This window comes from Schistocerca cancellata, chromosome 10, assembly GCF_023864275.1.
Source record: "Schistocerca cancellata isolate TAMUIC-IGC-003103 chromosome 10, iqSchCanc2.1, whole genome shotgun sequence".
NCBI classification, from domain to species: domain Eukaryota; kingdom Metazoa; phylum Arthropoda; class Insecta; order Orthoptera; family Acrididae; genus Schistocerca; species Schistocerca cancellata.
Genome location: NC_064635.1, coordinates 53,478,083 through 53,766,440, shown reverse-complemented (window position 1 = coordinate 53,766,440; position 288,358 = coordinate 53,478,083). Strand labels below are relative to the sequence as shown.

Here is a 288,358-nt window from a genome sequence, read left to right as displayed (position 1 = left end):
TAATGTTATGTGAGCCTCACTGTCCCCTTTTTTTAAAACTAATTCGTCCCTAATTTTATTCTGACAAGCTCAGTAATGTGTGTAAATACCGGAAATGTAAATTTGATTCAAAAAGTACTTGAAGTGAAGTGTAGCTGGACAGCAACAAACTCTTTAGCGCGCAATCCCCGCAACGATAGTAGTTGTGAATCTTTGCGTATGGACTCTAAAAAAAAGACAATTGATTCATTAAAAAAAGAGAACTGTTATCTGTTATCCTGTGGAAAGAGGACGTATGGCTTGGCAGTCTCTCAGAACGATTTGTTACATTTAAAGAAAATTGAGATTTTAGTGATAAAACCGAGTAAAGTATGCGTAAGAGTTGCCAAACATTTTTGTATACAAATTTTATGGAAGTGAAGAATAGCAATATCTTGTTTTTGGAAAAGGAAATGAACTTCATTGTCGTTGCCGTCTATCAATCGACATAATTAGAAGTGCACAAAGTTCACTAAAATACAGGTAAAGAAATGCATTCTCTATAGTTTTCATTCAATAAGTAACAACCTTTCATAATTTCTTAATTACAGTAACTGGATTATGTTCTTGTACAATACTATGGTGCTGAACTCCACTGACCAATTTTGATGTAGCAGGACGTGTTGTTTGAAGGAAGTTCGTGTGCCAAGCAATCTCCTTTTCTTACGAAAAGCAGATTGCTTTTTGATCTAACTTACAACAGTGGTCCCTTAGGTATGAAAAGCTACGAAAACTTGGGCTCAAAGCTATCCGCAATACGGCCGAGTAACTAACAGAGTTTAAACCTTAAAGAACAATAACTTCCTCCAAATTGCAATACGTCAACAACTGGCGCAGAAGCTGATCATTCAAGGAACGACTTAAAGAAAAATATCTCTCTCTCTCTCTCTCTCTCTCTCTCTCTCTCTCTCTCTCTCCAAACACATACATAAATATTCATATTATTAAGAAAGTCATTTTTATACGCTGCCATAGGTCAAACGGATATCAACTGCGTCTGTTTTAGATAGGAACCCCCATTTTTTATTACATATTCGTGTAGTACGTAAAGAAATATGAATGTTTTAGTTGGACCACTTCTTTCGCTTTATGATAGATGGCGCTGTAATAGTCACAAACATATGAATCACAATTTTAGACTAACAGTTCGTAACAGGTAGGTTTTTTATATTAAAATACAGAACGTAGGTACGTTTGAACATTTTATTTCGATTGTTCCAATGTGATACATGTACCTTTGTGAACTTATCATTTCTGAGAACGCATGCTGTTACAGCGTGATTACCTGTAAATACCACATTAATGCAATGAATGCTCAAAATGATGTCCGTCAACCTCAACGCATTTGGCAGTACGTGTAACGACATTCCTCTCAACAGCGAGTAGTTCGCCTTCCGTAATGTTCGCACATGCATTCACAATGCGCTGACGCATGTTGTCAGGCATTGTCGATGGATCACGATAGTAAATATCCTTCAACTTTCCACACAGAAAGAAATCCGGGGACGTCAGATCCGGTGAACACGCGGGCCATGGTGTGGTGCTTCGAAGACCAATCCACCTGTCGTGAAATATGCTATCCAATACCGCTTCAACCGCACGCGAGCTATGTGCCGGACATCCATCATGTTGGAAGTACATCGCCGATCTGTCATGCAGTGAAACATCTTTTTGTAACTTCGGTAGAACATTACGTAGGAAAACAGCATACAGTGCACCATTTAGATTGCCATCGATAAAATGGGGGCCAATTATCTTTCCTCCCATAATGCCGCGCTATACATTAACCCGCCAAGGTCGCTGATGTTCCACTTGTCGCAGCCATCGTGCATTTTCCGTTGCCCAATAGTGCATATTATGCCGGTTTACGTTACCGCTGTTGGTGAATGACGCTTCGTCGCTAAGCAGAGCGCGAGCAAAAAATCTGTCATCGTCCCGTAATTTCTCTTCTGCCCAGTGGCAGAACTGTACACGACGTTCAAAATTGTCGCCATGCAATTCCTGGTGCATAGAAATGTGGTACGGGAGTAATCGATGTTGATGTAGCATTCTCAACACCGACGTTTTTGAGATTCCCGATTCTCGCGCAGTTTGTCAGCTACTGATGTGCGGATTAGCCGCGACAGCAGCTAAAACACGCACTTGGGCATCATCATTTGTCGCAGGTCGTGGTTGACGTTTCACATGTGGCTGAACACTTCCTGTTTCCTTAAATAACGTAACTATCCGGCGAACGGTCTGGAAACTTGGATGATGTCGTCCAGGATACCGAGGAGCATACATAGCACACGCCCGTTGGGCATTTTGATCACAATAACCATACATCAACACGATATCGACCTCTTCCGCAATTGGTAAACGGTCCATTTTAACACAGGTAATGTATCACGAAGCAAATACTGTCCGTACTGGCGGAATGTTACGTGATACCACGTACTTACACGTTTGTGACTAATACAGCGTCATCCATCACAAAGTGAAAAAAGTGGTCCAACTAAAACATTCATATTCCTTTACGTACTACACGAATATGTAATAAAAAATGGGGGTTCGTATTTAAAAAAAACGCAGTTGATATCCGTTTGACCTGTGGCAGCGCCATCTAGCAGACCAACCATAGCGCCATCTGGTTTCCCCCTTCAAGCTAGATACCACGTACTTACACGTTTGTGACTAATACAGCGCCATCCATCACAAAGTGAAAAAAGTGGTCCAACTAAAACATTCATATTTCTTTACGTACTACACGAATATGTAATAAAAAATGGGGGTTCGTATTTAAAAAAACGCAGTTGATACCCGTTTGACCTGTGGCAGCGCCATCTAGCAGACCAACCATAGCGCCATCTGGTTTCCCCCTTCAAGCTAGACGAGTTTCGTTCTTTGTAGTTTTTTCGTTTTATGCTTATTTCGTGAGATATTTGGCCCGGTCACTATCAATGGACCATCCTGTAAAGTTTCTTTCACAACGCGACTAATAAAATAAGGCGTTTGTATGTACTGGTGGAAACTGTTATAAAGGCACTCGTTGTCCTGTTGTATTATTGCGCTGTTAGTGAATTGTCCAACCTCCGTCCTTCCTAATTACCTCAAGAATTCTCTCTGGCGTTGCTTTATCAGGGTTTGTGGTTTTTGGCGTGAAACTGTCAGTCCTGTCGTATTGCTCTTTTCAGCTCACATAAGGCCTCAAACTGCCTTCCGTGGCGATGAATACGCTTTTCAAGTATTTCCCATAAGTTTTCCTCGGTTTTCAAATCTGGGCTATATATAGGCCTGGTCAAGACATCGATACATTTGTCGTTGTTGCGGAAACTGCATATATACATTATCATGTTGAAGCATTAGACTTTCGTCACTTAGATCCTCATGCATTCTAAATCAGTTCTGTCTCTAGCACCTCAGTGTATATGTTAGACTTTATTCTGGTGTTCATCCAAGCAATGCATGATTTACCTTTAATATGTTTGCTTATTCTTACCTGCTGATCTCTTCTTAGATCATACCAACAATATTTGTTCAAATGGTTCAAATGGCTCTGAGCACTATGGGACTTAACATCTGTGGTCATCAGTCCCCTAGAACTTAGAACTACTTAAATCTAACTAACCTAAGGACATCACCCACATCCATGCCCGAGGCAGGATTCGAACCTGCGACCGTAGCAGTCGTGCGGTTCCGGACTGAGCGCGTAGAACCGCTAGACCACCGCGGCCGGCCCAACAATATTTAAATCCATCCAATCCACCTAAGTTAAACTTCTCTTCATCACTGAATACAGCTTTATCTCACTCTGACATCCGTGACGTATGTATTTAGGCAAATTGCAGTCTAGAATATTTTATGTCTGGGTGTTGCTGCAGGTTTCTGCAATGGCTTCTTGAATGCAAGATTTTTTTAATGTGACAGAATTTGTCGAATACGTCTGGCAGTTACTGGCAAATGTAAATCACCAACAAGTTAAGAAGAATAATGATTTGTGGAGCTTGCTTTGCGCAAAAGTAACCGTTCCCATGCCCATAGTTTCCGTTCTGTCCATGACGTGTACCAAATCTAACCAAATTATCAATCACTGTATCTGAACGGTTCAACTTCTTGTCGATTTGACGACTAGAGAGTCCCATTTCATTGCTCGATCAATGTTTGCTTTTTCATAACTGTATTCCACGTGGCATTGTCACAGTCGTGGTTTATGTACACAACAGGCGCTGTTGCTCATGGTGTCTGTGTGCTACCTGCGGCGGCCGTTGTGGCCGAGCGGTTCTAGGAGCTTCAGTCCGGAACCGCGCTGCTGCTACGGTCGCAGGTTCGAATCCTGCCTCGGGCATGGGGGTGTGTGATGTCCTTAGGTTAGTAAGGTTTAAGTAGTTCTAAGTCTAGGGAACTGATGACCTGAGATGTTAAGTCCCATAGTGCTCAGAGCCATTTGAACCATTTCTTTCTGCTACCTGCAGTAAAGGCATGTACGCACAGAATAAAACGGCACAGAGCCGCCTGGCTTTATACCGAGTTCACCCTCTACCACCAGAATGGTTGGTTTCTTGTTATATACCGTATTATTGACGTAAAGTGATACATTACACCGAAGCGCCAAAGACACTGGTTCAAATGGTTCAAATGGCTCTGGGCACTATGGGACTCAACAGCTATGGTCCTCAGTCCCCTAGAACTTAGAACTACTTAAATCTAACTAACCTAAGGACATCACACACATCCATGCCCGAGGGAGGATTCGAACCTGCGACCGCAGCAGTCGCGCGGTTCCGGACTGAGCGCCTAGAACCGCTAGACCACCGCGGCCGGCGACACTGGTATAGGCGTGCATATTGAAATACAGAGATACGTATACAGGCAGAATACGGCGCTATGGTTGGCAACGCAAATATAAGACAAGTGTCTGGTGCAGTTGTTAGATCAGTTACTGCGGCTACAATGGCAGGTTACCAAGATTTAAGTGAGTTTGTACGTGGTGTTACAGTCAGCACACGTGCGATGCGACACAGCATCTCCGAGGTAGCAATGAAGGGGGGATTTTCCAGTACGACCAAGTCACGAGTATACTGTGAATATCAGGAATCCGGTAAAACATCAAATCTCCGACATCGCTGCGGCCGGATAAAGATCCTGTAAGAACGGGACCAATGACGACTGAAGAGAATCGTTCAATGTGATGATGATGATGGTTGGTTTGTGGGGCGCTCAACTGCGTGGTTATCAGCGCCCATACAATTATCCAATCTTTGCTCAGTCCAATTTCACCACTTTCCTGGATGATGATGAAATGATGAGGACAACACAAACACCCAGTCATCTCGAGGCAGGTGAAAATCCCTGACCCCGCCGGGAATCGAACCCGGGACCCCGTGCTCGGGAAGCGAGAACGCTACCGCGAGACCACGAGCGGCGGACAGAGAATCGTTCAACGTGACAGAAGTGCAACCCTTCGGCAAGTTGCAGCATGTTTCAATGCCGATCCGTCAACAAGTGTCAGCGGGAGAACCACTCATCGAAATGGGCTTTGGGAGCCGAAAGCCCACTTGTGTACCATTAATGACTGCACGACACAAGGCTTTACGCCTCGCTTCGGCCCGTCGACGCCGACAATGGACTGTTGATGACTGGAAACGTGTTGTATTGTCGGATGAGTCTCGTTTCAAATGGTGTCGAGTACGTAGACAACCTCATGAATCCGTGGACCCTACATATCAGCAGGGGACTGTGCAAGATGGCGGAGGCTCTGTAATGGTGTGGGGCATGTGCAGCTGGAGTGGTGTGGGACCCCTGATATGTCTAGATACGACTCTGACAGGTGACACGCGCGTAAGCATCCTGTCTGATGGTTCAAAAAATGGTTCAAATGGCTCTGAGCACTATGGGACTTAACATCTATGGTCATCAGTCCCCTAGAACTTAGAACTACTTAAACCTAACTAACCTAAGGACAGCACACAACACCCGGCCATCACGAGGCAGAGAAAATCCCTGACCCCGCCGGGAATCGAACCCGGGAACCCGGGCGTGGGAAGCGAGAACGCTACCGCACGACCACGAGATGCGGACATCATCCTGTCTGATCACATGCATCCATTCATGTCCGTTGTACATTACGGCGGCAATTCCAGTGGGAGAATGCGACGCCCCACACATCCAGAATTGCTACAGAGTAGCTTCAGGAACACTCTTCTGAGTTTAAACACTTCCGCTGGCCACAAAACTTCTCAGACATGAACAGTATTGAGCATATCTGGGATGCCTTGCAACGTGCTACGTGCTGTTCCGAAGGGATCTCCACCCCCTCGTACACTTCGGATTTATGGACAGACCTGCAGGATTCGTGGTGTCAGTTCCCTCCAGCACTGCTTCAGACATTAGTCGAGTCCGTGCGACGTCGTTTTGCGTCACTTCCGCGTGCTCGCGGGGGCCCTACACAATACTAGGCTATTCAGTGTTTTACTCCATTTGTCGGTGTATTGGATTTCATGCTATTGCATATACACTCCTGGAAATGGAAAAAAGAACACATTGACACCGGTGTGTCAGACCCACCATACTTGCTCCGGACACTGCGAGAGGGCTGTACAAGCAATGATCACACGCACGGCACGGCGGACACACCAGGAACCGCGGTGTTGGCCGTCGAATGGCGCTAGCTGCGCAGCATTTGTGCACCGCCGCCGTCAGTGTCAGCCAGTTTGCCGTGGCATACGGAGCTCCATCGCAGTCTTTAACACTGGTAGCATGCCGCGACAGCGTGGACGTGAACCGTATGTGCAGTTGACGGACTTTGAGCGAGGGCGTATAGTGGGCATCCGGGAGGCCGGGTGGACGTACCGCCGAATTGCTCAACACGTGGGGCGTGAGGTCTCCACAGTACATCGATGTTGTCGCCAGTGGTCGGCGGAAGGTGCACGTGCCCGTCGACCTGGGACCGGACCGCAGCGACGCACGGATGCACGCCAAGACCGTAGGATCCTACGCAGTGCCGTAGGGGACCGCACCGCCACTTCCCAGCAAATTAGGGACACTGTTGCTTCTGGGGTATCGGCGAGGACCATTCGCAACCGTCTGCATGAAGCTGGGCTACGGTCCCGCACACCGTTAGGCCGTCTTCCGCTCACGCCCCAACATCGTGTAGCCCGCCTCCAGTGGTGTCGCGACAGGCGTGAATGGAGGGACGAATGGAGACGTGTCGTCTTCAGCGATGAGAGTCGCTTCTGCCTTGGTGCCAATGATGGTCGTATGCGTGTTTGGCGCCGTGCAGGTGAGCGCCACAATCAGGACTGCATACGACCGAGGCACACAGGGCCAACACCCGGCATCATGGTGTGGGGAGCGATCTCCTACACTGGCCGTACACCACTGGTGATCGTCGAGGGGACACTGAATAGTGCACGGTACATTCAAACCGTCATCGAACCCATCGTTCTACCATTCCTAGACCGGCAAGGGAACTTGCTGTTCCAACAGGACAATGCACGTCCGCATGTATCCCGTGCCACCCAACGTGCTCTAGAAGGTGTAAGTCAACTACCCTGGCCAGCAAGATCTCCGGATCTGTCCCCCATTGAGCATGTTTGGGACTGGATGAAGCGTCGTCTCACGCGGTCTGCACGTCCAGCACGAACGCTGGTCCAACTGAGGCGCCAGGTGGAAATGGCATGGCAAGCCGTTCCACAGGACTACATCGAGCATCTCTACGATCGTCTCCATGGGAGAATAGCAGCCTGCATTGCTGCGAAAGGTGGATATACACTGTACTAGTGCCGACATTGTGCATGCTCTGTTGCCTGTGTCTATGTGCCTGTGGTTCTGTCAGTGTGATCATGTGATGTATCTGACCCCAGGAATGTGTCAATAAAGTTCCCCCTTCCTGGGACAATGAATTCACGGTGTTCTTATTTCAATTTCCAGGAGTGTACATTGTGAGCAACGGTTCCAACGGGCAATATTAATTTTCCTACAAATACCCATGCCTTCATATTGATTTCCACTACTGTAGAATCCAGCATCTTGTCCTCGACGGCGAGTGTTCATCAGAGACAGCAGTATTGCCAGGAGTGCCCAACGGAAGCGTGATAGGACTGTTGCTGTTCTGCCGGCCGGTGTGGCCGAGCGGTTCTAGGCGCTTCAGTGTGGAACCGTAGGTTGGAATGCTGCCTCGGGCATCGATGTGTGTGATGTCCTTAGGTTAGTTAGGTTTAAGTAGTTCTAACAAGGGAACCTCCCCATCGCACCCACCTCAGATTTAGATATAAGTTGGCACAGTGGATAGGCCTTGAAAAACTAAACACATATCAATCAAGAAAACGGGAAGAAGTTGTGTGGAACTATGAAAAAAATAAGCAAAATATACAAACTGAGTAGTCTATGCGCAAGATAGGCAACATCAAGGATAGTGCGAGCTCAAGAGCGCCTTGGTCCCGTGGTTAGCCTGAGCAGCTGCGGAACGAGAGGTCCTTGGTTTAAGTCTTCCCTCGAGTGAAAAGTTTCTTTATTTTCGCAAAGTTATGATCTGTCCGTTCGTTCATTGACGTCTCTGTTCACTGTAATAAGTTTAGTGACTGTGTTTTGCGACCGCACCGCAAAACCGTGCGATTAGTAGATGAAAGGACGTGCCTCTCCAATGGGAACCGAAAACATTTGATCGGAAGGTGATAGGTCAACCGATTCCACAGAAAAACACGTCTGATATATTCTATACGTTCTATCTCTTAAGTAACTTTCCGATTCCTTACAGTTCGGAAAATATTCATTGACCTTGTTATTGAAGTCGCGAGCTATATTTGCTGGATTCATATTGCCCACGGAATACATCTCACGTATTTAATGCACTCTCGTCCAAAGTAGCGAACAGTCAACTGCCAGCCAGGGAGCCTCGTTAGCAGGAATACTCTCTGTTTCGTGCGCTGTAGTCGACTGATGTCGTGTGTTTCGATGTTTGTTTAGGTAGCGTCCCCATACTACAGCGTAGTTACCTCTCATCGGACGGACAGATAATAATTGTATGAAAATAAAGAAAGTAAACTTTTCACACGAGGGAAGACTTGAACCAAGGACCTCTCGTTCCGCAGCTGCTCACGCTAACCACGGGACCGCGGCGCTCCTGAGCTCACCTCTCCTTGATGTTGCCTATCTTGCACATGAACTTCTCAGTTTGTATATTTTGCTTCTTTTTTTCATCCACACAACTTCTTCCTGTTTTCTCGATTGATCTGTGTTCAGTTTTTCAAGGCCTATTCACTGTGCCAACTTATAACTAAATCTCGGGAGCAGGGGGGTAGTGCGATGGGGAGGTTCCCTTGTAAGTTCTAGGGGACTGATCACCTCAGATGTTGAATCCCATAGTGCTCAGAGCCATTTTCCTTGTTGCTGTTCTCTACTTACATAAATGATCTGTGACACTTAGCTGATGATGCTGTGATGTATGGAAAGGTGTAGTCGTTGAGCCACTGCAGGAGGACACAAGATGACTGCGACAGATTTTCTAGTTGGTGAGATGAATGGCAGCTCTTAATGTTCAAAAATATTGGTTAATGCGGATGAACGGGGAAAAAAATCCTGTAAAGTTGTGATGCGGCACTAGCGGTGAGCTTCCTGATAGTCACGTCGATTAAGTATACAGGCCTAACGTTGCAAAGCGATGTGGGATATGGAATTCATTGAAGGAAGACAGCATAGCAATTCAGTTGCGTGCTGCTACATGTGTTACCCGTAGATTCTGTCAGTACGCGTGTGTTACGGAAATGCCTCATGGACTCAAATGGAAAATATTCAAGCGAAGACGTCTGTCTGCAAAACATTGTTCAGAAAGTTTTGTGACGTTACGTCACATAAATATTGACATTTTTATCGGTTGTAAACCATAGTTAACGTTTTTTATGAATATAACTAGTATAAAAGATATAGTTAATGTTCTTGAAACAACTGATATGCAGTGATAATTTAATAGTAACATCTTTTTTTAATGTGTATGAAAATAAAAAAGGATCGTAAAGAGACGCGATTGTACGGCCGAGGAGGAAGGACGTACTTTATGGTACACACACTGTTTTGTTTCGCGATACGGAAGGCAGCCATTGAGCGGCTACATATATTTTATGTAAGTTATTCAGTATTCTGCTAAAATAAACTAATTATTGCTATCACAAAATGAATTTCCTTGTAACAGTTGTCACCTCAAATGCTCGCAGTGGCTAATTATTTTTAATAAGTATTTTTTCAGTAATTTGCGCTGCGGGAAGCTCATCTTCTGATGCAGCCTCTGGTCGGCCATTACGCGCCGAAGTATTAATTTATTTTTTTAAAGTGTTAACAGTAACTATAAATGCGAGAGATTTCGTTGTGAAAAACTTTCTAAATTGCAACAGATAATTAATTTACGCTAAAGTTCATTTTTTTAAATTATACAGATTCCATGAGTTCAGTAAGTTTTATCTTGGCCGCTCCATGGCAACAATCGAAATTCTCTCGAGCCTTGCTTTGCAGTCAATAAATAGAAATTAACAAAATTACATTCAATTCAGTTAATGGCAACTATATTTTAGTCATCACGTTCAAAATAATCTAAAGTTGGTACATGAATAACAGCGGCCCTTCAAGAACCCGTCTCATATTTACGTATGTATGTTCGTAAGTATAATTGATAAGAAAAGATAATATCCCTGAGAGAAAGAATCATGCTCCAACAAGAGAAAAATTCATGCTGATATATATATATATATATATATATATATATATATATATATATATATATATATATATATATATATATATATATCACGCGACTGCAGAGCGATTCTGCTGCTGTCCTGTCAGCGAACATCTCGCCTAAGGACAACAAAGGCAAGATGAGAGAAATCGTGGCTGGAAATGTAGTATACAGACAGTCATTTTCCCTTCATCCATTTGCGACTGGAACAGGAAAAGATAGGACTAGCAGTGATAAATGGTACCCTTCGCCATGCACCGTACGGTGGCTTGTGGGGTATGTATCGAAATGTATGTTGGTGTTAGATATAGAAATGCCTATTTCTGTCACGAATGACCCACGGGAAGAACGGAGTCTCTAATTACTTCAGCGTGGATGACTCGTGTTGTGCAACCGTTCTCTGTACATTCGTTCGTCTGTATCGGGTCTGCATGTTACAACATCCTACATTAAATGAATATCTGAAAGTTCGTGTTGCGAGTAATTCTCTAGCTTTGACAGCCAAGTCTTGAATTGTAAAACTGTGTTAAACTCCACAATCGACACATCGTGGATGGTTATACAGGGTGTTACAAAAAGGTACGGCCAAACTTTCAGGAAACATTCCTCACACACAAATAAAGAAAAGATGTTATGTGGACATGTGTCCGGAAACGCTTAATTTCCATGTTAGAGCTCATTTCGTTTCGTTCTTCCACCTACGCTCAATGGAGCACGTTATCATGATTTCATACAGGATACTCTACCTGTGCTGCTAGAACATGTGCCTTTACAAGTACGACACAACATGTGGTTCATGCACGATGGAGATCCTGCACATTTCAGTCGAAGTGTTCGTACGCTTCTCAACAACAGATTCGGTGACCGCAACCCTCTTGACTTTCATCTATGGGGGCATTTGAATGCTCTTGTCTACGCAACCCCAGTACCAAATGTAGAGACTCTTTGTGCTCGTATTGTGGACGGCTGTGATACAATACTCCATTGTCCAGAGCTGCTCCCGCGTCCGGCCATCCTGATTTAGGTTTTCCGTGATTTCCCTAAGTCGCTCCAAGCAAATGCCGGGATGGTTCCTGTGAAAGGGCACGGCCGACTTCCTACCCCGTCCTTCCTTAATCCTATGAGACCGATGACCTCGCTGTCTGGTGTCATTCCCCAAACAACCAACCAACCAATCCAGAGCTGCGTCAGCGCATCAGGGATTCCATGCGACGGAGGGTGGATGCATGCATCCTCGCAAACGGAGGACATTTTGAACATTTCCTGTAACAAAGTGTTTGAAGTCACGCTGGTACGTTCTGTTGCTGTATGTTTCCATTCCATGATTAATGTGATTTGAAGAGAAGTAATAAAATGAGCTCTAACATGGAAAGTAAGCATTTCCGGACACATGTCCACATAACATATTTTCTTTCTTTGTGTGTGAGGAATGTTTCCTGAAAGTTTGGCCGTACCGTTTTGTAACACCCTGTATATTCTTATACATCCATACATATCATAAAAATCAATTTATGTATGTAGGACCTTTGTATGTAGGTTGCACATGTCCTTCTAAACCACTGGAGCAATTTCAACCAAACTTGGTACACATATCACTTACTCCCTGGAAAGAAGAGCTGTGAGGGTAAGAACCACCTATCTAACAAAGGGCTGGGGGTGATAAAGCGGTTGCTACGGTCGCAGGTTCGAATCCTGCCTCCGGCAAGGTTGTGTGTGATGTCCTTAGGTTAGTTACGTTTAAGTGTTTCTAAGTCTAGGGGCCTGATGACCTCAGATGTTAAGTCCCGTAGTGTTTAGAGCCATTTGAAGTCTACGACACACTAATACCCATACTTACGTCATCAAGTATTTGAGAACAAGAGCATTAAGTGACTTGCAAAAAAATTTACACATAATATCAAACCTTTATGAAACTTTTCCTCGCTGGCAGCCCCCGCACAATTATGAAAGGAAGAAAGTCGCTCGCTTATTTCATTTTCGCTGTTCATGCAGAAATTCTGTAGCATCAGACATGACGTTTTAGTTTATTACTTCTTCACCACTAACTCTATTCGCTACACATTTCGTAACAGCATTCACATATAGCAATAAATGTACCAGCAAAATTATATCAATGCATGACTCATAATTCGGGAGATATAAACATCCAATTGCCTGAAAAATTGCCGCATCATGCATAACGTTTGACTTTATTACGTCCTTTTATTCTATTCGCAATACATTTCACATACAGAATCCACATATACCGCTGAATGTACGTACAGAATTATGTCATTGGAGAACACATAGTTCAGGAAATATGAAATCGAGTACTGAGATGAAAAACTGCTGCATCACGCATGATGTTTTAGTTTATTACTTCTTCACTACTAACTCTATTCCCTACACATTTTGCAGACAGTATCCAAATATACCACTGGACATACCTGCAAAATTATATAATTGTGCGACACATACACTACTGTCCATTAAAATTGCTACATCAAGAAGAAATGCAGATGATGAACCGGTATACATTGGACAAATGTATTATACTAGAACTGACATGTGATTACATTTTCACGCAATTTGGGTGCATAGATCCTGAGAAATCAGTACCCAGAACAACCACCTATGGCCGTAATAACGGCCTTGATACGCCTGTGCATTGAGTCAAACAGAGCTTGGATGGCGTGTACAGGTACAGCTGCCCATGCAGCTTCAACACGATACCACAGTTGATCAAGAGTAGTGACTGGCGTATTGTGACGAGCCAGTTGCTCGTCCACCATTGACCAGACGTTTTCAATTGGTGAGAGATCTGGAGAATGTGCTGGCCAGGACAGCAGTCGAACATTTTCTGTATCCAGAAAGGCCCGTACAGGACCTGCAACCTGCGGTCGTGAATTATCCTGCTGAAATGTAGGGTTTCGCAGCGATCGAATGAAGGGTAGAGCCACGGGTCGTAACACATCTGAAATGCAACGTCCACTGTTCAATGTGCCGTCAGTGCGAACAAGAGGTGACCGAGGCGTGTAACCAATGACACCCCATACCATCAAGCCGGGTGATACGCCACTATTTCGATGACGAATAGATGCTTCCAATGTGCGTTCACCGCGAAGTCGCCAAACACGGATGCGACCATCATGATGCTGTAAACAGAACCTGGATTTATCCGAAAAAATGACGTTTTGCCATTCGTGCACCCAGGCACACCATGGCAGGCGCTCCTGTCTGTGATACAGCGTCAAGGTTAACCGCAGCCATGGTCTCCGAGCTGATAGTCCATGCTGCTGCAAACGTCGTCGAACTGTTCGTGCAGATGGTTGTTGTCTTGCAAACGTCCCCATCTGTTGACTCAGGGATCGAGAGGTGGCTGTACGATCCGTTACAGCCATGAGGATAAGATGCCTGTCATCTCGACTACTAGTGATACGAGGCCGTTGGGATCCAGCACGGCGTTCCGTATTGCCCTCCTGAAACCACCGATTCCATATTCTGCTAACAGTCATTGGATCTCGACCAACGCGAGCAGCAATGTCGCGATACGCTAAACCGCAATCGCGATAGGCTACAATCCGACCTTTACCAAAGTTGGAAACGTGATGGTACGCATTTCTCCTCCTTACACGATGCATCACGACGACGTTTCACCAGGCAACGCCGGTCAACTGCTGTTTGTGTATGAGAAATCTTTTGGAATCTTTCCTCATGTCAGCACGTTGTATGTGAATGCTCTGAAAATCTAATCATTTGCATATCGCAGCATTTTCTTCCTGTCGGTTAAATTTTGCGTCTGTTGCACGTCATCTTCGTGGTATAGCAATTTTAATGGCCAGTAGTGTATGTTCAGGAGATATGGCACCAGAAACGTTGGCCTGTATGAAAATGAAATTGCAGGGTGAGTTTAGATACAGATACAGGTGAAAGATGTTGTAATGGTACTTTGACTTCCGCGCCTCCGCCAATACAAAGATATAATTTACGATCGCGCACGCAGAAGAGCGCTGCGCCAGCGACCGATTTTTATAAATAATTTTGTTCGTCTTTTTACTTTTGCGTAGGTTTTTTGTTTTGAACAACTAATTGATGTGACTCTCTCGCTTGTCTTCATACGAAAGACGTGTATTTTCGGCGATGTGTTGAATGTGCTTTTGGGTGGAAATTAAAATTACATTACAAAGCGAGGTTGTTTCAATAGTGATTCGAAGTGGTTATCATCAAATTTGTAAATTGATCATGACAGTGACAACTTGAAGAAGTTTTCAACAGACGGAGAAAAGTGAAAGACGGGTCGTCCTACAAGAGAAATTAGGAAGACAGCCATGAAGACTATATTGTAATTAGTACTGCGTATTTAACAAGTTTATAAGGTAAATTTCAATTAGTTTCTGATGCTATTTCCGTACAGTCGCTTTTTGTAGTGTTGCCGACCCGGTCTGCCGTGCACGGTCAAATTACAGCACGATCTCAATCAATAATACGAAGTCCGCCTTATCCGTAACTGAAACCACCAAAATTCCAAACCCAATCAGATTTTCTATTTTATATTTTTCACGGCAGAGCCCCGAGGAGAAGGGAACACTACAATGTGTACAAGCACGTGTGAAATACATTAAATATACACTATGTGATCAAAAGTATCCGGACACCTGGCTGAAAATGACTTACAAGTTCGTGGCGCCCTCCATCGGTGATGGTGGAATTCAGTATGGCGCTGGCCCACCCTTCGGCTTGATGGCAGCTTCCACCCTCGCACGCATACGTTCAATCAGGTGCTGGAAGGTTTCTTGGGAAATGGCAGCCCATTCTTCACTAAGTGCTGTACTGAGGAGAGGTAGCGATATCGTTTGGTTCAAGAATCGGCGCGCAGGACGACAGAAATGTTCCGTCGCCGCGTATCGCTGGAACCACATGCGCTGAGTCACGTCATCCGGCGAGGAAATTGAAATGGTGCCTGTCATTTATTGTCCTAGGTGGGAGATATGGTCCAATCAGACAGACACCAACAACATCTGCCGACACATTCACGCAGAACCGCAACTCTTGGGTGCGAATAAATGTGCCATGTGGGTTAACCTCACTCAAAACATGCGAATTGTGGATGTTGAAGACTCCATCACGCACGAACGTTGATTCATCTGCAAACAGCTCAGAAGACGGAAGTGTAGCAAGCATTTGACACTGTTCCAGATACCCCTGCGAAAAGAATATTCTCCTATAGATTATCATCTTGTTCCAGGTTGTGCACACGCTTTATGTGAAGTGGATTAACAATTGATCATGAACGACGTTTCTTACATCCGTCTGATTCGTCCCCATATCATGCGCAATTGCACGATTGCTGACAGCGATTATGCCCTTTACGAGATTAAAAAATGCTCATAGATAATTATGATGACAGAGAACTTTTTTTACCGTCAAGTGCAACCTCCCAGAGTTTTTCGGTTTAAGTATTTTCATCCTCTATATGCAGAGAAGTCTTCCTACACTCGAATTTACAATAGATGTTAAGACATTTTGTTGTTATTTTCCGTAGGATCAAATTGAGGAGCTAATCTCCAAAGTCATTGATCGTATCAGTTCATGAGATTACCACATAAAAGTAATAACGGATAAAATGTTTATGAACCCAAAAAAGACAAGCCACAAGTTTATATAAACGCAATCAACAATATAACACAAAAATCAGCTTAATTTTTCAAGGAACTCATCGACAGAATAGAAGTAGTTACCCTTGAGGAAACTATTCAGCTTCGATTTCAAAGCGCGTGGATTGCTGCTAAGATTTTTAAATTCTTGAGGTAGCTTATTGAAAATGGATGCAGCAGTAAACTGTACGCCTTTCTGCACAAGAGTCAAGGAAGTGCGATCCAAATGCAGATTGGATTTCTGCCTAGTATTAACTAATTTTAAGCTGCTAAAATTCTTGAGAATGAGGGAGGAGTTCCGCAAAATACACTCCTGGAAATTGAAATAAGAACACCGTGAATTCATTGTCCCAGGAAGGGGAAACTTTATTGACACATTCCTGGGGTCAGATACATCACATGATCACACTGACAGAACCACAGGCACATAGACACAAGCAACAGAGCATGCACAATGTCGGCACTAGTACAGTGTATATCCACCTTTCGCAGCAATGCAGGCTGCTATTCTCCCATGGAGACGATCGTAGATATGCTGGATGTAGTCCTGTGGAACGGCTTGCCATGCCATTTCCACCTGGAGCCTCAGTTGGACCAGCGTTCGTGCTGGACGTGCAGACCGCGTGAGACGACGCTTCATCCAGTCCCAAATATGCTCAATGGGGGACAGATCCGGAGATCTTGCTGGCTAGGGTAGTTGACTTACACCTTGTAGAGCACGTTGGGTGGCACGGGATACATGCGGACGTGCATTGTCCTGTTGGAACAGCAAGTTCCCTTGCCGGTCTAGGAATGGTAGAACGATGGGTTCGATGACGGTTTGGATGTACCGTGCACTATTCAGTGTCCCCTCGACGATCACCAGTGGTGTACGGCCAGTGTAGGAGATGGCTCCCCAAACCATGATGCCGGGTGTTGGCCCTGTGTGCCTCGGTCGTATGCAGTCCTGATTGTGGCGCTCACCTGCACGGCGCCAAACACGCATACGACCATCATTGGCACCAAGGCAGAAGCGACTCTCATCGCTGAAGACGACACGTCTCCATTCGTCCCTCCATTCATTCCTGTCGCGACACCACTGGAGGCGGGCTGCACGATGTTGGGGCGTGAGCGGAAGACGGCCTAACGGTGTGCGGGACCGTAGCCCAGCTTCATGGAGACGGTTGCGAATGGTCCTCGCCGATACCCCAGGAGCAACAGTGTCCCTAATTTGCTGGGAAGTGGCGGTGCGGTCCCCTACGGCACTGCGTAGGATCCTACGGTCTTGGCGTGCATCTGTGCGTCGCTGCGGTCCGGTCCCAGGTCGACGGGCACGTGCACCTTCCGCCGACCACTGGCGACAACATCGATGTACTGTGGAGACCTCACGCCCCACGTGTTGAGCAATTCGGCGGTACGTCCACCCGGCCTCCCGCATGCCCACTATACGCCCTCGCTCAAAGTCCGTCAACTGCACATACGGTTCACGTCCACGCTGTCGCGGCATGCTACCAGTGTTAAAGACTGCGATGGAGCTCCGTATGCCACGGCAAACTGGCTGACACTGACGGCGGCGGTGCACAAATGCTGCGCAGCTGGCGCCATTCGACGGCCAACACCGCGGTTCCTGGTGTGTCCGCTGTGCCGTGCGTGTGATCATTGCTTGTACAGCCCTCTCGCAGTGTCCGGAGCAAGTATGGTGGGTCTGACACACCGGTGTCAATGTGTTCTTTTTTCCATTTCCAGGAGTGTATAATACCATGCGCCATTAGCGAATGGAAATAAGCAAAGTAGACTAATTTTATTCACGAACTATCACTTACTTCAGATATCCTTCGAATTGTAAAAATTGTAGCACTAAGTCTTTGAACAAGGTCCTGAACGTGGCCTTTTCACGACAGTTTACTATCTGAACACCAAGAAAATTGAACTGTTCAGTTTCACTAATCACATGCCCGTTCTGTTAAACTAAAACGTCGGGTATTGTTGAATTGTGTGTTAGAAAATGATCCTTACTGTGATTTTTGCGTTCATGTATTTTCTACAAGCCATGAACTTACGTCACTATTTGAGACAGTTCCAATGTTACACACAACATCCTTTACTACCAAGCTAGTGTCGTCAGCAAACAGAAATATTTTAGAATCAACTGTAATACTAGAAGGCACATCATTTATATAAATACACTCCTGGAAATTGAAATAAGAACACCGTGAATTCATTGTCCCAGGAAGGGGAAACTTTATTGACACATTCCTGGGGTCAGATACATCACATGATCACACTGACAGAACCACAGGCACATAGACACAGGCAACAGAGCATGCACAATGTCGCCACTAGTACAGTGTATATCCAACTTTTGCAGCAATGCAGGCTGCTATTCTCCCATGGAGACGATCGTAGAGATGCTCGATGTAGTCCTGTGGAACGGCTTGCCATGCCATTTCCACCTGGCGCCTCAGTTGGACCAGCGTTCGTGCTGGACGTGCAGACCGCGTGAAACGACACTTCATCCAGTCCCAAACATGCTCAATGGGGGACAGATCCGGAGATCTTGCTGGCCAGGGTAGTTGACGTACACCTTCTAGAGCACGTTGGGTGGCACGGGATACATGCGGACGTGCATTGTCCTGTTGGAACAGCAAGTTCCCTTGCCGGTCTAGGAATGGTAGAACGATGGGTTCGATGACGGTTTGGATGTACCGTGCTCTATTCAGTGTCCCCTCGACGATCACCAGTGGTGTACGGCCAGTGTAGGAGATCGCTCCCCACACCATGATGCCGGGTGTTGGCCCTGTGTGCCTCGGTCGTATGCAGTCCTGATTGTGGCGCTCACCTGCACGGCGCCAAACACGCATACGACCATCATTGGCACCAAGGCAGAAGCGACTCTCATCGCTGAAGACGACACGTCTCCATTCGTCCCTCCATTCACGCCTGTCGCGACACCACTGGAGGCGGGCTGCACGATGTTGGGGCGTGAGCGGAAGACGGCCTAACGGTGTGCGGGACCGTAGCCCAGCTTCATGGAGACGGTTGCGAATGGTCCTCGCCGATACCCCAGGAGCAACAGTGTCCCTAATTTGCTGGGAAGTGGCGGTGCGGTCCCCTACGGCACTGCGTAGGATCCTACGGTCTTGGCGTGCATCCGTGCGTCGCTGCGGTCCGGTCCCAGGTCGACGGGCACGTGCACCTTCCGCCGACCACTGGCGACAACATCGATGTACTGTGGAGACCTCACGCCCCACGTGTTGAGCAATTCGGCGGTACGTCCACCCGGCCTCCCGCATGCCCACTATACGCGCTCGCTCAAAGTCCGTCAACTGGAAATACGGTTCACGTCCACGCTGTCGCGGCATGCTACCAGTGTTAAAGACTGCGATGGAGCTCCGTATGCCATGGCAAACTGGCTGACACTGACGGCGGCGGTGCACAAATGCTGCGCAGCTAGCGCCATTCGACGGCCAACACCGCGGTTCCTGGTGTGTCCGCTGTGCCGTGCGTGTGATCATTGCTTGTACAGCCCTCTCGCAGTGTCCGGAGCAAGTATGGTGGGTCTGACACACTGGTGTCAATGTGTTCTTTTTTCCATTTCCAGGAGTGTATATATATATATAGGCTGAAAGCCTCAAGGCAAGGGATAGACAAACATAAACAAGACGCAATACAAATCGTTGAAGACCCACAATAAAATTTTCAAGATTTTAAAATAAATTACCATAACCTTTCAAGTGCACACGGCCGCAATGTTTAAGCTTGAAAGGTAATTTTAAGAGTAAGGTTCCAAGGCTGAAGGTCCACAATTAATTTTCCAAAACTTTAAAAAAAATGTAGCCATAAACCTTAAGTTTATAGTAGATAAACCAGACTAAAAGAAAAGACAACTCAACGGCAGTAACTTTTCAGCAAATATGCACTTGCCGGAATTCAAACTTACTTACATAAAACACAGTAAAACCAAGAATTTTTCTTTTATTATTGGTTCTGACAGATTATAAACAGACAATTAAACACCGGTGACAAAGACAGTAGAGAGAACAGCACTCAGAAGCCTTCAGAGGGTCGGTCTGCCCTCGTTCACTTAGGTGAGACAGGTGGTGAGCCCAGCTACACTTGAGCCGTTGGAACCCAACCGAGGGACAGCCACGGACCGACCGAAAAACGACTTGCTTGCCACAAATCGGTACATGAGAGTTCAAACCCAAAATGTTAAGGGCGTGATTATCCACAATCAAATATGTATATGTATTAAGCTATCAAAATTACACACCGTGTTGGACAGCGACAACAGGTGAGGAAAGGACACTGCCTGAAATTACGTTAGTGGCCAGTGCACGTAGCCGGAACACTAACGTCCACAAGGCAGAAAATTCCTCTGGTGCACTTGAATTGTAGTCAGTCAATACTGTTAGTTCCAGCGCATGGCGGCTAAATTTCAGCAATACAAACATTCAAGTGTTGCTCACAGGAAAACCTCCCCAACAGCGAATCACCAAAACGAACCACACAACGTGAATGGACGTGGCGTGGGTACTTGACACCACTACTCAACTTTGACGTGCTGGGTCAGTGAGCCACGAAGCTCGTAGCGATCGGACAGCTCCACACACGCTCCGACACTGCGCAGGGACCGCCAGCGGACCCAGCCGACTGCACCGCGCGGAGATACAGGATGTTTCAAAAATGACCGCTATATTTGAAACGGCAATAAAAACTAAACGAGCAGCGATAGAAATACACCGTTTGTTTGCAATATGCTTGGGACAACAGTACATTTTCAGGCAGACAAACTTTCGAAATTACAGTAGTTACAATTTTCAACAACAGATGGCGCTGCGGTCTGGGAAACTCTATAGTACGATATTTTCCACATATCCACCATGCGTAGCAATAATATGGCGTAGTCCTTGAATGAAATTACCCGAAACCTTTGACAACGTGTCTGGCGGAATGGCTTCACATGCAGATGAGATGTACTGCTTCAGCTGTTCAATTGTTTCTGGATTCTGGCGGTACACCTGGTCTTTCAAGTGTCCCCACAGAAAGAAGTCACAGGGGTTCATGTCTGGCGAATAGGGAGGCCAATCCACGCCGCCTCCTGTATGTTTCGGATAGCCCAAAGCAATCACACGATCATCGAAATATTCATTCGGGAAATTAAAGACGTCGGCCGTGCGATGTGGCCGGGCACCATCTTGCATAAACCACGAGGTGTTCGCAGTGTCGTCTAAGGCAGTTTGTACCGCCACAAATTCACGAAGAATGTCCAGATAGCGTGATGCAGTAATCGTTTCGGATCTGAAAAATGGGCCAATGATTCCTTTGGAAGAAATGGCGGCCCAGACCAGTACTTTTTGAGGATGCAGGGACGATGGGACTGCAACCTGGGGCTTTTCGGTTCCCCATATGCGCCAGTTCTGTTTATTGACGAAGCCGTCCAGGTAAAAATAAGCTTCGTCAGTAAACCAAATGCTGCCCACATGCATATTGCCGTCATCAATCCTGTGCACTATATCGTTAGCGAATGTCTCTCGTGCAGCAATGGTAGTGGCGCTGAGGGGTTGCCGCGTTTGAATTTTGTATGGATAGAGGTGTAAACTCTGGCGCGTGAGACGATACGTGGACGTTGGCGTCATTTGGACCGCAGCTGCAACACGGCGAACGGAAACCCGAGGCCGCTGTCGGATCACTGCTGCACTAGCTGCGCGTTGCCCTCTGTGGTTGCCGTACGCGGTCGCCCTACCTTTCCAGCACGTTCATCCGTCACTTTCCCAGTCCGTTGAAATTTTTCAAACAGATCCTTTATTGTATCGCTTTTCGGTCCTTTGGTTACATTAAACCTCTGTTGAAAACTTCGTCTTGTTGCAACAACACTGTGTTCTAGGCGGTGGAATTCCAACACCAGAAAAATCCTCTGTTCTAAGGAATAAACCATGTTGTCCACAGCACACTTGCACGTTGTGAAAAGCACACGCTTACAGCAGAAAGACGACGTACAGAATGGCGCACCCACAGACTGCGTTGTCTTCTATATCTTTCACATCACTTGCAGCGCCATCTGTTGTTGAAAATTGTAACTACTGTAATTTCGAAAGTTTGTCCGCCTGAAAATGTACTGTTGTCCCAAGCATATTGCAACAAACGGTGTATTTCTATCGCTGCTCGTTTAGTTTTTATCGCCGTTTCAAACATACCGGTCATTTTTGAAACACCCTGTAACTTCCCTGGTCCGCAGCAACCGACCGACTGAGTGCCAGTACACCGTCAACATTTAAAACAAGTTGTCAGTGGAAGTGACACCAACTACACACACAGTTTGACAAACACTTGCACGAAGACTAGAACGGCACCAAGCAGTAGCTGTGCAATCACGACGACAAATCGGGAGTCGATTCACACACACAGCCAACCCATAAGCGATCGGCGAGCCAATTCACGTCGTCCGGTAGGTGGACGGACAGACGATCCACGATGACCGTCCCCGGCTCAAGGGATGTGTGGCAGCAATGGTCGGGCGAGCCATGTCGACGCAGAGCTTACTGCCCCAACCCGACTAACTAGTGCTGCGTTCCAACTCCCCAACTGGCAGTTCCGAACTGCACTCCAGGCACGTTCCAACTGGCTGCAGACCCAAACTCGCGACCCGAACTCCTTTACGACAGACAACTACCGGGAAGTAATAGCAGTCGAGCAAAGATACTACGAGAGAGGATATATCTATACGCGCTGCTAACGCCGCTCACGGTCAGGCAAAGGAGCAACTCAGTGACAGTAGTAATTCCATGAATTACAACGACACAAAAATTTTGGCCCATACATCAAACTTTTGGAGCTCGATTATCAATGATTCTGTGGAAATAAGATTGTCTGACAACGAGACTCTCATCAATCGAGATAGCGGTTATCAGCTGAACTCTGCTTGGAATCCTGTTATAGAGAAACTTCGTAGTCGACGTAGTTATCTGCATAAAGATGGAAATCGACCTGACACCGATACGCCAGGCTTTCGCAGTGGAGTGCGCGAGGCGCAGCGCACGGAGCCGTTATGAACGCGCACGCTGAGCAGCGCATGCGCAATGTCACCTCAGAAGGCTTTAAATAGCGGAGCTCAGCGCGTACTCGCCAGTACTACTACAGTGGCATTCACCTGAAGATGGCCAGAAGACTCTGCGCCGAAATATCGTGGCAGGAAGTTACTGATATCCGGCAGTTCTCCCGTGTTTTTATGGAACAAGTAGTAATTTAAATTAACCTATCGAGGTGGAAGTACGTGAAAAACAAGGTGTAAGATACATGATGGCGGGAACACTAGCTACGCTTATAGAGTTCGAAACCTTTTGGTTAATACATCCAGTACCTCACAGAGAAAAGAGAATATAGGATTTCCAGTTGTTAAACCACTTCCAAAAACGAACTGTACATTTGATAAAAAAAAATTATGTGAAATAAAATGATCAATTATATTTCCTTTCTTTTTTTTAAAAAAATAACAGTTTTCTCGTTACTGCTGGACTGAATTGTATCTGGTCTATTTCGTCTACATTCACTTATTCTGTAGCAAAACTCATCTACTACTTTTACTGCCTCGTTCCCTCATCTGATTTTTTCCCCATTTTTCTGTTGGATTCATCGCAACCAGTGCTAACAGTTGATGTGTCTTCTGAATCGAAAGCTATCTCACGTTGAGGGTTTCGTAGTAGCCTGTCGTTAGGGAATCTGCTTGTCTAGATCTACATCTACATGACTGTTCTGCAACTCACACTTGAATGCCTGGCAGAGGGATCATCAAACCACTTTTGGACTATTTGTCTATTGCTCCTCCCTCTAATAGCGCTTGGCAAATATGAACACGTAAGTCTTCCTGTGTGAATACTGCTGTCTCTTGCTTTATTTTGATGATCATTTCTCCCTATCTAAGCTGGCGTCAATAAAATATTCTCGCATTGAGAGGAGAAATTGGTGATTGAAACTTGGTGAGAAGATTTCGCCGAAACGAGAAATGTCTTTGTTTTAATGATGGTCACCCGAACTCGCGTATCATATCCATGGCACTCTCTCCCATGTTTCATTGAATACAAAACTAGCCGTCCTTCTTTCTACTTTTTCGATGTCGTCTGTCGTTCCTGTCTGTTGGGGATTCCATACCACACAGCAATACTCTCGCACTGGACGGAGAAGCGTAGAGTAGGCAGTCTAACGTGTGTGTGTGAAGTCTTATGGGACTTAACTGCTAAGGTCATCAGTCCCTAAGCTTACACACTACTTAACCTAAATTATCCTAAAGACAAACACACACACCTCCGCCGGGACCAGCCGCACAGTCCATGACTGCAGCGCCTGAGACCGCTTGGCTAATCCCGAACCGCACGCAGTCCAACGGATTTGCCGCATCTGCTGCATGTTCTGCCAATAAAACGTAGTATTTGGTTCGCCTTCCCCACAACATTATCTGTACAATTGTTCCATTTAATTGAACTGACAGCCTTAAGAGTTGTGAGATTTATCGTGTAACCAGAATTTAAAGGATTCGTTTTGGTACTCATGTGAGTGACCTCACTCTTTTCAGTATTTAGGGCCACGAGTCCCATTTTTCGTACTGTACAGATATTTTCTTTAGATTATTCTGCAGCTGATCTTCTGATAAGATTACTAGACGGTAAATGATGGTTTCATTTACAGTCTAACAGGACTGCCCAGATTGTCATCTGAATCGTTTACATACTTAGAAACAGCAGAAGGCCTATACACTTCCTTGGGGAACGCCAAGAACGACAGGTAATTTACTGCCGGCCGGAGTCGCCGTGCGGTTCTAGGCGCTACAGTCTGGAGCCGAGCGACCGCTACGGTCGCAGGTTCGAATCCTGCCTCGGGCATGGATCTGTGTGATGTCCTTAGGTTACTTAGGTTTAGTTAGTTCTAAGTTCTAAGGCACTGATGACCTCAGAAGTTAAGTCGCATAGTGCTCAGAGCCATTTGAACCATTTTGTAATTTACTCGATGAATTTCCGTCCACTACTCCGAATTGTGATCTTTATGACAGGAAATCACGAATCCAGTCGCACGACACGAAACGCAATTTGATTAGAAACCTCCCGTGAGGAACGGTATCGAAAGCCTTCTGGAAATCTAGAAATGCGAGGTCTTGCTTAAAAGTGATTCCTCCGAATTTTTATATCAAATTCTTAAAGGTTTTTAAATAAAACAAACCTTATAAATATTCTATAGCTTTATCGTTTTAGTCTACTTGTCTTGCAGCAGTCTGCCGTTAGAAGGCTCCGAATTGTAGAGTGTGACATGACGATGCGAAACGTAACTACACTCCTGGAAATGGAAAAAAGAACACATTGACAACGGTGTGTCAGACCCACCATACTTGCTCCGGACACTGCGAGAGGGCTGTACAAGCAATGATCACACGCACGGCACAGCAGACACACCAGGAACCGCGGTGTTGGCCGTCGAATGGCGCCAGCTGCGCAGCATTTGTGCACCGCCGCCGTCAGTGTCAGCCAGTTTGCCGTGGCATACGGAGCTCCATCGCAGTCTTTAACACTGGTAGCATGCCGCGACAGCGTGGACGTGAACCGTATGTGCAGTTGACGGACTTTGAGCGAGGGCGTATAGTGGGCATGCGGGAGGCCGGGTGGACGTACCGCCGAATTGCTCAACACGTGGGGCGTGAGGTCTCCACAGTACATCGATGTTGTCGCCAGTGGTCGGCGGAAGGTGCACGTGCCCGTCGACCTGGGACCGGACCGCAGCGACGCACGGATGCACGCCAAGACCGTAGGATCCTACGCAGTGCCGTAGGGGACCGCACCGCCACTTCCCAGCAAATTAGGGACACTGTTGCTCCTGGGGTATCGGCGAGGACCATTCGCAACCGTCTCCATGAAGCTGGGCTACGGTCCCGCACACCGTTAGGCCGTCTTCCGCTCACGCCCCAACATCGTGCAGCCCACCTCCAGTGGTGTCGCGACAGGCGTGAATGGAGGGACGAATGGAGACGTGTCGTCTTCAGCGATGAGAGTCGATTCTGCCTCGGTGCCAATGATGGTCGTATGCGTGTTTGGCGCCGTGCAGGTGAGCGCCACAATCAGGACTGCATACGACCGAGGCACACAGGGCCAACACCCGGCATCATGGTGTGGGGAGCGATCTCCTACACTGGCCGTACACCAATGGTGATCGTCGAGGGGACACTGAATAGTGCACGGTACATCCAAACCGTCATCGAACCCATCGTTCTACCATTCCTAGACCGGCAAGGGAACTTGCTGTTCCAACAGGACAATGCACGTCCGCATGTATCCCGTGCCACCCAACGTGCTCTAGAAGGTGTAAGTCAACTACCCTGGCCAGCAAGATCTCCGGATCTGTCCCCCATTGAGCATGTTTGGGACTGGACGAAGCGTCGTCTCACGCGGTCTGCACGTCCAGCACGAACGCTGGTCCAACTGAGGCGCCAGGTGGAAATGGCATGGCAAGCCGTTCCACAGGACTACATCCACCATCTCTACGATCGTCTCCATGGGAGAATAGCAGCCTGCATTGCTGCGAAAGGTGGATATACTCTGTACTAGTGCCGACATTGTGCATGGTCTGTTGCCTGTGTCTATGTGCCTGTGGTTCTGTCAGTGTGATCATGTGATGTATCTGACCCCAGGAATGTGTCAATAAAGTTTCCCCTTCCTGGGACAATGAATTCACGGTGTTCTTATTTCAATTTCCAGGAGTGTATGTCGGTGTATTAGAAACAGAGCGCTGCACTCGAGTTTTGAATTCGAAGAGTTCGCCCTCACTCTCTTTGAGCATGACAATATCAGACTACACACGAACGCTGACACATCTGCAATAGTCACACGCCTTGGGTTGACTGCCATTCACCATCCTCCACACAGCCCCGACTTGGATCTATCCGATTTTCATCTGATTCCGAAACTTCAAGGACACCTTCGAGGACTTCGCTTTGGTAGTGATGAAGCAGTGCAAGCAGAGGTGAGTTTTTGGCTCGGTCAGCAAAGTCAAACATTGTGCAATGACGGTATCAGCTAACTGGTATCTCGTTGGGAGAAATGTGTTAATCGCCAGGATGACCACGTCGAGGAACAAGTACTTAGGCATGAAGAATAAAGATGTACGAGCGGCTTTCAAAAAGTGATGCAATACATTTTTTTCTCGACCGATTTCGGTTGGAAATGTGCAGAACTTTTTGGGGGACATCGTAGGAAATTCCGGCTTCAGACCCTATAGTTTCGCATTCGACAGGACGACCGTTCAAACCCACGTCCAGCCATCCTGATATATGTTTCCCGTGATTTCCCTAAATCGCTTCAGGCAAATGCCTGGATGGTATCTTTGAAAGGACACGGCCGACTTCCTTCTCCATCTTTCCCCAATCCGATGGGACCGATGACCTCGCTGTTTGGTTCCCTCCCACCAACCAACCATCTATCCATCCAACCAACCAACCATGTAGTTTCATGAAGTTCCGATACGTGGCGCAATACGTAGCCTTGAACGGAATTTCGTTCCAAGTAGAGAGCTGTCATGATATCAGTCTGCAGGCTTTCGTGGCCGTTCCACTAAAGTTAAAATCTTGTGGCTTGTAGCTGAAAAATCCTGAAGAATATCCCAGCAGAGGGGTGGGAACGTCGATTATTTTAGAGGAAATATGACGCGGCCTAACAACCAAGAAGATTTTAACTTAGGTGTTACTGAGTTTCTTTTGACGGAAACCAGAGGATCGCAGATATTCGTAGACACTTCCAGGATGTCTACGGAAACCTGGCAGTGAACAAAAGCACGGCGAGTCGTTGGGCGAGGTGTCTGTCATCACCGCAGCAAGGTCGCTCAAACCTGTCCGATCTCCCGCGCCCCGCCGGCCGCACTCAGGACTCCTGCAGTGTTGGAACGTGCAGACACTCTCATTCGAGGTGATTGAGCGATCACAATCGGACACCTCGCTGATGAACTGGACATCTCTGTTGGTGGCGCTGACACACTCGTCCACAAGTTGGGGTACTATGTATGTTGTATGCTAACCGGGGACCTAGAAACGACGGAGAGGCTCCGACCCCGCCATAGCTGCAGTGGTCCACAACCCCACGACGACTACCGCAGCCCACTTCACCCCTCCGCCTCCCCCCACCGAACCCAGGGTAATTGTGCGGTTCGGCCCCCTGTGGACACGCCCCGACCCTCCCCAGGGAACGACTCACACCAGACGAGTGTAACTCCTATGCTTGCGTGGTAGAGTAATTGTGGTGTACGCATGCAGAATTTGTTTGTGCAGCAGTCGCCGACATAGTGTAGCTGAAGCGGAATAAGGGGAACCAGCCAGCATTCGCCGAGGCAGATGGAAAACCGCCTAAGCACCGTCCACAGACTGGCCGGCTCACCTGACCTCGACACAGGTCCGCCGGGCGGATTCGTGCCGGGGACCAGGCGCTCCTTCCCGCTCTGGAAAGCCGTGCGTTAGACCGATCGACTAACCGGGCGGGCACAAGCTGGGGTACGAAAGTGTGTCTGCCCGCCGGGTACTCGCGCAGTACGCGGCTAATCGTGACAATTTTTTGTCGCACGTCATCACAGGCGATGAAGCACGGCTTCATCACGTCGATCCTGACAAAAAAGAAGAAAACAGTCCATGGAGTTGTGCCAAGCCACTTTTCCTGCGAACAAATAGTTAAAAGCCGCGCGCTGAGCCAGTAAAGCCATGGCGAGTGTAGTCTGGAATTCTGAAGAGGTTAACTCAGTTTGATGTGCTCCCTTATGGTGCAACGATGAACTTTCAAGCGTATAATGCTACCCTCAGGAAATTGAGGAGACGACATCGGCGGGGTCGTCGCCACTAAAATGCAAAGGAACTTCTCCAAGTCAGTGCAACAGCGCACGCAACTCTGCACACCAGCAAGGAGCTCACAAAATCTCATTGGACTCTTCTTCCTCGTCCAGCCTACAACCCGTATCTCGCACCTTGCGGCTTCCATCTGTGTGACCCTATGAACGGCGCACTCCGAGGGAAGCAGTACGTAGGTGACCGTGAGGTTGTTGACGCTTAAGGGAGGACGTTGATGAAAAACACACACTATTTCAAAAATGCACCAAATCCACAGTTTTGGAGATATGGCAATGAAATTTTGTACCACGCTTTATATGAAAATAACACATTTACATATAAAATCCTTTGATTATATATATTAAAGTATTTTTAAAATTAAGTTGACGCTTCTTTTTGTTGTGCGTCTATAGACCTTTCCACACTGTAATTTTTCCTCCTATCTACGTAATTCTGTAGCTCTCAATTCGTTCGAGCAATCAATCATTCATCATAGGAAACACAGTCATAGCTCAGTCACTCAAAATGATTCTGAAATTTTGCTTGTTAGAATGAAATCAGGCGATGATTCTTCTTCTCTGCAGGCTCGTGCTTTGCGGCAGTCTGCTAATCTGTACAAATAAAATGCCTCGTAATTTTGGGAGCGTTGTATAATCAGTCGGGAAACCTCAGATCAAGCGGATATTTGGCTTTGATGAAGTTTAACCTTCCGAAGAAGTAATGGAGCTCTTGGATTATTAAATGCAGGTTCGTATCCAGTCTTTCGGAAGTCCCTTCTGATTAACAACTACGCAATATATCGATAAATATCATTAATTCTCAAATTTCAAATACACACCTTTTATTTGAAGGAGCCATCTATATATATTTCCTTTTAATCGTACAGTTCGTATTAGTTATCTTCTGTGATAAATCTCAATAATCAGATTACAGTTCTTCCAAACCAAGCTCATGCTAATCGGCACGAAGACAATCTCGGAAGCCCCCTTTCTTTTTTTTCTAACAACCACCAGAGAGAGTAATACAAAGTATAATTATGTGCTCATGGCACAGCTATTGTATGAAACTACTTTGCGCATGGATTCTGCGAGTACGAAGATAGAAAATTAGTAAACGTCATTCAAGGGTACAATTGTATCAGAATAATTAATCGAATATAAAGAGAATTACAGTCTGAAGACAGTTTCCACATCGTACTTGCTTAAAATTTTTCCAATGCAGTCAGTGACCTTACTGATGAATGGTAAGAACACTGTCCCCTTGGGTTGATGTCGATCCTCATCCTTCCTGGTTGTCAGTCTAGGGTGTAGTGCACGATCTATCTCTCTGTTGGATTACCCATTCTTCTTGAAGGTCGCTCTAGTGTGTTCAATCTCATCATCTAAGTGAGCTGGTTCACATATTTTGTGCGCCCTGCCTATTAATGTTTTAATCACATCTTGATGGAACTTGCCAGGTTTGCAGAGGGGTCCAAATAATAAAAAATCATATATTTTCGATTTTTTCCCAGTTTTCCTTTTAAGAGGTAATTTGGCGTTTTACACTGTCCATTCACAATAATGTGACCACCTGTCGAAATACGGAGTAACCTCCTATGGCAGCGCGGACGTGCATGAAGCCCAGCGAGGTTCTGGAAGCCATTGACAGGTGTGTGGAGCCACGATAATGCCGACTGCGGTGCCACTGCCAGCTGCGCTGGGTTCATCAGCTGAGGGTCCTCGGCGCGAACAGCCCGATCGAGGTGGTCCCACAGATTCTCGATCGGCTGTAAATGTGTGGGGTTTCTTGGGCACTGGAGTGCAATAAACGTATCCTGGTGCTCTTCGAATTACCTCGTACATGGCGAGCTATATGACATGTTGCATTGTCATGCTGGTAGATGCCATCATGCTGAGGAAAAAGAAACTGCATGTAGGGATGGACATTCTCCCCAAGGTGTTGATCCATTATGCCTTCCACAATGACAAGATCACCCGGGGAATTCCACGAAACATTCCCCAGACCATAACGCTCCCTCCTCCGGCCTGGACACTTCAGAATGTGATTCGTCTGAAGATGACACCTTTCGCCACTTCCAAGTTCCAGTTGCGGTACCGGCGTGTAAGCTGCAGATTTCCTCGCTGATTAATGCCTGTCAGTTTGAGAGCAGGCGCCTGCCTGCTGCAGAGATCTATACGCCGCAATGCTAGCTGAACCGTCGTTGAGGAGACACTGTTGGTAGCTCCTTGGTTCATCTGGGCGGTCAGCTGCTCAACAAAATTACACGTCTATTCGCCCGTACACTTGTCAGCAACCGTCATTCATCCCTCTAACATATGACCCTTGGTGCACCACACTCCCTAGTTCATCTGGGCGGTCAGCTGCTCAACAACGTTACACGTCTATTCGCCCGTACACTTCTCAGCAACCATCATTCACCCCTGTAATATATGACCCTTGGTGCACCACACTCCCTGGTTCATCTGGACGGTCAGCTGCTCAACAAAGTTACACGTCTATTCGCCCGTACACTTGTCAGCAACCGTCATTCATCCCTGTAATATATGACCCTTGGTGCACCACACTCCCTGGTTCATCTGGTCGGTCAGATGCTCAACAAAGTTACACGTCTATTCGCCCACACACTTGTCAGCAACCGTCATTCATCCCTGTAATATATGACCCTTGGTGCACCACACTCCCTAGTTCATCTGGGTGGTCAGCTGCTCAACAAAGTTACACGTCTATTCACCCATACACTTGTTAGCAACTGTCATTCACCCCTGCAATATATGACCCCTGGTGCACCAAAGTTATCTCGCCGCCAGTTTTAGATAGCACCATTTTGCCATGCACGATATTTTGACACAGTAGTCAATGATCTTCCCTGTAATATATGACCCTTGGTGCACATCACTCCCTAGCGCAGCTGCTCAACAAAGTTACACGTCTATTCGCCCGTACACTTCTCAGCAACCATCATTCACCCCTGTAATATATGACTCTTGGTGCACCACACTCCCTGGTTCATCTGGGCGGTCAGCTGCTCAACAAAGTTACATGTCTATTTGCCCGTACACTAGTCAGCAACTGTCATTCATCCCTGTAATATATGACTCTTGGTGCACCACACTCCCTGGTTCATCTGGGCGGTCAGCTGCTCAACAAAGTTACATGTCTATTTGCCCGTACACTAGTCAGCAACTGTCATTCATCCCTGTAATATATGACCCTTGGTGCACCACACTCCCTGGTTCATCTGGACGGTCAGCTGCTCAACAAAGTTACACGTCTATTCGCCCGTACACTAGTCAGCAACCGTCATTCATCCCTGTAATATATGACTCTTGGTGCACCACACTCCCTGGTTCATCTGGACGGTCAGCTGCTCAACAAAGTTACACGTCTATTCGCCCGTACACTAGTCAGAAACCGTCATTCATCCCTGTAATATATGACTCTTGGTGCACCACACTCCCTGGTTCATCTGGACGGTCAGCTGCTCAACAAAGTTACACGTCTATTCGCCCGTACACTAGTCAGCAACCGTCATTCATCCCTGTAATATATGACCCTTGGTGCACATCACTCCCTAGTTCAGCTGCTCAAGAAAGTTACACGTCTATTCGCCCGTACACTTCTCAGCAACCTTCATTCACCCCTGTATTATATGACCCCTGGTGCACCAAAGTATCTCGCCGCCAGTTTTAGATAGCACCATTTTGCCATGTGCGATATTTTGACCCAGTAGTCAATGATCTTCCCTTTTGGACGTCAGTTAAATCGCTCCATCCCCTCCCCCTCCCCTCCGACACGTTGACATCGATGGTGGACGTTGGTCACATGAATGTGAATGGACCATGTAGCTTTAGAAGAGATATCTTTGGAACCTTGATACATCTTGATACATATAAAAGTGTATCATATAAAAGTTGAAATGTAATTAACGTTTTTCAAAGTTATGTAACAACTTTTGTAAAAGCTTGAAATTTTACGAAATAACCCACACCTTTAGTTAATTCTGAGAAATGAAAACTTTGCATAAAGCATAGATTAAAGATCTTTTCGTGCCACATCAACCCATGTGTAATAAAGTTGCTTCCTGGGATACCACTTTTGGAAAATAAGCTGTACACAATTCCTTGGAATGTTTTGAATATACGTAATTAATATAGCTAAACGTTAATTATTATGCTAATTATTTGGTTTTCTTATTTATTTTATGTTTTGAATTGTTGTTTTACGTTTTACATTTGAGTTTTGTTGTTTGTTTTTCTGTTTACCGTTTCACATATGTCTCTTTGGTTAATCGAAAATAGTAACTTATTATTGTGTTACAAAATGATTACAAGAATGACAATCTATAAAAATGTGCTTAAAACATGACGTATTTCTACACCATACACATAAACTGAGCGAAATTTGTTCACACAACGATGGAAGATACAGTATGTAATAAAATTCAGAAGGATATGCGATTTGTGATGGGTGGTCCCCTAAACATCCTGATTCGTATCAGACATATTTCAGTACATTGATAAGCCATGACAAAGAGAACTGATTATGCGTTAGTGACTCCAGCTTGACTATATTGTTTCTCAACCTTAAATTGAGATCATAATCATTCAGCAGAACTAGATCTGCAAACCTACTCACAAAGTTCTTGCAACATCAAAAGCCGTATACCTGCCCTGTCGTTCTTTTTGGCATCACCAGCTGAACAAGCTCCTTGTCGTCAGATACGACGCTCAAAATGTTTTTTTTTCACGCTGACTACCCCCATTTCCATGGTTTTAAGAGAAACTAAAGGAGAGTTTGGGCCGAGAATTGGAGAATCTCTTTTTGAATTCCCAGAAGTTCTTGAGACGGCATCGAAATTTGGTTGGTTGCTTGATTTGGCGGAGGGACCAAACAGCAAGGTCATCGGTCCCATCGGATTAGGGAAGAATGGGGAAGGAAGTCGGCCACGTCCTTTCAAAGGGACCATCCCAGCATTTGCCTTAACCGATGCAGGGGAATCTCGGAAAACCTACATCAGCATGGCCGGACTTGGGTTTGAACCGTCGGCCTCCCGAAAGCGAGTCCAGTGCTTTAAGAACTCCGCCACCTTGCTCTGTTCCGAACTCTGGTAAAGTAACGTTTTACCACGTGAAAAAGAAATTTCAAATAAATTCTCATTCCCAGTGCGGGCGTTAAATCTGTTTGGTAGATTCTTCAGATGGTCAGTGTAAAATAACCGCTTTGAGCGTCCTACTTGAAGACATGGAACATGATCAGCTGATTCCAAAAGGCACAACGGGGCAGGTACAGCCGTTGCACGTATGTGACTTTCGATGTTGGAAGAACATTGTGAGAAGATTTTCGGATCTAGTTTTATTGAATGATTACGATGTCAATCTCCTCCTGAGAAACAATATAATCAAGCTGCAGTCAATAGTACGTACATAATCACTCCTCTTCGCCAATCCTTCCCAGTCTACTGAAATATACCTGGTACAAATCAGAATATTTAGAGGACCACCCGAGACAATTTGCGATTCCTGCCGAATTTTGTAATCTATTGTGTTGTCCAGCGTGTGTATTATATGAAGAAATTTTGTTCATTTTATGTGGATGTTGCAAAAATAAATTATGTTGTAAGCGTTTCTTTACAGATAATCGTTATTGTAATGATTTTGTATCTAATAATGAGTTACTAATTATTTTCAGTTAACAAACAAGTATACTATGCACAGGTGTTTGTTATGGTTAATTCACACTTTTAGCCACACCGTCTAATTGGTCGCCTGTCTTTACCATCAAGTAATGCAATCTTTACATTTTTACTTCCATGTTCTTATGTATGCTTCACATTTCTTCCTGCTGTTGCAAAAGGGTATATATATATATATATATATATATATATATATATATATATATATATAGGGTGTTACAAAAAGGTACGGCCAAACTTTCTGGAAACATTCCTCACACACAAAGAAAGAAAATATTTTATGTGGACATGCGTCCGGCAACGCTTACTTTCCATGTTAGAGCTCATTTTATTACTTCTTTTCAAATCACATTAATCATGGAATGGAAACACACAGCAACAGAACGTACCAGCGTGACTTCAAACACTTTGTTACAGGTAATGTTTAAAACGTCCTCCGTTAGCGAGGATACATGCATCCACCCTCCGTCGCATGGAATCCCTGATGCGCTAATGCAGCCCTGGAGAATGCCGTATTGTATCACAGCCGTCCACAATACGAGCACGAAGAGTCTCTACATTTGGTACCAGGGTTGCGTAGACAAGAGCTTTCCAATGCCCCCATTAATGAAAGTCAAGAGGGTTGAGGTCAGGAGAGCGTGGAGGCCATGGAATTGGTCCGCCTCTACCAATCCATCGGTCACCGAATCTGTTGTTGAGAAGCGTACGAACACTTCGACTGAAATGTGCAGGAGCTCCATCGTGCATGAACCACATGTTGCGTCGTACCTGTAAAGGCACATGTTCTAGCAGCAGAGGTAGAGTATCCCGTATGAAATCATGGTGGTGAATCGGGGTAGTACAGTACATACTGACGAAACTAAAATGAGCTCTGACATGGAAAATAAGCGTTTCCGGACACATGTCCACATAACATCTTTTCTTTATTTGTGTGTGAGGAATGTTTCCTGAAAGTTTGGTCGTACCTTTTTGTAACACCCTGTATATATATATATATATATATATATATATATATATATATATATATATATATATATATGTGTGTGTGTGTGTGTGTGTGTGTGTGTGTGTGGATACCGGGCTACCGGGCTACCGGGCACCATGCTGATGCCAGAAACTTCAAGAGTGGAAGCTTCTAGAACACAAAACTTCACAGGACAATAACAACTTGTGACATCTACACAAATCTAGGTAGCAGCTGTTATATGGACTACACAATGTATGCGTGAGACCGTCCCTACTACAAGCGCCAGTGTGCTTGATTGTGGTATAATTAGCTCTGATACGTTGGTTCGTTCTTATTCAGAAACAAATTTTATGTGAGGCCTGAGTTTGTCCTGGAGTATACAGTGTTCAGATAACTTACGGGAATGCAGCCGGGTGATATCGTCTACAACCGCCGATATTTCGACAGGAGCTCATCCTGCCATTTTCAAGGAAAACCGGCAGAAAGTAAGCTGTTATCTGAGTAACCGACACATGGTGCAACCACAGATATTTCGACTGGAGCAGATTCCGCCATTTCCAAAGCACAACTGCAGCAAGTAAGCGCTTTGCGAGGAAATTTAAAACCTCGTTTTGCAGAGAAACGCTGAAAGATAATACACGCACACACACACACACACACACACACACACACACACACTGTAAACACTAGCGCCATCACAAACCAAAGATGACCGACGCCAGAAATTATCGGTGGTCAGTGAAATTAATAATTAACGTTTGAGGTAGCATAAACTCTGCCCCTCTGTTTTTTTGAGAAGGGAGAGAGCAGGATTCCATGAGAGAGAGGAACGTGAGTTTTACAAATGTTGACCCAAGTATTATCCGAATGTGAGGAAAAAATTAATATTTGGGTCAACATTTGTAAAACTCTAATTACTTTCTCTCTCACAAACCCCACCCTATGGGGAAAGAGGGGGAGTTCTAGTTTTAGAGAATCAAAATTTACGAAGTAAATAAGTATTTTTTATTCATCCGTAACCATTTTCCACCCAGAAATGAGAACATGGATTTCCTTGAATTACAGCGCGAACTACCAAGAATCAAAACAAATGTTTAAGACAAAATGTATGTACTTTTTTTTAATCTAAAATCTGATTCTGCAATAAAAAACGGGGGTTCCCATTTGAAATTTCAAAGTTGCCTCCCGTCCCACCCCCAGGGGGCTGGGGTGGCGGGCTAATTTTAGCACCAGCAGATGTCCCCCTCGAAAATAATCAACTTTCGATTCTACACACTTTTTCGTGTGAAGCTTATTTTTCCAGTTATTCTGGTTTGTCAACTTAAAATTTACACGCTGTGTATTTCGCGGCTTACTCCCTGGTTAATATTACTCTGTCACGACCAATTTTCCTTGTACTACATAAGGACTGTGAAACATCGTTTGCCTGAACGGGATGTAACACTTCACTGTCCACCTCCATCATCTTTATCTGAACTTTGCTCTGTTTTGCAGGAAGACCGGTACGAGACGCCATTGAAAACCAGTACCAGGAGCAGTATTTATCTATCGCAAGACGACCGGAATCCGTTCTGAATGGCAAAGGTCTTCCCACATTGTATTAGGCACGGTGACTTGTTCTGTTCTTCGGTATTTCTATACCTTTGCCCACCCGCTGTAGGTAGAACGTAGCGACTGGCTGGACGGCTGGAGGTTTGCCTGGCTGCCAGGACTGACCTGCGCCACTCCAGCCGCTCCAGCCATTCCAGCAGCGTTGCGACAGACGGCCAGAGCGGCAGTGGCGTGAGTAGCGTGGGCCACATTTAGCAGCTGAGCTCAGGGAACTGGTTCACCGCTGCGCTGCGGGCCGGCGAAACACTTGTCACATCTCGAGCTGCCGGCAGTTAATCCGCTCACAGCCACAGAAACGTGCCGAGTCCAACTGGTTCTGACAAGGGAGCCTCCCCATCGCACCCCCCTCAGATTTAGTTATAAGTTGGCACAGTGGATAGGCCTTGAAAAACTGAACACAGATCAATCGAGAAAACAGGAAGAAGTTGTGTGGAACTGTGAAAAAAATATGCAAAATAGACAAACTGAGGTGTCCATGCGCAAGATAGGCAACATCAAGGAGAGTGCGAGCTCCGGAGCGCCGTGGTCCCGTGGTTAGCGTGAGCAGCTGCGGAACGAGAGGTCCTTGGTTCAAAAATGTTCAAATGGCTCTGAGTACTATGGGACTTAACATCTATGGTCATCAGTCCCCTAGAACTTAGAACTACTTAAACCTAACTAACCTAAGGACAGCACACAACACCCAGCCATCACGAGACAGAGAAAATCCCTGACCCCGCCGGGAATCGAACCCGGGAACCCGGGCGTGGGAAGCGAGAACGCTACCGCACAACCACGAGATGCGGGCGGTCCTTGGTTCAAGTCTTCTCTCGACTGAAAAGTTTAATTTTCGAAAAAGTTATGATCTGTCCGTTCATTGACATTTCTGTTCACTGTAATAAGTTTAGTGTCTGTGTTTTGCGACCACACCGCAAAACCGTGCGATTAATAGACGAAAGGACGTGCCTCTCCAATGGGAACCGAAAACATTTGATAGCAAGGTCATAGGTCAACGGATTTCTCCACAGGTAAACACGTCTGATATATTCTACAGGGTGTTACAAAAAGGTACGACCAAATTTTCAGGAAACATTCCTCACACACAAAGAAGAAAATATGTTACGTGGACATGTGTCCGGAAACGCTTACTTTCCATGTTAGAGCTCATTTTATTACTTCTCTTCAAATCACATTAATCATGGAATGGAAACACACAGCAACAGAACGTACCAGCGTGACTTCAAACACTTTGTTACAGGAAATGTTCAAAATGTCCTTCGTTAGCGAGGATACATGCATCGACCCTCCGTCGCATGGAATCCCTGATGCGCTAATGCAGCCCTGGAGAATGCCGTATTGTATCACAGCCGTCCACAATACGAGCACGAAGAGTCTCTACATTTGGTACCCAGGTTGCGTAGACAAGAGCTTTCAAATGCCCCCATAAATGAAAGTCAAGAGGGTTATAGGTCAGGAGAGCGTGGAGGCCATGGAATTGGTCTGCCTCTCCCAATCCATCGGTCACCGAATCTGTTGTTGAGAAGCGTACGAACACTTCGACTGAAATGTGCAGGAGCTCCATCGTGCATGAACCACATGTGTCGTACTTGTAAAGGCACATGTTCTAGCAGCAGAAGTAGAGTATCCCGTATGAAATCATGATAACGTGCTCCATTGAGCGTAGGTGGAAGAACGAAACTAAATGAGCTCTAACATGGAAAGTAAGCGTTTCCGGACACATGTCCACATAACATCTTTTCTTTATTTGTGTGTGAGGAATGTTTTGTAACACCCTGTGTACGATACTGGTGACGGCATGTGCGTCACATGACAGGAATATGTTGTCGACCCACCTAACTTGTACACTTGGCGAATGGGTAAAAAGATTCTTCTACCTTGCCCGATTTAGGTTTTCTTGTGGATGTGATAATCACTCCCAAAAAAGTGATGAAAACATAAAAGTTTGTCTCGTAAACTGCAACAAATGAATGCAACAGTTTCACAGTTGCACAGTTTTCCCTGTGCTCTGACAAACATATGTTTTTAACGTTTTCAAATTTTTCCGTCAAATCCTGCACATGTCCAAGCAAATCTGAACATGTCCTGGAATTTTGGAGAGCGAAGTTGATTAAGTGTGAGGGCCTGAACTTTGATAATTGTCTGAAAATAAAAAATTAAACTTTTCACTCGAGGGAAGACTTGAACCAAGGACCTCTCCTTCGGCAGGGGCTCACGCTAACCACGGGACCACGGCGCTCCTGAGCCCACACTCTCCTTGATGTTGCCTGTCTTGCCCATGGACTACTCAGTTTGTATATTTTGCTCTTGTTTCGTAGTTCCACACAATTTCTTCCTATTTTCTCGATTGATCTGCGTTCAGTTTTTCAAGGCCTATCCACTGTGCCAACTTATAACTAAATCTGAGGGGGGTGCGATGGGGGGTTCCCTTGTGAGCACTCGGTATCCACTGCACGTCTGGCGATGAACACATCTCGTGCGAGGGCATACTGAAAAGTTATACCACCGAATTTTTATGCAAAAACTCTGAAAGCTTTTAAAATAAAACAACATTCTACAAGAACCGTTCAATAAGTAAAGCAACACATTTCGTTTCTCATATCGGGTAGGTTCTATTCAAGATTCCAATAAACCATATTATGCCTCACTCTTTTTGCTATAAAACCCTGTTTTTCAACGCAATGTCCGTTCAGTGAGATGACCTTACGCCACCTTCCTGAGAAGGCCTGTATGCCCGCATGGTACCACTAACTAACTGACGCCAGAGCCAATATTTTACGGGAGGACGTTGACGAAATTGACCAAAAATGCCAATTTTCGATTTATTTTTTATTTGTTATTACAACTCATGGGCAATAAGTTCCCAAAGTTTCAATGTTGAAATCGCATCCGACGTGCCAGAAACTTAATTAAAAGTGCGACGCGGCCTCCCTGCCACGCCCACGTTTTGAAGCAGCACTTCAACACCAGCTCAGTCAACAACGATTCTGTGTACTATTTTCAACCAAACGTGTGCGGGATACATCTAGGAGGTCCTGATACATACTCCTTGGTTTTACAGATCATCTTTGGCCGATCCTGCACTTCTCAAAAAGTGTGTTCATGGCAAAACCCAAAATCCAAATGAGTCTCTAAATTCAGTCAGATGGAAACGATACCCTTAAAACACATTTGCATCTGCTACAGTTGTCAGAATTGCAACTTGTGATGCAGTTATTGTATTTAATGATGGGAACACCGGGAGGATGAAGGTATTAGAAAGAATTGGGTTCAAGATAGGAAATTTTACTCCCGACATCCTGAGAAAAATGGATTTACAGCGCGTCTTTGCAGCTGAAAAGTCAGTTGAAGACCTGGTAAAGGAAAGAAGGAAGACAACAAGAAACCACAAGAGAAGCCTTGAAGGGAAAGGCGACCCAGAGTACAAATGTGGTGAGTTCTGAAGAAGTGACACAAGGAAAAAGGTTAGGTTGAACATTAAATTGAGTTTCCTGAAAAGTTTGTTTTTAAAGTTTATGTACATTTTCCTCAGATTCTATGAATGCCAGAATTACGAAATTTTGTACACATATTTCTGTAAACCTAATAAACGCTGTCTCAAGAGTAAATTTTGAAATTCTGCTTGCAAGCTGAGATATGGGGCAAAGTGCTTGGAATTTCGCATGAATTTAAAATTGTACTTATGTAACTACACTCCTGGAAATTGAAATAAGAACACCGTGAATTCATTGTCCCAGGAAGGGGAAACTTTATTGACACATTCCTGGGGTCAGATACATCACATGATCACACTGACAGAACCACAGGCACATAGACACAGGCAACAGAGCATGCACAATGTCGGCACTAGTATAGTGTATATCCACCTTTCGCAGCAATGCAGGCTGCTATTCTCCCATGGAGACGATCGTAGAGATGCTGGATGTAGTCCTGTGGAACGGCTTGCCATGCCATTTCCACCTGGCGCCTCATTTGGACCAGCAAACGTGCTGGACGTGCAGACCGCGTGAGACGACGCTTCATCCAGTCCCAAACATGCTCAATGGGGGACAGATCCGGAGATCTTGCTGGCCAGGTTAGTTGACTTACACCTTCTAGAGCACGTTGCGTGGCACGGGATACATGCGGACGTGCATTGTCCTGTTGGAACAGCAAGTTCCCTTGCCGGTCTAGGAATGGTAGAACGATGGGTTCGATGACGGTTTGGATGTACCGTGCACTATTCAGTGTCCCCTCGACGATCACCATTGGTGTACGGCCAGTGTAGGAGATCGCTCCCCACACCATGATGCCGGGTGTTGGCCCTGTGTGCCTCGGTCGTATGCAGTCCTGATTGTGGCGCTCACCTGCACGGCGCCAAACACGCATACGACCATCATTGGCACCAAGGCAGAAGCGACTCTCATCGCTGAAGACGACACGTCTCCATTCGTCCCTCCATTCACGCCTGTCGCGACACCACTGGAGGCGGGCTGCACGATGTTGGGGCGTGAGCGGAAGACGGCCTAACGGTGTGCGGGACCGTAGCCCAGCTTCATGGAGACGGTTGCGAATGGTCCTCGCCGATACCCCAGGAGCAACAGTGTCCCTAATTTGCTGGGAAGTGGCGGTGCGGTCCCCTACGGCACTGCGTAGGATCCTACGGTCTTGGCGTGCATCCGTGCGTCGCTGCGGTCCGGTCCCAGGTCGACGGGCACGTGCACCTTCCGCCGACCACTGGCGACAACATCGACGTACTGTGGAGACCTCACGCCCCACGTGTTGAGCAATTCGGCGGTACGTCCACCCGGCCTCCCGCATGCCCACTATACGCCCTCGCTCAAAGTCCGTCAACTGCATATACGGTTCACGTCCACGCTGTCGCGGCATGCTACCAGTGTTAAAGACTGCGATGGAGCTCCGTATGCCACGGCAAACTGGCTGACACTGACGGCGGCGGTGCACAAATGCTGCGCAGCTAGCACCATTCGACGGCCAACACCGCGGTTCCTGGTGTGTCCGCTGTGCCGTGCGTGTGATCATTGCTTGTACAGCCCTCTCGCAGTGTCCGGAGCAGGTATGGTGGGTCTGACACACCGGTGTCAATGTGTTCTTTTTTCCATTTCCAGGAGTGTACAATTAAAAAATTATGAAAATTCTCCTATTTGGCCTATTCCAAAAACATCTTGGGAGAATCTTACAGCATATAAAGAGATGAAACACAATTTTTTGTAGAAATCTCTTGAATACTTTCTGAGAAAAAGGAAGACACATTACAAAAAGAAGCGTCAACAGCTGTCTGGGTGAACATAAAAGGAACTGCCGCCTCGGACATATTGATAAATCGGCTGTAGCGGAACGTGTGTTCCAGGAAGGTGATCATGAAATAAAATTTAGTGAGACGACCGTCATAGCAAAGACGTCGCATTATTATGCGCGAATGTACAGAGAGGCCATTGAGATTGCCAAACACTGCAATAATTTTAATAAAAAGATGAAGGCATTAAGCTGGATAAAACAACAGCGTGACAATCGATTAATTTCAATTGAGAAAGTTGCCATATCAGAGATCATAACACAGCCGACGTCACTTGATTGACAGCGGCGCCCTCTGGATGGCTTATATATACGGCGCTCACTCACGCTCTCGTTTGACCTCAACATCCATAGTCGTTCCGCCTCCCAGTTACGGCGGTGGCATCGTTTCCTCTCCTCCCTTCAAGGCGACCTTATCCCCATCCCCCAGCACACCTGTCCCGAATCCAACTCCACTCCTGATGTTATCCTCTCCTCCCCCAACCTCCTTGGCCGCATAACGGTGGATGTCCTGGAGCCTATTGGTAGCGACCATCTCCCTGTCCTCCTCACCATTTCAGACGGTCGTCGCCCCCGCCCCGACCCTCGTAATGACCCTCCCCCTAAGTACATCCATGACTATTCCCGTGCCGACTGGAATGCCTACCGGAATACCCTTTCCACCCAGGTCGATAACCACCCCTTCACCTACCACCACCCTGACGATGTCACCCATGCCGCCTCCTTTCTCCAGCAGACCTTGTCTGAGGCCGTGGAGGCCCACGTCCCTACTGTCGTCATCCACCCCCACCGTCCTACCTTACCCCCACAGGCCGTCCTCCTCCTCCATGAATCCCGTCGTCTCTACCGTGCCTTCCTCCGCACGCGTGACCCGGACACCCTACGACGCCACCGGCAACTCCAGCGACACGTTCGTAATTTGCTCGCGGCTAAGAAACGCCGGGACTGGCGATAGACATGCGCCCGTTTAAATGCTACCCTACCGGTCAACTCGTCCAAGTTCTGGTCGGCCTTCCGTCGCCTTACCGGAACTAAACCCTCCCCCTATTATCCTCTTCTCCATGATGATCACCCTTTCCCTGACACCCTTAGTAAGGCCAATCACTTTGCCTCCTACCTCTCCGATGTATTTTCCATCCTCGATGATCCCCAGTTCGATTACTCCCTCTTCCCGGATATCCGTGATCGAACTGACACCTCTGTCCCTCCCCTCGCTCCTGGTTTCCAGTACTTGGACAACATTGCACACACGGGACTCAATGCCCCTATCACTTCACGGGATCTCCTTGCTACACTTCGCACAAAACGCAACACCGCTCCTGGTCACGATCGTGTCACCTACCGTCACCTTCGTGAAGCTCCTGTCTCTTTCCTCTCCACCCTCGCCAGGCTCTACAATGTAGTCCTGTCCACCGGTTACTGCCCCGACCTGTGGAAAACCTCCCGTATCCTCATGTTCCTTAAACCTGGCAAACCGCCGTCCGCCGTCTCCTCCTACCGTCCCATCAGCCTTACCTTGGTCTTCAGCAAGGTCCTGGAATCTATCCTCACCCGACGCATCCACCAGCATCTCCGCCGGCACCGCCTCCTTCCCGTTACCCAGTGTGGCTTTCGGCCGTCCTTCTCTTCCGACGATCTTCTCCTTCACCTCACTCATCTCCTTTCCGACCAGCTAAATTCCCGTCGCTCCGCAATCTTCCTCTCCCTTGACCTCGAACGCGCTTATGACCATGTCTGGCATTCCGGTCTCCTCTTCAAGCTCCAAACCTTCGCCCTTCCCATTAACTACGTCCGTCTGATCGATTCCTTTCTCTCCCGCCGTCCTTCCTATGTCACCATCCATAACACAGATTCCTACACCTTTTTCCCCTCCGCTGGTGTGCCCCAAGGCTCCGTCCTCTCCCCCCTTCTGTACCTTTTGCACACGGCGGACATGCCGCCGCCGTCACCCCCCGTCCACCTTCTCCAGTTTGCCGAGGACACCGCCTTCCTTGCCCTTGCCCCCACCCTGCAACGCTCCCAACACCTTCTCCAATCCCATCTTGACCGGTTCACTGCTTGGTGCAACCAGTGGTTGCTAAAGGTCAACCCCTCCAAAACCCAGGCGATCATTGTAGGCAAAACCACCCCTTCCTTCCGCCTCCTCGATTTCTATCTCACCGTCTATGGCCGTCCTATCGCCCTCACTCCCACCATAAGTACCTTGGCGTCACCCTCGACCGTCGCCTCTCCTGGACTCCCCATCTCCGGACAATACAAGCCAAGGCACGTTCCCGCCTCCGTCTCCTCAAGCTCCTTTCCGGCCGTACATGGGGTCTGGACCCCTCCACAATTCTCCACACCTATAAATCCCTCATCCGCCCTATCCTTTGTTACGCCCATCCAGCCTGGATCTCCGCCCCCCTACCTTTTATAAATCCCTCCAAATCCTTGAACGCCATGCTCTCCGCCTTGCCTATCGCATCCGTCTCCCCTCCCCCACACGAATCCTGTATGATCTCATCCCATTCCCCCACCTCCTCCTTTTCCTTGAAAGGATACAGATCCTGTACACCTCCCGTAAACTTGATCCTCCTCACCCGCTCGTCTCCCCGATCCTCTCCCACCTCCGGCCGCTGCCGCGCCTGTATTTCCACATCCCACCCGGTCTCCATCTCTCCACCCTCCTTACCCTCTCCCAAGGTGGCTTCCGCCAGCTCCCCCTCCCTGATGATGTCCTCCTCCCATCCATCTACCCCTCCTATCAACTTTGACCCTCCCCCCCACTTCCTGTGTCCTTTCCTTTAGGCACCCTCCCTCCCTCCCTTCTCTTTCCTCTCCCCCCTTCCTCCTCCCCTCTTCCCCCGGGCTTCCCCTCCCCCTTCCTCCCTCCCCCTCTCTCCTCTGCCCATGGCATCTCTTCTCTCTTATCTCGCCTCTCCCTTTCCCTTCCTCCTCCTCCTCCTCCTCCTCCTCCACTCTTGGCAGGTCCCCGGACTCGTACACGCTCAGTGGACTTTCGCGCGCCGGAGATCAGATCATCGCCAAATTTGTTGTGTGTGTGCCTCGATTTGTGTTTAGTGTTCTGTCACCGTCACGCCTCAACTGTTCACGTGTGCCGTCGCCGTCATCCGTGTTCTGTGCGCCGTGTCCCCAAGTGTTACCGTTTTTTCGCGTCCAGCGTGAACGGCTTCTTGTTTATTGTTTTTTGTATCTCCTTTTTTTGCCCGCCGTTTTTACTGTATAGTCTGTATCACCTATGTGTCATGTTATTGTTCCACTTAAGGCTGAAGAGCGGCGTAATATGCTGCTGCCAGCCCGCCTGTATCAGGTGCTTAAAATTACAATAAAGGAAAAAAAAGAAAACGCTCTCGTTGCAGTTCGCCGATTGTCCTCGGAGGATGCCTTCCGCAGTCGAAGGCGAAACGTCAGGGAACAGTTCCATGTATGGACCACGGCATCTCAGCCCGGAAGTGTTAAGTGAGGATTCCTCAAGATAGTTTCATTACACCTGGCTAGCGCTTGTATGCTATTTCAGCGTCATAACGCCACAGCTGTCTCTGTGCTCCTTGATGGTGAGCACTGCCAGACGACAGAAAGTGGCCGGCCGGGTTGGCCGAGCGGTTCTAGGCGCTACAGTCTGGAACCGCGCGACCGCTACGCTCGCAGGTTCGAATCCTGCCTCGGGCATGGATGTGTGTGACGTCCTTAGGTTAGTTAGGTTTACGTAGTTCTAAGTTCTAGGGGACCGATGACCACAGATGTTAAGTTCCATAGTGCTCAGAGCCATTTGAACCATTTGACAGAAAGTGGAGACGAAAAGGAGGTACTCTCTCGTCGACAGCCGGTCCACCTGATCTGACCACAACTGATTACTTCTCGAGATACATGTCGAGATTGACCTGAAAAGAATTCTCGCTGACTGTCTGTGATAGTATCCCAACAACACCGCGATAGTTAGAATGGGTACGAAGCATCTTTGTTCAATGATATCACGTCCACACACAAGCTTTGGAACGTCAATTAGAGAAACTGTTTTATTCTATGCACTTGTGTAAGTTGTGGCGATAATTTTTTTTTTTACAAAACGTAATTGCTGGACGACGAACAGAAAGCAATACCGCCATCTCATAGCAGTTTCTACATCTACATCTACATCTACATCTACACCTACATCTACATATACAAGACTACCGTGCAATTCGCAGTTAAGCCCCTCGCAGAGGAACCACCTTCAAACTATTCCTCTAACGCTCAAGTCTAGAGCAGGGCGCGGAAAAAACAAACACTTAAATCTTTCGCTGCGAGCTCTGATTTACCTTACTTTATTATGGGGTTGTAGAAAAATATCCGCTACCAGTCACAATAAAAGGTTGTTCATTTGTCACACGACCGGTTTCGGGCTTGCGCCCATCTTCAGGTGTTTATACATTCACGTACATGTTTGTACTGTTGGAGATCTCTGTATAAAGACAAGAAAAATTATTTGCTGGTGACTACACAGATACAAGTGGGACAACTGTAAGTGGTAAGGCAACATTTGACGAAAATATGTCTGTACTTACAAAAGATGAAGCACCATTATTACAGTTATGATGGGGTGATAGTTTTGCCACTTAGTTACACACTTTTGGCCATTTTCAAGTCCATCTATCAGTTTTACCAAGTATGCTTCATATTACACTATTATGATGTGCACTCGTGAAATACGCTATGTTTACATACAAACATGTAGGCTCTGGTCAAAGAACTTAGATGTAGCAGATGTAAAGATGTTGCTCACACAGAAACTTGTAGGTTCTGGTCAAAGAACTTAGCCACAGGAAGTGCAAAGGCGCTGCATATATAGAAATTTAAAAAGCTGTTATAGACTGATTTTCACGCCCTAAGGAGAAAGCTGGTGATTGAAATGTCACGAGAAGATCCTGCTGCAGCGAGAAACGCCTTTGTTTTAATGTTTTCCACCGCAACCTGTTTAGCGTATCCCTGATACCCTCTTTCCTATTTCGCGACAATTACTAAACTAGCGATTCGCTGATGCTTCGTATGCCTCAGGAGGCACTGTGTCAGCCGAACCCTTCTTTTAGTCCAGTTGTGCCATCATCCCCCCTACCTCTGTCTACCACACAAAACATGGACTGACTTGAACAGAATCAGAACGGGCCATGGCCAACGCAGAGGTGCTCTCCACGAGTGGGAAAAGCTTCCTAATCCAGAATGGGACTGCGAAGCTCCACTCCCGGTTGTTCATCACGTTCTCAGAGGCCGCAAGATGCGAGACTATCACGGTCATGAAGAGGACTTCCTGCTGGCAACTCCAGATGCTGTGCGCTGGATTGAAGGAATGGATATGCAGTTGTGAAGCACAAACAACAAATATTAATATATAAATTCAAGTTTCAGCTAACCAAACAAAACACTCGTTGGGCAACACTGTCCCTGGCAGGTCGCTTGAATGTGAGCGGGCGACTCCCCCCCCCCCCCCCCCCCGATTGGTTATTCTCAGTGCTAAATAACTCGCAAACAACTCATTTACATCTCAGTACAACCTACCCTTCAGTATCACTACAAGCGTTTCAGACATTTTCTACCTACCCTGTATGTATATACAGTTTTCAACATGGCTGTTCCTCAGCAACGGTATATAAGTTTCAGTATAGGAATCATACAGCCAGCGGGTTGCAAACAACTTTTTGGTACATTGACCCAAGTTTCAACACCTCTAAGGACGTCCGAAAGCAAAGGAAGTAGGTTACGCTACACTTTTGTTCGCCCTCTGCTTGAATACTTCTCAGCGGTGTGGGGTTCGTAGCAGATAGGGTTGATAGAAGAGATAGAGAAGATCAACGGAGAGCAGCGCGCTTCGTTACAGGATCATTTAGTAATCACGAAAGCGTTACAGAGATGACAGATAGACTCCAGTGGAAGACTCTGCAAGAGAGACGCTCAGTAGCTCGTTACGGGCTTTTGTTGAAGTTTCGAGAACATAGCTTCACCGAGGAGTCAAGCAGTGTATTGCTCCCTCCAATGCATATCTCGCGAAGAGACCATGAGGATAAAATCAGCGAGATTAGAGCCCACACAGAGGCATACCGACAATATTTCTTTCCACGAACAATGTGAGACTGGAATAGTAGTCCAGTGAAACTGTCAGAAAAAAAGTCTGTACTTTGCAAAAGGTGGAGTAGAAGATTTTATTTTTTTAACTCGTTCATATTGTTGTAAAGGTTAGAAAACAGAGTTTTTCCAACAAAATTTCTCTTGCAGTCAAAAAACTTCGAAAATTTCGGACTTTCTTCAGTTTTTTCAAACTATCTCAGTTTCATTTGCTCCTATCGCTTTGACGTCTATTTTCTTTTTTAAAGAGCACAAAATTCTCTACAAATTTGATTCTTACCATTTTTTTCTACACCCATTATCTCAGGCGCTACAGCGCGTCAAAAAATACAAATTTTTCAAATTTCGAGCAAAGAATTGTTGGTGACAATTTCCACGATGTAAAGTCCCGTAGAAAAGATAAAGTTGTGACTCTCCGTTCTGCGTTCAATTCTGTAAAAGCTGGGAGCACTAAAATTACTCCTGTTGATCCTTTAACTCTTTTCCAAAGGATTTGTTTAATGAAACAAAGTGAAGAAGAGTTAAAAGCCTTCCTGAAATATGAACTTGCTCCTTACCCAATGTCCCTATTCTCAGAAAAAAGCATGCGAAAAGGAACAAAGTCTTCATTCTACAATGCCTTCGTTCCAGTGGAAGATGTGAAGTCAGGTGGACCGAGTAAATTTTTTGTCATTGATGGAGGGTACCTTATCCACAAAGTGACTTGCACTCGAAATGTTTGCTTCTAGTCAATAGCCCAAAGCTATGTTTCTTACCTGCAACGTCATTTTGGATCTCAATTTGCTATTGTATTTGATGGGTATCCATGTGAGGGAGACAAATGTAGCACAAAGAGTGCTGAGAGGATTCGTAGGTCCAAACAACATTCTTCGGTTGACGTTGTGGTTGAATCAGAGATGGTGAGCCAAGTCCCTCAGGACAAGTTCTTGTACGACGAACGAAATAAGATGCGTTTGATCACACTTCTTAAAATGGAATTTCTGGAGTGTAGCATTGAAGTACACCAGGCACAAGAATATGCTGACGTTATAATTGTAACATCTACCATTTCAAGAACCAAAGATTTTGGAAGTGTTGTCATTGTAGGAGAAGATGTTGACCTACTTGTGCTCATGACCGGTTTGGGGCAAGGCATTGAAAACTTATTTTTCTTAAAGCCAGGAAGAGGAAATGCAGAAGACAAGTGGTTTTCCACTGCATCTTACAAGTTTGACAGTGAATATATTCTGTTCACTCACGCCTTTAGCGGATGTGATACAACATCTGCCTTTTTTGGTCAAGGAAAAATTAAGTGCTGCAATATTGTTGCGAAAAATGAACACCTAACCTCAGCGCTTTGCACGTTCAATAAACCACATTCTACCCGTGAAGAAATAATAACTGCAGGAGAACAGGTTACTATCGCATTGTATAGTGGAGGTGTCAGCAGTTCCCACACACTAGACCATTTGCGGTACCAGCTATTCGCCAAGTCTGCCACAAAAAGCAAACTGAATCTTGCACGGTTGCCACCTACACAAGATGCTGCACAACATCATTCGTTGCGGACTTACCAACAAGTCCGAAGTTGGATGGGAAACTGGAAACCTCCTGAGAAATGGGGCTGGAATCACAGTTACCACGGTCCAATATTCGTTATAATGAGCCAAGATCCAGCACCTGAAGCACTTATTCACATTGTTTCATGCTCATTCAAGCTGAACTGTGACGGAGCGTGCTCCTGCAGAAAAGCGGGTTTGAAATGTTCTTCAATTTACAAGAAATGTATTGGGGTCAACAGTGAAAACGTGCCAAAATTTTTTATATGAAGACAGTGAAGAAGATGTTATGGAGGATGTTGAGGAAACCGCTGACGAAACCAACGAACCTGCTGAGGCTGACTCGCTGTTTAAAGAAGAGGTCAATCTGGGATCAACTCTAGGTACAGACCCTGAATCCGTAACTCAAGGTATTTCTGGTGACACTGAGGAACCTGGCCCATCAAACGTTGGAAGTGATGCTCATATCTGTCTCAAGTGCGCTAATGTGCGATATTACAAGTATTACACACCTAGAACTGTCAACATTTTTTAGTAACTGACAACGCATTTTAATTGTAATAAAGCTACTTATTTTTAATGTCAACTGTGTGGCTTTTATACACAAGAATAATTACCTACCTAACTAGGTTGCCTATTGCAGCTAATAATAGTTCAGTTTCCTGAGACAATTTATTTTGTGTGTGTGTGTATGTGTGTGTGTGTGTGTGTGTGTGTGTGTGTGTGTGTGTGTGTCTCCATGTCTCTTAATGATGTATTTTTATATTTATAGTTTTACAAATACCAGGGCTGAGGTGGCCCATAGTGAACTGCAGGTAGTGATGTAAGGATCACAATAGTTGGGTGCCCAGCAATCCTCATGTTGTACACAGAGAAATTGAATACCTGTAAGTGAGGTGGTAAATTCCAACTTATAACAAGATGTATAATGTATTTATACTACACAAACAGAAACTGAAAAAAATAGTGTTCAAAAATAAGGTATCTTGCCACTATGCTCAAAATTTGAAAAAATGGTATTTTTTGAGCCGCTGTAGCGCCTTAGACATTGGGAGTAGAAAAAAATGGCAACAATCAAATTTGTAGAGAATTTTGTGCTCTTTAAAAAAGAAAATAGACGTTAAACCGATAGGAGCAAATGAAACTGAGATATTTTGAAAAAACTGAAAAAAGTCCGAAATGTTCGAAGTTTTTTGACTGCAGAAAGTTTTCCCAAGCGAAATTTTGTTGGCAAAACTCGGTTTTCTAATCTTTCCAACCATATGAACGAGTTGAAAAAATAAACTCTTCTACCCCACCTTTTGCAAGGTATATCTACAATTTGACTGGACTATAGTAGGAAGAACCGATAGAGGTACTCAAGATACCATCCGCCACACTTGCGGAGTATGGATGTAGATGTAGGTGTCTTCATCAGAATGGAATTTTGAGAAGTCGTAAAATTACATTTCAAGAAGGCAATGGCCAAAGTTTAGAGCAGATATGCTCAATAATTTTTTCATAATGCGGGGCTACGGTCATAATATATTTCTTTAAAGTCAGTACCGCCATTAGACTGTTGTTTATTTACAGTGTTACATTTACACTTACACAATCATCATTTCGGCTTCAAAGTGTCATTATCAAGTGTTTTAAGTGTTATAAATTGCCCAAGATGGCATAGTGTCGTATTAAAATACGCTATGCCATCTTAGGCAATTTATAACACTTACAACACTTGAAAATGGCACTTTGAAGCCGAAATCATGATTGTGTAAGTGTAAATGTAACACTGTAAATAAACAACTGTCTAATGGCGGTACTGACTTTAAAGAGATATGCTCAAGTCAAAAAATAAAATAAAACACGTTCCAACCTTTGCCCATATGCCTAGCTAGGCATACACTGTTCTGTTTACAATATGTTCTTACGATTCGATAGATAGGCAAACATTATTCCACAAAGTGGCACAAGTTGACCACTTCAAATATCTGGGAGAGATAATCCAATCATCAGGACTGAACTCAACAGCCAATAAAGATAGAATCTCTAGATTACAAAAAGCATATAAGCTCACTTGGAATCACTGTAGTAAGAAATCTACTTCTGTCAGTGCGAAACTAAAGCATTACAACACAGTAGTCCCACCAGAAGCACTTCATGCTGCAGAAACTACAGTGATTCATGGTCATACGAAGATCAGAGAGATTGAAAAGCAGGAAAGAAAAATTCTGAGGAAAATATGTGGACCAGTGTTTCGGGAAGGAATTTCGATGGAGAACCCAACTAGAGAGATTTAAAAAGACATAGAAACCATAACAGACACCATTAGAAAGAGAAGGATGAAATTATATGGACATATCAGGAGGATGAATAACAGCAGGCTTACAAGATAAATGGTTCAAATGGCTCTGAGCACTATGCGACTTAACTTCTGAGGTCATCAGTCGCCTCACGAGACAAATCTTTGAAATAGTAAACAAGAGCAAAAACAAGACAAAGATCTCTGAAGCAGTAGAAGACACTAAAGAATTTGGGATTACACAAGACAACATAAACAACAGAGAACAGTTTAGAAACATCATAAAAAACACACACACTTAAACAAGAACATACGGAGAACAGAACGGGAAAAAGATGGTCGGAAGAACGCAAGAGAGAATACAGTGAACGTAAGAAGAGAATTTAGGGAGAAAGAAGAAAAATTCATTACTCAAGTTCAATCGCTCTCTTAAAAGGGAATAAAGGAAAATAATAATATACAGGGTGGTCCATTACTCGTGACCGGGCCAAATATCTCACGAAATAAGCGTCAAACGAAAAAACTACAAAGAACGAAACTTGTCTAGCTTGAAGGGGGAAACCAGGTGGCGCTATGGTTGGCTCGCTAGATGGCGCTGTCATAGGTCAAACGGATATCAACTGTTTTTAAAAAAAATAGGAATCCCCATTTTTTATTACATATTCGTGTAGTACGTAAAGAAATACAAATGTTTTATTTGGACCACTTTTTTCGCTTTGTGATAGATGGCGCTGTAATAATCACAAACATATGGCTCACAATTTTAGACGAACAGTTGGTAACAGGTTGGTTTTTTAAATTCAAATACAGAACGTAGGTACGTTTGAACATTTTATTTCGGTTGTTCCAATGTGATACATATACCTTTGTGAACTTACCATTTCTGAGAACGCATGCTGTTACAGTGTGATTACCTGTAAATACCACATCAATGCAATAAATGCTCAAAATGATGTCCGTCAATCTCAATCCATTTGGCAATACGTGTAACGACATTCCTCTCAACAGTGAGTAGTTCGCCTTCCGTAATGTTCGCAAATGCATTGACAATGTGCTGACGCATGTTGTCAGGCGTTGTCGGTGTTTCACGATAGCAAATATCCTTCAACTTTCCCCACAGAAAGAAATCCGGGTGAATGTGCGGGCCACAGTATGGAGCTTCGACGACCAATACACCTGTCATAAAATATGCTATTCAATACCGCTTCAACCGCACGCGAGCTATGTGCTGGACATCCATCATGTTGGAAGTACATCGCCATTCTGTCATGCAGTGAAACATCTTGTAGTAACATCGGTAGAACATTACGTAGAAAACCAGCATACATTGCATACATGCATCCTTCCTCCGATAATGCCGCACCATACATTAACCCGCCATGGTCGCTGATGTTCCACTTGTCGCAGCCATCGTGCATTTTCCGTTGCCCAATAGTGCATATTATGCCGATTTACGTTACCGCTGTTGGTGAATGACGCTTCGTCGCTAAATAGAACCGGTGCAAAAAATCTGTCATCGTCCCGTAATTTCTCTTGTGCCCAGTGGCAGAACTGTACACGATCTTCAATGTCATCGCCATGCAATTCCTGGTGCATAGAAATATGGTACGGGTGCAATCGATGTTGATGTAGCATTCTCAACACCGACGTTTTTGAGATTCCCGATTCTCGCGCAGTTTGTCTGCTACTGATGTGCGGATTAGCCGCGACAGCAGCTAAAACACGCACTTGGGCATCATCATTTGTTGCAGGTCGTGGTTGACGTTTCACATGTGACTGAACACTTCCTGTTTCCTTAAATAACGTAACTATCCGGCGAACGGTCCGGACACTTGGATGATGTCGTCCAGGATACCGAGCAGCATACATAGCACACGCCCGTTGGGCATTTTGATCACAATAACCATGCATCAACACGATATCGACCTTTTCCACAATTGGTAAACGGTCCATTTTAACACGAGTAATGTATCACGAAGCAAATGCCGTCCGCACTGGCGGAATGTTACGTGATACCACGTACTTATACGTTTGTGACTATTACAGCGCCATCTATCACAAAGCGAAAAAAGTGGTCCAACTAAAACATTCATGTTTCTTTACGTACTGCACGAATATGTAATGTAAAATGGGGGTTCCTATTTAAGAAAACGCAGTTGATATCCGTTTGACCTATGGCAGTGCCATCTAGCAGGCCAACCATAGCGCCATCTTGTTTCCCCCTTCAAGCTAGACGAATTTCGTTCTTTGTAGTTTTTTCGTTTGATGCTTATTTCGTGAGATATTTGACTCGGTCACGATCAATGGACCATCCTGTATAAGTTTCAATATAGGAATCAGACAGCCAGCGGCTTGCAAATAACGTTTTGGTACACTGACCTAAGTTTCGATACCCCCAAGGAAGTCTTCATCATAGTGGAATTTTGAGAAAACGTAAAATTACATTTAGAGAAGGCAATGGTCAGAGTTTAGAGCAGATATGCTCAATAATTTTTTCAGAATGCGGGGCCACAGTCATAACATATTCCTTTAAAGTCAGTACCGCCATTAGACTGTTGTTTATTACAGTGTATTTCAATACGACAGTATGCCATCTTAAGCAATTTATAACACTTAAAACACTTGGTAATGGCACTTTGAAGCCGAAGCCATGATTGTGTAATTGTAAATGTAGCACTGTAAATAAACAACAGTCTGATGGTCGTACTGACTTTAAAGAGAGATCCTCAAGTCAAAAAATAAAATAAAACACGTTCCAACCTTTGCCCATATGCCTAGCGAGGCATACACTGTTCCGTTTATAATATGTGCTTACGATTCAATAGGTAGACAAACATTATTCCACAAAGTGGCGCAAGTTGACCACTTCAGATATCTGGGAGAGATAATACAATCATAAGGACGAACTCAGTAGCCAATAAAGATAGAATCTCTAGTTTACAAAAAGCATATAAGCTCACTTGGAATCACTATGATAAGAAATCTATTTCTGTCAACGCGAAACTAAGGCAATACAACACAGTAGTGCTACCACTTTATGCTGCAGAAACTACAGTGATCATGGTCATACGAAGGTCAGAGAGATTGAAAAGCAGGAAAGAAAAATTCCGAGGAAAATATATGTACCAGTGTTTCGGAAAGGAATTTGGATGGAGAGGGTACTACAGAGATTTGCAAAGACATAGAAACAATAACAGACAATCTTGTTTTTGCTCTTGTTTTCTATCTCAAATATTTGTCTTCTGAACCTGCTTTTATTGATCCTGCTGATATGTCCATAAAATTTCATCCTAAGTGGATCACTAAAGCAGAAGAAGACATTAAAGAACTGCGGATCACACAAGACAATATAAACAATAGAGAACAATTTAGAAACATCATAAAGAAGCACATGCTTAAACAAGAACATACGGAGAACAGAATGGGAAAAAGATGGTGGGAAGAACGCAAGAGAGAACACAGTGAACGTATGGAGAGAATTTGGGAAGAAAGAAAAAAGAAGAAGAAATCATGACTACTCTAGTTGAATCGCTCTCTTAAAAGGAAATAATGGAAAATAATAATATATATGAGGGAGAGAGAGGGAGAGGGAGGGAGGGAGAGAGAGAGAGAGAGAGAGAGAGAGAGACAGACTTACTTTTAATTTATGATCTGCATCTTTCGTGATCTTTTGTTCGCAGTTGATGCTTACTTTTGAGATACAGCAGACGTCATTTTTCAGTCAGTAGTACGTATCGTAGCTTGCAACGGCCAGGTGTGTTCTCCAGTGACGTCACAGTTCATCGAGCGCGCATTATCGCAGCAGCCTCAGGGCTGTAGCGCAGGTCGCGTGCAGTGAGGGAGGGGCGTTGCCCTTGCGTCGACCTGCCATTCCAGTTCTGAGTCTGTTGTCCGATCGCGGCGTGGCGAGAAGGCGGCGAGCTGTGTCCCGCACGGTTCAGTGCTCGGACAGCTGCTACCGATCTTCCGCGTTTTTCGGCCAAAGTCAACATCTCTTACCCTGAAAGTACCTAATACAGACACCACTTCCGGGCTGGGTAGAAGCTAAAATAGTGTGGATGTTTTTTCTCGGTGCAGCGTCATTACAGGACGAAGAAAGCCACGCAGGTGTGGGCGGAGAATGGGGTTAATGCTGAGCGCGGGTGTCTTAGCGCTGATGGATACGGCCGGTTTGCTTCAGAGAGAGAGAGAGAGAGAGAGAGAGAGAGGGAGGTGATCTGCAATCGCAGTGCTTTGTGCACGGAGGTACCGCTTTAAATGAGAGTGGGACAGCCTAGCGAAAGGGGCCACTTAACAGTGCAGTGTACACAGGTCTACAGATTAATCTTTCGGGGCGAAATGTCCCCGTTTCGAAAGACGGGGATACGAACCAAAACTGCAGCGTAACGTGGATGACGACATTGTGGGGACCGCGCGTGCGAAGGTGACTGATCACACAGGGCAAAGAAAAATAACTTGTAATTACTTTTTGCTGGGTAACAGCTTAATCTCTTGATTTTTTTCAGCACTGACCTCATTTTTAGGGTTCGCTTTTTTCTCCGTCTGTCTACCCTTTTTCTGAAGAACGCGCGAACGGCTAGACGTATCCAGTTGAAATTTATGCCACTTGATAAGGACTGCAGTCACTAGGCAGTGTAAAAATGGAAGCTTCTAAGTCAATGCAATCGAAAGATACTGCTCTTTATGCCATATATTTTGATACTCAAATGTTTTTTTATTCCAGTCTTTGATCACAATATGAGTTCTTTAGACGATGACCGGTTTCAGTCCGTAATGACGATCCTCAGATCTACACTCCTGGAAATTGAAATAAGAACACCGTGAATTCATTGTCCCAGGAAGGGGAAACTTTATTGACACATTCCTGGGGTCAGATACATCACATGATCACACTGACAGAACCACAGGCACATAGACACAGGCAACAGAGCATGCACAATGTCGGCACTAGTACAGTGTATATCCACCTTTCGCAGCAATGCAGGCTGCTATTCTCCCATGGAGACGATCGTAGAGATGCTGGATGTAGTCCTGTGGAACGGCTTGCCATGCCATTTCCACTTGGCGCCTCAGTTGGACCAGCGTTCGTGCTGGACGTGCAGACCGCGTGAGACGACGCTTCATCCAGTCCCAAACATGCTCAATGGGGGACAGATCCGGAGATCTTGCTGGCCAGGGTAGTTGACTTACACCTTCTAGAGCACGTTGGGTGGCACGGGATACATGCGGACGTGCATTGTCCTGTTGGAACAGCAAGTTCCCTTGCCGGTCTAGGAATGGTAGAACGATGGGTTCGATGACAGTTTGGATGTACCGTGCACTATTCAGTGTCCCCTCGACGATCACCAGTGGTGTACGGCCAGTGTAGGAGATCGCTCCCCACACCATGATGCCGGGTGTTGGCCCTGTGTGCCTCGGTCGTATGCAGTCCTGATTGTGGCGCTCACCTGCACGGCGCCAAACACGCATACGACCATCATTGGCACCAAGGCAGAAGCGACTCTCATCGCTGAAGACGACACGTCTCCACTCGTCCCTCCATTCACGCCTGTCGCGACACCAGTGGAGGCGGGCTGCACGATGTTGGGGCGTGAGCGGAAGACGGCCTAACGGTGTGCGGGACCGTAGCTCAGCTTCATGGAGACGGTTGCGAATGGTCCTCGCCGATACCCCAGGAGCAACAGTGTCCCTAATTTGCTGGGAAGTGGCGGTGCGGTCCCCTACGGCACTGCGTAGGATCCTACGGTCTTGGCGTGCATCCGTGCGTCGCTGCGGTCCGGTCCCAGGTCGACGGGCACGTGCACCTTCCGCCGACCACTGGCGACAACATCGATGTACTGTGGAGACCTCACGCCCCACGTGTTGAGCAATTCGGCGGTACGTCCACCCGGCCTCCCGCATGCCCACTATACGCCCTCGCCCAAAGTCCGTCAACTGCACATACGGTTCACGTCCACGCTGTCGCGGCATGCTACCAGTGTTAAAGACTGCGATGGAGCTCCGTATGCCACGGCAAACTGGCTGACACTGACGGCGGCGGCGCACAAATGCTGCGCAGCTAGCGCCATTCGACGGCCAACACCGCGGTTCCTGGTGTGTCCGCTGTGCCGTGCGTGTGATCATTGCTTGTACAGCCCTCTCGCAGTGTCCGGAGCAAGTATGGTGGGTCTGACACACCGGTGTCAATGTGTTCTTTTTTCCATTTCCAGGAGTGTATAATATACAAATGTATACACCTAGTGAGCAGTGTGTCTTTCAACATAATACACCAACAAGTATCACAATATACTATCATACAACCAGGGAGATGTACAGAAAATGCGGTAAAACGTATCTTTTTTACGCCATGTCCTAATTTGATAAGGTCATAATGGCATCGTCAAAACATATAAATATAATCAGCATAGCATCGTCATATAGATCTAAAATAAGGTGTAGAATAGGCCGCATCGTCCACTCTGTCATTATTGCAACTGGCTACTGAAGTACAGTAGCTACCAGAAATCTGTTTGCCTACATCATCCTTAGACGTCGCTACTGTCGGCTTAGATGTAGTCATGAATTACGCAAAAAACGTGATCTGATAAAAACAAATTATGTAAAATACGTGTAGCAAACTTTTAAAATTAATAAGTATCATAGAAACTACATTAAAAGACGAATACAGTTACCCATATAAAATTATTAAAAGGAAATATATGAATAGAATAGGACCGATCCTTTTTATTGCGAATTTACCGTCAACAATTAATATACGTATTACATTGCTTGTAGCAACCTATAAATTGAAACTTCCAGGCAGATTAAAATCGTGTGCCGTACCGGGACTCGAACACGGGACCTTTGCCTTTCGCGGGCAAATGCTCTACCAACTGAGCTACCCAAGCACGACTCACGCCCAATCCTCACAGCTTTAATTCCGCCAGTACCTCTTCTCCTACCTTTCAAACTTCATAGAAGCTCTCCTATAAATTGCCTATGAAAGATAAAATGTCTGTATGACAGCTGAAAAAAGGACAGATCAATCATCAGCGTCCTGTGTTGGGTTGGCCGCCAGGATGTTATTTAGGCGTGCACCGGTCTTAAGAACTTAACCACTAGAGGGCTTTACGTACAACGTACGCAAACTCACTCATCAAAACCTTTAGGGTACTTTCCGTTGACCTAGAACCATGAAATTTGGCAAGAAGGAAGATATTACAATACCACTAAAGAAAAAATCCGAAAATTGTCAGATTTTAATTATATCGCATAAGAAAAATCTGTTTGCCATTAGAACTTACATTGCATTCGCCATCTGTCAAAAGCATACTAACAAATATTACTGAATGCAAATTCAGGGTGTTCCGAAGTTCCCGTTACAAACTTCTAGAACTTGTAGAGGGGAGTGAGTACGTAACACTTTGATTAGGAACCCATGTCCGGAAACGTACCGTTTCCGTGCTACAGCCGTTTGTAAACATGTTTTGCTGGGTAGGTATGTGGTGTCACCGCCAGACACCACACTTGCTAGGTGGTAGCTTTAAATCGGCCGCGGTCCATTAGTACATGTCGGACCAGCGTGTCGCCACTGTCAGTACTTGCAGACCTAGCGCCACCACATGGCAGGTCTAGAGAGGCGGACTGGCACTCGCCCCAGTTGTACGACGACTTTGCTAGCGACTACACTGACGAAGCCTTTCTCTCATTTGCCGAGAGACAGTTAGAATAGCCTTCAGCTAAGTCCATGACTACGACCTAGCAAGGCGCCATTTGCCTTACAGTGATTGTAATTAACCGTATCTGGAGATAGTCTCACTTGTATCGTCAATAGCGATGCACCACAATGATGGAATAAAGTTAAGTATCCGAGGAGCTGCATACTTTTCTTTAGTGTATTCATAACTTATTCCTGTTCCAGACTTCACGCCAGTCGGCGTGTGTGTACGCGTGCCTTTCGGCTACTTTCCGAGTGGCGTGGCTGTCTTGCTACGCCACAACAAGGTATGCATCAGGGTAGTCATAGTGGGGGGTGGTTACGTCGGATCGGCTGATGTCATTTGGTGTCTATCCTACCTCTCTGACCTGGCCCGAGCGTCATTCACGTTTCTGTGAGTGTTACAACAGCATGGTTGAGCACACGTTTGCGGCGAGCTGGCGCCAGTGTTATTTTGTTCATGTATCGTTGAGATCGAGTGTGGTTGAGCTAAGCTATCTTCGCTTTTCGCGTGTCTTATCTTCCGGGTTGGCGGGCTAAGGGATTGGGTTGTTAGTCCTCGAAATCTCGTGACATTCGCTGGGAGACGAGTGGAAACGGCTGCCGAACGACCGTGATGACCGTTATACGCTGTGGTGTGAAATTGGTGGGGTGTTGTGGCAACATGGGCAGCTTGCAGATACAAGTGACTTCGCTGGTGTGGTGGTGGTGGTCGTGTGTTGGGGCTTATGGGCGCTCAACATCGAGGTCATCAGCGCCCTGACACACATTAAAAGGAACGAATGTGGACAGACCTAAGAAAACTAAAGCACACACTCAAAGAAAGCAGGAAAAGAAGGAAAATGCTACACAAGAAAGTAAAACCTAAGGAAAGGGGAAACATAGCAACTAAAATGTCACAGGAAATTGTTATTGCCTGGCCACTTACATAAAATATGGGCGAGCTTGTCACACAGTGAACAAATTAAAATCCTCTCCCTAAAATCTTTGTAAAAACATTTGACAGGGCACAGAACTTTAAAACTTTAACCACATTCGTCCGAGTGTTGCCTAAAAGAGATGGCAGGTCCGCTGGCAAGTCAGCCGCGACCCGCTGGTCAGAAAATAAAACGCAGTCCAATAAAACGTGGCGCACAGTGACCTGGACGCCACAAGCACCACACATTGGAGGGTCCTCTCGCCGGAGAAGGAAGCCGTGCGTCATAGGGCTGTGGCCTATTCGAAGCCGAGTGAGGAGAACTTCGTCCCGTCGATGGGGCTGAAAGGAAGTATACCACACACGCGTTGTGGGCTTGACTATACGGAGCTTATTGTCAGTCACTTCCAGTCACTCATCCTCCCACCGACGCATGACCCGTGAGCTCAACAGCGAGGTGAGTGCGTGCAAGGGGATAGCACACTGAGATACTTGTGGATCGAGACACGCCTCCTTGGCTGCGAGATCTGCCCTTTCATTCCCAGCAATGCCGACATGCCCCGGAACCCAGCAAAAAGCTACAACCTTCCCCAGTCGCTGTAGTCGGAGGAGGGCATCCTGGATGGTCTGGACAATTTTGTCTGCCGGATACAAACGTTGCAATGAGTGAAGGGCACTGAGTGAATCGGAACATACAAGAAATTTAGGAGGGGAAGAATGTCTCATGTGCTCCAGTGCCCGCAAGATCGCAGACAATTCTGCATCAAAGACAGTAAAAGTCTGAGGCAGTCAGACATTGAGGACACAATATGGGAAAACAACTGAGCAACCAACAGAATCCCCTTGTTTCGACCCATCCGTAAAAACAGTTACATAGTCGTGGTGCTCAGATAAAATGGCAGAAAATGCTGCATTAAAAACGGTGTCAGGAGTGCAATCTCTCTTGTACTGCAATAAATCTAAAATCACTCTGGGCCTCTTCAGTAACCAGGGTGGCAGGCGGTTAAAACCTTGGATTTGGGGTTGTACAGACTCCACACCGAGGGACTCTAGTACACGTTGCACACGGATCCCAAACGGCAACGTAGCCCGGGAACGGCGGGAAAAAAGGCGGTCCAGAGGTCGATGGGCAACAAGACGGTGAGCAGGCGAGCTGGGAGCTGCAAGAAACTTACAAGCCTGGCGCACCAGCAGGAGCTGCCGCCGGATGGTAAGTGGCGGTTCGCCAGACTCAGCACAGAGGCTGGGTACGGGACTGGTCCGATAATAACAAAATCTGAAGTCAAGCGGTGAAGCTGTGGAACCCGCTCCGTCGTATTGTGTACGTGATACGAAGTAAGTGGTCGTAATTGTGTTTTGTTGACCGACGCACTCAGAGACATTTAAACTTTATTATTGTGGTGAGACTTTCATAGTCAAACTTTAAGATGTTGTGGAAGAGTCCACTTGGCTTACTTAAATGGTGGCCGTTATTTGAAAGTTGTCTCAGAAGTTTTACTAGTGCTCTGTGTTTCTCGTAATCAAATGATTTTATGTTGGCGTTTTCAAAGCCTGTACTCTATTAATACAGTTGTCCATGTGCAAAATGCTTAAGGTCAAAGTTGCGGATTTGTCAGTAGTGTAACGTGTTTCTTTACACGCTTACCCATACATCGAGTCAAAGGTTCTGCTGAGTGTTTCTGTGTTCCAGAGTTATTGGAATGTCTTTGTGGTTCGCGCAAAAACCTTTGGTTGTGCCAGCGCCTTGGCGGGGAGTGAAATGTTATCCGAGGTCTAGGGTTTGGCAGTGCTTCAGAACCTGGCCACTACCGGGAGTTGTTCACGTACCGCCTTCCAAAGTTTACTATTTATCTTCCTTCAACCAAGGCGGGTTAAGCTGGTAGATATCTAAATATACAGGGTGATTCAAAAAGAATACCACAACTTTAAAAATGTGTTTTTAATGAAAGAAACATAATATAACCTTCTGTTATACATCATTACAAAGAGTATTTAAAAAGGTTTTTTTTTCACTCAAAAACAAGTTCAGAGATGTTCAATATGGCCCCCTCCAGACACTCGAGCAATATCAACCCAATACTCCAACTCGTTCCACACTCTCTGTAGCATATCAGACGTAACAGTTTGGATAGCTGCTGTTATTTCCCGTTTAAAATCATCAATGGTGGCTGGGAGAGGTGGCCGAAACACCATATCCTTAACATACCCCCATAAGAAAAAATCGCAGGGGGTAAGATCAGGGCTTCTTGGAGGCCAGTGATGAAGTGCTCTGTCACGGGCTGCCTGGCGGCCGATCCATCGCCTCGGGTAGTTGACGTTCAGGTAGTTACGGACAGATAAGTGCCAATGTGGTGGCGCTCCATCCTGCTGAAATATGAATTGTTCTGCTTCTTGTTCGAGCTGAGGGAACAGCCAATTCTCTAACATCTCCAAATACTGTAGTCCAGTTACAGTAGCACCTTCGAAGAAAAAGGCACCAAAAACTTTATTGGCTGAAATGGCACAGAAAACGTTCACCTTAAGCGAGTCACGTTCATACTGAGTTGTTTCCCGCGGATTTTCAGTGCCCCATATACAGACATTGTGACGGTTGACTTTCCCGTTAGTGTGGAAAGTTGCTTCATCACTAAACACAATCTTTGAAACGAAAGATTCATCTGTTTCCATTTGAGCAAGGATAAAATCACAGAAATCGATTCTTTTAATCTTATCAGCTGCAAACAGTGCTTGAACCAATTTCAGACGATAAGGTTTCATAACTAACCTTTTTCGTAGGACTCTCCATACAGTTGATTGTGGAATTTGCAGCTCTCTGCTAGCTCTGCGAGTCGATTTTCCTGGGCTGCGAACAAATGCTTGCTGGATGCGTGCTACATTTTCAATCACTCGTTCTCGGCCGTCCCTTTGCACAAACACCCATTCTCTGTAAACTGTTTATACCAACGTTTAATACACCACCTATCAGGAGGTTTAACACCATACTTTGTTCGAAATGCACGCTGAACAACTGTCGTCGATTCACTTCTGCCGTACTCAATAACACAAAAAGGTTTCTGTTGAGCGGTCGCCATCTTAGCATCAACTGACGCTGACGCCTAGTCAACAGCGCCTCAAGCGAACAAATGTACAACTAAATGAAACTTTATAGCTCCCTTAATTCGCCGACAGATAGTGCTTAGCTCTGCCTTTTGTCGTTGCAGAGTTTTAAATTCCTAAAGTTGTGGTATTCTTTTTGAATCACCCTGTATACTGTATGTAACCTGTTCTTATACGAACCTGTTTCCTTAAATATTAGTGACTGGCAACTGGCTAAACTTTAAATTGCATAGCATCTGCTGAGTTCCTTGCGCAGCTCACTCTAGTAGTCTTTTATTAACACGTGAACATTCATTTTTAAAGATCAGTGTTTCTGCTGTAGTTTTTTTTATGTAAGTGGTTCTATCAAGTTAGGTAATTGGATCTTTGCTTGGCACTAGTGTTGAAGTGTCATTAAGTCACCCTTTATTGGTAACTGTTTTCATTATATGCATTTTAAGGGAAATCCTATATGGGGGTTTGAATTTCCGAAGTTTGTCAGTAATTCTGTTTTATTAGTAAGGGAAAATAAGGCGAGGGGTATTAGTTGGGTTGGGTTGTTTGGGGGAGGAGACCAGACAGCAAGGTCATCGGTCTCATCGGATTAGGGAAGGACGGGGAAGGAAGTCGGCCGTGCCCTTTCAAAGGAACCACCCCGGCTTTTGCCTGGAGCGATTTAGGGAAATCACGGAAAACCTAAATCAGAATGGCCGGACGCGGGATTGAACCGTCATCCTCCCGAGAGGGGTATTAGTGCCCGGCGACGTTAAGTTTGTAATTGACCTTTTAACAAGTGCTTCTTTAACGGATTGAAACAGTAAGTTTGTAAGGGCATTTTAGTGAAGAATGTTAAGTGTGGCAATCTTAATGTAATAACTGGCTTTAAGGAGTTTGAGGAAGTGGCAATGTGAAGTAACTGATAATTGCTATGCTTAAGGTTTCTATAAATGCCTGGCACATTAAGCTTTTTATAACCTTCCCTTAAGGGACTGTTTATTTGAGTACTGAATACGTTGGGTTACTAACTGTATTTGCAAAGATTTATCTAGTGGCTCGTCCAGAAATAGTGATTTGTCAAATTTCTTAAAAGGCGTAATGTCAATAAACTGTCTTAATTACAAATTGTGACTACCAACCACAATTCCATCGCGCTTCCTCTTTTATGGTATCTAAGATATGGTGGGTAAGTGTGGTACGAAAAGGGAACCATGTACCACACCGACAAGATCCTTCCGAATGGAGAAGGTCACGATAATGGAAGAGCTCCTTATCAAGATCTTTCTCCACAACGCCCGACTCGATCGTATACCCTCCTCGCCACAATTACGCAATGGCTTCGAGAAAGCGTACCTTCGCTGTCAGCAGGCGTGACTGCGGTGCTCGAAAAACACGCCGCACACACGAATTGGAAGAGCCGTACTGCATCTCGTTGAAGAAAACCCGTCAACGAGCATATACAGTATTTCGGTATTAATGATTGGGACTGTGAAACAAGTGATTTACTGAGTCACGCCTAATCAGCTACTTGTAAAAGTAGTCGCGTTACAAATGGTTGTAGCTGTGAAAACATAAATCTGGATGACCGGACGCGGGTTTCAACGGTCGTCCTCCAGAGTGCGAGTCCAGTGTGGTAGTTCATTGTGTCGAACGAGAGCTCACTGGAGGCCAAAGTGGAGGTCTGTTGTATTTTCTGATGAATAAATAATAAAAAAGGAAGCTGTGGCACACGAAATAAATAAAAAACGTAATAATTCATGGTTTATAACAAAAAAAGAATTAGATGATCTGCTGTCTGTGCCTGCAAAATTCTCCATTATCTGTCAGCGGTCCTTAGAAACAACCAACTTAACGCGAAAGAAAGTTGGTTGGTTGGTTTGGGGAAGGAGACCAGACAGCATGGTCATCGGTCTCATCGGATTAGGGAAGGAAGTCGGCCGTGCCCTTTCAGAGGAACCATCCCGGCATTTGCCTGGAGCGATTTAGGGAAATCATGGAAAACCTAAATCAGGATGGCCGGGCGTGGGATTGAACCGTCGTCCTCGCGAATGCGAGTCCAGTGTCTAACCACTGCGCCACCCCGCTCGGTCGAAAGAAAGTCTCCAACCTTAGTTTACACCCTTTAGCACTGTGTGTTCGTAATATCTATATGGTAGTATGAGCCACCATGACAACGTTATTTTTTTAACAGAAATTATAAAAATAATAGAATCTGTAGGAGAGTAGCGGTGAATTTTTTCTAGTACTGAAATTCTCGTTACTATTCGAGAAAGCATCGAACTTTGGATGGAAATTCTTTTATGTATCTATTTTATTTGATATTTTGATTCTACACCACGAAGATGACGTGCTACAGACGCGAGTTTTAACCGACAGGAAGAAAATGCTGTGATATGCAAATGATTAGCTATTCAGAGCATTCACACAACGTCGGCGCCTGTGGCGACACCTACAACGTGCTGACAAGAGGAAAGTTAGCAGAATATGGAATCGGTGGGTTCAGGAGTGTAATACGGAACGCCGTGCTGGATCCCAACGGCCTCGTATCTCTAGCAGTCGAGATGACAGGCATCTTATCCGCATGGCTGCAACGGATCGTGCAGCCACAAGACAACTATCTGCACGAACAGTTCGACGACGTTTGCAGCAGGACGTACTATCAGCTCGGGGACCGTGGCTGCGGTTACCCTTGACGCTGCATCACAGACAGGAGCGCCTGCGATGGCATACTCAACGACGAACCTGGGTGCACGAATGGCAAGACGTCATTTTTTCGGATGAATCCAGGTTCCGCTTATACCACCATGATGGTCGCATCCGTGTTTGGCGACATCGCGGTGGACGCACACTGGAAGCGTGTATTCGTCATCGCCATACTGGAGTATCACCCGGCGTGATAGTATGGTGTGCCATTGGTTACACGTCTCGGTCACCGGTTGTTCGCATTGACGGCACTTTGAACAGTAGCACTTACATTTCAGATGTGTTACGACCTGTGGCTCTACCCTTCATTCGATCCCTGCGAAACCCTACATTTCAGCAGGATAATGCACGACCGCATGTTGCAGGTCCTGTACGGGCCTTTCTGGACACAGAAAATGTTCGACTGCTGCCCTTGCCAGCACATTCTCCAGATCTCTCACCAACTGAAAACGTCTGGTCAATGGTGGCCGAGCAAGTGACTCGTCACAAAAAAATGGTTCAAATGGCTCTGAGCACTATGAGACTTGATATCTGAGGTCATCAGTCCCCGAGAACTTAGAACTACTTAAACTTAACTAACCTAAGGAGATCACACACATCCGTGCCCGTAGCAGGATTCGAACCTGCGACCGTAGCGGTCGCACAGTTCCAGACTGTAGCGCCTATAACCGCTCCATTCGTGAGAATACGCCAGTCACTACTCTTGATGCACTGTGGTATCGTGTTGAAGCTGCACGGGCAGCTGTATCTGTACACGCCATCAAAGCTCTGTTTGACTCAATGCCCAGGCGTATGAAGGCCGTTGTTACGGCCAGAGGTGGTTGTTCTGGGTACTGATTTCTCAGGATCTATGCACCCAAATTGCGTGAAATTGTGGTGACATGTGAGTTCTAGTATAATATATTTGTCCAATGAATACCTGGTTATCATCTGCATTTCTTCTTGGTGTAGCAATTTTAATGGCCAGTAGTGTACTATGGCAGAACGTCCTCAGCTCGTGTCTAGTGGCTGCCTCTGGATCACAGGGTCCCGGGGTTCGATACCCGGTGGGGTTGGGGATTTTGTCTGCCAGGGGACTGGGTGATTGTGTTGTCCTCGTCATATTATCACCATCATCACCATTCGTGTCAGTTGCTTGGAGTGTGGAAAAATTGGACTATCTAAAAATTGGGACTTTATTTTGTGTATCCTCTCACCGATCAATTCTAGAGTTTTTACACGGTGGAAAAAATCACTGTATACCTTCGCCGTTAAATGAATGCTTGCAGCGTGCGGCTGTGGATGGGAGGTAGGCTTTCAGGACGCGAAGAGGATGGGTGGTGGATGTTCTCATAACGTATCGAATTTGTACAAGACGTTAACTGGAGAACAAGACGCGCTGTAACCGGTATTTACGGAATTAGAAAGTTACACCTTCCATCTGTGGCTTAATATAACGCGGTTACATTAACACTTAGTTAAGCACCCACTTTCTGATTCCATAAATAGTGCTACAGTGCCTGCTTATATTACGCTTCGTGACTTCTGTTCTACAGAAATATCACATCACGTAGGTCCTTGAAGAAAAGCTTACACTTCTCCCGGCGTCTCGCCTGCCGCAGGAAATAATCCAGAGGCTAAGTGTGCAATGACCGGTCCAGCCAAGGTCAGCTCCCTATAATTCGTAAGGAAGGCGACCCGGTTCGCTCTAAGGTCGGCAATATCCGAAGCACAACGCACGGTCTTGCCAAGTACGTGAAGGGCGTTCTCGGCACATATGTTGGCATTTACACACCACATCCGTAACTCTCGGGACTTTGAACAAGCGCGGCCATTGCAGCCTGAATGCAATCCGAAAACTTAGAAAAAAAATTCCAGCCTAGACTGAACAAAAATTAATTCAGCCAAATCTTTGCGACTGTCATGTACGAAGACGAGCTGGAAAGTAATGCCTCAAACGAGTTTTTTATGTGAAAACTGTTGAAGTTTACTTAAATAAAACAAACATAATTAACATACTACGTCTTTAATCTTAACGCCTGCATGTTTAGTTCTCAACATAGTCAGCCTGGTGACAAACACGTTTCTCCCAACGAGAAACCGGTATGTTGACACCGTCATTGTATAATGTTCGACTTTGTTCACGGAGCCACAACCACAGCTCTGCTTGCAAAACTGCATCACTGTGAAAGCGAAGTCCTCGAAGGTGTTCTTTAAGGAGAGACACCACCAAATAATTTAATTCTTCTTCTACTTTGTCAATTTCAGACCAATTTCAAAATCGTGTCTATCACGTAAAGACGACGCAATGCGCAAACTTTGAAGTCCAGAGCTTCTCTGATCCTTGAATTCTCAATTTTTAATGTGATTCTTAATGGTATTTTTGAAAACCAACTTTTGATGCTCATACCTCAATTTTCACTTTCCAGGTGTTTAGGTACGTTCACAAGACATTGTTCAAGATTTGCATGCATTCATTTTGTGAGAAACGTTATTAATTTACGTTCAGTGATTTTTCCAAGTTTCAAACTTACCGCTATATAAATGTGATGATAAAATAGAGAAACCACATTTTCGATAATATTAATATACAGAAGTTTCCAGGTATCTCAAGACCACTTCTTGCAAAAATTTCATTGAGATTGTTTAATATTTAGGATTAGAACGCTTGTATCGAACTTGGAAAAACAAACTTATAGGAAAATAGATTTTAAAATTATTAAAAAAAATGAATGCCAGTATAAGAAGCACCATATGTTTTCCCTTTCTGTTCTTGTAAGGCTACTTCTTGTCATATCACGACCAGGGTAGACACTTTCTTGAATTTCTCCTTCTCCAGGCGGCATCTTGTGGACTGCTTGCTTCGTCGTTGATCTCTACATAAGCAGATCTTCTTATGGGACGGCGATAAAGGAGTGCTGGAACTCCTGCTTTCTTCAGTCTTGAAAACATCCCACAGTGAACTGACAAACAGCTCCTACGAGACACAAAAGCTTCTTTTTTTCCCTCTTTGGGGCACTTGGACCAAATGACATTGTGCAAGGTTTCATTTGCAATTTGTGTCCTGCCATGAGTGCATTTTACCAGTAGTGCATGAGATACCAGTCTCTGATAGACAGGTACTGTCTAGACTAATTTTGTAGCTGTCAGTATGTCACGACCCCTCGTCCAGTCCACATTTCAAGTATTACTTGCAACATAAACTCCCCACCGCCCCACCCTCAGATTTAGCGGTAAAATGACCCAGTGGGTAGCCCGTCAAAAACCGAACACAGATCAAGCACGAAAACACGAAGAAGCTGTACTGAACTGTGGTAACAGAAGTGGGGACCGATGGCCCTAGTACAGGGTTATTACAAATGATTGAAGCGATTTCACAGCTCTACAATAACTTTATTATTTGAGATATTTTCAAAACGCTTTGCACACACATACAAAAACTCAAAAAGTTTTTTTAGGCATTCACAAATGTTCGATATGTGCCCCTTTAGTGATTCGGTAGACATCAGGCTGATAATCAAGTTCCTCCCACACTCGGCGCAGCATGTCCCCATCAATGAGTTCGAAAGCATCGTTGATACGAGCTCGCAGTTCTGGCACGTTTCTTGGTAGAGGAGGTTTAAACACTGAATCTTTCACATAACCCCACAGAAAGAAATCGCATGGGGTTAAATCGGGAGAGCGTGGAGGCCATGACATGAATTGCTGATCACGATCTCCACCACGACCGATCCATCGGTTTTCCAATCTCCTGTTTAAGAAATGCCGAACATCACGATGGAAGTGCGGTGGAGCACCATCCTGTTGAAAGATGAAGTCGGCGCTGTCGGTCTCCAGTTGTGGCATGAGCCAATTTTCCGCGGGCTACGCGTGAAACTTGCCCGCACGCGTTCAACCGTTTCTTCGCTCACTGCAGGCCGACCCGTCGATTTCCCCTTACAGAGGCATTCAGAAGCTTTAAACTGCGCATACCATCACCGAATGGAGTTAGCAGTTGGTGGATCTTTGTTGAACTTCGTCCTCAAGTGTCGTTGCACTGTTATGACTGACTGATGTGAGTGCATTTCAAGCACGACATACGCTTTCTCGGCTCCTGTCGCCATTTTCTCTCACTGCGCTCTCGAGCGCTCTGACGGCAGGAACCTGAAGTGCAGCTTCAGCCGAACAAAACTTTATGAGTTTTTCTACGTATCTGTAGTGTGTCGTAACCATATGTCAATGAATAGAGCTACAGTGAATTTATGAAATCGCTTCAGTCATTTGTAATAGCCCTGTAGTCTGGTCCCTTCAATCCCTCAAACCAACCAACCCAGAAGCAAAACAGAAACAATGAAAGGTACAAGCTCAAGATATGCAACATCGAGCGCATTGTGAGACTTACGGTGTCGTCGTTGTGTGGTCACGGTGTTGGACAGCAAAGCGGGAGATCCATGTTCAAATCTCCCTCGTGCCTCCCCCCCCCCTTTTTTTTAAAAGAAAGGTTATGAACTTTCCGTCCGGTCACTGACGTGTCTATTCTCCTTCTGCAGTGTTCTCAGTTGTCATACTATACGTTGGTTACAGAATATGAGTCAAAAATTCAAATGGCTCCAAGCACTGTGGGACTTAACTGATGAGGTCATCAGTCCCCTAGACTTAAAACTACTGAAACCTAACTAACCTAAGGACAGCACGCACATCCGTGCCCGAGGCAGGATTCGAACTTGTGACCGTAGCAGCAGCGCGGTTCCGGACTGAAGCGCCTAGAACTACTCGGCCACATGCGTTGGTCTAGCGGTTCTGGCGCTGCAGTCAGGACCCGCGGGACTGCTACGGTCGCAGGTTCGAATCCTGCCTTGGGCATGGGTGTGTGTGATGTCCTTAGGTTAGTTAGGTTTATGTAGTTCCAAGTTCTAGGGGACTTATGACCTAAGATGTTGAGTCCCATAGTGCTCAGAGCCATTTGAACCATTTGAACTTGGCCACATGGGCAGGCAATATGAGTCGCGTGGTTAGAATACTAGTATATTACCATCGCAAATTAATGTGACGAAAACTGAGAGCAGGTGATATGTCGCACAGACTCCTCGCAGAAATGAAAGCAACTAATCGGATGTGAACTACGTCGCAACATCTACATCTACGTGATCACTCTGCTATTCACAATAAAGTGCCTGGCAGAGGGTTCAATGAACCACCTTCAAGCTGAGAGTCGAAACTTCCACACCGGAAAGCAAGAGTCATAACATGTGGTACCTGTGAAGAACAAACAGGAGGTACGTACGTCTGTAGGTCCCTTCCTTACACCTCGCTGTTGTAGACAGACACAGTTCATAATTTTCTGAAAAAAGTAGCTATAGAAGTTCATTCGATGTTACTCATCTTGAGCTTGTACCGTTGATTTTAGAGTTTCCTTCTTTTTTTCACAGTTCAGTACTCCTTCTTCCCCTTTTTGCTCTTTATGTGCGTACAGTTTTTGACGGACCATCCACTGAGACATCTTAACCACTAAATATGAAGGGGGTGCTATGAGGAGTTTCCTTTGCTAGACGTACTTTTAATTCGAATACAGCCAAATCCTTTCTGGGATCTAAGAATAAACACTCCAAAGACAAGAAATATCCATAAAATTATTTTGAAAAGAACCGAAGTCTCCCTTTAAGTTTTGGAAACATATGAAAGTTGCTTCCAAATAAGAGAAGCAAGTTTTATATAAGCTCACACAGTACTGAAGCGGTTTGATGTGTTTTGTTTTACGGCGTTTCTTTAACTTTGCCTTTTCTTTTGAAGGAATAGCGTTTTCTAGCGTTGTGTAATCAATTTGTATTGATTTTTTATCATTTTTGGTACAACATCCCTCTGTTTAACGTTACAAATCTACAATTTTCAAAAAAACCTGAATTAAAATGTGATATTTTCAATTTTGCTATAAACACTGTCAGTTTTTAAGTAACAGACGGGTAGATAAGTAAGTAGAACAAAACTATTACGTAGCTTACCTGGCCCATTATATATCCTCTATCAGTTGCTAGATAGTTCACCACTTCCAGTTTCTAGGGGACTCTAATAAGACACTGATCGCACACGCAGACAAAACTATCGAAATGAGGTACCGTCCGGTAGGTGTGCAACAGACTTAACGTACAGGTGCCGTGGCTACGATTTTAACTGAGCGACACTTCGGGGAAAACTGCCATAGTCTTCAGTTACATACACTATGTGATCAAAAGTATCCGGGCACCCCAAAAACCATACGTGTTTCACATTAGGTGCATTGTGCTGCCACCTACTGCCAGGTACTCTATGTCAGTGACCTCAGTTGCCATTAGACATCGTGAGAGAGCAGAATGGGGAGCTCCGCGGAACTCACAGACTTCGAACGTGGTCAGGTGATTGGGTGACACTTGTGCCACACGTCTCTACGCGAGATTTGCACACTCTTAAACATCCCTAGGCCCACTGTTTCCGATGTGATAGTAAAGTGGAAATATGAGGCACAAAAGTGTACAGGCCGATCCAGTCCGTTGACTGACAGTTGAAAAGGTAGTAGGCAGACCTATCCAGACAATCACACAGGAGTTCCAAACTGCATTAGGATCTACTGGAAGTTCAAAATGGTTCAAATGGCTCTGAGCACTATGGGAGTTAACATCTGTGGTCATCAGTCCCCTAGAACTTAGAACTACTTAAACCTAACTAACCTAAGCACATCACACACATCCATGCCCGAGGCAAGATTCGAACCTGCGACCGTAGCAGTCGCGCGGGATCTACTGGAAGTACTATGACATTTAGGCGGGAGGTGAGAAACTTGGATTTGATGGTCGAGTGGCTAGTCATAAGCTACACATCACGCCGGTAAATGCCAAATGACGCCTCGCTTGATGTAAGGAGCGTAAACAATGGACGATTGAATAGCGGAGAAACGTTGTGTCGAGTGACGAATCATGGTACACAATGTGGCGATCGGATGGCAGGGTGTGGGTGTGGCGAATGGCCAGTGAACATCATCTGCGAACGTGTGTAGTGCCAACAGTAAAATTCGGAGGCGGTGGTGTTATGTTGTGGTCGTGTTTTTCATGGAGGGGGCTTGCACCACTTGTTGTTTTGTGTGGCACTATCACAGCACTGACCTAAAATGATGTATTAAGCACCTTGCTTCCCACTGTTCAAAAGCAATTCAGGGGTGGCGATTGCATCTTTCAACACGATCGAGCACCTGTGGTGGAGTGGTTACATGACAATAACGTCCCTGTAATGGATTGGCCTGCACAGAGTCCTGACCTGAATTCTATAGGACACCTTTGGGGTGCTTCGGAACGCCGACTTCGTACCAGGCCTCGCCGACCGACATCGATACCTCTCATCAGTGCAGAACTCCGTGAAGAATGGTTTGCCATTCCCCATGAAATCATCCAACACCTGATTGAACGTATGCCTACGAGAGTGGAAGCTGTCATCGAGGCTAAGGCTGAGCCAACAACATATTGAATTCTAGCATTACCGATGGAGTAATTTTCAGCTAGGCGTTCGGATACTTTCGATCGCATAGAGTATATAGCAGAATACACTACTGGCCGTTAAAATTGCTGCACCACGAAGATGACGTACTACAGACGCGAAATTTAACCGACAGGAAGAAGATGCTGTGATATGCAAATGATTAGCTTTTCAGAGCATTCACACAAGGTTGGCGCCGGTGGTGACACCTACAACGTGCTGGGATGAGGAACGTTTCCAACCGATTTTTCATACACAAACAGCAGTTGACCGGCGTTGCCTGGTGAAACGTTGTTGTGATGCCTCGCGTAAGGAGGAGAAATGCGTACCATCACGTTTCCGACTTTGATAAAGGTCGGATTGTAGCCTATCGCGATTGCGGTTTATCGTATCGCGACACTGCTGCTCGCGTTGGTCGAGATCCAATGACTGTTAGCAGGATATGGAATCGTTGGGTACAGAAGGGTAATACGCAACGCCGCGCTGGATCCCAACGGCCTCGTATCACTAGCAGTCGAGATGACAGGCATCTTATCCGCACGGCTGTAACGGATCGTGCAGCCACATCCCGATCCCTGAGTCAACAGATGGGGACGTTTGCAGAACAACAACCATCTGCACGAACAGTTCGACGACGTTTGCAGCAGCTTGGACTGTCAGCTCGCAGACCAGGGCTGCGGCTGTAACGGATCGTGCAGCCACATCCCGATCCCTGAGTCAACAGATGGGGACGTTTTCAGGACAACAACCATCTGCACGAACAGTTCGACGACGTTTGCAGCAGCTTGGACTGCCAGCTCGGAGACCACGGCTGCGGTTAACCTTGACGCTGTATCACAGACAGGAGCACCTGCGATGGTGTACTCAACGACGAACCTGGCTGCACAAATGGCAAAACGTCATTGTTTCAGATGAATCCAGGTTCTGTTTACAGCATCATGATGGTCGCATCCGTGTTTGGCGACATCGCAGTGAACGCACATTGGAAGCGCGTATCGTCATCGCCTAACTGGTGTATCACCCGGCGTGATGGGATGGGGTGCCATTGGTTACACTTCTCGGTCACCTCTAGTTCGCACTGACCGCACTTTGAACAGTGGACGTTACATTTCAGATGTGTTACGACCCGTGGCTCTACCCTTCATTCGATACCTGCGAAACCCTACATTTCAGCAGGATAATGCACGACCGCATGTTGCAGGTCGTGTACGGGCCTTTCTGGATACAGAAAATGTTCGACTGCTGCCCTGGCCAGCACATTCTCCACATCTCTCACAAATTGAAAACGTCTGGTCAATGGTGGCCGAGGACCTGGCTAGTCACAATACGCCAGTTACTGGTCTTGATTAACTGTGGTATCGTGTTGAAGCTGCATGGGAAGCTGTACCTGTACACAACATCCAAGCTCTGTTTGATTCAATGCCCAGGTGTATCAAGGCCGTTATTACGGCCAGAGGTGGTTGTTCTGGGTACTGATTTCTCAGGATCTAAGCACCCGAATTGCGTGGAAATGTAATCACATGTAAGTTCTAGTATAATACATTTGTCCAATGAATACCCCTTTATGATCTGCATTTCTTCTTGGTGTAGCAATTTTAATGGCAGGCGTTCGGATACTTTCGATGAGATAGTGTATACAGCAGTATAGATTACAGTAGCGTTCTCGCTTCCCACGCCCGGGTTCGATTCCCGGCGGGGTCAGGGATTTTCTCTGCCTCGTGATGGCTGGGTGTTGTGTGCTGTCCTTAGGTTAGTTAGGTTTAAGTAGTTCTAAGTTCTAGGGGACTTATGACCACGGCAGTTGAGTCCCATAGTGCTCAGAGCCATTTGAACCATTTTTAGATTACAGTATGTCGTGCAGGAAGAAGTGTGCTAACTGGAGGCACGGAATGTGGGCGGCGGCTCGCACGCGGAACAGGTCTCGGCGGCTGCTACACACTTCTCTCCCCCTCTCTGACCGCCGTGTCTTTTCACAGCGGCCGGAGCGGGCGGGCTGCCGCGCAGGGAAAGGAGCCTCGTCCGGCGTTACGTCAGAGCGCGGCGGCGGCGGGTCCGGCCGCGAGGCAGGCAGAAGGCCGCCGGCGGAGGCAGTGCTGCGCAGACCGCACACCGGCGCAGCTGGGGATCCCTCCGCAGCCGCCGCTTCCTCTCCTCCTGCAGAGCCGCAGCTGCTGCCGGCGGCCGCTCCAGGGCGACTCAGGCCGCTCCAGAGGCCGAGCTAACCTCTGGCTGGCAAGCCTTCTCGTTTACCAGCAGCGGAGACAAGTAGGCGCCTACTGTCCACAGTCCCGTCCGGTTCGACAGCGCAGAGAAGCTCGACCGGCACCAGAAGATCTTGTGCCTCTACCTCAACTGATGTCCGAGGCCACTGCTGCAGGATACTCAACTGCCTTGTATCAGTGCAGTTCTAGGCGGGACCAGAGGAACATTCTGCTGTGCAGCCTTCTCATTTGCCAACGCTGGGACAAATCTATACCTGTCCTCGGTCGCAGCTAGCTCGACAGCCAGTACTGACGAAACCGATCAGCACCAGAAGATCTTGTGTGTCTGCTTCAGTTAATGTCCAAGAGTCTCTGAGGCCACAAGTGTCAGTTAGACTGTGAAGTTGGACTGAGATTGGAGCAACATACAGCGGTGCAGTACTGACATCTACTATCGTTGACCGTCCTGTGCCCAGATTGTACTGACAAACTCTGCCTGCACCATATGCTCTTCTGTGTCCGCACGAACTCATGTCCGAGGTTGGCTAAGTCCAATGGTGCCAAATGCCGAAGGAAGACAGTCTGTTAAAGCCCAAGGTGAATTCGCAAAGTACCGTTGGACAGCAGGGCTCAGAGTGGCACTAGAAATTCATCCTCCTCTTCAAAAGCAGGTTACGACGAGTGTGCATCTTTACAGAGGGGACACCTCAGGCTTGAGGATGAAACACGTCCACGGAATCTAGTCGCAGATTAGTACTGAGAGACAGAGATCTGGGTGCATTGTCTTCATATCTACCAGCGCCAAGTGAAATCATTCGAATAACGTCTAGTTGGCAATCTAGACCATCATCGCAAACTTTTTGTGTATCTCAACTGATGTCCAAGGATAACCAAAACCTTTGGTACTAATGAGACATAATCAGCCTGCTACGGTTAAAAGCGAATTCAATTGTAAAGTTGGACGACAGAGGCCAGAACGCGTGTGAAAATCCATCCTTGTTTTCAGCCTTAGATTGCAATGGATGTGCGTCCTCATGAAGAGTGGATCCGGGACGAGTGAGTCCTTACAGCGCACTTCCACAAAGCTGACAATCTCAACCAACGCTAGACATTACTGAACTGATAGCGTATGAGAACTCAGACCACGGGTCTTCCAGAGATCAACGCTAGTCTCATTATTCTTGACAGAAAGATACATCAGAAATGTGTATAAGCTACGCCCAGATGACAGCAGATGTTGAAATTGGACAGTGTTCCAGGGGTTCCACGGTAGCTTTTCAGTGTGTGATCTCGAATAAAGCCAGAACTTTTCATGTCCCATTCCCAGCTGATGTCTGAGAGCAACTGTAAATAACACAGGTCCAAACAAAAATCTCCAGGGAAGGACTGTAGGCTTCTCTCTCCATCTGCGCACTCACAGGTTATGGCTTCAGTAGCCCAACGGGTCTTGTTAACTTATTAGGATCGGTAAGGCTCGCCACTCATTCTGGGACAGGCCACTTACAGGAAGAACAGTACACCATATTCTGCCAAAGTCCAACGATAGACGTCTAGTATCTAGAATCTGCAATAACTTTCGAAACCATCCCAAATGCATCATAGGCCCATTGACCACCTTATCTCTATATTCACTGGGGATGCTGAGTAGGATAGATTGTGAACATCACTCTTCTACTGTCTATAGAGTGAAAACACCACTAGTGCTATTCCAGATCAATACCTAGTGATTAAGGCGCAACTTATGAGTGTTACCTGCGATCATCAGAAAGCGAAAGTAGTTGGTGTTGCTGGTTGCACCAGATGGTCTGGGTTTAAGTGGATGCCTACAAGAACAGTATTGATTATCAAGTTGACCGCTGGGCTGAGGAATATGATCGGTATCAAGGAATGACATCCACTCCATTCCGAGCCCACATGTAACTGTAGGATATGATTCTGGCAGCTGTGATAGCTCCTCCTGTTAGCCCATACTATATAGCGAATGAGATTTGCTTTTATGGTGGAGTGTTTTCGCCAGCTGAACAAAGGAAACTGTGACCATTTTCTCAACCGGTAATGGAAATATTAATCTAGTCATAAGAACGGAATAAATCTGTCAGATTCCCACTGACTGGCCGAGAAGGCTCACTGTCGCTTTTACTTAAGAAAAAGTGTGTTAAGAGAGTGCAGTTACGTAAGTGTTGTGCTTTTAGGTGGTTTTCTTGGCTAAATAATAACTGTATCTGGTAGTATTCTGAAGATCTGCGCATTCAACTTTGTTCTTGGTTCACGTTACTATGCTCCCCAATCACTGGAAGCTGGAATGAACGGGGAAGACAGAGTAGCTTTGTTGCCTCTCGTTCATCAGCACAGTGTCACGAGATCGACACTTTGAAAATATTGCCTCACAGACATCCGAAGCGAGTATAGCATTTTGGACTGACGACTATAACAGTACAAAACTGGAAGCACCAAGTGGCTCTATGAGGATTCACGGAAGGTCCATTGAACTTCCCACTCCAGTATATTTTGTTAAGTCGGCCGCTTTATTCGTAAAAAAAACAACAAAGATTTGTGTGTTCCTCCTAGCGTTAGATAGGAAGATTTAAATACTATTGAACTGTTTTTTTTATGACAAGAGGAATTAAGTCCTGAAGTTGAAATCGCTGCCCGTTTAGTGAAAAAGGTTTTAAGTGCTTCGCCCACTCAAACACAATGACGTTGTGCCATGTAAAACATTTAGAGGATTGCAATTATCCAACGGAGTTGTTTAATTTCAGCACGCAAATTCTCACCTAAGTGATTTAAACCGTGTTCTGTTAAAATTTGGAAGGCAGAGAGTAGTATTTTACTTTCTATTACTCTTACGGGCAGCTCATAGAATCCGACTTGGTTGGTACGTCAGCTGCAGTGAGACGCAGCTGATGGTCACCTCTTCACACTGTGCGAGCTTGTTCTATGAAAAAATATACTGCAAAAAATAGTGCAAAAACAATCTAGTGCTCGTGTTGGAAGAAATACTCTCGAACTAGGTGCAAGAATACCTTTTCGAGTTGTTTGTGATTATTTGTCCTGTCAGATCAGCAACCAGTGCCATTTCCCGTCTTGACGTAACACAAACTGGAAAATGGCTGCCAGTTTCGTGAAGATGGTTCTCCGTCGCCATTGCCGGCTGGACGCTGGGTGCAGCAGTCAGTTCTCTGTTCCGGCTCTCGCCTCGTTTCTGGTGAGTACACTCGTTAACACCGTTTCAAGCATCTTTCTGCCTCTTCCCTTGAGTATATTCTAACTTTCATGTGATTCCATGAGTGCCTTTTGAGCTGCACCTACAATGAATAAGTTGTCATTCTTTCTGGAATTCTGCTATTTTACTGAATGACTAAGTTTTATTTCAAGACCCCGAATGTATAATAAAAACTATTGTTTTCGGCTGAACGTGGGTGTAGGGATAAAAATCCCATGGTATAATAAATGTTCTGGTACAAAAGACACGACTTGACGGCTTTTGTATAATCCCATAACAGTCTATAACAAACAATAGCGAAACTCTACAGGGGGAAAAAAGGTACCTTTTGATAAGTGAAGAGATGCTAGTGCTTCAAGCGGCTGAAACCTTGTAACAGAACGGCACGATAAAAACTGAGCACTTGCTGCTTTTAATGGTGTAACTTCCATATTTGGCAGTCCCTAAACGTGGCAGTGGTTTTTCCGCTACGATCAGGAAACTATAATTAAGGCAATATCCCCTCTCCCATTAACGTCAACAATATAATAATAAAATCTCAGTGCTGTGTAATGTAGACAGTTCATAGCAGCAGAGTCGTAATCCTATTGTACCCTGTATGAGTAAGTCGAAAAGGTACTGATTGTGAGTGTCTCCACGTGCTTGGCATGTATTTTATTAGGATTGGCGTCCGTTGTAGTTCGTCTCACTACAGTCTCTGCTGATTTCAGACTCATTTTAGTACACTCAAAATTAGACACGATTTTTGCATTCTTGGGCATTTGCCGCTACTTATGCTGATAAACGCCATTTTGGGCTTGTTGCTTGCAATGCCTTCACGTACCCATCATGTACGTCCACTCTGCACTCCAGGTAATATAATATTATATATATGTATTTGCTAAGTGTAATGGAGCAAGTGCTATCTGTTATTTAATAAATGCAAATGAATAAGAAGAAAGTGTCACAGACGGACATGCTGGACGACTAAACGTTACATTCAAGAAAGATAATTTTACTTATATATGTATATATACATATGTTCTCATTTATAAGCATATGTTACAGATGGCACATGTTCTATTATATTCAGTGTAAAATACATTTCCTATTCACTTCCAGCTACCACTGGTCTTTCATCGGTTAATCAAATAGTGCTAATTTTCTGTCCATGATAAACAAAAACAATCCTTTGCATATAGTGGATCCATAGGAAGCTGCTACAGTTAATAAAGCACGCGCTCCGCCTTCAGGCCACAAGTGGCCCATCGGGACCATCCGACCGCCATGTCATCCTCAGGTGAGGATGCGGATAGGAGGGGCGTGTGGTCGGTCAGCACACCGCTCTCTAGGTCACTATGATGGTTTTCTTTGACCGGAGCCGCCACCATTCGCTCGAGTAGCTGCTCAGTTGGCGTCATGAGGCTGAATGCACTCCGAAAAATTGCAACAGCTCAAAGTGGCCAGGATGGTCACCCATCCCCGTGCTGGTCATGCCCGACAGCGCTTAACTTCGGTGATCTGACGGGAACCGGTGTACCCATTGCGGCAAGGCTACAGTTAATAGCTCCACAATAAACTCCGAAACAGATCTCATTTGCGTTTATACTGTGCTTCTCTACTCCATAAACAGAACCATTTTGCAGTTACTAGATAAAATGGAAACTGCACCCAGTAGGATATAAATTAATCAACTGTCACACACATATGTCAGTAAGATAAAAGTCGAATATTGAACTAAACGTGCTGCCTACATTGTTCAAGAATGAAACAGAATCATCGCGCCTTGTTTTATCTGCATGTTGGTTGGTTCGTTAATTTAGGGGGAGGGGACCAAACAGCAAGGTCATCAATCCCATTGGATTACGGAAGAATGGGGAAGGAAACTGGCCGTCCCGTTTAAAAGGAACCATCGCGGCATTTAGCTGTAGCGATTTAGGGAAATCACGGAAAACTTAAATCAGGATGGCCGGAAATGGGTTTGTAGCTTCATCCTCCCGAATGCGAATCCATTGTGCTAACCGCTGCGCCACCACACTTGGCATATCAGCATGTTAATACTATTTAGATACCTGGTGTGAAAAACTGAATGATGAAGGCAAGTTTCGCTTGATGAGTCACTGCGAAGTAACATAGGTCAACGAAACTTGGACCATATAAAAAAAGAACAGCTGCATTTGCAGTACACTTCAGAAGATAAACCCAAAAAATAAACAATGAGACGAGCACGAATGACATTTTATTCAAAGACAGTAATTACGCTCAAGTCGCCGTGATTCATTATGGTCCTCCAGACATTACAAATGCTATTAACATTTATTGTGTGGCAACGGCCTCGCTACAGTGGTTCCCGTGAGATCACCGAAGTTAAGCGCTGTTGGGCGTGGCTGCCACTTGGATGGTTGGCCATCCAGCCGCCATGCGCTGTTGCCATTTTTCGGGGTGCACTCAGCCTCGTGATGCCAATTGAGGAGCTACTCGACCGAATAGTAGCGGCTTCGGTCAAGACCGGCAGAGTGGTGTGCTGATCCGACGCCCCTCCTATCCGCATCCTCTTCTGAGGATGACACGGCGGTCGGACGGACCTGGTAGGCCACTCGTGGCCTGAAGACGGAGTGATTAACATTTATTGCTCAATACTTCATCATTCAGACATATTGCATGAGGTAGCTTTCTAGGAGTCGTTGCCTCCCCCAACATGGGCGTACGGTTGGTATGAGAAGTTTTTCGCACAAATATTTTTTGTAAGCTACGAACAATTCTGAACATAAATTTTGGTCATGATACGGTATCTGAAATGAAATCTGTAGCTTGATCAGCTATTTCTGGCACTCGAATCTTGAGCACCCATTATTCTCCAACGCGACAGTGCCCGTATCTGACTCAGATCCGCATGCTGTGCACAGTGTAAACAATTCCTGACATCCCAGTCGACCTCCGTCCTCTGTCCTCTCCGCCACTATTTGTCCATCGCCCTCCAATTCGTCGTTCTGCACCCTCCACGGCCAGAAAAAAGTGATCATGCATTTCCCTCGGTACTTCTTCCTTCCACTTTACTAGTACAACCACTTGTTCTAATTTCAAAATGGTTCAAATGGCTCTGAGCACTGTGGGACTTAACATCTGAGGTCATCAGTCCCCTAGAGCTTATAACTAATTAAACCTAACTAATAAGGACATCACACACATCCATGCCCGAGGCAGGATTCGAACCTGCGACCGTAGCAGCAGCGCGGTACTGGAATGAAGCGCCTAGAACCGCTCGGCCACAGCGGACGGCAGTGCCCATCCTCTCATGTACTGGACAAGTCCTAGTAACCAGTTCAAAGCAGCACGGTCAGTCACAACTTCATTCAATACAGGCATCACCGGAAGAATGGTACTCCGTGTACAAGGCTAACCACCTCTCTCTATCATAGAATAACTTCTCCGCTCCATTAAGTTCTCTTGATACAGAAACAATAGGATGCTCCTCCTCATTGACCTCGTCGCTCAAAACACACGCAAGAGCATGGTTTAATGGTTTACATGATGATATATACGCTTTGCGAAAATCTGTGAGCACCAACACTGGACACGACGTTAGTACCTTCTTCAATTCGACGAACTTTCTCTGACACTGTTCAGATCATACAAACTAGATATGTTTCCTTAATTACTGCATAGGTGACCGTGCTATATCCGCATATCCTCTCACGAACTTTCTATAATAATTTGTGAGGTTTAGAAAATATTTTAACTACTTGTTCGTACTTGGTGCTGGAAAATCTTGCACTTTCTGTATGAATTTCAGATCAATCCTCTCTCCATCCAGATGATGCAATCTTGCAACGCAAAGTACGTTTTTCCGTGCAAAGTGTTGAACGTCCAGCTCGTAACCTCTTGAGCACCTCCCTGCATCTTTACTGCGAGAGCTATTCGGAAAGTAAGGAACGATAGGTCGCGAAATGGAAACGACAGTCAAAATCAAAACTGTTTTATTTGCAACAGTTAGCTACAACTTCGAGCTACTTGTCTCCATAGTCGCCGATCTGACTTAAACATTTGTCGCTGCGTTGTACCAACTTTCCAATACCCTCGTTATAGAAGGCAACCGCCAGTGCTTTTCGCCAATTCTCTACGCTGGCCTACAGCTCATTGTCTGTGCCAAAATGTTGTCTTCGTAGCCAGCAGTATATGTGAGCAGAGATGAAACTGAGATGGAGGCAATTACGGGCTGTATTGTGGGTAATCGAACATTTCAAATTGCAAACGATGCAGGAGCATCTTCATTGCCCCTGCAGAATGCAGCTGAGAATTGTCTTGAAGAAGTAAACGCACGATAGTTATGTAATGCTGGTTGCATAGATTCAGGCGAAATTATTCACCAGGGCCTCGTACTTGGCAGGAGACACTATTATTCGAGGTATATTTACGTGTTCCCTGTGTGCTCAGAACTCAAAAGAACGACGTAACACGATCGACGGGCATACTAGAGACACTCCCCACACACCTGTGCAAAACTTCATCGGATATTCACTGTGGTTTCCATTTCGCGACCGATCGTTCCTTACTTTCCGAATCCCCCTCATATGTTTCTGCAATAATGGTGTTATCTAGATGAACTGGACGTTATCAAGACTTCAGTCCTTTCAGCACCCCATCTAACAAACTGTGGAATGTTGCTGGTGCATTCTGTAAACCAGATAGCATACTTCTCTACTGATAATGGCCCCAAGGTGCTGAAAACGTCCGTCCTCCAGAGTCACTTCTAACTGGTGATACCCACTCTTTAAGTCCATTGTTGAGAATTAGTGGCACTGCCCAAGATTATCAATCATCTCTGTTATTGTCTGGAATTAGGTAGCATCCATCATATTCATACTACACTCCTGTAAATTGAAATAAGAACACCGTAAATTCATTGTCCCAGGAAGGGGAAACTTTATTGACACATTCCTGGGGTCAGATACATCACATGATCACACCGACAGAACCACAGGCACATAGACACAGGCAACAGAGCATGCACAATGTCGGCACTAGTACAGTGTATATCCACCTTTCGCAGCAATGCAGGCTGCTATTCTCCCATGGAGACGATCGTAGAGACGCTGGATGTAGTCCTGTGGAACGGCTTGCCATGCCATTTCCACCTGGCGCCTCAGTTGGACCAGCGTTCGTGCTGGACGTGCAGACCGCGTGAGACGACGCTTCATCCAGTCCCAAACATGCTCAATGGGGGACAGATCCGGAGATCTTGCTGGCCAGGGTAGTTGACTTACACCTTCTAGTGCACGTTGGGTGGCACGGGATACATGCGGACGTGCATTGTCCTGTTGGAACAGCAAGTTCCCTTGCCGGTCTAGGAATGGTAGAACGATGGGTTCGAAGACGGTTTGGATGTACCGTGCACTATTCAGTGTCCCCTCGACGATCACCAGTGGTGTACGGCCAGTGTAGGAGATCGCTCCCCACACCATGATGCCGGGTGTTGGCCCTGTGTGCCTCGGTCGTATGCAGTCCTGATTGTGGCGCTCACCTGCACGGCGCCAAACACGCATACGACCATCATTGGCACCAAGGCAGAAGCGACTCTCATCGCTGAAGACGACACGTCTCCATTCGTCCCTCCATTCACGCCTGTCGCGACACCACTGGAGGCGGGCTGCACGATGTTGGGGCGTGAGCGGAAGACGGCCTAACGGTGTGCGGGACCGTAGCCCAGCTTCATGGAGACGGTTGCGAATGGTCCTCGCCGATACCCCAGGAGCAACAGTGTCCCTAATTTGCTGGGAAGTGGCGGTGCGGTCCCCTACGGCACTGCGTAGGATCCTACGGTCTTGGCGTGCATTCGTGCGTCGCTGCGGTCCGGTCCCAGGTCGACGGGCACGTGCACCTTCCGCCGACCACTGGCGACAACATCGATGTACTGTGGAGACCTCACGCCCCACGTGTTGAGCAATTCGGCGGTACGTCCACCCGGCCTCCCGCATGCCCACTATACGCCCTCGCTCAAAGTCCGTCAACTGCACATACGGTTCACGTCCACGCTGACGCGGCATGCTACCAGTGCTAAAGACTGCGATGGAGCTCCGTATGCCACGGCAAACTGGCTGACACTGACGGCGGCGGTGCACAAATGCTGCGCAGCTAGCGCCATTCGACGGCCAACACCGCGGTTCCTGGTGTGTCCGGTGTGCCGTGCGTGTGATCATTGCTTGTACAGCCCTCTCGCAGTGTCCGGAGCAAGTATGGTGGGTCTGACACACCGGTGTCAATGTGTTCTTTTTTCCATTTCCAGGAGTGTATTTAGTTGGAGGTAATCGCAACAGAATTTTAATTGTCCTCGAACTGTCCATAGACTCCCCCCCCCCCCGCCCCTCCAGGGGCTACTGGTCTCTTGTGCTATGCCATCAGCCAACTGTTGACTGATAAACTGTTTTAAAATCGGCTGCAGAGATCTGGATATCCTGTACGGCCTCCGATACACTTACACTTGGTTCCAACTCGGAATCCTGCGTTGCGTTACAGGTGTATCAGACAACGGCCCTCGTGGAAAGGACAAGCCCTGAACAGCTCTTCGATCTGTACTGCTTCGTTCCTTCGAATGCTTCACCTTCTCAGAAATGTAGCGCTAGTCCATCCTGTGTCCTCCTAAAGCCTACACCCTCTACACAGCAATCCTCCTCCTCCGAAATTTCTAAGATCGCCATCAATGTTCTTCCCTTTAACAGCTTAATCTCCTCAGCGCCAAAATTATACAAATTTACGGGTTCTACCTTACCTACTTCCCTCTCCTGTACGCATGTGATACTTCGCTTCAGTAAATAGCACACTGCATCTAATATATCACTGTCTTCCAGTGTCTCCACTACACACAGCGTACCTGCTGGAAAGTCAAGCTCCACATTCATCCACAGCAACTTCCCGGTGCCACTCAACACAAAATCAAGCCTTAATGTCATTGTTCGTTGTTTACTCGGATTACTTTGTGCAATAAACAGCAACAGTGACGACAGCTTCCCCTAGCCGGAATGTTTTCACTCTAAGCTCCACTGCACATCATCAAAGGTCAATTATGGCATGATGTTGACTGCTTTAACTGCGTGCCCAATGTAGAGATTGAATAACATCGGGGATAGGCCACAACCCTCTCTCACTGCCTTCTCATCCACTGCTTCCCTTTCGTGCCCCTCAACGCTTATAACTTCCGTCTGGTTTCTGTAAAAGTTGTAAATAGCATTTTGCTCCCTGTATTTTACCCCCGCTACCTTCATAATTTCAAAGAGCGTACTCGAGTCAACATTGTCGAAAGCTCTCTCTAAGTCTACAAATAGGTCTACTATAGCCGGCCGCGATGACCGAGCGGTTCTAGGCGCTTCAGTCCGGAACTGCGCGACTGCCACGGTCGCAGGTTCGAATTCTGCCTCGGGCATGGATGTGTGTGATATCCTTAGTTAGGTTAGTTAGGTTTAAGTAGTTCTAAGTTCTAGTGGACTGATGACCTCAGATGTTAAAGTCTCATAGTGATCAGAGCCATTAGGTCTACTATGAACGAACGTTTTTCTTTTCCTTAACCTATCTTCTAAGATGGGTCGTAAGGCTAATATTGCCTCGCCTGTTCCAGCATTTCTCCGGAATCCAAACTGATCTTTCCCGATGTCGACTTATACAATTCTTTTCAATTTTTCTGTGGCGAATTTGTGTTATTATAATAATGTCGTGTGACGAGGGCCTTCCGTCGGGAAGACCGTTCGCCTGGTGCAAGTCTTTTGATTTGACGCCACTTCAGCGACTTGCGCGTCGATGGGGATGAAATAATGATGATTAGGACAACACAACACCCTGTCCCTGAGCGGAGAAAATCTCCGACCCAGCCGGGAATCGTACCCGGGCCCTTTGGATTGACATTCCGTCGCGCTGAACACTCAGCTACCGGTGTCGGACACGAATTTGTGTTAGGACATTGCAACCATGAGTTATTAAAGTGATAGTTCGGTAATATTCATACCTGTCAGCACCTGATTTGTTTAGAAGTGGAATCATTATATTCTTCTTGAAGTCTGAGGTTATTTCGCGTGTTGTACTGGGCCTAAATGTACTGCTCTTTATAGTAGCTACCCTAAAAGGGGAAAATTTATATTGTAAATAGTATAGTGAAATATATACTGCAGGAAAGGACAGAAATCTATCGAAAAGGTAAACGTCACAAGGTACTGTATCTTTGATAACCTATTACTCGTGGGTGTTATGCGGCAAAATATAGTTGGCTCTTCGTAAGGGAACGTAAATCATTTATTATTTTTTACCTTAAAATATTGTCTTTGAAATAATAATCGATCGCCGTGAAGCGGCCTATATGATTCACTGAAATGGTAGTCCACAAATTACGATAAGAACTGCCAATGCTTTAACGTTACTAAAAAGTTACTGTCAAAGGGAAATTATTGACAATCTCAGGGGCTTACGACTGAGAGAAGCTGTGAAAATTTTAAAAGAAATGTTACGGTCAGTAATGGCGCCGAACAATGAATTTTATTGGTGCGATCTTTCCGCGCTAGTGCAGTCACTGAAAATTAAAAAAGTTAGTACTTCCTGCACAGGAAAGGACTGTCTACTTAAATGAAACTGTAATAACACTTTCTATTATGTATTTTAACGATTATTCAATTATTAGAGACTTACAACGTTCAATGGCCGATCGTTGCGTGCCTTCCAGAACAAGAGAAACCTAATAGTGATTTCTTTGTCCTTGTACAGTTATTGACAAATAAAATCTTTTCATTATAATTATAAGACTTAATTTATTGTTATTCAATTTCTACGCCGGTATTATCGACATTATATAATTATAAGACTTTCTTTATTGTTATTCAGTTTCTATGCCGGTCTCATCGACATTATTCTTAAAATAATTTTAGTTCCTTTTTTTATGCACGCCTTTATCAAAGTCTTTGCGTATAGTCAAATATATTTCTGCAAATAAAACTTTTCATTTTATTTAGTGTCATCACCACTGTCTCATACATCTTGCACACCATATGGAAGACTTTTTTCCTGGCTGTCTCTCCCAAGGCTATCGGAAGTTCTGACGGATGGCATCTATTCACGGTGCCTTGTTTCGACTTACGTATTTCAGTGCTCTGTCAAATTCTCCTCGCAGTATCATCTCTTCCAAGTCGTCTTCATCTACGTCCTCTTCCATTTATATAAAAATGCCTTCACTTTCCTTGTATAGACCCTCTATGTACTCTTTTTAAACAAAGCTCAATAAATTACAATTCTTATTTCTTTAAATCTATTTTTTTGGCATGTAGTAGTAGATAAACGGAAATGGACGGATACTGCCGCAGGCATGGCAGTTCGTTTCCCACAGTCAGTGTTAACGGGAGTGGCGTCCGAAACTTCCAAATACAGGACGAAAGTGCCTCGTAGTTCACTCGTGTGCGGAGGCTGGTGACGCCAGAGACCAGATTGCGCGCGATGTCGATGTCGATGTCGGTATCGTCACTACGAAGCCTTTTAGACTGTGTTACACGTCCTAAGTACAACGAACTCATAATGTTGTGCATTTTAAAATTGTTTTCTCAGTTTCTGTAACTACAGTACTGGCCATTAAAATTGATACACCAAGAAGAAATGCAGATGATAAACGTGTACTCATTGGACAAATATATTATACTAGAACTGACATGTGATTTCATTTTCACGCAATTTGGTGCATAGATCCTGCAACCACAAGGGAGGGGTATCTGTTGAGAGGCCAGACAAACGTTTGGTTCCTGAAGAGGGGCAGCAGCCTTTTCAGTAGTTGCAGGGGCAACAGTCTGGATGATTGACTGATCTGGCCTTGTAACACTAACCAAAACGGCCTTGCTTTGCTGGTACTGCGAACGGCTGAAAGCAAGGGGAAACTACCGCCGTAATTTTTCTCGAGGGCATGCAGCTTTACTGTATGGTTAAATGATGGTGGCATCCTCTTGGGTAAGATATTCCGGAGGTAAAATAGTCCCCCATTCGGATCTCCGGGCGGGGACTACTCAAGAGGATGTCGTTACCAGGAGAAAGAAAACTGGCGTTCTACGGATCGGAGCGTGGAATATCAGATCCCTTAATCGGGCAGGTAGGTTAGAACATTTAAAAACGGAAATGGATAGGTTAAAGTTGGATATAGTGGGAATTAGTGAAGTTCGGTGGCAGGAGGAACAACACTTTTGGTCAGGCGAATACAGGTTTATAAATACAAAATCAAATAGGGGTAATGCAGGAATAGGTTTAATAATGAATAGGAAAATAGGAATGCGGATAAGCTACTACAAACAGCATAGTGAACGCATTATTGTGGCCAAGAAAGATACGAAGCCCACGCCTACCACAGTAGTACAAGTCTATATGCCAACTAGCTCTGCAGATGATGAAGAAATTGAAGAAATGTATGATGAAATAAAAGAAATTATCCAGATAGTGAAGGGAGATGAAAATTTAATAGTCATGGGTGACTGGAATTCTTCAGTAGGAAAAGGGAGAGAAGGAAACGTAGTAGGGGAATATGGATTGGGGGTAAGAAACGAAAGAGGAAGCCGCCTGGTAGAATTTTGCACAGAGCACGACCTAATCATAGCTAACACTTGGTTCAAGAATCATAAAAGAAGATTGTATACATGGAAGAACCCTGGAGATACTGACAGGTTTCAGATAGATTATATAATGGTAAGACAGAGATTTAGGAACCAGGTATTAAATTGTAAGACATTTCCAGTGGCAGATGCAGACCCTAACCACAATCTATTGGTTATGAACTGTAGATTAAAACTGAATAAACTGCAAAAAGGCGGGAATTTAAGGAGATGGGACCTGGATAAACTGAAAGAACCAGAGGTTGTACAGAGTTTCAGGGAGAGCATAAGGGAACAATTGACAGGAATGGAGGAAAGAAATACAGTAGAAGAAGAATGGGTAGCTTTGAGGGATGAAGTGGTGAAGGCAGCAGAGGAGCAAGTAGGTAAAAAGACGAGGGCCACTAGAAATCCTTGGGTAACAGAAGAAATATTAAATTTAACTGATGAAAGGAGAAAATATAAAAATGCAGTAAACGAAGCAGGCAAAAAGGAATACAAACATCTCAAAAATGAGATCGACAGGAAGTGCAAAATGGCTAAGCAGGGATGGCTAGTGGACAAATGTAAGGATGAAGAGGCTTATCTCACTAGGGGTAAGATAGATACTGCCTACAGGAAAATTAAAGAGACCTTTGGAGAAAAGAGAGCCACTTGTATGAATATCAAGCGCTCAGATTTGCTTAGAACCCAGTTCTAAGCAAAGAAGGTAAAGCAGAAAGGTGGAAGGAGTATATAGAGGGTCAATAAATACAAGGGCGATGTTCTTGAGGACAATATTATGGAAATGGAGGAGGATGTAGATGAAGATTAAATGGGAGATATGATACTGCGTGACGAGTTTGACAGAGCACTGAAAGATCTGAGTCGAAACAAGGCCCTGGGAGTAGACAACATTCCATTAGAGCTACTGACGGCCTTGGGAGAGCCAGTCCTGACAAAACTCTACCATCTGGTGAGCAAGATGTATGAGACAGGAGAAATACCCTCAGACTTCAATAAGAATATAATAATTCCAATCCCAAAGAAATCAGGTGTTGACAGATGTGAAAATTACCGAACTATCAGTTTAATAAGCCAAGTCTGCAAAATACTAACACGAATTCTTTACAGACGAATGGAAAAACTAGTAGAAGCCGACCTCGGGGAAGATCAGTTTGGATTCCGTAGAAATATTGGAACACGTGAGGCAGTATTGACCCTACGACTTATCTTAGATGCTAGATTAAGGAAAGGCAAACCTACGTTCCTGGCATTTGTAGACTTAGAGAAAGCTTTTGACAATGTTGACTCGAATACTCTCTTTCAAATTCTGAAGGTGGCAGGTGTAAAACACAGGGAGCGAAAGGCTATTTACGATTTGTACAGAAAGCAGATGGCAGTTATAAGAGTCGAGGGACATGAGAGGGAAGCAGTGGTTGGGAAGAGAGTGATACAGGGTTGTAGCCTCTCCCCGATGTTGTTCAATCTGTATATTGAGCAAGCAGTAAAGAAAACAAAAGAAAAATTCGGAGTAGGTATTAAAATCCATGGAGAAGAAATAAAAACTTTAAGGTTCGCCGATGACATTGTAATTCTGTCAGAGACAGCAAAGGACTTGGAAGAGCAGTTGAATGGAATGGGTTGTGTCTTGAAAGGCGGATATAAGGTGAACATCAACAAAAGCAAAATAAGGATAATGGAATGTAGTCGAATTAAGTCGGGTGATGCTGAGGGAATTAGATTAGGAAATGAGACACTTAAAGTAGTAGAGGAGTTCTGCTATTTGGGGAACAAAATAACTGATGATGGTCGAAGTAGAGAGGCTATAAAATGTAGAGTGGCAATGGCAAGGAAAGCATTTCCGAAGAAGAGAAATTTGTTAACATCGAGTATAGGTTTAAGTGTCAGGAAGTCGTTTCCGAAAGTATTTGTATGGAGTGTAGCGATGTATGGAAGTGAAACATGGACGCTAAATAGTTTGAACAAGAAGAGAATAGAAGCTTTCGAATTGTGGTGGTACAGAAGAATGCTGAAGATTAGATGGGTAGATCACATAACTAATGAGGAAGTATTGAATAGGATCGGGGAGAAGTTTGCGGCACAACTTGACTAGAAGAAGGGATCGGTTGGTAGGACATGTTCTGAGGCATCAAGGGATCACCAGTTTAGTATTGGAGGGCAGCGTGGAGGGTAAAAATCGTAGAGGGAGACCAAGAGATAAATACACTAAGCAGATTCAGAAGGATGTAGGTTACAGTAGGTACTGGGAGATGAAGAAGCTTGCACAGGATAGAGCAGCATGGAGAGCTGCGTCAAACCAGTCTCAGGACTGAAGATCACAACAACAACAACAGATCCTGAGAAATCAGTACCCAGGACAACCACCTCTGGCCGTAATAACGGCATTGATACGCCGGGCATTTAGTCAAACAGAGCTTGGATGCGTGTACAGGTACAGCTGCCCATGCAGCTTCAACACGATACCACAGTTCATCAGGAGTAGTGACTGGCGTATTGTGAGGAGCCAGTTGCTCGCCCACCATTGAACAGACGTTTTCAATTGGTGAGAGATCTGGAGAATGTGCTGGCCAGGGCAGCAGTCGAAGATTTTCTGTATCCAGAAAGGCCCGTACAGGACCTGCAACATGCGATCGTACATTATCCTGCTGAAATGTAGGGTTTCGCAGGGATCGAATGAAGGGTAGAGCCACGGGTCGTAACACATCTGAAATGTAACACCCTCTGTTCAAAGTGCCGTCAATGCGAACAAGAGGTGACCGAGACGTGTAACCAATGGCACCCCGTACGATCACGCCAGGTGATGCACCAGTATGGCGATGACGAACACGCTTCCAATGTGCATTCACCGCGATGTCGCCAAACACGGATGCGACTATCATGATGCTGTAAACAGATCCTGGATTCATCGGAAAAAATGGCGTCAAGGATAACCACAGCCATGGTCTCTGAGCTGATAGTCCGTTCTCCTGCAAACGTCGTCGAATTGCTCGTGCAGATGGTTGTCGTCTTGCAAACGTCCTCATCTGTTGGCTCAGCGATCGAGACGTGGCTGCACGACCCCCGGATAAGATGCCTGTCATCTCGACTGCTAGTGATACGAGGCCGTTGGGATCCAGCACGGCGTTCCGTATTACCGTCCTGAACCCACCGATTCCATATTCTGGTAACAGTCATTGGATCTCGACCAACGCGAGCAGCAATGTCGCGATACGATAAACCGCAATCACGAGAGGCTACAATCCGACCTTTATCAAAGTCGGAAACGTGATGGTACGGATTTCTCCTCCTTACACGAGGCATCACAAGAACGTTTCACAAGGCAACGCCGGTCAACTGCTGTTTGTGTATGCGAAATCGGTTGGAAACTTTCCTCATGTCAGCACGTTGTAGGTGTCGCCACCGGCGCCAATCTGGTGTGAATGCTCTTAAAAGCTAATCATTTGCGTATCACAGCATCTTCTTCCTGTCAATTAAATTTCGCGTCTGTAGCACGTCATCTTCGTGGTGTAGCAGTTCTAATGGCCAGTAGTGTACATGGTTTTGGAGTTCAAGCGAGTGTCATAATAATCGTTGGTACTTGTTTCTCCTTGTTTTTTTTTCACCCGATTAAGACTTTTTCAAATTGTGATGCTGTCTGTTATGTGTGAAACTGCAGTACGCTACATTAAGGCAAAGCATAAAATCCTCTCTGAAGTTCCTTCCTGGCGACGAAGACAAGAAGTGGTGTGCGCCTACCGTGCGTCATAATTGTGAGAAAATACTTCGTGATTTGACAAAAGGAAGGTGGAAGAAAAATGTATTTTGTCGTTTCCCATGATTTTTTGTGTCCACTCACCCGCACAGTTAGTACTTAAGTTGTCAGTAAGGAAAAACAGCAACCTACCTCGTATCCCCTGTGCAGTGCGACCCAATCCCACACAGCAAGGAATTCATACTTTCGGATTTTAATGGGTTTGCCTCTTCTGAGGATGAGAGAAACGAACGTAGTGAGTAAGATTGTGGGTTTGGTGAAGAGTTGCACGAGAAAATGGAATGCGTTCGACTATCTGACAGTAACCACTCAACGGATCCTGACCAGTTCTGAACTGGAACTGGACGATTTAGTGCATGTTCAGTAGTCGGTTTGTTAAACTTAGAAAATAAGAAGAAGACCACCGCCTCTCAATCGGAAACACATTTATTTTAACATTAGCTTAGCTCCCACTGCTTCGCTTGCGTAGACTGTATTGGCTGCAAAAAATGTTTTTGTTTTCCTTTAATCGAATTTTTATGTTGTTCACGATTTACAAAATCTTCTTAACTTCTGTTGCTAATTAAGGCCATAGAAACACGATCTTTTCCGAATGTACGTCTGACGAAAAAGTTATGCTCGTAGCTAGACTCCAAAGTTTTTTTCTTTAAATCAGGCCTTTTCGGTTCTTGCAGTGATATTTCCAAAGAAACTCTTATCCCCTAACAGAAAATCTGGATGTTTAACAGGAAAGTGAAATAATAGTTTTCATAGATTTAGCTTTCATGAAATTTAATGTGACGAAATATTTTCTTAAAAATTATCATCCCTTATTTCAGTCCCTTAGGGGATGAATTTCAAAAACTGTGGAACACTCACTTTTTTTATTGCTAAGAGAGAAACCAAATACCAATTTTCATAGATTTAGCTTTCAAAATGCTTTCATAATGAAATAATTATTTAACAATTTTCGTCTCCCATTTTACTCTCTTTTTAGGGGACTGAATTTCCAAAAACAATAAAAAACATATTTTTTTATTTCTAACCAAGAATTCAAATGCTAATATTCATAGACGTAGCTTTAAAAACCCTTTAATAGTTCTTTAATAAAAGTTTATCTTAAAAAAAAAACAGTGACCCACTATTTTATCCCCTTAGCGATTGAACTTCCAAAAAATGCTGAAACATTTATTTGTGACAGAAACCAAACACAAATTTTCGTAATTGTAGCTTCAAACTGCCTTAATAGCGACACATTTTCTAAAAGCCTTACAAACCCTATTCCATCCCCTTAGGAGTCGCATTTCGAGCAGTCCGTTCTCAAATGATGCCTACAATATAAGATCTTCACCATCACCAAATTTCAAGTTTCTATTCTTGGCGTTTTGAGCTGGGCGGCGATGAGTCAGTGAGTCAGTCTGGCCATGTTTCACTCACTTAGGAGTTGAATTTCCGAAAACAACGAAACACGTGTTATTTTCAACCGAGGAGCCGAACACCAGTTGTCAAATATTTAGCTTTTGAAATGCTTTTATAATGATGTATTTTCATAAAACATTTCATCCCCTATTTCACCCCCTTAGGGGTCGAATTTCCAAAAATGGTGAAACATGCTTTAATTTTTTTTATGACTGAGAAAGCATATAACAATTTTCGTAGTTTTAGCTTCAAAATTGCTTTAATTGTCACACATTGTCAAAAAAATTTCACCCCGTATTTTACCCCTTTGGAGGAGAAAATTCGAAAAATCCCTTGTTGAACGAATCCTGAAATATATGATCAACACGCTGTCGAAATTTCAAGTTTCTGTCCTTAGTGGTTTGAGCTGGGCGATGATGAGTCAGTCAGGACACTGCCGAAAGGCAGACAGACGAGAGAGGAAAGTGCAAAGGAAGGAGAATTTCGGTGAAAAGAAACAACAGCTAAAACAGAAAAAAATGAACCTCGAGACCGGGAAGAGATATCTAAAAGCCAATGTCCTTTGCATAGTTTTGTACTAAACATGAACAATAGAAAACAGAAGAAACGATTAGAAACCAAATGACGGGCGGTTTTACAGGAGATAGACGACGATAAGATGGGTTGCTGGAATACGAAAAGATTTTGTCTTGCAACGAAACAACGGGAAAAAATGCATAATAAGGAACGTAATTGTAAGGTAAGATACAATGGTTGGATATATTGATTGCCAGAAAAAGGCACAGCAACACTGTCAGGGTCATTTTATTGACTAATGAGATGGCAGATAGCTCATACTGCAGGACTATATGATAACAAATTCTGGCGAAATGAAAGTGAAAACAGTCGCATCAATACACACTGTACACCCCTCACATACAGACGATCGTAAAGGTGCCGTATGGCATAATACGATAGATTGTGCCAAGCATCTTGCGCCTTTCTTTCTGCAGTTCGGTAGTTGTTCTTGCAGGCCCTGGAGAACGAGTAAGTTACCACTTCATCTTGTCCCATACACGTTCAATTGGCTACAGATTTGGTGATCTTGCTGGCTGGAGCAGTTCTTGTTCACCACGAAGCGCAGGATGCGTCGCAACAACCGTGTGTGGACGTGAGTTATCCTGCTGAAAAAGCACATGTCTTCCTGTCGAAGAAACGGCAATAGCATAGGGTCTGCAAACCAGCGGGCACTGTTTTTTTTTTTACCCTGCCGAAACACCAAATGTAGCCACGAGTTGTAACTGATACCACTCCCCTTCCCCTTCCGCCCTCCCTCCCCGTCCCCTGTACACATCATGAAGCTTCGGGTAGGACATTCGTGTCGTGGGCGAATGCAATCTGGAATACGCAGCTCTCCGTGTCTACGCCATACACTTGTAGACCCTTCACTCGCAAACAGACAAAACGTACTCTCATCACTGAAGACAAAAGACACTTTCACAGTAGTCGTGCTCGGCTGTGTTGTGCTGTCAGTGGCAGCCTGACCAGAGGCACACGCGATCTTAATCATGCAGGAAGCAGACAGCTGCCAATGGTCCCTGATGACACAGCAGGCGCTACACGTGCCCAGATTTCATCCCTGGATGTTGTTGTGTCTGCCACCGCTGCTCTCACAATGCGTCGATGGGCAGCAGTCCGCCAATACGTCCATCCAGCTTCCTGCAGGCCCCCATTGCTATCCTTCCAAATGGTTGAAGCTGTTGAACAAGAGTAGGTACTCGGTGGGACATGGTTGTACCCTAGAATGAGTGTTGCAAACTTTGTTCACCTCTAACCTCAGCAGAATTACTGTATACAGAATCAAAACAGAGGGCGGACAGACCGGTGACTAATGAATTACTAAAACCACAACCCATCAATATGCAGATACTGTACTGGTGTCACTGAACATAGTCCTTGGGAGTGTTCTCTTTTTTCCGCCAGTGTACTATTACGCAGCGAGGTTTTGCTGAAATTGACCCTTTGAGTACCCGTGGTTTCTCCCTCAAACCACCACTTGATTAATCTTATTTTGAAGTACTACTGCCTTTAGCATGAAGCCACCAATGCTGTTGCAAGAGAGAGACGTATATTGCAGTGTATGAAGTAGTCCATTGTAGCAGTCGTTAACAACGTTCAAAGTCGGCGCAGAAATTGTGCTACGTCGTAATAAAAAAAATTGACTTCTTTTTTATTGCTCATATTGAAAATTTCAGTACAGGGCTATTACAAATGATTGAAGCGATTTCATAAATTCACTGTAGCTCCATTCATTGACATACGGTCACGACACACTACAGATACGTAGAAAAACTCATAAAGTTTTGTTTGGCTGAAGCCGCACTTCAGGTTTCTGCCGCCAGAGCGCTCGAGAGCGCAGTGAGACTAGAGGTGGGCCAAACGGTTATTCTGGAGTAACCGTTATCACAGTTCCAGTTATTCTTTGATAACCGTTATCGTTAACCGTTATTAATAACTGCCAAGTTATTTTTCGCTAGCGAATACCGATAACTCCGACAGTTAAATAACGACATAGTTGGAATCCATCAGTTTAGTTATCAGTATAACTGCGAGTAGTGTGAAATAGCAGGAATGTCGTATGAATCGTGTCATAACCTTAGCTTATTAACTCCGGGTACATTTTAGTTGATGTTAGAACGATTATTAGTGTTTCATATTATATGTTTGTAGGTTATCGGTCGCTATTAGAAATATTATCTTCGCAGCTGTGACAGAAAGTACGCGGAACTTCGCCAAAGCACTGTTTAAGTAAAATGTTAACAACGTGCGTTTTTAAGTATGAAGTAATATGTAAACTGAGTACTGTAGGTTAAATTCGAAGCTTAATTTCTTGTGCTGCTCACATAATAGAATAAAGTGTACAGCCTTATAATACAACAAAAAATATACATAATGTGACAGATTCGTTTACTCCTGTGCTGTAAAAGCTAGTCCTATTGGGGAAAGTGTGAGTACGCTAATCCAAGTTTTATGTCAGATTTGCAAACTGCTCGATTTCTCCAGCGACAGCATGTTTATAACATATGAAGACATGCAGATCGAAAAGGTTGACAGTTTTACATTTCTGGGACTACAACTCGATAATAAATTCAGTTGGGAAGGGCATACCACATTTTTTCATTCTGTTATTTCATAAGGGAGCATATTCTGTGGGAACTTATCAAACGTAGCAAAAGTTTTTCGCATGTAAAAGCGTGTAATAAAAATCGTTTGTGGTATCAATTCAAGAACATCATGTAGGAACCTGTTCAAGGAACTTTGTATTCTAACCACTGCTTCCTAGTATATTTATTCCTTTATGAAATTTGTTACAAGTATTTCCAACCAATAGCTTAATACACAATATCAGTACTAGAAATGGGAACAGCAATCTACATAAAGACCTAAAATTACTTACCTTGGTCCAAAAGGGGTCCAATATTCAGGAACATGCATTTTCAATAAACTGCCAGCAAGTCAGCAACCATTAAAAACTTGGTTTCAGATAAGGCACGGTTTACAGTGTGTTTGAAAGACTATTTGATACAGAAGTGTCTGATTCCACCCGTCATCAATATGCCGGAAATGGCTATTTTAAGTGTGTCTATGACGTCACTACATACACATGGCAACAAACACGAAGATACTTATAAATAATACAATAACATTTCCCACCAAAAATACAATCAAACCAATGGGACAACTGCGGGAAGTTGGGGGTTTTAGGGTGAGGACAAGCTAGTGAAAAAAACACACCATGATCCCAAAACACAAAATGAAGAACAAAAAGAAAAAAAAATTACAGCATTCTGCTACACCAACAAAAATCTGCAGGAATCGGACACTTCCCTTGAACAATATAGGTCAACTATAGGTGACCATACCAAAACACCAATACCCACAACTAAAAGTACGAAAATTGGAATCAGACATTTCCCTTGACCAATATAGGTCAACCTCAGATGACGATACTAAAACATCAACACACACAACTATGAAAATGGGAATCGGTCATTTCCGGTGACCTATATAGGTCCACCACAGCTACTGATGCCAAAAACCAACACCTACAACTGCGAAAAATAAAACCACAATCCCAAAAGTCCACAAATCAATCATCCCTACATAAATTAAATCACATTCAATACATCATAAATACACAAAACATCACAGCTAGAAAAAAAAAAAATTAATTACCACCAGCAAATTCCGGCACTGCAACCTAGATCGACAGCCCCCCCCCCCCCCCCCACACACACACAAACCAACTCATAAACACCGTGCCGTAATGACATTCACACACCACAACACCTTTACATCGAAGCAGGCGGGTGGAATCATACGCTTCCATTGACCCCTCCTTCTACTCTGTAGATGAATATCGTAACAGAGACTGATAGACCAGCTTAGGTAAAAATTCTGCTATATTTCAGTTCTGACAGCACTTGGTTGCAACAGTCAAGATCGGGTATTCTGTGTACGATAAATTTATTAAAAGTATGTAACTGTGTTTTATTCTGTCAGTGTACCAATTCTGTAAATATTAGCAGTTACTGTGATATATTCACATATTTTGACAATCTCCTGACAAATGATGAGGATAATAATTATTATATTCCACTGTATTATGTTATAATTTCTGACATGTTATTTGTCATTCGCGATTGCCAGCGGCTATTTCCGTAGCAGTACGAAAATATTTGTTCGCTCCAGTTACTATCCTCTCTGGAAATATCACCTGGAACTACGACCTTCAACTGGAGTCACCGAGTCAGGAACGTCTAGACACACAGTTATTCCGTTACCAGCTTCCAGGTTATCTGTGGTGGTAGCCCGATAACTACCAGAGAACTAGAACTACGAGCCAATAACGATAACTGCCAGAGGAGAATACCGGTCTCTGACAGTTATTTCCATAGTCGCTCGAATTCCTAAGTAACTTTCCTTCTACTACCCGTCCAAGCTAAATTAACACATAAGGCGGTGGCTTAAGGGAACGACCGTACTTGTTAATGCCTGTACTGCAGCTCCTATCAGCCACGGCTCGGACATTAACTTTATTTAATTGTTTATGCTAAAAGTAACGAAGGCCCACGAAATAGTACACAGTTCTTATCAACAGATGGCGCGCAGTCTCACAGTTATTCCCATGGTCTATAGAACGCCTTCCAAATGCACAGTACGATCTTCGGTCAACAGATGGCGCGAGGCACTGTTGACACTAAACAGTTATTGAAATAACTGCCAGAATCAGAGGAACGGTTATCGCAGTAACCGTTACTTCTCAGTAACCGGTTATTTCTATCAGTTACGTTATTTTTTGCCACCTCTAAGTGAGACAAAATGGCGACAGGAGCCGAGAAAGCGTATGTCGTGCTTGAAATGCACTCACATCAGTCAGTCATAACAGTGCAACGACACTTCAGGACGAATTTCAACAAAGATCCACCAACTGCTAACTCCATTCGGCGATGGTATGCGCAGTTTAAAGCTTCTAGATGCCTCTGTAAGGGGAAATCAACGGGTCGGCCTGCAGTGAGCGAAGAAACGGGTAAACGCGTGCGGGCAAGTTTCACGCGTAGCCCGCGGAAGTCGACAAGCAGGGAGCTAAACGTACCACAGCCGACGGTTTGGATAATCTTACGGAAAAGGCTAAAGCAGAAGCCTTACCGTTAACAATTGCTACACTTCCATCATGATGTTCGACATTTCTTAAACAGGAGATTGGAAAACAGATGGATCGGTCGTGGTGGAGATCATGATCAGCAATTCATGTCATGGCCCCCACGCTCTCCCGACTTAACCCCAAGCGATTTCTTTCTGTGGGGTTATGTGAAAGATTCAGTGTTTCAACCTCCTCTACCAAGAAACGTGGCAGAACTGCGAGCTCGCATCAACGATGCTTTCGAACTCATTGATGGGGACATGCTGCGCCGAGTGTGGGAGGAACTTGATTATCGGCTTGATGTCTGCCGAATGACTAAAGGGGCACATATCGAACATTTGTGAATGCCTAAAAAAACTTTTTGAGTTTTTGTATGTGTGTGCAAAGCATTGTGAAAATATCTCAAATAATAAAGTTATTGTAGAGCTGTGAAATCGCTTCAATCATTTGTAATAATCCTGTATATCTAAATTTGAGTTTGTACTACTGCCTTTATTGCGGTTTCGAAATGAAACCACTGAAGCGCACAAAAAACTGGTGTAGCCGTGCGTATTGAAATACAGAGCTATGTAAACAGGCAGAACACGGCGCTGCGATCGGTAACGCATATATAAGACAACAAGTGTCTGGCGCAGTTGTTAGATCGGTTACTGCTGCTACAATGGCAGGTTATTAAGATTTAAGTGAGTTTGAACTTGGTGTTATAGTCCACGAAACAGCGATGCGACGCAGCATCTCCGAGGTAGGGATGAAGTGGGGATATTCTCGCACGATCATTTCACGAGTGTATCGTGAATATCAGGAATCCGATAAAACATCTGATATCGACGCGGTCGGAAATAGATCACGTAAGAACGGGACCAACGACGACTGAAGAGAATCGTTGAACGTGGCAGAGGTGCAAGCCTTCCGCAAATTGCTGCAGATTTCAATGCTGGAACATCAACAAGTGTCAGCGTGCGAACCATTCAACGAAACATCATCGATATGGGTTTTCGAAGGCCCACTCCTGTACCCTTGATGACTGCGCGACACAAAGCTTTATTATGCCTCGCTTGGGCTCGTTAGCACCGAGACATTGGACTGCTGATGGCTGGAAATATGTTGCCTGGTCAGATGAGTCTCGTCTCAAATTTATACAGCAGATGGACGTGTACGGGTGTGGAGACGACCCCATGGACCCCGCATTTCAGCTGGGAACTCTTCAAGTAGGTGGAGGCTCTGTAATGGTGTGGAACGTGTGCAGTCGGAGTGATATGGGACCCCTAATACGTCCAGATACGACTCTGGCAGGTGACACGTACGTAAGCATCCTGTCTGATCACCTGCATCCATTCATGTCCATTGTGCATTCCGACAGACTTGGGCATTCCAGTAGGACGATGCGACACCCCACATGTCCTGAATTGCTACTGAGTGGCTCCAGGAACACTCTGCTGAGTTTAAAGACTTCCGCTGGCCAGACATGAACAACACTGAGCTATCTGGGGTGCCTTGCAATGTGCTTTTCAGAATTCCAAACTCTCATACTCTTACGGATTTATGGACAGCTCTGCAGGATTAATGGGGTTAATTCTCTCCAGCACTACTTTAGACATTAGCCGAGAGCATGCTACCTCGTGTTGCGGGACTTCTGTGCGCTCGCGAGGGCCCTACACGACATTAGGCAGGTGTACCAGTTTCTTTGGCTCTTCAGTGTAGTTTTGATACAAAATGCCACAGCATTTGTCCCTAATATGTTCCGAAACGCCTATCATAACGGGATATTTCGCTGCTCATACCTCGGGTTTTATTGGTGATAAAAAGGGGCGTCACGTGCTTTGGATAATCCTTGGGCTAAGGACCATTTGTATAACCAACATAAGGATCGTCTTAGAGTAGTAGTAGTAGTAGAAGGGTTTTGGGGGCGCACGACAGCAAGGTCTTCAGCGCCCGTTCAGTATCATAGTCAGACGGGTGTCAAGAAAAAAAAAAACTCAGAACGTTTACATCAAACGGAACATAAAACACAAGGAACAATCAGAAAAAATATGTGCTCACCCACACCGAAACGTGGGATTAAGCAGGGCGTCAGCAGTAAAACATGGACAACACAGGAAGAAAAAGGTAGAGGGAGCTAAAACAATGGAGCAGATGGAAGTGGTTGGCTGACCGCAAGGAAAAAAGGGAGGAGTCAGCCACTCTGCAATACACTAAAACCGCCAGCCTAAAAGTTTAGGCCAGAGTCCAGACACATCACAAAACTTAAAAACCCTAGACACACACGTCTCATCGTTAGCTAAAACTTATGGCAGATCCCCATCAACTTGTGCTTCTGCCCTTGCATCACGGTATAAAACGCAGTCTGTTAAAATGTGCCGGACAGAGATGTGCACACCACAAGCATCACAAAACGGAGGATCCTCCCGCCGTGTCAGAGGACAGTGCCCGATCCGAAGACGTGTGAGCGCCACCTCTTCCCGCCTGAGCTGCCGGCAGGAGGAACGCCACGGCCGAGTGGTCGACTTTACCGACCGCAGTTTATTGGCCGTCACCGCCAGCCATTCGTCCTCCCACAACTCCATGCACTTCCTGTGGAGTGCAGCGATGACTGACTGCAAGGGGATAGGACACTGGACCACATCCTGCTCTCTGCAGGCCTCCTTGGCAGCCCGATCAGCCTGTTCATTGCCCCAAATGCCGACATGACCAGGCACCCAGCAGAAGGATACCTCTTTACCCCGCCGTTGGAGCAAGTACAGATCGTCTTAGAGCCACTAGCCGACAGTAAAGGGTCAGAATATGTATGCTGCACACTTCCTCCTGCTTAGACAATTGAAGCAAATCTGTTGGTTCTTTTTACATTTGATGTGAAATAGGGTGCGCTTGGTGGAACTTATGAAGGCCCCATTCGTTCAAGGTCAGTTCCTCGGAAAACCACAAAATAGGGCTTTTTTACTATATTTTAGCCATCACTAGATGACCGAAAACCAGCCTAAGACTCCAAGATGGCTATGCACAGAAAATGGCTGCAATTTTTAGCCGGCCGCGGTGGTCTAGTGGTTCTGGCGCTGCAGTCCGGAACCGCGGGACTGCTACGGTCGCAGGTTCGAATCCTGCCTCGGGCATGGGTGTATGTGATGTCCTTAGGTTAGTTAGGTTTCAGTAGTTCTAAGTTCTAGGGGATTTAAGACCTAAGATGTTGAGTCCCATAGTGCTCAGAGCCATTTGAACCATTTTTTGCAATTTTTAAAATTAATTCCCGAGATCCCTATCTCGAACAATCTTGAAAATTTTCTTGATATCCTTATCTGTTTTCAAGATACATAGGTTCAAAGTTACCCTAGTTCTAGACGTAAACGTAGTTTATAAAGTGACGTAGCACGGAGAAATATGCTGTAAAATGTCTCCCATACTATAGATCTGAAGCATATGCAAAATTTTCTGCAAGTAAAATTCTGTCTGAGGTGTAAAATTAGTTTTGCGTTATTTCAGTTTCACATAAGTAAACTACCTAATTTTACTGACCAATAATTTTTTTTCGTAGGAGTCACATCGCCTGCTACAACAGGAAAAAGAAGGGAACCTGCAAAAAAATGGTGCTATCGAAACATAAAAATGGGAATGTGTTCCTGTTGTGTAAAAGACTGACTGAAAAGTAGGGGTACCAGCTGCCTCATTCTACCTTCCTCAGCTCCTTTTAAAAAAAATTCCTAGAAATTGTGGCATGCGAACATTTTCACATTAATTTGTGCTGAGAGAAGAGAAAACAGTGGCAGCAACAAAGTGATGGAAAAATAATAAACACTGTAAAACTGTAGACAGTGGTTGTGTGTAGAAAGAGCGAAGAAGACGGTGGGAGTGTGATAGACTAAGAGTGGCCCAATGGCAGAGGAACGTAGCTGACAGTGACAGAACAGTGCTAGGACAATAGTGAAGGAGACAGTGCCAGGGGGTAAGGAATAAAGAGAAAGAGAAAGTGAAGGTGGGTGATAGCCAGCGGTAATGAGAGACAGAGGGTATCATAATGACAATAAGGAGAGAAGAGACAGCAGCAGTGGGAAAAAATGAATCAAATAGTAGCGGTAACAGAGAAGAAGAGGGAGACAGAAGGAACGAGACTGTGGCTGTGGCACAGGAGACAGTGGCAGAGAGACGCAAAGAGATAATGACAACTAGCTGGGATGAATGAGTGAGTGAGAAATGGCAACTGGACATGGATGAGTATGAGCGACTTGGATCGATGGACTAGTTGGTGTGAGTGAGTTACAGTTGGGGGAGCTTGTGGAAGTTTTAGGTTAGCTGCACGTTAAAAAATCGCTAATATGTTCTCATGCTCAAATTTTTAAAGGTGCTGAGGAAGGTAGGGAGGCAGCTGTCTTTGAAATATGCATGTAAATATTCGCATTTTTTGTGATCCGATAGGAGCATTTATCCGCTGGCAAAATTTTGGGCCCATTTTTGCTTGTTATTTAGCGCTATAATTTGTTCAGGCTTCATGAATTCATAATAATATCGAGATATTGAACTGTGTCCAGGAAACATTCGGAATTTCTTTCAGATACGAGGGTTGTACAGAAAGTAAGATCCGATCGGTCATGAAATGGAAACCACTGGGAAAATCTGGTAAAGCTGTGCACAGATGTGATGATGATGATGTTTGGTTTGTGGGGCGCACAACTGCGTGGTTATCAACGCACATACAATTATCCAATCTCTGCTCAGTCCAATTTCGCCACTTTCCTGGATGATGATGAAATGATGAGGACAACACAAACACCCAGTCATCTCGAGGCAGGTGAAAATCCCTGACCCCGCCGGGAATCGAACCCGGGACCCCGTGCTCGGGAAGCGAGAACGCTACCGCGAGACCACGAGCGGCGGACGGTGCACAGATGTGTTGGGCAGTGTCTCTAGTATGCCCGTCCATCATGTCGCGTCGCTCTTTTCAGTTTTGAGTGAACAGTGAGCACGTAAAGATGTGTAGGGAATACCATCTCCCGCCAAGTATGAGGGTCTGGTTAGAGATTTCGCCTGTGTCATGCAACCCACATAACACAACTGTCGAGCACTTCTTTCTTCATGCCAATTCTCGGCCGCACACTGCAGGGGCCATGAAGACGCTCCTGCAGCGTTTCCCATGAGAAATGTTTGATCACTCACAATACAGTCCGTAATTGGCTCCCCCTGAGTCTCATCTCTGCCCACAAGAACCGCTGGCTATGAAGACAAAATTTTTCCACAGACAACGAGCTGCAGACCAGTGCAGATAACTGGCCGAAAGCACAGGCGGCTGCTTTCTATGACAAGGATATTGGAAAGTTCATACAACACTACGACAAAACTCGAAGTTGGAGCGGCGACTACGTAGAGAAGTAGGTGCAAGGTGTACCTAACTGTTCCAAATAAAACGTTTCTGGTTTTCACTGTGGTTTCTATTTCGCGATTGATTGGAACTTACTTTCTGGACAACCCTCGTATATCTCATGAAAACTGTATGTCCTAGTAGTCCCAAAGTGAAATCACCTCCTTAAAACAGTTGCTTGTTTACTTTTCATCAATTTGTTGTTGTTGTTTGTTGCTTACTGTGATAATAAAGATTAATTTAGCGAAAAAAACTAATAACTTTTTTCATACTGTTGGGATAAAGGATTAAAGGATAGCGGAAGGAAAGAATCGCAAAATACGTCCAAATATTAAGAAACTTTTCCGCAACTTACAAAATAGTTATGCATAAGAAACGTTACCGTTTCGCAGAGTGCTTAGGAATACAGTTTATTTCCAGAAAGTTGCAGCAACGAGTTTCGAATAATAGAGCTCTGTACATAAGGACTGGATTCTGGTGGTTTTCTGAGAACAGTTTTATAGTGATAGTGCTTAGTTCTGTGGCTGATAGGCAATGAACATGGAGTTTGCAGCGTAGACATTAACAACTACACCGCCCATACTGCGACAGGATACAACATCCAGCACGCCCTGCAATCATGAGTATGTAATGTATTTGTCTGCGTGGCAGTTTTCCCCAGCAACTGTTCTATTTGTCCTGTTTTAAGTTTACTGTGAGTTAACAGTGTTTTCCATTAGGCGCATTTCGCTTTTATTTACAAACCATTTTGAGTGGTTATTCTGAATGTGTGGTGTGTATTGTATGTTTGTATGACGGGTGTTCAGTAACTAATGCAACACATTTTTTTCTGAAAGGAGATTAGTTTTATTCAGGTTTCTAAAATACCTTATAATTCCCCACTCTTTTGACTACAAAGTCCTGTTTATCAATATTATCTCCGCTCTCAATGCGGAGGCCTTACCGAACCTTACTGGGAGACCCTGGATGCCCGCATGGTACCACACTAGTGGTCTACGTCGGAGCCAACGTCTTGCTGCTGCGATAACCTCCCCATCGTCCATGTACTACTTTCCGTGGAGTGCATTCTTCATTGGATCAAACAGATGGAAGTCGGAAGGTGCGAAATCCCGGGTGTAGTGTGGACGAGAAAGAAGAATTCAGTAGTATTATATACTACTGGCAATTAAAATTGCTACACCAAGAAGAAATACAGATGATAAACGGGTATTCATTGGACAAATATATTATACTATAATTGACAGGTGATTACATTTTCAATCAATTTGGGTGCATAGATCCTGAGAAATCAGTACCCACAACAACCACCTCTGGCCGTAATAACAGCCTTGATACGCGTGAGCATTGAGTCAAACAGAGATTGGATGGCGTGAACAGGTACAGCTGCCCATGCAGCTTCAACACGATACCACAGTTCATCAAGAGTAATGACTGGCGTATTGTGACGAGCCAGTTGCTCGGCCACCATTGACCAGACGTTTTCAATTGGTGAGAGATCTGGAGAATGTGCTGGCCAGGGCAGCAGTCGAACATTTTCTGCATCCAGAAAGGCCCGTACAGGACCTGCAACATGCGGTCGTGCATTCTCCTGCCGAAATGTAGGGTTTTGCAGGGATCGAATGGAGGGTAGAGCCACGGGTCGTAACACATCTCAAATGTAACGTGCACTGCTCAAAGTGCCGTCAATGCGAACAAGAGGTGACCGAGACGTGTAACCAATGGCACCCCTTACCATCACGCCGGGTGATACGCCAGTATGGCGATGACGAATACCCGCTTCCAATGTGCGTTCACCGCGATGTCGCCAAACACGGATGCGACCATCATAATGCTGTAAACAGAACCTGAATTCATCCGAAAAAATGACGTTTTACCATTTGTGAACCCAGGTTCGTCGTTGAGTACGCCATCGCAGGCGCTCCCGTCTGTGATGCAGCGTCAAGGGTAACCGCAGCCACGGTCTCCGGGCTGATATCCATTCTGCTACAAACGTCGTCGAACTGTTCGTGCAGATGGTGGTTGTCTTGCAAACGTCCCCATATGTTGACTCAGGGATCGAGATATGGTTGCACGATCCGTTACAGCCGTACGGGTAAGATGCCTGTCATCTCGACTGCTAGTGATACGAGGCCGTTGGGATCCAGCACGGCGTTCCGTATTACCCTCCTGAACCCACCGATTCCATATTCTGCTAACAGTCATTGGATCACGACCAACGCGAGCAGCAATTTCGCGATACGATAAACCGCAATCGCGATAGGCTACAATCCGACCTTAATCAAAGTCGGAAACGTGATGGTACGCATTCCTCCTCCTTACACGAGGCATCACAATAATGTTTCACCAGACAACGCCGGTCAACTGCCGTTTGTGTATGAGAAATCGTTTGGAAACTTTCCTCGTGCCAGCACGTTGTAGGTGTCGCCACCGGCGCCAATCTTGTGTGAATGCTCTTAAAAACTAATCATTTGCATATCACAGCATCTTCTTTCTGTCGGTTAAATTTCGCGTCTGTAGCTTGTCATGTTCGTGGTGTAGCAATTTTAATGACCAGTAGTGTATATTAATATCAGTAATTTTTCATTACGTGTGTAAACAAAAAGTAACAACTTCTTCGTTTCAAATAAAGTTGCTGCCGTGAAATAGAGTTTTAGCGGAAGGACTATAATTATTTATAATTCTCTCATTAATCCGCATGAGATTTTGAATTACGGCTGTCTAACACGTACTTACAGCGTTTTGACGCAGCCGCTCTCGTTTACGTCTTTGATTAACACCACTGCCTGATGAGGGGCGGCACCCGCTCATTGAAAGTAATGACCGAGTAGCGGGCAGATATTTCAGGCCAATGGCTCAGCGTAGGCTGCCGTTAAGGGGCCTCCAATCACTAACCAGTCAGTCTGGATTGCGGAGTTTTTTCGTCAGGAAAACCGTCTGGAACCTTGCAGACACGACATCGCTGGTCATCACGATTCAGTTCGAAGCGGTAACCATCACCAAAGACAATTCTACTCCAGTCAGTGAAATTCCAGGCTGGAGGTATGTCTGGAGACAGCAGTGGGGTACCGAGCTGATTGTCGCCCGCCATGTTGCCCAACAGTCTGGAGTGATGGTCTGGGGTTGCCATTTCATTTCATAGCAGGACACCCTTAGTTGTGATGATGATGTTTGGTTTGTAGGGCTCTCAACTGCACAGTCATCAGCGCCCGTACAAAGTCACAATGTTTACACAGTCCAATTTTTACACAATCCAGTCTAGCCACTGTCACGAATGATGATGATGATGAAATAATGAGGGTAACACAAACACCCAGTCCCCAGGCAGAGGAAATCCCCAACCCGGCCGGGAATCGAACCCGGGACCCTGTGATCCAGAGGCAGCAACGCTAGCCTCTAGACCACGAGCTGCGGTCTCCTTCGGCTGTCATTCGCGGCATCCATATAGCACCGTATAGCACCCTGGAACGTCAACGATATTCTATGCCCCGTTTTGTGGCGGTTCATCGCAAGCAATATGAGGTCCCCCCCCTCTCCCCCCCCCCAGGAAAAGAACACATGGAGTGTTACCGCATTTCTTTGAGTATGCCAAACCAGCAGGATCGCCGGATCCCTCCCTATTCGAGAACGTCCGGAGTGTTAAGGGCACGGCCTTCCAGCCATATAGGTATTTTGACCATGTAACGCACCAATTGTATAGAATTTGCCACGATACTCCTCAGGAGGACATCCACCAACATTACGTTTCGATGTAAAGCATAATAAATGCTTTCATAAGGCCAGAAGCGGACCAACCCATTATTGACTTCCTCAATTTGTGAAGCTCTTTCTCTTGAATAAATCATCCAAGTTTTCTGAAAGTGCAGTCATTAGTTTGTCTGTACATCTACATCGATCCCATTCTCGTAATTCCTTCGTGGTGCGCTATTTTTTGTTTTTTGTTTTTTTTTTTGTTTTTTGAGGCGAACTTTGTCTCGCTGACGCCTGCCCTTCCTATCTAACAAAATAATGAAAAGCAAAAAATTTATCACTCTCTACATTTTTCGCTGGTCATGCGGTAAAAATTGAGCATCAGGTATGACGTTTTGATTTATTACTTTCTTATCAATAAACCTGTTCCCAACATATTTTGCAGACGGTATCCAAAAATATCACTGTATCACTGAATGTACACTGTGTGATCAAAAGTATCCGGACACCCCCAAAACATACGTTTTTCATATCAGGCGCATCGTGCTGCCACCTACTGCCAGGTATCCCATATCAGCGACCTCAATAGTCATTAGACATCGTTAGAATGGGGCGCTCCGCGGAAGTCACGGACTTCGAACGTGGTCAGGTGACTGGGAGTCACTTGTGTCACACGTCTGTACGCGAGATTTCCACACTCCTAAACATCCCTAGGTCCACTGTTTCCGATGTGATAGTGAATTGGAAACTTGAATGGACATGTACACAAAAACGTACGGGCCGACCTCGCCTGTTGACTGACAGAGACTGCCGACAGTTGAAGAGGGTCGTAAAGTTTAATAGGCAGATACCTATCCAGACCATGACATAGGAATTCTAAACTGAATCAGGATCCACTGCAAGTACCATGACAGTTAAGCGGGAGGTGAGAAAACTTGGATTTCATGGTCCAGCGTCACACATCACGACGGTAAATGCCAAACGACGCCTCTCTTCGTGCAAGCAGCGTAAACATTGGACGATTGAACAGTGGAAAAACGTTGTGTGGAGCGACGAGTAACGGTACACAACGTGGCGACCCGATGGCAGAGTGTGGGTATGGCGAATGACCGATGAACGTCATGTGCCACTGTGCGTAGTGTCAACAGTAAAATTCGGTCGTCGGTGGTGTTATGGTGTGGTCATGTTTTTGATTGAGGGGACTTGCACCCCTTATTGTTTTTCGTGGCACTATCACAGCACAGGTCGACATTGATGTTTCAAGCACCTTTTTGCTTCACACTGTTGAAGAGCAATTCGGGGATGGCGATAGCAGCTTTCAACACGATCGAGCACCTGTTCATAATACACTGGCTGTGGTGGAGTGGTTACGCGACAATAACATCCCTGTAATGGACTGACTTGCACAGAGTCCTGACGTGAATCCTATAGAGCACCTCTGCGATGTTTTGGAACGCCGACCTCGCTCCAGGCCTCACCGACCGACATCGATAGCTCTCCTCAGTGCAGCACTCTGTGGAGAATGGGCTGCCATTCCCCAAGAAACCTTCCAGCACCTGATTGAAAGTATGCCTGCGAGAGTGGAAGCTGTCATCAAGGCTAAGAGTGGTCCAACACCATACTGAATTCTAGCTTTACCGATGGAGGGCGCCACGAACTTGTAAGTCATTTTCAGCCCTGTGTCCGGATACTTTTGATCACATAGTGTACCTACAAAGTTATATTTTTGTAGGACAGTTCCCTTAGTTAAACCAGGGGCGGGCAGGAATTCTGCACGTGTGCGGTGCACATGCACGTGTGCAGTTAACAGGTGTTCTGCGTGCACACAGGGGCAAGCTGGCCACCCGCTTCTCACCCCTCCATACCGTCTCTCCGCTCCTTCCCCTGTAATGCGTTTTGTTTCCTGGCCTGCTTTATTAAATGAAGGAATAAGAATAGTAGGAGTGTTTGAAAGTAATCATAGTTTGAAACAGTACCTATTACCTACGATACGTTTTGTTTAATTATCACAGATGGAGTTTACAATACGTTTAATGTCTGGAACGAAATATCTACATACAGACAAACGCAAACAGTTACGTAAATTTTCATTACTGATGTTTGCTCTTAATCGAGACTTATTAATTTTCATAACAGAAAAAATTCTCTCACAAAAGTATGTCGAGCCCAACATTGACTATCTTCATGGCTTCACGATGGAGACGAGGAAACTCTTGCTGTGGAAGGTCGTGATAAAGATCTATTACACGTCTTGCCAAAAGGAACTTGTCTCTCAGACGAGAATTACACTGTAGATCTATTAATTCCATTTTCAAACTGAGATGAATATCATCTACAGAAACCAGATTCTCTCGAGAACTATTCAAAACCTTGGGATAAGTAAGATATATCCCCAAATCGCTTGAGAAATTCCTCTTTTATTGCACTAAGAACGGCAACATACTGAAATTTATTATAATGGCGCTCAATATTAAACTTCCGCTCACCAGTGAGAATACTGTCACATATTATACATTTCCAATTTTCGCGTTTTTCCACAGAGAACAAATGATTCTCCCATTCCTATTTAAAAGATAGCAAATCTCCAATTCTCCGTTTCCTTGATTCACTCTGCATTTTCCGGTTATTGAAATACAACGTTCACTACGTAGTGGTCGCTTCGCTTCAACGTCCGCAGCTTAGCCTGGTACTACACTGCCGCAACCTGCCGGCTGTCACCACAGTCCCATTCGACGATTGCACGCGAGCAGCACACGTGCAGCGCTGTGTGCTCATGAGCCGCGTGCAACGTTTGCCCGCCCCTGAGTTAAACGTTAATACTACACTGGATATACACTCCTGGAAATTGAAATAAGAACACCGTGAATTCATTGTCCCAGGAAGGGGAAACTTTATTGACACATTCCTGGGGTCAGACACATCACATGATCACAATGACAGAACCACAGGCACATAGACACAGGCAACAGACCATGCACAATGTCGGCACTAGTACAGTGTATATCCACCTTTCGCAGCAATGCAGGCTGCTATTCTCCCATGGAGACGATCGTAGAGATGCTGGATGTAGTCCTGTGGAACGGCTTGCCATGCCATTTCCACCTGGCGCCTCAGTTGGACCAGCGTTCGTGCTGGACGTGCAGACCGCGTGAGACGACGCTTCATCCAGTCCCAAACATGCTCAATGGGGGACAGATCCGGAGATCTTGCTGGCCAGGGTAGTTGACTTACACCTTCTAGAGCACGTTGGGTGGCACGGGATACATGCGGACGTGCATTGTCCTGTTGGAACAGCAAGTTCCCTTGCCGGTCTAGGAATGGTAGAACGATGGGTTCGATGACGGTTTGGATGTACCGTGCACTATTCAGTGTCCCCTCGACGATCACCAGTGGTGTACGGCCAGTGTAGGAGATCGCTCCCCACACCATGATGCCGGGTGTTGGCCCTGTGTGCCTCGGTCGTATGCAGTCCTGATTGTGGCGCTCACCTGCACGGCGCCAAACACGCATACGACCATCATTGGCACCAAGGCAGAAGCGACTCTCATCGCTGAAGACGACACGTCTCCATTCGTCCCTCCATTCACGCCTGTCGCGACACCACTGGAGGCGGGCTGCACGATGTTGGGGCGTGAGCGGAAGACGGCCTAACGGTGTGCGGGACCGTAGCCCAGCTTCATGGAGACGGTTGCGAATGGTCCTCGCCGATACCCCAGGAGCAACAGTGTCCCTAATTTGCTGGGAAGTGGCGGTGCGGTCCCCTACGGCACTGCGTAGGATCCTACGGTCTTGGCGTGCATCCGTGCGTCGCTGCGGTCCGGTGCCAGGTCTACGGGCACGTGCACCTTCCGCCGACCACTGGCGACAACATCGATGTACTGTGGAGACCTCACGCCCCACGTGTTGAGCAATTCGGCGGTACGTCCACCCGGCCTCCCGCATGCCCACTATACGCCCTCGCTCAAAGTCCGTCAACTGCACATACGGTTCACGTCCACGCTGTCGCGGCATGCTACCAGTGTTAAAGACTGCGATGGAGCTCCGTATGCCACGGCAAACTGGCTGACACTGACGGCGGCGGTGCACAAATGCTGCGCAGCTAGCGCCATTCGACGGCCAACACCGCGGTTCCTGGTGTGTCCGCTGTGCCGTGCGTGTGATCATTGCTTGTGCAGCCCTCTCGCAGTGTCCGGAGCAAGTATGGTGGGTCTGACACACCGGTGTCAATGTGTTCTTTTTTCCATTTCCAGGAGTGTAAAATCTACTAAATCTCAATTTACGAGGTAGTTAGTAAGCCAAAACTGATTATTTTGGGACACACCTCAAGGTACATGAACTGGAGTGATGTACACAGTGCTCATTACACCAGACGAGTGTAGCCCCAAATGTTTGCGTGGTAGAGTAATTACGGTGTACGCCTATGTGGAGACAGTGTTTGCGTAGCAATCGCCGACATAGTGTAACTAATGTGGAATAAGGGGAACCAGCCCGCATACGCCGAGGCAGATGGAAAACCGCCTTATGGTAGAAACCATCCACAGGCTGGCCGGCACACCAGACATCCGACACTAAGCTGCCGCGATGATTCGTACTCGGAACCGGCACGCTTTCCTGCTCGGGAAGCAACGCGTTAGATCGCGCGGCTAGCCGGGCGTGCGGCATCTGCCGTACTCGCGATTAAATTTTCGTGTTCGCTCCGTTTCATATCACCCCTTACCAACACCGACTCAAAGGAAGGCCTCGGCGCTCGTCGGTGACGTCACGTCAGCTAGGCACGGCGAACGCCAGGTCTGTTGCAGGCAGAAACGCCTGGGCGTGCTTATCACTATAAATTTCTTATTTTTGGACAAAATGTTTGGTATTGTTTTGGATTCTGCAGTTTTATTTAGATGAAAGATTTTCTTACTACCGTAAAGCTACAAATGAAGATCATAGTTCTGTATTCTGTCGAAACAAACGTAGATCAATATGAGAAGATGCTTTGCCCCATTGCAAGCTTCGGAAATTTTACATTCAAGTAACTATATTTAGTTCATCCATTTTGCTGTCGAAACTTACCCCAACCCCGTTACAATTAACTCGTTTCTTTTATTTATTTATTTATTTATTTTCGTTTGACATCGTCACTGGGAATGTGAACTAATTTACATGTGTAAATGTCCAACTGCTGCCAGTCATTAGATTACAGTCGTTTTCAACGAAAGGAATACTAAACAGGAAACAAAATAGCTTCGTACATCGAAAATACTGCTGAGCTTAAACTTTTTTAAACATGCACATTAGAAAAGATAAATATTCCCCTCTTACAACTGAAAGGAGAAACTTTATAAGATAAAAGAATTTTATTTGATAAAACAAGTATCTCTCTTTTGCCTCTTCTTCTGTCCCCCAATCCCTCCCCCAACGTGTACGATCGCAAGATATTTCATTAACATTCAGTGCTCCTCACCCCACAGTCAACCAAGATACCTAAAGAAGAGCACCAATATGTTCACAGTTTCTTGTAAAAGCAACCCAGTACAAACGTAACTTCCTCAGATTTACAAATAAGGTAAAGAAGCACGAATTCTGTTGCTGCTGGACCATGAAGTTGTTTTTGTATATCAATCCTTAAAGCAGGTGGAAATTTAAGTTCAGGAGTACATTATTTGTCAAGAAGTGTAATGAATTGGACAATTAATTGATTGCAGAAATCTCTCAGAACAATGTGTGAGGTCAAGTACCGCCAATAGTTTCACAATTTCTTGTGTCAGAGAGGGAGACACCACCGTTATGAGTATGCCTGCAACAGACATGGCGTTCGCCGTGCCTAGCTGACCTGACGTCACGAACAAGCGCCGAGGCCGTCCTTTCAGTCGGTGTTTCCCGTACGCGTGCTCTTAGGTATTATACGGAAGTCGCTGCTTCCAGTGATCGGTCCGCAGTTGTATAATCATACAATAATGGGGCATTCTGTCTATGTATTCGCAATACGTTACATTTGTTTATGTTGAGGGTCAGTATCCACTCCCAGTACTAAGCGTCGATGCTCTCCGGGACTTCTTGAATTCCGCTACAATCTTCTATCGTCGCGAGTTCTCTCTACAAAACAACGACATTGGCGAAGAGCGCCATGCAGCTTCTGACGTTATCTGCTCGGCCATTTATACAGGGTGTAAAGGGTACATCTACATCTACATGGATACTGCGCAAATCACATTTAAGAGCCTGGTGGAGGGTACATCGAACCGCCTTCACAATTCTCTCTTATTCCAATCTCGTGTAGCGCGCAGGAAGAACGAACAGCTATAATTTTCCTTACGAGCTTTGAATGATTTCCAGCCCAAATCCTGTTTCATTGCTGTGACACTCTCTGCCATATTTCGCGATAACTTTTTCGACGTATTCCGTCAGTCCTATCTGGTAAGGATCCCACACCGCGCAGCAGTATTCTAGAAGAGGACGGACAAGCGTAGTATAGCAGGCTCCTTAGTAGATCTGTTACATTTTCTAAGTGTCCTGCCAATAAAACGCAGTCTTTGGTTAGCCTGCCCCACGACATTTTTGCTACGTGTTCCTTCCAATCCATTCATGTCCATTGTGCATTCCGACGGACTTGGGCAATTCCAGTAGGACAATGCTACACCCCACACGCCCAGAATTGCTACAGAGTGGCTCCACGAACACTCTTCCGAGTTTAAACACTTCCGCTGGCCACCAAACTCCCCAGACATGACATTACTGAGCATATCTGGGATGCCTTGCAACGTGCTCTTTAGAAGAGATCTCCACCCCTCGTATTGTTACGGATTTATGGACATCTCTGCAGCATTCCTGGTGTCAGTTCCCTCTAGCACTACTTCAGACATTCTTGATGCAATAATTTACCAACAGCCATATGTATTGTAGAAATGTATTTTATTTTATGAACTTAAATGTGAAACCAGTTTCGGCATTACATTGATGCCGTCTTCGGGCCACACTGGTCATATTCGTAAAATCGCTATACACGGATGGAGCTTGGTGGCCCCCAAGAGCTGTTGCAGGACGATTTGATTCACGGATCCAGTTCTATGGCTCCTTACTACGACGAGTGGGCCTGAAGATGGCATCAATGTAAAGCCGAAACTCGTAGCACATAGAAGTTCATAAAATAAATTTCTACAATACATACAGCTGTTGGTAAATTATTGCATCAAGAAATTCAATCCAGCCGTCGTCCAACCATCCATAATGGATCAACGAAGACTTCAGACGTTAGTCGAGTCCATGACACGTCGTGTTGCGGCACTTCTGCGTGCTAGTGGGGTCACCACAAGATATTAGGCAGGTGTGCGCGTTTCTTTGCAGCCGGCCGGAGTGGCCGAACGGTTAAAGGCGCTACAGTCTGGAACCGCACGACCGCTACGGTCGCAGGTTCGAATCCTGCCTCGGGCATGGATGTGTGTGATGTCCTTAGGTTAGTTAGGTTTAAGTAGTTCTAAGTTCTAGGGGACTTATAACCACAGCAGTTGAGTCCCATAGTGCTCAGAGCCATTTGAACCATTTCGTTTATATGGCTCTTCAGTGTGTTGTGAAGTAAAAGACCTCACAAGAGCCTACATCTACCTCTACATTTACATCCATACTCCGTAAGCCACCTGACGGTGTGTGGCGGAGGGTACCTTGAGTACCTCTATCGGTTCTCCCTTCTATTCCAGTCTCGTATTGTTCGTGGAAAAGAAGGATTGTCGGTATGCCTCTGTGTGGGGTCTAATCTCTCTGATTTTATCCTCATGGCCTCTTCGCGAGATATACGTAGGAGGGAGCAATATACTGTTTGACTCCTCGGTGAAGGTATGTTCTCGAAACTTCAACAAAAGCCCGTACCGAGTTACTAAGCGTCTCTCCGGCGGAGTCTTGCACTGGAGTTTATCTATCGTCTCCGTAACGCTTTCGCTACTGCTAAATGATCCTGTAACGAAGCGCGCTGCTCTCCGTTGGATCTTCTCTATCTCTTCTATCAACCGTATCAGGTACGGGTCCCACACTGCTGAGCAGTATTCAAGCAGTGGGCGAACAAGCGTACTGTAACCTACTTCCTTTGTTTTCGGATTGCATTTCCGTAGGATTCTTCCAATGAATCTCAGTCTGGCATCTGCTTTACCGACGATCAACTTTATAAGATCATTCCATTTTAAATCACTCCTAATGCGTACTCCCAGATAATTTATGGAATTATCAGCTTCCAGTTGGTGACCTGCTATATTGTAGCTAAATGATATGGGATCTTTCTTTCTATGTATTCGCAGCACATTACGCTTGTCTACATTGAGATTCAATTGCCATTCCCTGCACCATGCGTCAATTCGCTGCAGATCCTCCTGCGTTTCAGTACAATTTTCCACTGTTACAACCTCTCGATATACCACAGCATCATCCGCAGAAAGCCTCAGTGAACTTCCGATGTTATCCACAAGGTCATTTATGTATATTGTGAATAGCAACGGTCCTACGAGACTCCCCTGCGGCACACCTGAAATCACTCTTACTTCGGAAGACTTGTCTCAATTGAGAATGACATGCTGCGTTCTGTTATCTAGGAACTCTTCAATCCAATCACACAATTGGTCTGATAGTCCATATGCTCTTACTTTGTTCATTAAACGACTGTGGGGAACTGTATCGAACGCCCTGGCCCTCTGAGTGTCGTGGACGGCCGGCCGCGGTGTCCGAGCGGTTCTAGGCGCTGCAGTCCGGATCCGCGGGACTGCTACAGTCGCAGGTTCGAATCCTGCCTCGGGCATGGATGTGTGTGATGTCCTTAGGTTAGTTAGGTTTAAGTAGTTCTAAGTTCTAGGGGACTGATGACCACAGATGTTAAGTCCCATAGTGCTCAGAGCCATTAGAACCATTAGTCTCGTGGACGAATAGCACGAGCTGGGTTTCACACGATCGTCTTTTTCGAAACCCATGCTGATTCCTATAGAGTAGATTTCTAGTTTCCAGAAAAGTCATTATACTCGAATATAATACGTGTCCCCCCCCCATGAACCATGGACCTTGCCGTTGGTGGGGAGGCTTGCGTGCCTCAACGATACAGATAGCTGTACCGTAGGTACAACCACAACGGAGGGGTATCTGTTGAGAGGCCAGACAAACATGTGGTTCCTGAAGAGGGGCAGCAGCCTTTTCATTAGTTGCAGGGGCAACAGTCTGGATGATTGACTGATCTGGCTTGTAACACTAACCAAAACGGCCTTGCTGTGCTGGTACTGCGAACGGCTGATAGCAAGGGGAAACTACGGCCGTAATTTTTCTCGAGGGCATGCAGCTTTACTGTATGATTAAATCAGAGACAGCAAAGGACTTGGAAGAGCAGTTGAAAGGAATGGATAGTGTCTTGAAAGGAGGATATAAGATGAACATCAACAAAAGCAAAACGAGGATAATGGAATGTAGCCGAATTAAGTCGGGTGATGCTGAGGGAATTAGATTAGGAAATTAGACACTTAAGGTAGTAAAGGTGTTTTACTATTTGGGGAGCAAAATGATGGTCGAAGTAGAGACGATATAAAATGTAGACTGGCAATGGCAAGGAAAGCGTTTCTGAAGAAGAGAAATTTGTTTACATCGACTATAGATTTAAGTCAGGAAGTCGTTTGTGAAAATATTTGTATGTAGTGTAGCCATGTATGGAAGTGAAACGTGGACGATAAATAATTTAGAGAAAAGAGAATAGAAGCTTTCGAAATGTGTTGCTACAGAAGAATGCTGAAGATTAGATGGGTAGATTACATAACTAATGAGGAAGTATTGAACAGAATTGGGGAGAAGAGGAGTTTGTGGCACAACCTGACTAGAAGAAGGGATCGGTTGGTAGGACATGCTCTGAGACATCGAGGGATCACCAATTTAGTACTGGAGGGCAGCGTGGAGGGTAAAAATCGTAGAGGGAGACCAAGAGATGAATGCACCAAGCAAATACAGAAGTATGTAGGCTGCAGTAGGTACTGGGAGATGAAGAAGCTTGCGCAGGATAGAGTAGCATGGAGAGCTGCATCAAACCAGTCTCAGGACTGAAGACCACAACAACAACAACGGCTGTTGGTAAATTATTGCATCAAGAAGTTCATGCCAGCCGTCGTCCCACGATCCATAACGGATCAACGAAGACTTCAGACATTAGTCGAGTCCATGCCACGTCGTGTTGCGACACTTCTGCGTGCTAGTGGGGTCACCACAAGATATTAGGCAGATGTGCGCTTTTTCTTGCCTCTTCAGAGTGTTATGAAGTAAAAAACCGCAGAAGAGCAGTCGGCTATTCCACCTGATGGCGTTCGGACAGTGGTTCAGTGGGCGTTTCCCCAGCTATTGTTGGCTCAAATGTCGCTGGTGGAGGTTTGCAAGGCGGCGAGTGCTGCAGCCAGTGTCTGTGTAGTCCCCTCGGTACGGGCCGCGGTGCTGTGCTGTCCTCCAGCTGAGGACCCCCTGGTCGGCGGCGAGCAGAGCCCGGCCGCCGGACCCCGGGCCACGCCCTCGGTGTCTCCAGGCGGGCGGAGTCGCAGTGGGGCGTGAAAGCGGCGGAGGACCGCCCGCCGGCGCGGAATGTCAGGTGAAGGGCCGCGCCGCGCCGCACTACTTTTCATCCGACAAACCGCGGAAAACTCGCTCCATTTGCATCGGGCTCGCGTTTCTTGGCGCTTGCTGCAACGCCGTGTCGCGAACGCGAATGTCAGCCGACACCCGGCGGCGGCTGCAGGGGTGGAAACCTGCAGCAGGACACGCCCACACCTCGAGCGTTGCCCAGCCTCGGAACGTCAGGGGCAGTGTGCTTACGTGGAGCACCCGATCTAACAGTGGAAGAGAATGTACAGGGTGTCCCATATATACTGCTCACACAAAATAACTTTTTTCTTGTAGTATCCCATCCTTGTCGCCACTGTTGCTTCTGACAACACTCGAAAAAGAGTGCTGAATTGGCAATGTGTTTCTCTGGTGTACGATCTGAGACGGTAATGTCGTCTACATTGAACAAAATGGCACTTTTGCAGTTAGCTGTTCCAAGTAATGTCGAAAAACAACTGGTGCGGAAACAGTCGCCTAGAACCTAGAACGACACTACCGGCCATTAAAATTGCTACACCAAGAAGAAATGCAGATGATAAACGGGTATTCATTGGACAAATATATTATACTAGAACTGACGTGTGATTACATTTTCACGCAATTTGGGTGCATAGATCCTGAGAAATCAGTACCAACAACAACAACCACCTCTGGCCATAGTAACAGCCTTGATACGTCTGGGAGTTCAGTCAAACAGAGCTTGGATGGCGTGTACAGGTACAGCTGCCCATGCAGCTTCACCACAGTTCATCTCGAGTAGTGACTGGCGTATTGTGACGAGCCAGTTGCTCGGCCACCATTGACCAGACGTTTTCAACTGGTGAAAGATCTGGAGAATGTGCTGTCCAGGGCAGCAGTCCAACACTTTCTGTATCCAGAAAGGCCCGTACTGGACCTGCAACATGAGTCGTGCATTATCCTGCTGAAATGTAGAGTTTCCCAGGGATCGAATGAAGGGTAGAGCCCCGGGTCGTAACACATCTGAAAGATAACGTCGACTGTTCAAAGTGCCGTCAGTGCGAACAAGAGGTAACCGAGACGTGCAACCAATGGCACCCCTATATCATCACGCCGGGTGATACGCCAGTATGGCCGGCCGGAATGGCCGTGAGGTTCTAGGCGCTACAGTCTGGAGCCGAGCGACCGCTACGGTCGCAGGTTCGAATCCTGCCTCGGGCATGGATGTGTGTGATGTCCTTAGGTTAGTTAGGTTTAATTAGTTCTAAGTTCTAGGCGACTGATGACCTCAGAAGTTAAGTCGCATAGTGCTCAGAGCCATACGCCAGTATGGCGATGACGAATACACGCTTCCAATGTGCGTTCATCGCGATGTCGCCAAACACGGATGCGACCATCACGATGCTGTAAACAGAACCTGGATTCATCCGAAAACATGACGTTTTGCCATTCGTGCACCCAGGTTCGTCGTCGAGTATACCATTGCAGGCGCTCCTGTCTGTGATGCAGCATCGAGGGTAACCGCAGCCACAGTCTCCGAGCTGATAGTCCATGCTGCTACAAACGTCGTCGAACTGTTGGTGCAGATGGTAGTTGTCTTGCAGACGTCCCCATCTGTTGACTCAGGGATCGAGACGTGGCTGCACGATCCGTTACAGCCATGCCGATAAGATGCCTGTCAACTCAACTGCTAGTGATACGAGGCCGTTGGGATCCAGCACGGCGTTCCGTATTACCCTCCTGAACCCACCGATTCCATATTCTGTTAACAGTCATTGGACCTCGACCAACGCGAGCAGAAATGTCGCGATACGATAAACCGCAATCACGATAGGCTACAATCCGACGTTTATCAGAGTCGGAAACGTGAGGGTACGCATTTCTCCTCCTTACACGAGGCACCACAACAACGTTTCACCAGGTAACGCCGGTCAACTGGTGTTTGCGTATGAGAAATCGGTTGGAAACTTTCCTCATGTCAGCATATTGTATGTGTCGCCACCGGCGCCAACCTTGTGTGAATGCTCTGAAAAACTAATCATTTGCATATCACAGCATCTTCTTCCTGTCCGTTAAGTTTCGCGTCTGTAGCACCACATCTTCGTGGTGTAGCAATTTTAATGGCCAGTAGTGTAGGTATGACTGTGTCAAGCAGAACATTACTAATATTGTATTCGAACTTTACACGGTTTTTTTTCTACTCATCTGCATTAACTTACATTTTTTGACAGTTAGAGTACGCTCCCATTTATCAGACCAAATACATATTCTGTCTAAGTCACCCTGCCACGCCCGGGTTCCCGGGTTCGATTCCCGGCGGGGTCAGGCATTTTGTCTGCCTCGTGATGGCTGGGTGTTGTGTGCTGTCCTTGGGTTAGTTAGGTTTAAGTAGTTCTAAGTTCTAGGGGATTGATGACCATAGCTGTTAAGTCCCATAGTGCTCAGAGCCATTTGAACCAAGTCACCCTGTGTCTTCCCACAGTCACTCAACGACCATGCCTTCCCGTACACCACACCCTCATCAGCAAATAGTCCCAGATTGCAGCTCATCCTATGCATCTCATCGTTTGTGTATATACATTGAAAAGCCAAACAAACTGGTACACCTGCCTAATATCGTGTAGGGCCCCAGCGAGCACGCAGAAATGCCTCAACACTACCTGGCATGCACTCGACTAATATCTTAAGTAGTGCTGGAGGGAATAGACACCATGAATCCTGCAAGGCTGTCCATAAATCTGTAAGAGTAAACAAGAGGGGGAGGGATTGAGATCTTTTCTGAACAGCACATTGCAAGGCACCTCAAATGTGCTCGATAATGTTCATGTCTGGGAGTTTGGTGGGCAGCGGAAGTGTTTAACCTTAGAAGAGGGTTCCTGGAGCCACTCTGTAGCGATTTTTGACGTGTGGAGTATCGCACTGTCCTGATGGAGTTACCCAACTCCGTTGAAGTGCACAACGGACACGAATGGATGCAGGTGATCAGACGGGATGCTTACGTACGTAGACGTATCAGGGCTTCCATATCACTCCAACTGCACACACCGCACCACTACCGAGCGTTCACCAGGTTGACCAGTCCCCTGCGGACATGCAAGGTCCATGGACTCATGAGGTAATTTCCATATTGGTACACGCACATCCGCTCTATACAATCTGAAACGAGACTCGTGAGACCAGGCAACATGTTTCCAGTCATCAACAGTCCAATGACGGTGTTGACGGACCCAGGCGAGGCGTAAAGCTTTGTGTCGTCCAATCATCAAGGGTACACGGGTGGGCCTTCGGCTCCGAAGGCTCATATCGATGATGTTTCGTTGAGTGGTTCACAGGGTGACACTGGTTGGCGGTCCAGCATTCAATTCTGCGGCATTCTGCGGAAGGGCTGCAGTTCTGTCACGTTGAACAACTCTCTTCAGAAGTCGTTGGTCTAGTTCTTGCAGGATGTTTTCCCGGCAGAAGCGATGTCAGAGATTTGATGTTTTGCCGGATTGAAATTTCCTGGCAGATTAAAACTGTGTGCTCGACCGAGACTCGAACTCGGGACCTTTGCCTTTCGCGGGCAAGTGCTCTACCATCTGAGCTACTGAAGCACGACTCACGCCCGGTCCTCACAGCTTTACTTCTGCCAGTATCTCGTCTCCTACCTTCCAAACTTTACAGAAGTTCTCCTGCGAACCTTGCAGAACTAGCACTCTACATCTACATTTACATCTACATCTACATTTATACTCCGCAAGCCACCCAACGGTGTGTGGCGGAGGGCACTTTACGTGCCACTGTCATTACCTCCCTTTCCTGTTCCAGTCGCGTATGGTTCGCGGGAAGAACGACTGTCTGAAAGCCTCCGTGCGCGCTCTAATCTCTCTAATTTTACACTCGTGATCTCCTCGGGAGGTATAAGTAGGGGGAAGCAATATATTCGATACCTCATCCAGAAAGGCACCCTCTCGAAACCTGGCGAGCAAGCTACACCGCGATGCCGAGCGCCTCTCTTGCAGAGTCTGCCACTTGAGTTTGTTAAACAACTCCGTAACGCTATCACGGTTACCAAATAACCGTGTGACGAAACGCGCCGCTCTTCTTTGGATCTTCTCTATCTCCTCCGTCAACCCGATCTGGTACGGATCCCACACTGATGAGCAATACTTAAGTATAGGTCGAACGAGTGTTTTGTAAGCCACCTCCTTTGTTGATGGACTACATTTTCTAAGGACTCTCCCAATGAATCTCAACTTGGTACCCGCCTTACCAATAATTAATTTTATATGATTATTCCACTTCAAATCGTTCCGCACGCATACTCCCAGATATTTTACAGAAGTAACTGCTACCAGTGTTTGTTCCGCTATCATATAATCACACAATAAAGGATCCTTCTTTCTATGTATTCGCAATACATTATATTTGTCTATGTTAAGTGTCAGTTGCCACTCCCTGCACCAAGTGCCTATCCGCTGCAGATCTTCCTGCATTTCGCTACAATTTTCTAATGCTGCAGCTTCTCTGTATACTACAGCATCATCCGCGAAAAGCCGCATGGAACTCCTGAAAGAAAGGATACTGCGGAGACATGGCTTAGCCACAGCCTGGGGGATGTTTCCAGAATGAGATTTTCCCTCTGCAGCGGAGTTTTTCTGCAAGGTTCGGAGGAGAACTTCCGTAAAGTTTGGAAGGTAGGAGACGAGATACTGGCAGAAGTAAAGCTGTGAGGACCGGGCGTGAGTCGTGCTTCGGTAGCTCAGTTGGTAGAGCACTTGCCCGCGAAAGGCAAAGGTCCCGAGTTCGAGTCTCGGTCGGGCACACAGTTTTAATCTGCCAGGAAGTTTCATATCAGCGCACACTCAGCTGCAGAGTGATAGTCTCATTCTTTTACCGAATTGCTCATATTCACGGTACACTCGTGAAACGGTCGTACGGGACATTCCCCACTTCACCGCTAGGTCAGGGATGCTGTGTCGCATCGCTCGTGCGCCGACTGTAACACCACGCTCAAACTCAAATCTTCATAACTTGCCACTGTAGCAGCAGTAACCGATCTAACAAATGCGCCAGACACTTGGAGTCTTATATAGACGTTGCCGACGTCAGCGCCGTATTCTGCCTGTTTACGTGTCTCTGTATCTAAATACGCCTGCTTATACTAGCTTTAGTCATATAGAACAAGAGCGGTCCTCTCATACGCTCGCCGTCGAGGACAACTATTGCTTTCCATTACTTTAGAAGTCTTCGAGCCAGACAGATATCTGAAAACCTCATCCGTAAACTCGGGCCTTCAGAGTCTGTAGTGTGGGTCTGTGTCAAAGGCTCTCCGGAAACTTAGGAATATGGAATCAGCCTGTCACCGTTCATCCATCGTTCGCAGGATAACGTCCAAGAGAAGGAGAAGCAATCGTCCCCACTAGCGATAATTTCTAAAACCGTGCTGATTTTTGGGGTGAAACTTATTATATTCGCACTGGAAATATGCACTAGAATTCTGTACCAAGTCGATATTAAGGATAATTGGTCTGTATTTATACTAGCCGGTTCTTTTACCCCTCTCCTTTTTTGAGGCCAGTTGGGAATTTCCCCTTGATGAGAGATTTGCGATAAATGCAAGCTAAGTAGGGGGCGACTGCTGTAAAGTAAACATGCCTATTCTTTTGCGCAGAATGAGCGAATTTTTCTGCACCATCCACCGATTGTGTATGAAGAATTTGACTCTAAAGTAGATAGTGGGTACAGCAACTGAGCAGGGTGTTTTTGACAAACTATGCAGAACCTGAGAATTATTCTGCGAAAAATGTAAAGATGCATATTTCCATTAACTGAGAAGACAGGAAATCTAACAAATGAAGCGTTAAGCAGACTTAAGAGCGAAATTATGACTTAAATGTGGATAAAACAGAGAGGGGTGGGACGTGAAACCAGGTGAAGGAATGCTAGTGGGACTAGGGAAGTTCTTTGCTGGATTAGAAGACCGAAATGTCGTTGTAATGGGAGGCGAGATGATAACATTAGATGAAATTCAATATCTATATGCATGTGTAATGCGATGAAAAGCCTAGAGGAGGTACTTATGCCGTATAGGACGTCAAATTACCGTTTATGATGAACGTATTTTCCGCGATACGACTGGTCATTGTACAAGTGCTTGTTCTCCTTAAATTTTAGCCTCAGGAGACTCAATACTCGGGTTATTCACTGAGGTGGACGGTATCCCATTCCAGACCGAAGTCAGCGTTTGGTGGTGTTGCAATAGGCTGTGCACACACACACATACTGGTTGCAAAGCGACAGCTGTTGAGCTTGAGGAGTGGAAGGGGCGGGGACAGGCGAATTAGTGGACCGGCGCTACTGGTCGACCGCCACAAATATCTGACCTGCTCCAGACACGCGACGCCTGCGTGCGAAACGGGACCGGCCGATGTTGTTTGTGCGCACCCTGTTTTGAGTTACGACAATGCTCTGGAGCGACATAGGTGCAGGATAAAATACACTGTGTGACGTATTACTATCTTTACGACGTTTCTCATCGAGTTATATACGTCTTCTCGCATTTCTAGCTGCCTCTCTCACACAAATAATGATAAAAATTCAGAAATTCGGGGTCGCACCCAGCCCCAGCCCTTCCCAACCATTTAGAAAAAAAAGGGAGCTCGAAAATTATTAGTTTAGTTACTTTAATAATTTAATTACAAGTATGCAAATTTCTTTAAGTAGCCAGATAAATACCACACCATGTCGCCCATGAAGCAACTTGATTAATTCAGAATTGGAAATCGGAGTAAGTGGGTAAGATCAACACCACAAAATTTATCTTTCACGTAGATTATTTATTGTATCTAAATATTTGGTTGCACATCCTAACTACACGTAACTGGTGCCTGACTAGAAATATTTAAGTAAGAATTACGTGAGAATGTAACAGAGCACAATTTAACTACAGCAAGAAGAAACACAGAAGACAATGATACTATTATCTCCTTTCATTCATACCATGAAAATATCTCAGTGAGATTCGCATTACGATTCTACGCATGCACTATTCTGGACAGAGGTTTAACCAATGCACGAGGCTGTGCGATAATTATTCAACACACTAACTACGTCAGGCTGCTTACAAACGGACGAACTAGAGCACGTGGTGCATTCCGAATCAAACTGTCGTGCTGCTTTGTAGAAAGCGCACGAAATAACAGATATTCTTGCCGACATTATAGCTCATTAAACAAGCAAACTGTTAAAATAAAGCCTATTGCGGTGCCGTGGTGGACCAGAAGGGTCATTTATTACAAAGCACGTGGCACAAAATCGACACACAAAACAAAAGCAACTCCCACAAAATATAAGATTAAAAATCATTAAAAATCATACTCTCTTCGACAGAGTATTACACTCACGTATTGTTGAAGTGATCCTAACCAGATTTTCTTAATCAGATTTACCGTTTGAAATTCTACTTCATCGTTGTTCAAAATGAAGAAAGTAACTGCCATACTTTTAACTCAACACCAAAAAATCGCCTGTTTAAAACAATATAATTATGGTACATTCGGAAAAATAATTCGCTTCACGCGTTTCAGTTAAGCTGAAGTTCTTAAGTGTTTCAACAGTTAAACATAACGATGTCCTAACTCAACCTGCTTCCTATCACCTGAAACCCCCCTTAAGAGCTACGATCCGTACTCACCAAGCATTCACCGAAAAGTGCCCCACTCTCTTTCCATACTACCTAGCTCCCCGTGCAGCGGAAGCTACCAGACGGGTAGCACTCCGTCTCCAACCTCACACACAAAAACAGCCCTCGACTAAGATGAGTGAACCTCTCTGTTCGGGTATTGGAGACCTGAGTTGGTCATCCTGTTCTCTCCTTCGAACGAGAAGCACCATCGTCTGCTCCCAGCAGACGATGACCAACTCAGCGTTTCCCACAAAACAAACCCAAAACCCCACATTAAAACACACATATAATATTCAATAGGCCTTATTTGAGTGCTCAGTCTTTCTGGAAGACTTCATGAATTGAGCTAAAATCAGGTAGTAAAGTGAATAAGTTGTACCGAATTGGACAAGGGTCTTATGAAACGACATCAGAGAGACGTTTCAACTGACGGAAAAAATAGCAACACCGGAAACTAATTTGCGTAGAATAATGAAATTTCGGAGATAATTTTTCTAGGTAACGTATTTAACTGATTAAAATTGCGCGACTACAAGTTAAGCCATTGCAAAAGCGAAATGCTTGTGCATTAATAACCGCTGTAGTTAGTAGCATCTTTGGAAAGAACGCACACCAAGTTTCAGCCATATTGATCTATTTCTTTGTGTTTGCCATTCGTGCGAATCAAGGAAGTCGAGTGATTGTCAAAAAACGGACGAAAAAGAATTTCGCGTGGAGATTAAACATTACTTTATGAAAGGCAAAACGCCTCAGGAGGCTAAAGAGAAGCTTGATAAACATTACGGTGACTCTGCACCTTCGATTAGAACAATTTAAAAGTGGTTGATGTGACGTAGCATATGAAAGTTGCTGGATTTGGACGGGTTACTCCTGTAACGAAAATATCAGATCTGAAGATGGTTCTGAATGAACCGAAACCGGTCATATGAATAATAAAAAAATTTTTTTGCAATCAAGACGGATTTTAAGCAACATTATAAAATCACTGATTGCTGTCATCCCATAAGACATTATGTCTGTTTTTGCACGGTTTCAAAATTTTCGGAGTGGCAATATGGGCACAAATGATGCTGAACGTTCTGGACGCCCTGTGGACGTTACGACTCCAGAAATCATTGATAAAATCCATGATATGGTGATGGATGACAGAAGAGTTAAGGTGCGTGAGATTGCTAGTGCTATGGGCATCTCGAATGAATGGGTACATAATATTTTGTATAAACATTTGGACATGAGAAAGCTATCCGCAAGATGGGCTCCGCGATTGCTCACTCTTGACGGAATCGTTAAAATTTTTCAAGGATGGTTTGCAGCTGTTCAGGAAGAATCCACAGGACTTTAAGCGTCGTTTCGTCACTGTGGATGAAGCATGGATACATTACTATACTCCTGAGACCGAACAACAATCTAAACAATGGGTTACCAAGGGAGAATCTGCACCAAAAAAGGCGAAGACCATTCCTTCGGCCAGAAAGGTAATGGCGACTATCTTTTGGGATTCTCAAGGGATAATCCTCATCGACTATCTGCAAAGGGGTAAAACTATTACAGGTGCATATTATTCATCGTTAATGGACCGTTTGAAAACCGGGCTGCAGGAAAAACGCCGGCAATTGTACCGCAAAAAAGTCCTTTTCCATCACGACAATGCACCAGCAAAATTAATGGAAATAGGATTCCAACTCGTTTCACATATTCTCCCCCCCCCCTCCCTATTCTCCAGACTTGGCTCCCCAATTTGAAGAAGAAATGGCTGGCGGGTCAAAGATTTTATTCAAACGAGGAGGCGATTGCAGCAGCTAACAGCTATTTTGCAGACTTTGAAATTCCTATTATTCGGTAGGGATCAACAAATTAGAACAGCGTTGGACAAAGTGTATAAGTCTAAAAGGAGACTACGTCGAAAAATAAATAAAAGGGTTTACCCCAAACAAGTGAGTAGCTTTTTTTCTTTTTTTTTGCAAGGACTTTTCAAACGCCCCTCGAGTGTTCGTGAATGGCAGCACGAGAGGTCGAATCACGAGATTGAAGTACAGATTGCTTCAGGATGCGTGAGGTAGCCAAGAGAGCGCTCCTGCAGTCGTATGAGATCGCACTCCAGACCGTGACTCGAGGTATAGGAGCAGTGTGTCATCCACAAACAACATTAACTATCCATGTGCTGACCAGACAATTCAACAGGCATGGAGCTCTGTCCCACAAAGTAACATCCATCACTTGTACAACACAATGCATGCACGTCTGCATGCTTGCATTCAAATTGTGATGAGTACCCCGTTTTTAATGTTCTGAATTTCACATTTTCAGTGAGTTACCTCGTGCTTAGATCAGCCTCTTATATTAATCCGGTTCTAGGCGCTTCAGTCTGGTACCGCGCGACCGCTACAGTCGCAGGTTCGAGTCGTGCCTCGGGCATGCATGTGTGTGATGTCCTTAGGTTGGTTAGGTCTAAGTAGTTCTACGTTCTAGGGGACTGATGACCTCAGATGTTAAGTCCCATAGAGCTCAGAGCCATTTGAACCATTTGATATTAATCACGTATGTCACCTACGAATGAGATTAGGAAATGAGACACTTAAAGTAGTAAAGGAGTTTTACTATTTGGGGAGCAAAATGATGGTCGAAGTAGAGACGATATAAAATGTAGACTGGCAATGGCAAGGAAAGCCTTTCTGAAGAAGAGAAATTTGTTAACATCGACTATAGATTTAAGTGTCAGTAAGTCGTTTCTGAAAGTATTTGTATGGAGTGTAGCCATGTATGGAAGTGAAACATGGACGATAAATAGTTTGGACAAGAGGAGAATAGAAGCTTTCGAAATGTGGTGCTACAGAAGAATGCTGAAGATTAGATGGGTAGATCACATAACTAATGAGGAGGTACTGAATAGGATTGGGGAGAAGAGGAGTTTGTGGCACAACTTGAAGAAGGGATCGGTTGGTAGGACATGTTCTGAGGCATCAAGGGATCACCAATTTAGTATTGGAGGGCAGCGTGGAGGGTAAAAGTCGTAGAGGGAGACCAAGAGATGAATACGCCATGCAGATTCAGAAGGATGTAGGTTGCAGTAGGTACTGGGAGATGAAGAAGCTTGCACAGGATAGAGTAGCATGGAGAGCTGCATCAATTCAGTCTCAGGACTGAAGACCACAACAACAACAACAACATGTCACCTACACAAACGTCACCGCAAAATTTCATTACTCTACTTCAATTACTTTTTAGTGTTACGATTTTTCTCTGTCATTGTGTTTGTACGCATGTATCACCTGCCGCTGCACAGCGAGATTCGTCCTGTAGTTGTGTCTGAATCCTGAGGCATCTGCCTGATTCTCCGTTTTTTAGACCATCCGACACAGAGGACGTTAAACGCATCTGTGAATTACTGCCGTGTGGAATGATCCACAGCCCTCAAAACACGCTGGCAAAGTTATTGGCCCGCTGTAGTGCGCATTGTCGCGACAATATTGGCGCACTGAAAATTACTAACATAAAGTGTACACTTCATAGTTGTACTCCAAGTCAATCATAACAGGAAAGAAATGGTAACAGGTCGTTTTCAAACATTTTTAAATACCATCCCTTCTCGTCCCTATCCCAGTCCCTAGCGGTAGCAGGGCTACCTTGCTCAATATAAATACACTGACGGAAAAAATCATCATCATCATCATCATCATTTGAGACTGATTATGCCTTTCAGCGTTCAGTCTGGAGCATAGCCCCCCTTATACAGTTCCTCCATCATCCCCTATTCAGTGCTAACATTGGTGCCTCTTCTGATGTTAAACCTATTACTTCAAAGTCATTCTTAACCGAATCCAGGTACCTTCTCCTCGGTCTGCCCCGACTCTTCGTGGTCACCTTTGTGCTCATACGGCAAAGACTACCAAATCCACCGGTTAGTCCCTCAGCCGTTAGGGGTAAAACCCAATGGGACTCGGGGCAAGTAAGGCTAGCAACCTGCTTCCCTGGTACTTTAAATATGATGCTGGCAATAATCAGAGCAAAATAATCAGACGGAAAAAATAAGAGCACAAAAAAATTAGTGTAAAGTAATGAAATTTCTGGAAGACATTTGTCTAGGTGACGTATTTAAGTGATTAACAATCAAGATCACAGGTTAATCTAAGCGCAATGTACGCGATTGCAAATGTGAACTGTTGGTGCAACAGCCAGAATGTTGGATGCAAGCATGCAGACGTGCATGCATTGTGCTGTACAGCTGCAGGATATAAGTTTGCCGGATGGAGTTCCGTGCCTGTTGCACTTCGTCGGTCAGCACAGGGACGGTTAATGCTGTTTGTGGATGACGTTGGAGTTACCGTCCGGCCCAGTATGTGCTCGACTGCAGGCAGGTCTCGTGGTCGAACAGGCCAAGGCAATATGTCGGCACTCTTTAGAGCATGTTGGGTTATAACGCGGTATGTGGGCTAGTGTTATCCTGTTGGAAAACACCCCCTGGAATGCTATTCATGAATGGCAGCACAAGAGGTCAAATCGCCAGTTTGAGGTATAGTTTTGAAGTTAGAATGCGTGGGATAATAAAGAAAAAGCGCTCCCGCTGTCATACAAAATCGCAACCCAGATCATAACTTCAGTTGTAGGTCCCCGTGTCAAGCACGCAGGCAGTTTGGTTGCAGGTCCTCTACTGGAATTCTTCTAACCAACCAGGAAGATCACTAGCACCGAGGCATAACGAGCTTTCATGAGAAAACACGGTAGACCTCCACTCCGCCCTCCAATGAGTTCTCGCTTGACGCCACTGAAGTTGCAAACGTCGTTGGATTGTGGTCAGTGTAATGCACGCTACAGGACTTTTGGCTCCGAGCTGCCCTTCAAGCAACCGACTTGTACTTTCAACATTGCAGCCCAGTCAGCAATCGTGATAATCTGATATATAAGAAATATCAGCCTCGATTGCGGTAATGAAACCAACCTTTACCTAGGTTTCAGCCCAAGTAATCGAGCCTTCTTCAGAAGATATACCCGATTCTATAATACACTCCTGGAAATGGAAAAAAGAACACATTGACACCGGTGTGTCAGACCCACCATACTTGCTCCGGACACTGCGAGAGGGCTGTACAAGCAATGATCACACGCACGGCACTGCGGACACACCAGGAACCGCGGTGTTGGCCGTCGAATGGCGCTAGCTGCGCAGCATTTGTGCACCGCCGCCGTCAGTGTCAGCCAGTTTGCCGTGGCATACGGAACTCCATCGCAGTCTTTAACACTGGTAGCATGCCGCGACAGCGTGAACGTGAACCGTATGTGCAGTTGACGGACTTTGAGCGAGGGCGTACAGTGGGCATGCGGGAGGCCGGGTGGACGTACCGCCGAATTGCTCAACACGTGGGGCGTGAGGTCTCCACAGTACATCGATGTTGTCGCCAGTGGTCGGCGGAAGGTGCACGTGCCCGTCGACCTGGGACCGGACCGCAGCGACGCACGGATGCACGCCAAGACCGTAGGATCCTACGCAGTGCCGTAGGGGACCGCACCGCCACTTCCCAGCAAATTAGGGACACTGTTGCTCCTGGGGTATCGGCGAGGACCATTCGCAACCGTCTCCATGAAGCTGGGCTACGGTCCCGCACACCGTTAGGCCGTCTTCCGCTCACGCCCCAACATCGTGCAGCCCGCCTCCAGTGGTGTCGCGACAGGCGTGAATGGAGGGACGAATGGAGACGTGTCGTCTTCAGCGATGAGAGTCGCTTCTGCCTTGGTGCCAATGATGTATGCGTGTTTGGCGCCGTGCAGGTGAACGCCACAATCAGGACTGCATACGACCGAGGCACACAGGGCCAACACCCGGCATCATGGTGTGGGGAGCGATCTCCTACACTGGCCGTACACCACTGGTGATCGTCGAGGGGACACTGAATAGTGCACGGTACATCCAAACCGTCATCGAACCCATCGTTCTACCATTCCTAGACCGGCAAGGGAACTTGCTGTTCCAACAGGACAATGCACGTCCGCATGTATCCCGTGCCACCCAACGTGCTCTAGAAGGTGTAAGTCAACTACCCTGGCCAGCAAGATCTCCGGATCTGTCCCCCATTGAGCATGTTTGGGACTGGATGAAGCGTCGTCTCACGCGGTCTGCACGTCCAGCACGAACGCTGGTCCAACTGAGGCGCCAGGTGGAAATGGCATGGCAAGCCGTTCCACAGGACTACATCCAGCATCTCTACGATCGTCTCCATGGGAGAATAGCAGCCTGCATTGCTGCGAAAGGTGGATATACACTGTACTAGTGCCGACATTGTGCATGCTCTGTTGCCTGTGTCTATGTGCCTGTGGTTCTGTCAGTGTGATCATGTGATGTATCTGACCCCAGGAATGTGTCAATAAAGTTTCCCCTTCCTGGGACAATGAATTCACGGTGTTCTTATTTCAATTTCCAGGAGTGTATTATAGAATCAGGTATATCTTTTGAAGAAGGCTTAATTACTTGGGCTGAAACCTAGGTGAAGGTTGGTTTCACTACCGCAATCGAGGCTGGTATTTTGTTATATATTCACCGATTTGAAACAGTTCGTTGTGTCACTGTGGTGCCAACTGCTTCTCAGATTCCTGCTAGAGACGCAGTACGGTGCGCCAGAGCCGTACGACAAACACGATGGTCTTCCCTCTCCGCAGTGACGGGTAGCCCAGTATTCTTGCGACCGTACTTCCTCTTGAGCGCCGCTGGCAGCTATCATATGCAGTGGCTACATTTCTGCCAAGTCTCCACACAGTATCGGATAGGAACATTTACCTCCTACTTGCCCTATTACGCGACATCTTTCAAACTCAACGAGGTGCTGATAATGGCGTCTTTGTCTCTTTAAGGGGCTCCGGAAAGGCTCAAAATCATGAAAAGTTCAATTTTTGCTTTTTTGCGTTTTCTGAATCTGCAGACTATTACCTTTTAATAGATATACAATTTATTCAATTCCGAAGACTACAACTATTTTTAAATTTTTTTTGAAATGTGTTCTACATGGGCGTGACCCACTGTGGCGCTGTTAAACTGCTGTCAAATGGTGTTATTATTAACGTCCGTGTTCATCAGGTACATTTTAGTGATGTGAGATAAAGTATGTGTTGTGGCTAACCTGTGATGGTTCAATATATATCGCTGGTGTGATTGTCGATTGTTTCATGTTTATTTCCTCTGTCGTTATCTCGAAAATATTCGTAATTAATTCTGTTTCTTGAGTCTCTGTTTTGTTGAAGTATAATAATGAGTAAAAATAAAGTTATTAGAAATCCTCTGAAGGCTTTTAAGAAAAGGAGAAATGTTGGAAAGCCAATGATATGTGTTATTACTGTAAACTTCGGTTCTAACATGGTACGAGCGATGCTTGCTTTAGACAAGGAACGCCTTCGGGCTCCAGACAGGGCTGTAAAGAGTCTAGAAATACAAGCAAGAGTAAACAGGAGGAGGAACAAGAGGAAGCTGGAGGAGGAGTTTGCAGAGGATGAAGATAATCCATCCTATGGACCTGGAATGCACTAAAAAGTTAATCCAATCTTTGTCGCTCGATTCCCAAAACTTTTATTTTCTCATACTAATTACATGTTTTCTAAGGATCTTCCAATCATATTTGTTTCAAACTTTCAGTAAATGTTACACAGTACCTTCTGCATAATTTAACACAATCTTTTTCCAAAAAACTGTATATTTTTGAATATATAAATAAAAAATTGCAAAAAAATGTTGTGAATTTTCATTACAATTGAAAAAAAAATCATCTTTAATAACTGAACTAAAATTTTGTAAAATCCCTGTGTTAAGTTGTAGCCCATATTCCAATAAATAATCTGTAAAAAGTTCAACTTCCTACCTCAAATACTTTGTGAGGAAAGATGTAATTTATAAGCATTATTTTAACATTGCAAGTATAGGGCGTTCCGGAGCCCCTTAAAGGCAGTCTTGACTAACATCAACTCACCACGTCCAATCTCAAAGGTAACTGACGCTCACGACAGGGGTAGTTTTATGATATCTTTTCTATCCGCCATGTGCTAATGGCGTTTATGTAGCATACTTTTTTTTACGTCCTGACGATGTCTTCTCGGTACGACCACGACGTATAAACACGCGCCACGGCTACGTTTCCAGACACCAAGTCAGCCTTCGACGCGACGGCGTCCACTTCCTGCTATCGAAGCCGACTGCTGCGTGCAGCGGCCGGCCTTGCCTCCAGGATACTGAACATTTCTACGTGTCGCTGTTGTGCCATTGGCCAGTGGCGGCACCATAAAATGATGATAAAATCTGAACAGTTTATTTTCAGCCACGCGGGTTAGCCGTGCGGTCTGGGCGTCCTGTCACGGTTCGCGCGGCTCCCCCCCCCCCCCCCCCCCCGCCCCACCCCGTCGGAGATTCGAGTCCTCCCAAGGGCATGGATGTGTGTGTGTGTTGTCCTTAGCTTAGGTTACGTTAGTTTAATTAGTGTGTAAGCCTAGGGACCGATGACCCCAGCAGTTTGCTCCCATAATCCATACCACAAATTTCCAAATTTTTTACTTTCCTTCCTTATCTCTTTACATAGCAATGATGTTATTTTTACATGTCTGTTTGCTTGACATTTGATCCGTGGTTTATTGTCTTTTGTTAATCATACTTTGTTAATGTATACTTGCGCTTCAAGTGTTGCGCAGAATTATGTATGCACACTAGGGCTCGCACTTTACATATAGGGGACTTCAATGTCCTTCACGTCATCAGTTTGGTGGTTGACTTTTCTATCCCGTACCATGTACGGCGTGAAATTTGACAGTTAATTCTTTGCCACTCACGGCCCGCATCATTTATTTTTAGAGGTGTCACTCTGTTTTATTGACCCTGTAACAAAGATATGTTGTGGCTCTTAATGTTAACCACTTTACTTCTAGAAGTTCTTCCAATCCATATGTGGCATACAGCAAACCAGTGCTTAGGAATATTGGTTAAAAACAGTCTTGGTTGCAATTTTATAAAGTAAAATTGCAACAAGTCTGTTTTTAACCAACACTTCACTTCTGCATTTAGTTTTAACATATGCTTCCTTTATATATATAATTTTTGCCAGTCCTTTGTCGGACACTATCGTCCGATACTTACCAACGATTTAGGACTATTTCACTTGCGAAGATGACAGTATAAACTGCAGAAACCGGTAAAGTGAACGAAACGAAAGTTTTCTGATTCAGCTGACGACTGACATTTTATCTTTGTGGACATATTCTGCAGCTGATGAACTACAGCTATGAAAAAGAGTCATATGATGCTACTATGTTCTGACTGCCATATAAAGCTGGCCGTAACTAACTTTCACGGGTTACCTGTTGTGACGGAAAGCAGGTACTGCTCGAAAGTGATGAACATAAAAGTACAGCGCAGCAGCAAACCAGTTAAATAAAAGAAAAGATAGGAAAGCCTTGCGCAGTGCGACACAAGGACATGCAGCTATTCTAAGTAGATCACGTTTTGACTTCAGCCGCTGTACTCCGCGGAGAGCAATGCGGGGACTCGCATAATCAGAAACCTGGAAATTTGTGGTGAGTTCCCGTGGAACCAAACTGCTGAGGTCATCGGTCCCTAGGATTACACACTACTTAATCTAACTTAAATTTATTTACGCTATAGACAACACACACACACACACACACACACACACACGTCCGAGGGAGGACTCGAGCCTCCGACGTGGGGAGCCGCGCGAACCGTGGCAGGACCCCCTAGACGGCGCGGCTACCCCGAGCAGCACAGAAACAGACAAGTGAAAGTCAGTCATTGAATTTGCTAAATAACTGAAAAAAATTATTGATTGGCGACTCCATAGAGTGCTGTGTGCACAACGGCCATATACGTGAAATTAGAGAGAAGGTCAGCGTTGACCGTAATATTGATGGTTGTTGTTGTTGTGGTCTTCAGTCCTGAGACTGGTTTGATGCAGCTCTCCATGCTACTCTATCCTGTGCAAGTTTCTTCATCTCCCAGTACCTACTGCAACCTACATCCTTCTGAATCTGCTTAGTGTATTCATCTCTTGGTCTCCCCCTACGATTTTTACCCTCCACGCTGCCCTCCAATACTACATTGGTGATCCCTTGATGCCTCAGAACATGTCCTACCAAACGATCCCTTCTTCTGGTCAAGTTGTGCCACAAACTCCTCTTCTCCCCAATCCTATTCAGTACCTCCTCATTAGTTATGTGATCTACCCATCTAATCTTCAGCATTCTTCTGTAGCACCACATTTCGAAAGCTTCTATTCTCTTCTTCTCCAAACTATTTATCGTCCATGTTTCACTTCCATACATGGCTACACTCCATACAAATACTTTCAGAAATGACTTCCTGACACTTAAATCTATCCTCGATGTTAACAAATTTCTCTTCTCCAGAAACGCTTTCCTTCCCATTGCCAGTCTACATTTTACATCCTCTCTACTTCGACCATCATCAGTTATTTTGCTCCCCAAATAGCAAAACTCCTTTACTACTTTAAGTGTCTCATTTCCTAATCTAATACCCTCAGCATCACCCGACTTAATTCGACTACATTCCATTATCCTCGTTTTGCTTTTGTTGATGTTCATCTTATATCCTCCCTTCAAGACACCATCCATTCCGTTCAACTGCTCTTCCAACTCCTTTGCTGTCTCTGACAGAATTACAATGTCATCGGCGAACCTCAAAGTTTTTATTTCTTCTCCATGGATTTTAATACTTACTCCGAATTTTTCTTTTGTTTCCTTTACTGCTTGCTCAATATACAGATTGAATAACATCGGGAGAGGCTACAACCCTGTCTTACTCCCTTCCCAACCACTGCTTCCCTTTCATGTCCCTCTACTCTTATAACTGCCATCTGCTTTCTGTACAAATTGTAAATAGCCTTTCGCTCCCTGTATTTTACCCCTGCCACCTTTAGAATTTGAAAGAGAGTATTCCAGTCAACATTGTCAAAAGCTTTCTCTAAGTCTACAAATGCTAGAAACGTAGGTTGCCTTTCCTTAATCTTTCTTCTAAGATAAGTCGTAAGGTCAGTATTGCCTCACGTGTTCCAGTATTTCTACGGAATCCAAACTGATCTTCCCCGAGGTCGGCTTCTACTAGTTTTTCCATTCGTCTGTAAAGAATTCGTATTAGTATTTTGCCGCTGTGGCTTATTAAACTGGTTGTTCGGTAATTCTCACATCTGTCAACACCTGCTTTCTTTGGGATTGGAATTATTATATTCTTCTTGAAGTCTGAGGGTATTTCGCCTGTTTCATACATCTTGCTCACCAGATGGTAGAGTTTTGTCAGGACTGGCTCTCCCATGGCCGTCAGTAGTTCCAATGGAATGTTGTGTACTCCGGGGGCCTTGTTTCGACTCAGGTCTTTCATTGATGATATTGACAGCAAAATCGATTTTCAATCACATAGTGATCATTTTCAGTGCTGCTGTGCACAAATTAAACTCATAGGCACTGGTGTGACAGGGCGTTCCAAGAACCCGTCACATCGAGATCTGCTGTATAGGTGAAAGTAAACAGTAGCTTCAGTTATTGTGATCGTTTCATAAGGTTTGCTCACTGATAACAACTTGACACCAGTGCCTGTCAGTTTAATTTGTACACCACAGCACTGAAAATGATCAATATGTGATTGAAAATCGATTTTGCTGTCAATAAACCATCAATATTACGGCCAACGTGGACCTTCTCTCTAGTGATTGAAAAGAATCTAACTTTTCAAAAACTATGTTGCGAAAACTAAAACTCATTTTTGGAGAGCTACAAAGATCTTTACGAAAGTTACTCTTTACAACAAATATCACTCTGCCTTGAAATTAATTATTGAACTGGTAAAGGAGTGGTAAATCTATAACCTCTGAGTGCAACCCACGTGAACTGATTATTTTATCACGTTTGAACAATGAAATTAACTAGTCCAAAACAAAAACATAAAAACCCACTAGCTTTACATTTTCCAAACACAACAGTTTTACCTGGAAATCTTGACCTGTCACATTAATCTTCGCCAAGCCGCATTTACAAAAGCCTAACTCCGAGAACGAAGTGACTTTGGATGCCAGTTTCCGGGCGAAGCTGACATTCTAACTTAACCAACAGGTGTTCCATGAACTTCAGATCCGGTCTCTGAATTGTTATGGTCCACAAACTATTGGCTCATAAGTGATGCTTTATGATAGGATGTATTGTCATAATGATAGAATCATCATCTCCGAATTGCTCCTCTACCGGGCACATTACACAACGCTGTAACACGTTTTCATATCCCCCCGCATTTGGCGTTTTCTTAAGCGGAGTAAGGGGACCACGCCTTAACCATGCAAAACACGCTCATGCTACAGTTTCCTCCGTATTTCGCGGCACCGCACATGACGGCTGGTAGCGTCCTGCAGACATTTGCCATAGCCAAAACCGTTCCATCGGATTGCCAAAGGGTGCAGCGTGATTCCTCATACAAATCAGTCGCTTACAGTCATCCACCGTCGAATGGACTCGCTTCGGGAGTACACATGTGGGTTTTTTAGGCTAGAGAATTCCCTCCCTAGGCCCGACAAAACGCCTCCTGAGACGCGACAAGGTGGTAGTAGGCAAAACGCAACAGGGAATAACAATATTAATGTGGTAATAGTAAAGCGCAGGAGCGTCTATAGAAAGGTCCCAGAACTGCTATCATTAATAAACGGTCACAATGCCCACATAGTACTAGGGACAGAAAGTTGGCTGAAACCAGATGTAAACAGTAAAAAAATTCTAAACTCAGATTGGAATTTATACCGCAGAGACAGGCTGGACAGCAAAGGGGTAGGCGCGTTTATAGCGATAAGAAGTGCAATACGAGGTGCATTCAAGTTCTAAGGCCTCCGATTTTTTTTCTAATTAACTACTCACCCGAAATCGATGAAGCTGGCGTTGCTTGTCGACGTAATAGCCCTGCAGACGTACACATTTTTCACAACGCTGACGCCATGATTCCATGGCAGCGGCGAAGGCTTCTTTAGGAGTCTGTTTTGACCACTGGAAAATCGGTGAGGCAATAGCAGCACGGCTGGTGAATGTGCGGCCGCGGAAAGTGTCTTTCATTGTTGGAAAAAGTCAAAACTCACTAGGAGCCAGGTCAGGTGAGTAGGGAGCATGAGGAATCACTTCAAAGTTGTTATCACGAAGAAACTGTTGCGTAACGTTAGCTCGATGTGCGGGTGCGTTGACTTGGTGAAACAGTACACACGCAGCCCTTCCCGGACATTTTTGTTGCAGTGCAGGAAGGAATTTGTTCTTCAAAACATTTTCGTAGGATGCACCTGTTACCGTAGTGCCCTTTGGAACGCAATGGGTAAGGATTACGCCCTCGCTGTCCCAGAACATGGACACCATCATTTTTTCAGCACTGGCGGTTACCTGAAATTTTTTTGGTGGCGGTGAATCTGTGTGCTTCCATTGAGCTGACTGGCGCTTTGTTTCTGGATTGAAAAATGGCATCCACGTCTCATCCATTGTCACAACCGACGAAAAGAAAGTCCCATTCATGCTGTCGTTGCGCGTCAACATTGCTTGGCAACATGCCACACGGGCAGCTGTGTGGTCATCTGCCAGAATTCGTGGCACCCACATGGATGACACTTTTCGCATTTTCAGGTCGTCATGCAGGATTGTGTGCACAGAACCCGCAGATATGCCAACTCTGGAGGCGATCTGTTCAACAGTCATTCGGCGATCCCCCAAAACAATTCTCTCCACTTTCTCGATCATGTCGTCAGACCGGCTTGTGCTAGCCCGAGGTTGTTTCGGTCTGTTGTCACACGATGTTCTGCCTTCATTAAACTGTCGCACCCACGAACGCACTTGCGACACATCCATAACTCCATCACCACATGTCTCCTTCAACTGTCGATGAATTTCAATTGGTTTCACACCACGCAAATTCAGAAAACGAATGATTGCACACTGTTCAAGTAAGGAAAACGTCGCCATTTTAAGTATTTAAAACAGTTCTCATTCTCGCCGCTGGCGGTAAAATTCCATCTGCCGTACGGTGCTGCCATCTCTGGGACGTATTGACAATGAACGCGACCTCATTTTAAAACAATGCGCATGTTTCTATCTCTTTCCAGTCCGGAGAAAAAAAATCGGAGGCCTTAGAACTTGAATGCACATCGTATTATCGAAGGAAATTGACGGAGATCCGAAATGTGAAATAATTTGGGTGAAGGTCACGGTTAAAGCAGGCTCAAACAAGGTAATTGGATGTCTCTATAGGCCCCATGGCTCTGCAGCTATTGTGGCAGAGCACCTGAAGGAAAACATTTCGAGGAGATTTTAATTTGCCGGTTATAGACTGGGAGACTCAAACGTTTATAACGGGCGGCAGCGACAAAGAATCCAGTGAATTTTTATTACGTGCGTTATCTGAAAACTACCTTGAACAGTTAAACAGAGAACCGACTCGTGGCGATAACATATTAGACCTTCTGGTGATAAACAGACCCGATATATTTGAAACAGTTAACGCAGAACAGGGAATCAGCGATCATAAAGCAGTTACTGCAACGATGATTTCAGCTGTAAATAGAAATATTAAAAAAGGAAGGAAGATTTTTCTGTTTATCAAAAGTGACAAAAAGCAGATTTCAGAGTACTTGACGGCTCAACACAAAAGTTTTGTCTCAAGTACAGATAGTATTGAGGATCAGTCGACAAAGTTCAGCGCGACCGCTACGGTCGCTGGTTCGAATCCTGCCTCGGGCATGGATGTGTGTGATGTCCTTAGGTTAGTTAGGTTTAAGTAGTTCTAAGTTCTAGGGGATTGATAACCTCAAACGTTAAGTCCCATAGTGCTCAGAGCCATTTGAACATTTGACAAAGTTCAAAGCCATCGTACAATACGCATTATATGAGTGTGTACCAAGCAAGACCGTAAGAGATGGAAAAGAGACACCGTGGTACAACAACCGAGTTAGAAAACTGCTGCGGAAGCAAAGGGAACTTCACAGCAAACATAAACATAGCCAAAGCCTTGGAGACAAATGATAATTACACGAAGCGAAATGTAGTGTGAGGAGGGCTATGCGAGAGGCGTTCAATGAATTCGAAAGTAAAGTTCTATGTACTGACTTGGCAGAAAATCCTAAGAAATTTTGATTTTATGTCAAAGCGGTAGGTGGATCAAAACAAAATGTCCAGACACTCTGTGATCAAAATGGTACTGAAGCAGAGGATGACAGAGTAAAGGCCGAAATACTAAATGTTTTTTTCCAAAGATGTTTCACCGAGGAAGACTGCTCTGTAGTTCCTTCTCTAGATTGTCGCACAGATGACAAAATGGTAGATATCGAAATAGATGGCAGAAGGATAGAAAAACAATTAAAATCGCTCAAAAGAGGAAAGGCCTCTGGACTTGATGGGATACCAGTTCAATTTTACACAGAGTACGCGAAGGAACTTGCCCCCCTTCTTGCAGCGGTGTACCGTAGGTCTCTAGAAGAGCGTAGCGTTCCAAAAGATTGGAAATCTTTCCCGTTTCTAAGAAGGGACGTGGAACAGATGTGCAGAACTATAGACCTATATCCCTCACATCGATCAGTTGTAGAATTTTGAAACACGTATTATGTTCGAGTATAATGACTTTTTTGGAGACTAGAAATCTACTCTGTAGTGAAACCCAGCTCGCACTATTCGTCCATGAGACTCAGAGGGCCATAGACACGGGTTCCCAGGTAGATGCTGTGTTTCTGTATTTTAATTTAAAAAACCTACCTGTTACCAACTGTTCGTCTAAAATTGTGAGCCCTACGTTTGCGACTATTACAGAGCCATCTATCACAAAGCGGAAAAAGTGGCCCAACTAAACCATTCATACTTCTTTACGTACTACACGAATATGTAATAAAAATTGAGGGTTCCTCTTTTAAAAAACGCAGTTGATATCCGTTTGACCTATGGCAGCGCCACCTAGCGGGCCAACCACAGCGCCGTCTGGTTTCCCCCTTCAAGCTAGACAAGTTTCGTTCTTTGTAGTTTTTTTTCATTTGACGCTTATTTCGTGAGATATTTGGCCCGGTCACTATCAATGAACCACCCTGTATATCGGCAAGCAAAGACCTTCTAAGGACACAACCTGCAGACACCAGCTCTTCGACATAGATACTGGCAACGGGGCCGTGTGAGAGATAGTCGATACTAACCTGAGATAGTGGCGCCAGACAGAACAGTCTACTAATTCAGTGGATCCACGGCTCAATAATTATAGTTTCGAGCAACTATTGCTACCCATTTAGTAAAAACTTCCAATATAATACCTTCAGTTCACAGTGGTTTGGATGCCGAAAGTGCATTGTGGACATGTGCAAGGCATCTCTTCCTGCTTTTCCGTACGATTACATGTGATTCCTCTTACCGACGTACGACGGGCGTTCAATAAATAACGCAACCCTTTTTTATCTGGGCGGGCCGGCCGTGGTGGCCGAGCGGTTCTAGGCGCAGGTTCGGTCGCAGGTTCGGATCCTGCCTCGGGCATGGATGTGCGAGATGTGCTTAGGTTAGTTAGGTTTAAGTAGTTTTTAGGAGACTGATGACCTCAGATGTTAAGTCCCATAGTGCTTAGAGCCATTTGAACAATTTTTTTTTATCTAGGCCAGTTTTGGTTAAAAAAGCTAGAAATTTGTTGTTGGGCATCATCGAATATTCCCGCTTCAGCGCCTATAGTTTCATGAAGTCCCAGTAGGTGGCGGTCCTATGTAAAACCTTCAAAATGGCGTCTGTAATGGACGCGCAATCCAAGCAGAGAGGTGTCTTTGAATTTCATTTGGCGAAAATCCAATCGCAGATATTCATAGGCGCTTGTAGTCTGTCTACGGAGACCTGTCAGTGAACAAAAGCACGGTGAGTCGTTGGGCGTCAGTCATCACCGCAACGAGGTCTCGCAAAACTCTCTCATCCGCGTTGATCGATAGATAACAATCGCTGCCCAACTGGACGTCTCTGTTGGTAGCACTGAACACTCGCCCACCAGTTGGGGTACTCGAAAGCGTGTTCCTCGCCGAATAACAATAGAGCATATGGAGCAACGAAGGACTATCTGCGCGATACAAGGCTGATCGTGACAATTTTTTGTCGAACATCGTCACTGGCAATGGGAACAAGACAGCAATCCATAGAGTGGCGCCGGCGGCTCCAGCTGTCAGCTGGTGAACTCATGAAGTCATCGCGACGGTCTTCCGGGACTCCGGCAGGCGTTATTGTGTTTGATGTCCTCGCTCACGCTGCAACGATAAACTCTGAAGTGTATCGTGCTACCTTCAGGAAACTGGAGAAACGATTTCAGTGTGTTCGTAGCCACAGGAATGCAAACTAACTTCTCTTGGTACTGTTAACGTCTCAGCATTTTAACAGGGACGGTGCTGAGCGTTGGGTTTGATAAAATTATGTTTGTTTCCCCTTGCACTTCTTTTGTGTATTTTAGCCCCTCTAAAGTCGTTATAAGTTCTCCAGTGAGTATGGTCGCAACTTGGATGGCCATGCTGCAAGATTTTTAGCTTAAATTTTCTCATTCATTGAACCCTGGATGAATGGAAGCTGGTATCTTGAGATCAGCTAAACTAAGGTATTACCGTAGGACGAGCTTAAGCAACTTAAATTTGGAGTAGTTTGAAGGGTTCAGGGAAAGACGAACGATAGAAGTAAAATTCTCCTAAGGGCAATAATTTCTTCTTAATCCAGTACCTGTCTGTATAGTACTTTGTAGATAGATCTCTAATCTTTGTTAATAAACTGCCATTCAACAAGTGAAAATCAACGGTAATGTATTTAAAAACTTTAACAGGATTAGAGAAGTATTATGACAACACAAAGCCTCACATAAGTCTGCTCGCCCGAGAGGAACTCACAAAACTTCATTGGACTGTTCTTCGTCATCCACCCTACAGGCCGCATTTCGGACCTTCCGACTTCCATCTCTTTGGCCCAATAAGGAATTCACTCCACGGGAAGCAGTACGTGAACAATGGGGAGGTTACTGATGCAGGTAGGATTGACGGAGGACATCGTAAAAGTGCAGAGAATGGCAGCTCGTTTCGTGTTATCGCGCAATAGGGGTGAGGGTATCTGATACGATACGCGAGTTGGGGTGGCAGTCACTGAAACAAAGGCGGTCTTCTTTGCGGCGAGATCTATTTACGAAATTTCAATCACCAACTTTCTCCTCAGAAAGCGAAAATATTTTTTTGACCGACGTAGGGAGAAATGATCATCATAATAAAATAAGAGAAATCAGAGGTCGAGCGGAAAGATTTAGGTGTGCCTTTTTCCCACGCGCCATCCGAGAGTGGAATGGTAGAGAATCATCATCATCATCATCATCATTTAAGACTGATTATGCCTTTCAGCGTTCAGTCTGGAGCATAGCCCCCTTATACACTTCCTCCATGTTCCCCTATTCAGTGCTAACATTGGTGCCTCTTCTGATGTTAAACCTATTACTTCAAAATCATTCTTAACCGAATCCAGGTACCTTCTCCTCGGTCTGCCCCGACTCCTCCTACCCTCTACTGCTGAATCCGTGAGTCTCTTGAGTAACCTTGCTTCTCCCATGCGTGTAACATGACCCCACCATCTAAGCCTGTTCGCCCTGACTGCTACATCTATAGAGTTCATTCCCAGTTTTTCTTTGATTTCCTTATTGTGGACACCCTTCTGCCATTGTTCCCATCTACTAGTACCTGCAATCATCCTAGCTACTTTCATATCCGTAACCTCAACCTTGTTGATAAGGTAACTTGAATCCACCCAGCTTTCACTCCCATACAACAAAGTTGGTCGAAAGATTGAACGGTGCACAGATAACTTAGTCTCGGTACTGACTTCCTTCTTGCAGAAGAGAGTAGATCGTAGCTGAGCGCTCACTGCATTAGCTTTGCTACACCTCGCTTCCAGTTCTTTCACTATGTTGCCATCCTGTGAGAATATGCATCCTAAGTACTTGAAACCGTCCACCTGTTCTAACTTTGTTCCTCCTATTTGGCACTCAATCCGTTTATATTTCTTTCCCACTGACATTACTTTTGTTTTGGAGATGCTAATCTTCATACCATAGTCCTTACATTTCTGATCTAGCTCTGAAATATTACTTTGCAAACTTTCAATCGAATCTGCCATCACAACTAAGTCATCCGCATATGCAAGACTGCTTATTTTGTGTTCACATAGCTTAATCTCACCCAGCCAGTCTATTGTTTTCAACATATGATCCATAAATAATATGAACAACAGTGGAGACAGGTTGCAGCCTTGTCTTACCCCTGAAACTACTCTGAACCATGAACTCAATTTACCGTCAACTCTAACTGCTGCCTGACTATCCATGTAAAGACCTTTAATTGCTTGCAAAAGTTTGCCTCCTATTCCATAATCTCGTAGAACAGACAATAACTTCCTCCTAGGAACCCGGTCATATGCCTTTTCTAGATCTATAAAGCATAGATACAATTCCCTGTTCCACTCATAACACTTCTCCATTATTTGCCGTAAGCTAAAGGCCTAAGCTCTCACTGATTTTCATCCAATTGGTAAAGAAGTAGTATGAAAATGGTTCGACAAACCCTCTGCCAGGCACTTAAGTGTGAATTGCAGAGTAACCGTGTAGATACATGGGACGTTGGCTCCGACCTCGACGAGTAGCGTGATACCACGCTGGCATACGGGCCTCCAAGTAAGGTGGCGTAAGACCATCGCACTGAACGGAGAGTATGTTGAAAAATAGGGCTTTGTAGCCAAGAAAGTGGGGAATAATGTGGTATATTGATGTCCTGAATGAAACCAACCTGCTTTCACAAAAAAAGTGTTGCAATACATATTGATCTGCCCTCGTATCAGTCGCTCCTCTCTCCTGTGTACCAGTAGATTCCCCACCACCGATTCTTCAAACAATCGAACTTTCTTGTATAAAATAGTTTCAAACCTCTGATTACAATTGAGTTAATGTGTTAAACATTTGACGTTAACCATGTAAGCGACAAAAAGTTTAGAAAACATTTGAATATATGTTTAAAGTTCCAGAATGAGATTTTCACTCTGCAGCGGAGTGTGCGCTGATATGAAACTTCCTGGCAGATTAAAACTGTGTGCCCGACCGAGACTCGAACTCGGGACCGAAAGGCAAAGGTCCCGAGTTCGGGTCTCGGTCGGGCACACAGTTTTAATCTGCCAGGAAGTTTCTATGTTTAAAGTTTGTTGGAAGTCGCTTCGAGCTGTCAGTCTCAAATGCTGGATGAATATAGCCTGGGTGACTTCCGCGCTGTGGGTTATACTACCTCAAGACTCTTTCGAACTGTAACACTTCTCTAACCCTGTTAAAGCTTCAACATACATCACCGTCGATTTTCACTTGCTGAATGGCAGTTTATTAACAAAGGTTACAGGTCTACCTACAAAGTACTATGCAGACAGTTATTGGATTAAGAAGAAATTATTGCCCTTAGGAGAATTTTACTTCTATGGTTCGTCTTTCCATGAACACGTCGCACTTCTCCAAATTTACGTTGCTTAAGCTCGTCCTGCGGTAATACCTTAGTTAAGCTGAATATCAAGATGCCAGCTTCCATTTATTTAAGGCTCACTGAATGAGAGAATTTGAGCTGAAAATCTAGCAGCATGGACATCCAAGTTGCGACTGGAGAACTTATAGCGATTTTAGATGAGCTAAAATACACAAAAGAAGCATAGATAATTTTATCAGACTCAACGTTCAGCACTGTTCGTATTAAATTGCTAAGACGTTGACAGTACCAAAAATTATCTAGTGTACTGTAGTATAAAATCAGTGTTGAAGCTTACCCGCGTAAATAACACGACCTTACGGTTCACAGTCAGCGAGAACATTGTGACCACCTACCTAACAGCTGGTATGCTGTCATCAGTCCCCTAGAACTTAGAACTACTTAAACCTCACTAACCTAAAGACATCACACACATCCATGCCCGAGGCAGGAATCGAACCTGCGATCGTAGCGGTCTCGCGGTTCCAGACTAGCGCCTAGAACCGCTCGGCTACAAACGGCTGGCACTGCGCGGTTATCAGCGCCCGTAAAAATTCCCAACCTTTGCTCACTCCAGTGAATTATGATGAAACGACGAGGACAACACGAACACCCAGTCATCTCGAGGCAGGTGAAAATCCCTGACCCCGCCGGGAATCGAACCCGGGACCCCGGGAAGCGAGAACGCGACCGCGAGACCACTAACTGCGGACAAGACCCTGCGAATCACATTTAAGTGCCTGGCAGAGGGTTTATCGAACTACCTTCACAATTCTGTATTGTTCCAGTCTCGTCTAGTATGCGGAAAGAACGAACAACTCTGTTTTTCCGTACTAGCTCTGATGTTCAGATGTGTGTGAAATCTTATGAGACTTGACTGCTAGGGCCATCAGTCCCTAAGCTTACACACTACTTAACCTAAATTATCCTAAGGACAAACACACACACCCATGCCCGAGGGAGGACTCGAACCTCCGCCGGGACCAGCCCCACAGTCCACGACTGTAGCGCCTAGACCCGTACTAGCTCTGATTTCCCTTATAATATCATGATGATCGTTTATCCCTATAGGTCGGTGTCAACAAAATATTTTAGCATTCGGAGGAGAAAGTTGGTGATCGGAATTTCGTGAGAAGATTCTTCCGCAACGAAAAATGCCTTTGTTTTAATGATGTCCAGCGCAAATCCTGTACCATTTCAGTGCCACACTCTCCCCTCTTTCGCGATAATACAAAATGTGTTGCCTTTCTTTGAACTTTTTCGATGTACTCCGTCAATCCTATCTGGTAAGGCTCCCACACGCCGCAGCAGTATTCTAAAAGAGGACGGACAAGCGTTGTGTAGGCAGTCTCCTTAGTAGATGTGTCACATTTTCTGAATGTCCTGCCAGTAAAACGCAGTCTTTGATTAGCCTTCCCCACAACATTTTCTATGTGTTCCTTCTAATTTAAGTTGTCCATAATTGTAATTCTTTGGTATTTAGTTGAATTTACGGCCCTTAGACTTGACTGACTTATCGTGTAACCGAAATTTAACGAATTCCTTTTAGCACTCATGTAGATGACCTCACACTTCTCGTTATTTAGGGTCGACTGCCAATTTTGGCACCGTTCAGTTATCTTTTCTAAATCGTTTTGCAATTTGTTTTGATCTTCGGATGACTTTATTAGTCGATAAGCGACGGCGCCATCTGCAAACAACCTAAGACGGCTGCTCAAATCGTCTCCCAAATCATTTATATACATAAGGAAGAGCAAAGTGATTATAACACTGTTTTACTCAATGACTTTCCGTCAATTACTACGAGCTGTGACGTTTCTGACAGGAAATCATGAATCCAGTCACATAACAGACGATATTGCAATAAGCACGCAATTTCACTACGAGCCGCTTGTGTGGTACAGTGCCTTCTGGAAATGGAGAAATACGAAATCAATTTGAAATCCCGTGTCAGTAATACTGAAGAGTAAAGAGTTAGTTGTGTTTCACAAGAACGATGTTTTCTAAATCCATGTTGACTGTGTGTCAATAGACCGGTTCTGTTCGAGGTAACTCATAATATTCGAACACAACATACACTCCTGGAAATTGAAATAAGAACACCGTGAATTCATTGTCCCAGGAAGGGGAAACTTTATTGACACATTCCTGGGGTCAGATACATCACATGATCACACTGACAGAACCACAGGTACATAGACGCAGGCAACAGAGCATGCACAATGTCGGCACTAGTACAGTGTATATCCACCTTTCGCAGCAATGCAGGCCGCTATTCTCCCATGGAGACGATCGTAGAGGTGCTGGATGTAGTCCTGTGGAACGGCTTGCCATGCCATTTCCACCTGGCGCCTCAGTTGGACCAGCGTTCGTGCTGGACGTGCAGACCGCGTGAGACGACGCTTCATCCAGTCCCAAACATGCTCAATGGGGGACAGATCCGGAGATCTTGCTGGCCAGGGTAGTTGACTTACACCTTCTAGAGCACGTTGGGTGGCACGGGATACATGCGGACGTGCATTGTCCTGTTGGAACAGCAAGTTCCCTTGCCGGTCTAGGAATGGTAGAACGATGGGTTCGATGACGCTTTGGATGTACCGTGCACTATTCAGTGTCCCCTCGACGATCACCAGTGGTGTACGGCCAGTGTAGGAAATCGCTCCCCACACCATGATGCCGGGTGTTGGCCCTGTGTGCCTCGGTCGTATGCAGTCCTGATTGTGGCGCTCACCTGCACGGCGCCAAACACGCATACGACCATCATTGGCACCAAGGCAGAAGCGACTCTCATCGCTGAAGACGAGACGTCTCCATTCGTCCCTCCATTCACGCCTGTCGCGACACCACTGGAGGCGGGCTGCACGATGTTGGGGCGTGAGCGGAAGACGGCCTAACGGTGTGCGGGACCGTAGCCCAGCTTCATGGAGACGGTTGCGAATGGTCCTCGCCGATACCCCAGGAGCAACAGTGTCCCTAATTTGCTGGGAAGTGGCGGTGCGGTCCCCTAAGGCACTGCGTAGGAACCTACGGTCTTGGCGTGCATCCGTGCGTCGCTGCGGTCCGGTCCCAGGTCGACGGGCACGTGCACCTTCCGCCGACCACTGGCGACAACATCGATGTACTGTGGAGACCTCACGCCCCACGTGTTGAGCAATTCGGCGGTACGTCCACCCGGCCTCCCGCATGCCCACTATACGCCCTCGCTCAAAGTCCGTCAACTGCACATACGGTTCACGTCCACGCTGTCGCGGCATGCTACCAGTGTTAAAGACTGCGATGGAGCTCCGTATGCCACGGCAAACTGGCTGACACTGACGGCGGCGGTGCACAAATGCTGCGCAGCTAGCGCCATTCGACGGCCAACACCGCGGTTCCTGGTGTGTCCGCTGTGCCGTGCGTGTGATCATTGCTTGTACTGCCCTCTCGCAGTGTCCGGAGCAAGTATAGTGGGTCTGACACACCGGTGTCAATGTGTTCTTTTTTCCATTTCCAGGAGTGTATGTTCCAAAATCGTGCTGCCTATCGACTTGATGGTATGGGCCTGTAATTTAGTGGATTACTCGTACTACCTTTCTTGAATATTGGTGTGACCTGTGCAACTTTCCAGCCTTTGAGTACAGATATTTCGTCGAGCGAACAGTTGTAAGTGATTGTTAAGTATGAAACTAACATTGATGTCAAGGACATGGGGACGAGAAAAAATGCAGAATAAATTCTACAGAAACACTTTTAATGTGCTGCTACGGTACATCATACAATACCGGCACCATTGCTGCTACAAAAGGCGCTCAATATGGCGCCCATCAGTTCCCAGAAGAGTCTGACAGCGCAGGAATGCTTTCTGCACAGCAGAACGAAGCGTGTCCGTAGGTATGACGGCTACCTCTCTTGATATGCTACGCTTCAGATCAGCACACGTGCGAATGTTCCCCAGGTAATGGTTCAAAAATTGCTCTGAGCACTATGGGACTTAACTTCTGATGTCATCAGTCCCCTAGAACTTAGAACTACGTAAACCTAACCAACCTAACGACATCACACACATCCATGCCCGAGGCAGGATTCGAACCTGCGACCGTAGAGGTCACGCGGTTCCAGACTGAAGCGCCTAGAACCGCACGGCCACACCGGCCGGCGTCCATTTCTCCTCCACCTTATCCCCCTTTTCTTCATCTCATTACTAGCTGACAGTCCCTTCCCTTTCTTTACTTTCACTGCTCGATACCTTCACTCATCTTTGGCCTCCCCTACCACCCCCACCCCCACCGACCCCATCCCCCTACTCACCACTGATCTCACCAATTCCCACACGACCTTTTCATTTCGGTGCTTATTATTATACACGTTAAAGGCCTTTATAAGACCAAGCGAAGCATTTATGACTACTTTTTCTTCCGGATCTTCCAGTACTCTTTCACTCGTTCGCTAAAGGCCCTCTTCCTTTCTTCATCCCACTTTACTCTTTGGGCTTTAGATGGTGTCTTCTATGATATTACTTCCCACTTGTGTATTTTGTATCTATAGACGCTTTTGTCTGTGATGTCTGCTGATTCTACCTGTGCTTTTCCCAGATCAGTTTTGACTTGTGCCATCCAAGGCGTAGTGGTTTTGAGCCTCTGTAGGTATCTGAGTATTCTGTTGGTGAGTGTGGTCTGTGGGAGTCTGCTGGCGTGGCCGTAATATTGTAGGCACCTTTTTCTGATGTCTGCTGCGAGGCCCAAAACCAAATGGTTCAAATGGCTCTGAGTACTACGGGATTTAACATCTGAGGTCATCAGTCCCCTAGAACTTAGAACTACTTAAATCTAAGGACATCACAAACATCCATGCCCGAGGCAGGATTCGAACCTGCGACCGTAGCAGTTGCGCGGTTCCGGACTGAAGCGCATAGAACCGCTTGGCCACCGCGACCGGCTGCTCAGGTAAACCCCGTCCTTCAGGTATCCTCACAACCAGAAATCACAGGGAGTGAGATCACGTGGTTGTGTCGGCCAAGCATTTGGAAACGATAAGCTGATAATTCGATCGGTTACAAATGTGTTTCGGAGAAGCAGGTGAACTTCACGAGCGATCCAGAATGAGATTTTCACTCTGCAGCGGAGTGTGCGCTGATATGAAACTTCCTGGCAGATTAAAACTGTGTGCCCGACCGAGACTCGAACTCGGGACCTTTGCCTTTCGCGGGTAAGCGCTCTACCATCTGAGCTACCGAAGCACGACTCACGCCCGGTACTCACAGCATTACTTCTGCCAGTACCTCGTCTCCTACCTTCCAAACTTTACAGAAGCTCTCCTGCGAACCTTGCAGCTCAGATGGTAGAGCGCTTGCCCGCGAAAGGCAAAGGTCCCGAGTTCGAGTCTCGGTCGGGCACACAGTTTTAATCTGCCCGGAAGTTTCATATCAGCGCACACTACGCTGCAGAGTGAAAATCTCATTCTGGAAACATCCCCCAGGCTGTGGTTAAGCCATGTCTCTACAATATCCTTTCTTTCAGGAGTGTTAGTTCTGCAAGGTTCGCAGGAGAGCTTCTGTAAAGTTTGGAAGGTAGGAGACGAGGTACTGGCAGAAGTAATGCTGTGAGTACCGGGCGTGAGTCGTGCTTCGGTAGCTCAGATGGTAGAGCGCTTGCCCGCGAAAGGCAAAGGTCCCGAGTTCGAGTCTCGGTCGGGCACACAGTTTTAATCTGCCAGGAAGTTTCACGAGCGATGTTCTGTGGGGACCCATGTTGCACGAAAACTGTTGAGTTCAATGTTTCTCTCTGCTGTAGTGCGAGTATGTCATGGTGGCGCAGCATATCGCAGTAACGCTGACCTGTCACACTGCACGTCTTTGCTGCTTGAGCGCCAACCTGTTCAAAAAAAAGAATGGGCTATTGATGAACGTAGCCGTGAAGCCACACCATACGGTGACACGTTCACCGTACAGAGGAACTTCATGCACAGTGACTGGAGGTGAAGATCCCCACACTCGGCAGTTTAGTGTGTTCACCCCAGCCCTCGTCAACTTTAGTCCTTGCGAGTGAGTGGAGAGCTAAGTCAACACACCGTTGTGCTTCCTGTGGTGCAAGCTGGTGTACGATATGGACCTTGTACGGATATCATTTGAGAATGGTTCGAAGAACCTTCCGTACAGTGGACCACGGGATGTTCAACTGTCGTGACACTGCACTCGCACTGTCTGACGATCAGGAACTGCGCTCAGCGATGTCTGTCATAGCTACAGCGATTTCATCAACCACCTGTGTTGCAACCGGTCGCCGGCCTCTTCCCGGAGCGACGCCCAGTTCTCCAGTTGATTCGAACTTCATCATGCTCCGCACAGCAGGTGAAGAAAGAGGACCCTTCCGTGATCATTTCAGCCTGCGACATCCTCGAAGTGCAGCTGCAGCATTACTGTTGAGACCTTAATGCTCAAATAACTTACGGGTTTGCTGCCGGGTGACGTCGTCGAACACCGCCGATATTTCGACAGGAGCACACCCTGCCATTCTCAAGGCACAAATGCAAGGAAGATGAAATGTGCAAGCAAATTTAATACCTCGGTTCACAGAGGAGAAACAAGGAAGACAACACACACAGAACAAGTGTCAACACAAACAAAGATAACCAACATCAGAAATATCGATAGTTACTATTAATCAACAGGTGAGGTAGCACTAATTCTGTCTGTCTGTTTTTTCATGAGAGACAGAGCCGGATTCCAAGCAGCATTTAAACAAAATCCACCATCTCTGTTAATAAGGTTGCTTGATAGTCTGATTTCAACAGCTTCCTTAATAACACTATCCCAATAGCCGGACGTGCAAGCCAGAATCTCCGTGTTGTTGTATTCCATAGGATGACCGGTGTCAAGGCAATGTTCTGCAATAGCGGATTTGCTCGGCTGTTGTAAGCGTGTGTGACGCTTACGTTAAATACGAGGGCAGTTCAATTAGTAATGCAACACATTTTTTTTCTCGGCCAATTTTGGTTGAAAAAACCGGAAATTTCTTGTGGAATATTTTCAAACAGTCCCGCTTCGTCTCGTATAGTTTCATTGACTTCCGACAGGTGGCAGCTCTGTACGGAGCTGTTAAAATGGCGTCTGTAACGGATGTGCGTTGCAAACAACGGGCAGTGATCGTGTTTCTTTTGGCTGAAAACCAGGGCATCTCAGATATTCATAGGCGCTTGCAGAATGTCTACGGTGATCTGGCAGTGGACAAAAGCACGGTGAGTCGTTGGGCAAAGCGTGTGTCATCATCGCCGCAAGGTCAAGCAAGACTGTCTGATCTCCCGCATGCGGGCCGGCCGTGCACAGCTGTGACTCCTGCAATGGCGGAGCGTGCGAACACACTCGTTCGAGATGATCGACGGATCACCATCAAACAACTCAGTGCTCAACTTGACATCTCTGTTGGTAGTGCTGTCACAATTGTTCACCAGTTGGGATATTCAAAGGTTTGTTCCCGCTGGGTCCCTCGTTGTCTAACCGAACACCATAAAGAGCAAAGGAGAACCATCTGTGCGGAATTGCTTGCTCGTCTCGCACCGTCGGATTTCCATATGTTTGGCCCAATGAAGGACGCAGTCCGTGGGAGGCACTTCGCGGATGATGAAGAAGTTATTGATGCAGTACGACGTTGGCTCCGACATCGACAAGTGGAATGGTACCGTGCAGGCATACAGGCCCTCATTTCAAGGTGTCGTAAGGCCGTAGCATTGAACGGAGATTACGTTGAAAAATAGTGTTGTGTAGCTAAAAGATTGGGGAATAACCTGGTGTATTTCAATGCTGAATAAAACAACCCCTGTTTCAGAAAAAAAATGTGTTGCGTTACTTATTGAACTGCCCTCGTACACCGGTCTTCCACGGTCCTGATTGTCTGACCAATATATGACATGCCACAACTGCAAGGAATACGATAGACCCCAGCCTTACGCAAACGAAGATCATCTTATACGGAAGCCAACAGGGCCTTAATCTTAGAAGGTTGTCGAAAAACACATTTCACATCATATTTCCGCAAAATACGGCCAATCCTGTTGGAAATGTTTCCTGCGTAAGGCAGGGTGCGCTCCTGTCGAAATATCGGCGGTGTTCGACGACGTCACTCGGCAGCAAACCCGTACGTTATTTGAGCATTACTGTTGTTTTGATAACAGAGCTTCACCAATAATGACCTGCTCCTTTTGCCAAAGCTCATGTTGACACGTCAACAAGAGCACAGCGACTGGTCAGGTGTGTGAGACTATGAATCACGATGACTGATCACGACACCTGGTGGCCATAGTTGGAATTGGACGGTGGAGCTGTGACGCATGGCAGTCATGCACTCTGTATTCTGGACATTAATGCTACCAACTTTGGTACTCATACGGCCATTATTTTCCGCCGCGTTATAACGTGTTAAAAGGCGAAAGTTTAATTATAACCATCTGGTATTTAAACGCTGAAAAAAATGTGAAATATTGATCAAAAATTCCCTGTTTAGGTCTGTTAAGACACTATTTGGTTCGAACGAGGTAAACTGGATGCTTCAAGAGGATAATGATCCGAAACATCGCAGCTACCTCTGTAGAACGTGGAAAGAAGACCATGGGGTGTCTACGATGGACTGGTCTGCAATGTTTCCGGCTGCAAATCCGATCGCAAGTGTTTGGTCGTATATTAAAATGAAGCTTAAAGGAAAGCTAGTATATACTCTGAAGCAGGTCATATAAAATGGGGACTATATGGAGATCTTTACCGGGAGAATATGCAGAAAATATCGTGAAAAGCATGCCAAAAAAAAATATGCCAAGCTATAATCGATAATAGCAGCAATTGTATTAACTATTAGATAATTGTGCAATTAGTATTTTCTTGTTAACCAATATTTATAACTGTATTTTGCTTCATGCAGATAGCGGCGTACACTTTATTGTGGAAATGACTGTACATTAAAGCATAGAAGCAAATGTGTTTCGCAGGTCACAATCTCTCTCTCTCTCTCTCTCTCTCTCTGTTAGCTGCTGCCTCTCTCATGTGTGCGCGCGTGTGTGTGTGTGTGTGTGTGTGTGTGGGTGTGTGTGTGTGTGTGTGCGTGCGTGCGTGTGTGGTGGGAGGGAGGGGTTTCGAGGAGACTTATGCGATAATGGGCAGTAATTCTGTTGCCGCCCTGCTATAAATCTTTTACGAGCGCCGAATTGCAGGGATTAAAGAGAAACTGCCCCAACGGCAGTTAAGTGGACGAGGCTGCCGTCTGCGAGGTTTCCGAGTGGGCGCACAAACCACCGATTGTAGGCAAATTGGGTCCGCGATAATTCCAGGTATTTCCATCAGGATTTTGCAACACTGCGGAGCTGTGTAAATTTATTACGATGACTCACAGGGCTGTTTCTGACTTGGCGGAGTTGCGCAGACGCCGCCTTCTTGTGCTGCTGGACGACGGTTCCAATCCCCGCCGCGACATCGTGATGGAGGATTTCCGTAAATCGCTTAATACAAGTTCTCGCATAGTTCCCTTGAAAAGGGCACTGTCCTCTTCTCCAATACGAAGTGCAACTCCGTCTTGCAATCATCTTATACATCTATATCTACATCTACATCGATACTCCGCAAGCCACCTAACGGTGTGTTACCTCCCTTTTCCGTTTTCGTGTTATGCGTCAATGGGAAGAGGAGTGGCTGGCAGTCGGTGAAAATAAGCTGCGTCTGGTAAAGGCCACCACGCGGCCATGGCGTACGTCCTACCAGTCATGCAGGCGGGATGAGGTTCTCCTCACTCGCCTCCGCATCGGGCACAGTCCCTTAACGCACGGTTTTTTACTCCGGCGGGAGGACCCCCCAATCTGCAGTGCTTGTGGCGTCCAGATTACGGTCCGCCACATTTTACTTGACTGTCCTTTATTCTCTGACCAGAGGGCGGTGGTTTCCTTGCCACCGGATTTGCCCTCTATTTTGCAAGACGACGCAACGACTGTGGTTAAGGTCTTACGGTTTTGTGTCCTGTCCAATTTGTTGCCTCGGATTTTAGGGAGAGGATTTTAATGTGCTGCTGGGTGACTGGCTCACCCAGGCTTTAGGTAAGAGGTCCGCCAGTCACGATTACCTACTTGTTTCACTTCGATTTCTGTTCTCTTTTCCTTGTGTTTCCTTTCCTCTTTTAGTGCGTTTCTTCTCCTCTTGTTTTGCCTCTGTATGTGAGGATTTCGAACTGCGTCAGGTCTGTGTCTTTAGCCGTTCTCCTTGTTCGGTGTCCGTCTTCGTCCCTTCACTGCATGTGTTCCTGTTTCTATGCGTTTGGGTGCTGATGACCACGCTGTTTAGCGCCCGAAAACCTCAAACCACACACACACACACACACACACACACACGCGGAGAGTACCTTGAGTACCTCTATCGGTTCTCCCTTCTATTCCAGTCTCGTATTGTTCGTGGAAAGAAAGATTGTCTGTATGCCTCTGTGTGCGCCCTAATCTCTCTGATTTTATCCTCATGGTCTCTTCGCGAGATATACGTAGGAGGGAGAAATATACTGCTTGACTCATCCGTGAAGGTATGTTCTCGAAACTTCAACAAAAGCCCGTACCGAGCTACTGAGCGTCTCTCTTGCAGAGTCTTCCACTGGAGTTTATCCATCATTTCCGTAACGCTTTCGCGATTACTAAATGATCCTGTAACGAAGCGCGCTGCTCTCCGTTGGATCTTCTCTATCTCTTCTATCAACCGTATCTGGTACGGATCCCACACTGCTGAGTAGTATTTAAGCAGCGGGCGAACAAGTGTACTGTAACCTACTTTTTTGTTTTAAGACTGCATTTCCCTAGAATTCTTCCAATCAATCTCAGTCTGGCATCTGCTTTACCTTGTCGTCGTAGACGCTATCCTAATGAGCCTTCTCCTTTTTAAGGGGCTCTGCAAAGGCTCAAAATCATGAAAAGTTCAATTTTTACTTTTTTGCGTTTTCTGAATCTGCAGACTATTACCTATTAATAGATATATAATTTATTCAATTCCGAAGACTACAACTATTTTTAATTTTTTTTTGAAATGTGTTCTACATAGGCGTGACCCACTGTGGCGCTGTTAAACTGCTGTCAAATGGTGATATTATTAACGTCCGTGTTCATCAGGTACATTTTAGTGATGTGAGATAAAGTATATGTTGTGGCTAACCTGTGATGGTTCAATATATATCGCTGGTGTGATTGTCGATTGTTTCATGTTTATTTACTCTGTCGTTATCTCGAAAATATTCGTAATTAATTGTTTCTTGAGTCTCTGTTTTGTTGAAGTATAATAATGAGTAAAAGTAAAGTTATTAGAAATACTCTGAAGCCTTTTAAGAAAAGGAGAAATGTTGGAAAGCCAAAGGTATGTGTTATTACTGTAAATAATAACATTCTAACATGGTACGAGCGATGCTTGCTTTAGACAAGGAACGCCTTCGGGCTGCAGACAGGGCTGTAAAGAGTCTAGAAATACAAGCAAGAGTAAACAGGAGGAGGAAAAGAGGAAGCTGGAGGAGGAGTTTGCAGAGGATGAAGATAATCCATCCTATGGACCTGGAATGCACTAAAAAGTTAATCCAATCTTTGTCGCTCGATTCCCAAAACTTTTATATTCTCATACTAATTACATGTTTTCTAAGGATCTTCCAAACATATTTGTTTCAAGCATTCAGTAAATGTTACACAGTACCTTCTGCATAATTTAACACAGCCTTTTTCCAAAAAACTGTATATTTTTGAATATATAAATAAAACATTGCAAAAAAATGTTGTGAATTTTCATTACAATTGAAAAAAAATCATCTTTAATAACTGAACTAAAATTTTGTAAAATGCCTGTGTTAAGTTGTAGCCCATATTCCAATAAATAATCTGTAAAAAGTTCAACTTCCTACCTCAAATACTTTGTGAGGAAAGATGTAATTTATAAGCGTTATTTTAAGATTTTTGCAAGTATAGGGCGTTCCGGAGCCCCTTAAATGAAATCGTGGCCCCCATCTGATTGTATTTATTACGAGGGTGATTCCGAGAGTGAAGAACGTTTAGTTTGGACACGTGACCGTGTCTCCCCACCACCACCACCACCGCCGCCGACAGACCACTGGGCTTCGCACTCGTCCGCATTTGTTTGGCAGCAGCTACTTTCCACTACTGTTCATTACTGCTTAGTTGTGCGACTTTAAAATGTGTGATAAAAGCTGACACTCCCGCCAAGTGAGAGGTGCGCGGTGTTGTCTGCTTTTGAAACGTGCAAAAGTCCGAGCCATCGAAATTTGTAGACAGGTGACTGAGGTTTTTACGGTAATATGATGAACGAAGCGCCAGTTCGGAAGTGGTGCGTCATTTTTAACCCTTTCAGACATGAATTTTTTTCTTGAGGAAGGAAAATTTTTATTTATGCTGTGATACTTCTACAAGATTATGGAATAGGAGGCAAACTTTTGCAAGCAATTAAAGGTATTTACATGGATAGTCAGGCAGCAGTTAGAGTTGACGGTAAATTGAGTCCATGGTTCAGAGTAGTTTCAGGGGTAAGACAAGGCTGCAACCTGTCTCCACTGTTGTTCATATTATTTATGGATCATATGTTGAAAACAATAGACTGGCTGGGTGAGATTAAGATATGTGAACACAAAATAAGCAGTCTTGCATATGCGGATGACTTAGTTGTGATGGCAGATTCGATTGAAAGTTTGCAAAGTAATATTTCAGAGCTAGATCAGAAATGTAAGGACCATGGTATGAAGATTAGCATCTCCATAACGAAAGAAATGTCAGTGGGAAAGAAATATAAACGGATTGAGTGCCAAATAGGAGGAACAAAGTTAGAACAGGTGGACGGTTTCAAGTACTTAGGATGCATATTCTCACAGGACGGCAACATAGTGAAAGAACTGGAAGCGAGGTGTAGCAAAGCTAATGCAGTGAGCGCTCAGCTACGATCTACTCTCTTCTGCAAGAAGGAAGTCAGTACCGAGACTAAGTTATCTGTGCACCGTTTAATCTTTCGACCAACCTTGTTGTATGGGAGCGAAAGCTGGGTCGATTCAGGTTACCTTATCAACAAGGTTGAGGTTACGGATATGAAAGTAGGTAGGATGATTGCAGGTACTAGTAGATGGGAACAATGGCAGGAGGGTGTCCACAATGAGTAAATCAAAGAAAAACTGGGAATGAACTCTATAGATGTAGCAGTCAGGGCGAACAGGCTTAGATGGTGGGGTCATGTTACACGCATGGGAGAAGCAAGGTTACCCAAGAGACTCATGGATTCAGCAGTAGAGGGTAGGAGGAGTCGGGGCAGACCGAGGAGAAGGTACCTGGATTCGGTTAAGAATGATTTTGAAGTAATAGGTTTAACATCAGAAGAGGCATGAATGTTAGCACTGAATAGGGGATCATGGAGGAACTGTATAAGGGGGGCTATGCTCCAGACTGAACGCTGAAAGGCATAATCAGTCTTAAATGATGATGATGATGATGATGATGATACTCTTAGGCGACTTTTAAATGGTTCTTAGGTGCAAGATTTATACAAAAGTATGTACACGTTTTCAAAATATTTCGTACAGTTCTTTTTGTGGACTAAAACAACAAGAATGAAATTTGCACTCTTCAGCGGAGTGTGCGCTGATATGAAACTTCCTCACAGATTAAAACTATGTGCCGGACCGAGACCCGAACTCGGGACCTCTGCCTTTCACGGGCAAGTACCCTACTAAATCTTTTTTTTTCTCATTTTTTTAAACTCATTTTTCTTCGTTCTTCTTCGTTGCATTTTTTCGTTGTGGACGTTCCATGACACCCGGATAGATTTGTTCTAGACCCAAATATTCACTTTTTTTTTATTACTGAGGGCAGCTAACCCTCTGACCAAACACACCGAGTTACCGTGCCAGCTATCAACTGAACTACCCAAGCAATACGCACGACCCATCCTCACAATTTTACTTCCGCCAGTACTTCCGAAATTCAACATGCTGAATATAAACACAAAATAACACATTTTAAATACCTAGGGGAAGTGCTCGAACAGACAGGAAAGGAGATAATCCGGCAGAACACAAGGTTACTAAATATGAAGAGAGCCTTATACAAAACACAAGTTCAAAAATGGTTCAAATGGCTCTGAGCACTATGGGACTTAACATCTTAGGTCATCAGTCCCCTAGAACTTAGAACTACTTAAACCTAACTAACCTAAGGACATCACACAACACCCAGCCATCACGAGGCAGAGAAAATCCCTGACCCCGCTGGGAATCGAACCCGGGAACCCGGGCGTGGGAAGCGAGAACGCTACCGCACGACCACGAGATGCGGGCCTAAACACAAGTATCTACAACAAAAAATGTCTGCCCACCTCCATCGAAATTCGTCACTACAATACTGAGGTGCTATATGCCTGCGAGACACTGACGCTACGCACCAAGGGCGACCTGTACAATATCCTCACACAGGAAAGAAAAAAAAAAAAGGAAAATTATTGGAACAAAACTCACAGACGGAGGATACAGGCTTCACTCCAGAGACACCACAGTGAACTTGTCCAACCTCGTAGCAGAGCCGGAACCACACGACTGCTACGGTCGCAGGTTAGAATCGTGCCTCGGGCATGGATGTGTGTGATGTCGTTAGGTTAGTTAGGTTTAAGTAGTTCTAAATTCTAGGGGACTGGTGACCTCAGATGTTAAGTCCCGTAGTACTCAGAGCCATTTGAACCATTTGGTTTTGGGCCTCGCAGCAGACATCAGAAAAAGGTGACTACAATTTTACGGCCACACCAGCAGATTCCCACAGACCAGACACACCAAAAGAGTACACTGATACATACAGAGGCTCAAAACCACTACGCCTTGGATGGCACAAGTCAAAACTGATCTGAAAAAAGCACAGGTAGATTCAGCGGATATCACGGACAAAGTCGTCTATAGACACAAAATACACAAGCGGGAAGTAATGTCAAAGAAGACAGCCCAAAGAGTAAAGTGGACCGATGAAAGGAAGAGGGCCTTTTGCGAACGAGGGAAAGAGTACTGGAACAACAGGAAGAACAAGTAAATGATAATTAATTGAAACCCTCAGCTGCCGACAGGTGTTGTTGATATACCTCGATGGGGACAATTAATTATCATTTATTCTAGAGAAGCTGCACGGTCATCAATGGTATCTGTTCTTTCGAGAACAGTTACTATCTTCATACATAGGGGAGAGAACAAGCAGTCATAAATGCTTCGCGTGGTCTTATAAAGGCTTTTAACGTGTGTAATACTAAGTACAGAAATGAAAAGGTCGTGTGAGAATTGGTGAGATCAGTGGTGAGTAGGGGGATGGGGTCGGTGGGGGTGGTAGGGGAGGTCAAAGATGAGTGAAGGTGTTGAGCAGTGAAGGTAAAGAAAGGGAAGAGAGTGTCAGATAGTAATGAAATGGAGAAAAGGGGGAGAATGTGGAGGAGAAATGGACGTTGACAAGAGAGAGAGAGAGAGAGGGAGAGAAAGGTTGAGAGAGAGAGAAGGGGGTGGGTCGGTTGGGTCGGTAAGTGTATTTTTTAGGTTATTTGTTCAGTGATTTTGCACTCTGAGTGGTTTCCGATAGCTGATTCCTCTGATGCTCATATCTGTTTAGGGTTCTGTGGAAACGGAATCCTTACAGGAGTTTTTTGTTGCCCTTCTGTCTATCTGCCTGCCTGTGCCCGAATGTTAAAAATCCCTTTATTCAGGAACGAACAGACGTATCAAGTTCAAATTTATGTCACATATTAATGTCTAAGATCCCTTGGGCGTGTAAAAATGCTAAGCTTCTAAGTCAATTCAACCAAAAGATACGGCATTTACGTCACATATCTTGCTACTGGAAAAGTCACTATCGAAATCTGTAGGGTTCTTCCCGTTGGCGTAGAATCATGAAGTTTGACTACAAGCAAGGACTCACAGTACAAGTAAAGAAAAAAAATCGAAATTGTTAATTTGTAATTACATAATACGAAAAATATATATTTCGTCATTTTTTACCCGTCTGTCTGTTTGTTCGTTTGTTAAGACCCTTTTTCTCTGGGGCGGCAAGTTCATATTTATGTCACATACTAAGGTCGATGGTCTCTTGGCGGTGTAACAGTTTTAAGCTTCTATGACAACGTAATGCGGCCATTTATGTTGCATATTTTGATATTCGAAAACACACTCACTACAACATACTAGGTACTTCCACCTGACCTAGAGTCATGAAATTTGCCAAGAAGGAAGATCTCACAATACAAGTAAACCAAAAAAATTCAGAAATTGTTAATTTGTAATTATTTCACATTAAAAAAATTTGTTCTGTCATTTGTTATCCGACTTCGGACTTGAAATTAAGACATTCTCGAATGTCTTAGAATCCCTGAGAGCTGTATCTTGCCAGTATCAAAGTCGGCAACAGGAAAAACTCGTCAATATTCTAGATTTCCGGAATGGACGAACTGTCTGTATAATCATCAAGTTTGTACGGAACGCGCAGTGCCCCAGTCCTCCTCGCGTCTGGCCCTTTTTTTCCGTTATGTTAGGTATATGATAGGCCTGTAATTGAAAAAGTCACATGATGATCTCTCCATCGACAAAAGATTCCGGAATGGTCCACCATTCGGATCTCCGGGAGGGGACTGCCAAGAGGGTGGTGACCATGAGAAAAAAGATTGAATAACCAACGAAAGGGTAACAGTCTACGAGCCGGGGCGTGGAATGTCAGAAGTGAAGCTAGAAACTCTGAAAAGGGAAATGCAAAGGCTCAATCTAGATAAAGCAGGGCCAGTGAAGTGAAATGGAAAGAAGACAAGAATTTCTGGTCAGATGAGTATAGGATAGTTTCAACAGCAGTAGGATTCGTTATAGATAGGAAAGTAGAGCAGAGAGTGTGTCACTCTGAACAGTTCAGTGATAGGGTTGTTCTTTTGCGAATCGACAGCAAATGAACGCCGACAACGATAGTTCAGGTATACTTTCCATCGCAAGCTAATGATAAAGAGATAGAGGAAGCATATGAGGACATTGAAAGGGTAATACAGTACGTAAAGGGAGATGAAAATCTAACAGTCATGGGGGGACTGCAATGCAGTTGTAGGGGAAGGGGTGGAAGAAAAGGATACAGGAGAATGTGGGCTTGGGACAAGGAATGAGAGAGGAAAAAGAATTGATTTATGTATAAATTTCAGCTAGAAATAGAGAATGTTCTGTTCAAGAATCACAGAAGGCGTACCCAGTAGCAGATACAGACTCAGATCTTAATGGAGTAGTAATGAATAGCAGGCTGAAGTCTAAGATATTAGTCAGGAAGAATCAATACGCAAAGTGGGATACCGAAGCACAAAGGAATGACGAGATGCGATTGAAGTTCTCTAAGGCTGTAGATATAGCAATAAAGATTAGTTCAGTAGGCAGTACAGTTGAAGAGGAATGTACATTTCTAAAAAGGGCAATCACAGAAACTGGAAAGAAAAACATAGGTTCAAAGAACACAACTGCGAAGAAACCATGGGTAACAGAAGAAATACTTCAGTTTATCGATGAAAGAGGAAAGTACAAAAATATTCAGGGAAATTCAGGAATACAGAAATACAAGACGCTGAGGAATGTAATGGCTGCACTGAAAATGTGAACAAATCGAAAATGTGAACAAATCGAAAATGAAATAATTGTCGGAAGGATGAATCAGCATTCAGGAAAGTCAAAACAACCTTCGATCAAATTAAAAGCAAGGGTGGTAACATTAAGAGTGCGACGGGGATCCACTATTAAATGCAGATGAGAGAGCTGAAAGGTGGAAAGAGTACACTGACCGTCTCTATGAGGGAGAAGATTTGTCTGATGTTGTAGAAGAAGAAACAGCAGTCGATATATGTAGAAGAGATGCGGGATCCAGTATTAGAATCAGAATTTAAAAGAGATTTGGAGGACTTAAGATAAAATAGGATAATGGAATGTAGTCTAATTAAGTCGGGTGATGCTGAGGGTATTAGATTAGGAAATGAGACACTTAAAGTAGTAAAGGAGTTTTGCTATTTGGGGAGCAAAATAACTGATGATGGTCGAAGTAGAGAGGATATAAAATGTAGAATGGCAATGGCAAGGAAAGCGTTTCTGAAGAAGAGAAATTTGTTAACATCGAGTATAGATTTAAGTGTCAGGAAGTCATTTCTGAAAGTATTTGTGTGGAGTGTAGCCATGTATGGAAGTGAAACATGGACGGTAAATAGTCTGGACAAGAAGAGAATAGAAGCTTTCGAAATGCGGTGCTACAGAAGAATGCTGAAGATTAGATGGGTAGATCACATAACTAATGAGGAAGTATTGAGTAGGATTGGGGAGAAGAGAAGTTTGTGGCACAACTTGACCAAAAGAAGGGATCGGTTGGTAGGACATGTTCTGAGGCATCAAGGGATCACCAACTTAGTATTGGAGGGCAGCGTGGAGGGTAAAAATCGTAGGGGGAGACCAAGAGATGAATACACTAAGCAGATTCGGAAGGATGTAGGTTGCAGTAGGTACTAGGAGATGAAGAAGCTTGCACAGGATAGAGTAGCGTGGAGAGCTGCATCAAACCAGTCTCAGGACTGAAGACCACAACAACAACAACAAGAAGATAAAATAAGGTAGAAAGGATGGATAACATTCTATCGGAATTTCTAAAATCATTCGTGGAAGTGACAATAATACGATCATTCCCTTTGGTGTGCAGAATATGTGAAACTAGCGATATACCGTCGGACTTTCGGAGAAACATCATCCACAGAATTACAAAGGCTGCAAGAGCTGACATGTGCGAGAATTATCGCGCAATGAGCTTTGCAGCTCATGCATCCAAGTTGATGATAAGAGTAATACACAGAAGAATCGAAAAGAAAATTGAAGATGTGTTAGATGACGATCATGTTGGCTTTAGGAAAGTTAAAGGTGCCAGAGAGGCAATTCTGACGTTGTGGTTGACAATTAAAGCAATACTAAACTGAAATCAAAACACGTTCGTAAAATCTGTCGCCTTGAAAAAGCGTTCGACAATGTAGACTGGTGCAAGATGTTCGAAAGTGTGAGAAAAGTTCACGTAAGTTATAGAGAATTAGGGGTAATATAAAACTTGTACAAGAGCCAAGAGGGAATAATAGGAGTGAACGACTAAGAACGACTGCTCGGATTAAAAAGGGTGTAAGGCAGGGATATAGTCTTTCGTTGTTACTGTCCAATATGTAAATCGAATGATGAAAAAAAGAAAGCTTCAGGAGTGGGATTAAAATTCAAGGTGAAAGGATATCAGTGATACGATTCGCTGATGACATTACTATCCTGCGTGAAAGTGAAGAACAATTATACGATCTGCTGAGTGGAATGAATAATCTAATGAGTATGAAATATGGATTGAGAATAAATCGAAAAAAAGACGAAAGTAATGACAAGAAACAGAACTAAGAAGAGCGAGAAACTTAACATCAGGATTGATGATCGTGAAGCAGATAAATTATTCTGCTACCTAGGTAGGAAAATAACCAACGACTGACGGAGCATAGAGGACATCAAAAGCAGACTAGCAATGGCGAAAAGGGCATTCCTGCCCGAGATAAGTCTACTAGAATCAAACATAGGCCTCACTTTGAAGAAGGAATTTCTGAGAATGTACGTTTGGAGCACAGCATTGTACGGTAGTGAAACATGGACGGTGGGAAAACCGGAACAGAAGAGAACCGAAGCGTCTGTAATGTAGTGCTACAAGCGGATGTTGAAAATTAGGTGAACTGATAAGGTAAGGAACCAAAAGCTTCCCCGTAGAATCGGAGAGGAAAGGAATATGTGGAGAACACTGACAAGGAGAAGGGACAGGATGATAGGATATCTGTTAAGACATCAGGGAATGACTTCCACGGTGCTAGAGGGGAAAAACTGTAGAGGAAGACAGGGATTGGAAAACATCCAGCAAATAATTGAGGACTAGGTAGCAAGTGCTACTCTGGGATGAAGAGTTTGGCACAGGAGAGGAATTCTTCGTGGCTGGCCGCATCAAACCAGTCAGAAGATTTGTGATTAAAAAATAAATAAAAAATAAAAAGAGAGATACACGTGTTTAAAATGTTCTGCGAATGATGAGACATCTGTAGTGCATTTCCATGGCCTGGCGTGCTCCTCATAGCTCGTGTCAAAAGTAGTACCAGTTTCAACTCTTTACATTGCATAAGATTTTCTCTCTTTCCGTTCTAATTCCGCCAGTTATTTTTAAAAAGATTTAGCATGACTTCTGCTGTCGATACCGCAGAAAGTGGAACCCGATTTATGTGCAGAGCCGCTGCAACATGCCTGGCACGGTTTCTCCAGCTGCGGCTCACAGTCTTGTTTTGAGCCAACAGGTCCATCCGGTCAGGGCAGGGCAAGAAATCTGTATTTGTAAATCGCCAGCCATGCAAATCAGGAGGTGTCAGGGAATGTGTATTTCGCTATCTTGTGGCGTCCGCGCTGTTCTGAGAAATAGCGGCGGATTAAAATGTTGGCAGGGCCGCCACTCGAACCCTGCACCTTGGTCTCTACAAGCATCGCGCCTACCAACTGCACTGTCCACGCGCGACTCACTGTCATAGGCGTCCGTAAAGCCGTCGGCACGCGGACCGTGCTGTGGAACGCCAGCGTTGAGCGTGCTGAGTTCAACGTGCTGCTGAACGCTCAGGCACACGGTACGTGGGCCCCAACGTGGTATGCGCGATCACAACACACTCCAGCGGCAGTAGCGGGATGTTTCTAGTTCGTAAATCACACAGTTTACTAAATGGGCTCGCGTAAAATTCTCACGTTAGCTCTATTAAAACGCACATTTCCTCCATCGTCCACGAGAAGGAAAGTACCATGTCCAATCAGTAAGGACACAGGTTTATAAAAGTTCAATTACAAACAGTGCGGTACAAACTGCCTATTGGCTTCTGTCTCGGGTTCTTCGGCCGACGTTCATCTAATTATTTTTCTGACGTTTCGCCAGCACGAGTGGCTGGCATTGTCAAAGCTTCACCCTCCATTGCCGGTGGTGAACTGGAGGCGAGCTCGCGGCCGCAGACTATATGTACCTGGCGCGCCAACGTCCGAGGGCTTCTCCGCGGTCATTTCCGGTGCGGTTCTCCTCTTGCTACCTGAGACGGTCGTTCGCTGCAGTACGGGAAGCCAGGACTGCCGTACTGCAGCGAACGACCGTCGCATGTAGCAAGAGGAGAACCGCACCGGAAATGACCGCGGAGAAGCCCTCAGACGTTGGCGCGCCAGGTACATATAGTCTGCGGCCGCGAGCTGGCCTCCCGATGACACGGGGGGTGTAGCAAAATCGTCGTATCTTAAAAAGCTATGTCGTGTTCACACCCAGGTTGCAGCCTCACGACTGGTCTCGCTCTGTCGTAACTCAACGACGAGCCGCCACCGCTGAGTCACTCAATCGACACCTAAATCACTGAGTCGCACCTCTCCTTACAACAACTAGGGCAACTACCGTGCCAGGGCCCGGTGGCTTGCCCCCTCGAACTAAACAGATCCGAGGCGGCCAGCACCCGTCTCCCGCGCACGCGGAACAAGTGTAGGAGACCCTCTCTCCCGTGGAGATCCTCGATCCCCCACGGATCACAGGAGGTGCTAACGAAGCGGGAGAAGGTCCAACCCACTCTAGTGCGACCGCTCCCCCAGTCTGCCCTTCCCGCTCCCACCCCTGAGATGGCGAAATACCAATCTCGTCAACTCAAGGACAAAGGCGACCCCCCAGACACTAACATGGACCCTTCAACCAGCGCAACACCAGCAACCCCAACCGACCCTACTCCTACCACATCCTCAAAATCCCAAAGACTATCTCTCACCCTACATCTTGACCCTGCACTCCAGTTTGACTCCACCCAAGAAAGCCAACAACCAGAAGAAGAAGGTTGGCAAACAGTTCAACGCAGGAAAAAGTTCACCAGAAGGCATACCTCACTGGAAGACATATCCCTCACTCCCTCCTCCCCCCCCCCCCCCCATCAACGTCTCCATGCAGGGAGATCCCAGAGATCCCAGACTCCGACGTAACAGCCTCCCCATTCCCCCCATCCCCTCTCCTATAGCTCTCCGGCCCTACCACCTCCTCAACACAACATCATCCCCCACCCACTCCCCAATCCAGGAACCCGTAAAACCCTCTGCTCCCTCCATATACTTCCTAAAGAACCTCCCAGACAATTCCACAAACAAATTCAGAGAACACCTCCCCTCGTTCCGTAATTTCAATGGCTCCCTCAATGTCTTCAGAGATGGCAAGACGGCCAAGTTAACATCATACAAAGACATGGACCCCAACCAATTACAACAGGAGCTCAGGAAACTCCTGAACTATAGGGTGACAGTGGAGAGGAAAACCTTTAGGGAAACCGCGGCCCCCCCCCCCCTCACCAACCTAAACCCCCTACAGTCAGCGTTGTGATCAAGGATGTCGGCTTCGACATTCTTCCTGAAGATGTCAAAGCCGAACTCCAACGCCAGGGAATCCCAATCCTAAACGCATGGAGAATTAAGTCCAGAAAGACAGGCCCCATGATTCGAGTAATCTCGAACAATCAGAGGGACATTGACTTCATGCTTGAACATGGAGTCCACATCTTCTTGTCCCACCACAGAGTAGAAACCTCCAACCCACCCAGCCCCCTACCCATACAATGCCAAAGATGCCAACAGTTCAACCACAGAACAGAACAATGCACCTCACCACACAAATGTAGCCGCTGTGGCAAGGATCACCCCCTCTCATCCTGTGAACTAGACCCTTCCGTCACCCCCACCTGCGCCAACTGCGGTGGCCCACACTCCTCCCGCTCCTTCCAATGCAAAAACCGCCCCCAACAAGCAGTAAACGACCACCTCCAAGCCCCCCTCCACCTCGTTGACACCCCCGCTACCCAAGGTCCTCACCTTCTCATCGAGGACTTCCTTAAATCCATCACATTCACACTTGCTTCCCTCTTCCAAGACCGACGACAAGAGATAATTTCTACTCTCCGACAGGTGGCCCAAAAATTCTTCCTCAAAGACCTGAAATACAATCAAGCAGACAATAACGTCACAACAACAATAGTCAAAGTACCATACTCGCAAGCACTGAGAAGTTAAACACACATGCCAACACCCTCATCCCCCCCCCCCCCCCCAAGCCCATTCATGGCAGTACACCCCAACAGAAAACCCACCAATCTCCTGTTTGTCAAAATAGAAGGCATCCACAGCCGCAAAGCCCTTTTCAACGACTGCCTCTGCAGAAACGACATAGACATCCTTCGACTAGCAGAGACCTGGACCAAACCTACCGACAATATGAAAATCAACCGCAACTACGACCACTACGCCAAACACCGACCTGACGGCAGAGGCGGCGTTGCTATATACACCAAGACAACCCTGGCCACCCAAGAGGTCCCACTCCCACCTCAATATCAACATCTAGAGGCAGTTATGATATCCATACCCCACCCCAGACGCAGACGCCTCATCGTAGCCTGCCTATACAACCCACCAAACACTCCACTTCCAAGATCTTTCCTCCGCTACCTAACTACCTTTAAAGAATACTTCCTCCTTACTGACCTGAACGCAAGACATGAACTACTAGGAGACACCACACACAATCAAAATGGAACCGACCTACTTGACTTCCTCACCACCGAGAACGCAACAAGACTTCCCATCAATACCTTCACCTTCATAGGACACAACGGCTGCTCCCTCTCCAATCACATCCTATACAGCCCCTCCCTCTCTGATACCATCACCCAGTATTCGGTAGGTGACACCCTTATCAGCCCCCACCTACCCATCCTCTTCAACACCACTGCCATTAATCCCCCTCCCGAAGTATCTCCGTAACACTTGTGTGTTGTTCGAATCTACCAGTAACAAACAAATCCAGCAGCACGCCACTGAACAGCCTCGTTGCCCTCCATCAATCTGACCTGGTACATATCCCAAACACTCAAGCAGTACTCAAGAACAGCTAGCAACAGCGTCCTATATGCTTTCTCCTTTGCAGATTGACCGGCGTTGCCTGGTGAAACGTTGTTGTGATGCCTCGTGTAAGGAGGAAAAATGCGTACCATCACGTTTCCGACTTTGATAAAGGTCGGATTGTAGCCTATCGCGATTGCGCTTTATCGTATCGCGACATTGCTGCTCGCGTCGGTCGAGATCCAAGGACTGTTGGCAGAATATGGAATCGGTGGGGTAAGGAGGGTAATACGGAACGCCGTGCTGGATCCCAACGGCCACGTATCACTAGCAGCCGAGATGACAGGTATCTTATCCGCATGGCTGTAACGGATCGTGCAGCCACGTCTCGATCCATGAGTCAACAGATGGAGACGTTTGCAAGACAACAACCATCTGCACGAACAGTTCGACGACGTTTGCAGCAGCATGGAGTATCAGCTCACCATGGCTGCGGTTACCCTTGACACTGCATCACAGACAGGAGCGCCTACGATGGTGTACTCGACGACGAACCTAGGTGCACGGATGGCAAAACGTCATTTTTTCGAATGAATCCAGCTCCTGTCTGCAGCATCGTGATGGTCGCATCCGTGTTTGGCGACATCGCGGTGAACGCACATTGGAAGCGTGTACTCGTCATCGGCATATTGGCGTATCACCCGGCGTAATGGTTTGGGGTGCCTTTGGTTACACGACTCTGCCACCTCTTGTTCGCATTGACGGCACTTTCATAATGGTCCAAATGGCTCTGAGCACTATGGGACTTAACATCTAAGGTCAACAGTCCCCTAGAACTTAGAAGTACTTAAACCTAACTAACCCAAGGACATCACACATCCATGCCGGAGGCAGGATTCGAACCTGCGACTGTAGCGGTCTCGCGGTTCCAGACTGAAGCGCCTAGAACCGCACGGCTACACCTGCCGGCGATGGCACTTTGAACAGTGGACGTTACATTTCAGATGTGTTACGACCCGTGGCTCTACTCTTCATTCAGTCCCTGCGAAACCCGACATTTCAGAAGGGTAATCCACGACCGCATGTTGCAGGTCCTGTACGGGCCTTTCTGGAAACAGAAAATGTTCGACTGCTGCCCTGGCCAGCACATTCTTCAGATCTCTCACCAATTGAAAACGTCTCTGGTCGTTGGTGGCCGAGCAACTGGCTCGTCACAATACGCCAGTCACTACTCTGGATGAACTGTGGTATCGTGTTGAAGCTGCATGGGCAGCTGTACCTGTACACGTCATCCAAGCTCTGTTTGACTCAATACCCAGGCGTATGAAGGCCGTTACTACGGCCAGAGGTGGTTGTTCTGGGTACTGATTTCTCAGGAACTATGCACCCAAATTGCGTGAAAATGTAATCACATGTCAGTTCTAGTATAATATACACTCCTGGAAATTGAAATAAGAACACCGTGAATTCATTGTCCCAGGAAGGGGAAACTTTATTGACACATTCCTGGGGTCAGATACATCACATGATCACAGAACCACAGGCACATAGACACAGGCAACAGAGCATGCACAATGTCGGCACTAGTACAGTGTATATCCACCTTTCGCAGCAATGCAGGCTGCTATTCTCCCATGGAGACGATCGTAGAGATGCTGGATGTAGTCCTGTGGAACGGCTTGCCATGCCATTTCCACCTGGCGCCTCAGTTGGACCAGCGTTCGTGCTGGACGTGCAGACCGCGTGAGACGACGCTTCATCCAGTCCCAAACATGCTCAATGGGGGACAGATCCGGAGATCTTGCTGGCCAGGGTAGTTGACTTACACCTTCTAGAGCACGTTGGGTGGCACGGGATACATGCGGACGTGCATTGTCCTGTTGGAACAGCAAGTTCCCTTGCCGGTCTAGGAATGGTAGAACGATGGGTTCGATGACGGTTTGGATGTACCGTGCACTATTCAGTGTCCCCTCGACGATCACCAGTGGTGTACGGCCAGTGTAGGAGATCGCTCCCCACACCATGATGCCGGGTGTTGGCCCTGTGTGCCTCGGTCGTATGCAGTCCTGATTGTGGCGCTCACCTGCACGGCGCCAAACACGCATACGACCATCATTGGCACCAAGGCAGAAGCGACTCACATCGCTGAAGACGACACGTCTCCATTCGTCCCTCCATTCACGCCTGTCGCGACACCACTGGAGGCGGGCTGCACGATGTTGGGACGTGAGCTGAAGACGGCCTAACGGTGTGCGGGACCGTAGCCCAGCTTCATGGAGACGGTTGCGAATGGTCCTCGCCGATACCCCAGGAGCAACAGTGTCCCTAATTTGCTGGGAAGTGGCGGTGCGGTCCCCTACGGCACTGCGTAGGATCCTACGGTCTTGGCGTGCATCCGTGCGTCGCTGCGGTCCGGTCCCAGGTCGACGGGCACGTGCACCTTCCGCCGACCACTGGCGACAACATCGATGTACTGTGGAGACCTCACGCCCCACGTGTTGAGCAATTCGGCGGTACGTCCACCCGGCCTCCCGCATGCCCACTATACGCCCTCGCTCAAAGTCCGTCAGCTGCACATACGGTTCACGTCCACGCTGTCGCGGCATGCTACCAGTGTTAAAGACTGCGATGGAGCTCCGTATGCCACGGCAAACTGGCTGACACTGACGGCGGCGGTGCACAAATGCTGCGCAGCTAACGCCATTCGACGGCCAACACCGCGGTTCCTGGTGTGTCCGCAGTGCCGTGCGTGTGATCATTGCTTGTACAGCCCTCTCGCAGTGTCCGGAGCAAGTATGGTGGGTCTGACACACCGGTGTCAATGTGTTCTTTTTTCCACTTCCAGGAGTGTATTTGTCCAATGAATACCCGTTTATCATCTGCATTTCTTCTTGGTGTAGCAAATCTAATGGTGAGTAGTGTAAATAACCTTTCACTGTGACTGGTATGCCAGCCGGGTTGGCCGAGCGGTTCTAGGCGCTCCAGTCTGGAACCGCGCGACTGCTACGGTCGCAGGTTCTAATCCTGCCTCAGGCATGGATGTGTGTGATGTCCTTAGGTTAGTTAGTTTGTTAGTTCTAGGGGACTGATGACCTCAGATGTTAAGTCCCATAGTGCTCAGAGCCATTTTTGTGATTGGTATCGCAAATTTTTCTACAACCTATAGAGGAACAGTCACGGAGTTCAACTGCATCCACTGTGGATGAAATTCATGTCTTTTTTTAATATTTAATTTTTTAGATTTTTAAGTTGCAAGGTCCCTAGATAGCCTCAGCCTAGATAGCGGCCTTGCTCGTTAGTGGAGATGGCGGCGACTTTCTCGTCGTTCGTCACCGCTCGCGGATTCGTGGCACGCGCAGTCGCGCCGCTCTGCTGTCCCCCGTGCTGCCAGGGTAGGCGCAGTCAGGGCGCATAGCGCGCGCGCCGGCGCGTTGGGCAACAGCCCGCTGCTCCAGTTGGACGCAGCGGACTGCCCGCACCGAGGCTGTCGCCAACGAGAGGAAAAGGGAAGGGCGAGGAATGCGACCGGCCGGACCACGGCGCTGCGCGGCCGCTGTTTTGTCGCGCGGAATAGCCGCCCGGTCACTCCTAAAGGCGAGCGGCGGCTGCCCGGCTCGCGAGCGCGCCGACGCCAGTGCGTCTGCAGTCTACAGTCGGATCAGCTTTCTACTCTCGGCTTCGTCGGCGTATGGTCGATTGGTTGATTGATTTCCACAGGAGAGCTTGTAACGTCCCCTTAGAAAAATTAATGAATGACTGTGCTGATAAACTCCTGTGTTATTTGATTTTCAAACAGCTGAGCAAAACTGAACGTACTCAGACATTCACTAAAGTGACACACAATATTTTTAGCGCAACGCAATCTTTCAGTAATCCCTACAAAAGAATGGCCCAGACTAACAATAACCTATACTTTTCATGAATCACTTACCTCACAAAAATCTTCGTTACTCGAACTACTGCAATACAGCGAGCGCCAATACTGCCAGCTAAATAAAAGATTCTAACTACTGAAGGCACTAACTACTGATAGGCATAGTCAGCAAACGAAAGATTTTAATAGAGAACAAACAATGTATTTGTTGTATAGCTAGAGAAGGCCGAAATGCACGTGTTAAACTCAAGCAGGCGGGCGTCAGGTCTGAAACAGGATACGTAATGAATGTTACAAAGAAAAGTACGTAGCTTCTGGAATACTTAACTTTAATCCACATTTGTAGAACATTGCTCTTGATGATACAATAATAGACTCGCAATATAAATGGAATACGGCGCCTTGCTAGGTCGTAGCAATTGTAGCTGAAGGCTATGCTAACTATCGTCTCGGCAAATGAGAGCGTAATTCTCAGTGAACCATGGCTAGCAACGTCGGCTGTACAACTGGGGCGAGTGCTAGTACGTCTGCCAGCCGGTGTGGCCGTGCGGTTCTAGGCGCTTCAGTTTGGAACCGCGTGACCGCTACGGTCGCAGGTTCGAATCCTGCCTCGGGCATGGATGTGTGTGATGTCCTTAGGTTAGTTAGGTTTAAGTAGTTCTAAGTTCTAGGGGACTGATGACCTCAGAAGTTAAGTCCCATAGTGCTCAGAGCCATTTTTTGCTAGTACGTCTCTCTAGACCTGCAGTGTGGTGGCGCTCGGTCTGCAATTACTGACAGTGGCGACACGCGGGTCCGTCGTATACTAGCGGACCGCGGCCGATTTAAAAACTACCACCTAGCAAGTGTGGTGTCTGGCGGTGACACCACAGTATTTACCTTAACAGTGTTCAAAAGTCATATAATATATATAGCAGTTCATGGCATCCAGTCTTACAAATTTAGTGTCTCTGATGGACACACATCCAGATCATCCGCTCTCAAAACTCTGCCATCTCACTCCCCACATCCACCACTGCTGGCGGCTCACCTCCAACTGCGCAACGCTACGCGCTGTTAACATCCAGCTGCCCAACGCTACAATAGCAAACAACAATGCAAACCAGCCACAGACTGCACAGAGCACAGCCAGTGATTCTAATACAGAGCGCTAAGGGCACTGGTTGGCTTTACAGGGAGCGATACCTCACAGTAAACCTAGTTTCGGTGCGGGCAGTAGCGGGTTAGACCGAAGCTGTTTTAGCTTGTAAGTAGGCTGTTTAGGTTTTTTTTATTGGTAACGCCAAATACTGTGCGGTATCGCTCCCTGTAAAGCCAACCAGTGCCCTTAAATAGTGCAAGGAGTCCCTTTACCAGTTTTTTGTTAGACAGAATTTCTTCAGGTCTAGTCGTCCCGAAGATTCTGTATCTTTTACTCTCCAATGCCATGCATTCAAAGATTAGGTGTGATGCAGTTTCTTCACCCTCATCACGGATCCTACATTTAGGGCCCTCTTCCATTATACCCACTGTGTGTAGGTGTTTTTTGAAGTTCCCATGGCCAGTCATCAGTCCAGTCATGACTTTGTTTGATGCCGGCCGCGGTGGTCTATCGCTTCTGGCGCTGCAGTCCGGAACCGCGAGACTGCTACGGTCGCAGGTTCGAATCCTGCCTCGGGCATGGGTGTGTGTGGTGTCCTTAGGTTAGTTAGGTTTAAGTAGTTCGAAGTTCTAGGGGACTTATGACCTAAGATGTTGAGTCCCATAGTGCTCAGAGCCATCATGACTTTGATCTCTTTCCTGTTCAATCCCAGGATTACAGAGCTTCTTTTAAAACGTGGCTTGGGCGTCATTACCTTTTTTTGTTTAAGGACCTCGGTCCAATATCCTACCTGCTGTTTCCTAAGCCAGTTCCGTAGTGCTAATTTGATCGTAGCCTGGGTGATTGTCAAGACAGGTTCCGGTCCAATAAATGGAGTTGTTGCCCCCATCCTAGCCAACCTATCAGCTTGTTCACTGCCACAGATCCCTGAGTGGCCAGGGAGCCACACCAGGTACTCCCTATTGCTCCCCCCTAGCTCCCCCAGAGCCCTGTGTCAATCTGCAACAATCTTAGGTCTGGAAGGAGGATCACAGTATATGTGGTCGCTCTAAGCTTCTTGATACCAGTGCCTACCAATTTTAATTGTATATTACAGCACTCAGGATGGCCACCAAGTGACCGAAAATCGATTTTGCGGATAATAAAACAACAAAATACGACCAATGCTGATTCTCCTTCCAATTCTATCCAATATTTGGTCGTGGTGCGCAGAACACTCCATGGAGTCGCCAATCAATAATCTGAGATCTTGTTGCAGGAGCTGCCAATGATTTCAGTGCTGCCCGACTGTCTGAATAGATGTAGACTCTACAGTCATTGTAGCACCTACTCATATTCTCCTCCACACATGCCCTGATTGCAGTAATTTCTTCTTGGAATACAGAGGCCAGTTTCCCTAGAGAGATGTTGCTCTCCAGTCTTGGCTGAACCCCGTACAACCCTTGATCTGTTTTCGACCCATCGGTCAACCAAACGATGTCCCCCGTACGGTGTCGAACTGTTTTCTCCCACTGCTCCCTACATCCAATTCTTATGTTGTAACGCTTGTCGAAGCAGTTGGGAATTATTATATAGTCGGCGGGCATTTCCCCAGCCAAATCTATATTTACCTCACTCACTATGTTAGTGTGTAATTCTGGATATCCGAATAAGACCCAGTTTTGGCCAGTTTAAAGTCTGTATGCCCCAGCTGCTGCCTCCATCTTTCCCCAAAGGTGAAGTGGAGGCATATCCAGCATGGCTTCCATTGCAACGGGTGGTGTGCTGCTAATTTCGCGCGTTATGGCTAAGCAGGCCAATCTCTGCACCTTAGCAAGGTCTTTAGCATCAACCCGCTGTTCTATCTTCTTACACCACACTACGGCCTCATAGGAAATCCTAGGTCTAACCACTGTGGTGAATGTCCAGTGCCTACTCCTGGGGGCTGGCGTATGCTTACGTCACGTATGTTTCAGTTGCAATACAATGAATTCCCTCCTACAACTACATCTACATGGCTCTGAGCACTATGGGACTTAACATCTATGGTCATCAGTCCCCTAGAACTTAGAACTACTTAAACCTAACTAACCTAAGGACAGCACACAACACCCAGTCATCACGAGGCAGAGAAATTCCCTGACCCCGCCGGAAATCGAACCCGGGAACCCGGGCGTGGGAAGCGAGAACGCTACCGCACGACCACGAGATGCGGGCTACATTTACATCTACATCTACATGGTTACTCTGCAATTCACACTTAAGTGCCTGGCAGAAGGTTCATCGAACCATTTTCATACTACTTCTCTACCATTCCACTCTCGAATGGCGCGTGCTTTAAAGAACACCTAAATCTTTTCGTTCAACTTCTGATTTCTCTTATTTTATTTAGATGATCATTTCTCCCTACGTAGGTGGGTGTCAACAAAATATTTACGCATTCAGAAGAGAAAGTTGGTGATTGAAATTTCGTAAATAGATCTCGCCGCAAAGAAAACCGTCTTTGTTTCAGTGACTGCCACCCCAACTCGCGTATATCAGTGACACCCTCACCCCTATTCGCGATAACACGGAACGAGCTGCCCCTCTTTGCAATTTTTCGATGTTCTCCGTCAATCCTACCTGGGACGGATCCCACATCGCGCAGCAATATTCCAGCAGAGAACGGACAAGTGTAGTGTAGGCTGTCTCTTCAGTGGGTTTGTCGCATCTTCTAAGTGTTCTGCCAACAAAGCGCAGTCGTTGTTTCACCTTCCCCACAATATCGTCTATGTGGTCTTTCCAATTTAAGTTGCTCGTAATTGTAATTCCTAGGTATTTACTCGAATTGACAGCCCTTAGATTTGTGCGATTTATCGTATACCCAAAATTTCTTTCTTTTAGTATCCATGTGGATGACCTCGCACTTTTCTTTGTTTTAGTGCCAATTGCCACTTTTCGCACCATACAGAAATTCTCTCTAGATCATTTTGTAATTGGAATTGATCGTCTGATGATTTTACTAGACGGTAAATTACAGCGTCATCTGCAAACAATCTAAGGGGGCTGCTCAGATTATCTCCTAGATCATTTATATAAATGAGGAACAGCAGAGGGCCTATGACACTACCTCGCGGAACGCCCAGATATCACTTCTGTTCTACTCGATTATTTACCGTCTATTGATACGAAAGTGTGGTCTCTGAGAGCAAATCACGAACCCAGTCATACAGCTGAGACGATACTCCATATGAACGCAATTTGATTAATAGTCGCTTGGAGCAACGGTATCAAAAGCCTTATGGAAATCTAGGAATATGGAATCGGTCTGAGATCCCTTGTCAACAGCACTTATTACTTCATGGGAATAAAGAGCTAGCTGTGTTGCACAAGAACGATATTTTCTGAATCCGTGTTGGTTATGTATCAATAAGTCATTTTCTTCCAGGTGCTTCATAATGGACCGGCCGCGGTGGTCTAGCGGTTCTGGCGCTGCAGTCTGGAACCGCGGGACTGCTACGGTCGCAGGTTCGAATCCTGCCCCGGGCATGGGTGTGTGTAATGTCCTTAGGTTAGTTAGGTTTAAGTAGTTCTAAGTTCTAGGGGACTTATGACCTAAGATGTTGAGTCCCATAGTGCTCAGAGCCATTTGAACCATTTTTGAGCTTCATAATGTTAGAGTGCAGTATATGCTCGAAAATCCTACTGCAAGCCGGCCGGGGTGGCCGAGCGGTTCTAGGCGCTACAGTCTGGAACCTCGCGAGCGCTACGGTCGCAGGTTCGAATCCTGCCTCGGGCATGGATGTGTGTGATGTCCTTAGGTTAGTTAGGTTTAAGTAGTTCTAAGTTCTAGGGGACTGATGACCTCAGAAGTTAAGTCCCATAGTGCTCAGAGCCATTTGAACCTACTGCAAATTGAGGTCAGTGATATGGGTCTGTAATTCAATGGGTAACTCCTATTTCCTTTCTTGAATATTGGTGTGACCTGTGCTACAGTCTTCAGGAGCAGAGCTTTCGTCAAGTGAGCGGTTGTATACGATTGCTAAGAAAGGCGCTATTGTGTCTGCATTCTCTGAAAGGAACCTGATTAGTATGCCACTTAGACCGGAAGACTTGCCTTTCTCAAGTGATTTGAGTTGTTTTGCGACACCTAAGTTGTCTACTTCTCTGTTCCCTTGAAAGGGAACCGGTTTTAGGAGGCATCGCTCGTGCGAAACTCAGCTTGCCATTTTCTCACATGATACCCTGCGAAGCATGTATGATGGGCAACAGGAAGATTCCAGAATTCTAGATATCCGGAAAACGTTTTACACGATGCCACACTAGCGATGTTAGCGAAGGTACAAGAATACGTAATAGGTTCCCAGGGAAGTGAATGGCTGAAAGACTTCCTAAGTAACAGAACCCAGTATGTTGTCCTCGACGGCAAGTGTTCATCAGAGACAAGGGTATACGTCAGGAGTGCCCCATGGAAGTGTGACAGGACGATCTTGTCCTCTGTATACACAAATGATTTGGTGGACAGGTTGGGCAGCAATCTGCGATTATTTGCTGCTGATGCCGTGGTGTACCGTAAGGTGTCGAAGTTGAGTGACTGTAGGGAGATACAAGACGACTTAGACAAAAATTCCAGTTGGTGGGATGAATGACAGCTAGCATAAATGTGTAAAAATGTAAGTTAATGCGGACGAGTAGGAAGATCAAACCTGCAATGTTCGGATACTGTATTACCAGTGTCCTGCTTGACACAATCAAGTCGTTTAAGGGGCTCCGGAACGCCCTATACTTGCAATGTTAAAATAACGATTATAAATTACATCTTTCCTCACAAAGTATTTGAGGTAGGAAGTTGAACTTTTTACAGATTATTTATTGGAATATGGGCTACAACTTAACACAGGGATTTTACAAAATTTTAGTTCAGTTATTAAAGATGATTTTTTTCTATTGTAATGAAATTTCACAACATTTTTTTTCAATTTCTTATTTATACATTCAAAAATATACAGTTTTTTGGAAAAAGGCTGTATTAAATTATGCAGAAGGTACTGCGTAACATTTACTGAAAGTTTGAAACAAATATGTTTGGAAGATCCTTAGAAAACATGTAATTAGTATGAGAAAATAAAAGTTTTGGGAATCGAGCGACAAAGATTGGATTAACTTTTTAGTGCATTCCAGTTCCATAGGATGGCTTATCTTCATCGTCTGCAAACTCCTCCTCCAGCTTCCTCTTGTTCCTCCTCCTGTTTACTCTTGCTTGTATTTCTAGACTCTTTACAGCCCTGTCTGCAGCCCGAAGGCGTTCCTTGTCTAAAGCAAGCATCGCTCGTACCATGTTAGAACCTATCTTCATTCCCATATTTCTAAATACCTTGCATCTTACAATGTTGCCATCAATGAAAGTCGCAACAGCAACTTTACTTTTACTCATTATTATACTTCAACAAAACAGAGACTCAAGAAACAGAATTAATTACGAATATTTTCGAGATAACGACAGAGAAAATAAACATGAAACAATCGACAATCACACCAGCGATATATATTGAACCATCACAGGTTAGTCACAACACATACTTAATCTCACATCACTAAAATCTACCTGATGAACACGGACGTTAATAATAACACCATTTGACAGCAGTTTAACAGCGCCACAGTGGGTCACGCCCATGTAGAACACATTTCAAAAAAAAAAAATTAAAAATAGTTGTAGTCTTCGGAATTGCATAAATTATATATCTGTTAAAAGGTAATAGTCTGCAGATTCAGAAAACGCAAAAAAGTAAAAATTGAACTTTTCATGATTTTGAGCCTCTCCGGAGCCCCTTAAGTATCTGGGCGTAGCGTTTCAAAGCTATGCGAGGTGGAATGAGGATGTGAGAACTGTTGTAGGGAAGGCAAATGATGGATTTCGGTTTATTGGGAGAATTTTAGGAAAGAGTCGTTCACCTGTAAATGAGACCGCACATAGGTGTGTTGTCCTCGACTGCGAGCGTTCATCAGACACAAGGGCATCGACAGGAGCGTTCCAGGGAAGTGTAATAAGACCGCTGTTATTTTCTGTATACATAAATGATCTGGCAGACAGGGTAGGCAGCAATACGCGGTTGTTTGCTGAAGATACTGTGGTGTACTGGAATGTGTCGCCATTTGACGACTGTAGGAGGATAGAAGATGACTTAGACAAAATTTCTAGTTGGTATGATGAACGGCAGCTAGCTCTAAATGCAGAAAAAGGGAAGGTAATTCAGATGAGTAGGAAAAACAAAACAAATAATCTTCGAGTACAGTATTAGTAGTGTGCTGGTTGGCAGTCACGTCGATTAAATGTCTAGGCGTACTTTGCAAAGCAATATGACATGGAATGAGCACTTAAGGGAAGGCCAATGGTTGACTACGGTTTGCTGGCAGAATGTTAGGGAAGTGTGGTTCCTGTGTAAAGGGTCTGCATACAGGACACCAGTGCCACCCATTGTTGAGTATTGTTGGGGTTCATGATTTTGCTTCATAGTTGTAGTTCAGCAGTTGCAGAATATTTCGACAAAGACAGTCAGTCATCAGTTGCACAAGAAAACCTTTATTTGATTCACTTTACCGTTTTAGTTAGTTTATACTGTCTTCTTCAGAAGTGAAATGACTGGTAACACAATGTCAAAATATGTATGGGACAGTAGTGTCCTTTGCTACAGAGTCAATAAAACAGAGTGCTTTAAAAATATATAATGCATGTGATGAGCAGCAAACAATTAACTGTCAAATTTCACATCGTGCATGGTATGTTCGAGAGAAGCCAACCACCAACTGAATGAATTTTGACAGTTAATTGTTTACCACTCATCGCACAATCATATATTTTTAGAGACGTCACTGTTTTATTGCCTCTGTAGCAAGGGAGACTACAAACAAATTTTTATTTCGGCGTTGGCTTACCAATGATTTGACCCTGTTTCACTTCTGACGATGACAGCATAAATTATCCAAACCGGTAAAGTGAACCAAATAAAAGTTTTCTTGTGCAACTGAAGACTGAACATTTATTTTATCTTTGTGGAACCGTTGGTGCGTTTCAGTTTCCCACCAGGTCGAATTAAAGGAAGACATTGAAGCAATTCGAAGGCGGGCTGCTAGATATGTTACTGTTGGGTTCGAACAGTAGGCGAGATTTCGGAGATGCTTCGGGGGTAGATGTTAAGGCGAAGCTCATCATCCAGGAGGAATAGGCGCTGGAAGTTGTGTTGGGATTGGAGGTGGAGGGTATGGAGATGGAGAGAGGGCGGGACACCACTGTAAAAGCACGGCAACAGACTGATTGTAGAGGGAATAGAAGACACCAGTGGGTGGGGGGGATCGAATCTGCAGACGATGCACAGTGTGTGGAAGTGTTCGAGGAAATGGAGAAGATGTGGGAAGGGGATGAGGTCATAGAGAATCCGTGTGGAGGACGGGAGGCAGATACGGAAGGCGAGGTGGAGTGCATGGCATTCAAGGATTTGGAGGGGTTTATAGAATCTGGTGGGGTGGAAGTCTAGGTGATGCTGGCAGAACAAAGGATGGGACAGATCAAGCATTTGTAGGTGAGAAGGATGGTGGAAAGATGCAGTCCTCATGTCCAGGCAGACAGGAGTTCCAGGAGGTGGGGTCTATTGTGGGCTTTGGATTGTAAGGAGATGGGGAGTCCAGGTGAGGTGACGGTCGAGGGTCAGGCCAAGGTATTTCAGGTTAGGAGTGAGGTGTATATGACGACCATAAATGGTGAGGTAAAGAAGGAGCGAGTGGTATGACCTATGATTGTTGCCTGGGTCTCGGAAGGGTTGATGCGAAGGAGCCAGTTGGTGAACTGGTTGAGGGGGTTGACAGGTTATCAGCAAATTGGAAGAGGTGAACCAGTGGAGGAGGTTTGGGCATATCTGTAGTATACTGGAGATAGAGAGGAGAGGAAATAACAGAGCCTTGGAGCATGCCGGCAGTGGGATAGAAAGTACAGGAGTTGCTATTGTGGCTAGTGACATCAATCACCGATACACCCCACCTCCTTTTATACTGATGGGTCTGCCTCTCGTGACATCTAGGGGTCTGGATTCTTTCCAGTAGATAATGTATGTGTGTGAAGTATGCCTACATCTACATCTACATCTACTCTGCAAGTGCAGGGTTTCCTGAACCACTACCGATCATTTCATTTTCTGTTCCACTCTTAAGCAGATTGAGGGAAAAAGGACTATCTATATGCATCCACATGAGCCGTAATCTTTCAGATATTATCTTCATGGTCCTTAAGCGAAATGTGCGCTGGTGGCAATAGAGTCGTTCTCCACTCAGCTTCAAATGCATGTGCTTTACATTTTCTCAGTAATGCTCCTCGAAAAGAACGTCGCCTTGGCTCCAGCTTCGCCCTAACATCGACCCCTCCTACCAACTCTAACCCCACCTTCCCCATCGCCCTCCTCAGGGCTACCTCTGGCGCCTCTTCCCTTCCCCTGAGTGGTTTTTTACTCCCTCCTCCGCCCCCTCCCTTCCCAGTGTACCCCTTCTGCATCTCCGAGCTCCCTCCTGACTTGCCTTCCTGCCCACCTCCTGCCCCTTGGTGCAATCCCTGACCCCCTTTATTTTCATTCTTGCCTCCACCCCCCTCCCCCGCTGCCCCTTCCTCTCCCATCTTTTTCCCTCCTCTCTGGCCTCCCCTCCCTCGGCAGGTCCCTCCTGGCAATTTTTATTCTTCATCGTGTGTGCTCCGTCTCGTGCAGTGGTTTTAAAGTGTCTTCATTCTGGAGTGTTTTAATACTGTGATCAACTTTTAACTTGTGTGTGTGACTTCGGTGTATTTTATGTGCTCCACAAATCACCAGCTGTGTTTTTTATCTTTATCTGGACTTTTTTAACTCTACCTCATGAACGTCTCCATGTAAATGTATCTTTTAACCCCCACTGTCTCCCCTTATTATATTCTTATGTCCCCATTTGTACTGCCTTTTGTATGTATCATCTTTTTATTAAATGTATCATTCGGCTGAAGAGCGTTGGATTGTGCTGCTGCCAGCCCTCCCCTGCCCATATGGGACAGGGGAATGAAATCACAATAAAAGAAAAAAAAGAAAATTGGGGGATCAGTAGTGGAATGGGAACAGCGGAATGTCTCCCTCAGGAGAGCTCACAAGGGGACCGTACAAAATTCCCTCACTGATCTGATTCATACTGACATGGTGTATTAGGCACTGCTAGGACTACATCATATGTAAACCGGAAGACGCAACACAACAGTTTTCGAGAAGATCGAGTATGAAAATTTTTTGCCTCCTTATATGCTTTGTGCATTCACAAATACTCATGCAGTCCACAGCTAAACGTAATAGCCATACAGTTTCATAAGGATGAGGTCTTTGGATCTAATCTTGCTGCTGGTGCTTTTCTTCTCTCCCACATAATTCTAACAGATTCAAATTACCAGTATCTAATGATTCATTTATTATTTACATAATACACCTCTGGTTTCATTCCATGCACCTACAGAAGATAAAAGATGACAGTGAAAAAGACATTTTCTACGAACACCTAGAATCAGTGTATGAAGATGCACCATCATATTATGTGAAGGTTTTCCTTTGTGATGCCAATGCTAAAGTAGGAAGAGAAGATATTTTGAGACCTTACGCTGGCCTTCACAGTCTGCATGATTCCTCTAACAACAATGGAATGCGATTAATCAGTCTGGCAGCTTCAAAAAACTTAAGAATTGTGAGTACCGACTTTCCTGGCAAAGACATCCATAAAATAACACTGAAGTCACCTGAGCAAGAGACTAGAACCAAATAGACCACACGCTTGTGAATGCCAGGCACAGAAGTCAGAAGTGCTATCCAGAATGTAAAATCTCAAAGAGATGCAGAAATAGGATCAGACCGTTACCTTGTGGTGACAGCCATACAGAAGAGGACAGAAAGCCACAACAGCAGGGGAAGAGAAGCAGATGAGAAAATAAATGCAGACCTACTGAAAGAGGACCACATTAAGGAAAGACATGCACTTGAAATTGGAAACAGTTTTGCTTCCATAGAAGAAAAAGACGAAGATGACATTGAAAAATGTGCTGAAAGCAATGGAGAAAAGGAGGAAGAGCAGAGGATGGTTTAATGATAGGTGTAGAGATGCAGACTGCAAGAGAAAAAGAAGGGAAACTGTTATGGATGACAAACCAACAGGATGAAAGAACAAGATTGGGATACATGGAAGCAGCTAAGAAGCAAGACAAGTCGTTGGAACAGAAAAGCGAGAGTTCATAAACAGTAAAATAAAACTGGCGGAAGAAGACCGAACAATTGGAAGTACAAGAGACTTTTACAGGACAGTCAGTTTCTTCATGAAAGGATACAATCCAAGGTTTAACGTGATCAGAGGTGAAGAAGGACAGATAATCACAGATGAAATGAAAGCTATGGAGGAATGAAAAACCTACTTCGGAAACCTCCTGAATATGGACGTAAACACCATGAGTGCTACAACAGAAAAGGAAGAACAAGAATCATATAGAGAAAACAGAGATACTGTACCGTTGGGGAGGTATGAACTACCAAGCATGGAAGAGGTAAGAGCGACCATAAAACTGTTGAAAAGGGGGAAGGCACCAGGAATAGACGGCATACCTGCAGAGATACTGGAGGAGGAAAGAGCTACTCTACAAGCGAGACTATACCACTTAATCTGCTTAATTTGGAAGAAGGAAAGGATCCCAGAAGAATGGAAGGAGTTTGTCATCTGCCCTATACTAAAGAAAGGAGACTCAATGAGATGTAGCAACTAAGACGTTGAGCATGTTGTTACTGAAGCGACTAACACCATATGTCGAGAAATTACAGGGATTCCAACAAGCAGTTTCGGAAAGGTAAAGCCAACTGTAGACCACTTACATACAATAAGGCAAGTGCTAGCAAAGAGCTGGGAATTCCGCAAAAATGTTCACTACCTTTTTGTGGACTTTCAAAAAGCATATGATAGTGTGAATAGACAAGCAATATGACAAGAACTCGAAGTTCCCAGAACTTCAGAGCTCTGGTCTATCGCATGTGTCGATATCTTGCTGTTTGAACCCTCGTCAACCTGGGGCTGGGGTCGAAGGGGACCAGGATTTTTCCCTATGACAGAAGAATGTTGTATGCATCTTTGAGCCAAATTTCAAATATTTGGGTCGCAATGGGTAACATTTACAGGGTTTCGACAAAGTTATCCTTTAATTCTGTTGCCCAGTGTACCATCACATGGAATGTCAAATGAAACTTGTCACTGGATTGAGGATTTGTGAGTGGGGGGGAGGGGAGGGGGGGACGGAGGAGGGAGTGGGGAGAGTTGCTGAAGTGATGACCGTATACAAATAAGGGTCACAGGTGTTTTTGACCTACGGAAGAGAGAGCTGAAAATTCTGAACTCATAAACACTTGAAGATAGACGTGCCATTCACGAAGGCACCCTTATGAAGTTTCTAGAGGTGGTATTAAGGGGCTCCAGAAAGGCTCAAAATCATGAAAAGTTCAATTTTTACTTTTTTGCGTTTTCTGAATCTGCAGACTATTACCTTTTAATAGATATATAATTTATTCAATTCCGAAGACTACAACTATTTTTAAATTTTTTTTGAAATGTGTTCTACATGGGCGTGACCCACTGTGGCGCTGTTAAACTGCTGTCAAATGGTGTTATTATTAACGTCCGTGTTCATCAGGTACATTTTAGTGATGTGAGATAAAGTATGTGTTGTGGCTAACCTGTGATGGTTCAATATATATCGCTGGTGTGATTGTCGATTGTTTCATGTTTATTTACTCTGTCGTTATCTCGAAAATACTCGTAATTAATTCTGTTTCTTGAGTCTCTGTTTTGTTGAAGTATAATAATGAGTAAAAGTAAAGTTATTAGAAATCCTCTGAAGGCTTTTAAGAAAAGGAGAAATGTTGGAAAGCCAAAGGTATGTGTTATTACTGTAAACTTTGGTTCTAACATGGTACGAGCGATGCTTGCTTTAGACAAGGAACGCCTTCGGGCTGCAGACAGGGCTGTAAAGAGTCTAGAAATACAAGCAAGAGTAAACAGGAGGAGGAACAAGAGGAAGCTGGAGGAGGAGTTTGCAGAGGATGAAGATAACCCATCCTATGGACCTGGAATGCACTAAAAAGTTAATCCAATCTTTGTCGATCGATTCCCAAAACTTTTATTTTCTCATACTAATTACATGTTTTCTAAGGATCTTCCAAACATATTTGTTTCAAACTTTCAGTAAATGTTACACAGTACCTTCTACATAACTTAACACAGCCTTTTTCCAAAAAACTGTATATTTTTGAATATATAAATAAAAAATTCCAAAAAAATGTTGTGAATTTTCATTACAATTGAAAAAAAATCATCTTTAATAGCTGAACTAAAATTTTGTAAAATCCCTTTGTTAAGTTGTAGCCCATATTCCAATAAATAATCTGTCAAAAGTTCAACTTCCTACCTCAAATACTTTGTGAGGAAAGATGTAATTTATAAGCGTTATTTTAACATTGCAAGTATAGGGCGTTCCGGAGCCCCTTAACGCGTTGAGCGTGGAGTTGATTTTACTAGGCTTTCCGCTGAGGAGGGAGGCCCGTGAATCGGTGAATACTTGCCGTGTGTTGATTTAGGCCGCATCCAGCCGCGTAACGCTGCGCCTGCTGGTCCGCAACCCATCCGACAGCCGCGCAGCACTTGTCATCTAGCATGGAGGCGTTCCAGTGCAAAAAATTCGATCGGTTACTGTCGCGTAGCTGGGGAAGCGAACTAAACGAGAGTATACAACTTGACTATTGTTGGGCTGAAGTATAAACCGGCTTGATGTGGTACGAAGACCACCTCCAAAGGGCGACGAGGTATACACTGAAGCGCCAAAGAAACTGGTATAGGCATGCGTATTCAAATGCAGGAATATGTAAACGGGCAGAATACGGCACTGCGGTCGACAATGCCTATGTAAGAGAACGAGTGTCTGGCGCAGTTGTTAGATCGGTTACTGCTGCTATAATGGCAGCTTATCAAGATTTAAGTGAGTCTGAACGTGGTGTTACAGTCGGTGCACGAGCGATGGGGCACAGCATCTCCGAGATGGCGATGAAATGGGGTTTTTCATACGACCATTTCACGAGTGTACCGTGAATATAAGGAATCCGGTAAAACATCAAATTCCGACATCGCTGCGGCCGGAAAACAGTCCTGCAAGAGCGGGACCAACGACGACTGAATAGACTCGTTCAACGTGATAGAAGTGCAGCCCTTCCGCAAATCGCTGCAGGTTTCAATGTTGGGCCATCACCAAGTGTCAGCGTGCGAACCATTCAAAGAAACATCATGGAAATGGGCTTTGGGAGACGAAAGCCCACTCGTGTATCCTTCATGACTCCTCGACAGAAAGATTTACGCCTCACCTGGGCCCGCCAACACCGACATTGGACTCTTGATGACAGGAAACATGTTGCTTGGTCGAACGAGTCTCGTTTAAAATTGCATCGAACGGATGGACGTTACAGACAAGCTCATGAATCCAAGGACCCTGCACGTCAGCAAGGGACTGTTGAAGCTGGTGGAGACACTGTAATGGTGTGGGGCGTGTGCAGGAGCAGTGATATGGGACCCCTGATCCGTCTAGATATGACTCTGACAGGTGACACGTACATAAGCATCCTGTCTGATCACCTGCATCCATTCGTGTCCAGTGTACATTCCGACGGACTTGGGAAAATTCCAGCAGAACAATGCGACACCACACACGTCTAGAATTGCTACAGAGTATCACCAGGAACACTCTTCTGAGTTTAAACGCTTCCGCTGGCAACCAAACTCCCCAGACAAGGACATTATTGGCCATATCTGGCCAATAGCTTCATTGACACTTAAGACATTAATGGAGTGCATGCCACGTCGTGTTGCGGCAGTTCTGCGTGCTCGCGGGGGCCCTACACGATATTAGGCAGGTGTTCCAGTTTCTTTGGTTCTTCAGTGTATAAAGACACAGAGACACAGATCGTGAGGAGAAGACAGTAATTAATCAAGCGTGTTATTTGTACCACTTAAATGTCGCCGTATAATGCGGCTGTCATCATCCGAAAGTGAAAATTCGTCTGGTGCTTCAATAAGAGGTCAAAGTAGGAAGTTTCACCCCGAGGCAACCAGCATTTTACGAGTGACCATCATGCCAAAGAGAGTAGTCAATATGTGCAAACGTGTAAGAAAGTCAAAGATTTTTATAGTCTTTTTGCACCAGAAGAAATGTTTGAACACAGCAATTAACCAGCAAATGTTGAATCAGTTGGTGCCAACAAACAAAGATGAAATACAGTGGTTGTTTTGATTTATTTTGTGGGTGGTATTGGTGACAATTCCACCCACACATTTATATTATCCACCGTTTATTTAAAGATTCCAGAGAACTGTAAGGAGTAAAGAGCATTTCCATATTCTATTGCAAATGGTGCATTTCGCAGACAATACAAAAGTTCATGCTTTAGATCGTCCCTCAAAAGTTCAGTTGATCATGACCGAATTGAACAAACATTTTGAAATGTACTATGATCGAGCCAAAATACCATGCCTCGACTAGTCTATAATACGATTCAGAGCACGAAGTGTTCAGGCAATATCTGAAACAAAAGTTACAGAAGTGTGTCATCAAACTTTTTCAATTGTGTTGTGATAATGGATACTCCTACAGTTTTCGTATTTACACTGGCAAAGTACTTCCAATTACCACCCCAACAAACGTTGTGATGAATTTGTGTCGAGAGGTATCTACATCTACATCCACACTCCACAAGCCACTTGACGGTGTGTGGCGGAGGGTACCTTGAGTACCTCTATCGGTTCTCCCTTCTATTCCAGTCTCGTATTGTTCGTGGAAAGAAGGATGGTCGGTATGCCTCTGTGTGGGCTCTAATCTCTCTGATTTTATCCTCATGGTCTCTTCGCGAGATATACGTAGGAGGGTGCAATATACTGCTTGACTCGTCGGTGAAGGTATGTTCTCGAAACTTCAACAAACGCCCGTGCCGAGCTACTGAGCGTCTCTCCTGCAGAGTCTTCCACTGGAGTTTACCTATCATCTCCGTGACGCTTTCGCGATTACTAAATGATCCTGTAACGAAGCGCGCTGCTCTCAGTTGGATCTTCTCTATCTCTTCTATCAACCCTATCTGGTACGGATCTCACACTGCTGAGCAGTATTCAAGCAGTGGGCGAACAAGCGTACTGTATTGAGTAAAGACCGCACATTATACACCGATAACTGATAAACCAGTGTAGATTGGGTAAGCAAACTCATAACAAAGAACGCTCATTTGGTTGTTACCCTCCGAGTAAATCGCAAAGGAATTACTAAAGAAATAAGCGGGAAAGTGATTGCTAAAGGGAATAGTCAAGGAACTGTGGTGCTGAAATGGAAAGACAAAAGAGAAATTTTGTTTGCTTCCACCAAACATTCGAGTGAAATGGAAGATATGACAGCCAAAAGAGGGGTTCATCGAAAACTAAAAGCTATTGCTGATTATAATAAGAGAAAAGCTCCTATTGACCTTTCTGGTCAGGTGAGTGCAAATAGAAGTCTACCTAGAAAGACAGTAAAATGGTGTCGAAAGTTAGCATTCGATCTTCTTTTGAACAACGCTGCTGTGAGTGCGTTATATGTGTTCCAAGACGTGGCGGGAAGGAACATTTCAATCAGAATATTGGGGAAACAGTTGGCAGATGCGCTCACACGGCATTCGCATGAAGCAACTTCAGTCAGTGTCGATACAAGAAGAAGCAAACACCATATGAACACAAAGGAAGGAAAGGCGCATACAGTTGATAGAAATTGTTCTGAATGTTAAAAGACAAACAAAAACATTTGGACGCACTGCAGCGAGAAAATTAACGAAAATTGCTGTTATCTTTTATAATACGTGCAAATCTAAACCCCATATTTGAATCCAATGTTTTAATAAACTTCGCCAAAATTACAGCAAAAAACTGCACTTTCAGTTCCCACGGACTGACTTCAAAATGGTTGAAATGGCTCTGAGCACTATGGCACTCAACATCTGAGATCATCAGTTCCCTAGAACTTAGAACTACTTAAAGCTAACTAACCTAAGGACATCCCACACATCCATGCCCAAGGCAGGATTCGAACCTTCGCGGTTCCACTGTAGCGCCTAGAACCGTTCGGCAACAGAGGCCGGCGGTCTGACTTCGTCCAAACGAAAAGCACGAGGGGCGTTCATTAAGTAACGCAACGCATTTTCTTTCTCGGACAATTTCCTTTTTTTTAAAAAAAGAGGAATTACTTATGGGACATCGTGAAATATTCCCGCTTCGGCCCCTAAGGCTTCATGAAATTCTGATAGGTGGCAGCGCTGTTCGTAGACTGTAACGGAGGTGCTTCCATGAAGACAGCAGTCAGTAAGTTTGTTTTGGCGAAAAAGCAGAGCATCGCAGATATTCATAGGAGCTTGCAGAGTGTCTACGGAGACCTGACAGTGAACAAAAGCACGTTGAGTCGTCGGGCGAGGCGTACGTCATCACCGTAACAAGGTCGCGCAAACCTGTCCGACCTCCAGCGTGCCGGCCGTCCGCACTCAGCTGTGGCTCCTGCAGTGTTGGAACGTGCGGACACTCTCACTCGAGGTGATCGACGGATCGCAGTCAAACAGTTTACTGCACAACTGCATAGTGCTGACACATTCGTCCAGCAGTTGCGGTACTCTTTGGTGTGTACCCCGCTTTGTACTTCGCCGCCTAACAGAAGACCATAAAGAGCAACGAAGGACTACGTGTGCGGAACCGCTTGCCCGTTACGAGGCCGATCGTGATACTTTTTTGTGGAACATCGCCACAGGCGATGAAACCTAGGTTCGTCACTTTGAACAGAAAACAAAACGGCAATCCACGGAGTGGCATCACACCGGATCTCCTCCGAAGAAAACTTTCAAAGCCGCGTCGTCAGCGAGTAAAGTCATGGCAGAGGCCCTCTGGGTCTTTGGACAGGTTATTCTGTTTCATGTACTCCTTCAGGGTGTTGTGCCACCGTCAGAAAATTGAAGAAACTACTCCAGCGTGTTCTTCGCCACAAAAGTAGAAACGAACGGCTCCTTCTCCTTGACAAAGCAAGGCCTCACACATGTCTGCGCATCCAACAGGAGCTCACATAACTTCATCGGACTGTTATTCCTCATCCACCCTACATCCCGCATCTCGTGCCTTCCGACTTTCATCTGTTTGGCCCAATGAAGCAGGCACTCAGCGAAAAGGAGTTCACGGATGACGTAGACGTTACTGATTCAGCAGGACTTTGGCTCCTACATCGACCAGTAGAGTTGCGCCATGCGGGCATACAGGACCTCCCAGGAACTGTTATAGGCCCTCTATTGTTTCTGATCTACACTCATGGCCATTAAAATTGCTACACCAAGAAGAAATGCAAATGATAAACGGGTATTCATTGGACAAATATATTATACTAGAACTGACATGTGATTACATTTTCACGCAATTTAGATACAAAGATCCTGAGAAATCAGTACCCAGAACAACCACCTCTAGCCGTAATAACGGCCTTGATACGCCTGGGCATTGAGGCAAACAGAGCTTGGATGGCGGGTACAGGTACAGCTGCCCATGCAGCTTCAACACGATACCACAGTTCATCAAGAGTAGTGACTGGCGTATTGTGACGAGCCAGTTGCTCAGCAACCATTGACCAGACCTTTTTAATTGGTGAGAGATCTGGAGAATGTGCTAGCCAGGGCAGCAGTCGAACATTTTCTGTATCCAGAAAGGCCCGTACACGACCTGCAACATGCGGTCGTGCATTATCCTGCTGACATGTAGGGTTTCTCATGGATCGAATGAAGGGTAGAGCCGCGGGTCGTAACACATCTGAAATGTAACGTCCACTGTTCAAAGTGCGGTCAATGCGAACAAGAGGTGACCGAGACGTGTAACCAATGGCACCCCATACCATCACGCCGGGTGATGTGCGAGTGTGGCGATGACGAATACACGCTTCCACTGTTCGTTCACCGCGATGTCGCCAAACACGGCTGCAACCATCACGATGCTGTAAACAGAACCTGGATTCATCCGAAAAAATGTTGTTTTGTCATTCATGCTGCCAGGTTCCTCGTTGAGTACACCGTCGCAGGCGCTCCTGTCTGTGATGCAGCGTCAAGGGTAACCGCAGCCGTGATCTCCGAGCTGATAGTCCATGCTGCTGCAAACGTCGTCGAACTGTTCCTGCAGATGGTTGTTGTCTTGCAAACATCCCCATCTGTTGACTCAGGGATCCAGACGTGGTTGCACGATCCTTTACAGCCATGCGGATAAGATGCCTGTCATCTCGACTGCTAGTGATACGAGGCCTTTGGGATCCAGCATGGCGTTCCGTATTACCCCCCTGTGCCCACCGATTCCATATTCTGCTAACAGTCATTGGATCTCTTCCAACGCGAGTAGCAATGTCGCGATACCATAAACAGCAATCGCGATAGGCTACAATCCTACTTTTATCAAACTCGAAAACGTGATGGGACGCATTTCTCTTCCTTATACGAGGCATCACAACAACATTTCACCAGGCTACGCTGGTCATCTGCTGTTTGTGTATGAGAAATCGGTTGGAAACTTTCCTCATGTCAGTACGTTGTAGGTGTCGCCACCGGCGCCAACCTTGTGTGAATGCTCTGAAAAGCTAATGATTTGCTTATCACAGCAACTTCTTCCTGTCGGTTAAATTTCGCGTCTGTATCAATTTTAATGGTCAGTAGCGTATATTAACGACCTAGGAGACAATCTGAGTAGCCGTATTAGATTGTTTGCAGATGATGGTGTCATTTACCGTCTTGTAAACTCATCAGATCATCAAAACGTCTTGCAAAATGGTTTAGATAAGATGTCTGTGTGGTGAGAAAAGTGGCAATTGACCCTGAATAAAGAAAAGTGCGAAGTTATTCACATGAGTTCTAAAAGAAATCCGCTAAATTTGATTACGCGATAAGTCACGCAAATCTGAAAGCTGTAAATGCAACTAAATACTTAGGGATAACCGTTACAAATAACCTAAATTGGAACGATTACATAGATACTATTGTGGGTAGAGCAAACGAAAGACTGCGATTCATTGGCAGAACACTTAGAAGGTGCATCAGGTCTACTACAGAGACTGCTTACATCACGCTTGTCCGCCCTATTCTGGAGTATTGCTGAGCGGTGTGGGATCCGCATCAGTTGGGACTGACGGATGACATCGAAAAAGTACAAATAAGGGCAGCTCGTTTTGTATTATCGCGAAATACGTGAGATAGTGTCACAGACATGACACGTGAATTGGAGTGGCAATCATTAAAACAAAGGCGTTTTTCGTTGCGACGGGATATTCTCATGAAATTTCAATCACCAGTTTTCTCCTGCGGTTGTAAAAACATTCTGTTGGCATCCACCTACAAAGGGAAAAATGATCATCACGATAAAATAAGAGAAATCAGGGCTCGCACAGAAAAACTGAATGGCTCCTTTTTCCCGCGTGCCATCCGACAGTGGAACGGTAGAGAGCTTCAAGGTGGTTCATTGAACCCTCTGCCAGGCACTTTATTGTGAATAGCAGAGTAATCACGTAGATGTACATGTAAGACGGTGTACGGCTTTGGACGGAGATTTTGTTGATAAATGGGGTTTTGTAGCCAAAACAGAGGGGAATAATATGATTTATTGGAATCCTGAAAAAAATCAATATGCTTTCAGAAAAAAAATGTTGCATTACTTACTGAACGGCTCTCAGGCGCATGATACTGACTGAGTCTAAATGAAGAGTCCACTGTCTGTCTCACTGAATTGACCGCGCGCTTAACTTGCTAACTCAGGAATCTAGAAATACACTTACAACCCGCTGCGTATCACTGCCGTACTGACGGCGAAAATAAGAAAATTGGAATGCGGGCAGAGTCCTATCAAGTAATAGGAAGTACCTTCTGACATGCACTTGTTATTATTTTGCAGAGTATGGATTTGACCATCCGGGCCGCCATGCGCTGTTGCCATTTTTTCGGGATACACTCAGCCTCGTGATGCCAATTGAGGAGCTACTCGACCGAACAGTAGCGGCTCCGGTCACAGAAATCCATCATAACGACCGGGAGAGCGGTGTGCTGACCACACGCCCCTCCTATCCGCATCCTCCACTGAGGATGACACGGCTGTCGGATGGTCCCTAAGGACCACTTGTGGCCTACAGACGTGCTAATTAATGTAGATTTAGAGTCTTGGTCAATACTGTAGAGCCTGCACCTATTTGAAGTCTTTGCTTCAGATAGCCCTTTCTCCGACCTCTCGCAATACCGTTCATCTCTCCTGCTATCTTTTGTTTACATTAGTTATTCTATACCACGTAACTCATCCATTTCGTCTGTACCAAACATGGTTTTACAGGGTGACCCAAAAGTCCGTTAACATTTGAAAATGCGCTGATTCACGGAATAATATTGCTAGAGAGTAAAACTTGACACACGCGCCTGAAATGGAATTGATTTTGATTGAAACCAAAAACGAGTGCAAAAACCGGCCATCAGATGGCGCCAGACTGCAACGCGTCTCTCTGTCAACTCCCACAACTCTAGAATTAGGGCTGCCGTAAATCGTAGAACTGCGGTGGGAGCCCTATTGCCTGATATGAAAGTCACAGCGTGGTTTGGTTTTTCGATATCAGTTGTGATGGAACCCAGTTTTCTGCGAGGAAGTGGGCAGCAGCTCTTCAGACTGTCAGTGTGACAGGTGCGAGTTACTCCTTTTTTTTTTTTTTTGGTCATCAGTCTACTGACTGGTTTGATGCGGCCCGCCACGAATTCCTTCCTGTGCTAACCTCTTCATCTCAGAGTAGCACTTACAACCTACGTCCTCAATCATTTGCTTGACGTATTCCAATCTCTGTCTTCCTCTACAGTTTTTGCCCTCTAAAAAATGGTTCAAATGGCTCTGAGCACTATGGGACTCAACACCCAGCCATCACGAGGCAGAGAAAATCCCTGACCCCGCCGGGAGTCGAACCCGGGAACCCGGGCGTGGGAAGCGAGAACGCTACCGCACGACCATTTTGCCCTCTACGGCTCCCTCTATACCATGGAAGTCATTCCCTCATGTCTTAGCAGATGTCCTATCATCCTGTCCCTTCTCCTTATCAGTGTTTTCCACATATTCCTTTCCTCTCCGATTCTGCGTAGAACTTCCTCATTCCTTACCTTATCAGTCCACCTAATTTTCAACATTCGTCTATAGCACCACATCTCAAATGCTTCGATTCTCTTCTGTTCCGGTTTTCCCACAGTCCATGTTTCATTACCATACAATGCTGTACTCCAGACGTACATCCTCAAAAATTTCTTCCTCAAATTAAGGCCGGTATTTGATATTAGTAGACTTCTCTTAGCCAGAAATGCCTTTTTTGCCATGGCGAGTCTGCTTTTGATGTCCTCCTTGCTCCATCCGTCATTGGTTATTTTACTGCCTAGGTAGCAGAATTCTTTAACTTCATTGACTTCGTGAGCATCAATCCTGATGTTAAGTTTCTCGCTGTTCTCATTTCTACTACTTCTCATTACCTTCGTCTTTCTCCGATTTACTCTCAAACCATACTGTGTACTCATTAGACTGTTCATTCCGTTCAGCAGATCATTTAATTCTTCTTCACTTTCACTCAGGATAGCAATGTCACCAGCGAATCGTATCATTGATATCCTTTCACCTTGTATTTTAATTCCACTCCTGAACCTTTCTTTTATTTCCATCATTGCTTCCTCGATGTACAGATTGAAGAGTAGGGGCGAAAGGCTACAGCCTTGTCTTACACCCTTCTTAATACGAGCACTTCGTTCTTGATCGTCCACTCTTATTATTCCCTCTTGGTTGTTGTACATATTGTATATGACCCGTCTCTCCCTATAGCTTACCCCTACTTTTTTCAGAATCTCGAACAGCTTGCAACATTTTATATTGTCGAACGCATTTTCCAGGTCGACAAATCGTATGAAAGTGTCTTGATGTTTCTTTAGCCTTGCTTCCATTATTAGCCGTAACGTCAGAATTGCCTCTCTCGTCCCTTTACTTTTCCTAAAGCCAAACTGATCGTCACCTAGCGCATTCTCAATTTTCTTTTCCATTCTTCTGTGTATTATTCTTGCAAGCAGCTTCGATGCATGAGCTGTTGAGCTGATTGTGCGATAATTCTCGCACTTGTCAGCTCCTGCCGTCTTCGGAATTGTGTGGATGATGCTTTTCCGAAAGTCAGATGGTATATCGCCAGACTCATATATTCTACACATCAACGTGAATAGTCGTTTTGTTGCCACTTCCCCCAATGATTTTAGAAATTCTGATGGAATGTTATCTATCCCTTCTGCCTTATTTGACTTTAAGTCCTCCAAAGCTCTTTTAAATTCCGATTCTAATACTGGATCCCCTATCTCTTCTAAATCGACTCCTGTTTCTTCTTCTATCACATCAGACAAATCTTCACCCTCATAGAGGCTTTCAGTGTATTCTTTCCACCTATCTGCTCTCTCCTCTGCATTTAACAGTGGAATTCCCGTTGCACTCTTCATGTTACCACCGTTGCTTTTAATGTCACCAAAGGTTGTTTTGACTTTCCTGTATGCTGACTCTGTCCTTCCGACAATCATATCTTTTTCGATGTCTTCACATTTTTCTTGCAGCCATTTCGTCTTAGCTTCCCTGCACTTCCTATTTATTTCATTCCTCAGCGACTTGTATTTCTGTATTCCTGATTTTCCCGGAACATGTTTATACTTCCTCCTTTTATCAATCAACTGAAGTATTTATTCTGTTCCCCATGGTTTCTTCGCAGCTACCTTCTTTGTACCTATGTTTTCCTTCCCAACTTCTGTGATGGCCCTTTTTAGAGATGTCCATTCCTCTTCAACTGTACTGCCTACTGCGCTATTCCTTATTGCTGTATCTATAGCGTTAGAGAACTTCAAACGTATCTCGTCATTCCTTAGTACTTCCGTATCCCACTTCTTTGCGTATTGATTCTTCCTGTCTAATGTCTTGAACTTCAGCCTACTCTTCATCTCTACTATATTGTGATCTGAGTCTATATCTGCTCCTGGGTACGCCCTACAATCCAGTATCTGATTTCGGAATCTCTGTCTGACCATGATGTAATCTAATTGAAATCTTCCCGTATCTCCCGGCCTTTTCCAAGTATACCTCCTCCTCTTGTGATTCTTGAACAGGGTATTCGCTGTTACTAGCTGAAACTTGTTACAGAACTCAATTAGTCTTTCTCCTCTTTCATTCCTTGTCCCAAGCCCATATTCTCCTGTAACCTTTTCTTCTACTCCTTCCCCTACAACTGCATTCCAGTCGCCCATGACTATTAGATTTTCGTCCCCCTTTACATACTGCATTATCCTTTCAATATCCTCATACACTTTCTCTATCTGTTCATCTTCAGCTTGCGACGTCGGCATGTATACCTGAACTATCGTTGTCGGTGTTGGTCTGGTGTCGATTCTGATTAGAACAACCCAGTCCCTGAACTGTTCACAGTAACACACCCTCTGCCCTACCTTCCTATTAATAACGAATCCTACACCTGTTATACCATTTTCTGCTGCTGTTGATATTACCCGATACTCATCTGACCAGAAATCCTTGTCTTCCTTCCACTTCACTTCACTGACCCCTACTATATCTAGATTGAGCCTTTGCATTTCCCTTTTCAGATTTTCTAGTTTCCCTACCACGTCCAAGCTTCTGACATTCCACGCCCCGACTCGTAGAACGTTATCCTTTCGTTGATTATTCAATCTTTTTCTCATGGTAGCCTCCCCCTTGGCAGTCCCCTCCCGCAGATCCGAATGGGGGACTATTCCGGAACCTTTTGCCAATGGAGAGATCATCATGACACTTCTTCAAATACAGGACACATGTCCTGTGGATACACGTTACGTGTCTTTAATGCAGTGGTTTCCATTGCCTTCTGCATCCTCATGTCTTTGATAAACACCTGCTGGAAGGTACAACTCTTATGAGCGATGGCGCTCCACCTCGCGTTGCTGCACGTGTGGGAAATCTCTTGCACACATCGTATGGTGAGGATCACGTGCTGGTCTGCGACTACCGTCGCGCTTGGGCACCAACGTCCTCAGAGCTCAATCCGTGCGATTATTGGTTGTAGGGCCACCTGAAGTCGCAAGTCTACCGCAGTCGTCCGACCCCATACATTTTCTTTCTATGAATCATCTGTCTTCTGACTGGTTTGGTGCACCTCGCCACAAATTCCACTCCGGTGCCAACCTCTTCATCTCAGAGTAACTGTTGCAACCTACGTCGTCAATTACACTCCTGGAAATTGAAATAAGAACACCGTGAATTCATTGTCCCAGGAAGGGGAAACTTTATTGACACATTCCTGGGGTCAAATACATCACATGATCACACTGACAGAACCACAGGCACATAGACACAGGCAACAGAGCATGCACAATGTCGGCACTAGTACAGTGTATATCCACCTTTCGCAGCAATGCAGGCTGCTATTCTCCCATGGAGACGATCGCAGAGATGCTGGATGTAGTCCTGTGGAACGGCTTGCCATGCCATTTCCACCTGGCGCCTCAGTTGGACCAGCGTTCGTGCTGGACGTGCAGACCGCGTGAGACGACGCTTCATCCAGTCCCAAACATGCTCAATGGGGGACAGATCCGGAGATCTTGCTGGCCAGGGTAGTTGACTTACACCTTCTAGAGCACGTTGGGTGGCACGGGATACATGCGGACGTGCATTGTCCTGTTGGAACAGCAAGTTCCCTTGCCGGTCTAGGAATGGTAGAACGATGGGTTCGATGTCGGTTTGGATGTACCGTGCACTATTCAGTGTCCCCTCGATGATCACCAGTGGTGTACGGCCAGTGTAGGAGATCGCTCCCCACACCATGATGCCGGGTGTTGGCCCTGTGTGCCTCGGTCGTATGCAGTCCTGATTGTGGCGCTCACCTGCACGGCGCCAAACACGCATACGACCATCATTGGCACCAAGGCAGAAGCGACTCTCATCGCTGAAGACGACACGTCTCCATTCGTCCCTCCATTCACGCCTGTCGCGACACCACTGGAGGCGGGCTGCACGATGTTGGGGCGTGAGCGGAAGACGGCCTAACGGTGTGCGGGACCGTAGCCCAGCTTCATGGAGACGGTTGCGAATGGTCCTCGCCGATACCCCAGGAGCAACAGTGTCCCTAATTTGCTGGGAAGTGGCGGTGCGGTCCCCTACGGCACTGCGTAGGATCCTACGGTCTTGGCGTGCATCCGTGCGTCGCTGCGGTCCGGTCCCAGGTCGACAGGCACGTGCACCTTCCGCCGACCACTGGCGACAACATCGATGTACTGTGGAGACCTCACGCCCCACGTGTTGAGCAATTCGGCGGTACGTCCACCCGGCCTCCCGCATGCCCACTATACGCCCTCGCTCAAAGTCCGTCAACTGCACATACGGTTCACGTCCACGCTGTCGCGGCATGCTACCAGTGTTAAAGACTGCGATGGAGCTCCGTATGCCACGGCAAACTGGCTGACACTGACGGCGGCGGTGCACAAATGCTGCGCAGCTAGCGCCATTCGACGGCCAACACCGCGGTTCCTGGTGTGTCCGCTGTGCCGTGCGTGTGATCATTGCTTGTACAGCCCTCTCGCAGTGTCCGGAGCAAGTATGGTGGGTCTGACACACCGGTGTCAATGTGTTCTTTTTTCCATTTCCAGGAGTGTATTTGCTAGATGTATTTCAATCTCTGACTTCCTCTACAGTTTTCCTCTCTATAGTTTCTTCTAGTACCATAGAAATCATTCTGTGATTTCTTAACAGCTGTTCTATCATCCTGTCCCTTCTCCTTGTCAGTGTTTTCCACATATCCCCTTCCTCTCCGTTTCTGCACAGAATCTCCTCATTCCATACCTTATCAGTCCACCTAATTTTCAACATTCGTCTGTAGCACCACATCTCAACTGCTTTAAGTCTCTTCTGTTCCGGTTTCCTCTCAGTCCAAGTTTTACTGCCATACAATGCTTTGCTCCAGACGCACATTCTCAGAAATTTCTTCCTCAAATTAGGGCCTATGTTTGATACTAGCAGACTTCTCTTGGCCACGAATGCCCTTTTTTTTCATTGCCACTTTGCTCTTGATGTCCTCCTTTCTCCGTACGTGATTGGTTACTTTGTTGCGTAGGTAGCAGAATTCCTTAACTTCAGCTACTTCGTGATTTAATGATGGCTTTTTGTTATTATTTATTATTGGATTTTGAAGTTATTATTTAATTATTATTCTAGTTTTTAAAGTGTTTGAACTCAAATGCAAGTCTGAATCAAATTAAAATTATCTTTGGCTAAATGAGTCGTCAATTAAAGCAAGAAAATTACGTACTTCAAAAATCATGTAAAAATATTTTTTAAATATCGAAATCGGAATGCAGTTGCCACAATCATAGGTAATGGTTGATATTTTTTAGCCAGGCTCCTCTACCGGGGTTGTCTGTTGGCGACTATAATTTTGGGGCGTGATTTACGCCTGAAAGCTATCGGACTTCGTTTTGTGAAAAGTGAAACTTTAGATGCAGGTTCTATTCTGAAAGCAAACCAAACGTATTTCACAGACTGGTGCCGTTAATACGTAATCATGCAGTAACAGACATCCCCACACAAAGTAAGTCACATTTAATTATCAAATTCATGAAAAAAATACTGAGGAAAAAAGGGATGATTAGTTGCAACAGAAAACACAATGAAATTAAATAGTTATTATTATGCATAGGAGCACAAATAACAAAATCTCTACGTAACATTGACCGAGCAATATATTTTATGACCGTACCAGACAACGCCTGAAAAGGAAGTGAAAGAACAAAAAAGTTGCGAGTCATTGTTCGCTTAAATTACATAGATAATCCAATTATAGAGATATTAATTTTTTTTATAATCGCAGTGTCTATTGTCAGCGATAGAATCGTCTCAGCGCTACTACACGAAATGATATCCGTTAGCACTTAGGGAAACATTACAGTGCCCATCAATCCTGATGTTAAGTTTCTCGCTGTTCTCATTTCTACTACTTCTCATTGCTTGGTCTTTCTTCCATTTACTCTCAGTCCATATTTTCTAGTCATTCATGTAATTATTCTTAACTTACATTCAGGGTAGTAGTTAGGACTAACCGCCAATGGCTTATTTGTTGATGAATGACAGCCGACATGCTTCTTTTTTTTGTTAACAGATTTTGAGGATGACTGACTCAGTCAGCCTCAGACCATAAGAAACAACAGTTATCTGATACATCCGTATCAACTGAACATTAGTAAAAGTTCTAGTAAATTAACATATTTAGCACATTATAATGTAAAGAATAAAAATTCTCACTTCCTATATTCTTGTTTGGGCCTCTGTTATAAAATCGTATAGGAGCTCATACACTTTTGTGTCTTCCGTTGCTGAAAGAGTTTCAGTGTTTCTAGGCAAGGCTTTTCAATAGATCATCAGATGCTGTAATCGTTTCACAGTTTCTTGAAACGTTTTATGGTACCTGAAGAATATATGCTTAACCCCTTCCTCACTGCCACATTCATATGAAAAAGATTTGGTCCTATTGAGAAGTTGCCGAAATCTCACGTGATTGGATCGAAGTCGAGCCGTTGTCACTATAAAGTTGCTGCAACGACATGATGGGAGATTAGGCACCACTGCGGCTTAGTGTCTCGCTTTAATTTCGTAGCATTTCTCGAGGCCTTCATTCGATCTGGCTGTGATAATAGTCCTTACGTTATGAAGAATATCGCCAGGGGCCACTTAACTATATTTCACTGAACCACTGTAACGGATTCCTTGGTAAGAGTATCCACTTTCTCACTTCATTTTATTCCACTGAGCACTTTAACCCAAAACTTGACGGTCGTCTTATTTACGCAGGAAAGATCCTGCACTGCTTTTATAATCCGATATATTAGATAATTTTTGGTAACGTCGATGTCGTAGCATTTTAACAGCGTCAGTGCTGACCATGTCCGATAAAATTATGATGATTTATCGTTGCACTTCCTTTGCATATTTACGTCCCTCTGTAATTGCTATGAGTTCTGCAGTAGGCCTGGACGCAACTTCTGGAAGCTTGAGTTTGCCTCCTAGATTAGTCTCGCATCTATGAATGGACTTCCTGCCCCGTCTTTTTGTTTAGATCCGTCTGTGTAGATCTGTCTTGACGATGGCCACGTGATTAGGTTGTCGAGCATTTGTTACAAACAATATTGTCTCTGATAAAAATCACTTGGTATTCTAATTACTGCTTTTGTATCGCACGAAGCGCCATCTGTTGGTCATTTTGTGCGCCTATTTTTGGCTTAAAAACAATCCTATCTCATTTCAAGCATGTGCGTGATTTTCACCTTTATACCCACATTGTTAAGTGATGTATTGAATTTTCAAATGTTAACGGACATTTGGCAGTGTTGTACGGCCAAACATAATTCCTGAGACACATACTTCATTGTCGTATTTTATTCATGCCGTGTCACACGTTCAACATTGTGTATGATTAACCATATTGGGCACATTTATTCTTCTTCGGGCCACAGCCCTTGATGGGCTTCGGCCTGATGAATAATATGCCTCTATAAATCTCTGTCCCCTGGTTTACACTTCCATCCTCCAATCCACATCTTGGTAAGGTCGGTCAACACTTGGTCCAGCCCGTTTCTGCATCTACATACAGCGAGCTGACAAAAGTCATAGGATAGCGATATGCATACATAGAGATGGCGGTAGTATTGCGTACACGAGGTATAAAAGGGCAGTGCATTGGCGGAGTTGTCCTCCACACCTACAAATCCTTAATCCGTCCCATCCTCTGTTATGCCAGTCCTGCCTGGATATCTGCCCCCCCCCCCCAAATTCTATAAGTCCCTCCAGATCCTTGAGCGTCATGCACTCCGTCTCGCCTTCCATATACGCCTCCCGTCCCCCACGCGGATCCTCTATGATCTCATTCCTTTCCCCCATCTGCTCCTATTCCTCGAACATATCCGCATCCTCTACACCTCCCGCCGTCTTGAACACCCTCACCCCCTGGTTGCTCCTCTCCTCTCCCATCCCCGCCCCCTGCCACGTCTTCACCGTTGTGTCCCCCCTACCCTCCATCTCTACACCCTACATCTCCTTTCCCAAGGTGGCTTCCATCAACTCCCCCTCCCGGACGATGCCCTCTATCCCTCCACTTATCCCTCCTATCAACTCTGATCCTCACTCCCCCTCCTTTCCTCTGTCGTTTCCCTGGGCTCCCTCTTCACCCCTTCCGTCCTGTTTTCTCCCCACTAAACCTCTCCCTACCTCCCTTCTCCCCCCCCCTCAAGTCCATTTGTATTCCCTACCTCTGCCTACCCCACTTCCTGTCGCGTCTGCCCCCCACCCCTCTTATGGGTCCTCATCCTCCATCAGCTCCTTTCCCGGTTCCCCCCTTCACTTTTACTCTCCTTTCCCCCCTTTTTTTGTTTTCCCATCATCTGTCCAGTTACCCCCCACCTGCTCTCGGCTGTGGTATGTCAAATTTGCCAACTTTTTAGTGTAGTGTTCCAGTGACTATTCCGTGTTGTTTGTCTTTCTCGTGTTGCGAACAGAAACCATGCTGTCGCTAGGTGTGAATTTTATGTCTTTTGCGTACGGAATCAAGACTGTCGCCGTGTTTTTTAATTGTCTGTCTATTGTTTTACCTATCTGCTTCGTATGTATTTTATTAGCATCATCATCCCTCTGTTCTTTGTTTTAAGTTCCACGATTTCTTTTCGCCATGTTACTCTTTAAGTCTCCGATTTTATCGCCTGTTTTTATTATTTATTCTCTTCATCTTTCTCACAAAGTCTGTAGGCTGAAGAGCGGCATACTAAGCTGCTGCCAGCCCGCCCCCTTCGGGGGGAATTGAAATTCAATAAAGAAAAAAAAAAGTGGAGTTGTCATTGGTACTCAGGTAATTCATGTGCAACGGTGTCCGACTTGGTTACGGCCAGACGACGAGAATTAACAGACTTTGAACGCACAATGGTAGAGCTAGGCACATGGGACATTCCATTTCGAAAATCGTTAGGGATTTCAATATTGTGAGATTCACAGTATCAAGAGCTTGCCGAGAACACTAAATTTCCGACATTATCTCTCGCCAAGGACAACGCACTTGCGGACGGCGTTCACTTAACGACCGAGAGCAGTGGCGTTTGTGTAGAATTGTCAGTGCTAACAGACAAGCAACACTGAATGAAACAACCGAAGGAATCAATGTGGGACTTACGACGAACGTATCCGTTAAACGACAGTGAGGCGAAACTGGCGTTAATGGACTATGGCATCGAACGACGCGAGTGCAGCACATCTTGCAACGCCATTCCTAGACTCGTGACCATAGCAGCTGGATTGTAGACGACTGGAAAGCAGTGTCCTGGTCAGATGAGTCCCGATTTCATTTGGTAGGAGCTAATAGCAGGCTTAGAATGTAGCGCAGACCCCAAGAACCCATTGACTCATGTTATCAACAATGATTGTAAATCAAAAGTGCAAAAGTTTTATGAAATTATAAGCGCATATGTCTTCTATAAGTGAAGAATGTATCAAATTAAATAGTCAATGTTCATAAACAAACTGACGACATGCTAAGTAGGTGCTTTTTTTAAGAAAAAAAGGTACTGTGACCAGCCGAGAGGACGGCTCGTAAAAATACTGCAGTTGAGCGTGATAGCTGGCTTGAGACGGAAACAGAAAACTCAACGAGTCGGCTGCGGTTGATTAACAACTGTTTTTTCATCTCTGAGGAAGGTAGCGGACTGAAGAAAGGCATAACCCTTTTTAGCCAGTAGTTGCAGTTTATTCTGTGGTGGCACAATTTATTTAGGAGAATTTGTGTGATGTTTAATTTCAATGTGTTTTGTTCCACATGGATGGGAGGAAGATGCTCTTACTTTAACCTTCTTCATTCTGAGTCCCGAAATTCGCCTTACGGCTGAGGGAAAACACCTGAGCTGGGATTAGTTACCGAATGTTCTGGCTACTGTTTTTTCTCGTTGTCATTGTGGTACTGGGAATTTAGTCCATGTAAAACTTTCGTCTTATTCTGTAGACATTCTCTAAAAAACGATTCCTTAACCAGTCCAGAGGCATCAAAGGGAAGCAGTGGTTGGGAATGGAGTGAGACAGGGTTGTATCCTATCCCCGATGTTATTCAATCTGTATATTGAGCAAGCAGTAAAGTAAACAAAAGAAAAATTTGGAGTAGGAATTAAAATCCATGAAGAAGAAATAAAAACTTTGAGGATTGCCGATGATACAGTAATTCTGTCAGAGACAGCAAAGCACTGGAAGAGCAGCTTAACGGAATAGATAGTGTCTTGAAAGGATGGTATAAGGTGGACATCAACAAAAGCAAAACGAGGATTATGGAATGTAGTCGAATTAAATCAGGTGATGCTGCGGGAATTAGAATAGGAAATGAGACGCTTAAAGTAGTAAAGGAGTTTTGCTATTTGGGGAGCAAAATAACTGGTGGTCGAAGTAGAGAGGATATAAAATGTAGACTGGCAATGGCAAGGAAAGCGTTTCTGAAGAAGAGAAATTTGTTAACATCGAGTATAGATTTAAGTGTCAGGAAGTCGTTTCTGAAGGTATTTGTATGGAGTGTAGCCATGTATGGAAGTGAAACATGGACGATAAATAGTTTGGACAAGAAGAGAATAGTAGCTTTCGAAATGTGGTGCTACAGAAGAATGCTGAAGATTAGATGGGTAGATCACATAACTAATGAGGAAGTATTGAATAGGATTGGGGAGAAGAGAAGTTTGTGGCACAACTTGACTAGAAGAAGGGATCGGTTGGTAGGACATGTTCTGAGGCATCAAGGGATCACCAATTTAGTATTGGAGGGCAGCGTGGAGGGTAAAAATCGTAGATGGAGACCAAGAGATGAATACACTAAGCAGATTCAGAAGGATGAAGGCTGCAGTACGTACTGGGAGATGAAGAAGCTTGCACAGGATAGATTAGCAGGAAGAGCTGCATCAACCCAGTCTCTAGACTGAAGACTACAACAACACAGCCAGTTATTTTGGTGTATTATATTCCAAAATCATCCCAAGTCCTTGAGGGTAGCTTTGGTCTGTGGACGAGCACGTTGACTTCTTTATATAGAGCAAGTATAGTCAACCATTTTTACCTACCGCCCACTTTCGTATGTCTGTTAGTAGTAAAATTTTCTAATCGCCCACGAGTTGCACAGGGAAGCTATGACGTAGATCTCGAGCAATACGCATAATCCTCCTGTTCAGCAGAAAGAACTGTTTTTGCTTCGCTTCTTGGCTGATCAGTGCTTGAGATGCATATTCGAGAATGAGCGGTTAAATATTTTATATGTACGAAAAGTTGATCAACTCCACGTGCTCTGTATTTCATGAGGTTAATGTGTTTTTCTGACGGTTAGGAAGTTCATGTTGGTAGACTACAAAATATTTTACGGTAGATTGTGACGTAGTTTCATGTTACCAGAGTCGACTATTGAGTTTTGAAAACAGCAGTATTTACCTGGCACCTTATAGAACTAATGCCCGCATTCAGACCGCGAGAATGTTGAAGAGCCTGTAATCATTGAATTACCTTCAGATGCATGTGAGATGCGATCTTCGCGGTTGTAGCTGTTTGGTTGGTTGGTTAATTTGGGGGAGGGGACCAAGCAGAGAGGTCATCGGTCCCATCGCTTGAGGCAAGTATGGGAAAGTAAGTTGGAACCATCCCGGCATTTACCTGAAGGGATTTAGGGAAATCACGGAAAATCTAAGTAAGGATGGCCGGTCGCGGGTTTGAACCGTCGTCCTCCCGAATGTGAGTCCAGTGCGCTAGCCAAAGATGGTTCAAATGGCTCACTATGGAACTTAACTTCTGAGGTCATTAGTCCCCTAGAACTTAGAACTACTTAAACCTAACTGAGGACATCACACACATCCATTGCCGAGGCAGGATTCGAACCTGCGATCGTAGCCGTCGCGCGGTTCCAGACTGTAGCACCTAGAACCGCTCGGCCACCCCGGCCGGCTGCGCTAGCCATTGCACCTCGTATCTGGGTGTGGGTGAAGCTCTCGATCTGACGAAGAGTAGGTACGCTGCCTTAAATACGTACTGCTGGCAGATTAACAGGTCATAGGGACATGTTTCAAAAATATGAAAGATGAATTAAAGAAAGAAATCAGAGAAGAAGTACAACCGATTTTGAATGCTCACAATAATAGATTAGTTGCAGTAGAGATTAGACAAAGGGAACAGGATAGAGAACAGGAAGAAAGAGATCGCGTGGTAGTACAGAAATTTTCAGAGTTAAATTTACAACGTGCATGGGGGCTTAATTATAATAATACTGCAGATATTTTTAGTAGCTGTTAGTCCGATTACGCAAGTCTCGTAAACGGCTGGCCCTGACTAGTTTTAGTACGCAATCTGACTGCATAGAATAACAACAAAGAATGAAATGAAAATTTCAGTTAATACAATTAATTAATTAAGTCCCCAGCAACTATAAAACCAACGCCACAACAAGCACAAGTGTAGCTGTTCTGTATGTGGTAGTATGACTCAACGCACATCTGGCACGGTTCTTCTTCAACAAGACAAGAATTTTTAAATATTGACGTGATAAAAGAAAATTAGAAATACTATAATTGTGCAAGAAAACCAAAATTACACTCTAATACAAGAACACAAGCCAGATGCTTTGTTGACTGAACCTGTAATGATGCATTATTTGAGACACACAAATAATAAAAGAACATAGCGTTTTATTACCTTCATATATATTGACGAAAAGCACACAGATCATTACAATATCTCCATTGGAATAACATCTGCTATCTCTCCCATCAAATAACTGCATAAACATGGAACAACACTCTCCACTACCACATCTCACTCCAACTTCACGACAAGCAGTGTCCACCACAACTTCTCGGCAAGAGCTGCTTGCCGCTACATCTCAATAATCACTGCCAGTGGAGGCGGCGGAACAATACTCTCTGGCGCGATCTCTGGCGCTGTGGCTCAGTGTAGCCACCTTTCACACTATCCAAATTTCTCGTCGCCTCAACAGTGAACTGTCTACCCCACGTGATGACTAGGTGTTGTGTGATGTCCTTAGGTTAGTTAGGTTTAAGTAGTTCTAAGACCTAGGGGACCGATGACCATAGATGTTAAGTCCCATAGTGCTCAGAGCCATTTGAACCATTTGTCTACCCCATATCCTAGAGTTTTCAGCACTTGCTATTTACAAATGTTGCCTTGATTGAAAGCAGCAATGGGTGTTACATACTCCAAAGTGTAAAGTGTGTGTGTGTGGCTACAACAAAGTTTTCGGATAATAGACTCCAAACGACATAGTTGACACTCTCGTTTGCATTCTGTGTCCTGCCTTGCAAATACTTCAGTCTTTGCCAAGTCTTTCAATACTGGTTTTGCTGCCTCCATAAATCCAATAAGCAAATTTGAAAGAACTCGCAAGTAGAAAAGTTATCATATTGACAGCTAAGGCTGCGGCGATATTGACGTTTGGAGGGCAAATTATTGCGCAAACAATTATTTAAAAATTGAGTAAAATACTTTTCGTCATACAACAAACAACATTTAAGCACCATTTCAAACATAATAATCCAGAGATTCTGAACAAACAAAAAAAAAAAAAACCGGAAAAGAAATAATAATTTTTTGACTGGTGGAAAGCCTCTCCGTTCCGCCTAAGGTAGACAGCGCCGCGTTACACTCCGTTGGGGTGCCCCGAAATTCCATCCGTCGATTCTCTTCCGTTAAGAAAGACATATTTCTTTCTCTCCATAAGGAAGTCCTAAATCCAGTAACAAATCTTGTCCACTGCTCGATGAGCTCGTATTACGTTCACTAAACAACAGTACTGAAGAATACTGAATGCCTTCCGGAAGTCTAGGACACTGGTATCAGTCTGGGCGACTTTGACTATTGCGCTCTGAACGACATGAATGAATCTCTTCCTTACATTTACTCCATAATTGTTTTTACTGAAGATTATTTTTTGTCTGTGTCAAAAAGTTTCTGATATCTGCAGTTAGGACCTCTAGGAGCAATTGTATGCTTGCTAGTGAAACTAAAACTTCATGTTTACAGCTCAGAGGAAACTGCTTGAAATACGTCCTTAATCAGGTAATAATGTCACCTGTTGCAGGTGATGGTGCTGCTGACAACTCATCCATCGTCTGCGAAGAGGCTGCCTTTGGGCGACGGCGTGGAGATTGCAGACTCTCATTCATTGCAACGTCAGAATATCATGGAGGGACATCTTCACACAGACTCGACACCGGCTGATGACGCTGAACTTTTGCTGACATTATTACCTGTTGGAGAGCTTGAACTACCAGATAAGAGGTTCTTACATGAAGTTAGAGAAGGGGACCGTGGTCCACACTTACATGATCGAACCCCAAGCCTAACTGGTAAGGACGAAGAAGAGCTTCAGCCTTCTCTAAACGAGCACAAAGTCTCGAAGAAACCCTATCGTAAGATACTGGATGGCCATGGTACAATGGTCGAGCAGCTATACACAACAGTGTGGGATTCAAATAAACTTGTGAATGATGGCAGTCCAGCTGATACTGAAGGCGAGGGGAACAGTAACCTCGATTCTCGAGATCAAGAAATGGCAGAGTCTGTTCTCTCTGGCGAACACGAGGAGAGTAAGATCAAACGTTCTCTTCGTCTGCCACGTTCCCCAGTTACAAGTCGTGGTTTCCTCGGATTCTTCTCCATCCCAAACGGATATGGAGTGGATGAAGCACAAGAACAGAGACCCTTTCATGTGTCTACTGGCTATGACAGTTCAGAATCAAGTATCAACCCGCGCATGGTAAATAATCATCAGCAGTACCTACAGGAAGGACAGTGGAATATACATGCACCCCAAAATACACATGCCAGTGCGTTTACAGAAGCACTGTACCCACTACACCAGAGAAACTTGTTACAAATTCGTAACGGGAGAGAAAACATCCTCCCTCAGACCACGCTTGGAGGAAAGGCATCGTTTGGAAATGGAGAATATGCTCATTCCGCTTTAGGCAGCGAATATATTAAAAACACATTCCCCGCAAATCTTAGGAACTTCATTTCCCAGGCAAATGATTCCCAGAAAAAGACACTGCAGAATAAGAAGAGGGATTTGTCACGACAACATGTCACTCTCGGGGAGAATGTGGAGCTTGGAACATCACAGAAGCCTACATTGTACAGATCTTCTGCATTGGAGGAGTTCAACAGAAATGACCGTCCTATTTTGGAAAACGCTATCACGAGAATGGTTATGGGAGGAGAAGGACAATGGGATAGACTTGTCACAGATCATTTCTCTAAGCTGTTCCAGCCAGTGTCACAAAACGAGGCAGTGAGCCTCACTTCACATCACAGCGTTCCACTAGCTGTGTCTGAACAAGTGGCGTCCATCCTGCCGATAGACGACAAGCCGTCTGAATACGACCACACGACAGGCTCTCTACCACATGTTGAAGATGTGGGTGGTTCTATAGATGAGGGAGCCCTTGTTCTCGAGACCGGCGACCAACAGAGATTTTGGTTGGATGGAGAAGGTAGTCTACTGCACGATAACATCTTCAGCAGGTCTGATTACCAGAGTGGACTGAATCCAGTTATGGAACCCCATGTGGGGATCAGGCTCTTTAAGAGATCGGTGGGCACTGAACGATTAAGGAAAGGTGGTGTTGCTCACTTGGTTAAAATGATGCAAGAAGGAGCTGACAGTCATACCTCAGCAGCACTGTCCAAGAGGTCTCCTCTGTCTACTGGGTATGTTGCTGGCATCACTGCTGACCTGGATCACCACCAGCACCACGAGCACATGGCCGTGGCAGCGACTGGTGCTGCTCATCACCACGACACTAGTAAGTCCCTCTTTTTTTGGGGGGGGGGGGAAATTTCACTTTATTGTTGCTTAACTTCGTTCGTACTACACTGTTGGGCGTCGTTTGGCATTGGTAATACTCTGCTGGGAATTCACGCCAGTAACGGTAGCCAATAATGAAATTTTATGCATTGTGTGTGTAGAGTACAGTGGCAACAATACTTGGTTAAATTTGTTGATTATTTGCAGTACACTAAGGTGGCAAAAGTCATAGGGTATCTCCTAATACAGTGTCGGACCTCCTTTTGCAAGACACTAAAAGTGTCATGGACTCAACAAGCCTTTGGAAGTCGCCTACAGAAATATCGAGCCATTCTGCATCTATAGTCATCCGTAATTCCGAAAGTCTTGTCGGTGCAGGATTTTGAGCACGAACTAACCTCTCTCTTATGTCCCACGAAAGTTCGACCAGATCCGTGTCTGGCGATCAAGGTGGCCGATTCATTTGCTCGATTTGTCCAGAATGGTTGTAACGGAACTGAAATGATGGTGGGCTGACAGTAATTTGGAGCCTGCGCGTCTGAAACGGGCGCGCTTGTGTGAGACTGCCAGGGAGTGCACCCTGATGCAATCTATTGGCGAAACTGGGAATTAGCGCTGCCTGTCAGACAATGCACTAAGCTCTCAGAGTCAAATGTATTCTTTTTCTTGGTAATTATAAGTTATTACTGTATAATTTTATGTTGTAAAGCGCTAGTAGTAAATTATTATGACTGGTATGAACTCCAGGGTAGTAAATATAAATATTCTTAAATACTAAATGATTTCGGTAAAAAGGTGGTAGGGGAACGCCCCCACTCTTGGTGATACGAGCGTAGCTAGGGGTAGCTGGAGACACAGGGACTGAACAATGGAATGGCCTGGGGAGTGTTGACGTGATCGGACGTGCGTAACTGTGCTCACGGAAAAGTGATTGTGCAACAGCGAAGAGGCGAATATCGTCCCCGTTTTTGGAGTAAAACGCGACGAATGGTTGTGGAAGCCGCCTTTATGCCACTGGGGCTGATTGTAAGAGTTCCTGTGCCCAGATTTTATGGCGGACGTGCAGTAGCTTATACGAGTGCTACAGCTCATAGTTCCAGCCGCCATTAAGGGCATGAGGCGTGAAGAGCTGCGTTAGCCACATGCATCTCACCACCAGCACCGACACGTCTACCCAAGGCAAGACTGCTTGCAATTGTTAAGTCGAACTTTGTATACATGTAAAAGGAGAATACCAGTTTTCTTTTATGCAAGTGCAGAGGACAGAATATAGTAATGAGTAAAATTACGACACATGTTGTTCATTGTAAAGTGTAGTAACCTCAAACATAGTATAGTGAAATCAGACTGAGGCCACCATCGCCTCTTTCATTTACAATTCTTTTGGTTGTAGAATACTTTAGCGTATAAGAATGTTGAAAAGAGCAATGGTCACACCAGAATGAGTCGCCTATTTACAGTTACTTAAATTTTTCTGAGCAACCTTTCAAGTAAAGTCACTTAACTAATTCTGTATCAATGGTCCAAAGAGTAATATCCAAAATCATTAAATAAGTTGAAGGATAGGATTTTGTTAACCGAAGTTGCATAACCTGTCTTGGTAGTAATTACCAAGCCAACTCACAGAAATTGAGAGAGTATTTGCTTTGTAGAATCATCTAGAATGATCAGAAATAGTAATATTCAGAATTAAGTTTAAATTCAACTCAAGCCATTTCACTTTGAAACGAGCCCAAAAATTGATTTATTCTTTTGCTCCTTCAGAGCTGGCGACCGTAGTTATAAGTATTTTCAGGAGGATTCGACGGTAAGTCTGCTGCTCTCGTCGTGCTGATAGGATTATCCACTGCTGCTAGCAGTGGTGATTGGATACATAAGCTCACTACCAAGTTAAGTGGGTCAGGTAGGCAGTGTTACCGTGTGAACTGTAGGGCACTGTAGGCCGTGGATCGAACCCGTTCAATCATCACAGCTCTTAGGGAAATAGTCCGGTTAGGAGTGTACTAATCATTAGGTAAATACTGGCGAGTAACGGTCAAAAATGTATACGCAAGTGAATTTAGCAAGGTCCACGTAGCACCTAGTTAATGTGGTGCAAGGGCGAGGGTAGGAGTGGAGTAAAAGTGAGCTGAGCTTGTGGCAGCTGTGCTGGATTCAAATATTAACTACGTGAATTCACTACTGCCTCTTACCATTGGGACTGAGCTATTTACAGCTAAAATACGTAGCAGTAAGCGCAAAGGCGTGACAGCTACAAGTCCGTATTGGTTTTATACATACGGAATTGGGAAGTGGGTCATTCCGTCAGTGGAGGGGGTTAAAACAACCGAGTCAGTGGAGAACATACCCCATTTACTGATGGAAAGATTCAGCGGTTCGGTCGCATGGTCTTCAAACCAATCGGAAATAACTGTGGCCAATGACGTTCTTGGGAACATCATGAATGGCTGCAAATGGTCTACTAAGTAGCCAAACCTGAACATTTTACAGTCATGATAGGTTCATTTGAAGCAGAGGATCCAGTCCATTCCATGTAAACACAGGCCACGCCATTATGGAGCCATCACCAGCTTGAACAGTGACTTGTTGACCACCTGAGGTACAGCTTCGTGTGGTATGCGGCACATTCGAACCCTACCATCAGCTATTACCAACTGAAATCGGGACTCATGTGACCAGGCCACGATTTTCCAATCGTCTAGGATACAGCTCAGGAGAGGCGCTGCAGGCGATGTCTTATTGTTAGCAAAGGCACTTGCGTCGGTCGTCTGCTGCCATAAACCATTAATGCCAAATTTTGACACATTGTCCTAACGGATGCGTTCGTCGTACGTCCCATATTAATTACTGCGGTTATTTCACGCCGTGGTGCTTGACTGTTAACACTGATAACCCTACCCTACGCAAATGACGCTGCTCTAGCTTGTTAAGTGAACGCCGTCGGCCACTGCATTATTCGTGGTGAGAGGTAATGCCTGAAATTTGGTACTCTCGGCACATTCTTAACACTGTGGATCTCGGAGTATTGAATTCCCTAACGCTTTTGGAAACAGAACGTCCGAGCGCTTAGCTCCAGCTACCATTCCATATTAAAGGTGTCTTAATTCTCGTCGCGCCGCCACAATCACGTCGGAAACCTCTTCACAAGAATCACCCGAGTAGAAATGACAGCTCCACCAACGCCCTGCCCTTTTAGGCCGCCCCCAGTAGCTGAGTGGTCAGCGCGACAGCATGTCGATCCTAAGGGCCCGGGTTCAGTTCCCGGCTGGGTCGTAAATTTTCTCCGCTCAGGGACTGGGTGTTGTGTTGTCCATAATGATCATCATTTCATCCCCATCGACGCGCAAGTCGCCGAAGTGACATCAGATCGAAAGACTTGCACCCGGCGAACGGTCTACCCGACGGGAGGCCCTCGTCACACGACTCCCCTTTGATACCTTGTGTACGCGTTACAGCTGCCATCTGTACATGTGCATATCGCTTTTGTTACCTCAATGTACATGGAGTGCCAAGTTCAGTACACCGAGCTGCTACTTCTGGCAGCAAAAACGAGTCTAACCCAGTAGGACATCGGGTAGAACCGAGCTTGGATGATAAATACAGGTACATGATTCCCTGCTGCTTCAACCGTATGCCACATTTCATCAATCGTGTCGTGGCTGGTGAGTGTTGTCGTGCCAGTATCTCAAGAAACCATGAACAGATGTCTCCAGTTGGTAGCGTTCTCACCAGGCCGAACAGTACTACACCATCTGTATTGAGGTACGTCAGGGCAGCAAGGACATCATGTGGTCTTTTGTTATCTTGTTGGAAGATAACGTCACTATGGCCTGTAATATACATCTACATCTGCATCTACATGAATACTCTGCAAATCACATTTAAGTGACTGGCTGAGGGTTCATCGAACCACCTTCGCAATTCTCTATTATTCCAATCTCGTATAGCGCGCGGAAAGAACGAACACCTACACCTTTCCGTACGAGCTCTGATTTCCGTTATTTTATCGTGGTGATCGTTTCTCCCTGTGTAGGTCGGTGTCAAGAAAATATTTTCGCATTCGAAGGAGAAAGTTGGTGATTGGAATTTCGTGAGAAGATACCGTCGCAACGAAAAACCCCTTTATTTTAATGATGTCCAGCCCAAATCCTGTATCCTTTCTGTGACACTCTCTCCCATATTTCGTGATAATACAAAACGTGCTGCCCTTCTTTGAAATTTTTGGATGTACTTCGTCAGTCGTATCTGGTAAGGATCCCACACCGCGCAGCAGTATTCTAAAAAAGAACGGCCAACCGTAGTGCAGGCAGTCTCCTTGGTAGATCTGTTACATTTTCTAAGTGTCCTGCCAATGAAACGTAGTTTTTGGTTAGCCTTCCCCACAACATTTTCTATGTGTTCCTTCCAATTTCAGACGTGCGTAGTTGTAATACCTAGGTATTTAGTTGAATTTACGGCTTTTAGATTAGACTGATTTATCGTGTAACCGAAGTTTAACGAATTCCTTCTAGCACTCATGTGGATGACCTCACACTTTTCGTTATTTAGGGTCAACTGCTAATTTTCGCACCATTCAGATATCTTTTCTAAATTGTTTTGCAATTTGTTTTGATCTTGTGATGACTTAATTAGTCGACACGACATCGTCATCTGCAAACAACCTAAGACGGCTACTCAGATTGTCTCCCAAATCGTTTATATGGATAAGGAACAGCAAAGCGTCTATAACACTACCTTTGGGAACGCCAGAAATCACTTCTGTTTTACTCTATGACTTTCCGTCAGTTGCTACGAACTGTGATCTCTCTGACAGGAAATCACAAACCCACTCACATAACAGAGACGATATCCCAGAAGCACGAAATTTCACTACAAGCCGCTTGTGTGGTACAGTGTCAAAAGCCATCCGGAAATCCAGAAATATGGAATCGATCTGGAATCCCTTGTCAACTTACTGGCAGGGCCGAGACTCGAACTCGGGACCTTTTCCTTTCGCGGGCAAGTGCTCTACCATATCAGAGCACACTCCGCTGCAGCGTGAAAATCTCATTCTGGAAACATCCCCCAGGCTCCTTTCTTTCAGGAGTACTAGTTCTGCAAGGTGCGCAGGGGAGCTTCTGTAAGGTTTGGGAGGTAGGAGACGAGGTGCTGGCAGAAGTGGAGCTATGAGGAGGGGACGTGAGTCGTGCTTGGGTAGCTCAGATGGTAGAGCACTTGCGTGCGAAAGGCAAAGGTCCCGAGTTCGAGTCTCGGTCCGGCACACAGTTTTAATCTCCCAGGAAATTTTTATATCAGCGCACACTCCGATGCAGAGTGAAAATCTCATTCTAATCACCATTATTCTTTACGCACTTTTGCAAACGATGAAGCACAGCCTACATGCCGCCCTTGTAAAAATTGGAACCAGCTGAGGCTCACTACATCCTTACACCTTCGGCAACAGCATCCCAGTCTTGAAAATGTTTGCCATGTTGCCATGTAGGCCCAAGGAGATAGAAGTCTGAAGGCGCTAAATCGGGATTGTATGGTGGATGTGGTAAGACATTCCAGCCGAATTTTACAGTGAGATGCGAGGTCGAAAAACTGGTGTGGGGCCTGGCGTTATCATGTTGCAGGCGAAAGCTGGTCATCCTCTCTTATTTTGTTGCTAGACGATCCAGATCCCGATCTTAGGCCCTGGAAATTCGGGTTTCCTGCTTAGCGTGCTGAATTGACAGTTTCTCCAGGCTCCAGAGCATCCAAAAGAACCACACCCATGCTGTCCCAGAAGACTGTGCACAGCACTTTGCAGGCAGATGGCTATGACTTGAATTTTTTCTCTGACAGAGAATTCGCATGTCGCCATTCCATGGATTGTCTTTTGAATTCTGGCTCATAGTGGGGACACTACATCTCATCTCTTGTGACGATACTATTCAGAAAATTGTCACCTTCAGCTTCCTATAGGTCCAGCAGGTCACAACAAATTTCCATTCGGTGAGTTTTCTGTTCATCTGTAAGCATCCACGGGACCCATCTCGCACAGACTTTGCGACAACGAAGATGTTCCAACATTGTTTCCAAGGCATTACAGCCGACATTCAGCTTTGCACACAATTGTCTGGTCGTTGTCCGCCGAGCAGCACGGATGAGTTGATCAAGACGCTCTTCATTGCGAGGGATGAGAGCCGTGCAGGATCGACCGGGCCATTACTTGTCGTGCACATCCTCTTCACCATCTTGAAAATGCCATACCCATCGCCTCACGTATATTCTGTCATCTCCATACAACTACACTCCTGGAAATGGAAAAAAGAACACATTGACACCGGTGTGTCAGACCCACCATACTTGCTCCGGACACTGCGAGAGGGCTGTACAAGCAATGATCACACGCACGGCACAGCGGACACACCAGGAACCGCGGTGTTGGCCGTCGAATGGCGCTAGCTGCGCAGCATTTGTGCACCGCCGCCGTCAGTGTCAGCCAGTTTGACGTGGCATACGGAGCTCCATCGCAGTCTTTAACACTGGTAGCATGCCGCGACAGCGTGGACGTGAACCGTATGTGCAGTTGACGGACTTTGAGCGAGGGCGTATAATGGGCATGCGGGAGGCCGGGTGGACGTACCGCCGAATTGCTCAACACGTGGGGCGTGAGGTCTCCACAGTACATCGATGTTGTCGCCAGTGGTCGGCGGAAGGTGCACGTGCCCGTCGACCTGGGACCGGACCGCAGCGACGCACGGATGCACGCCAAGACCGTAGGATCCTACGCAGTGCCGTAGGGGACCGCACCGCCACTTCCCAGCAAATTAGGGACACTGTTGCTCCTGGGGTATCGGCGAGGACCATTCGCAACCGTCTCCATGAAGCTGGGCTACGGTCCCGCACACCGTTAGGCCGTCTTCCGCTCACGCCCCAACATCGTGCAGCCCGCCTCCAGTGGTGTCGCGACAGGCGTGAATGGAGGGACGAATGGAGACGTGTCGTCTTCAGCGATGAGAGTCGCTTCTGCCTTGGTGCCAATGATGGTCGTATGCGTGTTTGGCGCCGTGCAGGTGAGCGCCACAATCAGGACTGCATACGACCGAGGCACACAGGGCCAACACCCGGCATCATGGTGTGGGGAGCGATCTCCTACACTGGCCGTACACCACTGGTGATCGTCGAGGGGACACTGAATAGTGCACGGTACATCCAAACCCTCATCGAATCCATCGTTCTACCATTCCTAGACCGGCAAGGGAACTTGCTGTTCCAACAGGACAATGCACGTCCGCATGTATCCCGTGCCACCCAACGCGCTCTAGAAGGTGTAAGTCAACTACCGTGGCCAGCAAGATCTCCGGATCTGTCCCCCATTGAGCATGTTTGGGACTGGATGAAGCGTCGTCTCACGCGGTCTGCACGTGCAGCACGAACGCTGGTCCAACTGAGGCGCCAGGTGGAAATGGCATGGCAAGCCGTTCCACAGGACTACATCCAGCATCTCTACGATCGTCTCCATGGGAGAATAGCAGCCTGCATTGCTGCGAAAGGTGGATATACACTGTACTAGTGCCGACATTGTGCATGCTCTGTAGCCTGTGTCTATGTGCCTGTGGTTCTGTCAGTGTGATCATGTGATGTATCTGACCCCAGGAATGTGTCAATAAAGTTTCCCCTTCCTGGGACAATGAATTCACGGTGTTCTTATTTCAATTTCCAGGAGTTTATATCAAACGTCGATGGATTTCAGCCGGTGCAATTTCTTTAGCAGTGAGGAACTCAATCACACATCACTGTCTCACACGTGCATCCATGTCAGACAGACTCCATTTTGGAACATTCCGCTGCTGGCGCCAACTGCTGCAGAACGTCGAAACCAGCTGCAAATAAAAGAGGAAGGTTCAAGCATCAGCACTACACCAACGACATCTGGCGCGGACATCTAAAGTCACCACAAAAACATAGGAGGCATTACTTCCGGAACGAACCTCGTAGAATGACATACTGCAGTGTCGGTAGGCCATAGTCCGGTCACTCTTGGATTTTCACTGCATGCTGCCTTCACGACTTTGCAGTTTTAACGACCAGTAGTGTGTATTGCATCTCCATATACGTCTCGGGCTTCAAAATACGTAATTTAAAGCAGATGTCATGCAGATGAAGGGAAACAAGACGCCCAACTTTGTTGTGCTTTAGTTTCAAACCAAGTAAACATGCATATAGACATTAGATGCATATAACTCATAGGGAGTAGGCGGAGATTAGCATTTAACGTCCCGTCGACAACGAGGTCATTAGAGACGAAGCACAAGCTCGGATTAAGGAAGGATGGGGAAGGAAATCGGTTGTGCCCTTTCAAAGGAACCATCCCGGCATTTGCCTGAAGCGATTTAGGGGAATCATGGAAAACCTAAATCTGGATGGTCAGACGCGGGTTTGAACCGTCGTCCTCCAGAATGCGAGTCCAGTGTGCTAACCACTGCGCCACCTCGCTCGGTAACTCATAGGGACTTGTGGTTGGATTTATGTTTGGTTGTTTCAGATCTGCTGAGTAGAGTAAGCCAAACCGACTTGACTAATAAGACAGAGTCTGTTCAGGAGAAACGATGTTAATTTTTATTTTTGCTTGAGCCAAAGTCATGATAGACTTCTTGAATGATGCTGGCTCCACTTGATTGTAATAATTCTTATTTTGTTGCTATACGATCCAGATCCCGACCTTAGGCCATTTTCAAGTAGAAAAACGTATTTTTATGTCAAAAGTCATCAGTCTTAGGTCTTTTGACATTGCCCTATGGGCGAAATCTGGGTCTTATAATAATAAAATAAAAACTATTACAGTCAAATAGCGGTATCATCATTCAAAAAACAAGAGAAAAACAAACAAATAAACAGATGATGTTTTATTATGTTGAGATTGCTTCTGTTAAGACGGTGCATAGACAGTTTCATTTTGTATATTGCGTATCTATATCAGATGCGAAAGTGATCAAAGGTCGGCATAAACACAATTTTGGACACTTGTGATATTTATAAAATGCATGGAAGAGGATGTTTATAACGAGCTACTAGATTCTGCAAAAAGATCCATTGCAGGCAAAGGCAGTTAACTCATTAGACTGCACAAGAGCGCCAGGTGCACAATATCACAAAGAAAGAGCTGAGACTAACAAAGTGTAGATCCTGCAGCCGTTGCAGTTAATGAACTGAGTTTATGAAAAGCATAAAATCTGGGTATGGAGTCCATAGCAGGTGGGGAGGTAGGGAAGCCACGAAATGAGAAAGGATTAGGGAGGAGTGAGCTCAGTCTGACAGGAGGAATAAATGTCAGAGCGAATGTCGTTGTTAGGGAGTGGCAGTTTGCTAAAACTAAGATCGCAGAGGATATCGAGGGTGTGTAAGTGTAGAGTGGGTGGGATGTTTTGATGCAGATGGGGCAGCACACTGGGATTGGTAATTTAATAGATCTGCTGGAGACAAACTTAAGAGAAGTATAGGATATAGGGACGTGTTCCAATGTGGACAAGGATGTTGAAAGTGATGAGCTGGTAAAGGTGTCTTGTAGGCTAGGGTAATCAGATTTGGAAGCCAGGCAAAGTGCATGGCATTTAAGGATTTCGGGGGATTGATAGAATGTTGGTGGGGCAGACACCAGGCGACGTTTACATTTATACTCCGCAAGCCACCCAACGGTGTGTGGCGGAGGGCACTTTACGTGCCACTGTCATTATCTCCCTTTCCTGTTCCAGTCGCGTATGGTTCGCGGGAAGAACGACTGTCTGAAAGCCTCTGTGCGCGCTCTAATCTCTCTGATTTTACATTCGTGATCTCCTCGGGAGGTATAAGTAGGGGGAAGCAATATATTCGATACCTCATCCAGAAACGCACCCTCTCGAAACCTGGCGAGTAAGCTACACCGCGATGCAGAGCGCCTCTCTTGCAGAGTCTGCCACTTGAGTTTGTTAAACATCTCCGTAACGCTATCACGGTTACCAAATAACCCTGTGACGAAACGCGCCGCTCTTCTTTGGATCTTCTCTATCTCCTCCGTCAACCCGATCTGGTACGGATCCCACACTGATGAGCAATACTCAAGTATAGGTCGAACAAGTGTTTTGTAAGCCAGCTTCGGGAAAAGATTTTGTAGGTGTGAAAGATAGTGGAGGGATGCAATTCTTTGTTCAACAGGTTCGTAGTTTTAAAGTTAGTCTATCGAGGGTTTTCTGAGGATGGTTAGTACGTGAAGTTACTATGTTAGTTCATAGTCAGGGTTTAGTTCAAGGTATTTCAAAGCACTGTATTATTATTATTATTATTATTATTATTAGTATAATTTACATGGCCATTTTAAATGTTTAGGTTAATTGGATAAGAGAGTTATAAATGGCAAGGTAAAAAGCATGGAAGCAGAAACTACAGGTACTGCTTCTTAAATTACACTAGTTAACAAATTTAAACTTTTTCTTGCATCTGGTTTGCAAATGGGTGGATTTACCTAATTTTGGGGCGCTGATTACACTGGTGAAATCATTTTTTTCTCTATGACGTCACATTTCCTAGATACACAGCAGAATAGAAAATGTTAATAACGAAGATTGACACAATTAAGTCAAACAAAAATTCACATTCAGAACGTTGGAAATCAATACTATTTTGTATGTATACAGGGTAGTCCCTTGATAGTAACTGGGCCAAATATCTCACGAAATAAGCATCAAACGAAAAAACTACAAAGAACGCAACTCGTCTAGCTTGAAGGGGGAAACCAGATGGCGCTATGGTTGGGCCGCTCGGTGGCGCTGCCATAGGTCAAACGGATATCAACTGCGTTTTCTTAAATAGGAACCCCCATTTTTATTACATATTCGTGCAGTACGTAAAGAAATGTGAATCTTTTAGTTGGACCACTTTTTTCGCTTTGTGATAGATGGCGCTGTAATAGTCACAAACGTATAAGTACGTGGTATCATGTAACATTCAGCCAGTGCGGACGGTATTTGCTTCGTGATACATTACCCGTGTTAAAATGGACCGTTTACCAATTGCGGAAAAGGTCGATATCGTGTTGATGTATGGCTATTGTGATCAAAATGCCCAACGGGCGAGTGCTATGTATGCTGCTCGGTATCCTGGACAACATCATCCAAGTGTCCGGACCGTTCGCCGGATAGTTACGTTATTTAGGGAAATAGGATATCTTTAGCCACATGTGAAACGTCAACCACGACCTGCAACAAATGATGATGCCCAAGTGGGTGTTTTAGCTGCTGTCGCGGCTAATCGGCACATCAGTAGCAGACAAATTACGCGAGAATCGGGAATCTCAAAAACGTCGGTGTTGAGAATGCTACATCAACATCGATTGCACCAGTACCATATTTCTATGCACCACGAATTGTATAGCGACGACTTTGAACATTGTATACCGTTCTGCCACTGGGCACAAGAGAAATAACGGGACGATGACAGATTTTTTGCTCAAGTTCTATTTAGCGACGAAACGTCATTCACCAACAGCGTTAACGTAAACCAGCATAATATGCACTATTGGGCAATGGAAAATGCACGATGGCTGCGGCAAGTGGAACATCAGCGACGTTGGCGGGATAATGTATGGTGCGGCATTATGGGAGGAAGGATAATTGGCCCCCATTTTATCGATGGCAATCTAAGTGGCGCATTGTATGCTTATTTCCTACGTAATGTTCTACTGATGTTAATACAAGATGTTTCACTGCATGACAGAATGGCGATGTACTTCCAACATGATGGATGTCCGGCACATAGCTCTCGTGCGTTTGAAGCGGTATTGAATAGCATATTTCAGGACAGGTGGATTGGTCGTCGAAGCACCATACCATGGCCCGCACGTTCACCGGATCTGACGTCCCCGGAATTCTTTCTGTGGGGAAAGTTGAAGGATATTTGCTATCGTGATCCACCGACAACGCCTGACAACATGCGTCAGCGCATTGTCAGTGCATGTGCGAACATTACGGAAGGCGAACTACTCGCTGTTGAATGTCGTTACACGTATTGCCAAATACATTGGGGTTAACGGACATCATTTTGAATTTTTATTGTATTAATGTGGTATTTACAGGTAATCACGCTGTTACAGCATGCGTTCTCAGAAAGGATAAGTTCACAAAGGTACATGTTTCACATTGGAACAACCGATTTCCGGCCGCGGTGGCTGAGCGGTTCTAGGCGCTTCAGTCCGGAACAGCGCTGCTGTTACGGTCGCAGGTTCGAATCCTGCCTCGGGCATGGATGTGTGTGATGTCCTTAGGTTAGTTAGGTTCAAGTAGTTCCAAGTTTTAGGGGAATGATGACCTCAGGAGTTAAGTCCCATAGTGCTAATAGCCATTTAAACCATTTGATTTGGAACAACCGAAATAAAATGTTCAAACGTACCTACGTTCTGTCTTTTAATTTAAAAAACCTACCTGTTACCAACTGTTCGTCTAAAATTGAAAGCCATATGTTTGAGACTATTACAGCGCCATCTATCACAAAGCGAAAAAAGTGGTCCAACTAAATCATTCATGTTTCTTTACGTACTACACGAATATGTATTAAAAGATGGGGGTTCCTATTTAAAAAAACGTAATTGATATCCGTTTGACCTATGGCAGCACCATCTAGCAGGCCAACATAGCGCCATCTAGTTCCCCTTTCAAGCTAGACGAGTTTCGTTCTTCGTAGTTTTTTCGTTTGACGCTTATTCCGTGAGATATTTGGCCTGGTCACGATGGGCATTATGCCAATAAAAGGTCCAAATAAGTTCAGACGATATTTTCACCTTTAATCATCTTTGGTTTCTGAAAAATGCGACGACGGAGCTCTTATTTTGTTTTCCGTTTCGTCACTCTCCGTAACAAGATCCCGCCAGTAGTCACCCATCATCGAAGGGTTCCAACGGCCTTGGTAACGCTGTTCCACGGTAAGAATGTCTTGGTGAAAGCGTTCACCATGCTCATCGCTTACGGCTCCCAAAATTCTGTGTAGAAATCAAGGTGAGAATGTAAGAAGTGAATTTTAAGTGGCATTCTACACGCCATGCTCTTATAGTTGTCCAAGTGGTCATTCACAATGGTAATATAGCTTTAGTCCATTTTGTTACCCAAAAAGCCCTTCACAATTTCTTTAAAAGAAGACCAAGCAGCTCATTGGATATCTGTGAGTTTGGCATCAAAAGTTGGATCTTTCAGCAATTTTCTTATTTCTGGTCCAACAAATATACCCTCTTTTAGCTTTGCCTCAATTTGGGAAACTTTTCTTTTAAGTGATTGAAGGCCTCACCTTCTTTATCCAGAGCTTTTACAAAGGCCCAACTTTATTGATATGATGGGGAGGCAAAATGATTTTATTGGGCTCAACCAATGGGGTATTGTTGACATTTACGTTTCCATGAACATATGATTTCCTTATTGGCCATTCCTTGACTGTTCTTCGTGTCATGGCTGTATCAAAGGCACAAAAGCAGCAGTATTTCGTGAATACAGCCTGTAAACCTGCAAGGAGCGCAACAGCTTTTAAACCACAGCAAAGCCACGGTTTCATAAGTTTCTTGCATGTCTACTGCGTAAGCCTGAGGTACCGATAGAAATACATTGCCATTAAGCAGTAGTACTGCTTTCACGCTGGTTTTACTGGAGTCAATAAATAGTCGCCACTCCTGTGGATTATGTTGACACCTAGCTGCAACATTAGACCATTGACATCTATACATACACACACTGAATTCTGCATATTGAAATACTGAGGGAAGGAAGCACCTCTCGATCTTGTTGTTGTTGTTGTTGTTGTGGTTTTCAGTCCAGAGACTGGTTTGATGCAGCTCTCCATGCTAACCTATCCTGTGCAAGCTTCTTCATCTCCCAGTACCTACTGCAGCCTACATCCTTCTGAATCTGCTTAGTGTATTCATCTCTTGGTCTCCCTCGACGATTTTTACTCTCCACGCTGCCCTCCAGTACTAAATTGGTGATCCCTTGATGCCTCAGAACATGTCCTACCAACCGATCCCTTCTTCTAGTCAAGTTGTGCGACAAACTCCTCTTCTCCCCAATTCTGTTCAATATCTCCTCATTAGTTATGTGATCTACCCATCTAATCTTCAGCATTCTTCTGTAGCACCGCATTTCGAAAGCTTATATTCTCTTCTTGTCCAAACTATTTATCGTCCTCGTTTCACTTCCATACATGGCCACACTCCATACAAATACCTTCAGAAACGACTTCCTGACACTTGAATCAATACTCGATGTTAACAAATTTCTCTTCTTCAGAAATGCTTTCCTTGCCATTGCCAGTCTACATTTTATATCCTCTCTACTTCGACCATCATCAGTTATTTTGCTCCCCAAATAGCAAAACTCCTTTACTACTTTAAGTGTCTCATTTCCTAATCTAATTCCCTCAGCATCACCCGACTTAATTCGACTACATTCCATTATCCTCGTTTTGCTGACACTGTCTATTCCGTTCAACTGCTCTTGCAAGTTCTTTGCTGTCTCTGACAGAATTACAATGTCATCGGCGAACCTCAAAGTTTTTATTTCTTCTCCATGGATTTTAATGACTACTCCGGACTTTTCTTTTGTTTCCTTTACTGCTTGCTCAATATACAGATTGAATAGCATCGGGGAGAGGCTACAACCCTGTCTCACTCCCTTCCCAACCACTGCTTCCCTTTCATGTCCCTCGATTTATAACTGCCATATGGTTTCTGCCTCTCGATCTGGAACCTTCTACCTTCAGGGACAAAAATATCCTCTCGATCTGAAACAGGATATTTTTGTCCCTGGAGGTAGAAGGTTCCATTGTTGCAGTCTCGACCCCAAGACTCCAGCTTGCTGTTTCGATAGCTTTAGGTCACGAACCAAATCGTTCAGTTCCTTTTGATTAAACAGCTTCAGCTTGCTGTTTCGAAAGTTTAGGATCGCGAACCAAATCGTTCAGTTCCTTTTGATTAAAGAGCTGAGGCGAAGTGTCATGATATTGAAGGCAGTAATCTTCTATATGTTCAGTACTTCCTGATTCACTTGATATGGTGTCTGATTCCGTGGCTTTAAAATTACAGACAGGAACAGGTAACCCCTCATCATGGGTCACAGGCAAATGCAGTGAAGATACATTTGGATGCTTTATTTTATGTCTAATTTTGCTTGAATGTTCCGAAATATTTATAAGACAGAAGTAATAGTCTGAATAATGGTCTTTAGGCTCACACCACACCATCGGAACATCGAATGGCATGGCTCGGCATTTTCATTTCAACCACACGGTTAAGGTTTAGTACAGGTTGTGCAGGCAATATGAGGTGCAAAATTTTTATCTTGGTCACCAACAGGACAATCAAAATACATTTTATGTGCCTTCTTAACCAAATCAGTGACTGGTTTTCTATTGGCGTTTGGAGTGAATTTCCCACACATATAACAAAAGTTGTCGGGGTAGTTTAGACAGTAACGAGATTTCCTAGTTGCCATTTTTCGTAGTGTAAGTTTTAAATACAAAAAGTTTGCACTATCTTTCACAGGAAACATTCACTGAGGATCTCTTTCACACCACTGAATTACCACACCAACCATTTACTGACGATTTGTATATCTTCTAGCTCTCCTCTGCAAATCAAAAACAAACAATTAAATATAAAAACAGAAGAACAGCAACAAGCAAGATCCGAACACGAAAAATAAAAAATCTTTAAAAACTCAAAAATTCTATGAGCTAGAAAATTTTGAAAGGTGTATTCGGATTCTACACACCAAAATACATTCTAGTTGATGTATCACATCCCAGATGCAAAGTGGCTGTTGACTAGTGTTACTGCCTCGATTTTGGAGGGCTATGGGTTACACAACGATGTGAACTGGTTGAGATGAATCTGGAGTGAGTGTTCAGATTTTTGGAGGATACATTAGAGGGCTAGGAATGCTGTGTAATCAGCATACTGGAGGACATGGTTCCAGTTGAGGCACATCAGCTGTGTAAAGAATATACCAGGCTTCTTGCCAAAGAGTCTTCTGCTGGATTTTTCTCTAGTTTTTGGAAGGATATTTGGAATTTCATTTGTGCAACGCGTACCAGGAGGCAGCACAAACAAATACTGCTCACCACATATTACATATGATGCCTAGATCAAGTGTCCGGTTTGCTTCCCGTTACAAAGAAATTTATTTTTAAAGGGGAATTTTATGTGCAGATTCGACAGAGTAGAACCACATTAGTCTAGTGTGATATTCGTTTTATCCATATGTATTATCAGGGACAGTGAAACAAGAGCAGTGGCTCAGCAGGGCTGCTGCAGTACTGGCTATTCATCGTGTTTCACAGTCCCTGTTAGTAAAAAAAGGGGTTCAACTGGCTCTGAGCACTATGCGACTTAACTTCTAAGGTCATCAGTCGCCTAGAACTTAGAACTAATTAAACCTAACTAACCTAAGGACATCACACACATCGATGCCCAAGGCAGGATTCGAACCTGCGACCGTAGCGGTTGCTCGGTTCCAGACTGTAGCGCCTAGAACCGCACGGCCACTCCAGCCAGCCTGTTAGTATACACTGATGAAACGAATATTGTGCTGGACTAATGTGGGACTGCTCTGTCGAATCAGCAGCACTCCGTCTTCAGTCCACAAGTGGCCCATCGGGACCATCCGACCGCCTTCTCATCCTCAGTTGAGGATGCGGATAGGAGGGGCGTGTGGTCAGCACACCGCTCTCCCGGTCGTTACGATGGTTGTCTTTGGCCGGAGCCGCTACTATTCGGTCGAATAGCCCCTCAATTGGCATCACAAGGCTGAGTTGTTGTTGTGGTCTTCAGTCCTGAGACTGGTTTGATGCAGCTCTCCATGCTACTCTATTCTGTGCAAGTTTCTTCACCTCCTAGTACCTACTGCAACCTACATCCTTCTGAATCTGCTTAGTGTATTCATCTCTTGGTCTCCCTCTACGATTTTTACCCTCCACGCTGCCCTCCAATACTAAATTGGTGATCCCTTGATGCCTCAGAACATGTCCTACCAACCGATCTCTTCTTCTGGTCAAGTTGTGCCACAAACTTCTCCCCAATCCTATTCAATACTTCCTCATTAGTTATGTGATCTACCCATCTAATCTTCAGCATTCTTCTGTAGCACCACATTTCGAAAGCTTCTATTCTCTTCTTGTCCAAACTATTTACCGTCCATGTTTCACTTCCATACATGGCTACACTCCATACAAATACTTTCAGAAATGACTTCCTGACACTTAAATCTATACTCGATGTTAACAAATTTCTCTTCTTCAGAAACGCTTTCCTTGCCATTGCCAGTCTACATTTTATATCCTCTCTACTTCGACCATCATCAGTTATTTTGCTCCCCAAATAGCAAAACTCCTTTACTACTTTAAGTGTCTCATTTCCTAATCTAATACCCTCAACATCACCCGACTTAATTCGACTACATTCCATTATCCTCATTTTGCTTTTGTTGATGTTCATCTTATATCCTCCTTTCAAGACACCATCCATTCCGTTCAACTGCTCTTCCAAGTCCTTTGCTGTCTCTGACAGAATTACAATGTCATCGGCGAACCTCAAAGTTTTTATTTCTTCTCCATGGATGTTAATACCTACTCCGAATTTTTCTTTTGTTTCCTTTTTTGCTTGCTCAATATACAGATTGAATAACATCGGGGAGAGGCTACAACCCTGTCTTACTCCCTTCCCAACCACTGCTTCTCTTTCATGTCCCTCGACTCTTATAACTGCCATCTGGTTTCTGTACAAATTGTAAATAGCCTTTCGCTCCCTGTATTTTACCCCTGCCACCTTTAGAATTTGAAAGAGAGTATTCCAGTCAACATTTTCAAAAGCCTTCTCCAAGTCTACAAATGCTAGAAACGTAGGTTTGCCTTTCCTTAATCTTTCTTCTAAGATAAGTCGTAAGATCAGTATTGCCTCACGTGTTCCCATTTTTCTACGGAATCCAAACTGATCTTCCCCGAGGTCGGCTTCTACTAGTTTTTCCATTCGTCTGTAAAGAATTCGTGTTAGTATTTTGCAGCTGTGGCTTATTAAACTGATTGTTCGGTAATTTTCACATCTGTCAACACCCGCTTTCTTTGGGATTGGAATTATTATATTCTTCCTGAAGTCTGAGGGTACCTCGCCTGTTTCATACATCTTGCTCACCAGGTGGTAGAGTTTTGTCAGGACTGGCTCTCCCAAGGCCGTCAGTAATTCCAATGGAATGTTGTCTACTCCGGGGGCCTTGTTTCGACTCAGGTCTTTCAGTGCTCTGTCAAACTCTTCACGCAGTATCGTATCTCCCATTTCATCTTCATCTACATCCTCTTCCATTTCCATAATATTGTCCTCAAGTACATCACCCTTGTATAGACCCTCTATATACTCCTTCCACCTTTCTGCTTTCCCTTCTTTGCTTAGAACTGGGCTTCCATCTGAGCTCTTGATGTTCATGCAAGTGGTTCTCTTATCTCCAAAGGTCTCTTTAATTTTCCTGTAGGCAGTATCTATCTTACCCCTAGTGAGATAAGCCTCTACATCCTTACATTTGTCCTCTAGCCATCCCTGCTTAGCCATTTTGCACTTCCTGTCGATCTCATTTTTGAGACGTTTGTACTCCTTTTTACCTGCTTCATTTACTGCATTTTTATATTTTCTCCTTTCATCAATTAAATTCAATATTTCTTCTGTTACCCAAGGATTTCTATTAGCCCTCGTCTTTTTACCTACTTGATCCTCTGCTGCCTTCACTACTTCATCCCTCAAAGCTACCCATTCTTCTTCTACTGTATTTCTTTCCCCCATTCTTGTCAATTGTTCCCTTATGCTCTCCCTGAAACTCTGTACAACCTCTGGTTCTTTCAGTTTATCCAGGTCCCATCTCCTTAAATTCCCACCTTTTTGCAGTTTCTTCAGTTTTAATCTACAGGTCATAACCAATAGATTGTGGTCAGCGTCCACATCTGCCCCTGGAAATGTCTTACAATTTAAAACCTGGTTCCTAAATCTCTGTCTTACCATGATATAATCTATCTGATACCTTTTAGTATCTCCAGGGTTCTTCCATGTATACAACCTTCTATCGTGATTCTTAAACCAAGTGTTAGCTATGATTAAGTTGTGCTGTGTGCAAAATTCTACCAGGCGGCTTCCTCTTTCATTTCTTAGCCCCAATCCATATTCACCTACTACGTTTCCTTCTCTCCCTTTTCCTACACTCGAATTCCAGTCACCCATGACTATTAAATTTTCGTCTCCCTTCACTATCTGAATAATTTCTTTTATTTCATCATACATTTCTTCAATTTCTTCGTCATCTGCAGAGCTAGTTGGCATATAAACTTGTACTACTGTAGTAGGTGTGGGCTTCGTATCTATCTTGGCCACAATAATGCGTTCACTATGCTGTTTGTAGTAGCTTACCCGCATTCGTATTTTCCTATTCATTATTAAACCTACTCCTGCATTACCCCTATTTGACTTTGTATTTATAACCCTGTATTCGCCTAACCAGAAGTCTTGTTCCTCCTGCCACCAAACTTCACTAATTCCCACTATATCTAACTTTAACCTATCCATTTCCGTTTTTAAATTTTCTAACCTACCTGCCCGATTAAGTGATCTGACATTCCACACTCCGATCCGTAGAACACCAGTTTTCTTTCTCCTGATAACGACGTCCTCCTGAGTAGTCCCCGTCCGGAGATCCGAATGGGGGACTATTTTACCTCCGGAATATTTTACCCAAGAGGACGCCATCATCATTTAATCATACAGTAAAGCTGCATGCCCTCGGGAAAAATTACGGCCGTAGTTTCCCCTTGCTTTCAGCCGTTCGCAGTACCAGCACAGCAAGGCCGTTTTGGTTATTGTTACAAGGCCAGATCAGTCAATCATCCAGACTGTTGCCCTTGCAACTACTGAAAAGGCTGCTGCCCCTCTTCAGGAACCACACGTTTGTCTGGCCTCTCAACAGATACCCCTCCGTTGTGGTTGTACCTACGGTACGGCTATCTGTATCGCTGAGGCACGCAAGCCTCCCCACCAACGACAAGGTCCATGGTTGATGGGGGGCTGAGTACACCCCGAAAAATGGCAGCAGCACATGGCGGCCCGGATGGTCACCCATCCAAATGCCGGCCACGCCCGACAGCGCTTAACTTCGGTGATCTGACGGGAACCGGTGTATCCACTGTGGCAAGGCTGTTGCGCTCTGTCGAATGGACGCATAAAATTCCCCTTTAAAAACAATTTTTTTGGTAATAGGAAACAAACTGAAGCTTTCCCGTGATACTGGGCATGATGTGAAAGACATGATGAGCAGTATTTACTTGGGCTGACTCCAGCTACTCATTGAAAAAATTAAATTGCGAAAATCTCCCAAACACCAGGGGAAATGCCCCTGACGACCTGTAGGAGAGACACACTGTGTAGGCGTGTTTCTGTGATTTGTGTTTGTGAATTTCATCTACATATCTCGAGTGGTTTTGGTTTTTTTTTCTTTATTGTGATTGCATTCCCCTGCCCCATATGGACAGGGGAGGGCTGTCAGCGGCACAATCCGCCACTCCTCAGCACAGTGACATGACAACTAATACAAGAAGAAAATGTTACATATAAGGTGATAAAAAAGTGGGACCTTAAACAGAATAAGGGGAGATAATGGAGGTAAAAATACACGGACATGGAGATGTTACATTGGGGGACAATTAAAAAAGTCGACAAAGTTAAAAAACACAGTTGGCGATTTGTAGAACACAAAAAAGACACTGAAGGCACACACACAGGTTAAAAGTTGGCCACAGTATTAAAAACACTCCAGAACAACAAACTTAAAACCCACTTGGGACATACACAGTGAAGTATAAAACTGCCAGGTGGGACCTGCCAAGGGAGAGGCCGGGGAGGAAGGAAAAGGACAGGAGAGCAAGGGGCAGCAGGGGAGGGGGCGGGATGAAGAGAGTAGGGACGTCAGTGGGTACACTAAGAGGCAGGAGACTGGTGGGGCAGGAGATGAAGAGGGAAGACAAGGCAGGAGGGAGTAGAGAAACACTGAAGGGGAGCGCAAGAGAGGGAGGGGGATAGGAAAGTCGCTCAGGAGAAGGGAGGGGTAGGAGAGGGAGCCCTGAGGAGAAAGAAGGAAGATGGGGTTAGAGTTGGGTTGGTAGGAAGGGTAGATGTCAGGGTGAAGCTCATCATCCGGGAGGGGTAGATGTTGGAAGTTGCGTTGGGAAAGGAGGTGGAGGATGTGGAGATGGAGAGAGGGTGAGACACAATACAGCAATGACTCGGGGTGGAGAGGAAGGGAGACACCAGGGGGTGAGGTGGATCAAGGTGGCGGACAATATATAGGGTGGGATGTGTTCAAGGAAAAAGAGAAGTTGAGGGAAGGGGATGAGGTCATAGAGGATGCACATGGGGGATGGAAGGCGGATGCAGAAGGCGAGGCAGAGTGCATGGCATTCGAGTATTTGAAGGGATTTATAGAACCTGGGAGGGGCGGAAATCCAAGCAATGCTGGCATAACAAAGGACGAGGCGGATCAAGGATTTGTAGGTGTGAAGGATGGTGGAAGGATGCAGACCCCATGTCCAGCTGGACAGCAGTTTCAGAAGGCAGAGTCTGTTGGGAGCTTTGTGTTCGATGGTAAGTAGATGGTGAGTCAAGGTGAGATGGTGGTCAAGGGTGAGGCCAAGGTATTTTAAGGTAGGAGTGAGGTGAATAGGACAGCCATAAATGGTGAGATAGAAATCATGGAGACAGAAAGAGTGGGTGGTGCGGCCTATGATGATTGCCTGGAGGGGAGTGGTTTTGGTTCAGGGACACAATGAAATTAGGAAATTACAAAATGGACACTGTGTGTTAACATATAGTGTTGGTAAAATACAGCCTTACATATCTGTCCAACAATTTTTAGTCACTCTATACAATTTTCACAGCCGAATCACTGTTAAATTGCCTTCCATGTCAACAGTTCCTCCGGCTGTCATCCTATCATCAGGACACCACCACAGCGGCGACACAGCCCACCACCTGGTATCGAAATCTGAAACCACAGTAGGGGGTAGCGCCGGTGGCGCCAGCAGTGGTCGCGGTCCGAACCAGGAGGACTCTGGGCCTGGTGCTTTGGTGGTGCTGCATCCGCCACAGCCACTGGTCGCAGCGCACGCTGATGACGACACCATACACGTCATCGCCGCAGTGCCGTTCGCCGTCGCCCACCACCACGAACTGCACCACGAGGTTTGTCTCTCTGTAAGACGACGGGTTCCCGGCTATTATGTTCAATCTCTCTGTATGGGCTACGTGGGAAGGTCTTGCCCTGGAGATGAAACACCATTCTTTTTGGTCACACATGTGCTTATTTGTCGGATTTTTACTTATAAATTTCCACCAATGTTAGAAATACCCAATAGACGTCATGTTACCATACAAATCTTCATGTATAGGAGTTACTTTTCTTATGTACTGAAAAATAAGCTCACATAAGAAGAAATTTTCGTCATCATATTCCACAGGCTTGAAAATACTGGAGTATAACTTTGAAAGCATTCGGTTTGAAAAGTAAACCATCAATTTAGTATTCATTGGCGCCCTCAATTAATCATGGTGTGCCACAAGGGTCTAAAATATATACAGGGTGGTCCATTGATAGTGACCAAATATCTCACGAAATAAGCATCAAAGGAAAAAACTACAAAGAACGAAACTTGTCTAGCTTGAAGGGGGAAACCAGATGGCGCTATGGTTGGCGCGCTAGATGGCACTGCCATAAGTCAAACGGATATCAACTGCGTTTTTTTTTTAAATAGGAACCCCCACTTTTTACTACATATTCGTGTAGTACGTAAAGAAATATGAATGTTTTAGTTGGACCACTTTTTTCGCTTTGTGATAGATGGTGCTGTAATAGACACAAACGTATAAGTACGTGGTATCACGTAACATTCCGCCAGTGTGGACGGTATTTGCTTCGTGACACATTACCCGTGTTAAAATGGACTGTTTACACAATTGTGGCAAAGGTCGATATATATATATATATATATATATATATATATATATATATATATAATATTCTAAAACATCAACAAATTGTTCAAGGCAAATGGACTATCTCTTTTATTTCCATCTATGATCTATTTTGGTTCTCCGAAAGCCAGTTTCATTCAACAAATGTCCATCTTCAGATCGGCATCAAAGTATGAGAAAACCAAATACAACTAGTAGACAGTTTACATCTTAAAACAACAAAGTAGGCAATAATGAAGAACATTTCTTTTATATATCTGCAAAACATGAATGTAAAAGTAATTCTTTTCATTATGACATATTTTATTGTTTTAAGATGTAGACTGTCTACAGTTGTGTTTGGTTTTCCTGTGTTTTACTGCTGATATGAACATGGTCATCGTTGACCGAAATCGTTAGTCTAACGACCAAACAGTTTTGTGATCAAAGACGAAAATAAAGTAAATTTATTGATATTTTGTGGATTACTGTTTTATTCGCGACTGTGTCACAGCTTGTGAAATGGATTATCATTTAATTTTGGGCAAATTCAGTACATAGAGTTAATCACTTCTCATGGAACTTCACAACCTATAAAATATGTTTTTCAAAAAATGAAAAATAATAAAAAGATGTGTTCAGTTTCTTCGGCTTCGAGATAGATCATAACGTTAATTGAAAAAATGATTAATGAAGCACCTTGTTTTGGCTATGTTTGCAGTACATAAGAAAACTGCTATGTGTGATTTAAAATGAAGAAACTTGTTTATTCTGCTTATTTCTACGTAGTTTGTCTATGTGAAATTGTATTCGAAATTCGCACTTACTGTGTGTTGAGATGGGACTCTTCTTACAACTGATACGGATTTCAGTAGCCCACATGCGTGAATTCCGTGAGTTCACATATGCATTGATTGGGCAATCATGACCCTTCACACAAAAGCCAATCACATCACCCAGGCTTTATGAGAATCGAAGAAGCTGTAGCTGTCATGCTGATCATATTTTTCAGTGTTGCCACTTTTGGGCGACCACATTTGGTAGCATTTTCCATATTTTCAGTCTTCTCTAACTTAGCACACTCCCTCTTACCAAGTTCTTCTGTTACAGCATTCTGTGTCTCAGTATACATCTAATGTTCACTGGATGACAATGGACGCTGTCTGCTGTAATGTTTAGCCCTTTCCTTCCTCATTTGGAGTAAGTGAAGCAACACATTTATTTTCTCAGCCAATTTCGGCTGAAAAAATGCAATATTTGTTGTGGGACATTGTGGGATATTCCCGCTTCAGCCGATATAGTTTCACAAAGTTCCGATAGGTGACAGCGCTATACGTAACCTTCAAAATGGCGTCTGTAGCGGAGGTGAGTTCGAAACACAGACCTGTCATTGAATTTGTTCTCGCGGAAAACCAAACCATCGCGGATATTCAAAACTGCTTGCGTAGTGTCTATGGAGACCTGGCTTTGAACAAAAGCATGGTGAGTGAGGCATCTTTCATCATCTCGAAAAGGTCGCACAAACCTCTCCGGCCTCCCGGATGCAGGCCAGCTCACACAGGTATGACTCCTGCAATGTTGGATCGTGCAGCACTCCCATTCGAGGTGATCTATGGATCGTGATCAAACACGTCACTGTTCAACTACTTCTTATCCGTGACAGTGCCTCAGAGAAATCTGCCCACCTGATAGGAGGTCACAAAACTTCATTGGATTATGCTTCCTCATCTTTCCTACAGGCTGGACCTCATACCTTCCAACTTCCATCTGGTTGGCCCAATGAAGGACGCACTCGGTGGGAAGCGGTACATGGATGATGAAGAGGTTACTGATGCAGCCAGACGTTGGCTCTGATGTCGACTACCAGAGTGGTACCATTCGAGTATACAGGGCCTCCCACTAAGATGGCTTACGGCCATCACATTGATGGAGATTAAGTAGAAAATAGGGTTTTATAGCCAAAAGAGTGGGGAATAATATGGTGCATTGTAATCCTGAATAAAACCACTGTTTTCAGGAAGAAAGTGCCGCATTACTCATTAAATGTTCCTCATATCATATCTGACACTTCCTGACAAAGTAGAATACTGTGTGAGACTTGGACTCAAGAGGTGGAACCTTCCCAATTTCCCATGACATCCATTCTCCCTTGAGTGCTATTCCAGTAACCTTCGTTTCCATTCTTCTGTATATTATTCTTGTCACCAACTTGGATGCACAAAGTCTCAAGATGATTGTACGAGGGTCACTTCAAAAGAAATGCACACTATTTTTCTAAAAATGCTCTTTTCATTCTGCATGTGTGAAAGTTTTACAGTGTGTAGATAAATCCTTCCCGCTTGTTTCCAAACTTAGTTTAACCTGTTCCCGTGAATAGCGCCGTCACAGCATATCTTCAAGATGGCTGCTACACTTGACGTTCGTCAGAAGCAACGTGCTGTCGTATAATTCCTGCGCTGTGAAAACGAGACAGTGATAAACATCCACAAGAGGTTGAAAAAGGTGTATGGATATGCTGCTGTCGATCGCAGTACAGTTAGTCGGTGGGCAAGCAGGTTACGCGATGGAAGCGGGCACGGCAATATTGAGGATTGTCTTCGCACCGGCCGGCCTCGTACTGCACACACTCCACACAATGTGCAGAGACTGCTGACTGCTGACAGACGCATCACAGTGAACGAATTGTCACACTACATTGGGATAGGGGAAGGAAGTGTTTGCAGAATACTGAAAGTGTTGGCGTTAAAAACGGGTTGTGCCAGATGGGTTCCCAGGATGTTGACAGTGGCTCAGCCGGCCGGAGTGGCCGAGCGGTTCTAGGCGCTACAGTCTGGAACCGCGCGACCGCTATGGTCGTAGGTTCGAATCCTGCCTTGGGCACTGATGTTTGTGATGTCAGGTTAGTTAGGTTTAAGTAGTTCTAAGTTCTAGGGGACTGATGACCACAGCTGTTAAGTCCCATAGTGCTCAGAGCCATTTGAACCATTTCGCAGTGGCTCACAAAGAAACAAGAAAAAATGGTATGCAGCGAACTTTTGCAACAGTACGAGAATGGTGGAGATGAATTTCTTGGAAGAACTGCGACAGGTGATGAAACATGGCTCCATCATTTTTCAGCAGAGACGAAGAGGCAATCAATGGAGTGGCATCATGCAAATTCACCCAAGAAAAAAATTCAAAACCACACCTTCTGCTGGAAAAGTTATGGCTGCGGTGTTTTTCGATTCCGAAGGACTCTTGCTTGTGGACATCGTGCCAAGTGGAACCACCATAAATTCTGTATATGTGACGACACTGAAGAAACTTCAAGCTCGACTGAGTCGTGTTCGACCACATCGGCAAAAGCAGGATATTGTTTTGCTGTTGCACGACAATGCACGGCCACATGTCAGTCAAAAAACCGTGGAAGCGATCACAAAACTCGGATGGACAACACTGAAACACCCGCCTCACAGTCCTGACCTGGCTCCATGTGACTATCATCTCTTTGGGAAACTGAATGACTCTCTTCGTGGAACAAAGTTTGAAGATGATGACTCCCTTGTGCTAGCTGCCAAACAGTGGCTCCAACAGGTTGCTCCAGAATTTTACCGTGCGGGTATAGAGGCGCTGGTTCCAAGATGGCGTAAGGCAGTTGAGAGGGATGGAAATTATCTGGAGAAATGAAAATATTGTTCCTAAAGGATGTATCTACACACTGTAAAACTTTCAAACATGTAGAATCTACTCTGTAGGAATGAGCATGGGTTTCGAAAAAGACGGTCGTGTGAAACCCAGCTCGCGCTATTCGTCCACGAGACTCAGAGGGCCATAGACACGGGTTCACAGGTAGATGCCGTGTTTCTTGACTTCCGCAAGGCGTTCGATACAGTTCCCCACAGTCGTTTAATGAACAAAGTAAGGGCATACGGACTATCAGACCAATTGTGTGATTGGATTGAAGAGTTCCTAGATAACAGAACGCAGCATGTTATTCTCAATGGAGAGAAGTCTTCTGACGTAAGAGTGATTTCAGGTGTGCCGCAGGGGAGTGTCGTAGGACCGTTGCTATTCACAATATACATAAATGACCTTGTGAATGACATCGGAAGTTCACTGATGCTTTTTGCAGATGATGCTGTGGTGTATCGAGATGTTGTAACAATGGAAAATTGTACTGTAATGCAGGGGGATCTGCAGCGAATTGATGCATGGTGCAGGGAATGGCAATTGAATCTCAATGTAGACAAGTGTAATATGCTGCGAATACATAGAAAGCTAGATCCCTTATCATTTAGCTTCAAAATAGCAGGTCAGCAACTGGAAGCAGTTAATTACGTAAATTATCTGGGAGTACGCATTAGGAGTGATTTGAAATGGAATGATCATGTATAGTTGATCGTCGGTAAAGCAGATGCCAGACTGAGATTCATTGGAAGAATCCTAAGGAAATGCAATCCGAAAACAAAGGAAGTAGGTTACAGTACGCTTATTCACCCACTGCTCGAATACTACTCAACAGTGTGGGATCCGTATCAGATAGGGTTGATAGAAGAGATAGAGAAGATCCAACGGAGAGCAGCGCGCTTCGATGCAGGATCATTTAGTAATCGCGAAAGCGTTACGGAGATGATAGATAAACTCCAGTGGAAGATTCTGCTAGAGAGACGCTCAGTAGCTCGGTACGGGCTTTTGTTAAAGTTTCGAGAACATACCTTCACCGAAGAGTCAAGCAGTATATTGCTCCCTCCTACGTATATCTCGCGAAGAGACCGTGAGGATAAAAACAGAGAGATTAGAGCCCACACAGAAGCATACCGACAATCCTTCTTTCCACGAACAATACGAGACTGGAGTAGAAGGGAGAACCGATAGAGGTACTCAAGGTACCCTCCGCCACACACCGTCAGGTGGCTTGCGGAGTATGGATGTAGATGTAGAATAAAATATGGATTTAAAAAAAAAACAGTGTGCATTTCGTTTGGAGTGACCCTCGTATAATGGCTGTCACACTTACCTGCCCTCGCCCTGTTTGTCCACAGGCAGACCACGTGCTGTCGAAGAGCACCACGCTGACCCTAGCCCAGCACGACAGCGACCCACACGTGCTGGCCAAGACGACGACGGTGACCACGGTGACGCAGCACGACAACGCGCCACTGCTCGTGGTGCACGCACCGGACGCTCCCGTGGTGCTGCTTCACCACCCAGCCGCGTCCCAGTCCTCCACGTCGACCACGACTGTGCACAAGCCCCCGGTCACACACAACCTGCTACGCGTGCCCCTCGGTGGCTTCGGAGTCGGAGTCACGTTCGGTGGTGCCGGGGCGGGACACGGCTTCTATGCAGCAGGGTGACACGCTCGTTGCCTCTGACTCCATAAATAATATTCTACATCACGATTTAATCTGTTTATGCAGAACATCCAATAAACAGCAGATTCTCTGGGGTGATAAGTAACCACACATTTATTTGTTTAGGAAATTCGAACACAAAAACTATTTTGAGAGTAGTCTTATCAACGTTTTTCACGTCTCTTGTTGTTGTGGTCTTCAGTCCTGAGACTGGGTTGATGCACCTTTTCCTGCTACTCTATCCTGTGCAAGCTTCTTCATCTCCCAGTACCTACTGCAACCTACAACCTTCTAAAACTGCTTAGTGTATTCATCTCTTGGTCTCCCTCTACGTTTTTTACCCTCCACGTTGCCCTCCAATACTAAATTGGTGATCCCTCGATGTCTCAGAACATGTCCTACCAACCGATCCCTTCTTCTAGTCAAGTTGTGCCACAAACTCCTCTTCTCCCCAATTCTATTCAATACCTCCTCATTAGTTATGTGATTTACCCATCTAATCTTCAGCATTCTTCTGTAGCACCACATTTCGAAAGCTTCTATTCTCTTCTTGTCCAAACTATTTATCGTCCATGTTTCACTTCCATTCATGGCTACACACCATACAAATACTTTCAGAAATGACTTCCTGACACTTAAATCTATACTCGATGTTAACAAATTTCTCTTCTTCAGAAACGCTTTCCTTGCCATTGCCAGTCTACACTTTATATCCTCTCTACTTCGACCATCATCAGTTATTTTGCCCCTCCTTTACTACTTTAAGTGTCTCATTTCCTAATCTAATTTCCTCAGCATCACCCGACTTAATTCGACTACATTCCATTATCCTCGTTTTCCTTTTGTTGATGTTCATCTTATACCCTCCTTCCAAGACACCGTCCATTCCATTCAACTGCTCTTCTAAGTCCTTTGTTGTCTCTGACAGAATCAGAATGTCATCGACGAACCTCAAAGTTTTTATTTCTTCTCCATGGATTTTAATACTTACTCCGAACTTTTCTTTTGTTTCACGTCTAACTATCGACATTTATAGAAATCTGAAGAGAAAAAGTCGTCTCCTACACGCGAAATTCATATTGAAAGTGGGTGACAACGAACTTGAAGGCCAAAACTAGTTGTGTGTAGTGAAACAAATTTTACATCTGGAACTGCTTTCTTACCTAATATCTCAATAATGCAGTTACTCCTCTTATAGGAACTGCCTTCAATTGCAATCTTTGCTGCATTCTATTAAGTCACAGAGCAAATATAAATGAACAAGCTCAGGGAGTTCAATCAACAAAGCACAAAAACACCCTCTATAACTTGCCCTTAACTAGAGCTGATCAGAGCCCTACATAGTTCAGAGCTGGTTAGCGCCTGAGGTACGGACTCATCCTACAATTTATATACTTAACTGACACATCGTAGGCAGCCTGCGACACATTTGTGAACAGTACCTGCACCAAGGCTACAAAAACGTGATGCCGCTGCTGTATGCACCACTTCAATGTGTTACAAGTCCTGCACTCGGAAATCTGGTGATGATGAATGAGATGGAAATAGTTAACGAAAGTAAAAATTCTCTGCTGTAAAAGGTAGAAACTCAGTGAAAAACGGCATCTGGAAAACTATAGACTTGAATTTTTTTATGCTTTACAGTACTGTTACAAGAAAACTACACAACTGATAACGCTTCAACTTGAAGCATGTGAGAATGACAAATGTTTTCTTTGATGTTAATTCTTGTTACTTCCTTTAAAAAATGTATAATTATGAATTAAATTAATGGTAAATTCAAATAAAACACAAATGCTCCAGTTAATTTCCCAGCTCATTTTTTTCTAACGAACCATGATGTATTCAGTTTGAAGAGACTTTTTAGCTGAGGGAAACCAAGCTACGAGGGCTATCCAGAAAGCAAGTTCCGATAGGTCGCGAAATGGAAACCACTGTAAAAATCCGATGAGCCTTTGCACAGATGTGTTGGGCAGTGTCTGTAGAACGCCTGTCGATCGCGCCACATCGCTCTTTTCAGTTCCGAGCGTACAGTGAGCACGTAAATGTACCTAGGAAATAGTGTCTCCAGCCAAGTACGAGGGCCTGGTGAGAAATTTCGCCTGAAGCTATGCAGCCCACGTAACTCAACTGTCACGCTGTTCCTTCTTCATGAAAATTCTCAGCTGCATTCTGCAGGGGCAATCAAGACGCTCCTGCAGTGTTCTCAGTGGGAAGTGTTTGATCACCCACAACAGAAAAAGCAATTGACACCCCTCCCCCTGAGTTTCATCTCTGCTCGCATGAACCGCTGCCTATGAAGACAACATTTTGGCACAGACGACGAGCTGTAGACCTGCGTAGGGAATTAGCGGGAAGCACTGGCGGCTGCCTTCTATGACAAGGGTATTGAAAACTGGTACAACGCCACGACAAATGTCTAAGTCGGAGCGGCGATTATTTAGATAATTAGCTGGGAGTTGTGGCTAACTGTTGCAAATAAAACATTTTTGATTTTTACAGTAGTGCCAATTTCGCGGACGATCGGAACTTACTTTCTGGATAGCCCTCGTATTTCTGGAGCTTATCAGCTCCATAATCTTGTCTGTTTCTGTGGTGGAGGGCAGATTTTTTTGTAATAAAACAGTTTGGTCCAGAGTCACCCTGAAGAGATTGCAGCCATGTGCTATCGGCTCTCTGCATGTGCACATATCAACCCTTCCCCCACACAAGATGTGTTCAGCCATGTTGCGTGCACAATTCCAAGGTGGAGTGTGCGCAGAGTAAGTTGGCTGCACCTGTGCAGACGGTTTGTTACGAGAGGGGGTAACCATCATGTCGGGGTAGTGCATGGTAGTGGAGATGCAGTTTGACAGCTGAAGCCTGTACACAAATGTATAACTTGCGTAGATTTCAAGTTTGCTCAGTACCACCAGTAATTCTTTCACAGTCAATAATACTGAAAAACAGGGTCAACAGAAGCGTCCGGTCCACACGTCTGCTTTGGCCCTTGACTTAATGACGGTGTGGTGTGTGACGTCACTACGGCGTGGAGGTTTGTAGATGTCATGTTGTATTTCACGATGCCCTCTGGTGGTGGCTGTGGACGTGCCGGATTTAATGTGTGGCATTCGGTTCATTGGGTATTGCTTGTCATCGTGGTAACGAAGTTCTGAGTTTAGGTGGTTGGTGCAGCAACGTGGGTTGCAGAAGTATTTTCAACGAGTTATTAAGGTCTTTTTTGTTTGTTTGTGTTTGATGTTTTGGTTAGGTGTGATTAGTTTGTTGTGTGTGTGTGTGTGTGTGTGTGTGTGTGTGTGTGTGTGTGTGTGTGTACGCGCGTGGGGTGGTAGTGCCAGAGGCTTTTGTTGGTAAGTAATATTTGTTTTGGTTTTATTCTATATACTTTGTACATCATAAGAATAAACCTGATACAAACAAACGCAAACACGATGACTGGTCAGCAGCCATAGCTCTCGTACACTGGTATTGTCCCACTCTTGGAAGTAGGTCCAACTTATATACAGGGTGAGTCACCTAACGTTACCGCTGGATATACGAGGGCAGTTCAATAAGTAATGCAACACTTTTTTTTTCTCAAACAGGTGTTGTTTTATTCAGCATTGAAATACACCAGGTTATTCCCCAATCTTTTAGCTACACAACACTATTTTTCAACGTAATCTCCATTCAATGTCTCGGCCTTACGCCACCTTGAAATGAGGGCCTGTATGCCTGCACGGTACCATTCCACTGGTCGATGTCGGAGCCATCGTCGTACTGCATCAATAACTTCTTCATCATCCGCGTAGTGCCTCCCACAGAATGCGTCCTTCAATGGGCCAAACATATGGAAATCCGACGGTGCAAGATCGGGGCTGTAGGGTGCATGAGGAAGAACAGTCCACTGAAGTTTCGTGAGCTCCTCTCGGGTGCGAAGACTTGTGTGAGGTCTTGCGTTGTCATGAAGAAGGAGAAGTTCGTTCAGATTTTTGTGCCTACGAACACGCTGAAGTTGTTTCTTCAATTTCTGAAGAGTAGCACAATACACTTCAGAGTTGATCGTTTGACCATGGGGAAGGACATCGAACAGAATAACCCCTTCAGCGGTAGGGGAGTGGGTGTGGCGCCACTCCATTGATTGCCGTTTTGTTTCAGGTTCGAAGTGATGAACCCATGTTTCATCGCCTGTAACAATCTTTGACAAGAAATTGTCACCCTCAGCCACATGACGAGCAAGCAATCCCGTACAGATGGTTCTCCTTTGCTCTTTATGGTGTTCGGTTAGACAACGAGGGACCCAGCGGGAACAAACCCTTGAATATCCCAACTGGTGAACAATTGTGACAGCACTACCAACAGAGATGTCAAGTTGAGCACTGAGTTGTTTGATGGTGATCCGTCGATCATCTCGAACGAGTGTGTTCGCACGCTCCGCCATTGCAGGAGTCATAGCTGTGCACGGCCGGCCCGCACGCGGGAGATCAGTCAGTCTTGCTTGACCTTGCGGCGATGATGATACACGCTTTGCCCAACGACTCACCGTGCTTTTGTCCACTGCCAGATCACCTTAGACATTCTGCAAGCGCCTATGAATATCTGAGATGCCCTGGTTTTCTGCCAAAAGAAACTCGATCACTGCCCGTTGTTTGCAACGCACATCCATTACAGACGCCATTTTAACAGCTCTGTACAGCGCTGCCACCTGTCGGAAGTCAATGAAACTATAGGAGACGAAGCGGGAATATTTGAAAATATTCCACAAGAAATTTCCGGTTTTTTCAACCAAAATTGGCCGAGAAAAAAAATGTGTTGCATTACTTATTGAAGTGCCCTCGTATTTCGTAAACCACATCAAATACTGACGAACCGATTCCACAGACCGACCGTGAGGAGAGGGGCTAGTGTAATTGTTTAATACAAACCATACAAAAATGCACGGAAGTATGTTTTTTAACACAAACCTACGTTTTTTTAAATGGAACCATGTTAGTTTTGTTAGCACATCTGAACATATAAACAAATGCGTAATCAGTGCCGTTTGTTGCATTGTAAAATGTTAATTACATCCGGAGATATTGTAACCTAAAGTTGACGCTTGAAACCTCCGACGTTCAGTTGCGTGTTGTAACAAACACGGGCCACGGTCGGCGAGCAGCATCTGCAGGGACATATTTACGATGACGACCGTGTTTACGAGTGTGGCTGTAGTGCACTGTTGTGGTTTGGTCTAGCTGCCGCAGTGTCCGCATGTAGCGCTTGCAGCTATTGTTATTCTGCATTCGTCTCCGCACGCAGACCAACTGTAGTACACCGTGTTACCAGACGTCTGTGATAGTGTAGTGTTGTAGGAACTGTGACCATGGTGTATTCGAACTCTGAAAAGGCGGAGATGATACTCATCTATGGCGAGTGTCGACGAAATGCAGCTGAAGCGTGCAGGGTGTATGCAGAACGGTACCCGGACAGAGAGCATCCAACGTGCCACACATTGCAAAACATCTACCGCCAACTGTATGCAACAGGTATGGTCGTAGCACGCAAACGGGTCCGTAACAGGCCCGTCACAGGAGAAGCGGTTGCAGTTGGTGTGTTAGCTGCTGTTGCCATGAACCCACACATGAGTACACGGGACACTGCGAGAGCCGGTGGACTGAGTCAAAGTAGTGTCATGCGCATACTGCATCGTCACCGCTTTCACCCGTTTCATGTGTCGCTACATCAGCAATTACATGGTGATGACTTTAATCATCGAGTGCAATTCTGTCAATGTGCATTAACAGAGAATGCGTTGCAGTTCTACCTGTTTACCGATGAAGCGGGTTTCACAAACCACGGGGCAGTGAATCTACGGAACATGCATTACTGGTCCGTGGACAATCCTCGCTGGCTCATACAGGTAGAGCGACAGCGACCGTGGACTGTAAATGTATGGTGCGGAATCATTGGCGACCACCTCATTGGTCCTCACTTCATTGCAGGGGCCCAAACAGCTGCAACATACATCGCGTTTCTACAGAATGATCTGCCAACGTTGCTCGAAAATGTCCCACTGGAAACGCGTCGACGTATGTGGTATCAGCATGATGGCGCACCTGCACATTCCGCAATTAACACTAGGCTGACCCTTGACAGGATGTTCGACGGCCGTTTCATAGGACGTGGAGGACGCATAAATTGGCCAGCCCGTTCTCCTGATCTTACACCTCTGGACTTCTTTCTGTGGGGTACGTTAAAGGAGAATGTGTACCGTGATGTGCCTACAACCCCAGAGGATATGAAACAACGTATTGTGGCAGCCTGCGGCGACATTACACCAGATGTACTGCGGCATGTACGACATTCATTACGCCAGAGATTGCAGTTGTGTGCAGTAAATGATGGCCACCACATTGAACATCTATTGGCCTGACATGTCGGGACACACTCTATTCCACTCCGTAATTGAAAACGGAAACCACGTGTGTACGTGTACCTCATCCCTCATGGTAATGTACATGTGCGTCATTGAAAAAGACCATTAAAAAGGTATTAGCATGAGGACGTAATGCGCTGTTCCAGTCTCTTCTGTACCTAAGGTCCATCACCGTTCCCTTTGGATCCCTACGTAATTCGGTGCTCTCCGATACACACGATCGAACAGCGGAGGAGTGGTACTCAAGCGTCAACTTTAGGTTACAATATCTCCAGATGTAATTAACATTTTACAAAGCAACAAACGGCACTGATTACGTATTTGTTTGTATGTTCAGATGTGCTAACAAAACTAACGGGGTTCCAATAAAAAAACGTATGTTTGTGTTAAAAAACATACTTACGTGCATTTTTTTATGGTTTGTATTAACCAATTACACTAGCCCCTCTCCTCACGTTCGGTTTGTGGAATCGATTCGTCAGTATTTGATGTGGTTTACGAAATATATCCAGCGGTAATGTTAGGTTGCTCACCCTGTATTGTATAAGATATCTTATTACTGTCATTGTACATGAAACTTTAAGACATTCTGATGTATTAACAGCCGTCAAAATTTTTCTTAATCATACTTTAGCTACGTAATTTTAGTTTCAAAAATCGTTTACAGTCACAGTCTCGATAAACGCTACTAGTGCCCTGATTGTCTCGTTAGTATACATACTGCAGCCGCCCGGTTAGCCGTGCAATGTACGGCGTTCCAGAGTGGGAAGGAGCGTCTGGTCCCCCACACGAATCCGCCCGGCGGACTTCTGTCATGGTCCAGTGAACCGGCCAGTCTGTGGAGGGTTTTTAGGCGGTTTTCCATCTGCCTCGGCGAATGCGGGCTGGTTCCCCTTATTCCACCTCAGCTACACTAAGTCGGAGATGGCTGCGCAAACAAGTTCTCCACGTACGCGTACACCACCATTACTCTACCACACAAAAATAGGAGTTACACTCGTCTTTGGTGAGACGTTCCCTGGGGGGGGGGGGGGGGGGGGAGAGGAGGGTGTAGGGTCCACTGGATGCCGAACCGCACAATAACCCTGAAAGAGTGGTTCGGTGTGGGGCAGCGGAGGGGTGAAGTGGACAGCGGGAGTCGTTGTGGGGTTGTGGACCACTGCGGCTGCGGCGGGGACGGAGCCTCTCCGTCGTTTCTAGGCCCCTGGTTAGCATACAATACAATACAATGGATGACACTGTTTCCTGCTTCGTAGTGAAATACGCACGCAAAACACTGTTAACGGCGAGAAACTAGTTGTTCTTAATGGCTTTCACAAGCTTACAAAGGAAAAACAGTTCTGACGTTTTTCGAGGAATACTACACTCCTGGAAATGGAAAAAAGAACACATTGACACCGGTGTGTCAGACCCACCATACTTGCTCCGGACACTGCGAGAGGGCTGTACAAGCAATGATCACACGCACGGCACAGCGGACACACCAGAAACCGCGGTGTTGGCCGTCGAATGGCGCTAGCTGCGCAGCATTTGTGCACCGCCGCCGTCAGTGTCAGCCAGTTTGCCGTGGCATACGGAGCTCCATCGCAGTCTTTAACACTGGTAGCATGCCGCGACAGCGTGGACGTGAACCGTATGTGCAGTTGACGGACTTTGAGCGAGGGCGTATAGTGGGCATGCGGGAGGCCGGGTGGACGTACCGCCGAATTGCTCAACACGTGGGGCGTGAGGTCTCCACAGTACATCGATGTTGTCGCCAGTGGTCGGCGGAAGGTGCACGTGTCCGTCGACCTGGGACCGGACCGCAGCGACGCACGGATGCACGCCAAGACCGTAGGATCCTACGCAGTGCCGTAGGGGACCACACCGCCACTTCCCAGCAAATTAGGGACACTGTTGCTCCTGGGGTATCGGCGAGGACCATTCGCAACCGTCTCCATGAAGCTGGGCTACGGTCCCGCACACCGTTAGGCCGTCTTCCGCTCACGCCCCAACATCGTGCAGCCCGCCTCCAGTGTTGTCGCGACAGGCGTGAATGGAGGGACGAATGGAGACGTGTCGTCTTCAGCGATGAGAGTCGCTTCTGCCTTGGTGCCAATGATGGTCGTATGCGTGTTTGGCGCCGTGCAGGTGAGCGCCACAATCAGGACTGCATACGACCGAGGCACACAGGGCCAACACCCGGCATCATGGTGTGGGGAGCGATCTCCTACACTGGCCGTTCACCACTGGTGATCGTCGAGGGGACACTGAATAGTGCACGGTACATCCAAACCGTCATCGAACCCATCGTTCTACCATTCCTAGACCGGCAAGGGAACTTGCTGTTCCAACAGGACAATGCACGTCCGCATGTATCCCGTGCCACCCAACGTGCTCTAGAAGGTGTAAGTCAACTACCCTGGCCAGCAAGATCTCCGGATCTGTCCCCCAGTGAGCATGTTTGGGACTGGATGAAGCGTCGTCTCACGCGGTCTGCACGTCCAGCACGAACGCTGGTCCAACTGAGGCGCCAGGTGGAAATGGCATGGCAAGCCGTTCCACAGGACTACATCCAGCATCTCTACGATCGTCTCCATGGGAGAATAGCAGCCTGCATTGCTGCGAAAGGTGGATATACACTGTACTAGTGCCGACATTGTGCATGCTCTGTTGCCTGTGTCTATGTGCCTGTGGTTCTGTCAGTGTGATCATGTGATGTATCTGACCCCAGGAATGTGTCAATAAAGTTTCCCCTTCCTGGGACAATGAATTCACGGTGTTCTTATTTCAATTTCCAGGAGTGTATGTAATAAACAGTAAGTCGTAGTCTGATGATATAGGGGGAGTAACCGCTAGCGTCGTAGAATGATAAGCACGTATGCTGTGGGGCGGCAGTTCGAATCGCCTTCTGCGCTAGAACTTTTTCTTCGATTTCAATATTTAAATCATTTAAACACCAATTTCCTCAAATATATGTTAACTCGTACTTAACAATCATTTTTTCAGGAAAAATCCACGTCTTCCATGTTTCTTATCACTTATCGCAAGCAAAATTCTAGTTTTCATTGCAAATATAAATGATTAAGTATCGATATTTTATAAAAAAAAGTTAAACATTGCTGAAGTTAAGAAAACATTACAGAATCAAACTTTTTTGGAGTAAAACGAAAAATCAAATACTTTTCATTTGAATATGCCAATTGTTTTGTAGGATAGGTGTCCCATCACACGAGCCAGTGAGATACGTGTCATAGAAGCATGGAAAAAAATAATTTCTACGGCGTCGAGCACACTGTATAAATGCTGCATTTTTACAGTTGTCACCGTACTACTGCTATCTGAACCCTACAGAACTGATCTGGAGCCAAGTTAAGGGATTCGTCGCGAGGAATAATAAGACATTTAGGCTGCCAACCGTACTACAACTGATATACAAAGCTTTGTGACACATAACTGCCGAACAATAGTGAGATGCAGACCAGCAGGTCATAAAAAAGGAGGAGGAAATGTAGACTTTTTGGTGGCTCGGGATTCTGTTGCTGATCGCCTCGTTATCGACATAGCAGTACTGAAGTGTGTTCCTTGGCGTCCAGTATGGAAGGACTTCAGAGATTACCAGACACCTCCAGTGGCTGCACGGGAAATCAATAGCGCGCTTTTACGCCACACATAGCTCATGTAGAAAAATTACCCTTGCTAAAGTCAGGAATTTCCATCACTGTTGTTTTTAATTACAATATTGCGTTAGCTAAGATCGAAACCATGTTATGTTTTCTATCCGGTCACTTCAGAAGAGTGTCTCCTAAGTTTTGCAATGTGTTATTTCCTTCGGTTTAAAAATCAAATGGCATTCGAAGCTATATTGTTCTCTGCCTGTCTCTTTTTACATTTTTGCTGCAACTGTTCACATCACTACAGGTTAGCTGGATCACTTGCTTTGTCAGTACTGTCCAAGCTAAATGCGCCTGTAAAGTTGCTACCCCGTGTCATTGCTGAGTCGACGTATACATAACGCACAGGGTAAAATGTATCCTCACTATCGTTTTTGACTGTACTCGGGACAGCTTGGCTTCCACTTCATGCGATGCGAAATCCAAAGAGGTTCCAACAAATGTGGAAGAATACATAGTGCAATGTTTACATGAGATTTATTCTTACGATTAATAGAGTATAGTAATTGTGATGTTTTGCATGTTGTGTCTTTATGGTAGGTCAGTTGTGTTTTAATCGACGTAGTGAATTATGGGGTATTTAGGTTTCTGAGTTGGGACTTTGGTTCCATGTTTCGGAGCTGCAGGGGTTGGTTTTTTGGTATTTGGTATAGCAGCGGTTGAGCAATTAAGTCAAGGGAGATATCCGATTCCTGTGGTTTTGTTGTAGTAGCGGAATACTCTAATGGTGGATGGCCTGCAATGAAGCGGACACAGTCGTCTTTTGCTGGGGCCAAGTGGCTCCAGCAGTCTCTAACAAAGGAAGGGTAGAATAAAATGCTGTGATGTATGACCCCAAGTTGTTCCTCTCCCTAGCAACAGCATGGGAGGAACGTAGGGCTACAGAAAGAAAGAGCCATATTCGCCTCATTATTTAGTGTGCAGCAGAACCAATGGGAACTCCTTTCTGGATTTGAAGCCTCTTTTTTTCCTTGAGCACCTAGAGGATAAGTTTGGGGAAGTGACAGCGCTGTCGAAAATGTGCAATGGGTCACTTCTGATTCAGACAGCATCCCAGCCCAGTCCCGATCGTTACTCGCCTGTGACAAGCTGCGTGGTATTCCTGTTTTGGTCATTCCCCATAAAAGTTTCAACATGTTCCAGGGAATTATTTTTCATCACGACCTACTGCTGCAGTCCGACGACGAGCTACTTGCCAATTTACAACTATGGGGCGTTCACTTCGTCTGGTGCATCTATAGGGGGCCTAAGGACAATTGTGTTGTCACCGGTGCCTTCACTTTGACCTCTGAGGGTGATTCGTTACCTGACGATGTGACGTCAAACCTTACACCTCTCCCCCAATTCGGTGCTTTAAATGCTGCAAATCTGGGCATATGTCCTCCCAGTGCAGTTCCAACACCACATGTAGAGACTGCAGACGTTCGCTGCATCCGAATACTCCATGTGCGCCTCCTCCCATCAGTGTCAACTGTGGAGAGCACCACTCCCCTTGCTCGCTAGACCGCTCAGTACTCCATAAGGAGCGGAGTAAAAGACCCTGAACAGGCTGTCTTATTGCGAGGCTAAAGTAACATATGAAAGGCTGAACACTGGTCGAATGCTAATATGATGGCTTCACTCTCCATGACTCCATTATGCCCCTTGTCTAAGCTTACTCCAGTGGGCCCTCAGGGTCGCCCATCTACATCCCCCCACATGCTGTTTGGGGCCACATCTTCTTCTATTGCTTTGGATGCTCGTTGGGAGCATGCGCCCCCCCCCCACCCCCAAATGCCAGGGACATTGGTTCTCTCCCCCCAGCTGGAGAAGTAACAGCCTCCTCTGGCTTGTCCTATGTGGAAAGCTTCCGTTTGGACTCTACCTTCCACAGTCCGCCCCTTGTGGTCAAGTGGACACCTGCCTGTGGGTGAAAGAGCGGGCTAGCTGCTTGTCAAAGGGCTTCACGGTCTTCCTCTGTCCCTTAAGCTATTTCCAAGAAGACCTAGCAAGCCCCTAAAGAGTGGCGAGAGGACAAACAAACAAAGAAGAAATCTGTTTGGAAACAGGAGACTCCAGTGGCCCCCACACCACCACTCCCTAAAAGTTCTGCATCCAAGGATGAGGTGGAGATTTTGGCATCCCCTGAGGACCTAGATCTCTCTGATGTCAGAGATGCAATGGTACTGGCTGCAAACTGGTGGCGGCAGGTGACACTGAGGTGTGATTTGCCTCCTTGGTATCTTCACGCCTTCCGTGACCACAGAAGGTGTCATCCTCCAGTGGAACTGCGGCGGTTTTTTCTCCCACCTGGCTGAGTTACAACAACTCTTAAGTGTAACACCTGCTTTTTGCATTGTCCTTCAGGAAACCTGATTTCCCACAATGTTGACCACAGCCCATTGTGGCTGTTGGGAGTACTACAAAAACCATACTGACTGTGACAGTCAGGTGGAGTTTGTATCTATGTCCTTACCTCTGTCGGTAGCGAAGCTGTGCCCCTTCAAACACCATTAGAAGCTGTGGCTGCAGGATGAGAGCAATGCAGGAAATTACCTTATGTAACATCTGCCTCCCCCCAGATGGTGAAGCACTGCCCCATGTATCACTGCACTAATTTCCAATTCCTCCCACCTTTGTGAGGTAGAACCAAAGTTACTATCCATGGTAAAGAGGTCGAGGACCTTCTCTAACTCAACTCGACCTTTGTCTCCCAAAAAACAGGTGTCCCCACACATTTCTGTGTGGCACATGGCGCCTATTCGGCCATTGATCTCTCGATTTGCATTCCTGGTCTTCTCCCATCTATCCACTGGAGAGCTCAAGACGCCCTGTGTGGCAGTGACCACTTTCCACTCTTCCTGTCCCTGCCCCAGCCCAAATAGGCTCTTCCCAAGGCTGAATGGGACGCTTTCAGCTTCACTACCACCTTTCCCTTGAGAACCTCATTGCTTCCAAACGTTTCCATGCCCAGGTCTGCCTACACATTTCCACAAACCTCTCCTTTCCAGGTTTGGACCAAGCTCCGATGACTTTACTGCTATCAGACTGCTGAAGGTGAACCTGGAATTTGTACACGTGGAGCTGCCAATCCAGACGTAATCACAGAGCATCTTGCTGAACATTATGCTTACACCGCTGCATCTGAGAGTTACCGCTCCACCTTTCATCTCCTCAAACAGTGGGTGTAACAATAACATCTATCTCTTGCCCCATGCCAACCTAAGCCATATAATGCTCTTCTCAGTGAATGAGAATTTCTCAGAGCCGTTGCCGACTGTCCTGACACATCACCTGGCCCAGACTGCATCCATTCCCAAATGTGTAAACGTCTGTCAGCAGATTACCAGCGCCACCTCGTTGTCATCTTCAACTGCATCAGGAGTGAAGGCGAATTCCCGTTGCAATGGCGAGAAAGTATTACCGTTCCAGTGCTAATGCCTGGTAAGAATCCACTAGATGTGGACAGTTATCAGCCTCACCAACATTCTGTGCAACCAGCTCAAACATATGGTGAGCTGGAGGATGTGTTGGCTCTTTGAGTCTCGGAGCCTTTTGGCTCCATTCCAGGGTGGTTTCCGCCAAGGGCTCTCCATCATCGACAATTTGGTGCCGCGCGGGATTAGCTGAGCGGTCTAAGGCGCTGCAGTCATGGACTGTGCAGCTGGTCCCTGCGGAGGTTCGAGTACTCCCTCGGGCATAGGTGTGTGTGTGTGTTTGTCCTTAGAATAATTTAGGTTAAGTAGTGTGTAAGCTTAGGGACTGATGACCTTAGCAGTTAAGTCCCATAAGATTTCACACACATTTGAACATTTGAACATTTGACAATTTGGTCCACCTGGAGTTTCCCAGCGACAATCCCTTGTCATTGTCTTTCTTGACCTGATCAAGGCCTACGATACCACTTGGCAACACTATATCCCCACTACTCTGCATGAGTAAAGCCTCTGGGGCCTGCTCCCAGTTTTATATGGAACTTCTTGTCACTCCAACCTCACTCTAAGCGTCCGTGTTTCCTACAGTGCACCCCATATTCAAGAGATTTGGGTCTAACAGAACTGTGTCCTGAGTGTCCCACTCTTTTTAGTTGCTGTCAATGGTCTGACAGTAGCAGTTGGGTCCTAAGTATTTCCCCTCCTACAGACTCCCCATTTTTGTATTTTCTGTTGCTCCTCTCCTATTGGTGTGGCTAAACGCCAGCTGCAGGAAGCCATATGGAAGGCGCAGTCTTGGGCCCTCATTCATGCTCTCAGTTTTCGTCCGTCAAGACTTGTTGTGTCATGCAGTTCTGTCATTGTCGTACTGTCCACTCCCATCCACTACTTTACCTCGATGACCAACTACTTGATGTAGTGGAGACTTACTGCTTTTTGGGCCTGGTCTTCGACACCTGCATAACTTTGGTTCTCCATCTATGTCAGCTTAAGAACAAGTGCTGGTGGCATCTTAATGTTATTCGATGCCTGAGGCCCACTGACTGGGGTGCTGATCGTCCTACACAGCAGCAGCTGTAAAAAGCCCTCTTACAGTCCCTTATTGACTATGAGTGTATGGTTCAAGATCGCCCTCTGCACTAAGTCTGCTGGACCCTGTCCACAACTGTGGAGTTTGGCTTGTGATGGGAGCTTTCTGAACGAACCCAGTGAACAGCCTCCTTGTGGAAGCTGGCGTTCCTCCATTGTGGGTCCAGCAGCAACTACTGCTTGCAAATTATGTGGCTGACATTCATAGTTCACCTCAACATCCTAATTACCAACTCCTTTTCCCTAACATGGCGATCCATCTCCCGCAATGGCGGCCCAGAACTGGGAATCTCCTTCCTGCCCATGACCAGTCACTTCTTACCGAACTCGACGCTATCCCTCTACAAGCCTTCCTGCAGGTGCACTTATGTACACCTCCATAGTCCATGCCTCGGCCACAGCTCGTCTGGACCTTTCACAAGGCCCAGATGGCTTAATTCTACCCACCGAGCGAGGTGGCGCAGTGCTTAGCACACTGGACTCGCATTCGGGAGGACGACGGTTAAATCCCGTCTCCGGCCATCCTGATTTAGGTTTTCCGTGATTTCCCTACATCGTTTCAGCCAAATGCCGAGATGGTTCCTTTGAAAGGGCACGGCCGATTTCCTTCCACATCCTTCCGCAACCCGAGCTTGCGCTCCGTCTCTAATGACCTCGTTGTCGACGGGACGTGAAACACTAATCACCACCACCACCAACTAATTCTACCTGAGGCCTCTGGCAATTTTTCTCTCTTCTTGGCGAGTTCCAGGGCTCAAAATGGTTCAAATGGCTCTGATCACTATGCGACTTAACGTCTGAGGTCATCAGTCGCCTAGAACTTAGAACTAATTAAACCTAACTTACCTAAGGACATCACACACATCCATGACCGAGGCAGACTGTAGCGCCTAGAACCACACAGCCACTCTGGCCGGCTCCAGGGCTCAGAAATAGTCTACACCAATGGATCAATGGTCGATGGTCTTGTTGGATTCACTTACAGCCGGCCGCAGTGGCCGAGCGGTTCTAGACGCTACAGTCTGGAACCGCACGGCCACTACGATCGCAGGTTCGAATCCTGCCTCGGACATGGATGTGTGTGGTGTCCTTAGGTTAGTTAGGTTTAAGTAGTTCTAAGTTCTAGGGGACTCATGACCTCAGCAGTTGAGTCCCATAGTGCTCAGAGCCATTTGAGCCATTTTTTGGATTCACTTACACTCATGCTGGACATACTGAACAGCATTCCTTGCCAGATGGCTGCAGTGTTTTCACTGCAGAGTTAGTAGCCATCTACCACGCTCTTGCGTATATACATTCATGTGCCGGTGAATCCTTTGTCATCTGTAGTGACTCCATAAGCAGCCTAGAAGCTCTTGACCAGTGCTTCTCCCGACATCCTTTGTTAATGACTATCCAGGAGTGTGTTTATGCCCTTGGAAACAGTGGACGTTCAATGACCTTTATTTGGACCCAGGACATGTTGGGATACTCAGCAATGAACTTGCTACCGGCTTGGCCAAACAGGCTACCAATAAACCACCTCTGAAGATCGACCTGTCAGAGACTGATCTTCGATCGGTCTTCCACAGTAAAGTTTTTGTGATCTGGGATACTGAATGGCGCATCCTCAGCACACCAAATAAACTCCATGTTATCAAGAGACAACAAATGTGTGGCAGTCATCCATGCAAGCCCCTCGTAGGAACTCTGTTGTCCTTTGCTGGCTCCGCATCAGCCACATTTGGTTAACACATGGTCGCCTGCTCCATCGCAAGGACCTACCTCTGTCGCCCACATCTTGTTGGACTGCCCAATTTTAGCCACTCTGCGGCGGACGTTTAACTTTCCCAGTACCTCGTTGATTTCACATTAATTTTACCTTGCCTCAATGGCTGATTTAGCCGGTAGAATTTCGTGGGGTGGGGGGTGGGGGGGGGAGGTTATCATACAATCTAAGGGTTGGCGTCTGTCCTTCTCTGCCAGGCCTCCATCCTTCCTCCATTTTACCTCTTCGTCACTCTTTCTTTGCATTTTGCTTGCCTTTGTGTTCGTCTTTTGCCTACATGTGTTCATCTCGCCTTGTCTTTTAGGCTGGAGATTATAGTGTGTTGCAGAATGGTTGGCTCATCCATTTTATTCTTATCATCAGCCAATTCAGGCCATCTGCAATATGATTTTAACATTTCTCTCTACTTTTTTACTTTTCGTGTATTTTTGCCTTTTTGGTTCGCTTCTTTCGTAATCTGTTTCAGCGTGGTTACCCGCTAATTTTACGCCCTTTTTCTCTCCCCAACGCCCTTTAGGAATTGATTTAGCTTGAGAGTTGTTTGCATGAGGAAATAGGGACTAATGGCCCTGTAGTTTGGTCCCTTTACACCCCAAAATAACCAATCATATGCACTCACGTGGAGACACATCTGGTGACTGAGTAGGTCAAGGCAACATGTCAATGGTCTATAGGGCATGTAGGGCTACAACAGTGGTATGTGGGAGAGCGTTATCCTGTTGGAAAACACCTGGAATGCTGTTCATGAATGGCAGCACAACAGCTCGAATCATGACACCTACAGATTTGCAGTCAGGGTGCATGGGATAACCGCTAGAGAGCTCCTGCTGTCAAACGAAATCGCACCCCCAGGGCATAACTCCAGGTGTGGGGGAAAGCGTGTCTAGAACGCTGATACGTTGGCTGCATGCCCTCAACTGGCCACCTTCTAACCAACAGCCAGCCATCACTGGCACCGAGGCAGAGCTGACGTTCATCAGATAAAACAACAGATCCCTACCCTGCCCTCCAGTGAGCTCCCGCTCGACACGACTGACGTCGAAAATGGCGGTGGTTCGGGGTCAGTGGAGTACACACTACAGGACATCTGGCCTGCAGCTGTCCTTCAGGGAATCGATTGGTGACAGTTCGTTTTATCACAAAGGTACCGACTGCTGCTCGAATTACCGCTACAGTTGCAGTGCCATGTGCGGAAGCCATACGCCAAACACGATAGTCTTCCCTCTCGGTGCCGGCCGGAGTGGCCGAGCGGTTCTAGGCGCTTCAGTCGCGGTCGCAGGTTCGAATCCTGCCTCGGGCATGGATGTGTGTGGTGTCCTTAGGTTAGTTAGGTTTAAGTAGTTCTAAGTTCTAGGGGACTGATGACCTCAGCGCTCAGAGCCATTTGAACCATTTCCCTCTCGGTAGTGCCACGTGGCCTCCTGGAGCCTGCTGTTCTTGGGACCGTACATTCTCGTGACAACCACTACCAGCAGTTATGCACAGTGGCTACATTCCTGCCAAGTCCTTCTGCAATATCGCAAAAGAAACATCCAGCTCTATTACACAACCTCGTTCAAGTAGTAGTAGTAGTAGTAGTAGTAGTAGTAGAAGGGTTGTGTGGGCGCACGACAGCAACGTCTTCAGCGCCCGTTCAGTATCATAGTGAGACGGGTGTCAAGAAAAAAACTCAGAACATTTACATACAACGGAACAGAAAACACGGGGAACAATCATTGAAAAACATGTGCTCACCCACACCGAAGCGTGGGACGAAACATGCTGCCAGCAGTAAAACATGGACAACACAGGAAGAAAGTGGTAGAGGGAGCTAAAACAATACAGCAGATGGAAGTGGCTGGCTGACCTCAAGGAAAAAAGGGAGGAGCCAGCCACTTTGCAGTACACTAACACCTCCAGCCTAAAAGTTTAGGCCAGAGTCCAGACACATCACAAAACTTAAAAACCCTAGACACACACGTCTCATCGTTAGCTAAAACATAGGGCAGATCCCCATCAACTTGTGCTTCTGCCCTTGCATCACGGTATAAAATGCAGTCTGTTAAAATGTGCCGGACAGAGATGTGCACACCACAAGCATCACAAAACGGAGGATCCTCCCGCCTTAATAAATAGCTATGTGTCAGAGGACAGTGCCCGATCCGAAGACGTGTGAGGGCCACCTCTTCCCGCCTGAGCAGCCGGCAGGAGGAACGCCACGGCCGAGTGGTCGACTTTACCGACCGCAGTTTATTGGCCGTCACCGCCAGCCATTCGTCCTCCCACAACTCCGTGCACTTCCTGTGGAGTGCAGCGATGATTGACTGCAAGGGGATAGGACACTGGACCACATCCTGCTCTCTGCAGGCCTCCTTGGCAGCCCAATCAGCCTGTTCATTGCCCCATATGCCGACATGACCAGGCACCCAGCAGAAGGATACCTCTTTACCCCGCCGTTGGAGCAAGTACAGTTGGTCATGTATCAGCTGGACCATCTCTTCAGTCGGGTACAGGTTCTGCAGTGACTGTAAGGCACTAAGAGAATCGGAGCAGAGAAGAAATCGATCGCCCCGAACACGATGCATCTGCTCCAGTGCCGTCAGGATCGCGTGGAGCTCCGCTGCGAAAACGGTATATTCAGCAGGGAGGCGAATCCGGGTAACATGATCAGGAAACACCACAGAACAGCCAAGGAAAGTCTCCTGTTTGGAGCCATCAGTATAAACGACAGTGAAACCATGATGCACATCTAAAATGTTAAAAAACAGAGATTTGAACGTAAAATTTGGTGTGCCAGCTTTCTTAAAACCTCGTTCAAACTCAGTGGCCTCTTGATAATGGCGTCGAGTTAAAGGCGTTGTTGACCAAGTGATTGAAACTCTTCTGGGTATTACTCCGCGTCAGTGCTAAAAACTAACAACAATAATAAACTAAAACCGACGTTTCGGCCGAATTGCAACGGCCTTCCTCAGGGCATGACTGGTTTTGCATGGAGACAGGTGCTTCTAGTTATTACAGATTATCGAAGTCTGACGTCACTGTTGTAAAACTTTTAATTGGCCCTCTAATATGATTGGTTAGTCAAGATGGAAGTAAAGAGGCTATTCGTGGATGTCCATGTCGTCAACGATTGGTAGCTGTCCGCCAATCAGCGTTCGGCTTCTGGTCGCAAGTTTCCTGGTGTGCGCGTAAGTGGACTGACAGTTGCTCTACAGCTGCTTGTGCAGGTACGCCCGTGTCCCGTGTAGCTTCTGCCCCGCGACCGCTCGCGGCCCGTTGGACTGGGAAGGCCGGCAGCGAGGACGCCGGGAGTTTGTAGCCATCTTCTCTGTTGATGTTGTCAGGCTGCCTAATAATTTCGATCGCCTCCCGTATTTTGCGTTCTCGCATCCACGATTCTTTCGCCAGAATTGTAGAATTTTAGAACATGTGTTTTGCTCGAGGATCATGTCGTTTTTGGAAACTCAGAATCTACTATGTAGGAATCAACATGGATTCCGGAAACAGCGATCGTGTGAGACCCAACTCGCTTTATTTGTTCATGAGACCCAGAAAATATTAGATACAGGCTCCCAGGTAGATGCTATTTTTCTTGACTTCCGGAAGGCGTTCGATACAGTTCCGCACTGTCGCCTGATAAACAAAGTAAGAGCCTACGGAATATCAGACCAGCTGTGTGGCTGGATTGAAGAGTTTTTAGCAGACAGAACACAGCATGTTGTTATCAACGGAGAGACGTCTACAGTCATTAAAGTAACCTCTGGTGTGCCACAGGGGAGTGTTATGGGACCATTGCTTTTCACAATATATATAAATGACCTAGTAGATAGTGTCGGAAGTTCCATGCGGCTTTTCGCGGATGATGCTGTAGTATACAGAGAAGTTGGAGCATTAGAAAATTGTAGCGAAATGCAGGAAGATCTGCAGCGGATAGGCACTTGGTGCAGGGAGTGGCAACTGACCCTTAACATAGACAAATGTAATGTACTGCGAATACATAGAAAGAAGGATCCTTTATTGTATGATTATATGATAGCGGAACAAACACTGGTAGCAGTTACTTCTGTAAAATATCTGGGAGTATGCGTGCGGAACGATTTGAAGTGGAATGATCATATAAAATTAATTGTTGGTAAGGCGGGTACCAGGTTGAGATTCATTGGGAGAGTCCTTAGAAAATGTAGTCCATCAACAAAGGAGATGGCTTACAAAACACTCGTTCGACCTATACTTGAGTATTGCTCATCAGTGTGGGATCCGTACCAAGTCGGGTTGACGGAGGAGATAGAGAAGATCCAAAGAAGAGCGGCGCCTTTCGTCACAGGGTTATTTGGTAACCGTGATAGCGTTACGGAGATGTTTAACAAACTCAAGTGGCAGACTCTGCAAGACAGGCGCTCTGCATCGCGGTGTAGCTTGCTCGCCAGGTTTCGAGAGGGTGCGTTTCTGGATGAGGTATCGAATATATTGCTTCCCCCTACTTATACCTCCCGAGGAGATCACGAATGTAAAATTAGAGAGATTAGAGCGCGCACAGAGGCTTTCAGACAGTCATTCTTCCCGCGAACCATACGCGAGTGGAACAGGAAAGGGAGGTAATGACAGTGGCACGTAAAGTGCCCTCCGCCACACACCGTTGGGTGGCTTGCGGAGTATAAATGTAGATGTAGATGTAGATGTACTCGGGCTTCCTGGAACCTGATAGGTTGTCCACAGTCACGGTGGTGTTCCGCTATCGTCGATTTATTATGTTGTTGTAATCGTACAGCCGGCCGGAGTTGCCGAGCGGTTCTAGGCGCTGCAGTCTGGAAACGCGCGACCGCTACGGTCGCAGGTTCGAATCCTGCCTCGGGCATGGATGTGTGTGATGTCCTTAGGTTAGTTAGGTTCAAGTAGTTCTAAGTTCTAGGGGACATGACCTCAGAAGTTAAGTCCCATAGTACTCAGAGCCATTTGAACCATTTGTAATCGTACATAGCGTTCGTGTTCTGCTATTCGTAAGCTGACAGGTCTCCCTGTTTCTCCTATGTAGCTAGCTCCGCACTCACACCGTGGTTCGTAAACCCCTGCAGTGTTAAGATTGTTGACTACATCCTTGGTGGAGCCAATCATTTCGTGGATCCTGTGACTGCTTCGAAAAATCGGTTTGAAACCTCGTCGGCGGAGGACGTTGCCTAGCCGCTCACAGTAGCCTTTTACGTATGATAAGTGTGGTGTCACCGCCAGACACCACACTTGCTAGGTGGTAGCCTTTAAATCGGCCGCGGTCCGCTAGTATACGTCGGACCCGCGTGTCGCCACTGTCAGTGATTGCAGACCGAGCGCCGCCACACGGCAGGTCTAGAGAGACTTCCTAGCACTCGCCCCAGTTCTACAGCCGACGTTGCTAGCAATGGTTCACTGACAAATTACGCTCTCATTTGCCGAGACGATAGTTAGCATAGCCTTCAGCTACATCATTTTCTACGACCTAGCAAGGCGCCATTTATCATTTGCTATTTATCTTGTGATGCATGTACCGTCAGACCGATGTACACCAATTATGGATTAAAAGTTAAGTATTCCAGCAGCAACGTACCTTATTGGCTGTATTAATTACATTGTCCTGTTCCAGACCTCACGCCAGCCTGCGTGAGCTTAAACGCGTGCCTTTCGGCTACCGGTCATAGTGGATTGGCTGTCTGGCCAGTCCACTACAATAAGTATACCAGTGGAAGCTTCTCTTCTTTGCCTTCTTCTAGTGTTCTGCTCCCTTTGGTTGTAGCTACCCTTCTTATGATGTTGTCTTCATAGCCGTTGGCACGAAACGTGTGTTGTAGCTCCTTTAATTCTTCTTTGATGTTATTTTCATCGCTTATCCTGTAGGCTCGGTCAGTTAACGTATGCAGAACAGAATGCTTTTGAGCTGAGTGGTGGTGGCTCTCAACGTGCAGGTACCGATTAGTGTGCGTTGGTTTCCGGTACACTTTGTGTCCCAGTTTACTTTCGGCAGCTCTGTATACTTCCACATCCAGAACATTGTTTTCAGTCTCATGTGTGGGCTTCATATTTGTGTGCAAGCTGTTGAAGTGCTGGAGGAAGCTTCCCCAATTCCGCTTCACCGTGAGGCCAGATAAGGAATGTGTCGTTCACATATAGTAGCCAACAACTGGGACGTAACGGAGCAGAAGCTAGGGCCGTTTGCTCAAAGGCTTCCATGAAGATGTCCGCAGCTACAGGGGAGAGCGGGGTACCCATTGCCACTGCTTCTAACCGTTCGTAATATTTTCCACGCCAGGTGAAGTACGTAGATGACATTCATAAGCGCACCAGATCGCAGATACAGGGTGTTTCAAAAATGACCAGTATATTTGAAACGTCAATAAAAACTAAACGAGCAGCGATAGAAATACACCGTTTGTTGCAATATGCTTGGGACAACAGTACATTTTCAGGCAGACAAACTTTCGAAATTACAGTAGTTACAATTTTCAACAACAGATGGCGCTGCGGTCTGGGAAACTCTATAGTACGATATTTTCCACATATCCACCATGCGTAGCAATAATATGGCGTAGTCTCTGAATGAAATTACCCGAAACCTTTGACAACGTGTCTGGCGGAATGGCTTCACATGCAGATGAGATGTACTGCTTCAGCTGTTCAGTTGTTTCTGGATTCTGGCGGCACACCTGATCTTTCAAGTGTCCCCACAGAAAGAAGTCACAGGGGTTCATGTCTGGCGAATAGGGAGGCCAATCCACGCCGCCTCCTGTATGTGTCGGATAGCCCAAAGCAATCACACGATCATTGAAATATTCATTCAGGAAATTAAAGACGTCGGCCGTGCGATGTGGCCGGGCACCATCTTGCATAAACCACGAGGTGTTCGCAGTGTCGTCTAAGGCAGTTTGTACCGCCACAAATTCACGAAGAATGTCCAGATAGCGTGATGCAGTAATCGTTTCGGATCTGAAAAATGGGCCAACGGTTCCTTTGGAAGAAATGGCGGCCCAGACCAGTACTTTTTGAGGATGCAGGGACGATGGGACTGCAACATGGGGCTTTTCGGTTCCCCATATGCGCCAGTTATGTTTATTGACGAAGCCGTCCAGGTAAAAATAAGCTTCGTCAGTAAACCAAATGGTGCCCACATGCATATCGCCGTCATCAATCCTGTGCAGTATATCGTTAGCGAATGTCTCTCGTGCAGCAATGGTAGCGGCGCTGAGGGGTTGCCGCGTTTGAATTTTGTACGGATAGAGGTGTAAACTCTGGCGCATGAGACGATACATGGACGTCGGCGTCATTTGGACCGCAGCTGCAACACGGCGGACGGAAACCCGAGGCCGCTGTCGGATCACCTGCTGCACTAGCTGCGCGTTGCCCTCTGTGGTTGCCGTACGCGGTCGCCCTACCTTTCCGGCACGTTCGTCCGTCACGTTCCCAGTCCGTTGAAATTTTTCAAACAGATCCTTTATTGTATCGCTTTTCGGTCCTTTGGTTACATTAAACCTCCGTTGAAAACTTCGTCTTGTTGCAACAACACTGTGTTCTAGGCGGTGGAATTCCAACACCAGAAAAATCCTCTGTTCTAAGGAATAAACCATGTTGTCTACAGCACACTTGCACGTTGTGAACAGCACACGCTTACAGCAGAAAGACGACGTACAGAATGGCGCACCCACAGACTGCGTTGTCTTCTATATCTTTCACATCACTTGCAGCGCCATCTGTTGTTGAAAATTGTAACTACTGTAATTTCGAAAGTTTGTCCGCCTGAAAATGTACTGTTGTCCCAAGCACATTGCAACAAACGGTGTATTTCTATCGCTGCTCGTTTAGTTTTTATTGCTGTTTCAAATATACCGGTCATTTTTTAAACACCCTGTATATGGTGGGATCCGATCCTGTAGAATGTGAATATTCTCCTCAACAGGTACGCTAGTGAAGAGAGACTTGATGTCAAAACTGACCACAATGTCTGATGGCTTCGTAGGGACTGCGCCACAGTCGAACCCTGAAATGAACTCTTGCCAACTGAAATCTGGACTCATCTGACGGGTCTCTGTTTTCCAGTCGTCTAGGTCCAATCGATATGGTGAATAGCCCAGGAGAGGCGTTGCAGGTGATGTCATGGTGTTAACGAAGGCACTCGCATCGCTCGTCTGCTGCCATAGCCCACTAGCGCCAAATTTCGTCGCATTGTCCTAACGGACACGTTCGTAGTACGTCCCACAATGATTTTTGCTATCATTTCACTCACTGTTGCTTGTCTGTTAGCACTGGTAACTCTACACAAACGCCGCTGCTTTCGCTCGTTCAGTGGAGGTCCTCAGTCACTGCATTGTCCGTGGAGAGAGGTAAAGCCTGGAATGTGGTATTCTTGATACACTCTTGACACTGTGGATCTCGGGATATTGAATTCTGTAACGATTTCCGAAATGGAACGACCCATGCGTCTAGCTCCGATTACCATTCCGCGTTTAAAGCCTGTTAATTTCTGTCTTGCGGTCATAATCACGTTGGATACCTTTGGGCATGATTCACGTGAGTACAAATGACAGCTCCACGAATACACTGTCATTTTATATCTTGTACATGGGACAATACTGCCATCTGTATACGTGCATATCATTATCCCATGACTTTTCTCAGCTCAAAGTAAATGGAAAAACAGTGGATACAAAGTTGTATGGTCTGCTGTTACACTTGTAACTTCACCCTGAAGTGAGAACACCGCTAGTTGCTGTCAGCTGATGTACACACGTCATGTGTCAAACAGTTCACACACCTTCCACCAGGGGACCTGTGTTCTCGTTGGTTTAGCGCTCTTCGATTAATATGACTTTCTATGACTATGTTCTTTGAGACCTATTCTTTCTAGTTTCTTAAGATAATTTGCAAATTCCCAGTTGCTAAAAAGTACCAATTTCCATTCCAGATTAACTGTGTTCTTCTTGTGCATTAAATAAAGCTCTTTCCTTCCTGTGACTTCGTAATTTATGTTTTGTATTGTGGCCAAATTTCGAGAACACACACGAGTATTTGTCTAGTCTCCAGTGCTTGGGGCAGTTGCCCCCTTCGACATCAACACTCCAATCACAGCACAAAACATTAAACTTAACCTCCGGTCCAAATGCAACACGGCCCCTGGTCATGACTGTGTCACCTGCCGCCACCTTAGAAAAACAGTCTTCTCCTTACTGACTGTCCTTGCCAATCTTTACGTCACCCTCTCTACCGGCTTCTACCCTGACCTGTGGAAGACTTCCCACGTCCTCTCATTCATCAAACGTAAAAAAAAACCTTCCATCACCTCTTCCTATCGTCCTATCAGCCTCACCTCCTTCTTCAGTACGGTCTTCGAATCCATTCTCTTCCGTCGTATCCATCAGCACCTTAATCACCACCACCTCCTCCCCCTCACCCAGTGTGGCTTCCGACTGTCCTTCTACGCCTAAGACCAACTCCTTAACCTCGTCCACCTTCTCTCTCTCCAGCTTAACTCCTGTTGCTCCACCATCTTTGTTTCCCTCGACCTCCAAAATACATACGACCGTGTATGGCACCCCCAGTCTCCTCTTTAAACTCAAAACCTACTCCCTGCTTATCAATTTTGTCTGTCTGGTCGCTTCCTTCCTCTCACGCCGTCCTCCCTATGTCACCCCTTTTATCCCACTGATGGCATCCCCCAGGACTCCATCCTCTCCCCTCTCCTCTATCTCCTGTACTCTGCCAATATGCCCAAGCCACCCCTCCTGTCCACCTCCTCCAATATGCTGATGACACAGCCTTCCTGACTCTCTATCCTGCCCTTCAATGGTCCCAATGCACCCTCCAAACCCACCTTAGTCAGTTCACCACTTGGTGGTTCCTTCATCTCAACCCCTCCAAAACCCAGACAATCATCATAGGCCTCACCACCCGCTCCTTCTGTCTCCACGATTTCTCCTCACCATTTATGGTCGTCCCATCCAGCTCACCCCCACCCTGAGATATCTTGGCCTCACCCTCGATCGTTACCTTACCTGGACCCCTCCTGACCAACCAGCAGAAAGCCCCTTTTATTTTTCCTCTCATAACTGTTAACACAGTACTTTCAAATGAGCCTTACTAAAGAATGAACTTCCAACCTCACACTCAAATGGTAGCTTGTCGGTCACTGTGAGATCCAGTGACTAGTACACATTCCAAGTCACTCAACTCGCCTGACCATCAGATTCTGCTTTTACCACTCCTCTACCAACAAGAGAATACTCTCCGCCTCCTTTTATACTGGCGAGTCTACTTCTCGTGACATCAAGTGCTCAGTTCGACATTACGTGAGGTGTCCAGATAGTTCTGATCAGATAGTGTATATAGGTGTGATGAGGATGTTTGGTTTGTGGGGCACTTAGCTGAGCAGTCATCAGCGCATGTACAAAGTTCCAATTCTTACACAGTCCATTTTCTTTTCACAATCCAATCTAGTCACTCTCACAAATGATGATGATGATGATGACAACACAAAACCCAGTCCGTGGGCAGAGAATATCCCCAACCCAGCCAGGAATCAAACACAGGTCCCTGTGATCCAGAGGCATCAACGCTAGCCCCTAGACCACGAGCTGCGGATGTGTATGTGTGAAAAGTTACCTCTGAGACCCTACAACACTACTGTCCGCTACTGTTATACCATAACCTCAAAGCTGTATCACGAAATTATTAGTCAAAGCAATTATAGTATAAAGAAGCAGAGCAGTGTTACCCTCTGGAAAGAATTTTGTTATGTTGACCATGATGTACCTAACGGAAGTGGCTTATCGGAAGGGAAAGTCAGAATTACATAAATGTTTGAATGGTAACAAATAAAATTTACCTATCCACACTCTATGAATGATAAAGAAAACGGTCGCCAGCCTAGTTAGGCATAAGAATGAGTAACATTCCTATTTAAAAAAAATTGATATGAGTAACTTTAATGGACAGACACAACCTACACTTTGCCACGTGAGAGTGCAATGAACTCTAGCACAAGCATATGTTAACGTTGAGGTTGGAGCTGATAGTCAGAGCAGAACAAACTATTTGCCAAGTACAACAGATACTGACACACGCTATTGTCTTCAGTGCTTAGTTAAATAGGATGGTCTCAATAATATTACTATTAATATTCACCATAGAATCATAAATTGGACATAGGTTCTGTCTCACTTTTCAAACATTTTCCTATCTAACAAAAAATGTAAATATAGTTCACTACAAAATTATGAATTTGGCATAGGTTAAGTCTTTCTCAGCTAAATGCCTTTTCACTTAGAATAAAATTTAAATGAAATGCACTGACAAACACTTTCTCACTGATCTATGACTGAAAGCAGTTACTATGATCTATCTATCAAATGTTTCCTACTAGTGAGCACAATAAACAAATTGTAGGTCCTATTACACTAACGATATGCTCTTTCCTATGCACATGGGATCTTTATTTTAGCAAACATAACCATGAAACTTTTATAAGTAATTTGACCTGTTACTGCAGTAAGACACAAGTTAACATAAAACATCAGGCATTGACTCACCAGGTACAGTGGACAACAAGCTGCATTATTCATTTACTGAACATAATTTTGTAGCTTCAGTATGAGTAAGTATTCGGTAATTTCCAAGAATGATTGCCTATCGAAGGCGGTGAGTCCAAACGATGTATATCGAACGTGTGATCGTAAATCGATCATGCGACTGTGGTGGCGGGCGTTATGAGTATGTTTACGTTGGTTATTACAGCAACGACAAAAGAAGAGCGCTACAAAAATACCTGTAAATGCAAAGGAGATGACTTACCTTACTCGTTGTCGGTGTTGTCGTCACGTGGAAGTCCATACGGTGGTCTGGATGGATAATTTGGAAGAGTCGAACCATGTATTCTTTCTGATACTCGTTCGTTTTCCGCACTGTCCGCAATGAAATTGTAACGGTATTTCAGCATCGAAACTAATCTTACACTTCGCACCACCACAGTCTACACAGCCCTTCTTTCCTCGTCAAGTAGTACTTCATATTTGCGACAAAGTACTTCATATTTGCGACAAAAAGTCGAACAATTTTCTACACTTTATAAACATGAAATTAGATTCTTCCATGTGGGAGAATCCGCCGAAGAAACATCAAGAACACCAGACATCCCACTCACTAACGACATAAATCGTCTGGCTTTCCCTAGCAACTCACAAATAATTCACGGAGGTGTGTAATTTAGAGCAAGTAAGGGAATGACGGAAAACAGATAAAAATGACAATCATAAATAATTTATCACAACGCCCGCCACCGGAATCGCATGATCGATTTACTATCGCACGTTCAATATGTATCGTCTGGACGCACCTACTTTGAAAGCGGCTCACTCGCGCTGCTGCTGCTGCTGCACAGGCAACTGCATTGAACGCTGCCAAGATGCCCAACAGACGCTATCGTCGTCGTGCAAGACAAACAGCCTATAAAACCATTGAGAACATGGAATTCTCAACGTCTGCTGCTGACAAGAAGAAGAACGCTGTGAAGAACATTGCTTCAACTGCACTTCTCGACGGACCTGCTGTTTTCTGTGGCTGCAGACTTAACTTCAGCATTGATTTGAACGATTCTTTTTCACATGGTAACGGATGGCTTACAGTGGCAATTGTACGTGGTGGCACTGGAGTTCCCAATGTTCCCGGCCTGGAAAGTTTCGTCGACAGAGACATCATCGCCTACCGCACCTATCACATTGCAGAATTAGCGAATAAAGATTTTGGAAAATCCGCTTATATGTCTACTTCTTCCCTATCCCTGTATACACGTAATAAAAGAAAAATTTCTGTAAATGAATCTGTATTTGTCTGGATGAAAGGTAAAGGTGTTTGTGAGTATGTTAAATTTGTTGCTGACTGTACATTGTATTTTCATAAATAAAGTGATCTGTAGCGTAGCTGAGAACCGGACAAGGGTACATCTAGTACATTCTTGGAAATTACCAAGTATTCTATTAGCTTTGAAATAACAGCAAATTGGTTTAAGACTTAATTGAGTTTATCTGCTTCTTTATTTCCGATAATTCTTTGAAAACCCACAGATTTTTTAAGCAACAACTTTGCCTGCAAAATTTACTTCAACGAACACTTACCATGACACATTCTTTATCCACATTAATTTTAACCAAAACTTGTAATGTTTTAAAGAGGCCTTTTAATATAACACACTGGGCTTTGATATTCTTTCAATTAGGATACTCGGTGAGCACTTTAACATGGGAAGGACCCTGACTCGATAAGTGACTGAGGATAAAAAAATCAGGATAGGTACAAGAGTTCAGGTATCAGTTTCCTTATATTTGAGCACACTGAAAAATCCAGTGAGCTGAACCTTCACTGTACAATTCTACTATTTCTTCGTCCATTTTCAGTGATTGCGAGTGCATGTTGTTGGATGGAGGTGCAGATAGACAAGCTGGACTCTGTCATTTGTTGGTGGCGAAGATAGATATTAATTTCAGAGTATTGCCAGCATATTATTCCATTCATCCGAAGCTTTAACATGTATTAAAACGGCACTAAAAGCCCCTCTCGGCACCAGCACAAATCACAACCTTTACATGAGCTGTTAGCGGTTCAGTAGCCCGTCTCCGACTGACTCTTTGTTCCACCTTTCTATCCATGCCAACCACATTTTGCGCACGCTACACAGTTCCGTTCCCAAGGGGAACCACACCACCTTTTACACAGAAAATAACTAAAAGAACTAGATGAAGGTCAGCAGTTTACATAATGGCGAACAATCACTTTAAACAAAACATATCGTTTGCACATATTGGTAGTTCTACAGAAAATTATTTAAATAAAATTATTCAATTTTATAGATAACCAAAGAGATTATATGAGAAAGACAAAACATATCATTTGCTCATATTGTACATATTACAGAGATTACACTTCCTACAATCTAAAAGACAACGTTTTCAACTGAGAAAAGATTATACATGTTTTATACAGTATTGAATTAATAATAATTACAAAAGCTCAACGATATAATCTTGAATAAACAGAAAGCAAAAATGAATCTTTTTTTGTGGTTTTAGGGCGCTGAACTACAGTGGTCATTAGCGCCCAGACTAAGTTAGGAATGCACTGTGAGGCACAAGGTTAAAACAGCAACTAAAAGGGAAAACACTGTAAAAGGCACATTAACAGGCAAGGGATTAAAAGAAAACAGCATAATCAAATGTCCTTAGACAGGTTCGTCAAGTGGATGAAACGAAGAACGCGAGCAGCTGCTCCTGGGTCATCCGCTAAAATTTCATCCAGAGTACACGGCAGGCCAAGATCAACGAGCAGTGTATTAAAATTCGGACAGGACGTTAAAATGTGGCGTACCGTCAGCAATTGCCCACATGGGCAGAACGGCGCCGGCGCCGGCGCAGCCGTCTGCAGATGGCGGTGGCTGAAGCGTCAGTGTCCAATTCGTAACCGGGCCAAAACGACCTCCTCTCGCCGAGAAGGGCGTGAAGAGGTCGTCCACGCCGTGGGGAGAGGTTTCGAGGCCCGAAGCTTGTTGTCAGTAAGTGTAGCCCAATCGGCACGCCACAGCGATAAAATACGCTGACAAATGACCCTGCTAAAATCAGATGAAGGCACACAACAAGAAGCTGTCGGAGGCTGGAGGACCGCAGCCTCGGCCGCGGCATCTGCAGTTTCGTTCCCAGGGATACCGACATGGTCAGGAACCCACGTGAAGGTAACCGGAGAACCGTCGTCCGCCAGCTGCTGAAGAGAGCGTTGGATCGGGTGGGCGAAAGGGTGAACCGGATACGGATCAGTGAGGCTCTGGATGGCGCTCAGGGAATCAGAGCAGATGACATAAGCAGAATGTCGGTGGCGGCGAATGTAAAGAACAGCGTGGTAGAGGACAAATAGCTCAGCTGTGAAGACCGAACAATGGCCATGGAGCCGGTATTTGAAACTGTGTGCCCCGACAATAAAAGAACACCCGACACCGTAATTGGTCTTATAGCCATCTGTACAAATCAGGGGCGGGCAGGAATTCTGCACGTGTGCGGTGCACATGGACGTGTGCAGTTAACAGGTGTTCTGCGTGCACACAGGGGCAAGCTGGCCACCCGCTTCTCACCCCTTCCCACCATACCGTCTCTCCGCTTCTTCCCCTGTAATGCGTTTTGTTTCCTGGCCTGCTTTATTAAATGAGGGAATAAGGTTAGCAGGAGTGTTTGAAAGTAATCATGGTTTGAAAGAGTACCTATTACCTACGATACGTTTTGTTTAATTATCACAGGTGGAGTTTACAATACGTTTAATGTCTGGAACAAAATTTCTACATACAGACAAACGCAAACAGTTACGTAAATTTTCATTACTGATGTTTGCTCTTAACCGAGACTTATTAATTTCCATAACAGAAAAAAATCTCTCACAAAAGTATGTCGAGCCCAACATTGACTATCTTCATGGCTTCACGATGGAGACGAGGAAACTCTAGCTGTGGAAAGTCGCGATAAAGATCTATTACACGTCTTGCCAAAAGGAACTTGTCTCTCAGACGAGAATTACACTGTAGATCTATTAATTCCATTTGCAAACTGAGATGAATATCATCTACAGAAACCAGATTCTCTCGAGAACTATTCAAAACCTTGGGATAAGTAAGATATATCCCCAAATCGCTTGAGAAATTCCTCTTTCATTGCACTAAGAACGGCAACGTACTGAAATTTATTATAATGGCGCTCAATATTAAACTTCCGCTCACCAGCGAGAATACTGTCACATATTATACATTTCCAATTTTCTCGTTTTTCCACAGAGAACAAATGATTCTCCCATTCCTATTTAAAAGATAGCAAATCTCCAATTCTCCGTTTCCTTGATTCACTCTGCATTTTCCGGTTATTGAAATACAACGTTCACTACGTAGTGGTCGCTTCGCTTCAACGTCCGCAGCTTAGCCTGGTACTACACTGCCGCAACCTGCAGGCTGTCACCACTGTCCCGTTCGACGATTGCACGCGAGCAGCACACGTGCAGCGCTGTGTGCTCATGAGCCGCGTGCAGCGTTTGCCCGCCCCTGGTATAAATGAAGATCATATTAATGAACTTCGAGCGAATGAATCAGTAAACAGTTAGGTAGGGTCTGAGTTGTGGTGTTACAACCGCATTGCGATAAGCTGACTGATCTTCTCGAGAGAGGCAGGATCGCTGTGAATGGCCTCATTCTACGCTGCAGTGCCCATCACCTCCCACAAATGCCGCCTTATGAAGTCGACAGACGCCTTCTGTAAGACTTAACACGAGTTGACGACGGCCAAGATGGCGTAAGTGACGGCGTTGTCTGCGGTGAGGCGCCTAGCCAGTTCCAGCTCGCACTGGTTCTTCAGCTCACGCAGGTCGTAGCGGTCCGCAAACACCAGCAAGCCGTAGGCCATATCGCGCAGGGCCAGGGCGTGGCCCGAATACATGTAGCGCAGTGCCTCGGCCACCACTTCGGGTTCCGCGCCCTCGATGTTGACATACACTCCTGGAAATGGAAAAAAGAACACATTGACACCGGTGTGTCAGACCCACCATACTTGCTCCGGACACTGCGAGAGGTCTGTACAAGCAATGATCACACGCACGGCACAGCGGACACACCAGGAACCGCGGTGTTGGCCGTCGAATGGCGCTAGCTGCGCAGCATTTGTGCACCGCCGCCGTCAGTGTCAGCCAGTTTGCCGTGGCATACGGAGCTCCATCGCAGTCTTTAACACTGGTAGCATGCCGCGACAGCGTGGACGTGAACCGTATGTGCAGTTGACGGACTTTGAGCGAGGGCGTATAGTGGGCATGCGGGAGGCCGGGTGGACGTACCGCCGAATTGCTCAACACGTGAGACGTGAGGTCTCCACAGTACATCGATGTCGTCGCCAGTGGTCGGCGGAACGTGCACGTGCCCGTCGACCTGGGACCGGACTGCAGCGACGCACGGATGCACGCCAAGACCGTAGGATCCTACTTAGTGCCGTAGGGGACTGCACCGCCACTTCCCAGCAAATTAGGGACACTGTTGCTCCTGGGGTATCGGCGAGGACCATTCGCAACCGTCTCCATGAAGCTGGGCTACGGTCCCGCACACCGTTAGGCCGTCTTCCGCTCACGCCCCAACATCGTGCAGCCCGCCTCCAGTGGTGTCGCGACAGGCGTGAATGGAGGGGCGAATGGAGACGTGTCGTCGTCAGCGATGAGAGTCGCTTCTGCCTTGGTGCCAATGATGGTCGTATGTGTGTTTGGCGCCGTGCAGGTGAGCGCCACAATCAGGACTGCATACGACCGAGGCACACACGGCCAATACCCGGCATCATGGTGTGGGGAGCGATCTCCTACACTGGCCGTACACCACTGGTGATCGTCGAGGGGACACTGAATAGTGCACGGTACATCCAAACCGTCATCGAACCCATCGTTCTACCATTCCTAGACCGGCAAGGGAACTTGCTGTTCCAACAGGACAATGCACGTCCGCATGTATCCCGTGCCACCCAACGTGCTCTAGAAGGTGTAAGTCAACTACCCTGGCCAGCAAGATCTCCGGATCTGTCCCCCATTGAGCATGTTTGGGACTGGATGATTCGTCGTCTCACGCGGTCTGCACGTCCAGCACGAACGCTGGTCCAAAACTGAGGCGCCAGGTGGAAATGGCATGGCAAGCCGTTCCACAGGACTACATCCAGCATCTCTACGATCGTCTCCATGGGAGAATAGCAGCCTGCATTGCTGCGAAAGGTGGATATACACTGTACTAGTGCCGACATTGTGCATGCTCTGTTGCCTGTGTCTATGTGCCTGTGGTTCTGTCAGTGTGATCATGTGATGTATCTGACCCCAGGAATGTGTCAATAAAGTTTCCCCTTCCTGGGACAATGAATTCACGGTGTTCTTATTTCAATTTCCAGGAGTGTAGTTTTCTTGCGCTTCCTTCGTGTTCTGCTGCAACATCCTGGCGAAGACGGGGCTGCGGGCGGCCAGCACGGCCTTGTGCGCTTTGATCCTGACGCCTCCGGCGTGCAGAATGAAGTCCGCAAAGTGCTGGGACTCCAACAAGTCGGCGGAGTCTCTAGCGAGGACGGGCTGCGTCTCCGGAGCGGGAAGGCTTGGGTTGGTTGGTTGTTTCGGGGAAGGAGACCAGACAGCGAGGTCATCGGTCTCATCGGATTAGGGAAGGACGGGGAAGGAAGTCGGCCGTGCCCTTTGAAAGGAACCATCCCGGCATTTGCCTGGAGCGATTTAGGGAAATCACGGAAAACCTAAATCAGGATGGCCGGACACGGGATTGAACCGTCGTCCTCCCGAGTGCGAGTCCAGTGTCTAACCACTGCGCCACCTCGCTCGGTGAAGGCTTGGGAAATCGTCCCACACGACGCACACAATCTCCACTTCGCACTCGAATATCAGACTGTCACCAACGCTCTTGTAATCGTCGATGGCCGGTAAAGTGTCACCGACAGCTGCTGCTCTCATCTAATACATTCCCCTCTTTGGGGAAGTGTGAGGGGGAGTTTGTAGCCTTTTGGCTTTTACTCCCCTGTGTACGTGTTTGTGTGTGTTTTCTATATATTTTTGGTGTCTGTGATATGTGATGAATTGTTGTGAATGTGTCTGGTGCTTGCCTGGTGTAGGCGAGATGATTGGTGTTATATGGGAAGGAACTGGATTAGGGATTGGGTGTTGTGATTTTCTCTTCGACTTAATCGTCGAAGATCGTCATAGGGCGCTTGTGCTTATCGCGGGACATGTCATACCGACCTAGGGAGTGGATGAGTGCGTTTCCGGATCTGGAGGAACCCTCATAGAAGGCTCTTGCCAGATCCTGGAAACGCTCTCTCAGGAGTGGGATTTCGGCTGCGGCGTGCAGGTCGTCTGTGGGGAATCCAAGTGGTAGATGTAGTGCCCTTCTGAGGGCGCGGTTCTGCAGCCTCTGGAGTTTGTCCAGGTGCTGCTTTGCCGCATATCCCCAGACAGGGCACGCATACTCCATTACCGGCCGGATCAGGGCCTGGTATACATTTACTGCTACTGGGCAGGGAAGGGAGCTGGTTGTGTTCAGGATAGGGTATAGGATGGACATTCTGGCGCAGACCTTCCTGTGGACCTCGTCTATGTGGGGTTTCCACGTAAGACGAGAGTCCAAGGTTACGCCAAGGTACTTGGCGGTTCTGCGCCAGGGGAGTTGGGTTCCATTTAGGTGGAGGTGGAGGGGGGGACGTTGAGGAGGTTCGCGCCTTCCGAGCCTTCGGGTAATCAGCATTGCCTGCGTCTTTTCAGAATTGATGGTGATGCGCCAGCGACGGGACCAGGTTTCTGTGTCGTCTAAAACCCTTTGTAGCCTACGACAGACCTGTCACCGACAGACTTCGGCGGCGATTTCTCACCCCCTGTAAGTGTACAGCACAGTGATGGATACACTTCGCGTTTCTCGCCTCCGCCTAGAGAAAGTGCTGCTTTCAGGTTTGCTTTGACAGGTTCCTTGCTTGCTTTCAACCAGAAACACAGACATAGCTCTTTGTCTTTCCGCACACCACTCGCTCGAATTTGGGTGACGGAAAGAAGTAGACGTGATATTGTTCGTGTCTTCTAGTCAGTTCTTTACACCCGAAACTGTCCGGGTGTAGACAACTTTTTGTTCCTCAAATTTTGTAAGGCCTGCAGCTGACACATTATTGCTTCTCCTCTTGGTAAGTATCGGTGGTGAATACACTTAACCTCCCTCTACTGGTAACACACTCATCGCTGATCAGGATGTTAAATTTATAACCCTGTGGTGATGAGACACCTAAGATGGAGAAAAGTAAAGTCATTAGTACAAAAAACAGCAGCTGTGGACATACGTTTTAGTAAGTGACACACTGAAGCAAAATCACACCAACTTCAAGACAACAAATAGTCCTAAGGCACATTAGCAGCAGCTTTACCGAGATGTTTTGAAAACAGGGTCATTAGATGTACCACCAGATGAGTTGATGTGATGCATTTATTTGTATGTTTTAGGTCTAGTTTATCCCTTCTCAGAAGGAAGATACTCCTCAGATTCCATGTTGTCAGGTATTACAGTCTTTCATTTTCTGAAACATCTCCACAGCTGCAAGCTTTGAACTGAACATGACAACGACAAAGATCGACATTAGAATCATGGCCTGGCACACATCCTCACCCTCTAGCAGATTCTACACAGTAATAACACTCCTGACAGAGTGGAAGATTCAGCCTGTAACTCTTTGGTTAAACATTGCAGTGTCTACCCAATCAATTGATGTATTTGCTACAAAGGCATTTACAAATACTTCGTGTTGCTTCATGACTGGATGTGACAACCTATATTTTCATTCAGTGAAGGATAGTTTTATCTTCTCATTCATCTGTGAAAATAGACAATCCACATTTTACATCATGACTCTCTGTGTAGTGTAAATTAGGAAAGAATAAAGTACACAACTAATCACTGCCAAAATATTATATAACTGATAAGAATAATTGAAATCTGTGCAATGTAATATTAAAAAAGTCAACCAGTAGTTGCATAATCAATACAGCAGAAAGTAGATGCAACACGGTTTGCCCAAAAAGCAATGTGGCTGAAGTAATGAAGAGAAATTTGTTGTACATAAGATTTCAAATTGATGCAGAGACTGGCAACTTGTTTTAAATTATGAGATATGTAAGATTTTTCATTTTACAAAACAAAAGGAGTATTACCTTATGACTACATTTGGAATAGGTGAAATCACACAGATACGAGGATATAACAGTTTGTGAAGATGTGTAATCAAATGATCATACAGGTTCAGTCATAGCGAAAGCAGATGATACCTTTCAGTTCATCAGTAGAATTTGAAAGACATTGAGTCCTTCCACAGAGGAGGATCCTTAAAAAACACTCTTGCCACACTCCTAGAAAATTACTCAGATGTTTTAGATCCATACCGAATAGGACTAACGGGGGATACTGAACACGCAAAAAGATGTTCACAGGTTCACAGGTGCTTTTGACACCATGGAAAGCACCATATAAATCCTGAGGAAACTGACTGCCAAATAACTGAGAATAGGCAAAAGTAGTACAGTACTGAAAGAGTGGGAACAATTTCAGTAATCACCAAATCAGCATAAATATAAGTATTAATCGTCAAAAGTAGAAATGTTTCTTTTTCATTAACTTTTATCATGCATTTGCTTATTTGTGACATAAAAATGCCAGTTAGAATGACAGTCATAAACCATAAAAATCAGTACAAAGTATCTATAATTGTAGCCAAAATGTAAAATTTTGATCACACCTAATTTGATACTTAAAAATTAACAATTAGTGCTCATTTGTAGATTTAAATCTCACACATGAGTCTGAAAATACCAATAACCATAAATAACATTTAAGATTAATGAAGAGAGTGTAATATGATAAATTTTATTTTGACTTTTAGTTTCTATTATCCCTTTATAGATTGTATAAACAGGTCGAATATTCAAATTTTCCAAATCATTTTTATCTATTTCTTGTCATATCTGTCATGTAAGTGATCACCTAAAATTTAATTAATTTTTTCAACCTTGCTGGTGTCAGAGTGTGTACCATAATATTTTTTGTTCACATCTAATTTAATTATTAGAAACAAATATTATTTTTATATTGAAAAAAATTATTATCAGCTTATATTATTATCATTTACCTTAAAATAATCTAGACTGAAAGATAAACATAATGATAACTGACATGTGGAGTAATCGGATCTACTGCCGGATGTTTGTGTCGCTCTGGCACAATATTTCGGCCACGTAACTCGTTGCCTTCTTCAGGTGCTACCTGAGACTGCCGTGTTAGAGGATCTTGTCCAATATTTATGCCCAGAGGACGCTGGGTGTTCTCTTTGCTGTCCGCGCACGCCTGGCGCTGCTTGTAAGGTGTTGTCTCTTCCCCGCTGTTCCCTCGGCGGTCCGCGCCCGACTTGGGCGCCATCTGTGGCAACTCTCTGAGGCCTGTTCTGTGTCGGGCGTTCCGTTCGCGGTGCTCCCACGGACGTCCGCGCCCGGCTCGTCCACCATCTGTGGTCGTGGCAGTTGTCTGGGGCCGGACCTGCATGTGGCGTTCCGTTCCTGGTCCGCGCCCGCTTGGCGCTGTTCCCGAGGTGTTGGCACTTCCCTGGTGCTCCGATGGACGTCCGCGCCCGCCTAGTCCACCATCTGCAGTTGTGGCAGCTGTCTGAGGCCAGTCTCGCGTCGGGGGCTCTGTTCGCGGACTGCGCCCGCCTGGTGCTGCTTGTAAGGTGTTGTTTCTTCCCTGGAGCCAGCCTCGCGCTGGTAAGAGAAAGAGTGCGTGACATGCGCCACCGCCTAGATGTCACGTCCAGAGATTAGCTGTATCTCCACCTTTCCATAGCAGCCACCCTGACCCGTGAAGACTGGGACCAGGTTGATGGTTCCTCCTGGTCCTTGGCGGAATGCACCATGAGGAAATCAACAGCATGTCAACAGACCAAGTTTTAGCGCCTTAACATGAAGGTACAACAGGATGGGGACAGATGGACAGTGGTCAACCTGAGCGACAAGCAGCTCCATGAGGCCACCTCAAAAGCACTCAGCAAGGGCCACAACTTTGCAGTGACTCCCAGAAGCGTACCTGTTGCAGCCTTCATCAGTTCAGTTGAGCAAGTCGTCAACACGCTACCTTCCAATGTGTCTGAAGAGATCCGCAGGGAGACCTGCAGGGCACTCACCAGGACGAAGCCCCCAAATCCAACATCTCGAGCCAGGAGAGGGTGGCACTCAGGCAGCTACGGGAGGATGACAGCATTGTAGTTCTGCCAGCTGATAAGGGTAACTCCATGGTCATCTTAAACAAGTTGGAGTATGATAGGAAGGTGCAACAACTTCTGGAAGGCACTGCTTACAAACCACTAGATGGTGACCCCACTGACAAGGTGGACAAGAAGACCCGGAAGATGCTGAAGGAGACAGGTCTACCTGAACAGGTCACCAAGAAGCTTTATCCCAAAGCACCTGTACCACCCAGACTCTATGGACTCCCCAAGGTCCATAAGGAGGGGGGTCCCTCTTCGACCTATTGTCAGTAACATCAGCTCAGCGACATACCTCACTGCACAATACCTGAAGAAGATATTGGCAGCATATGTGGGCAAATGTGCACACCACATTCGGAACTCGGAGGACTTCCTACAATGGCTAAGGCAGCTACACATCATGGACTCTGACATGATGGTCAGTTTCGATGTGGTGTCGCTCTTCACACGAGTGCCACTCACCGATTCACTCAATATCATTGGAGAGAAGTTCGATGGTGCCCTGCTCGACCTGTACAAGCATGTACTGACCTCAACATATTTTCTTTATGGGGGTCAATTTTATGAGCAAACGGAAGGAGTGGCAATGGGCAGCCCTTTATCACCAGTGGTAGCCAACCTTCTCATGGAAAGGTACGAAGAGGAGGCACTTGCATCAGCCACTTACCAACCCAAGTGCTTTCTTAGGTATGTTGATGACACTTTTGTCATTTGGCCCCATGGTAGGGAGAAGCTAGATGACTTTCTGGAACATCTAAATTCACGCCACCCAAGTATAAAATTTACTATGGAGCTAGAGAAGGATGGACAACTCCCATTCCTGGATGTCCTGGTCAAGAGGAAGGCAGATGGCACTTTGGGGCACAGTGTGTATCGTAAGCCCACCCACACTGACTTATACCTTCAAGCCAGTAGCTGCCACCACCCGGCACAGAAGAATGGAGTCTTGAAAACATTAGTTCACAAGGCTCGAGCTCTGTCACATACGGAAAGTCTTGCCACAGAGATAGAACGTCTACAGCAGAAATGGATACTCCTCCACGGACATCCAAAGGGCACTTTGTACTACCAGTCAACCACAGGGTACACAAGAGGAGCCAGAGGAGGTGAAGAAGGTGGCATACCTGCCATATGCTGCACCTATTTCTGCAAAGATCAGCAGAATTCTTTCAAAATATGATATAAAGAGTATCTTCTGTCCACCCCCCAAAATTGGGACCATGCTAGGGAGTGTGAAGGACGACCTGGGGCTACGTAAACCAGGCATTTACAACATCCCGTGCCAGTGTGGAAAGTCAGACATTGGCCAGACAACCAGGACGGTGGACGTCAGGTGCAACGAACACCAGAGGTACACCAGACTCGGACAGGCAACAAAATCTGCCATAGCGGAGCACTGTCTGGAGCTTGGCCACTCAATGGACTATAACAACACCAAAATTGTGACACAGATGCCAAGATTTTGGGACAGTGTCATAAAGGAGGCCATCGATATCAAGGTCACAGACAACCTAATAAACCGAGACAGCTGTTACCAGCTCAGCTCGGCGTGGAGTCCGGCTCTGGAGCTTATCAGGGCTCAACAAAATGAACCAACAAACTCCTCAAGAAGTAGTAACACTGCAGGAGTAGCGCCAGGCAAGTGCGGACTGTGGCTGCAACTCCCAACGCAGGACGAGCCTCTGACAGCCGCCACGACCGCAGATAATGGACGAGCCGAGCACGGACGACCGTCGGAGCACCAGGAAAGTGCCAACACCGCAGGATAAGCGCCAGGCGGGCGCGAACCGCGAATGGAGCGCCCAACAAAGGACAGGCCTCAGAGAGCTGCCACAGACGGAGACCAAGTCGGGCGCGGACGTCCGAGGGAGCACCGGGGAAGAGACAACACCTTACAAGCAGCGCCAGGCGGGGGCGGATGGCAAAGAGAACACCCAGCGCCCTCTGGGCATAAATACTGGACAAGATCCTCCAACACGGCAGCCTCAGGTAGCACCGGAAAAAGGCAACGAGTTACGTGGCCGAAATATTGTGCCAGAGCAACACAAACATCCGGCAGTAGACCCGATTACTCCACATGTCAAGTTCTCGCCGGGAAAGCCTGAAGAGTTACATCATAAAGATATTTTTCTGTATTATTCGTCTGAAGTCTGTAAATCTATTTTAAACCTTAAAACAGGTATCACATTCCATATGTTCAGGATTTTGTAATCCTTCTTGCTCTAATACGATTTCATATTCAAGTTTTTATTTAACTACAGGTACTGTAATTTTGATACTTACAGGAACTGTTTTGTCTTCTTTAGAACATGTACCAGACATATCTTTCCAAGCTATACATGTAACAATAGAATCAGTTCATTTTGAGTTCCCTGTTAAATATATAGTTAAATCACTCAACCTTGTGGATTCTTTACAATTTTTCAAAAGTCCACCAATGATATTTTATTTCATTTTACCATTATCAATTACACACTTTTCTATGTATCCTTTGTCTGCGTGTTAAGTGTAATAATGCTGTAGAAGAAATATTTGGATGTTTATTTATAAATAAAATGTACTTTTCTATGGTAATTACATCAGGAAGATTTCTGAAAAAGTCAGATAACTTAACATTTGTGTACCTTCATAAGCAGTAAAATCTGGTCCATATGTATGAATAACATCAAATGGCACATAAAACTATATGATTGGATGAATCCAACTATCACCAACATTTATATTAATTTCTACGTTTTTGTTAGGAAAATTCAATTTATTTTTGATGTTTTCATTCATAGGGGGATATTGAAATTCATAGCTTTAAATCGAGTTCATTTACAAAGATAAAAAAGTATGAAAAATAAAATTATATCAGGTCTGAACAATGTGTCCAATTGCACCACTGAAGTCATGAAATTATCATTTTCATCAGTTATAGTTATCACTAAAGACTGAGTGTTGTCATGAACTGTAAACAGTAAAAGATAGTGTGATTCAAAAATTATTGGATATCCAAATTTAACATTAGATTTAAAAGATGCAATGACATTTATATAAGTTAAAAAGATCTAAATTTTTAACTGAAGTTCAATGAGTTAAATTAAAATTTATGTTCATTAGTTCAAATGGAATACTTTAAGGAATACCATGAGCTATAGTTATTATATTCAGTTCATTATATTGATTGATAAAGTGTAACAAACTACTTGTACTATGATCTTCATCCAAGTATGATTTTACCTCTCTCCCTAGTATTCTTTGCAGTAATATACTTTTTAAAATTTTTTAAATTATATTGCCTCTCTTGAATTATAGTTGTTTGAGATCCCCAATATAACTGTTTATTTTTATACTTTACATGATGCATCACCCCCCCCCCCCATGAACCATGGACCTTGCTGTTGGTGGGGAGGCTTGCGTGCCTCAGCGATACAGATGGCCGTACCGTAGGTGCAACCACAACGGAGGGGTATCTGTTGAGAGGCCAGACAAACATGTGGTTCCTGAAGAGGGGCAGCAGCCTTTTCAGTAGTTGCAAGGGCAACAGTCTGGATGATTGACTGATCTGGCCTTGTAACATTAACCAAAACGGCCTGGCTGTGCTGGTACTGCGAACGGCTGAAAGCAAGGGGAAACTACAGCCGTAATTTTTCCCGAGGACATGCAGCTCTACTGTATGATTAAATGATGATGGCGTGCTCTTGGGTAAAATATTCCGGAGGTAAAATAGTCCCCCATTTGGATCTCCGGGCGGGGACTACTCAAAAGGACGTCGTTATCAGGAGAAAGAAAACTGGCGTTCTACGGATCGGAGCGTGGAATGTCAGATCACTTAATCGGGCAGGTAGGTTAGAAAATTTAAAAAGGGAGATGGATAGGTTAAAGTTAGATATAGTGGGAATTAGTGAAGTTCGGTGGCAGGAGGAACAAGACTTTTGGTCAGGTGATTACAGGGTTATAAATACAAAATCAAATAGGGGTAATGCAGGAGTAGGTTTAATAATGAATAAAAAAATAGGAGTGCGGGTTAGCTACTACAAACAGCATAGTGAACGCATTATTGTGGCCAAGATAGACACAAAGCCCATGCCTACTACAGTAGTACAAGTTTATATGCCAACTAGCTCTGCAGATGATGAAGAAATAGATGAAATGTATGACGAGATAAAAGAAATTATTCAGGTAGTGAAGGGAGACGAAAATTTAATAGTCATGGGTGACTGGAATTCGTCAGTAGGAAAAGGGAGAGAAGGAAACATAGTAGGTGAATATGGATTGGGGGGAAGGAATGAAAGAGGAAGCCGCCTTGTAGAATTTTGCACAGAACACAACTTAATCATAGCTAACACTTGGTTCAAGAATCATGAAAGGAGGCTGTATACATGGAAGAAGCCTGGAGATACTGACAGGTTTCAGATAGATTATATAATGGTAAGACAGAGATTTAGGAACCAGGTTTTAAATTGTAAGACATTTCCTGGGGCAGATGTAGATTCTGACCACAATCTATTGGTTATGAACTGCAGATTGAAACTGAAGAAACTGCAAAAAGGTGGGAATTTAAGGAGATGGGACCTGGATAAACTGAAAGAACCAGAGGTTGTACAGAGTTTCAAGGAGAGCATAAGGGAACAATTGACAGGAATGGGGGAAAGAAATACAGTAGAAGAAGAATGGGTAGCTCTGAGGGATGAAGTGGTGAAGGCAGCAGAGGATCAAGTAGGTAAAAAGACGCGGGCTAGTAGAAATCCTTGGGTAACAGAAGAAATATTGAATTTAATTGATGAAAGGAGAAAATATAAAAATGCAGTAAATGAAGCAGGCAAAAAGGAATACAAACGTCTCAAAAATGATATCGACAGGAAGTGCAAAATGGCTAAGCAGGGATGGCTAGAGGACAAATGTAAGTATGTAGAGGCTTGTCTCACTAGGGGTAAGATAGATACTGCCTACAGGAAAATTAAAGAGACCTTTGGAGAGAAGAGAACCACTTGTATGAATATCAAGAGCTCAGATGGCAACCCAGTTCTAAGCAAAGAAGGGAAAGCAGAAAGGTGGAAGGAGTATATAGAGGGTTTATACAAGGGCGATGTACTTGAGGACAATATTATGGAAATGGAAGAGGATGTAGATGAAGATGAAATGGGAGATAAGATACTGCGTGAAGAGTTTGACAGAGCACTGAAAGACTTGAGTCAAAACAAGGCCCCGGAGTAGACAACATTCCATTAGAACTACTGATGGCCTCGGGAGAGCCAGTCATGACAAAACTCTACCATCTGGTGAGCACGATGTATGAGACAGGCGAAATACCCTCAGACTTCAAGAAGAATATAATAATTCCAATCCCAAAGAAAGCAGGTGTTGACAGATGTGAAAGTTACCGAACTATCAGTTTAATAAGTCACAGCTGCAAAATACTAACGCGAATTCTTTACAGACGAATGGAAAAACTGGTAGAAGCCGACCTCGGGGAAGATCAGTTTGGATTCCGTAGAAATGTTGGAACACGTGAGGCAATACTGACCTTACGACTTATCTTGGAAGAAAGATTAAGAAAAGGCAAACCTACATTTCTAGCATTTGTAGACTTAGAGAAAGCTTTTGACAATGTTGACTGGAATACTCTCTTTCAAATTCAGAAGGTGGCAGGGGTAAAATACAGGGAGCGAAAGGCTATTTACAATTTGTACAGAAACCAGATGGCAGTTATAAGAGTCGAGGGACATGAAAGGGAAGCAGTGGTTGGGAAAGGAGTAAGACAGGGTTGTAGCCTCTCCCCGATGTTATTCAATCTGTATATTGAGCAAGCAGTAAAGGAAACAAAAGAAAAATTCGGAGTAGGTATTAAAATTCATGGAGAAGAAGTAAAAACTTTGAGGTTCGCCGATGACATTGTAATTCTGTCAGAGACAGCAAAGGACTTGGAAGAGCAG

The 288,358-nt window shown here is 45.5% G+C and overlaps 1 protein-coding gene and 1 pseudogene across 1 annotated transcript; one reads left to right on the top strand and one right to left on the bottom strand.

Annotated features, from left to right (window-relative positions):
- The first annotated feature begins 77,032 nt into the window (after positions 1-77,032).
- LOC126106781 (uncharacterized) lies at positions 77,033-243,597 on the top strand. Its single transcript, XM_049913162.1, has 4 exons — positions 77,033-79,907; positions 213,244-214,969; positions 236,940-237,208; positions 242,998-243,597. Exons 1-4 carry the CDS (start codon positions 79,809-79,811, stop codon positions 243,310-243,312), a joined length of 2,409 nt encoding a protein of 802 aa, XP_049769119.1. The 5' UTR covers positions 77,033-79,808; the 3' UTR covers positions 243,313-243,597.
- Positions 235,059-235,176, bottom strand: LOC126106983 (5S ribosomal RNA; annotated as a pseudogene).
- Positions 243,598-288,358: the final 44,761 nt, after the last annotated feature.

Excerpts from the sequence above, each read along its gene's own strand:
- LOC126106781 (XM_049913162.1), top strand. The coding sequence starts at position 79,809 with ATGGCTGCCAGTTTCGTGAAGATGGTTCTCCGTCGCCATTGCCGGCTG. Across the intron at positions 79,908-213,243 it reads CGGCTCTCGCCTCGTTTCTG|GTGATGGTGCTGCTGACAAC; the intron begins GTGAGTACACTC and ends CACCTGTTGCAG. Across the intron at positions 214,970-236,939 it reads TGCTCATCACCACGACACTA|TTCCTCCGGCTGTCATCCTA; the intron begins GTAAGTCCCTCT and ends CCATGTCAACAG.